Below are 288,358 nucleotides of genomic sequence, written 5' to 3'. Positions count from 1 at the left end.
ACCTTTCAGCCATGCTTTTTTTTTATTTTTATAAATTAACCAAGAAGGGTAGGGGGGTGTTACACCAGGAAGGAAGAAAACCCGAGCCAACACGGAATAAGTGACTCAATAAATAAATTAAATGTCAGACTTGTCAGAATGCACATGTGGAGCCTTGCTGGTTGATCAACTCCTGGTAAGAGGCAGAGTGGTAGAAGACTGACCATGGGTGCCACATGTCATAAACTTTCTCCTCTCTATGATAGAAAGCAACTGTAAGGCGTCCATGTGTTCAATGTTATTATTTTTAGACAGCCACAAAGAAATAGGCAGTGTATCAATAAAGCAGGTATGCATGCCCTGGCTTCATTTAACACATTTACCGTGAGAATTTGTACCTCGACAGTGGGACACTATTAAGGGGAAGTAGATAACTCACAGGGTGAGTGCTCAGGTCCACAGATGTAATCTTAAGAACCAACTGAGACTACAGTTCTTAAAATTTTTGTATACATTTTCCGGCCCCCAACACATTTCCTTCCGCCCCCGGAGCACAGTCATTGAGACTGGTTGCTAAGCTGATTGCTAAGCAGCGGGCCAGGAAGCCACGTAATTAACAGGGAAGTCAATAGTATTCAGATAATCACCCAAGGTCTTAGACGCTTTGTTCACTCTAAGGCCGCATACACACGGGCGGATTGTCTGCCCAACTAAGTTCGTCAGACAATCCGACAGACAGTCCGTTCAAATTTTGAATGAACGGACTTGACCACACACGATGAACAGACAGTCCGCTGAAAACTTGCGCGATGACGTGTACAGCACGTACGACGGGACTAGAAAAACGACGTCCAATACACTGCAATGCAACCTTCGGCCGTGTAAATCCTTTCTGAGCATGCGCCATACTTAGTCCGTCCAACTTGCCTACACACGAGCGGACTGTCCGCTGAAACCAAGTTTGGACGGACAAAACCAAGTTTCAGCGGACAAAATTACGGAAATTCCGAAAGACAAAGTCCATCAGACTGTCCGCTGAAAAAGTCCGCTGAAGCCCACACACGAGCGGATTGTCCGCTGAAACACGGTTCAGCGGACTAAGTTGGGCAGACAATTCGCCCGTGTGTACGCGGCCTAAAGGTATATAGATAGGCAATAAATGACACAAATCAATCGTTGATGTGAGAGTGGCCTGAGAGAAGGGTGCCATCCATCCACAATAAGAGCTGTCCCCGCCCGCCAACCAGGCCAGAAGTGTGCCTTGCTCAAAGATACGCTGACTTTGGGAGAAAATATATATTTTCTCTTTGCAATGCAAGTTCCCGATATTCAGTTTGCATGTCTCTATAGGTCCCTCTGTCTTTCACAGTAACATAACACGCTCTACCTCTGATAGCCGGATCTGGGACTGTTTCCTAACCTTGGCTATATTGAATTGGTACTCATCCCTGGCATATGCCTTAAATGTATCCCAAACCATATCTGGGGGCCGTGGAGCCGTTTTTACGTACTCGATAGTCTCATAAGTCTGAGTATAATACACAAACACAATACAATCACACATAGCATGAATAATGACATATTTCCCCTCTGGGTACAGGTGGTGGTCAAAAAGCACAAAGAATACAGCCTTATGGACAAGTATGCTAACTCCTCAAGAATAGGAGGAATAAGTGGCATAGTAGTAGGAGCCTACAAAGGGTTTCTTGAGGGTTTCTTGAGGGTTTCTTGAGGGAGAGAACCCAATTACCGTAAGATACACCTCTTGTATTATACAAATTTGAGGGCGATGTCATTTCAGGAAATTAAACAAAAGAGAACACTTACATTTAGAGTGTAATCGTCTGACATTTCAGGAGATCATCATAAGGGAAGCCATGATGATTGTATAATTAAATAGCCAGCTAAGCAGTAATATTCCAGCCGGACTCATGGACACTCTGAACGCATTAATCATGTATAGTGGATAAAATATAAACAGGTGGTGAGCTCCCATCCAGCCCAGCCCTCTTAACTACAATGAAAAGGCACGTTTATGGGTATAAGATTTACCTACAATCCCATGTTTTTCTCACACAGTTAAGCGGGAGAAACTGATTCTGTTGAAAAAGTACTGTTATATTCAAGCAAAATCATATATTATTATGCTATATGTTATAACATAACCATTTATTATTTATCTATTTACTGTGAAATTACTGGTTCAAAGTTATAACTTTAAAGTTCAGTAATTTGTCCCTTAAGCCACCTGCTTGTGTACAGATTTTGAACATATAGTAAACTACCTTAAAAACAATATATAATAATTATTTGTATATTACTTACTTATGGTAATTAACCCCTTGCCACCCAGGCCAATTCTGACACTTCTTTCCTACATGTAATAATCATAATTTTTTGGCTAGAAAATTACTCAGAACCCCCAAACATTATATTTATTGTTTTAGCAGACACCCTAGGTAATAAAATGGTGGTCATTGCAACTTTTTATGTCAAACGGTATTTGCGCAGCAATTTTTATAAACACTTTTTTGGGGGGAAAAAATGTTTTCATGAATAAAAAAAAATAATGTTAGCCTGATTTTTTTGTATAATGTGAAAGATGATGTTACACTGAGTAAATAGATACCTAACATGTCACACTTTAAAATTGGGCACACTTGTGGAAAGGCGCTAAACTTCAGTACTTATAAATCTCCATAGGAGACGCTTTAACATCTTTTACAGGTTACATGTTTAGAGTTACAGAGGAGGTCTAGTGCTAGAATTATTGCTCTCGCTCTAACAATCGCAGCGTATGTATTATGTGTGCATCTGGCTCTGATACTACTCAGTGCCTTACCAGCCACTGACCTCACTGCACATCCCTAGTATATACTGAATATACAGTAACCATAGGGGGCACTGTCTCTTCTGGCAGGCATGGAAACACAGTCTGGTTGGGAGCTTTAAGGTTACTTTCTCTCTGAGCCTGCCCAGTGGGAGTGCCACTCTTGCTGTGCTTCCTGGGAGAGGGTACTTAATATGCGGATGTCATGTGGTTCGGGGCTCCGGTCCAGAAGTATGTTCTGACTCCATGGTCCTGGTCCTCCTGACCAGCCCCCAGGAAGGCTATGGCCTGGGGTGTGGATCCACCCGACTTTATGTCTTGGGGCTGGCTAGCCCCGAGGCAAGGAAAATAAGGAAAGGATTCGGAGGTGGTCCGGTGCCGTCTCCGGTTGTGGAGAGGCCCAGAAACTTCATAGCTATCCAGGGGAGGACTCTTCAGAAGAAGGCCACGTACGGGTTGGCTTCGTAGAAAAAGCCTGGTGAGGCTGAAGGATCTAAGGAATCCAATTTTGTGGGTATTGCCAAACCGGCTGAAAGATACTGGTACCACACGAATGTTCTACAAGCATTCAAGTTGCTTGTTAATGTTCTACAACAAAGTCTGTGACAGAGACTTATTCCTACGTGTTCTACAACAAAGTCTGTGGCAGAGACTTATTCCTACATGTTCTACAACAAAGTCTGTGGCAGAGACTTGTTCCTGATTTAAGGAACCTGTTGGCTGCTAGGCCTTGTGAGAGAGGGACTATCCAACTAGAGTGAACATCCAGCTGTGAATGGCTATTCTCTGGATTGAGTCAAAGTAAGTAAGTCCTTTAATATTGACTTTGACACTAATGCCGCGTACACACGACCGGACTTTTTGACAGCAAAGGTCTGACGGAACGAGTCCGTCGGACAATTCGATCTTGTGTGGGCTCCATCGGACCTTTGCTTGCCAAAAATCCGGCAGACTTTAGAAATAGAACATGTTTTAAATTTTTCCACCGGAACTCCGCCGGACCGAGAAATCCTTTTGTGTGTATGCTAGTCCGACGGACAAAAACCGACGCTAGGGCAGCTATTGGCTACTGGCTATGAACTTCCTTATTCTAGTCCAGTCGTAGGTCATCACGTTCGAATCCGTCGGACTTTGGTGTGATTGTGTGTGGCCAAGTCCGTTCATTCGGAAAGTGCATCGGAACTCCGCCGAAAGTCCGTCGGAAAGACCGTCGGACCTAGTCCCTTGAAAAGTCCGGTCGTGTGTACGCGGCATAAGAGTACCTGAACTTTCTTCCTAACCCTCTGATCCAATACTGAGAGACTGTTCGTTAACTACGTTAATGCAAATAAAAATCCCTTTAAGAGGATCTGTCGTCATTCTCTAAAGTTTCTGGGCCATCTACCACAGGAACCCCTAGACCAGGGGTCTCAAACTGGCGGCCCTCCAGCTGTTGCTAAACTACAAGTCCCATGAGGCATTGCAAGGCTGACAGTTACAAGCATGACTCCCACAGGCAGAGGCATGATGGGTCTTGTAGTTTTGCAACAGCTGGAGGGCTGCCAGTTTGAGACCCCTGCCCTAGACACACAAATCAAGGTGAAGAAGGTAAGCCTAATCAAACCAGCAGCTCCTTCGGGGGTTAGTGCTACATGTATATAGATATACACTGCTGAAAGAAATTAAAGGAACACTTTTAAAGCACATCAGATCTCAATGGGGAAAAATATCATGCTGGATATCTATACTGATATGATCTGAGTAATGTGTTTGATGGAAATTAAAGTTATCAACCTACAAAGGGCTGAATTCAAAGACACCCCAAAATCAAAGTGAAAAAATGATGAAGCAGGCTAGTCCATTTTGCTGAAATTTCTTTGCAGCAACTCAAAATGGTACCCAGTATTCTGTATGCCCCCCACATACTTATATGCATGCCTGCCAATGTCGGGTCATGCTCCTGAGACGAGGGATGGTGTTTGGTATTTCTCTCAGATCTGGACCAGGGAATCACTTAGCTCCTGAACAGACTGAGGTGCAACCTGTTGGCATCAGATGGACTGACACATAATGTCCCAGAGATATTTTATTGTATTTAAATGAGGTGAGCATGCGGACCATTCAATGGTATCAATTCCAACTGGCTGCATACTGTCGCCACATGAGGCCATGCATTGTCGTGCACCAGGGGGAACCCAGTACCCACTGCACCAGAGTAGGGTCTGAAAATGGGTCCAAGGATTTCATCCCGATACCTAATGGCATCAGGGTGCCATTGTCTAGCCTGTAGAGGTCTGTGCGTCCCTCCATGGATATGAGACCATCACTGATCCACCACCAAACCTGTCTTGCTGTCCATCTCTCCTAGAGTAACTGCCTGTCTCCTGGAATCTCCTTCATGCTCTTGAGACTGTGCTGGGAGATACAACAAACCTTCTGGCACTGCCATCTATTGATGTGCCATCCTGGAGGAGTTGGACTGCCTGTGCAACCTCTATAGGGTCCAGGTATAGCCTCATGCTACCAGTAGTGACACTGACCCTAACCAAATGCAAAACTAATTAAAAACAGTCATAAGGGGGTGTGGCCTAGACATGGCCGAGTGAGGTTGTACATTCTGAGAGCTCCCAGCCTGAACCCTCACCACCCAGCAAAAATGAGCTATCTATACCGGCATGAGCTCTCACAAGCAATACAGGACCAGAGCGATCACACGGAGAACCCCCTCAGGCAAAAACTATGGGCGAGATTCAGCGCTATTTCAAGAACTTACAGGGAATCTCCCCTGGCACCAAGGCAGCAGCGCCACGAGGCTCCGTATCCAACATGGCCCAGTGCGACACCCCAGCAGAGCCAGACGACTTGGAGCCCGTCATTCGGTCGCCGCCTGGAAGCTCCACAGGGGACTTACCGATCTCCCAACAGGTAGCGATGGCCTACCCACAGCCCCCAGAGGCCTCCCCGCTAGATCAGGACATCCGGGAAATGTTACAGGCTCTCCCCACTCAGTCCGCCATAGAGGCCCTGATCCTCCGGCTGGAGGAAACGCACAGGAGGGACATTCAGGAGGTTAGGGGCGAGATTTCCTCTCTGGCGGAGCGGGTTACCACCGGGGGGTCCTTGCTATCCACTTTGGACGCACGTGTAGTGGCACTTGAAAAAGCACGCGGCCACCATCAGGACACAGCGATGTCGCTACAGCTCCACCTCGAGGACATTGATCACTGGAGCCGCCGAAACAACTTGTGGCTACGGGGAGTCCCTGAGGCATCTGAGGTGGAGCAGGTCGGCGACAAAGTCAGTGGCATACTCCGAGAAGTCCTGGAGGACCCTGGAGCAGACATTATCCTAGACAGAGCCCATAGAGCTCTGGGCCCTAAATCCACAGACCCGAGTAGACACCGGGACATCATATGCAGGCTCCACTGGTTAACCCAGAAGGAGGAAGTCCTGCAGAAAGTGTGGGAACGAGGAGATGTGGCGATCCTGGGATCACCGATCAAAATACTACAGGACCTATCCAGGGCTACCCTCCGGCGCAGAGCCCTCCTCTGACCAGTCCTATATCTGGCCAAGCAGTATGGATCGACGTATCTCTGGGGATACCCGTTGTCTGTGATCTTCCGCAGGGAGACTGGTAGAGATGGCCTTGCGGTTCACCCGGCGGTCGGTTTGCGGCAAACTTTCCTCGTTCGCAATTTGCCAAATCGGCGGACTTCTGGCGATGTTTGTGGCGGACATATTTGTTTACATTGTGAAGAACTTTGACCCATGACACATCCATCATGGGGCACAGGACAGCCAATTGAGACATTTCAGCACATGGACATACCCCCTACCTTATAAATAGACCTGATCTGGTGGCCATTTTACATTCTGTCTTTTGTCAGTGTAGGGAAAGGACTCTGTGTGGAGCAGGGGCAGTCAGTCTAATCACTAGCTATTACTATTAGGTCCACAAAAGTCCTTTTAAGGACTGGTATAGGTGTACAGTATATAGGGTTGTAATACACTTATAATATACTTTCTTTCAAATATAGAAAGCATATTATAGTGCACTGCATGCCAGGGGCGGATCCAGAGTCTAATCTCGGGAGGGGCACTGCTATAAAATATGTTTTTGGGGGGCAATTTATATGGGAAATGGCTGGTATTGGCGCTTCAATCATTACGGCACCATGGTTGTTATGGTGTCAGGATGATTGAAGCGCATTATTTCTATTAATACATTGTGATATAAAATTAAATGGTTCAACTCACCATATTGCAGAATCAGTGGGAGCCCTGAGGATGTCACTTGCCATGTCGCCTGCCACCAAATGTGGATTGTCACTTGTCACCAAATGCGGATTGTTACTTGCCACGTCACCTGCCACACATTGCGGATTGTCACTTGCCACGTAGCCTGCCACACATTGCAGATTGCCACGTCACCTGCCACACATTGCGGATTGTCACTTGCCACGTAGCCTGCCACACATTGCAGATTGCCACTTGCCACGTCACCTGCCACACATTGCGGATTGTGACTTGCCACGTCACCTGCCACACATTGCGGATTGTCACTTGCCACGTCGCCTGCCACCAGATGCGGATTGCCACGTAGCCTGCCACACATTGCGGATTGCCACTTGCCACGTCACCTGCCACACATTGGGGATTGTCACTTGCCACGTCACCTGCCACACATTGCGGATTGTCACTTGCCACGTTGCCTGCCACACATTGCGGATTGTCACTTGCCACGTAGCCTGCCACACATTGCGGATTGTCACTTGCCACGTCACCTGCCACACATTGCGGATTGTCAATTGCCACGTCACCTGCCACACATTGTGGATTGCCACTTGCCACGTAGTCTGCCACACATTGTGGATTGCCACTTGCCACGTAGTCTGCCACACATTGTGGATTGCCACTTGCCACGTAGTCTGCCACACATTGCGGATTGTTACTTGCCACGTCACCTGCCACACATTGCGGATTGTCACTTGCCACGTCACCTGCCACACATTGCGGATTGCCACTTGCCACGTAGCCTGCCACACATTGCGGATTGTCACTTGCCACGTCACCTGCCACACATTGCGGATTGTCACTTGCCACGTCACCTGCTACACATTGCGGATTGTCACTTGCCACGTCACCTGCCACACATTGTGGATTGCCACTTGCCACGTAGTCTGCCACACATTGCGGATTGCCACTTGCCACGTAGCCTGCCACACATTGTGGATTGTCACCTACTGGTGGTCTTTTGTTGGGTCCCAGAGTGAAGATAGGCAGCAGAGAGATGATGCAATCTCTCTGCTGCACACAGCTTCCTACACAGTGAGGGCAGGACTGGAGGGATGCAGGGCAGTGAGAGATGATGTCATCTCCCTGCTCCCCTGCCTGCTGGCTTCCTGATTGGCCAGCAGCCCTCCTAAGCCGACCAGCTGCCCCCCCCCCCCCTCACCCGTCCACTCAGCGCGGGTACCCGCGGAACCGACCGCGATTGGACCCGCGGAACCGGCCGCGGGTACCCGCGGAACCGGCCGCGATTGGACCCGCGGAACCGGCCGCGATTGGACCCGCGGAACCGGCCGTGGGTACCCGCGGAACCAGCCGCGATTGGACTCACGGAACCGGCCCGCGGGTACCCGCGGAACCGGCCGCGATTGGACCCGCGGAACCGGCCGTGCTGTCATCAGCTGGCGGTATTCTCGGAGGGGGCAATTGACCCGTTGCCCCCCCCTGGATCCGCCCCTGCTGCATGCAGTGCTGACCCACTCTGCAGCTGTTGTTTCTCAGTGTAGGGACAGTTTGGTTTTTTGAGCAGGGACAGTCTGCAATTCACTAGCTACTAGGTCCACAAAGGTCCTTTTAACCACTTCAGGACCGCCGTATTGCCATTGTACGTCAGCACAATGGCACAGGCAGGCACAATCACGTAGATGTACGTGATTGCCTTCCAGCGGGTGGGGGGTCCAATCGGACCCCCTCCCGCTGGATACGACGGTCCGATTCGGTCCAGGAGCGCTCCGTGATGAGGGGATGGCCGTTCGTTTTCGGCCACCCCCTCTGGATCGCTCCTGGCCAATGAGAAGCTTCCTCCCACTGTGTATTGTTTACACAGGAAGGAGGAAGTGATGTCATTCTCCTCGGGGCGGTCTTTTTGACCGGACTACGAGGAGAAGACTAATGGTAAGTGTGCACCAACACTACACTGACATGTAGGTACACACAGGCACACAAACCCCCCCGATCCCCCCCCCGATCGCCCCCCGATCCCCCCCCCCCCCCCCAGTCACAGTGTCACTGATTGCATTGATCATTTCTTTACTGATCAATGCATTCAGTGTCAGTTGTGACAGTAAAAACTGTCAGGACAGTTAGTGTTAGGTCCAGGGTAGCCCCCTATCACCCCCCAATAAAGATTTAACCCCCTGATTGCCCCTAGAGTTAACCCTTTCACCCCCTTTTGCCAGTGTCACTAAGCGATCATTTTTCTGATCGCTGCATGTGTCGCTAGTGTCGCTAGGTAGCTAGTTATTTTTTTAGGTTCACCGCCAGGTTTTTATATCGCTAGGTACCCCGATATACTACCCAATAATGTTTTTAACCCCCTGATTGCCGCTAGTTAACCCTTTCACCCCCTTTTGCCAGTGTCACTAAGCGATCATTTTTCTGATCGCTGCATGTGTCGCTAGGTAGCTAGTTATTTTTTTAGGTTCACCGCCAGGTTTTTATAGCGCTAGGTACCCCGATATACTACCCAATAATGGTTTTAACCCCCTGATTGCCGCTAGTTAACCCTTTCACCCCCTTTTGCCAGTGTCACTAAGCGATCATTTTTCTGATCGCTGCATCAGTGTCGCTAGTGTCGCTAGGTAGCTAGTTATTTTTTTAGGTTCACCGCCAGGTTTTTATAGCGCTAGATACCCCGATATACTACCCAATAATGGTTTTAACCCCCTGATTGCCGCTAGTTAACCCTTTCACCCCCTTTTGCCATTGTCACTAAGCGATCATTTTTCTGATCGCTGCATGTGTCGCTAGGTAGCTAGTTATTTTTTTAGGTTCACCGCCAGGTTTTTATAGCGCTAGGTACCCCGATATACTACCCAATAATGGTTTTAACCTCCTGATTGCCACTAGTTAACCCTTTCACCCCCTTTTGCCAGTGTCACTAAGCGATCATTTTTCTGATCGCTGCATCAGTGTCGCTAGTGTCGCTAGGTAGCTAGTTATTTTTTTAGGTTCACCGGCAGGTTTTTATAGCGCTAGGTACCCCGATATACTACCCAATAATGGTTTTAACCCCCTGATTGCTGCTAGTTAACCCTTTCACCCCCTTTCACCAGCGATCACAGTATAAGTGTCACTGGTGACGCTGGTTAGCCAGTTAGTTATTTAGGTTCCCCGTCAGGTTTTTATATAGCGCCAGGGACCCCCATATACTACCTAATAAAAATTTGAACCCCTGATTGCCCCTAGTTAACCCTTTCACCACTGATCACCGTATAAGTGTTACGGGTGACTCTGGTTAGTTTGTTTTTTATAGCATCAGGGCACCCACCATTTATTACCCAATAAAGGTTTAACCCCCTGATCACCCGGCGGGTGATATCAATTAGGTTTTAGGGTCAGGGTCTGCGTCGCCCCAGGCAGCGCTAGGTTAGTGCCAGTACCGCTAACACCCACACGCAAAGCATACACCTCCCGTAGTGCTATAGAATCTGAACAGATCAATATCTGATCTGATCAGATCTATACTAGCGTCCCCAGCAGTTTAGGGTTCCAAAAAAACGCATTGTTAGCGGGATCAGCCCAGATACCTGCTAGCACCTGCGTTTTGCCCCTCTGCCCAGCCCACCCAAGTGCAGTATCGATCGATCACTGTCACTTACAAAACACTAAACACATAACTGCAGCGATCGCAGAGTCAGGCCTGATCCCTGCCATCGCTAACAGGTTTTTTGGTAGCATTTTATATTTAAATCCGGAAGGCAGTGCTTGGTTTTCGGGGTCCCGTACGTGGCTAGGCTCCCAAAAAGTCCCCCACATGTGGTATCCCCGTACTCGGGAGAAGCAGCAGAATTTATTTTGGGGTGTAATTTGACTTCTGCCCATAGCATGTGTGAGCAATATATCATTTAGTGACAACTTTGTGCAAAAAAAAAAAAGTTTGTAATCTTCCCGCAACTTTTGGCAAAATATAAAATATTCCATGGACTCAACATGCCTCTCAGTAAATAGCTTGGGGTGTCTACTTTCCAAAATGGGGTCATTTGGGGGGGTTTTGTGCTATTTTGGCATTTTATGGCCTTCGAAACTGTGATAGGTAGTGAGGAGTTAAATCAAAAATTTGCACCCTTAGAAATCCTGAAGGTGGTGATTGGTTTTCGGGGTCCCGTACGCGACTAGACTCCCAAAAAGTCCCACACATGTGGTATCCCCGTACTCAGGAGAAGCAGCAGAATGTATTTTGGGGTGTCATTTCACATATGCCCATAGCATGTGTGAGCAATATATCATTTAGTGACAACTTTGTGCAAAAAAAAAAAGTTTGTAATATTCCCGCAACTTGTGGCAAAATATAAAATATTCCATGGACTCAACATGCATCTCAGTAATTAGCTTGGGGTGTCTACTTTCCAAAATGGGGTCATTTTGGGGGGTTTTGTGCTATTTTGGCATTTTATGGCCTTCGAAACTGTGATAGGTAGTGAGGAGTTAAATCAAAAATTTGCACCCTTAGAAATCCTGAAGGTGGTGATTGGTTTTCGGGGTGCCGTGCGCGACTAGACTCCCAAAAAGCCCCACACATGTGGTATCCCCATACTCGGGAGAAGTAGCGGAATATATTTTGGGGTGCAATTCCACATATAACCATGGCATGTGTGAGCAATATATCATTTAGTGACAACTTTTTGTAAAAAAAAATTTTTAGTTTTTTTTTGTCATTATTCAATCCCTTAGGACAAAAAAAATAAATATTCAATGGGCTCAACATACCCATCAGCAATTTCCTTGGGGTGTCTACTTTCCAAAATGGGGTCATTTGGGGGGGATTTGTACTGCCCTGCCATTTTAGCACCTCAAGAAATGAGATAGGCAGTCATAAATTAAAAGCTGTGTAAATTCCAGAAAATGTACTCTAGTTTGTAGACGCTATAACTTTTGCGCAAACCAAAAAATATACGCTTATTGACATTTTTTTTACTAAAGACATGTGGCTGAATAAATTTTGCCCTCAATGTATGACTAAAATTTAGTTTATTCGATTTTTCTTATAACAAAAAGAAGAAAATATCTTTTTTTTTCAAAATTTTCGCTCTTTTTCCATTTATATCGCAAAAAAAAAAAATCGCAGAGGCAATCAAATACCATCAAAAGAAAGCTCTATTTGTGGGAAGAAAAGGACGCAAATTTCGTTTGGGTGCAATATTGCATGACCGCGCAATTACCAGTTAAAGCAGCGCAGTGCGAAAGTGGAAAAAGACCTCTGGTCCTTAAGGTGTTTATTGGTCCGAGGCTGAAGTGGTTAAGGACTGGTATAGGTGTACAGTATATAGGGTTGTAATAGACGTATAATATACTTTCTTTCAAATATAGAAAGCATATTATAGTGCACTGCATGCAGTGCTGCTGACCGATCCTGCAACTGTCGTTTCTCAGTGTAGGGAGGGACAGTTTGGTGTTTGGAGCAGGGACAGTCTGCAATTCACTAGCTACTAGCTAGCCACTATTAGGTCCACAAAGGTCCTTTTAAGGACTGGTATAAGTATACTATTTGGTGTGCAGTATATAGGGGTGTAATACACATATAAAATACTTTCAAATATAGAAAGCATAGTATAGTGCATTTCCACTGTGCAGCATTGTGACTGCTGAGCGGTTCTGCAGCGATACTACAAAGAGTGACAAACATAATTAGAAAAACTGGTGTGATAGACCAGTGGCCCCCCAAAATGACAGATTGAAGCAGGGTGTTATATACCTTCTTCCACATACATACTGCACTTCTCTAGAGACTTTTGTCACAGGGTCATTTAAAAAATAACAGGCAGAGGAAGAGACAGGCCCTTCCGAAGGGGTGGTAGGGGTAGGGCAGGAGCAACAGGCTTGAGCCAAAGTGGCAAATTGCAGAAGGTGCGTTCGATTACGTCAAAGAATGTACCAGACTGCACCAGACTTGGTTGAGTGGCTGACTCGGCCTTACTCTTCTGCACCCTCCTCATCCTCTCGATCTGCACCCTCTTCGCTCTCTGCTGTGTGTACCCCCAAAGACACTACCACCAACACCACCACCACCATATACCGTCCGCTTGAGTCACAGGAATTATTTTCTGATCCATCACAAGACATTGCCGATGCGCAGCTATTATTGGCATTGGATCAGGAAGAGGAGGTAGCAACAATCGCCACTCAGCAGTCTGACGCCAGTACCCAGATAAGCCCAAGGAGGTTGGTCCCCGGTGTTGCTGCCTACTCCATGATCTCTAATTATAGCAGTGGGGAAGGTGACGTCGATGATGACGTGTCTAGTGATGTCACGTGGGTGCTCACAAGATGAAGAGGAGGGGAGTTCAGAGGGAGATATGGACCAGTAGATAGCAGGCGAAACTTACATTGCACAGGAGGGACAAACCAGACTGCTAATGTATCAGGAGCGAGGCATTAACCATGAAAGGTCACATCTGGCGCTCCTAGGACGCCGGCACATGGCTCCGCAGTGTGGGCTTTTTTTAACGTGTTCTCTGCTGACAATAGTGTTGCCATCTGCAGCCTTTGCAGTCAACGCATAAGTTGCGGTAAGCCCAACACTCACCTAGGGATGACCGCCTTAAGAAGGCACAAGAGCTGCCATCACCAAGCCCAGTGGGAGCAATGGAACCCATAAAGCCACACTCCAGGCTCTCACCGTCCAGCCTCTTCTACTTCTCCTTCTCCTTTCTCTTCAGAATTGTCCTCCACTCCACCTTCCATCATGCCGTCCTCACGTTTTTTCTGGAAAAAGCCAGGCTTGCGTGGGCCAAATGTTCGAGCGTAAAAAAAATGATGATGCTGGATAACCATCTTGCCCAACGGTTGACCACTGGTTTGTCAGAACTGATAGCCCGCCAACTACTGCCATATAAACTGGTGGACTCGGAGGCTTTTCGAAAATTTGTGGCCATTGGAACACCACAATGGAGGGTCCCAGGAAGGACGTATTTCTCACATTTCTCAAGGGCATCCCAGAGCTATATGGCCATGTTCAGTGGCAAGTGAATGTATCTCTGGCACACAGTGTCAGTGCCAAGATACATCTGACCACAGACACGTGGTCTAGCAAACACAGGCAGGGAAGGTGTATAACTTTTACTGCCCACTGGGTGAACCTTCTGACGGCCGTCAAGCATGTAACCCGTGGCACCCGTGTAGATTTGGTTTTACCGCCACGGATTGCATGCAGGCCTGCCTCTTCTTCTCCTCCTCCTACTCCATCCTCCCTCTCCTCCTCGGATGACTCCTCCTTTTCTGCTGCTAGCGTCTCTTCCGCTGCGCCGCCCAAGCTCCCCAGAACCTATTCAACATGCCCGATGAGACGTTGCCATGCTGTGCTGCATCTGTTGTGCCTGGAAGCCAAGAGCCACACTGGCCCTGCACTCCTTTCAGCTTTGCGTTCAAAGGCAGATCAGTGGCTAACACCACTCAATTTGACAGTTGGTAAAGTGGTGTGTGACAACAGGGCAAAATTACACATGTGCCACGGCACATGTGCCACGGCCCTTTTCAGAAGATCTTACATGGCCATGGCACGCCTTGCTCACATTCAGCAGCGACACAATCTGCCGGTCAGACGTCTTATTTGCGATTGCCCAACGCAATGGAACTCAACCTTCTATATGCTTCATAGGCTGCTCCAGCAGAAACATGCAGTTAACGATTACCTGTACGAACTCTACGGCAGAACAGGTTCTGAGGAGCTTGTTTTTTTTTCACCGCGCCAATGGCTGCTCATGCGCGTCGCATGCAGACTTCTGCGGCCATTTGTTGAGATTCCCAGGGGGGTTACCCAATCTGAGACAAGTCAACAACAGGAGTCTGAAGAGGAGTCAGAGGAGGATAGTGCCGGGGTGGATGAGGAGGAGCAAGAAGAGCATGCTTTAAACCTTTCTGCGATCCCTGTTGTTGTCCGTGGATGGGGAGAGGAGAACGAGGAGGACAACATTATCCTGGATGATGAGCAGGAGCCAGGCCACCACACCGCTTCCAGTTTAGTGCAAATGGGGGCCTTCATGCTCCAGTGTTTTAACAGGGACCCCCGTATAAAAAGCATAAAGGTCAAGGACCAGTACTGGGTGGCAACGTACTTAGACCCCCAGTACAAACACAAAATGGTGCAAATGTTACCACCATCACAGAGGGCTGTCAGAATGGAGCACTTACAGGCCTTGCTTAGAGAAATGCTGCATTCTGCTTTTGCGTGCGTTGGCAGAGGAATTCCCACTCCCAGAGAAAGAGTTGCGGGTACCAATCCAACAGCGCCTGCAAGAAGAGGGCGGTTTGAAGATGTGTTGGTCACTTTTGATATGAGATCATTCTTTCAGCCGACCCATCGACAGGTGTCATCCGGATCCAGCATCAGGGAACGCCCAGAGCGACAGGTGTCCGACTACATCGGGTTAACAGCTGATGTGGACACTCTGAGAAGTGATGAACCCCTGGACTACTGGGTGGGCAGGCTTGACCTCTGACCAGAGCTTGCACAATTTGCAATGGAACTGTTGGCTTGCCCCTCGTCCAGTGTCCTGTCCGAAAGGATGTTCAGTGCAGCAGAGGGGATCGTGACCGATAAGCGCACTCGCCTAGCTCACGACAGTGTTGACGACCTCACATTTATAAAAATGAATGAGGCATAGATCTCGGAGGAATTCAACACATGTGATCAGTAGAACATGTATATGCATAACTCTATAAACAATTTATATAATCTAGCACGCTGACCTTTTTTCTACCTTTGGCTCACTTCCTTGTACAAAAAAAGCACACCGTACTATATGCCCGTACCCTCCTGTTTGAAGAGGTTGAGTGTTGTCATATTTTTGGGTCCCGCAGCGAGTTTCTGGTATCAGTGCTGGTGTCAGTGCTCTCTATCACAGTGCTGGTGTGATGTCAGTGCTCTCTATCTCGTTGCTGGTTTCAGTGCTCTCTCTCTATCTCAGTGCTGGTGTCAGTGCTCTCTATCTCAGTGCTGGTGTCAGTGCTCTCTATCTCTGTGCTGGTGTCAGTGCTCTCTATCTCTGTGCTGGTGTCAGTGCTCTCTATCTCTGTGCTGGTGTCAGTGCTCTCTATCTCGGTGCTGGTGTCAGTGCTCTCTATCTCGGTGCTGGTGTCGTCTCAGTGCTCTCTATCACAGTGCTGGTGTCAGTGCTCTCTATCTCAGTGCTGCTGTCAGTGCTCAGTCTCTATCGCGGTGCTGGTTTCAGACAGTAAGGGAGATAGCAGCGGAGAAGCCAATCAGCAGACAGTGCCAGCACCATGGCTGAGGATCAGCACTGGACTGGCACCTCAGGACCACCGCAGTGGAGCCCTGCATAGGTGGGGGTAAGGGCTGGGCAGAGGGAGGGGCTCAACCACAGGTTGGCACACTGGAACACTGGCACAGGACTGCGCTGCCCTGTCTGTGGCACTGATCATCTCCTGCACCCTCTTCATAGCCTGGCCTGACCTTGCCTCTCCTCCATGGCCTTCATGCACTCCTGAATTGTCAAAATTTCACAGATAAAAAAAGAATGCTTGTCGTTGTTGATCCCAGATTCACTTAATACTTTTTGTTATGTCAGGCCGCGTACACACGGGCGGACTGTTCGCCCAACTAAGTTCGTCAGACAATCCGACAAACAGTCCGCTCAAAATTTGCATGAACGGACTTGACCACACACGATGAACGAACAGTCCGCTGAAAGCGTGCGCGATGATGTGAACGGCACGTACGACGGGGCGAGAAATTCGACGTCCAATACACTGCAATGCAACCTTCGCCGTGTAAATCCTTTCTGAGCATGCGCGAAACGTAGTCTGTCGAACAAGCCTACACACGAGCGGACTGTCCGCTGAAACCAAGTTTGGACGGACTGTCTTACGGAAATTCCGAAAGACTTTGTTCGTCAGACTGTCCGCTGAAACTGTCCGCTGAAGCCCACACACGAGCGGATTGTCCGCTGAAACACTGTTCAGCGGACTAAGTTGGGCGAACAGTCCGCCCGTGTGTACGCGGCCTCAGTGTCCATGTTGTGGGACTATGTGTGTACAGCTAGTAAGTATTTTGTGGCTGAAAATATGACCTGGAGATTTTTAAGGTTCGCCTGCCGTTAAAGTCAATGGGGTCTGCCGTGAACCACAAGGTTCGAGATCTTTTGGCCACGTTCGCGGTTCACGTTCGCAAAACGTCCCGTCAGAAGTTCGTCCATCACTACCCACGAACCTCAAACTTGGCATTTTATAATAGGAACACACAACAAATACTTTTTTGCATCACTTTCCTGATCCTTCTATACTAATCCTGCTCCCTCAATTTCAGGTCTGACCAGCGTTTCCTCAATTGCTCCTTGGATCGACGTACCCCAAAATTCCTGTACAGACTTCTCACAACTTTAGTCATGATCTTGGCCTTTCTCACATTTGGATTTCTGTATGGTCCATGATTCCCATCATAGTCTGTCCTCTTCAAGATGTCCACCATCTCCACCATCTCTTCAAAGGACATATTTGAGGCCTTATATCTCCTCCTGGATCTGGAACTGCCTTGCTCTGGGCTTTCCTCGTCATTGCTGCTCTCTGCAGGCACCTGCTGTGTCTCCGCCATGTGCTCTCCCTCTGTCCTGAAAGAGAAAAGGTAGGGAATACACTAGAAAGGACAGGGGCGGAGTTTCATGCATGCACAGTGTATATAAAGCAGAACACGCAGGCGGCATAAGTGCAATCTGTGAGTGGAGGACGGAGGATCGTTAGCGCCGATTGTTCAAACAAAGATACAATTGTAACTTGGAACATCAGTAGTTATTTGCCTATATAGTTATGTTTATTATAGTTTGAGGCCCATATTGGGACAAGATTAGGAGAGTTTAGCCTGACATTAGAGTTTGTCTTGTGTTGTGTCTTGCAGATACAATGGTGGATAAATTCACAGCCCCTGACTTCATGCCCAACTTCATTGACAAGTACAGGGAGCTGCCATGTCTCTGGCAAGTCCAATGCAGGGACTATTCGAACAACCAAAAGAGGAAGGCAGTGCTGGATAAACTGTTGGAATTGGTGAAGCCTGTGTATCCCACGGCAGACATCAACTATTTGAAGGCTAAAATTGATAGCCTGAGGAGCACATATAATAGGGAGCGCAAGAAGGTCCAGGTTTCCATGAGATCCGGAACAGCAGCAGATGATTTATATGTCCCCAGGCTGTGGTACTAACACAGCCTGCATTTTTTGTTAGACCAGACAGAACCCAGGTCATCGCTATCAACACTTCCTTCCACTCATCCTTCCACTCTTCCTTTCACATCAGCTGAGGCTCCTGAAGTCCAACCTGGGCCTTCCACCCAGGAAGAAGATGTGGAGGAGCCCAGCTTCATTGTTCAACATATTTCTTGTCAAAAATTGAATATTGTTAACTAGATGTTATTGATCACAAATTTCAGATTTAACAAAGTGGTTTACATATCAATAGACAATAGTAGCCAAAAATGATTGGAACAAGAATGAAAAATGCTGGGGTCAGAATGATAGTTTTTTCTATTTGTTAACATTCAATTTGCAACAGTTATGAGCCTACAATTGTGTGTGATTGATGACCAAAAACCTAAAACTATGTACCATTTTCATACACAAGAAAGTCTCAGCCAGGAGAGTAGCTTGACAGAATGCCAGGTCTCTCCCCCCCACCCTCCAACCAAAAGGGCCAAGTAGGCAAGGAATCTGGAGAAGTCCGCAGCTGCTTTCTCAAAACAGGCTAATGTGGCACTTAACACAACCCCTGGTGGCCACGAGGCATTTGGATGTGTTAACGCAACGCTTGATCTTTGAAGAAATTATTCTGAAGGCCCTAAACAAGGGGACGAGGGACGAACTCAGAACTCAGACCTAACTCTGTGAGTTGGACCATACTCTTCCTCCAGCAACATCACCAACAACACAGCCACCCAACCCACCACAGCAGCATGGAAGGAAGCATGGAAGGAAGTGTTGAGAGTGATGGCCTGGGTTTGGTGTGGTCTGGCAAAAAACGCAGGCTGTTGTAAGACCACAGCCTCGGGACGTATATGTCATCTGCTGCTGCTCCCGATCTCTTAGAGTCCTGGACTGTATTGTGCTCCCTATTGAATGGAGTCTTCAGGTTACCAATTTTGACAGGCAAATAAGTGATGTCTGCCCTGGGGTACAAAGGCTTCACCAATTACAACTGTTTCTCCAGTGTTGCCTTCCTCTTTATTTTGTTCTGACCTTGTGCTCCCTATTAAATTTTTTTTTTTGTTTGTACACATACTTGGCTATGTGTTTTACTTTAAAAAGGACAGCTTGTTGTGAGTAGGCAGGCACATTTCAAAAATACAATATCAAATATCAATATCAAGATAATAATGGTGTTGTGGTAACTTGACCCCCAAACGAAAATTAAAATTATGAAGATCACTAGAAAAAAAAAAGAGTATTCTGGAGATCATGAGAAAAAAAAAAAATGGAGATCACTAGAAAAAAATAAAAAAGATTATTCTTGAGATCACGAGAAAAAAAAACAACAAAAACAAATATTATTCAAGAGATCACTAGAAATAATAAAAAATACATTTGTCAGTAGCAAAGCAACTTAATTATTATAGCATTATAAAGAAGAAGAGAATGCGCTGCATTGAGAGATTTCATAATTTGCCGCGTCATGAATGTAATATCTCCATTACAAACGGCTCATACTTGATTCCGAGCATGCGTGAACTTTTGCGCAACGGACTTGTGTACACACGATCGGAAAGTCCGACAACAACGTTTTGTTGGTGGAAAATTTGAGAACCTGCTAGCCAACATTTGTTGACGGAAAGTCTGCCAACAAATGTTCGATGGAGCATACACACGGTCGGACTTTCAGCCAACAAGCTCACATCCAATATTTGTGTACGCGTATGTGTCCAACTCCATATTAACTGTACTAGGCATATAAATCTTACAGACTTCCAGCAACAAAGAACATAATATGAGAGGGTGGTATTATCTTATAAATGTGTTCATAAAAAAACATACATTATATCTTTACTGGTTAAAAATAACATTTTAAATATTACAACAACAAGCAATATAGGTTATACCACCATCTAGAGGACAAACCATATAATTACATATTTTTAGAGATGACTCTCTAATTATAGATTAATAAGTGGTACAATCTACACATATATTACTTCTTAGAACTGGTATATGAGTCCCATCACTGGATGTTTTAACTCGCACTAGAATTTCCCATACACTAGAAATTACATAATAAAAGCCTATAATCTAATGTTTCACTAAAAATCATTGAGAAAGCAGTTTAGATCTATCTCAATGTTCATGCCAATAGGCATGAGACAGCCAAGCTCAAAAATGTACCTATTTTCAGCCTGAGAGACCTAGGTCCTCATATCTCCCCCTCTCCAGTGGGGCAATATTTTGTCAATCCCATACAATTTTAAAAGAGCAGGGTTTTGATGGTAATATAGCCTAAAGTGATTGGAGACACTATGTTTTCTAGAACCATTTTTGATATTATTTACATGCTCATTGATTCTCTTGTATAAACATCTGGTGGTTCTGCCCACATAAATCAACCCACATGGGCATGTAAGGTGATAAACAATATATCTTGTATTACAAGAGATGAATATATCAATCCAATATTCTTTCCAATTGCCTCCCTTAACCACTTGCTTACTGGGCACTTAAACCCCCCTCCTGCCCAGACCAATTTTCAGCTTTCAGCGCTGATGCACTTTGAATGACAATTGCGCGGCCATACAACACTGTACCCAAATGAAATTTTTATCATTTTTTTCCCACAAATAGAGCTTTCTTTTGGTGGTATTTAATTACAGCTGGGAGTTTTATTTTTTGCTAAACAAACCAAAAAAGTTGCAAAATAAAAAAATATAAAAAATCATGTTTAATAGTTTGTGCTGATGAGGCGGCGCTGGTGGGCACTGATAGGGGCGCTGTTGGGCACTGATAGGCGATGCTGGTGGGCACTGATAGGCACAGTTAAGGCGGCACTAATAGGCACAGATAAGGTGGCACCGATAGGCACAAATAAGGCAGTACTGATGGGCACAGGTAAGGTGGCACTGATGGGCAAAGATGGGCACATATAAGATGGCACTGATGGGTGGCACGGATGGGTGGCACAGATGGGTGGCACGGATGGGCACTGATAGGTACCACTGATAGATGGGACTGATGGGCACTGATAGGTGGCACTGATAGGTGGCTCTGATAGGTGGCTCTGCTGGGCACTGATGGGCGTCACTGATGGACACTGATGGGCATGGATATGTGGCACTGAGGTGCAGCACTGTGTGTGTGAGGCAGATTGTGGGCACTGATGGGTGGCACTGTGGGCACTGATGGGTGGCACTATGGGCACTGATGGGTGGCATTTTTTGCCATATTTTAGGTGGCACTGGGTGGCACTGGCAGGGGGCAGGTGGGCACTGATGAGCTGTCCCCAGCTGATGGGTGGCACTATGGGCACTGATGGGTGGCATTTTTTGCCATATTTTAGGTGGCACTGGCAGGGGGCAGGTGGGCACTGATGATGTCCCGATCACGGCCGCCGGTGATCAGCATTTTTTTTTCTCCTCGCGCTGTCAGCGCGAGGAGGAAAAATAGCCGATTACCGGCACTGTTGTTATCACATGATCAGCTGTCATTGGCTGACAGCTGATCACGTGGTAAGAGGCCGGGATCGACCCCTTGCTCCGATCTGTGATCAGGCGAGTCTCATAATTCTATACACACACTATAACACTGCGCAATTCCGAATGGATAGAGACAGCTGCCAACACGCTAAAACAATGATATTTTTAGCCAGAAAAGTGTAAAATATAAAGTGTAAGCGCTAAATATGTTTTATCAAAAAATGTGACAAAATGATTAAATCCAAAGTGATACAAAGAAAAAAATGAAAGGGGGAGTGTACATATATAAGTACTAGAGAGTATGTAAAAGACCCTCTAAAATGTTACATACACCCACAAATAATTTACAAACATTGACTTATTGTAAAAATATAAATATAAATAGTGATTAGATATAGTCCATATCCTGAATCAATAGTGCATGAATTAAAGTCCAGAAAAAATGAATAAAGAAATGATGTGAAGAAAGTCCAGGTAAGGTGTATCCACAGAATTCACCGCTGTGTTAATACCACCACCATGAGAAGCGCAGGCTTACCAAATATAGATGACCCAATTAGACCTACGTCCTACATTCTGTGGATACACCTTACCTGGATTTTCTTCACATCATTTCTTTATTCATTTTTTCGGGACTTTAATTCATGTACTATTGATTCAGGATATGGACTATATATAATCACTATTTATATTTATATTTTTACAATAAGTCAATGTTTGTAAATTATTTGTAGGTGTATAGGGATGAGCCGAACACCCCCCGGTTCGGTTCGCACCAGAACTTTCGACGGGCCCCAAATTCGTACGAACGTTAGAACCCCATTGAAGTCTATGGGACTCGAACGTTCGAAATTAAAAGTGCTAATTTTAACTGCTAATATGCAAGATACTGTCCTAAAAAGGGTTTGGGGACCTGGCTCCTGCCCCAGGGGACATGGGTCAATGCAAAAAAAAGTTTTAAAAACGTCCGTTTTGGCGGGAGCCTGGGGGGTGTCTATAGTATGCCTGTGAAGTGCCACGTGTTTCCCGTGTTTCCCGTGTTTAGAACAGTCCCTGCACAAAATAACATTTAACGGAAATAACGTCATTTAAAACTGCTTGCGGTTTTAATGTTATATCTGGTTCCTGCAATATGGTTGAAAATCATTGAGAAAAATGGCATGGGTAGCCCTCCCTGCCTATTACCAGCCCCTTTGGGTCTTGTACGCATATTAAGGGGAACCCCGTACCCATATTAAAAAAAGGAAATACGTGTGGCTCCCAGGCCCTATATAATCAGAACAGCAGTATACAGGTGGTGCAAACAAGACAGGGTCTGTGTAGATTTGTTGTGTTAAGTTGAATCTGTTTGTAATTTTCAACTGGTATATTTTTAAAGTGTAGCTCCAGTCAAAAAAACTATTTTTAAGCTTTTTGGAAAACATAGGGAAGGGTTATCACCCCTGTATAATTAGTTTTGCCGTCCGTCTTTTTTCATCTCACTTGCTGTTGTCTCCTTCTGTTTGCAAGTAGGAGATGTTGAATGTTTGAAAGTAGGGGCCTGCCCTATATGCTCTGCAGAATGGCGGAACAAGGTGTTGGTTTTGCCACAACATTGTAAGCCCTCAAAGTGGCTCTTGGTGGGCGCTGGAGCGCCCTGCTGTGAACGATTATATCAAGAATTGTAATTACATGCCATTGTTGAACAGTGGTAGAAAAATTGACCTTTGGTGGTTGTGGTGCTGGTGCCACAACACTATAAATCCTCACAGTTACTCTGGGTGGGCACAGGAACAGGCCCTCCTGTGAAATATTATATCAAGAATTGTAATTACATGTCCCTGTTAAACAGGGGCTGAAAAATCGGGCCTTAGGCACTGGTGCTGGTGCCATGACACTGCAACCTCTCCCATATATTCTAGTTTTAGTGCAGGAATTAGCCCTGCTGCAAAGCATTGCATCAAAAATTGTAATTAAACGCCCCTGTTAAACAGGGGCAGAAAAATTGGGCCTTAGGCACTGGTGCTGGTGCCACGACACTGCAACCTCTCCCATATACTCTAGTTTTAGTGCAGGAATTAGCCCTGCTGCAAAGCATTGCATCAAAAATTGTAATTAAACGCCCCTGTTAAACAGGGGCAGAAAAATTGGGCTGATGGCATCACCCAGAACCAAAAATGTTCTTCCAACATATCAGCGGAGGAGGAAGAGGATAGACAATCAATATAACAGGACAGTCACTCAGCATCAGCATAGGCATAGGGTCTTGAAGGGATGTGATATTTAAAAAAAAATTATTCGGTTACATCAGCTTCAGGTGCTTGGTAGCTGTGGGTGATCCAAGACTGATTCATCTTGATGAAGGTCAGTCGATCAACTGATTCGTGGACAGGCGCACCCTGTGATCGGTAACAAAGCCACCAGCAGCACTGAAGGTGCGTTCCAAAAGAACACTGGATGCAGGACAGGCCAGTAGCTCAATTGCATACTCTGCAAGCTCTGGCCAGTGATCCATCCTCAAGACTCAGTAAGCCAGAGGATTTTCGGTGGGAAAGATGTCCAAGTCTGACCTTGCCCCTAGGTATTCCTGCACCATGTAAATCAGACGCTGGCGATGGTTGCTGGAACCGATCATACCTTGGGGCTGCGGACTAAAAAATTGTCTGAAAGCATCGGTCAGACGGCCACCTTCTCCACCGCTCCTTCTGACCAATGCCTCAGCAACACGTTGTCCAGGACCAGGAGTTTGTAACCTCCCAGTCTCTGGGAACGCATTGCACAGACCTTTCTGCAAGGCCTCCCGGAGATGTCTCATCCTCTGCTCCCTCTGCGATGGCAAGATAAGGTCGGCAACATTACCTTTGTACCGTGGATCAAGGAGAGTGGCCAGCCAGTAATGGTCCCTCTCCTTGATCCGAAGAATACGAGGATCCTTCCGCAGGCTTTGCAGGATCAGGGAGGCCATGCAGCGTAGGTTAGCTGAGGCATTCGGTCTGGAGTCCTCTGGGTCACTAAGGACAACATGATCCGCAGCTACCTCCTCCCAGCCACGTACAAGTCCAAGGGTTTCTTGGGACTGTAAATCATCCCTACAAGACTGCTGCTGATGCTGAGTGCCAGCCTCCACCTCCATGCTGACACAATCATCCTCCTCCTCCTCCTCATCCTCTTCCTGTGTGATGGGTGGCACAGCAGGAACACTGTCTGGATAAAGGGGGCCTTGAGAGGCAAGGAAGTCCTCCTCTTCCTGCCTCTGTTCTGCCTCAAGTGCCCTGTCCATTATTCCACGCAGCGTATGCTCCAAGAGGTGGACAAGAGGTACAGTGTCACTGATGCATGCACTGTCACTGCTCACCATCCTTGTGGCCTCCTCAAACGGTGACAGGACAGTGCATGCATCCCTGATCATGCCCCACTGGCGTGGTGAGAAAAAACCAAGCTCCCCTGACCCTGTCCTGGTGCCGTAGTCGCACAGGTACTCATTGATGGCCCTCTGCTGCGTGTGCAGCCGCTGCAGCATGGCCAACGTTGAGTTCCACCTGGTGGGCATGTCACATATAAGGCGGTTCTTGGGCAGGTTCAACTCCTTTTGGAGCTCAGCCAGCTGAGCACAGGCATTAAATGATCGGCGGAAATGCACACAGACTTTCCTGGCCTGCTTCAGGACATCCTGTAAGCCCGGGTACCTGCCCACGCTGAACCACAAGGTTAAGGACGTGAGCCACACAGGGCACATGGGTCAGTTGTCCCTGTCGGAGGGCGGAGAGGAGGTTAGTGCCATTGTCGCAAACCACCATTCCTGGTGGTGGAGGAGAGAGGTGTGTCACAACCAATAGTAGCATTTTGGAGGCGTGGTAGCGGAACAACCTCCAACACTACTGCACCTTGTCCTGCATCCTTCCCAGCTGCCAGAAGAGTGACCCAATGGGCCGTGAAAGACAGGTAACATCCCTGTCCATGCCTGCTGGACCATCAGTCGGTAAGGTGCATATTACCGCTGACTCATGGTCCAGCGAGGCAAGGACATTGCCTTCCACATGCCGGTAGAGAGCCGGAATCGCCTTCCGTGAGAAAAAGTGGCGTTTGGGGACCTGCCACTGAGGAACCGCACATTGTACAAACTCACGGAAGGGGGCCGAGTCTACCAACTGAAAAGGCAGCAGTTGAAGTGCTAGCAATTTAGCCAAGCTAGCATTCAACCACTGGGCATGTGGATGGCTGGGAGTGAACTTCTTTCGCCGGTCCAGCAGCTGGGGCAGGGACATTTGCCTGCTATAATCGGACGTGGGTGTACTGCTAGCAGAGTGCCCGGAAGCACTTGGCTGTGACACACCTAAATCTACACCTTCATTCGTCTGAGAGCAGGTTTCAGAGAGGACTGAAGGTCTAGTGGGGTTGGAGATCCCAGCTGATGAGGAGCAAGGAGAGGTCCGCTTTGTTCTGTGGTGTGGGTCTTTGAGGTACGCTTGCCAACGAGCTGCATGGCAGGTTAACATATGTCTGGTCAAGCATGTGGTGCCCAAGCGGTTGATGTTTTGGCCACGCGAGATACGCTTGAGACATATGTTGCAAATAGCAGCAGTGCGATCTGATGCACTCGTCTTAAAAAGAGGGCCACACCAAAGAACTTTTAGAATAACGCGCAGAGGCAGCGCCCTGCACAGGTGGAGCTCTGCGGTGTGATTCAGTCGGTGTGCTGCCCCTAAGCTGGCCCCCGGAGGGCATCCTGCCTCGTTGGACATGTGCCTCCTCCTCTCTCCTACCAGGCATCCACGTGGAGTCAGTGCCCTCATCATCCCCTCCCTCTTCATTGCTGGAGCAAACCTGGCAGTATGCTGCAGCTTGTGGAGCATGACTGCCAGATTGCTGTCCTTCTTGAGCATCCCCTCTCTCTGCATTCACGCTACTGCCTTCCTCTAGCTTAGTATCATCATCAGAGCCTACAAAACACTGGGCATCCTCCTGGATCATGTACCCAACACTGTGCTCAAAGAGTTCAGGAGACTCCTCAGGAGGACGTGGTGGGTCTAGGGAAGGAGTCACTGATGATGACATTGAGAGGAGGGAAGACGATGCATTGGCAGCTGCTTTGCTAGTACCCTGAGCCTGGGTGAGAGAGGATGAGGAGGATGAAGAGGGCTTGGTCATCCACTCTACCAAGTCGTTGGCATGTTGCGGCTCAAAAGAAGGACAAGCGTGTCCCATGGCCACGTGCTGATGATGACGATGTACCGCGTCCACGACCAGCACTGTTGTCTCTAGACAAAAGCCTGCTTGCCCTCTTTTATCGGCTCGCGCCTGTCGGCCTCTCCTTGCTGGCCTTCCAGACATGGTAATGGCCTGAATGGAGTTGGGAAAACCAGCAATTGGGTAGTGTATATTGTGCTGGAGGCACACACAACATCCACTAACTCCTTCAGATGGCAGATGGCTCAATTAGAGAAGAGCTATGTAGGTGGATATAACGGTGTATACTGGGTTCAGAGCACGCAGACAGCACGCACAATCTTCTACCACTGACTGCAAGCTCTATTTAAAACGAGCAAGATAGCTAGCTATATAGATGGATATAGCAGTGTATACTGGGTTCAGAGCACGCAGACAGCACGCACAATCTCCTACCACTGACTGCAAGCTCTATTTAAAACGAGCAAGATAGCTAGCTATATAGGTGGTGTGACGTTTGGGGATACTAGCTCCGCGGGATTAAGTGCATAAACCGTTGTCAGGTGAAACCAAAATATATTTATTTATAATTAAATCAAAAATAAAGCTTTTCTTCAGCATATAAAAAAACGTAAATTAAAGTCCGCTTATCTTCAGCACAAAATAATACAAAAAGAAAAGTACCTACAGTTCTGTAGACAGGTCTTCACCAAAAAGAGTCCTTGCAGAGATCTTTTTGCAGCCAGCAAACAGCAAACACAACAACACAGCCAGACAGCTCCTCAGACAGGTAGGTGTTCATCTCCTTCTCCTCCTCACCATCACCTCTCTACTACTTCCTGTCTTATAGGCTGTCTGTCTTCCTGGAGGCCGTTAACCCTCTGTGGTCAGGGAGGTAGGCTCTTTCCCACTCAAATGTCACTTTAGATCCTCCCAAATTCCGGGTCCCAACTATCTCTCTTAAAATATAGAGAGGACCGCGAATCAGTCTTCTCCCGAAAACTATCCTCGGAATCTGTCACCCATTTTTGGTTGACCCCCTGAGGCCTACCATGATTCCCTTAAAGGGACCACATCCCGAATATAGGCGCCACATAGTACCCATCCAGGACCCAACCTTGGCGTCCTGTACAGTGGATATAGCAGTGTATACTGGGTTCAGAGCACGCAGACAGCACTCACAATCTCCTACCACTGACTGCAAGCTCTATTTAAAACGAGCAAGATAGCTAGCTATATAGATGGATATAGTGGTGTATACTGCGGTCAGGGCATGCAGACAACAACCACTACAGAAGAGCAAGAACGAAAAATCTGCCGATAACGATCGGTGTATACTGTGTTGAAGGTACACAGAACACCCACTAACTCCTACAGACGCCAACACACTACACAAGGCCGCCGCGCTGGTGGCCTTATATAGTGTGGGGCATGTACTAGACAGCCTGAGCTATGATTGGCCACAGGCATCCTGCCTGTGGCCAATCATGGCTCTCCTCGCTGCTGGCGCTGTGATTGGCCAAGCATTTGGGGTCACAGTGCATGCTTGGCCAATCATGAGCCAGCAATGCACTGCGATGGCGCAGTGCCTTGTGGGCCGTGAGCGCCACACGAATTTGGCGCGAGCGGCCCATAACGTTCGGAATTCGCCGTATGTTCGTCTCGAACACGAAGCTCATCCCTATAGGTGTATGTAACATTTTAGAGGGTCTTTTACATACTCTCTAGTACTTATATATGTACACTCCCCCTTTCATTTTTTCTTTGTATCACTTTGGATTTAATAATTTTGTCACATTTTTTGATAAAACATATTTAGCGCTTACACTTTATATTTTACGCAGGCGAATCTCATAGACTCGCTGATTACAGAGCGCGCCGCTCGCGTCCCTCAGGGGGTGCGCAGGCCGCTCGTGCACGGGACGACGTAAATAGACGTCGTCCCGGCAAAGCAGGTCCAGGCTGTAGCCGTCATTCGGCTATAGCGCGGATCTCAAGAAGTTAAACACTTCTGTTTTTCTTTTTTTATCAGAGGTGGTCCTGCAGGCTATACAGCTTCCACTTCTATAGAAACCAATAGTATCCAAGAATGTTTTATTTCTCTTTCGGAGGGTCTGCTATACACTTGGCAATCATGTTCCTGAGTCCAGGGGCCTTCCAATAAATAAAAGAAGGTCTCCAAGGCAAAATCTTATTTAAAGTGGTGTCCTTCAGAAGAATAGGCCAGAACTTTTTAAGCGACTTTTTCGACTTTCTTATCCAAGTTGAAACCAGTGATAAAGTTATCTCATATTTATTTTCTTTAATGATTTTTCTTTCTAACATGTCTCTTCTATCCATCTTGGATACCCCCAATCTGACCTTCTGAAGGTCAGACTGTTTGTATCCCTTTTCCAAAAATCTCTTCATTAGCACCTCAGACTGAGCCCAATAATCCTCATTCAAATCACAATTTCTTCTAATCCTGACAAATTGTCCTTTTGTGATAGCTTTTATCCATCTTGGGTGGTGACAACTTTGGATAGATATATATCCATTTTTATCTACTTCTTTAAAAAGGTTCTTGTGTATAGCCTATTCTCTTTCTTAAAAATCTCTAAATTAAAGCGGAGCTCCACCCTAAAGTGGAACTTCCGCACACTGGAACCCTGTACGGGTATCTGCACCCACTTCCGGCATAGATATCCGCAGAATCTGCGGATATTTACGCCACTTCCCGCGGGTCCCTCGCTGTCTGCTGGGAAACACACGGATCCCAGAGACAGCAAGGGCCATCCTTATTGCGCAGCGCGACTCGCGCATGCGCAGTAGGGAACCAGGAAATAAAGCCGCAAGGCTCCACTTCCTTATTCCCATACCCAAGATGGTGGCGGCAGCACCCGAGAGGCGATCGAGAGATCGGCTTCGGGTGCCGACATCGCGGGCGCGCTGGACGGGTAAGTGTCCTTATTTTAAAAGTCAGCAGCTGCAGTATTTGTAGCTGCTGTTTTTTTTTTTTAAAAAGGCGGAACTCCCGCTTTAAGGTCCTGTATCTCTTCAAAGCTCTATTTGCTGGTAAGTTTGATGTCATATCGGTTGTTATTCATAGGGGTCGTGAAAATGTCGAGGGTTTCAGCAGACCCCTCCCATATGAAAAACTGGTCATCAATGTACCTCCGATATAGCTTCAACTGTGGCCACTCTTCCGTAAAAATATCCTCATCTTCTCATTTATTTAGAAAAATTATAGCCACACTGGGATCATACTTGGCTCCCATAGCGACACCTTTCATTTGATTAAAAAAGTCACCACCATACCAAAAATAGTTATTGGATATTGCCATCTTTAGTCCTTCAACCAAGAATGCAATTTCAAAGTTGTGTATTTATGCAGAGACCATCTAACCACATCAAATGCGTCAACCAGCAAAGCCGGTCCCTCTACATGAACATCTTTAACCACTTAAGGACCGCCTCACGCCGATATACGTCGGCAGAATGGAACGGCTGGGCACAATCACTTAGCGGTACATGATTCTTTAAGTGGCCAGCTGTGGGTCGGGAGCGCGGCGGCGGTGGCGCGCTCCCGACCCAGTCCTGTGCTCCATGACCGCGGCCGTGGGACCAGTGGACCCAATCGCCGCTGGTGTCCCACGATCGGGTCACATAGCTGAAGAACGAGGAGAGGTCTGTGTAAACAAACCTCTCCCCATGCTTCCCTGTGTGGCTGTCACCGATTGTCTCTTCCCTTTTATAGGGAAGGATGATCAGTGACGTCACATGCCAGGCCACGCCCCCTACAATAAAAAAAACACATAACATCATACATAACACTACACTGACCCCTAGTGGTTAACTGCCAGTGTCATTTACACAGGAATTAATGCATTTAAATAGCATTGATTTCTGTACAAATGACAATGGTCCCAAAAATGTGTCAAAAATGTCTGATGTGTCCACCATAATGTCGCAGTCACAATAAAAATCGCTGATCGCCGCCATTACTAGTAAAAAAAAAATATTAACAAAAATGCAAAAAACTATCCCCTATTTTGTAAACGCTATAACTTTTGCACAAACCAATCAATAATCGCTAATTACGATTTATTTTTTTTACCAAAAATATGTAGAAGAATACGTATCGGCCTAAACTGAACTAAAACTGAGGATAAAAACGTTTTTTTTAAATATTTTTGGGGGATATTTATTATAGCAAAACAAAGTAAAAAATATAGATTTTTTTTCAAAATTGCCGCTCTATTTTTTGTTTATAGCGCCAAAAATAAAAAACGCAGAGGTGATCAAATACCACCAAAAGAAAGCTCTATTTGTGGGAAAAAAGGACGCCAATTTTGTTTGGGAGCCACGTCGCACGACCGCGCAATTGTCAGTTAAAGCGACGCAGTGCCGAATCGCAAAAAGGGGTCTGGTCCTTTGGCTGCAAATTGGTCCGGGGCTTAAGTGGTTAATGGTCTTTTTAGTTCTTTGCCATCTCTCAAGAAGGCTTTCCCTTTCGCTGCCAATGGTTGAAAAAAATGTCCAGATATTCACCAATCCGAGAGTATAGAGAGTTTATCCAGTTAATGATCGGTCTCCCTGGTGCAGTTACCTTATTTTTATGCATGTTTGGTAATTGATACATTACCAGGATTTTTGGGGCCCTTAGAATTCCTCTTTTAATACTCTTTTTTAACCAATCTTCTCATTTCTTTTTTTATTTGCGTGTAGGGTCTCCTGGGAGTTTAGTATTCATGTCTCTATCCCTCAGAATTCTATTCATTTCTGCTATAAATTCAGATTTCTTGAGGACTACTAGACCCCCTCCTTTATCGGCAGGTCTAATAACTACTCCTTTTTTCTTTTCTAATTTCTTAATGGCTTCCCACACCAACTTGGTTTTCCTCTTTTTATCACTTTATATCCTTCTAATATCTTTGTGTACCATATTTTTAAAAACATCAATGCATTTATGACTATATGGCTTTGGATTAAAAGTTGATTTATTTTTCAACCCTCTATGCTTATAGGTGGTGTGTTTAACCTGAATTTCCTTAGATTTCCCTTCCATAAATGATTTTTTTATGTTAAGCTTCCTGGAAAATTTCTCAACATCTATCATAGTGTTGAATTTATTCAAAAATCTGTCTGGGGAAAACTTCAAACCCTCTAGGAGAGTGTTCAACTCCTCTTGGTGAAAGCCTGCCCTGCCAGATTAAATATACCAGACTCTAATGCTACGTACACATGAGCGTTTTTTCCATCGGAATAAACTCTAAAGCCCCGTACACACGAGAGGACTTATGTCCGACAGACTTCCGAAGGAGTTCCGTCGGAGTTCTGCCGGATTTCCGACAGAGTTCTGACGGACTTTTCGGCTGAGCGGACTTGGCCACACACAATCACACTAAACTCCGACGGATTCGAACGTGATGACGTACGACTGGATTCGAATAAGGAAGTTCATAGCCAGTAGCCAATAGCTGCCCTAGCGTCGGTTTTAGTCCGTCGGAATAGCATACACACGAGCAAATTTTTCGAAGGGACCGGGTCCGGCGGAGTTCCTTCGGAAAAATTTGAAGCATGTTCCATATTCTAAAGTCCTTCGGACTTTGGCGAGTCAAAAGTCCGTTGCAGCCCACACACGATCGAATAGTCTGACGGAATCAGTCCGTCGGACTTTGGATGTTGAAAAGTCCACTCGTGTGTACGGGGCTTAAAGGTTTTTCCAACGGAATTCCAATGGAATTCCACTCAAGCTGTCTTGCATACACACAGTCACACCAAATTTTGTTCAATAGTTCAAAAGTTCAATATCCAATAGCTTCCGTCTTGTACTTGCTTCAGAGCATGCGTCGTTTTTGGTATGTCGGAACAGAATAAAGACGAGCGGTTTTCCCGATAGGAATTGGTTCCGTCTGAAAAATTTAGAACATGTTCTCTTTCTAGGTCCATCAGAATTTTCAACGTAAAAAGTCAGATGGGGCACACATATCAGAATATACAATGAAAAGCTCCCGTCTGACTTTTTCTGTCAAAAATTCCACTAGTGTGTACACGGCAACTGTTTCTCTTTCTTTTTCTGTCTGCCTCCTCTGCAGCCTCTTTTCCTTCTCTTGTTTCCTGTTTTTGTGGAGAGGTGTAAGTTGCCTTGTATGGTTCCTTCCAATCCCTCCATTCCCCCGACGGCTGATAATAATGATTCTCATACCCTTGCAGTGGAGGTCTTGGGAAACCTCTTCCCTGATTTCCTCCCCTATAAGGTCTCCCTCTATAGGGTCTCCTTGGAGGAGTTCCATTGTGTCTATTATAACGTGGTGGGGGTGGGGTGGGTCTCTGTAGTATGGTCTGTCTCTATAATACTCAGCATTTTCACCCTGATATGTGTAATTACTATCAGATGTTTCTTGTGAGTAATAGTTTGATTTATCATACCTTCTAGGGGTATTTTCTCTCAAGGGAAGGAATCTATTTTCCGTGGGGATCCTATACTAAAGATAGCTCATGGCTGGCCTCCTAGGTTCCCCTGCTGAAGAAACACCTATCCCAGGGTGATTAACCATATGCTCTTTCCTGGGTCCTTGAGTTCTGTTTCCATAGGTGTCAACTTCCCTATCTCTAGAGGGTGGGTGGGTGTTACCATCCTGACCAATAGGGGATCTATCCTCCTGTTCCAATGAAGATTTTTTGAGATATGGGTTTAACCATATCCTCCTGACACCTATATATCTTACCTTCCTTATAGTCCTTAATGTCTCTTTGATGTTTTTTTACTTTTTTCTTTTTAACATCATTGTCATACTTAGTGAGTTCTCTCTAAATGTTCGGATTTATAGTTGTATTCCTGTAATTCTACAAAGGGAGACAGGTTCTCTTTTGATTGAGAGATTTTTGTTTCCAGTATATTAAGTTTGATATTTCTCCTATAAACAATCATCTCCATAAACTTATTCTCATATGTATTAAAAAATAATCTTCATCTTGCCAACGTGTACTGTGACATACTGAAGCAGAAGGTGGAGGACCACAAGGTCTCTAACATCCACCAGCTCTGTGATGTCCTCATGGAGGAGTGGAAGAGGACTCCAGTGGCAACCTGTGAAGCTCTGGTGAACGCCATGCCCAAGAGGATTAAGGCAATGCTGGAAAATAATGGTGGCCACACAAAATATTGACACTTTGGGCCCAATTTGGACATTTTCACTTAGGGGTGTACTCAATTTTGTTGCCAGCGGTTTAGACATTAATAGCTGTGTGTTGAGTTATTTTGAGGGGACAGCAAATTTACACTGCTATACAAGCTGTACACTCACTAATTTACATTGTAGCAAAGTGTAATTTCTTCAGTGTTGTCGCATGAAAATATATAATAAAAAATATTTACAGAAATGTGAGGGGTGTACTCACTTTTATGAGATAATGTGTGTATATATATATATATATATATATATATATATATATATATATATATACAGTGGTGTGAAAACGTGTTTGCCCCCCACCTCATTTCCTGTTCCTTTGCATGTTTGTCACACTTAAGTGTTTCGGAACATCAAACCAATTTAAACAATAGTCAAGGACAACACAAGTAAACACAAAATGCAATTTGTAAATGAAGGTGTTTATTATTAAAGGTGAAAAAAAATCCAAACCATCATGGCCCTGTGTGAAAAAGTGATTGCCCCCTAAACCTAATAACTGGTTGGGCCACCCTTAGCCGCAACAACTGCAACCAAGCGTTTGCGATAACGTGCAATGAGGCTTTTACAGCGTCCTGGAGGAATTTTGGCCCACTCATCTTTGCAGAATTGTCCTAATTCAGTTACATTAGAGGGTTTTCGAGCATGAACTGCCTTTTTAAGGTCATACCACAACATCTCAATAGGATTCAGGTCAGGACTTTGGCTAGGCCACTCCAAAGTCTTCATTTTGTTTTTCTTCAGCCATTCGGTGGTGGACTTGCTGGTGTGTTTAGGATCATTGTCCTGCTGCAGAACCCAAGTTCGTTTCAGCTTGAGTACACGAACAGATGGTCGGACATTCTCCTTCAGGATCTCTTGGTAGACAGCAGAATTCATAGTTCCTTTTATCACGGCAAGTCTTCCAGGTCCTGAAGCAGCAAAACAGCCCCAGACCATCACACTACCATCACCATATTTTACTGTTGGTATAATGTTCTTTTTATGAAATGCAGTGTTCCTTCTACGCCAGATATACTTGGACACACACCTTCCAAAGAGTTCCACTTTTGTCTCATCGGTCCACAGAATGTTGTCCCAAAAGTCTTGGGGATCATCAAGATGTGTTGTGGAGAAATTGAGACGAGCTTTGATGTTCTTTTTGCTCAGCAGTGGTTTTCTCCTTGGAACTCTGCCATGCAGGCCATTTTTGCCCAGTCTTTCCTGATGGTGGAGGCATGAACGCTGACCTTAACTGAGGCAAGTGAGGCCTGCAGTTCCTTGGACGTTGTTGTGGGGTCTTTTGTGACCTCTTGGATGAGTCGTCGCTGCGCTCTTGGGGTAATTTTGGGCGGCCGGCCACTCCTGGGAAGGTTCACCACTGTTCCATGTCTTTGCCATTTGTGGATAATGGCTCTCACTGTGGTTCGCTGGATTCCCAAAGCTTTGGAAATGGCTTTATAACCCTTTCCAGACTGATAGATCTCAATTACTTTCTTTCTCAATTGTTCCTGAATTTCTTTGGGTCTCGGCATGATGTGTAGCTTTTAAGGATCTTCTGGTGGACCTTACTGTGTCAAGCAGCTCCTATTTAAGTGATGCCTTGATTGTGAACAGGTGTGGCAATAATCAGGCCTGGGTGTGGCTAGAGAAATTGAACTCAGGTGTGGACAACCACAGTTATAGTATGTTTTAACAAGGGGGGCAATCACTTTTTCACACAGGGCCATGATGGTTTGGATTTTTTTTCACCTTTAATAATAAACACCTTAATTTACAAATTGCATTTTGTGTTTACTTGTGTTGTCCTTGACTATTGTTTAAATTGGTTTGATGTTCCGAAACACTTAAGTGTGACAAACATGCAAAGGAACAGGAAATGAGGAAGGGGGCAAACACTTTTTCACACCACTGTATATATATATATATACAGTATCTCAACAAATGAGGATGTGATCCCTGTATCTTGCAGTGATACTTCTACATTTTCATCTTCATACAGAATTAAAGACAAATAAGTGACTGCACAGTTTCAAGCACAGCGATACGTTTACAATAGTTTTCTATAGAAAAGGGATAACCAGTGGCAACATCTCATCAGTTTCTCAAGTGTTGAATATACAGTATAAAGCTATTTGGACCTGAGCATTAATTTCCACTACATGGTGCAGGTTAGTATTTATAAAGGGTAGGGATGTCTGAAGTTGCTAATTTACTGGATATAAGTTTCTACTCACTGTGCCATAACCCGTTTGTATTTTATATAGATTGTGTTTGTTATTTTGGGATCCACCTGGTTACTTGCATAGATCCACCCTATTAAACTGTATTTTTTCCCATTGTGGATTTGCACAGCTTTATTTTGGTCCTGAGCTGTTTTCACCAAAGCTGTGTCTGCCCCATATTGGCACTATATGTCCACAGTCTGAAAAGTAGCTATTTTAGCAAATATGAGTTGACAAATCTGCAAGATAGAGCAGGGACTGGCCAGGGAGGTACCACTTTGATACAGTTAGCCAGTTTGCATGTGCATTTCTATATATGGTAACTAAGAATCCCCATTTTGTAATGAATAGTTTGCTATAGCAAAGGGCTAAGCTATTATTATCATTAGGGTGAAGCTATTTGGACATGAGCATTACTTTCCCTATTTTCACTGCATGATGCAGGTTGATAACTATAAAGGGCAGGGATGCCTGAAGTTGCCTGGTGTATGTAATGAATGAATTATCTCTATAGATAACAGTTGAATGTAGTATCAAGTGGTGTGAATCCTGAGAATGTGACTTGCGAAATGCGTCTACCCATTTTTAAGCCCATTAATAGATATATCTGTGGAAATATGTACAGTATATGGCACTTACTTTCTAATATGCTATGTGTTTTTAATATTTGTAAATAAACAAAAATTGTGTTTTACATATATTGTTTGTACTCTCTTTGGTGGCACACTTAAAGTCCCTATTGTATTTCTCTTTGGTTGATTTGAGTAGGGATGGTGCCCCATTGAGTTAATGTGTTTATATGTTTTAAGGGCTCCACCATTACCATTTTTTCTAGTCCATAACACTCCATTTCTTCTTGCTGAGCCAGTGTTTGGTGGATTTGCTAGTGTGCTTCGGTTCATCAATGTGTTAAAACATCTATTTATAATTCAACTTCAACTTTCAGACAGTTGGCCTCACATTTTCATCAAGCATCAAGCAAGTGAAGAAAGTTACGCTCCAGGAGAGACACTGACAACCTTCTGTCAGTCCTCCCATGTAGGTCCTCGCTCCAGCGTAAACACACTGGAAGTTGAAATGATGAACGGCTTACCAATGAACTTATTGGTAAGCTCTGAATTGTGTGAAACACGTCAACAGTTACTCTGTATCATCTGTATTATTCTGCTCTCTGTCCTTTGACACTTGGTGGAATAAATGTTGGTGTGCAGCCTTTCATCTCTTCTCACGAGCGTGCTCTGATTCAATAACTGCAAACTTCCCAGGCTTTGAAGAAGCAAAGCAATCCCAAGCCATAACATTTCTACTGCAATGCTTTACTGCTTTTCCTGAAAAGCTGCCCTGTGGTTTGCTCCTAACATGTCCACAGTTACCATAGGCAAACAATTCAACTGATTCAAGAGTCCACAGCAGATATTTCCAAAAGGCCTGTTCTTTTCATATACATATACAAACTGTAGTCTTGCCCTAATATTCATTTGGATAGAAAAAGCTTTTTTTCTGGTGAACATGGTAGCATATATGTAGTAGTAGCCGAACCTACTTCTGCCCACAGGACCAGTGCAAAGCTATAAAGAGATAACGCCCATACAACAGATGATTCTACAAAATTTATGATTGCTTCCTGAGTTTTTGGCTTCAGAATACTGTTTCTCAGATCGGCAAGGCTGGGGGCTTGCCCTGGGATTTGGATGTCGGTGGGTATCGCAGATGTTGCTCAATTGTTTTTCTATCAGGTGGACATTCAGCCTTATTGGAAGCCAGCTCCTGGTATAGGAATCTTTGGGCAGCCCCTTCGAGCTACAGGCAGTTCACAGCTTTGTCATGGCATCAAGAGCCTGTGGACATTTGCTTGGCTATCCAATAGTGAAATTGTTTTGACCAACTTTAGGTGACGTGCTCCTTCAATACATCCAGATCAATGATAGCACGCTTGCAAATAGTCCTTAGCTAGCCATAACAGCTATACCTAGTTTCTTAGAAACCAACAATGGTAGAAGGCTACAACGCACAATCGCTTTGCAGTTCCTAAAGGTAATTCTAAGGGCCCACTAAAAGGCTGGGCTACAGCCACCAAAAGTAATTGTTGTATGTTGGACCAGCAGCATCTTGACATTGTGAAAATTGTGGGCACCGTATGCAGAGATGCCAGCCAACACAATAGACAGGACAGCCAATCTGGTTCTCTTATGGCATGTTCTTTCAGCACTACTGATGGGCTTAGTAGTCTTTACTACAGTTGTCTTTGAAGGGAAGCTGGTAGCTTACTCACTTTTTTATATGATAGGATTTACTTAAGCTTCCCACCCTGGTAGCAAGTTATTGATCTATTACATGTTTGCTGCCATGTTGGCTCCAGGAAAACAGAAAATTGCATCAAATACTTTTCCTTTCCTGAGGAAAGGAAATTTTCCTTTCCTGGTGCCAAGCCATGGCAGCATACTAAACCCACCCAGTATGTTCCTTGTATTGTTGTGTGGACGTTAACTCTTTATAGCTTTACACTAGTCCCATGGGCAGAAGTAGGAGGGGGGTACCAAGACATGTATGCTGCCATTAATTGGTGCCCGGAAAGGAAAATTATGGTAAGTATTAGATACAAATTTCCATTGTCCTGACACACATTGCTAGATATAGACAACAATTTACACATATGTTGTAACTCTGGGATCATCAGGAAAAAGTTTTTATTTTTTTTTTTTTTTTTTTTTTACAATTTTGGCCAGATTTCTTTTGATAATAAAAATAATAAAAAAAAAACACGGATTCGGGAGTGGCTGAGCATGGAGGTGGGAGCGTGCTAGATGGGCTCTGAGCTCCCGCAGTGATCTGGGCTCACCTGATGCTCATTCCACTGGAGAACTGATCACAAACTCGGCAGCAGCTACTTTGATGTTCGCCTGATAGTCTGCCAAACTGCTAGTCTCTCTGTTTTTTTCTTTGGATCTCCCAGATCTTCCATGGGACGGAGGAGAGGAACACAGAGTACAGCGTGTATACCGGTGTGTACTCCGGCAACTTTTGGCTCTCTGTCCAACCACTCGTCCTTAGCCTCCTCTGAGAGGGCTCAGCAAGGGATAGCAGAGTCTTTCCTTGTCGGCGGCAGGACCCGATCCCGCAGATCAAAGACTGTAACAGACGGTAGCAGGGGAGCAGCTGTATGTGTGGCTGTGTGTGCCTCTCCTCGCTAGGGATGGCCTTGCGGTCCGCCCGGCGGTTGGTTCGCAGTGAATTTTGCGTGTTCGCGATTCACCAAACCGGTGGACTTCTGGTGCTGTTCGTGCGGCGGACATATGCGTTTACATTGTGAAAGAACTTTGACCCATGATGACACATCCATCATGGGGTACAGGACAGCCAATTGAAACATTTCAGCACATGGACAATTGGACATTTCCCCTACCTTATAAATAGACCTGATCTGGCGGCCATTTTACATTCTGTTTTTTGTCAGTGCAAGGGGAGGTTGCTGTGTGGAGCAGGGACAGATTGTAGTGACACAAATCACTAGCTATTAGGTCCACAAAAGTCCTTTTAAGGACTGGTATAGGTGTACAGTATATAGGGTTCTGGTGCACTGCTGCTGACTGCTGTGCTGCTGATTGCTGAGTGCACTGCTGACCGATTCTGCAGCTGTCTTTTGTCAGTGTAGGGACAGGACGCTGTGTGGAGCAGGGACAGTCAGTTTAAACACTAGCTATTACTATTAGGTCCACAAAGGTCCTTTTAAGGACTGGTATAGGTGTACAGTATATAGGGTTGTACACGTATAATATACTTTCTTTCAATTATAGAAAGCCTATTATACTTGACTGCTGACCGATTCTGCAGCTGTCTTTTATCAATGTAGGGACTGAGGGACAGTCTGCAAATCACTAGCTGCTAGGCCCACAAAGGTCCTTTTAAGGACTGCTATGGGTGTACTATTTGGTGTGCAGTATATAGGGGTGTAATACACGTATAAAATACTTGCACATATAGAAAGCATAGTATAGTGCATTTCCACTGTGCAGCATTGTGACTGCTGAGCGGTTCTGCAGCGATACTACAAAGAGTGACAAATGCATGGAAAAAAAAGTATTATAACTGGTGTGATAGACCAGTGGCCCCCAAAAACGACAGATTGAAGCGGGGTGTTATATACCTTCTTCCACATACATACTGCACTTCTCTAGAAACCTTTGTCACAGGGTCATTTAAAAAATTACAGGCAGAGGAAGAGGCAGGCCCTTCTGCAGTAGTGGTAGGGGTAGGGCAGGAGCAACAGACTTGAGCCAAAGTGGCAAATTGCAGAAGGTGCGTGCGATTATGTCAAAGGACGCACCAGACTTGGTTGAGTGGCTCACTCAGCCTTACTCTTCTGCACCCTCCTTATCCTCTAGATCTGCACCCTCTTCACTCTCTGCTGTGTGCACCCCCAAGGACACTACCACCAACACCACCACCATATACCTTCCACTTTGATCACAGGAATAATTTTCCGATCCATCACAAGACATTTCCGATGCGCAGCCATTCTTGGCATTGGATCAGGAAGAGGAGGTAGCAACAACCGCCACTCAGCAGTCTGACGACAGTACCCAGATCAGCCCAAGGAGGTTGGTCCCCAGTGTTGCTGCCTACTCCGAGATCTCTAATTATAGCGGTGGGGAAGGTGACGTAGATGATGACGTGTCTAGTGATGTCACGTGGGTGCCCACAAGAGAGAAAGAGGAGGGGAGTTCAGAGGGAGATATGGACCAGCAGAGAGGGAGGAGAAGCAGGCGGAACTTAGATTGCACAGAAGGGACAAAGCAGACTGCTAATGTATCAGGAGCGAGGCATTAACCACGTACGGTCACATCTGGCGCTCCCAGGATGCCGGCACATGGCTCCGCAGTGTGGGCTTTTTTAACGTGTCCGCTGCTGACAATAGTGTTGCCATCTGCAATCTTTGCAGTCAACGCATAAGTCGCGGTAAGCCCAACACTCACCTAGGGATGACCGCCTTAAGAAGGCACATGAGCGGCCATCACCGAGCCCAGTGGGAGCAACGGAACCCACAAAGCCACACTCCAGGCTCTCACCGTCCAGCCTCATCTTCTACTTCTCCTCTCTCCTCACAATTGTCCTCCACTCCACCTTCCATCATGCCGTCCTCACGTTTTTCTGGAAAAAGGCAGGCTTCTGTGGGCCAAATGTTCGAGCGTAAAAAAATTATGATGCCGGATAACCCTCTTGCCCAACGGTTGACGGCTGGCTTGTCAGAACTGATAGCCTGACAACTACTGCCATATAAACTGGTGGACTCGGAGGCCTTTCGAAAATTTGTGGCCATTGGAACACCACAATGGAAGGTCCCAGGAAGGAAGTATTTCTCACTGAAGGGCATCCCAGAGCTATATGGCCATGTTCAGTGGCAAGTGAATGTATCTCTGGCGCACAGTGTCGGTGCCAAGATACATCTGACCACAGACACGTGGTCTAGTAAACATGGGCAGGGAAGTTATATAACTTTTACTGCCCACTGGGTGAACCTTCTGACGGCCGTCAAGCATGTAACCCGTGGCACCCGTGTAGATTTGGTTTTACCACCACGGATTGCATGCAGGCCTGCCTCTTCTTCTCCTCCTTCTACTCCACCCTCCTCCCTCTCCTCCTCGGCTGACTCCTCCTTTTCCGCTGCTAGCATCTCTTCCGCTGCACCGCCCAAGCTCCCCAGAACCCATTCGACATGCCAGGTGAGACGTTGCCATGCTGTGCTGCGTCTGTTGTGCCTGGAAGCCAAGAGCCACACTGGCCCTGCACTCCTTTCAGCTTTGCGTTCACAGGCAGATCAGTGGCTAACACCGCTCAATTTGACAGTTGGTAAAGTGGTGTGTGGCAACGGTGCCAATCTGCTTAGCGCATTGAAACAGGGCAAAATTACACACGTGCCATGCATGGCACACATCTTAAACTTGGTCATGCATCGATTAGTTGTCCAATACCCTGGGGTCCAGGACATCTTGCGGCAGGCAAGGAAAATCTCGGCCCATTTCAGAAGATCTTACACGGCCATGGCTCGCCTTGCTGATATTCAGCGGTGACTCAATCTGCTGGTCAGACGCCTTATTTGCGATTGCCCGACGTGATGGAACTCAATCTTCTATATGCTTGATAGACTGCTCCAGCAGAAACATGCAGTTAACGACTACCTGTATGAACTCTGCGGCAGAACAGGTTCTGGGGAGCTTGGTTTTTTCACCGCGCCAGTGGCTGCTCATGCGCGCAAACTGGTGCGCCATCAGTGACCTTGTACCTTATGCCTTCTTTATGGAGCGTGCATTGCGTTGTGTCATTGATCAAGCCGTGGAGGAGCAGGAACAGGAAGATGAGGAAGTCGCAATCCTGGATGAATTCCCAGGGGGGGGGCTACTCTATCTGAGACAAGTCAACAGGAGTCTGAAGAGGAGTCAGAGGATGATGGTGCTGGGGCGGATGAGGAGGAGCAAGAAGAGCATGCTTTAAACCTTTCTGGGATCCCTGTTGTTGTGCGTGGATGGGGAGAGGAGAACGAGGAGGACGACATTATCCTGGATGATGAGCCCGTACTATATGCCCGTACCCTCCTGTTTGAAGAGGTTGAGTGGTGTCATATTTCTGGGTCCCGCAGCGAGTTGCTGGTATCAGTGCTGCTGTCAGTGCTCTCTATCTCTGTGCTGGTGTCAGTGCTCTCTCTCTATCTCGGTGCTGGTGTGGTGTCAGTGCTCTCTATCTCGGTGCTGGTGTGGTGTCAGTGCTCTCTATCTCTGTGCTGGTGTGGTCTCAGTGCTCTATATCACGGTGCCGGTGTCAGTGCTCTCTATCACGGTGCTGGTGTCAGTGCTCTCTATCACGGTGCTGGTGTGGTGTCAGTGCTCTCTATCTCGGTGCTGGTGTCAGTGCTCTCTATCTCGGTGCTGGTGTCAGTGCTCTCTCTCATGGTGCTGGTGTGGTGTCAGTGCTCTCTATCTCGTGCTGGTGTGGTGTCAGTGCTCTCTATCACGGTGCTGGTGTCAGTGCTCTCTATCACGGTGCTGGTGTCAGTGCTTTCTATAACGCTGCTTGTGTCAGTGCTCTCTATCACGGTGCTGGTGTGGTGTCAGTGCTCTCTATCATGGTGCTGGTGTGGTGTCAGTGCTCTCTCTCACGGTGCTGGTGTGGTGTCAGTGCTCTCTATCTCGGTGCTGGTGTCAGTGCTCTCTATCACAGTGCTGGTGTCAGTGCTCTCTCTCACGGTGCTGGTGTGATGTCAGTGCTCTCTATCACGGTGCTGGTGTGGTGTCAGTGCTCTCTATCTCGGTGCTGGTGTCAGTGCTCTCTATCACGGTGCTGGTGTCAGTGCTTTCTATCACACTGCTTGTGTCAGTGCTCTCTATCACGGTGCTGGTGTGGTGTCAGTGCTCTCTATCACGGTGCTGGTATCAGTGCTCAGTCTCTATCGCGGTGCTGGTTTCAGACAGTGAGGGAGATAGCAGCGGAAAAGCCAATTAGCAGGCAGTGGCAGCACCATGGCTGAGGATCAGCACTGGACTGGCACCTCCGGACCACCGCAGTGGAGCCCTGCATAGGTGGGGGTAAGGGCCGGGCAGAGGGATGGGCTCAAGCACAGGTTGGCACACTGGGACACTGGCACAGGACTGCGCTGCCCTGACTGTGGCACTGATCATCTCTTGCACCCCCTTCATAGCCTGCGCTGACCTTGCCTCTCCTCCATGGCCTTCATGTGCTCCTGAATTGTCAAAATTTCACATATAAAAAAAGAATGCTTGTCGTTGTCGATCCCAGATTCACTTAATACTTTTTGTTATGTCTGTGTCCATGTGGTGGGACTATGTGTGCACAGCTAGTAAGTATTTTGTGGCTGAAAATATGACCTGTAGGTTTTTAAGGTTCGCCTGCTATTAAAGTCAATGGGGACCGCCGCAAACTTTTGGCCGCATTTGCGGTTTGCGTTCGCGAAACGTCCTGTCGGAAGTTCATCCATCACTAACCCTCGCCTCACACATCCATCACTGCCAACATCAGTATCATTAGCATCACCATTACCTACAGCATTACCGCTACCTTTGCCGCTATTGCTGGTAGTTGCCATAGATACTGGGGACACTAAAGACGCACGGTCAGCCCCTATGGACCACCCAGGTGCTTTGAGTAACATGCCAGAACCAGCGCTAGAATCCCCAGGACCCACAGAATCCGCGGAAGCCACAGATCCTGTTGCAGTGTCGGCTGTACCAGGTACAGGTGTAATAGGCATACACATGAATGCGGGAGGGTTCATGTCTGCCTCCCACTGCACACCCCCCTCTCTCCCCCTGACTAGGGGCTGCAACTCAGCCAATTCAGTCAGCAGCATGGACATAGGAGGGGAGTTAAAGGGTGGTACAATGGGCTCAGAGGTTTGTTCAGAGGTGGGAACAGATTTGCGGAATTATCTTAGAGCTTTTCCCCATCCACAGCGAGATGGAAAGTTTTGTACAGCGCTTGGAACATGGCTTTCACAAGGAGCTCCAATCTAGGGAAAACAGAATTACAGGCAATTGGGATGAAAATAGCTGAGGTGGAGCATTCTGTAGCTACACTAGCAGATCTTGTGCACTTACAGGAATAGCGTATAGATGCCCACGATCCCACATATATACACTGTTTCAACTATTGGAGGACCAAGATAACCGCAATAGAAGAAACAATATTAGGATCAGGGGACTATCAGAGATGGTTAGAACTGAAGAACTTGTTTTAACAGTTAACAAAATCTTTCCATCAGTGCTAGGGAAGCCAGAGGAATCAAATCTAGAGCTTGATAGAGTATATCGGTCTCTGGGATCACACAATACAGATTCAGACAAGCCGAGGGATATAATCTGTTGTGTACACTTTTATAGGGATACAGAGGAGATTATGAGGAGGGCCAGAGAGAGGGGTCGAATTAATGTTAATGGGGCTACCATTCAATTACTAGAGGACTTATGTCAATTTACACTGGAGAAGAGGAAAGCGTTAAGGCCATTACTAAAAATGCTGCAAGATCGCAACATTGCATATCGTTGTTGGAACTTCCCTTTTCAATTACAATTTTAGAAAGACGGCAGGTAGCTAAATCTACGCGATCCATCCGATATTACTGCTATACAATCTGCTTTGGGGTTGCCTGACCTTCCATCAATAATTTGGCCCCAGACATACACACCGTTCAGAAGAATTGAACGTTGGGGGGGAGGGGGCTGATATAACAAACCAGTCAGAGAACACTAAGACTAACCTGCCAGGCTAACCTGCCAGCGATAGAAATAGCAATAACAGCTGTTTCAGTAATGGTTTAGGAATGGTTTAATAACGGTCTAGAGAATTGCTTGATTGTTCGAGGGATTTTGAGGAGTGTGAGGAGTTTAGGGAGAAGGGAGGGGAATGAGTTTCACTGTCTCTATCCCCACTTTTTCTCTCTTCTCTCTCTCTCTCCTTCTCTCTCCCCCCTTTTATTTTCTTTTCTGTTTCTCTCTCCTCATCATATAGTAGGCTAGATTATTTTCTAACAGGCCCAAAGGTGTTGGAATGAAATCCCTTAATAGAAATAGGATCATTCATCTGGTACGACCATTCACCAGTATTTTTAACAATAACTCCTCCTCGGATTCAGAGTACAAATTGGTCCTGGCGTTTGAATGACACACTTATGTCAGATCGAATCTGCCATAAGACAATTGCGGAGGCAATCAACGGTTTCATTTCTGATCCTGAACAGGACGAAACTGCACTGCCTTTAAAATGGGAAGCCTTAAAGGCGGTAATACGGGGGGTGTTCATTCAACATGGTTCACGCCTTAAAAAAATACCTTGTTAAAACTCCACACTCTAGAAACCCTACACAAAGCCCACCTCTCTGCAGAAATATCAGCTAACATATCATCTACAAGGACGTCTCTATTACAGCTTTTTGAAACATCCCATAGCTCATATCAATAAAGACGTGCTGTAGAAAGGTATAGATTTGAGAACAAGTGTGGGAGATTGTTAGCTGGCATATTGCACCCGCGCCCCTCCCAGACCTTTATACCAAGAATAAAGAAGCCATCGGGAGAACTTACATCAGACTCACAATTCCTTCAACAAACTTTTAGGGAATACTTTTTGGCCCTCTATAACTTGGCTCCACCACCATCTTATAAAGGATAAAGGAGCTGGAAATCACTATATTGAAGAATATGTATGGGAAAATGCTATACCGACATTAGATGATGATACCAAGAAATCCTTGGATTCTCCTTTCTTGCATGAAGAACTATTAGACATAATTGCCAATATTCCAACAGATAAGAGTCTGGGCCCAGATGGATTCACCCCAAAATTCTATAAAACCTATAAAGAACATATATTCCCATTTATGCTTCAAGTGTTTAAAGGGGTTCTGCACTCATAATACAACATTTGCCCATTCTGTTGCCTATAGTTAATATATCTCATAATGCCACCTGTTTTTTTTTTTTGATTCACCTACCTTTTGTAATCTTCAGTACTTTATTTTAAACCCCTGCGGCGATGGGCGGTCTCTTGCGGGGATCAGCGTAATTTCCTGTTGAAGCCCGCACTGTCTCCTGGGATCTCGTTCGTGTAATCCCGGTAGACATTGCGGCTAATGCACCCGACATCTCGCGAGATTTCGGGTGCTACAGCCGACATCTCGCGAGATTTCGGGTGCTACAGCCGACATCTCGCGTGATTTCGGTAATTACAGCCGAGATCTCGCGAGATCTCGGCTGTAATTACCAAAATCACGCGAGATGTCGGCTGTAGCACCCGAAATCTCGCGAGATGTCGGGTGCATTAGCCGCAATGTCTCCTGGGATTACACAAACGAGATCACAGGAGACAGTGCGGGCTTCAACAGGAAATTACGCTGATCCCCGCAAGAGACCACCCATCGCCGCAAGAGACCGCCCATCGCCGCAGGGGTTTAAAATAAAGTACTGAAGATTACAAAAGGTAGGTGAATCAAAAAAAAAAAACAGGTGGCATTATGAGATATATTAACTATAGGCAACAGAATGGGCAAATGTTGTATTATGAGTGCAGAACCCCTTTAACTCTATTTCCCCTAACAACCAATTCCCAACACAGACTTTAGAATCCCATACCACCTTGATTCCAAAACCAGAAAAGGATTTAACACTTTGCTCTAACTATTGACCTATATCCCTGATTGGGATATATATAAAAATATATGATTGCGCTCCTTCTTCAACCTCTTCTTCTGAGCTTAAGGCCGCGTACACACGGGCGGACTGTTCGCCCAACCTTGTCCGCTGAACAGTGTTTGGGCGGACAGTCCGCTCGTGTGTGGGCTTTCAGCGGACAGTTTCAGCGGACAGTTGGACGGACAAAGTCTTTCGGAAATTCCGAAAAACTGTCCGCTGAAACTGTGTTTGAGCGAACAGTCCGCCCGTGTGTGGGCCTGTCCGCTGTACTTTCGAAATGAGCAGACTGTTCCCGCTCGGAAAGCCCGCCCATTTCGAGCGCGTGTACAGGTAGGCGGGGCCCGCGAAGGAGACGTCGCGGGCTCCGCCGCCTGGAATGGGCTTAAAGGGGAACCCCAACGCCGGAAAAAATCGGCGTGGGGGTTCCCCCCAAGTCCACACCAGACCCTTGTCCGAGCACGCTACCCGGCCGGCCAGGAAAGGGGGGCGAGCGAGCGCGCCCCCCCTCCTGAGCCGTACCAGGCCGCGTGCCCTCAACATGGGGGGTGCCTTGGGGAAGGGGGGGCCGCGCGGCCCCCCCACCCCAAAGCACCTTGTCCCCATGTTGATGAGGACAAGGGCCTCTTCCCGACAACCCTGGCCGTTGGTTGTCGGGGTCTGCGGGCGGGGGGCTTATCGGAATCCGGGAGCCCCCTTTAAGAAGGGGGCCCCCCGGATACCGGCCCCCCACCCTATGTGAATGAGTATGGGGTACAATGTACCCCTACCCATTCACCTGTGAAATAAAGTAAATAAAAACACAACACAGGGGAAAAAAATATTTTATTGCACAGCCGGGGGTCTTCCGTCTTCGGGGGTCTTCTCGCCGGACTCCTCCGCTATGTGTGTGTAGCTCTTTTGCCAGCGGAGGAGTCCGGCTTTCTTCCTCCCCGCCGCCGGCCTCTTCTCCCGACTTCGGGGGTCTTGTCCCCCTCTTCGGTTCTTCTGCCGGGCCACCGCGCCTGGTCCGGTGGCCCGGTCTTCTGTCGCCGTCTTCCGTTCTTCGGTCGCCGCCTTCGGTTCTTCTGCCGGGCCACCGCGCCTTCTTGTAGCTCTTTTACAGGCGGTGGCCCGGTCTTCTGTCGCCGCTGTCGCCGCTGGTGGCCCGGTCTTCCGTTCGTGTTCTTCTTCTTGTTCTTCTCCAGGAGATGTTGACACGTCGCTCCCTCCGGCCGGAATGCCAGAGCCGCCCTGCGCTGTCACTTTTATAGTGACAATGGGGCGGGGTCACATGGTATATGTCACATGGGTTGGTCACATGGGTTGATGTCACATGGGGACTATGACATCGTAAGGGGGCGGGGTCACCATGTGACCAACCCATGTGACATATACCATGTGACCCCGCCCCATTGTCACTATAAAAGTGACAGCGCAGGGCGGCTCTGGCATTCCGGCCGGAGGGAGCGACGTGTCAACATCTCCTGGAGAAGAACAAGAAGAAGAACACGAACGGAAGACCGGGCCACCAGCGGCGACAGCGGCGACAGAAGACCGGGCCACCGCCTGTAAAAGAGCTACAAGAAGGCGCGGTGGCCCGGCAGAAGAACCGAAGGCGGCGACCGAAGAACGGAAGACGGCGAGAGAAGACCGGGCCACCGGACCAGGCGTGGTGGCCCGGCAGAAGAACCGAAGAGGGGGACAAGACCCCCGAAGTCGGGAGAAGAGGCCGGCGGCGGGGAGGAAGAAAGCCGGACTCCTCCGCTGGCAAAAGAGCTACACACACATAGCGGAGGAGTCCGGCGAGAAGACCCCCGAAGACGGAAGACCCCCGGCTGTGCAATAAAATATTTTTTTCCCCTGTGTTGTGTTTTTATTTACTTTATTTCACAGGTGAATGGGTAGGGGTACATTGTACCCCATACTCATTCACATAGGGTGGGGGGCCGGTATCCGGGGGCCCCCTTCTTAAAGGGGGCTCCCGGATTCCGATAAGCCCCCCGCCCGCAGACCCCGACAACCAACGGCCAGGGTTGTCGGGAAGAGGCCCTTGTCCTCATCAACATGGGGACAAGGTGCTTTGGGGTGGGGGGGCCGCGCGGCCCCCCCTTCCCCAAGGCACCCCCCATGTTGAGGGCACGCGGCCTGGTACGGCTCAGGAGGGGGGGCGCGCTCGCTCGCCCCCCTTTCCTGGCCGGCCGGGTAGCGTGCTCGGACAAGGGTCTGGTGTGGACTTGGGGGGAACCCCCACGCCGATTTTTTCCGGCGTTGGGGTTCCCCTTTAAGCCCATTCCAGGCGGCGGAGCCCGCGACGTCTCCTTCGCGGGCCCCGCCTACCTGTACACGCGCTCGAAATGGGCGGACTTGTCTCCGCCTTACGTGGGCGAGTCCGTTCATTTCAAAAGTTGAGCGAACTGTTTGCCCAACCTTGTTCGTCAAACAGTCCGCTCGTGTGTGGGCAAGTCCGCTCATGCTAATTTTGAGCGGACTGTTTGCCCAAACTGTTTGACGAACAAGGTTGGGCGAACAGTCCGCGCGTGTGTACGCGGCCTAATACATACGGACCAGGTAGGCTTCGTTCAAGGTAGAGAAGCACACTACAACACGATAAAAACTTTCTTATTAATGAATCATGCTCAAAAGGCTAAAATACCAGTATTCTCTCAGTCGATGCAGAGAAGGCATTTGACTGGGTTGGATGGCCCTTTCTTAAACACTTTGATGCAAATAGGACTAGGGTCAAATCTACTTCATAAGATCTGGGCGCTATATACTAAACCGGTGGCTAGAATAAAGATTAATGTATCATTGACAGCAAGCTTCACCATACAAAATGGTACCAGCCAGGGATGTCCACCATCCCCTTTACTCTATGTCATAGTAATGGAGCACTTAGCAACAGCAATTAGACAGAATTCTTCCATTACTGGCATACAGATAAAGCAAAAGGAAATAAAATTAGCTTTGTTTTCCGATGATTTATTACTTTATGTTACTAACCCACATATTTCGCTACCCTCTATATCTGAATTCCAGCGTTTTGGGACTCTGAGTAACTTTAAAGTAAACGTATTAAAATCAGAAATCCTCAATGTGTCACTTACATCACAACAAGTTATGGCGCTGAGAAATAACTTTTCGTTTAAAATTTGTTCCTCGGCACTAAATACCTAGGTGTTATAATTCCCCCTGATCCAAGCCACTTATACCCAACAAACTATATCACCCTTTTGCAACATACTCTACAGGATCTCAAAAAATATGATGCTAACCAACACTCGTGGTTTGGGAGGATTAACGTACTGGGGTATAAGAAACCCAGATACATAAGAAATTATTATCACTGCCAAAAATGAAAGGAGGTGTGGGCGCACCAGACTTGTACTACTATTACGCTTCGGCAGTTCTGACTAGACTGGTGAACTGGTTTCACTATCCCGACACTAAACAATGGGTACTAATAGAGCAAGGGTTGAACCAACTCGTTCTTAAGGTGCTGCTCTGGTTAGACCATCTACCAGCAATACTCATCGAGAGTATTTAGATACTATGCCCTCTCTTACATCTCATTTATTGAATACATGGGCTAAAACAGCTATACAGTTAGAACTGTCCTCTTATGTAGGACCTATGACACCCCTATTTGGTAACCCCTACTTCCCGCCAGCATTAAACTGGACAAGTTTCCTCATATGGAACAAAGAGTCTCATCATAGATTGAGCCAGATTCTATGCCAGGGAACAGTTCCGTCTTTATTAAACGTATTCCTTACTAGACATGTGCAAAAGGAGAAAATGTGTTTAGTTTAGTTTTGTTTTAATTCGTTAATTCATTAATTTCATTTAGTTATATTCGTTATATATTTGAATATATTATATTTTATTCTGTTCTTTTAAATATCAAAAAATATAAAAAATATAATTTTTTTTTTTTCGACATTCGAATTTCGTATAGAATGAATTCAAATTTGAATAGAAAAGATTTTAATAGAATATAAAAGAATAGACTTATTTGAAATCTTTTCTATTCAAATTCGAATTCATTCTATACGAAATTCGAATGTCTATATCATTTTTTTTTTCAGACATTCGAATTTCGTATAGAATGAATTCGAATTTGAATAGAAAAGATTTAGAATAAGTCTATTCTTTTATATTCTATTAAAATCTTTTCTATTCAAATTCGAATTCATTCTATACGAAATTCGAATGTCAAAAAAAAAAAAAAATGATATATGTATGTATGTATATATATATATATATATATATATATATATATATATATATAATTTTTTTTTCGACATTCGAATTTCGTATAGAATGAATTTGAATTTGAATAAAAAAGATTTTAATAGAATATAAAAGAATAGACTTATTTGAAATCTTTTCTATTCAAATTCGAATTCATTCTATATGAAATAGAAAAGATTTCGAATAAGTCTATTCTTTTCTTTTATATTCACTTTTAGCACAGGAATTAGATACACATGAGAGGTGTCTCTGGATGTGGGCCCCCCTGGAGGCAGTATAGGGAATTAACAAGAAATTTGAAAAACCTCTAGAGGAAAAAAGGGAAAACATTACAGACTATGGATGTGCTAAGCAAAGTTTCAATATATGTTTTTTAGACAAGATATGTTTTTTTATTTATTTATTTATTTATTTTTTCCCTTTCGATGAGTGTGTGAAAAGGTATTCATAATTTGTGGGATGAAACAAATATGCTTTCTATATATGTATGTATTTGTGTATGTCTGAATCTGTTTATGTTTGTGTAATAATTTATAATAATTTACAATAAAATTAGAGTGAACTAAAAAACACTGGAGATATCCATTAACATTTAGGACCCAACAAAGACCCAATTTATCCTAAAAAAACGTCTATAATTCCCCTGGATACACTTATGCAGACAATGCATGGTACAAATTTCTTTCTTGCAACCACAAGTTGCATGATTCCCCCATCAACACACACAGTGCTGACAGGAAAATCCCTTCTACCGAGCCATTGACTGCTTCCCGAGGGGGGGAAAGTTTGGGGTTCTTGGAAGGTTTTTCAATATCTGCGGAGGCTGCTTCTGGACAAATTAGCTGTCATTTGAAATCTATGCCTCCTTTATATTATTTTTCTTCCAATGAAATCAATGATTTAAATTAATTTGCCAATCTTTTAAAATTCCTTGCAAGACTCAAAAGCAGTCACAACTTTCTTTCTGAGGGCCTCAGAAAGTTTTATTTTATTTTGGCATAATGCCACCCTCATCAATAGTTCTTTTTGGATATGTCTCTACCAGCTTTGCACATCTAGAGAGCGACATTTTTGCCCATTCTTCTTTGCAAAATAGGTCAAGCTCAGTCAGATTGGATGGAGAGCATCTGTGAACAGCAATTTTCAAGTTTTGCCACACATTCCCAATTGGATTTAGGTCTGGACTTTGACTGGGCCATTCTAACACATGCATATGCTTTAAACTAAACCATTCCATTGTAGCTCTGGCTGTATGTTTTTGGTCATTGTCCTACTTGAAGGTGAACATCCACCCCAGTCCACCCCAGTCTTAAGTCTTTTGCAGACTCTAACAGGTTTTCTTCTAAGATTGCCTTATATTTGGTTTCATCCCTCTTCCCAACAACTCTGATCAGCTTCCCTGTCCCTGCTGAAGAAAGCACCCCCACAGCACGATGCTGCCATCACCATGTTTCACAGTTGGTATGGTGTGTTCAAGGTGTAGTTTTCTGCCACACAAAGAGTTTTGCTAAAGTTAAATTTTTGTCTCATCTGACCAGAGCACCTTCTTCCACATGTTTACTGTGTCCCCCACATGGCTTCCCACAAACTGCAATTGGGACTTCTTATGGCTTTCTTTCAACATGGCTTTTTTCTTGCCACTCTTTAATAGAGGCCAGATGTGTGGAGTGCATGCCTAATAGTTGTCCTGTAGACAGATTCTCCCACCTGAGCTGTGGATCTCTGCAGCTCCTCCAGAGTTACCATGGGCCTCTTGGCTGTCCCCTGATTAATGCTCTCCTCGCCTGGCCTGTCATTTTAGGTGGGCAGCCATGTCTTGGCAGGTTTGCAGTTGTACCATACTCTATTTTTGGATGATGGATTTAACAGTGCTCAGTGAAATGTTCAAAGCTTGGGATATTTTTTTAAAGCCTAACCACGCTTTAAACTTCACCACAACCTTATTCCTGACCTGTCTTGTGTGATCATTGGCCATTGTGATGCTCTTTGTTCACTAATGTTTTCAAACAAACCTCTGAGGGTTTCACAGAACAGCTGTATATATACTGAGATTAAATTACACACAGGTGGACTCTATTTACTAATTAGGTGACTTCTGAAGGCAATTGGTTCCACTAGATTTTTGTTAGGGTTATCAGAGTAAAGGGGGCTGAATACAAATGTACACCATACTTTTCACATATTTATTGGTAAACATTTTTGAAAACCATTTATCATTTTCCTTTCACTTCATAATTATGTGCCACTTTGTGTTGGTCTATCACATAAAATCCCAATAAAGTATATTTACGTTCTTGGTCGTAACATGACAAAATGTGGAAAATGTCAAGGGGTATGAATACTTTTTCAAGGCACTGTATTCCTTTCTAGTGCTACCCCTATGCTACACACCCTCCCAAAAGAGTAGATTTTTTGTTGACTTCACTGCTGGTTACTTTTACCTACTTGCATAGCTAAAAAAGTATGGACAATGTATGAAAGGTATATTATGTAGAAACAACTAATTTTTTTTGTCTAAAAAATTCCACAGTCAAAAAATGTATTCCATAAAAGCTCACAGTGGGAAATTTTGTGATAGTGCGGGGTCTTTTTTTGTTTCCGGGTCAGTCAACAGTTTGTAAGGAATAGCTATATGAATAGGTTTATTAATTAAGAGCAATGAAGGTATACAAAGTGCAGATACTCATAGAAACTATAGAAAGTTCAATTTTCTTGTTGGCGCTGAAAGGTTAACACATTCAAATATATACAGTAATTAAAAAAAGTTTATTTACAAGGTTACCACAAGATCATGTATTAAAAACAGGACTCCTCTGCCATTTTAGATACTAAAATGTAACAACGGTACAATGTCAAACATATATTATGTTTTTGAAGTAAAATAAAATATAAATTATCTTTGATAAATTATATACATTAAATACAGGTGAGTTCTGAAAGTTTTAGAAGTGGTAATCTTCACATACATTATGTTAGGGTTTGTTCACCACTCCATAAAGTATTATGCAGTTTGATCGGTTGTGCTTGATGGCCACATAAAAAGGGCGATCTACCTTAATTTCATCACTTGGAAGACTGCGAAATGACATCACAGAAGCAGTAGAGCTAGCTGCTTCAGTCCCTTTTTCATTTACATCAAAGAAAGTTTGGTGGTATACATCAGACATGAATATATTGCCTTGGTTTGTCATTCCAGAGAAATTAGCTTTGACTTGGCTGAATGAATCTGTAATTCCCATGGACTTCAGTGTTTCCTTAAGTGAAAAGTTTTTTTCCACTTTGAATTTTGGCACCTGTAAATCTATATTAGTCATCTTCATACCCTCTGGGCTGATCCAAGCAGTCAGGTCTTTATGTGAATTCATGTTTTTTATCTGTATTAGAAAAAAAAAAAAACAGCTGAAAAATTAATGAGCATTGAGCTGGTCTGAACCTTAATCCTTATTACACAGGTCAACAGCAACTCTAAGTTTAAAGGCCTCTTGTAAAAAAATAAATAAAAAAAATTAAAAGAATGCAGCATTTGAAACTCTGTAGCATTTTTTCTGGTCTTGAACATAAGATCATTGTTGTCTATGCCAGCGTTCCTCAACCTTTTTTTTAACCAAGACACCCTCTAAATGTATGCACAATCTCAAGGCACCCCACTCTAAAATGTAAAAAACTAAACGAATATTTTTACTAATCCCACTAACACCCACATACCATATGTGGGCCATCCAACATTAGAGGTGATTTATTACTCTCTTTTCACAAACTGGTACTGACTTGTATTCTAGATTTTCTCTTCTCCCTCATTTTCACTCCCTCTCTGCTAATGTGATCCCCAAGAGGGGAGGGGGAGGGGCAAACAAGGATGATGTGCCAGTACCGGCCTCCTTAATCAATTACATCAGTGGTTGTTAGGATGTTGTTAGGATGTCACTGGCTGTCACTGGCTGGCCTGCACAATGTCGAAGGTTTTAATGCTGCTGCTGTGTGCAACAAAAAGCCAGGCTTGATCCACTTGCTGGCTTGTGAACAATTTTTGGACAATTTGTGACAGTTTTTAGGCATTTGCCAAAGCACCCCTGAAGACCCCAGAAGGCACTCTAGGGTGCCACCGAACACTGGTTGAAAAAGGTTGGTCTATGGCACAATGTACACAGTAAAGAGCCATAATCCAGTCATGCATTCAAAGCAGTAAAAGAATATAGAAAAAAAACTTAATTTACAGAAATACTTTGCTCAAGCTGAAATCTACACCCAATAGTAAAGGAGTCCCTGGTAATGCTGATTCATCCAAGGTCTCAGTCAAAGCGCATGTCTGAAAGCAGGCACTGCTGTGATGTTTCTTTGGAAAACCTATAGTGCTCTGAAAATCCTTTGTATTAATCATTTAACAACATATGTCAGAACATGCTAAAGCATGAAAACAGAGAACATGTCCCATCGCTGTTAACTGCCATAGTTGATGCTGCTATACAGGGCTGCAGGCTGGCGTTGCCCAACTCCTGAAATATGTTTGAGGACATGCACTGTGTTATGCTGCATGGGTATGCTCTGTTCCAGGGCTATCGTTGCCTCTGTGGGTTGGGAAATACAGCCTCCGGAGCTTAGCTGTGACAGAGATCAGCTATCATGCACGTTCTATTTAAATTATACAACATCAAGTTTTGGGTTGTAGAACTGTTCTATTCAATAGCACTATTCTGACTTACCTTTTTAAAAATGTCATTATTATCTGGAAATAAAATCACCATACTAAAATCTTCTTTTGGCCCAAAGGGAAGTTCCACAATTTTTAAGCCAGGATTCGCTACATATTTTACATTGAAGTAATTTATCATAGTCATCATTTTAACTGATACTTTGTCATTCTGAAAAACATTCAAATCATATGAAATTTAGTTTATCATTCACGGTTATTACTGTGCTATAATAAATGTACATATTCTCACAATGATAAACATATCAGCAAGAATTAACATTATCAAACTTTGTCATAAGACCTTTCAGTATAATCTCAAACTGTAGATTGGCACTTCATTGCCACCTCATGGTTGTTTGATAAATCTGTAATAATACACATATGATGGCAAATCCTTTTAAGTCCAAAGAATATATTTTTATGTAAAAGGGTCATTCCACACAAAACTGATATTTACCGTATATATACTCGAGTATAAGCCGAGTTTTTAAGCCCATTTTTAGGCTGAAAATCCCCCCCTCGGCTTATACTCGAGTGAGCCGCACAGCAACCGTACCTTTGATTACTAAAACAGTGGGTTGTCTCCCGCTGTGTGTATGCAGTCTGTTGGGCTGTCCATTGTAACAAAGTCCGCCTCCTCCTTGTCCATGATAGAGGAACAATGCTGAAGAACATGATAGAGGAACAATGATACAATGCTGGGAAACTATCAGTGTTCCGTGTATCACGAACGAGGAGGAGGCGGGGCTTTGTTATAGACAGCCGCCGAACAGAGTGCATAACACAGCAGGAGACATACGCTGTTTTATTAATCAAAGGTACAGCTGCATATGGCCCCAGTGAGACTGCAAATGTGCACAATTAGACTGCAAATGGGCACAGTGAGGCTGCAAATGGTCACAGTGAGACTGCAAATGGTCACAGTGAGACTGCAAATGTGCACAATTAGACTGCAAATGGGCACAGTGAGGCTGCAGATGAGCATTGTTTACCCAGTAGCTGCTGCATTTTCCCACCCTAGGCTTATACTCGAGTCAATACCTTTTCCCAGTTTTTTGTGGTAAAATTAGGTGCCTCAGCTTATATTCAGGTCGGCCTATATGTGAGTATATACGGTAGTTTTTTTTTTAATCTTGGAGCCTTTGGAAACTACCTTTTTTACATTTCTCATAGATTCAATTGGTGTTATATATATATCCCCTTGATTTCCAAAGCAAGCACAACTGCAGAAAAGAATGTAAGCGAGTCCCACGCTCCCAGTTAGATCTTTTATTAAATTTGTACTATGAATAATGCATCAAGGGAATGAGAATATCCCAAGGTAGGTAGAAACAAAGAAAAAAACTACATTTGGAAAATATCACTAATACACTGCTTTATGAAATATAGGAAGTAAGTGGGAGACTTAGCCATCCCAACTCCAATGATACCTGAAATATTGGATCTAATTATCACCAGAAACAGTAAATGCAAGGAATTTGCATGTTTTTGCTGTGTTTGCACTGGTCTCCTCTGAGTATTCAATTTTTTTTCCCAAAATCCAAAACATAATGCCTGCTCCAACAAATCCATACTGTATATTTCCATTGAATGTGCCTGTAGATCTACAATGACAACACTCACATACCATAATGTATCTGTGCAGAAGCAGCAATGTTACCCTAGACAGCTCTCCTGATTAGGACTATAAACATCTCCTATTTGCATAACATACAGGGTAAGTATGCTGTAGTTCAGAGAAATGAACACATGAAAACTGCTAACATTCTCTGAGATTTCAGTTCAGTACACATTACAAGCATACTGAATTTCTGTCAGCATCAACAGGTAATGTTCTGTACTTACCAGAAATGTTTTTTTATAAGGATGGGTAAGCTGCAATATACAATATTTTTGCTCTTTGGTTTAGATATTCTAAAATAAATAGATCATAATATGTATAGATGTACATACTGATAGTAAGGTAAAGGTATCCTCATGGGTTCTTGATTCACGAAAAGGTTTTGTCCAGTTTGCAGCAAAATATAATGTATTTGTAACAACCAGTGCTGTGTCCGGTGAAATGGATTGTGCTGGCAATAATTGTTGAATTTTCCCTTTAAAATAATAAAGTAAATACATTGGAATTTGTACATTGCAGTAAATAATTTCTGTCTATTTGCAAAACATAGATTTAATGTGACAAAAAGGACTTTTATTACTGTAAACAGGCAATAACTCTTTGGGGTGTAGGTATAAAAGAATTAGGTAAGTGAATGTCTTAAGCATTTGCCCAACCCTCACAAATGCTGGCCGTATTGTATGTCGCCTAATATGTTGATTTCCTATGATCATCAGCACCATTTAGTGGCCATAATATACATAATTTCCTGATACCATATCATGGCCACTAGGCAAAGGCTGACTTGGCCCACCAGGTTCCATTTTGAGCTAAAATAAAACTTTTGAATGGATTGGCCCTTGAAGTGGCTGATTTAAGAAAACTGGAGCAAAAAATTGGGACAAATGAGAATCTACCGGTAATTAGGTTTCATATTTCAAAAGAAACAGAAAATTGTATTGATATGGTCAATTATTATAACTCTGTTTCAAATCACATAGTACAATTTTTATAATTCATGCATAGGTCTATTGGTGTTTTTAAGTTCCAACATCTGACAAACATAAGTTAGACATACTGTATAATAGATTTGAGTAGCTTCCTTATTTTATTCTGTGCCGCTGAGATATGTTCCGCTTTTTACCCTGTACTTACATCTATTTTTGTTTTTCAAACTGAGACTCTGACTCACAGAAGTTTATAATTAATTCAAATACCATTCTATTGTACTATCATTGACCCAGATTAACTGACCTTTTTTCTGTGTCATCTGCTAATTTCCCAGCCTGTCTGCTAGAATTGAATTTAAACGGCATATTCTAGCATTTACAGTGTTTTTCCTCCATGGATGACATTACTATCACTTTGCTGCATTTGTCCCCAGAAACTCATGGGCAGCATTGCAATATACCAATATTTGCAGTAACTCAGGATGAAAGGGCATGATTTTCTACATAGATCAAATGAATATTTCAAGTTGAACATTCAATAGGCCTTTGAGCATGCTTTGGGCTGATGATAGCACTTCAAGGGTCATTCCACCACACAAAACTCCCATTGAAGGTGCTGCTCCTCAGCCCATATCATGATGGTGCATATTTTGCTATAGAAACTTTTGCTGCATCCCATTATTCTGCTAAATGTATGTTCACTTTGGCAGGTGAAAATTAGTAAATAAAATTAAATTATGTTCACTTTGAACACCCAAATATGTGGTAGCAAAACAAATGTCTAATTTCCCTATCACATGTGTGAGTATTTGAAATGAATACAAGTTCGCTTTATTTACAACATACACTTTGCTAAGTAAAATGCCTCCAATTTGAGTTGATTTACTAAATTAATATAAATACCTGATCATGTGCAAAGGGAAGACAGTTTTCCTTTTTTTTTTTTTTTTTTGCAAGCTTATGATTGGATATTCAAAGTGAACACAGTTTCGCCCTATTCACTAAAATTTAATTTGCTAGGTGAATGGTTGCTATTATTTTAATAAATCAGCTCTATTGTCTCTGGCTCTTTCAAGGTAAAATCATAACATGGAGTGGCAACATTAATCTTGCTAGGTGTTGCTTTGATCCTTGAATCCCCCCCATAGGCATGCACAAGGAACTACCAGGGGCAGGACATCCCAGGAGCCTGATCTCAGCTGTCAGACTGTCAGAGTACATTAAATTCTTCTCTGTTTCAAGACATCTAATTTACTGCAAATCCATAATTCTAGTTATGTGAAATTAACATTTTCAATTGTAATGGTACTTTGTTGAATATCTTATTAAAAAAAAAATGTTTTTTTAGATGTTCTTCATTTCATTTTTACTGCACTTATTTAAATAAAAACATGAAACATACCATTTGTCTGTTGACTAATCCAATTATTAATGTACTGTCTTGATTTTTCTGCATTATTAAAAAAGTCAAGTTGTTCCAAGCCTGCACTATACAGATCCTTCGTATCTTTCAAAAATGGCTGAAAATAAAATCCAACAATGTAAAATTATAATTTTTTTCACTTTTCCATTTTGAAATAACTTAAATCAATATCCAAACCTGCAATATGTCTTAAAGTTGAACTCTAGGCAAAAAGCTAAATACATAGATGACATACATATAAGGAAACTGTTTAACCTGCCAGAGGATTTGTTTCTCTGTCTATCCATTTCTGAGATTTAGACAGCTCAGCCAGAGAGCACAGTCCTCTTTGACAGGACTGAAGGCCTGATTTTTCTCTGTTGCAGTTAAGTAACACTTATGCCGCGTACACGCGACCGGACTTTCCAGCAGACTAGGTCCGACGGAATCAGTCCTTTGGACAATCTGATCGTGTTTGGGCTAATCCGATCGATTTTCATAAAAAAAAATCCAATGGACCTAGAAATAGAACATGTTTCTCATCTGTCCGATGAACTCAATTCCTATCGGGAAAACCATTCGTCTGTATGCTGGTCCGACGGACCAAATACAATGCAAGGGAAGCCATTGTCTACTGGCTTACGTCATCACGTTCAAAACAAACAGATTTTCAAACGGACTTAGTCTGTTCGTGTGTGCCAAGTCCATTCGTTTGGAAGGTCAGTCGGAACTTCGCCGAAAGTCCGTCGGGAAGATCGATGGACCTAGTCTGCCTGGAAAATCCGGTCGTGTGTACGCGGCATTACAGGTATTGTCCCTCCCCCATCATGTGGTTAGATGGTGAAAAAGGGGAGCAGCAGACTGATTACATTCCTGTCACTCTACTCCCTTCTCCTATCAGTGTGCCCTTTGCTTGTATATTTTAAAAATCCATGTAATGATTTATTAATGAATAGAGAGCAGCATCTATTTGTGTCTTTTGCATATGCCTGGAGTTCAGATTTAAATAAACCTAAGAGTAGAACCAAAGAGCAGCACAAAGATGGATTAAAGCGGAACTTCACCCAAAAGGTGAAGTTCTATTTGTTTTCACCCCCCCTGCCATATTTGCCACTTTTGGGAGGGGGTGGGCACCTAGTTTTGAAAAGTACCCACTCTCACTTCCAGTCAGATCACCACAGCTAGTGTAAGTTTGCCTCCCCTTCTTCCCCCCGCAGCCTTCTGGGCACAGTAGTTAACTGGCTGTGAAGCCAAAACACTGCCGGTTTCCCCCATTGCAAATGGCAGCAGCAGCACCCAAGAGCCGATCACATAATCGGCTGGGGTGCCGACATAATGGGATTGATAGACAGGTAAGTGTTCTTAATAAAAGCCAGCAGCTACAGTATTTGTAGTTGATGACTTAATTTTTCGGTGGGGGGGGGAACTACTCTTTAAGATGCCAGTGCCTGGACTTGAAGTTGATCGAATAATGGGCTCAGGTGAGGTTGGATAGTTGGATCTCTGGACGGGTAAGTGTTCTTACATTAAAAGTCAGTAGCTACAGTATTTGTAGCTGCTGACTTTAAATTTTTTGGGGGGAGATACGTTTAGTTATCACCTTAGTGCATGTATGTCAACCCCCAATATTCCATTTCATTGGAAAAAACATGGAAATTACAAATACATTTTGGGATTTTTGTTTATGACACATTGCTATTTTTTTCTTCCTGTTCTCTATTTTTCATCAGTAATATCACACTAATGTAATTTAAGTATGACATGATATACCTAAAGTGTATCTAAACAAAAAAAGAAAAATTAAGTACTTTTAGCTGCTTTGTCTTGTGGTGGCTGAATTAGCCTTCATTTTTCAAACTTTGTTTCCTTTATTACCTGTGACCCCACTAATAACTGACTTCCTAACCTTACCCATTCACCATACTGTATCTTTAGAGTAGCAGCGCTGTTACCACAGGCTGCTCACTCATGATTTGGACTACAGAATACCTACCACTCTTATCATCTCCATAACATGGGGGGGGGGGGGGTTAATCTGTAATCCACAGAGGTGAACTGGGCAGAGCTAAAAACATTTCTTGGGATTTCAGTGCAATAAAGGCACAGAGCATAAGAATTTACAAGCCCACTGAATTTCTGGCAAGATCTATAGGTATATTTAACAGGCCAAGAGGGAGCAAATCTGTCTTGTGCTCAGTCCCAGTGTTTCACGGCACATTGTTGAAATATGTCCTACAGATAGCGCTATTATTTTAAACACTCTGGTGTTGATTTACTAAAGACAAAAAGACTGTGCACTTTGCAAGTGCAGTTGCTCTAAAGCTTAGTAAAGGACCCAAAGCTTCACTTTACAAAGATTACCCAATCACATGCAAAGAAAATTACAAAAACAGCATTTTTGCTTGCACATGATTGGATGATGGAAGTCGGCTGAGCTTTGCGTCATTTACTAAGCTCTACAGCAACTGCACTTGGAAAGTGCACACTGTATTTGCCTTCAGTAAATCAACCCCAAAGTGTACTACACATTTCTACTTTATGATTAGTAAATATTTTCAGTAATATAGATATGTCAACATCTAGAGTCGTCATCCTGAATATTCTTAAACAGATATGACTTTACAAATATCATAGGTGACTGGATATATTTTACTTTTTTTAAATATACAGAAAGAAGAAATCTTAGGATGATTAATAAGGGCTAAGCCCATTTAATAAGACCTAGTTTACCATCAGAATCTGCTCATGCATAATAATCACATAATATTTAGATTACTTTTAATGACCATTTAGATTTCTAATACTCTTGTATACCAATTCAATGTTTGGAAGAAACCCCCTATGCATTTTAAAATGTATTGTATTATAGCTTAGCATGCCTTAGATGTGATGGCTGCATTTTCTCTTTTTTCATCATTCTCACCTGGTGATCCTCCAAGTAACTCACTTCCTGTCCCTGCATGACTACACTCTCTTCTACACTATATCAATAGAGGTAGCCATGGCTGTCAACCAGGCTGGACTTCAAACATGTCAGCTATCGTTCATATCCATAACATGGGTGTTTATGGGATTAGTAGTTTTCACGAGAAAGTCAAGATCATTTTGTTTTCATTCAGCTCAGAAGAGACAAGGAAACTTAATTTCAAGCAAGAGGTACTTGCAAAAAATATAGGGGGTTATTTACAAAAGGCAAATCTACTTTGCACTACAAGTGCAAACTACAAGAGCAAAGTGCACTTGAAATTGTGCTGAAAGTGCACTTGGAAGTGCAGTCGCTGTAAATCTGAGGGGTAGATCTGAAATGAGGGGAAGCTCTGCTGATTTTATCATCCAATCATATGCGATCTAAAATGCTGTTTTTTATCTTCCTTGCATGATCCCCTCAGATCTACAACGTCTGCACTTCCAAGTGCAATTTCAAGTGCACTTTGCACTTGTAGTTTGCACTTGTAGTGCAAAGTGGATCTGCCTTTAGTAAAGTAATGCAGCCACTAAATCTAATGACTTGGTAATTTGAATATATTGCATTTGTAATCCTAGATTTAGGCATCCTATAATTAATTTTAGAAATGTAAATATTAATTAAATACTCAGTTCATACTTGAAAAAAATGGAATATACCCAAAAAAGAAAGAAAGAAAAAGAAAAAAACATTTTAGGTTCTTACCTGACAAAATTCAAAGGACTTTTGCCCAAATAATTTGTTGGCAATAATCAAAATGTGTCCATCGCCTTTTTTCTCTAACTCCTCCCAAAGATTTTTGCATCCAAAATGGACATCTTTAACATCGCTGAAGTGCAGTGCCTTGCAATATTAAGAAGTATATTGTTATTAGGGACTGACTCTTTCAATGAACATCAAATAGTAATTATCAATAATAATCATCCTTTTATCATCTTTCTAGTATGAAAAATAGCCCAGGGAAGACATTAATAGTGTTGTCAGGATTGAAATGGGTCTACCTGTTCCCCTATGAACCACACATGTCCAAGCTTGTTAGTAGTGTACCCCGAGGGTCCCCAAGGTTCAGCGTTGGGACCATTTATTTTTATCCAACTTAGAAATTATATAGAATTTGGGAATAAAGGTACAATTTCAGTATTTGCAGATGACACTGTGCTTTGTAGCTGAATAAAGTATCTACAAGGTGCTTCTGACTTAAATTCACTGTTTGATTGGCAACTATAGCCCCATACACACTATCAGTTTGTCTGCTGAGTTTTTCCTTCAGATTTACCAAAACCATATAATATGAGGTCAAACCAAATCAGGCAGGCCCTTCTACTACATGGTTTTGGTAAACCTGAAGGCAAAACTCAGCAGAAAAACTGATGGTGTGTACGGGGCTTTTGTGGTAAATGAGGTTTAATGTTGATAGCTTAGGGTCAAAAAACATACATGCATCCACTTTAGGTGGGATACAACCGGGGGAGTCAATGATGGAGAAGGATCTAGGTGTTTTGGTAGATTATAGATTTATGAATAGTATGCAATGCCGGGCTGAGGTTTCTAGGATGAGCAAGATATTATCTTGTTTAAAAGAGGTAGCAGGGTTGATTTACTAAAAGGAAATAGTCTAATGACTTTGCAAGGGAAGTTGTACTATGCAAAGGAATTTTCTGCATAACTTAGCGAATCGAGCGAAATTTCACTTTGCAAAGAATAACCAATCAGGTACAAGAAAAAAAAAAAAAAAAAAAACATTTTGTTGCACGTAATTGGCTGATGGGAGTCAGCCGATCTTCACCTCATTTACTGAGCTCTGTGGAAAAGTCCCTTGCAAAGTGCAACTTCCCTTGCAAGGTTAACAGGTGCTTTACTAAATCAACCCAATAGAGTCCAGAGAGAGCGAATTACATAATTGCACCTGTACAAAGCTTTAAGCTTTGGCAAGGCTTCATCTTAAAAATTCAGTTCATGTGCATATGCCGTTTGGGCATCAATTAATAAAAAAGATATTGTGGAACTAAAATGAGAGCAGAGAAGGGCAACTAAATGGGTAAGTGGCTTGAAGGACCTCAGCTATGGGGATAGATCAACTAAAATTAATGTATTCTCCCTTGAGAAGAGGCAATAAAGGGTGGATATGATCACCTTTAAACTTACATAAATGGTCCATGTGGTGAACTTGCTGCAAAGTTTGTTCTTCACTTCAAAGTCATTGCAGAGGACAAGGGGGCACATTTTGGGGTTGATTTACCAAAACTGGAGAGTGCAAAACTTGGTGCAGCTCTGTATAGAAACCAATCAGCTTCCAGTTTTTTATCGTCACAGCCTAATTGAACAAGCTGAAGTTAAAAGCCCATGCAAAGCTGTACTCTCCAGTTTTAGTGAATACCCCCCATTGCATCTGGAGAAAAAGCGCTTTAACCTCTGTATACAGAAAGGCTTCTTTACAGTAACGCATGGACAAGCCTTGCTCGGGAGCTGGTCCTAGCTAGCTAAGTAGAATGTTAAAAAATGTTTCTAAAAACACAAAACATAAATAGCTATGAATATTAAGTAATAATATTAAGTATTACCACCTTGTATTTTTGATCTAGGGAATGTCCATGTGCATTTTTGGGGATTATTGTTTTATTGTTGTTGCCTTATTTACATCTTGTGATACTCTGTAAAAAAGTTGTAAAATGTTGAGGTCTGCCACACAGTTGGGACAGCTTGTATTTTAGGGGGATGGTATGTAGGCAGGTAGTGGTTACTGCTGCTCCAGTGGGAAGTTAGGGGTTAACTGTAATTTCCTGGTTTTTCTTGGTGGGTTTTGCTGAGTCTGAACCGCAATCCTGTTTGATATAAAAGGGATGGAGGTCTAGACCCAGAGAGAGAGAGAGAGAGAGAGATTGTATGGAGTGAAGTAAAGGAAAGGAGATTAAGTTTGGTTTAGGCCTGACATGGACTCAACCAGCTTTGGACTTTTGCATGAACAGGTATGCTGGGGCAGCTACAAGCCTGAAGATACTAGAGATGTTAGGAAATGTTGGCACTTTATCATAGGATGTCAATTATCTCTGTCACATGTTAATTTATTCTTCAAGTAAAATGTTTGAAACTTTGCCTTTGCCTTTGCCTGGTCTCAAGTTACTAAAGGGGTGCAATTTACGTAACCTGCACATATAGTTGCAGCTCGGGTCACTAAGCACATTGAGTTATGAAGACATTTGTACAAGATTTAATACAGTGTGAAGATACAGTGCAGTGGTTACCAAGGGGAAGAAACGTTTCTCTAGCAGCCTATAGTAAGCGTATACATGTGACAGGTGCGAAGGAGTAAGTGAGATGTAGTCTGCACTCCTTCAGCCGTGATCCTCCGCTAGGGCCCTCATCCTGTACACAGATACGGAAGAGTTAAGTGAAGTGCACACATGGAGTCTGTGCTAGGTGCACAGTGGGAGCCCATACTGTTACATATTGTAATTTATATAATATATATATATATATATATATATATATATATATATATATATATATATATATATATATATATATATATATATACTAAATGTGGAAACTTACCTTACTTATCTGTGCAGCTGTGTTACCCCTTGCTCCCAGAAACACCATTGCAAATGCGGTAAATAAACTGAGTGGTGAGAATACAACATTTTGACCTTCAGCATTCCTACTTATTTCTCTGAAAACATCAACTGCAAACTGGTTGTTTGAAGCACATACGTCCATTTTTATGTCTGTTAAATCTGGGGAAGAAAGTTAAAAAAGAAAGAATGCATTACTAACACTTGTATCATTACTTGCAGTATTACTATTATACTTCTGGCCTTAACCAGTAAAGCGTTATTATTCTTAAAGAGGAGTTTCCATTAAAAAAAAAAGTCAGCAGCTACAAATACTGCAGCTGCTGACTTTTAATAATTGGACACTTACCTGTTCCAGGGTCCAGCGATGCGGGGGATCGAAGCCCCACTCGTCCCCCCCTCCACTCGGTGGCGCCGGCATTGCAACTGTGGGCACCCAGCTGTGGCTTCACCGCCGGGCACCCACTATGCATGCGGGGGCAGCTCTGCGTGCCGTGATTGGCCACGCTGTTATCTGGGACCTGTCATGTGTCCCAGGTGACTGACAGGAGGGAGGGGGCAGAGCTGAGCCCTTCCTGCACTGAGGGGAAGTGATGTCACCAGCCCAGGCACTGAAGGAGGCAGACTATGAGGGACCCCCTAGCAACAGGCATTTAGAGGTAAGTCATTTTAATGATTTTTTTTTTTTTTCTGTGCAACACCACTTTAAATGTAGACAAATAAGTAAAACATGTGGATTGAACTAGTATTTTCAATTATAATATACCAATATCCCAAGCGTATTCATAAAGTGGTAATAAACCACCAACCAAAAATGTTATATATTGCAGTTTACCAATCATTAAATGCAGCTGCTGCATTCTTTTAATTCATAGGCCTTTTCTCTCTATTTTCTCCTGGTGATCTGGACAGCAACCATTTTTTTTTCTCATTTTGGATTGAGTGGGAAAAAGCTACATCCTCTCTTCTCAACATGTATACAAGTATTTTCAAATGTATATACGCACGATCAATTCACTTTTCACTGACTGCTAATATACCCAGCAGGGAAGTACCTGTTGCCCTTTGGATGTACTTGTGATCTTAAAGTGGTGTTGCCATGCCACCAAAAAAAAAAAATTGTTTAAAATTCTTTAAAAAAAAATTGGAAAAAAAAATGTTTTACTCACCTCTAAATACCTGTTGCTAGGGGGTCCCTCGTAGTCTGCCTTCTTCATTGCCCGGGCTGGTGACATCACTTCCCCACATGCCGCATAGTCATCTGGGACCTGTCACGTATCCCAGATGACTGTGCGGCGTATCACGGCGCCCTACAACGCTCGCGCATGTGCAGTGGGTGCCCTGCTGTGGCTGCAGTAAGAATGACGGCGCTGCGAGAGGAGCAGGGAATGAGGGGGGGCTTCGTTCCCCCGCATCACTGGACCCTGGGACAGGTAAGTGTCCGATTATTAAAAGTCAGCAGCTGCAGTATTTGTAGCTGCTGACTTTTAATTTTAAATTTTTTTTTTTTTTTTTTAGGGGGCACCCCACTTTAACTTGACATTTTTTAAATTAAAAATATAAGGGAACAATATATACATTTTTTTGAAAAGTTTGTAATGACTGATGAGTGGTACAACCACTGCATAAAAACTTTCATTTTATGTCAGACTACTCGTGAGTGAATACAAATCTGTAACTCTAGTATACTCTATGTATATCTCCCCATTATAAGGTTGTAGCACATTATTTTTCAGAAGTACTGTACTGTATTCTTCTGTCCTATTTTCAAGTAGTGAAAATCAAAAGAAATATAGTAGACTACTTAAAGTATAACTAAAAGATAATTTTTTTTTTTTAGTTTTGAATAGAGTGGAGAGGGATTAGACCTCCTATCAGTTTTTAATGCTGCCTGTGGGATATTTTCCTTTTCTATTTGTCCTGTTTACCATTATCATTGAAAGTTTAAAGAGGAAGTAAACCCTGATGAGTTTACTTCCTCTTTCATTCCCTGCAAAGGCAAAGCATAATGGACTACTATGCATCGCATAGTAAGTAGTCCATTATGTGTCACTTACCTGACACAGGAGCCAGCGAAGTCACCGCTGTCCCCTGTAGTCCGGCGCATCCATCTTCTCGGTGAGGTCTCGCAGCTCCGCCGCTGTCATTCAGCGAAGCCGCGATGACGTCACTCCCGCGCATGTGCACGGGAGCCAACACGCGCGGCAGCTCCATCATTGAAAATGCCGCGCTCAGTGCGCCTGCGCGCCGCTGTCTACGGCGCATGCGCCATAGACAGCGGTGTCTGTCTTCGGGCAAATATCTCCTAAACCGTATAGGTTTAGGAGATATTTCTTGGACCTACAGGTAAGCCTTAATCTAGGCTTACCTGTAGGTCAAAGTGTGTTGTAAGGGTTTACAACCACTTTAAGTAAAAGAAAATCCCACATTTTGTGTTCTCCCCAGAAAAGTAATAAAGGGGAAAAGTTCCAATAAGGGCACTATTTCTGATGAACTGATTTTCTCTCACTTCCTGTTTGGTTATGGAACAGAACATGAAGTGAAAGCTCTGAAATGGAACAGAGGGCAAAATTAAATATGCAGGGATCATAACCCTCCTTTATTCTTTTTTTTTTTCACAAAGGTTTTTATTGATTGAACAAAGAAACAAAATACAGCGTTATGTTCCTCCTTTATTCTATCCAAAATGAAAAAAAAAAAAATGTTTTGCCTATAGTTCTACTTTAAGTCTGTAGGGTTGTTCATAAAATCATTAACTATTCTGCAAGATTTGTTTCCATTTTATTGAATATTGAATTTTTTTAATCTTTTTTGGTTTTTATTAACATATATACACGCTTTAGTTCTCTTATATTTCGTCTGCTAAAGCCCTGTAATAAAACATACGTGTTTTCCTTCAGAGATTATGGCTGGGTTGTGTGTAATAAACTGGTCTCCTGGAGACAAATTTATTAGCTATACTAATCACCAACAAAGGATAAACAAATACTGACAATGACAATTTTCATAAAAGTAATTAAGTCAATGCGCACCTTCCTGTATATCCACCTGAATTTAAGTAACTGTTTACCGATGCTATATTTAGGTAGAAGGTAGGAATGTTCTTCAGGAAAACTAATTTTGCATCTCGTACCATTAATTATAAAGACTACTTCCCACCCACAACAATATATTAGGAGTTACACCTACAGTTATTACTTGGAAAACAGGTTTGTACACGCCTTTGACCAGCAACCTGACAAAAAGTAATTCTGAGCCACTTCAGTCTATGAGCTAAATCCACAGTAAAGAGGCACTATCTTGGGAATAAGTAAATTTTTTTCTTTCCTTCCATTCTAAAATAATAAGAACTAAACTTTAGATAGATAGCTTTAACCACATGCTGACCAGCCTCCACAGTTGTACTGCGGCAGAATGGCTTGGCTGGATGAAACAGCGTTATGTAACATCGCTTTGCCCTGTGGCCACTAGGGGGCACGTGCACCCCTGCTCGCCCCCCCCCCAGCCGATGTCAGAGGTCTAGATCGCCGCCGGGCTCCCACGATCACCGCTGAGTCACGGAGAACCCAGAACTGGGTGTGTAAACAAAGAGTTTCTGGTTCTCTGAGTGGAGAACTGACAGATCGTCTGTTCATACGGAGTATGAACAGATGATCTGTTATCTCCCCTGCACAGTCCCCATTCCCCTTCAGTTAGAACACAAACTAGGACACACTTAACCCCTTCACTGCCCCCTAGTGTTAATCCCTTCACTGCCAGTGACATTTTTACAGTAATCAATGCATTTTTAATCGCACTGATTGCTGTATTAATGCCAATGGTCCCATAAATGTGTCAAAATTGTCCGACGTGTACGCCATAATGTTGCAGTTATGATAAAAAATATAATAAAAAATAATAATAATAAAAATGCTATAAATCTATCCCCTATTTTGTAGACACTATAACTATTGTGCAAACCAATCAATATACGTTTATTGACATTTGTTTACCAAGAATATGTAGAAGAATACATATCGGCTTAACTGAGGAAAAAAAATGTTTTTTTATATATATTATTTATTATAGCAAAAAGTAAAAAATAATGCGTTTTTTTTTCCAAAATGTACGCTCTTTTTTTGTTTATAGCACAAAAAATAAAAACTGCAGTGGTAATCAAATACCACTAAATGAAAGCTCTATTTGTGCAAAAAAACGAAGTCAATATTGTTTGGGTGCAACGTCGCACGACTTGCGCAATTGTTAGTTAAATTGACGCAGTGACAAATTGCAAAAAGTGCTCTGGTCAGGAAGGGGATAGAATCTTTCAGGGCTGAAGCGGTTAAAAAGACTCTATTCCTCCAAAAAAAAAAAATGTAACTGTAACTGCATCTTTTGTCCAGGACTACATGAAAAGGGTGCCCAACTGCACACTGTCCAGGCACAGTACCGATCACAAATGTGTTAAGGCAGTTTCAGCTTGGTTCTCCACCCATGGGAGAACCTCCCTCTAACGTGTTTCGCCCAATTTGAGGTTTAGGCTGGCCATACATGGTACCTGTAGGAACCCTCCGAAATTCAAAACGTTAATGGGCAGGCTGAATGTACAGCCAGCCTGCTGGATTCTCTTGCGATCATTGCAAGTGGATGCTATAGCTGCTAGCGATAATCACTGTCTTCTCCCTGCACTTATTGTAATCTGTGGGCTGCTGTTGGTGCCCATCTGAAAATGCTATTTGCCTGGCAAGGTCAGACATATGTGCTCAATCTTGCATACAACAGATTTCCTTTAACAAGTATTATTATAAATCATGGCATTCTTACAGTTCATATAGCTGATCTTGGATATACTGAGACTGTAAATTATCAGCCAAAAAAAAAAAAAAAAAGATTTTTATTCCCCTAGGGTTCTTCCTCTATTCTGCCACTTTGCCAGTGACACCTTCCTTGAGTTATCATCCAGGTTCAGCATGTACTTCCTGCACTGAGATGCTGGCTCAGAAATGACTCAATTATGTAAATCAAGTTTCTGTGTTGTTCTTGGCTGTGTTCACAAATGTCTAGCACAGAATTTCCCCTATCGCAGCCTCCATCCTTGCTACAAAGTTGCAATGTTACAGTCTGATCACTGGGTGAAAGTAAAATGAGAAAAAGTTGCCCTCTATGTGCTGCAAATTCATGACATCATCTCAGCCTAGGCAAAGTCTTGTGACCACAGCTCAAGAACTGCTTTTTAAAGTGGTTGTAAACCCTTACAAACCACTTTGACCTGCAGGTAAGCCTAGAATAAGGCTTACCTGTAGGTAGGTCCAAGAAATATCTCCTAAACCTACACGGTTTAGGAGATATTTCCAAAAAGACAGGCACCGCTGTCTACGGTGCATGCCACTGCTAACGGTGATATGCTATTAGTGGCGGCTTCCATGCGCATGCGTGGGAGTGACGTCATCGCTGCTCTGCTGCTGTGAGTAGCCGGAGCAGCGATACCCGGAAGAAGATGGACGCTTCGTGCTACAGGGGACAGCGGTGACATCGATGGCTCCTGTGTCAGGTAAGTGACACATAATGGGCTACTATGCGATGCATAGTAGCCCATTATGCTTTTCTTTTGCAGGGAGACAAAGAGGAAGTAAACCCATCAAGGTTTACTTCCTTTTTAAAGCCTAGCTCTAGGGTTAAATGCTCGTTCAGGTTCAGGATACCGGAAACATTATTTTTTTACTTACCTGATCCCTACTCCCCTGGCAGCTGGCGGTTTCCTCTATTCTCCTATGCGCCAGTGATGGACTGTCCATTGGTGTCCTCATGTCCAGTGCAGAGCTATGGACCTGTCATTGTACATGCATCCAAGGACCTGAGACCACTGGAACATAACGAAGAAGAGGCTGCAGGTTCAGGCTAGTAGCATGGCGGGAGCCTGTGGCAGCAGGGGAATAAAAGTGCTTTTTTTTTACAGTAATCTAGACCTAAATGAGCATTTAACCCTTGCACGGTGGGGCACGGTGGGAAAATGTTGTTTTCCCTGGAGTATAGCTTTAACTATATGTACAGATTTTTCAAAAACTAAAGTTACTGAAAGGTCCACTTTAGGTATAGCAGATTGCTCAGAAGTTCAGAATGACTTCAGAGAGAATTTTGGAGAAAAAAAAATTGGAAGAATTCTGTATAAATACATCCGATACACACATCAGATTTTCTGCAAATTTTTTTCCTTCAGATTTACCAAAACCATATAATATGAGGTCAAACCTTCGGAGTTTCAATGTGTATACAATCAGGCAGGCCCTTGCACTATATGGTTTTGGAAAATCTGAAGACAAAAATCTGATAGTGTGTATGGACCTTAAAAGGAAAAATCTATGTACAAAATAGATTTTGCAGATTTTTTTTCCCCATTGCTTTTGAAATATAGTAAAAATATGTATACATAAAAAAAATTTAAAATAAAACAGCGACATATTGACCTATTTAAAATAGACGCTGCTTTTCTAGAAACATCACACTACTGCTGCAAACCTCATGGTTAGTGGGAAAAATAATAACTAAATCATTAATATCCAAGCTATAAATCAGTCTAATGTATGCATTTATACAAAGCTTTCTATCTTAAAACATCAGGAATTCAGGTTCTGTTTAGTTTCCAGAGTCAACATTTGTATCATGAATATTTGTCATTATAAAGAGGAAGATAAAAACGGCATTACCTTGTTTGCTTATCCTGTAGATCAAGCTCTCTGAGCCGCACAAGTAATTCGATCAAATATAAATACATTGCCACTCCCCTGGCAATATGAAATATGTTTTTATTTGGTATAAGGAACAAATGAGACATCGTTTAGAGAAAATATATAAAAAAAAAAAAAAACACCTCACTGCATTGTTCTCCGATCTAGGTGTGGTTTCAGGTTGTAGTTGTGACATGCTTTAATATTTCATAGTGCTTTCACTTCTCATATGAAATTTAATTGTGCTACAAACCCTCCCCACCTAAAAAATTAACTCCACCAAAAACATTTACTTCTGTGGTTATAGTTAATTGAATTAATAAAATGATACTCTAAAATCTAACGCTACACTGGCATTCCATTATTATTATTATGATGCAGGATTTGCATAACCTCAACAGTTTGCGCAGCACTTTACAATCTAAAGAGAGACAGTCCAGTTACAATACAATAAAATACAATGTGTAAGGAAAAAGTTGCGCTATTAGTGGATATAATAAGAAAATAGATCAGCAGCTAGCATCAAATATATAGTGAATAGTGCAACAAATGAAAAAAATAAAATGCAGCGTTTGTGAAAAATATCTAGAAAATCCCTGGAGCGACCCTCAGGGATGAGTGTTAACCTCCCTGGTGGTATGATTAGTTCTGGTTTTAGGTGCTGAAAGCGGTACAATTATCTTGCATGGAAATCTGTTCAAACCAAAGTCTAGCAGACATCCCAGGTATGATAAAGTTTATAATATAATAAATAATAATAAAAATTATTCAATAATGTAATCAAATCCAAAAACACTGAAATTTGCTCATTTGCAGAATTGTCGCTGTCATTAGATTTAGTGTTTGATGACGAATTTCCCCACAAATCGCTATCGCTCAATTCTGCAAGTGATTCTAATTTATTATCGCTGTTTTCTAGTTGGTCTAAAATCACTTTTGACATAAAGGGACAGTTTTTGGTTGCTATGGACAATCTCCAAATACCAAATTCTGGTAGCAAAAACAGTATTTATAATATAAAAGTGCATGCAGGGCACTGCACAGACCACTAGGGACAAAGGAGGTGTGTAATGTTTTTATACCATACTGTAATCTGTAAGATTACAGTACTGTGTGTGTTTTATGTGTTTTTACTTTTTTGAATTTGGCGCCGATCTCCGCTCCTGTGCGCCGTAACGTCGCAGGGAACGGAGCTCGGCAGCATTCGGGCACTGTGTGAATCGAGCGGAGGACAGCTCGCATACACAGCGTGGAGGACATCGCTGGATCCAGGGGACAAGGTAAGTAACTCTCCCTGTGTCCTCCCTGTATCCAGCGATGCGATCCCGAGTCTGGCTCGGGGTTACCGCTTATGGTACTGAAATCCCAGCCCGAGCCAGACTCAGGATTACCACTAGGGAGGTTAAGCTGATGACTACTAATATATAAAAACTAGCATCATACAAATACACAACTAAATGAATCAATGTGCACAAAATAAAAAGATGTATCTATAGTGACCCAATAAACAGATCATGTGAAACATTAACAAACAGTACGTGAAGGAAAACATGTGAATGAAAGCTTCTCTCTTAGGTGCTATATAGTCCTGTTGAAAGGGGAACACAGGAGTGGTGCCTCTTCAAATAATGGTAGACAGGGATAGGCGGATTTCTCCAAATACCATTCACAAGTATGAATGTATCACAACAGGAAGATTGTGTACGCTTACCACAGATGATGGACACACACGCCGCATAGCGGTGGGTCAAACAGGCATTCAGACCATCCAATCCAACAGGTCTTTGGTGAGAGATGTGATGGTGTTATAATATACCTCGATGGCCACATCACAGGCATCTCAACAGTGGATGGTGTGCACCAGACGCTCCGGCAGGCAAACGTGCTTATATGAGAAATCAATCACCGGGTGGAACGAATTGTGGTACTCCAAAATGGCGGCCAATCAAGATTTTAAATCATGAGGAGAAAAAAAAAGAAAAGGGCCTCCACATGAATCCAAATAAAAAATATATCGCTATAGATACATCTTTTTATTTTGTGCACATTGATTCAATTTGTTGTGTATTTGTACCATGCTAGTTTTTATATATTAGTAACTCCAGGGATTTTCTAGATATTTTTCACAAGCGTTGCATTTTATTTTTTTCAATAGAATAAAATACAAGAGGGTTAGGAGGGCCATGCTCATAAGAGCTTACAATCTAATAGGGCGGGGCAATTGGCACAAAAGGTTATAACTGTGGGGCATGAGAAGATGGAATTGATAAGGCTCCTTGCACAATACCTTAACCACTTTAAGACCGGGCCTCTTTTTTTAGATGTGGTGTTTACAAGTTAAAAACAGGGTTTTCTGCTAGAAAATCACTTAGAACCCCCAAACATTATACATTTTTTTCTAACAGCCTAGAGAATAAAATGGCGGTTGTTGCAATACTTTCTGTCACACCGTATTTACGCAACGGTCTTACAAGCGCACATTTTTTTTTTTTTTTAAATCACCTTTTTTTAATAAAAATATAAGACAACAGTAAAGTTAGCCCATTTTTTTTATATTGTGAAAGATAATGTTATGCTGAGTAAATTTATACGCAACACTTCACGCTTTAAAATTGTGCCTGCTTGTGGAATGGCAACAAACTTTTACCCTTAAAAATCTCCATAGGCGACATTTAAAAAATTCTACCGGTTGCATGTTTTGCATTACAGAGGAGGTCTATGGCTAAAATTATTGCTCATGCTCTACTGATCACAGCGATACCTCAGGCCGCGTACACACGGGCGGACTGTTCGCCCAACCTTGTCCGCTGAACAGTGTTTGGGCGGACAGTCCGCTCGTGTGTGGGCTTTCAGCGGACAGTTTCAGCGGACAGTTGGACGGACAAGGTCTTTCGGAAATTCCGAAAAACTGTCCGCTGAAACTGTGTTTGAGCGAACAGTCCGCCCGTGTGTGGGCCTGTCCGCTGTACTTTCGAAATGAGCGGACTGTTCCCGCTCGGAAAGTCCGCCCATTTCGAGCGCGTGTACAGGTAGGCGGGGCCCGCGAAGGAGACGTCGCGGGCTTCGCCGCCTGGAATGGGCTTAAAGGGGAACCCCAACGCCGAAAAAAATCGGCGTGGGGGTTCCCCCCAAGTCCACACCAGACCCTTGTCCGAGCACGCTACCCGGCCGGCCAGGAAAGGGGGCGAGCGAGCGCGCCCCCCCTCCCGAGCCGTACCAGGCCGCGTGCCCTCAACATGGGGGGTGCCTTGGGGAAGGGGGGGCCGCGCGGCCCCCCCACCCCAAAGCACCTTGTCCCCATGTTGATGAGGACAAGGGCCTCTTCCCGACAACCCTGGCCGTTGGTTGTCGGGGTCTGCGGGCGGGGGGCTTATCGGAATCCGGGAGCTCCCTTTAAGAAGGGGGCCCCCCGGATACCGGCCCCCCACCCTATGTGAATGAGTATGGGGTACAATGTACCCCTACCCATTCACCTGTGAAATAAAGTACAAATAAAAACACAACACAGGGGAAAAAAATATTTTATTGCACAGCTCCGGGGGTCTTCCGTCTTCGGGGGTCTTCTCGCCGGACTCCTCCGCTATGTGTGTGTAGCTCTTTTGCCAGCGGAGGAGTCCGGCTTTCTTCCTCCCCGCCGCCGGTCTCTTCTCCCGACTTCGGGGGTCTTGTCCCCCTCTTCGGTTCTTCTGCCGGGCCACCGCGCCTGGTCCGGTGGTCCGGTGGCCCGGTCTTCTGTCGCCGTCTTCCGTTCTTCTGTCGCCGCCTTCGGTTCTTCTGCCGGGCCACCGCGCCTTCTTGTAGCTCTTTTACAGGCGGTGGCCCGGTCTTCTGTCGCCGCTGTCGCCTTCCGTTCTTCTTCTTGTTCTTCTTGTTCTTCTCCAGGAGATGTTGACACGTCGCTCCCTCCGGCCGGAATGCCAGAGCCGCCCTGCGCTGTGACTTATATAGTGACAATGGGGCGGTGTCACATGGTATATGTCACATGGGTTGGTCACATGGGTTGATGTCACATGGGGACTATGACATCGTAAGGGGGCGGGGTCACCATGTGACCAACCCATGTGACATATACCATGTGACACCGCCCCATTGTCACTATATAAGTCACAGCGCAGGGCGGCTCTGGCATTCCGGCCGGAGAGAGCGACGTGTCAACATCTCCTGGAGAAGAACAAGAAGAACAAGAAGAAGAACGGAAGGCGACAGCGGCGACAGCGGCGACAGAAGACCGGGCCACCGCCTGTAAAAGAGCTACAAGAAGGCGCGGTGGCCCGGCAGAAGAACCGAAGGCGGCGACGGAAGACGGCGACAGAAGACCGGGCCACCGGACCAGGCGCGGTGGCCCGGCAGAAGAACCGAAGAGGGGGACAAGACCCCCGAAGTCGGGAGAAGAGGCCGGCGGCGGGGAGGAAGAAAGCCGGACTCCTCCGCTGGCAAAAGAGCTACACACACATAGCGGAGGAGTCCGGCGAGAAGACCCCCGAAGACGGAAGACCCCCGGCTGTGCAATAAAATATTTTTTTCCCCTGTGTTGTGTTTTTATTTGTACTTTATTTCACAGGTGAATGGGTAGGGGTACATTGTACCCCATACTCATTCACATAGGGTGGGGGGCCGGTATCCGGGGGGCCCCCTTCTTAAAGGGAGCTCCCGGATTCCGATAAGCCCCCCGCCCGCAGACCCCGACAACCAACGGCCAGGGTTGTCGGGAAGAGGCCCTTGTCCTCATCAACATGGGGACAAGGTGCTTTGGGGTGGGGGGGCCGCGCGGCACCCCCTTCCCCAAGGCACCCCCCATGTTGAGGGCACGCGGCCTGGTACGGCTAAGGAGGGGGGGCGCGCTCGCTCGCCCCCCTTTCCTGGCCGGCCGGGTAGCGTGCTCGGACAAGGGTCTGGTGTGGACTTGGGGGGAACCCCCACGCCGATTTTTTTCGGCGTTGGGGTTCCCCTTTAAGCCCATTCCAGGCGGCGGAGCCCGCGACGTCTCCTTCGCGGGCCCCGCCTACCTGTACACGCGCTTGAAATGGGCGGATTTGCCTCCTCCTTACGTGGGCGAGTCCGTTCATTTCAAAAGTTGAGCGAACTGTTTGCCCAACCTTGTTCGTCAAACAGTCCGCTCGTGTGTGGGCAAGTCCGCTCATGCAAATTTTGAGCGGACTGTTTGATGAAACTGTTTGCCGAACAAGGTTGGGCGAACAGTCCGCGCGTGTGTACGCGGCCTCACATGTGTGGTTTGAACACTATATTCATATGCGGGTGCTACTCGCGTATGCGTTCACTTCTGCATGCGAGCTTGGCGGGACGGGGTGCGTTTAAAGTTTTTTTTTTCTTATTTTACCTTTTAATTTTTATTTTTACACTGTTTAAAAAAAAAAAGTGTCACTTTTATTCCTATTACAAGGAATCTAAACATCCCTTGTAATAGAAAAAAAGCATGACAGAACCTCTTAAATATGAGATCTGGGGTCAAAAAGACCTCAGATCTCATACTTACACTAAAATGCTAAATAACAAAAAATGGCCCTATAAGAGCTATGGGCAGAAGTGATGTTTTGCAGTGTCATGGAGACGGGTGGGGGCCATCTTCCCCTCACTCTTCTCCATGTCAGCCCAGGGGACAGACGCGGCGGAGGACACCAAGTCGCAGTGGGAGGGTGGGGCACCCTTTCCCGCCACAGATAAAAGTGATCTTGCAGCGAATACACTGCAGAGACCACTTTTATCTTGTAGCCGGTCGCTGGCCGAACACGGGGATACTGGGGTTATGGCAGCTAGCTGCTGCCATAACAACGATATCCGTCCCCAAAGTAGGGACGTACATCGGCATGGGGTAGTCGGAAAGTGGTTAAAAAAATGCTCCTAGCAGCAGCTTTTGAGCATTTTATTTTTTTGCCTCTAGAAGCAAACAGTGTTATCTTATGCTATGTACACAATGGATTTTTTTCCGACAGATGTTGGCTCAAACTTGTCTTGCATACACACGGCCACACAAATGTCGGAAATTCCGATTGGCAAGAATGCGCTGGTGTACAACACGTACGACGGCACTATAAAAAGGAAGTTCAATAGCCAGTGCGCCCCCCTTTGGGCTCATTCTGCTAATCTTGTGTTAGTAGAAGATTGGGGAGAGACGATTCGTACTTTTCAGCCTTGTGCTTTTCAGTTCATATCTGTTCTTCAGTTTGTGCTTGTGGGTTCGTTCCTGTCTTTCAGTGCTTGTTGTCAGTTCGTATCTGTTTCTTAGTGCATTCTTGTCCGCTCATTTCTGATTTTCAGATTGTTCTTCTCAGGTTCTTTCTGATTTTCAGATTGTTCTTCTCAGGTTCTTTCTGAGTTTCAGATTGTTCTTCTCAGGTTCTTTCTGATTTTTAGTGCTTTCTGTTAGTTCGGTCTGACCAGCCGACAGTTTCTAGACGTGTTGCGGGTACATCGTCTTAGCGTTCATGCTGTGCAGGGGCTTGGTGTTGGAGTTCTTTCTTTGATCCAAGTCCAGTCCATGAACAGGGTGCGGAGGAGTTCATGGATACATAATTGGTTGCTCCAGTGTGACCAATTCTCTCACATGCCTTTGCTGTGGGAGATCCAGGAGAATAATCCTAATGATTTCAGGAATTATCTCCTGATGACGGACCCTGTTTTTCACCGTCTGTTGGCTTTGCTGTCCCCTTTATATTACCAAGAAGGACACCTGCATGCAGCAAGCCATCACACAGCTCTCAATGAAGTGAAGAAGGTTACCTGTCCAAAACATTTGCCCCCCCCTAAAAATTTTACAATGGGCCATCAGAGGGGGTGAGGAATCTGAAAAGTGGACCTGTCACGTACCTTAAGGCAAAGCCCGGAGTGCAGGGAGCGGCCTCTCGTAAACCTCTGACTCAGGAGGCCCTGATAGAGATGACAGGGGCTCAGGAGCACAAAGGAGCACAAGCGCCTGACTGGATGGCCGGTGTAGAAGGCAGGAGACCGTTGGTAGTGGGGAGGTGTCCTGTAGTCCAGCCGCAGGATGCAGATGATAGCAGGACGCAGCAGGCGGTTCCAGCCGGAAGCAACGGACAGCAGGGATGTGCTTTGTAGCCCAGTGGCGGGATGCAGACTGTGGGCAGGATGCAGCTGTCAACAGGGAGGAGTCCTGTAGTCCAGCAGCGGGATGCAGGTGACAGCAGGATACAGCGGACAACGGGAGTAGTCCTGTAGTTCAGCAGCAGGATGTAGGAGGTAACAGAACACAGCGGAAGGCACCAGCCGGGTACGGTGGAGAACCGGGAGGTGTTCTGTAGTCCAGCAACAGTAAACAGGTGACTGGCAGGTAGCAGAGTAGTTAAACAGTCCGGGTCAAGCACAGGCGAGCAGATCAGGTACCAAAACGAAGTCCAGGAGAATAGTCATGTTCGGAAGCCAAGGTCGGGGGCAGGCAGCAAGCAGAGAAGTCAGAAACAGGCCAAGTTCAATGCGGATCAGGTAAATTCAGATGCAGGGTAGCAGAGCACACAGGAACGCCGTTGATCGGGCAGCAAGACAGCAAGGCAAAAATCCCATTTAAATAGCGCCATTGGCGCCAATTGCTGTCAAAACGGCAAGCGCACGAGCGCACCGCTGATCGCATTATCGCTCTTCTTGCGCACAGGTATTCTTCTGAGCCTTACACCACTCGGATGTCTGTGGGAAGGGTTTTCCTGACAGGACCTTATACTTTTGTCTTTATATACCCATTTCAATAAATGTGATACTTATGTTGGCCAAGAATGTTTGTGTCTAATCTGCTTGCAATGTTATGTGCAAAAGTACTTTTTTTTTCTTGTTTGACTCCACAGTTTCCTTCAAACCCAGAGGAATGGCAGACTGTGGCATTCCAGTTTGCTCAGCAGTGGGACTTCCCTAACTGCGGAGGGGCAATCGATGGGAAGCACGTCCACATCATCCCACCCCCCAACACGGGGTCATACTATTAGAATTATAAGTTTAATAGTATTGTGCTGTTGGCAGTGGTGTCGGCGACATACAAGTTTTTATATGTGGACATGAGGAAGAATGGCCGGATGTCAGATGGTGGAGTCATTGCCCAGACGGAGTTCTACAGACGGTTCCAGAATGACAGCTTGGGCTTGCCACCTGTGGAAAACAATGTGGCTGGTCTTCCTTTTGTATTAGCCGCTGATGAAGCTGGCTGGGAGACCATCTGATGTGGGCATTTCCCATGAGGACCCTCACTCCGGACCAGAGGGTTTATAACTACTGATTCGCCATAGCCAGAAGAGTCGTGGAGAATGCATTCGGAATAATGGCCAGCCGGTTCCACCTATCTCTAACAGCAATCCACATGGTGGAAATTAACTGAACCATATTGTACTTGCCTGCTGCATTCTCCACAATTACCTCAGAAACAATGTAATGAACTACGTGGCCTCAGTTGGGGCTGAGGCTGATTTCAAAATACAACTCTGATGGCACTAGAACCTGGTCATCCTGGCTTGCCCTCCCAAAGCACCCGGGAAGTTAGACAGAAGTATGTTGAGTACTTTTACGGGTGGGGGGGCCATTGATCTGCCAGCTAACGTGTGAAACATTTTTTAAATAAATATTTTTTGATAAACTGAACTAATATTTCCTTTGATTTACTGCTTGTGTTTCTTTTAGCTGTCTCCAATGGTTCTTTCTTTGCCCATTTTCTTCAATAGTCCAAATGTAATTTCTTTGATACATGAGGTAACAATCTCTTTTTCAGCTTGTGTTGTGTCTCTTGCACAGACACAACACAAGACAGGGAGCTGCCCTGTCTGTGGCAAGTGAAACACCCATTTTATAACAAACTAAAGAGGAAGGCAGCGTTGGATCAACTGTTGGAATTGCTGAAGCCGTGATTCCCACAGCAGACATCACCTATTTTAAGTGCAAAATTGGTGGCAGGAGGAGCACATATAATGGGGAGTGCAAAAAGGTCCAGGATTTCATGAGATCCGGAGCAGCAGCAGATTACATTGTCCCCAGGCTCTGGTACTATGACAGACTGCGTTTTTTGTCAGACCAGAGTGAACACTGGCCATCACTATGAACACTTCCTTCCACTTTTCCTTCCACTCTTCCTTCAGATGAGGCTTCAGACGTACAACCTGGGCCTTCCACCCAGGAAGAAGATGTGGAGGAGCTCAGCTTGAGCCAGGTATAGCATTGTTCAAAATATTTCTTGTCAAACATGTTATTACAGGGATATGCAATTAGTGGACCTCCAGCTGTTGCAGAACTACAAGTCCCATGAGGCATAGCAAGACTCTGACAGCCACAAGCATGACACCCAGAGACAGAGACATGATGGGACTTGTAGTTTTGCAACAGCTGGAGGTCCACTAATTGCATATCCCTGTGTTATTATGTTAACTAGATGCTATTATTGATCACAAATTTCTGATTTAACAAAGTGGTTTACATATCAATAGACAGTAGTAGCCAAAAATGATTGGGACAAGAATGAAAAATGCTGGGGTCAGAATGATAGTCTTTTCTATTTGTTAACATTCAATTTGCAACAGTCATGAGCTCAACATTGTGTGTGATTGATGGCCAAAAAACTAAAAATATGTCCCATTTTTATACACAGAAAAATCTCAGCCAGAAGGAGGCTGTGGAAAGTGGCGGCCAGGAGGTGGCCGCACCCAGTAGCCTGACTGAATCCCAGGTTCCTCCCCTCCACCTTCCAACAAAAGGGCCCAGGAAGGGGGGGGGACCTGGAGGATTCAGCGCTTGGTTTGATTCTGCAGGCTACTTCAGTCCTCACAAACACCCCTAATGTCCAGGAGGCCTGTATGCATGTATGACAGCCAGTAAGATGCAGGAAATAGAGATGGGCCAATGCCTCATCAGTGAGGAGCTCATATTTCCAGTCCTTAATAAGGGGGTGAGGGGCGAACTCACCAAGAATAGTCATGTATGTGAGTTGGACCATACTCCACCTCCTACCACAACTGCAACACCGCAGCCACAGCCTGGAAGGAAGCTTGGAAGGAAGTCTTGAGAGTGATGGCCTGGGTTTGGTCTGGTCTGGCAAAAGACGCAGGCTGTCATTGTACCAGAGCCTCGGGACATATATGTCATCTGCTGCTGCTCCCAATCTCTCGAAGTCCTGGACTGGATTGTGCTCCCTATTAAATGGACTCCTCAGGCTACCACACTTTTGCCTGTCAAATAATTGATGCCTATCCTGGGGTACAAAGGCTTTGCCAATGTCAACAGTTTATCCAGCGTTGCCTTCCTCTTTAGTTTGTTATGACCCCTAATACATTTCTATTTTTTTTTTAATCCTTGGCTATGTGTTTTTATTTCAAAAAGGACAGTTTGTTTGTGAGTAGGAAGGTACATTTCAAAAATACAAATTCAAAAATACAATGTCAAATTAACAAGGGACACCAACACCAACCAACCTCTTTGAGGTTAAAAAATGCAAGATAATAATGGTGTTGTGGTAACTTGACACAAAACGACTAAAAATATTATGGAGACCACTATAAAAAAAAAAAATCAAAACAAATCAGGAGATTTGATAAAAAAAAAAAAGTAGATCACTAGAAAAAAAAAATATATGAACAATATACTGGAAATCAGTTTGTCATAACTCTGTGTGAATATCAGCAGCAAAACAACTTCATTATTCTAGCATTATAAAGAAGAAGAAGAGAATGTGCTGCATTGAAATATTTAAAAATTTGCAGCATGACAAATGTGTTATCTCCATCACAAGCTCTAGTTTTACCAGACCGAGCGCTCCTGTCTTGTACTTGATTCTGAGCATGCATGGAATTTTGTGTGTCGGACTTGTGTACACACACTTGGAATTTCCATCAAAAATTTTTGGAAAATTTGAGAACCTGCTCTCAGTTGGTGAAATTCTGACAGCAGATGTCCGATGGAGCATACACATGGTCGGAATTTCTGACAGCACGCTCACATCTAACATTTCCCCTCAGAAATTCCGATTGTCTGTACGTGGCGTAAGTATTATCTAGACTATTTTAGCCTAGAAGTGTTTCTAGGAGCAGAAAAGAAAAATCATTTTTTTTGTTTTTTTCTGGCAGAAAAAAATGCTGACAGCTCCTACAAGCTTCTAACCACAACTAACCACTGCTAATCACCAGTTTCCAGCGTCCTTTTTTTTTTTTTTAATCTCAGCAAGCGGCAGAACCGCAGCATCCTTAACCATGGAAAATTACCATCTAAAATATTCTTCATACTCCTGCAAATTGCAATCATTTGGTAACTGAGACTGATGACAACCTAGTGCATTCATTCTTTAAACCTGGGTGGATAAAAAACTTTTTTTCAAAGGGAATAATTTGATTTAGGTGCAAGAGGACATCCACCCTGATGGGTTATGACATGGAAGATGAAAAGAAGACAATTTGTCCAGAGCTTTACTGCACCTTGATACTCACTTGTATGATACATCACCTGTCCCCTGATTATTTTCCCTTATGCCTTTCCATTGCGAGTACAAGTGGATGCAGTAATAGAATCCAGAACACATTTGAATACAATAGGTATTACATAAAGGTAATTACAAATGAGTCATCCTGAATCCCAGGCCTACATGGCAATGGATGATCTACAAGGTACACATTGTAATTTCTTATAATTATGTAATGTATCCCTATTTATTACAAGTACCTGTATATGTATATAATTAAGTTTAAAAGGCTCTCTAAATCGGAGGTTCATTGTCCACCTAATGTATAGGTACATTTTCTAAAAGCCCAAAATATTTTTGAAATAGTAAAATAAATCTACATCGGACTGAACATGTATTAACAATAAACTTCTCCCATTAGCTTCCTTTTGGTTTGATAAATCAAACGTGTTTTGTTATACATTAGGCCCTGTTCACATCTGGAGATTTGAGATCACAGGCAGAATTGCAGTGATTCTGCCAACGATTCCAAATCGCACTGCAATAGTAGCAAAACGTTTGGGTGACATTCATATTTAATGGAACCTCAAATGTGGTGCGCTTTTGCCGCAATTGTCACAGATTAAATTGTGCGGCACTTGCAACAAGCTGCATCGCACAAAGCTTGTCGCCAAAAAAGGAGCAGAGCTTCTTTCAGGCAACAAGTTTTGCGCTTAGCAAACTGAAACACGTGTTACAATCGCTGCAAAACTGCAACGCGTTTGAGCTGCCATTAAAGATGAATGGTACCCAAACATGTGTGGGGCGGTTTGCTACGAATGCATTCTGATTTGGAATCGCGGGCAGAATTCCAGCCAGTCTGCCCATGATCCCAAATCTCCAGAGATTTACTAAAACTGGTGCACACAGAATCTGATGCAGCTGTGCATAGCAACCAGTCATATTCCAACTTCAGCTTTTTCAATTAGGCTTTGACAATTAGCCCATGTTCATATTGAGGGTGGGTTTGAAATTGTGCAAGATTTCAAACCTGCAATGCAGTCTGACTTCAGGGGCATCTGTGTGAGTTCATGCACAGATGTCTATTCAAATTGCCCCCAAATTCACCAAAAGTAGTACAGGAACTATTTTTGGGAATTGTGCGCTGCCGCAAAGTTGGCGTCACACTGATTCAGACGGTGCCATTGCTGGCAATAGCTGCTGATATGACATGCCAAATTGCATGTCAAAAAACCCCCATGTGAACATGGGCTACACCCTAGACATTTTTTGTGGGTTTTTTTTGCATTTTTTGCTTTGTCATATGCTTGAATTGTTTAAGATACAATGTTTGCAAAAATGTAAAATTGTTATCCAGAGATTGATTTACAAGTGCCCAGCCAAGACATTACCTGGAAGGAGTGTGCATGTTCTCCCTGTGCTTGTGTGGTTCTCCTCCGCATACTCTAGTTTCCTCCTGCACTCCAAAGACATGCTTGTAGCTTAACTGGTTCCTATCTAAATTGGCTCTAGTATGTTTATGTATGCGCATGAGATATGGATTCAGCCTGTAAGCTCCTTGAAGGCAGGGAGTGAGGTTTATAGTATGTAAAGCATTGTATAAATTGTCAGCACTATATAAATGCATGTCATTTAAATGTACCACAGTTTGAGACATTCGGATTAACATAAAATATTTGTAATAACTTAAAGTGGATGTAAACCCGATTCATGAAATTTGAGCTGGGCACATATATCTGTAGTGTTTTCTTATCTCTCTTCAAAGAACTAGGTCCTGTGGCTTTCTCCCGCTCCATTCTTCTGTTATCAGCATGATAAATTCTAACAAGTTCTCCAACACGTGATAAAACCAGCCTGAATTTTGTGTCAGGGTGGGTGCTATAAATAGATTAGCAGAAAGCTGCTCTACTCACAGGACAGCTCTGAAAGTCTCTGCCTATCTGGAGGGGGGAGTGTGCCTTTCCTCCAATCAGCTGTCTCCCAGTGTAATCCAACACTACACTGATACTGCTGAATGAGGAAGTGATAATTCTAACATGATGCACACTTTCTAAACAGTATATAAAGTTGAAGACAGCAGATATACATGTAAAACCTATGTAGGGAGATTTGTATCATCTGAGGCTGTTGACTTCACTGGGTATATGTGAGGGTTTACATCCACTTTAAACTTGTTATCCAGAGGTTGATTTTACAGGTAGCTGAGCCACTCTGTCAGAATTCTCACTCAGGAATTTCAACAAAAATGTTAATTGGTGTACATTTGGGTTAGACATGAGTGCACACTTTCCAACTATTTGAGATTAAAAAGTGAACAAATCGTGTGGGCAAAAGACACAGCACTGCCATTATACAGACATTATACAGACCATAAAGAATTAGTATGCCAAATAAAAATGGGTAAACCAACAACTGCTTATTTTTACACCAAATTGTTGTGTTGTGCACAGTGCCATCCTTATTTCTGAAAAAAAAAAGTCTGTGACACACCATCAGATTCAAATCTTGTATCTATAGGGCCACACAGAGAGATGAAATATTCCATGATATAACCCCCTTACTAAAACCACCAGTTTGAGAATATTGAGTTGAATAAACAGTAATTACAGAGTCTATAAGCCACAAACAAGTTTAATTTAAGCCCCTTTATAAAACTGCCACCTCATAAGTCCTCTAGAAGAGAATTCTGCAGGCTCGAATGTATGCTGTTGCTTGTTGTCTATTCTGTAATTTCTTTTTTTTAGTTATTATTCTTCTTTTTTTCCATTAGAACAATATATTAAAATATTTTACCTGATTCCAGGGGTCAAGTCCTGGGGAAAAAAGTGTGGGAACTGCCACCCAAGATCCACTCCCCCACCAAAAAAAAAAAAAAAAATTATACGCTCATATGCACAAACACTTCAAAAGTGGTATTTTTCATCCAATTTTCGTATTGTGTGTATGAAGCTTAACTGTTAGTACATAAAAAAAAACAATCCTCAATAAACACAAATACGGTAATTCTCTGAATAATCATCATTCATTCAATTGTGCTTCCATGCAAATGTGAACCTCATGTTCTGATCTTTATTGGGGAATGTTATTTTGTATATAGAGTGTTTATGTGGTGAGTTTCCACTTTTTATTGAACAGAGTTTGGATAACACAGGTTTAAATGGAAAGGTCATAAATCACCTGCACATTATCTGGACAGAATGCTTGGGGAGATAGTGATGTGTTCCTGCTTAGGAGATGTATGTTAGCTTGGGGGGCTGCAAACTCTGCAGGGCTCCAACACACAGTCGCTGCTATTCCAACCCTTTACATATTTCCACATAAATTTCCCTCCTGACATTAAACTTTGCCACGTATTGTGCTCAGCTTCCCACCCCAAACTGATGTTCCTCCCTCAGCTCACCTCTCTCCCTGCATGTCCTGTGAGCAGAATAGATGTGCTCCTCCTCTGGGTTCTCTCATCATATGGCACTGAAGATAGAGGAGGTGGGATTCAGCGGGACACACAGAGCAAGTATGCAGGAGACAAAAAATCAGGAGGTGCTGGCAGGGAGGAGCGCATCACGAGAGGTCTGACTAAATACAATCTCTTAGCAGCAGGGACCTGATCTACCCGTCAGCTAGCTGTTATTGACAGGTAGATTGAAGAGGAAACTGTCATGGGGCCCTCTACTGGCAATGCCTGAATGGTCAGTCCACCCCTGGTGTGCAGCACTTACTATTGCGAGCTGTGTCGGTGGCTGCTGGTGTAGCACCTGCCACACAGCTCACATAATTCAAAGTCTTGCAGGATGGGGCTGCTAACGGGAACTGAGTTCCTGTTGTGGTAAAAGTACAGGAACTCTGTTCCCATGCGTTCCCGCAGGACTTGAGCCCTGCCTGATTCTCTAATTGCTATAAATAGAAAGTAAAGAATTTCTGCTTCTTTAAAGAGCATTACCGTATTTTACCTCTGTTACTTTCCTGTCTGCGTGCCATGGAGTATAACAGATACTTCTTGTTACAGTAAATATTGTATGTATCCATTAAAACGTGGTGGCAGCTATTGTTTTTCCAGTGTAAATGGTAATTTCAGACTTACCTGACAGTTAATACTTAGATTGTTGTCCTGCGTGCTGGTAACGCTCTGTGCAGGGTGAAGCTGAGAGTGCAATTGTCACATTCTGATGGTGGTGCATTTTGAGACTGCTGCCATCACATATTTGCTAACAGTGTTTGCATCTAATGCTTCCATTGTGTACTATTTGCAAAGCTGTAAGGCCGCGTACACACGCGCGGACTGTTCGCCCAACTTTGTTCGTCCAACAGTTTCAGCAAACAGTCCGCTCAAAATTAGCATGGACGGACATGCCCACACACGACGAACGAACAGTTTGCTGAAACCGTGCGCGATGACGTGAACAGCACGTACGACGGGACGAAAAATACGACGTCCTATACACTGCATTATAGCTTTCGGCGTGAAAATCCTTTCTGAGCATGCGCGCAACTTTGTTTGACGAACAAGCCTACACACGGGCGGACTGTTCGCTCAAACAAGGTTTCAGCGGACAGTTTTTCTGAATTTCCGAAAAACCTTGTCCGTCCAACTGTCCGCTGAAACTGTCCGCTGAAAGCCCACACACGAGCGGACTGTCCGCCCAAACACTGTTCAGCGGACAAAGTTGGGCGAACAGTCCGCGCGTGTGTACGCGGCCTAAGAGTCTATGTGGATTGTTTAAGACATTTTGAATTGTTACTGTTTTCTTATCCTATATATTCCATTGACAGTTTTTGATTATAACTCTTTGACAATGGCCTGTGGCTATCTGGGTCACTGGTCATTCTATGTATTTGTTTTAAAAACTTTAGTATACATTTGAATTTTAATTAATTTAAGCAGTCTTGGCTTACAGTGAAGACCGAAATGACTTCAAACATACACTCATTTGTAACAAGCCTGCAATGTTTGCCCTTAAACAATCCCTCCTCTGAGCTTGCTTTGTGCCAAATTTGAACATAGGTAAAAAAAAACAGGAGAAAATGGTTACAATTTAATTTAGGTACACTGTTAGATATATATAGAGAACAGCTAGTAGTGGTTAGTTAAATTCAGCAGAACTTGTTCTGTGATGTTGAATATGCTTTCCTACTTTTCCACACACCTTCTTAATTTCTGATGCGTTTTAAGAACATTCTCCAACATTTACAGCAACATGGTTAACTCAGTAAGCCAGTCACCATGGAATGAATCAAGGCAGAATAACCATTATTAGCTATAACACGAACTGATTAAATTAGAACCTTCACAGATGTACATCTGTTTCTTATGATATATTTGCAGTAGCTGGAATGTAGCTTCTGCATTTGTGTAGCACCCCCTGACTCATGGTGGCATGATGATAACCCCCAGAGACAGTTTGTGCCAACATTTCACCTCAGGGTGGGGCAATAGTAGGATGTGAACAGATGGACGCCAGTCATTTTAGATGCAAACAAAAAGGAGTTTACTGACCCTCACTAAAAACTCCTGGGAGAGAGGGATAGGAAGTTCAGAACACCTGTCCTGCAGACAGTAGCACAAAAAGAAGTGAAACCAGTACAGAAAAGAACCTTTATGCTCATTTCAGCAATCTGTGTCTTCTTATTAGCAGCTGTCTCCATTAGCAACCACATTTTTCCCAGTAGCAGCAGCAGTAGTCTCGATGATTCCATTTTGATGCTTTCCCAGGCTCTCCTCAAGTTCCTCACCCAGGACCTCATGTGGTAGTGTGACCTCTGAAACTTCATCTCAGACATCATAGGTTTCTCACCTGTCCTCAGCCACACTCCCAGACCACAGAGCCTCAATCACCAGGACTCACTTGGACAGGCAGACGTCCTCTGCTCCAAGCACATGTATGGGCATCAGGCTTTATTCATTAATTGCTCAGCTGCTCCTCACACACCCACCCCAGGCCAGACCCTTGGGCCTTCACAAATATTTATACTTTCCTCTAGCATGCATCAATTGCTATTAACCTCCTACTGGTTTGGAAGAGGAAGTATGGATATTCATAAGCCAGTTTTACTGTAACTTCTCATACTAATCTAATTCACAGCAAGATATTGCTATACATCTCTTGAAATAATAAATTACCCAATATGTGAATAATAAGGTTAACCATGTGAAACTGCCCCTTTAAAAGTACAAATTGATGTGAAAAGAAAAAAATAACAGGTGGCACCACACTATTATTTACAGAATTACACAAAAGTGAGTACACATATTTTTGTAAATATTTTATTATATCTTTTCGTGTGACAACACTGAAGAAATGACACTTTGCTACAATATAAAGTAGTGAGCGTACAGCTTGTAAACGGTGTAAATTTGCTGTCCCCTCAAAATGACTGCTACAGACAGAGGCCTGATGGGACTTGTAGTTTTGCAACAGCTGGAGGGCTGCCAGTTTGAGACCTCTGCTTTAAAGCCTAACTCCAGGAACACTTTACATAGTTTATTTAGACCAAGCAGGCCCAAAAAATTTCCTTTACAAAGTAATGCGGTGTACAGTGTACAACGCTGTGTTCTGCCAGTAGTATGGGACTTCCCTTCAAAATGAGTGCTGCTGAGCCATTCATAGAAAGCCTTATATTTGTATGATTGGGTACAAGGATTCCTTTGATTGGTTCAGTTAGAGACTATGATGTCATCTGCCTGTCAATCTATCACAGCCAATCAGGGGAATCTGCATTCTTTGATAAAAAATAAGGACTTCCTGTGAATGACTGGGTAGCACAACGACATGATTTTCTTGCAGGAACAGGACATAAATTCCCTGTACTAACACCAGAATGCAGCCCTGTATACTGTATGTAGCTGATGCTACATATATTTTTTTTTAGTCTGATAGTCACTGCATTAATCAGTAAAGGAAATAGTTTGTTTGGGCCAGTTTTAGTTGTAATCTACCTGGAGTTCATTTTTAATTGAGAACATATGCAGGTTAATGGTCACCCCTGTGATCTGCTATAAATAAACCAGAATAAGTAAAATATAGTAAAATGAATGCTGGCCCCTAAGTGCAAATAAAACTAAAGAACCTGCAAACATGCATAGTTCATCCGTTCTGTATTTTGTGCATAGAGTTTGGTTTATGTTATATAACAACACCATTTTGTTGGGTGAGCCATGGTTAGTCATTATAGAACATATCTTCCCTAAATTTGTAATTATAGATGTTATAGTGGATTTAAGATGAATGAGTATTAGACAATAGAATTAGTCATCTTTATTTTATATACAGATCATGCACAGCAAGCTGATGCAAGACTTAACCACTGTACTTTTTAAAGTTAAACTTTTACAGAGTACATTGAAAACCTGGACCTCCCTGCAGACTACAGTGTAATTAAAGCCCAACTCTGTGAAATCTGACAATTCTCCCTTTCATTGGAGTTGTGCCTGTACTGCAAGGGTTAACTGCTTGGTTATTTTAGAGGAGAATAAAAGCAATTATACTCCATTCCCCTGGCAGATGGCACCCCCCTACGCCCCAGCAGTGTAGTGTTTTTCAACATCTTCATATCCAATGCAGGGCTTTGGACCTTGATGACATTAGGACCTAGAGCCCCATACACACTATCAGATGTTCTGCTGAGTTCTCTGTTCACATTTATCAAAACCATATAATATGAGGTCAAACGTTAGGAGTTTCAATTTGTATGCAATCAGGCAGTCCCTTGCACTACATGGTTTTGGTAAATCTGAAGACAAAAATCAGCAGAAAATCTGATAGTGTGTATGGGGCTTTAGACTGCAGACCACCAGAGCATAGGGGAGAAGGCACTTCATAGAGGATAGAGGATCCAGTACATAAATCTTCTTTTCTATTCCCCTATAAAAAGTGATTGTAAACCTTTTTTTTTTTTAAATAACAAACATGGTATAATTACCTGCTCTGTGTCCCAATCCTTCTCTTCTCGGGTCCCCCGCCACCGTCCCTGGCTCCCCCCACACCGAATGTACACCATAGCAAGCCACTTGCTATGGGGGCACTGGTGCAGGCTTGCTCCCAAGCTGATTCTGTGTGTCCACAGACACACAGAGCAGGCTCAGCTTGGCTCTGTCCATGGCTCCCTCCACACTGGCTTAGATTGACAGCAGCGGCCAATGGTCCAATGGATCCCGCTTTTGTGTCTGAGCCAATGAGGAGGGAGAGGGAGGTGCACATTCCTGGTTCAAGATTGGGCTAAAGTAAGTACCAGGAGGGGCAGGGGGTGAGAGCTGCACTAAGAAGTTTTTTTACATTAATGCAGAGAATACATTGAGGTTAGAATCTTCTAGTTTACCAGAGTTGAGCATTAAGCAATGTAACCAAGTCTTGTACTCACCACAACCTGTGACAGGGCAATGAAAGATCAGCAGCACAATGGTGAGGTCATCCCTTTGCTCTATTATCCTTTAAACATGTTCAATATGTTAGATTGACTGTAGTGCACAGCAAAAGAGCACTGTAGCTTTGCCCATAAACTAAGTGTTGCAAAATTTTTGATAATAAAAATATTTTTTTCTAAAATTGTATTATACCCTTGATTTCTCTATCCAGCTGTTTAATTTTTTCTCTTAATTATTATTATAGCTCCTTGTTTACAAAGCTGTAAAATACATGGTCACATTGTTTTGAAAAAATACATTATCTAAGAGATGCACTTTTCTACAAGAGTAAAGCCTAGTACACATGTTGGGCAGACATTTATGCCATGTGCACTGCAGCCTGTCCAACAGGGGCATGACTGAAAAAGGTCTGCCGATCGGCTCCCGTTCAGTCCTCTCCAATGGCTGAGTGGGCTGACCGGAGTGTTCTGGCAGGGGACCATCCTCCTGTCAGAAAACAATTGCAGGGAAGATCGGTGTACTAACATCGCATAGTTAGTACATCGGCTCCTCTTGAGCTGTCAGGTTTTTTTTTTTCATACAGCCCTGCTGGGTTGAATGAAAAAAAAAAAAAAAAAACTAGTAGCGTGTACCAAGCTTTAGGTTTCCCCAAAAATTTAAAAAATACCATAAAGAACATTCCCATATGTTTAATTTTTTCTGAATAGTGGTAAAAAGGCAGTTTATGCTCTTCTTTCACTGAAATACTGCATTATGGCCATAGATCACCTAACAGTTCTGAGGCAGAAGGTCAAAAAGACAGAATTGGTCAAGGTCCCAACGATGCAAATCGCAATAACAAACGGCTACCTGGTGTTTAACTAAGCTTAAGCCGTGTAGGAAGTTAATTTAGCTTATAGCATATACTGTATATAACAATGCTGTAGTTTAAAAAAAATAAAAATGTATTGTTTGAAAATAACATGGTATATTATGAACGCTCATGCCATGAAAACCTAAGAATAGGGGTATTTTACTAAAATCACATTTACAAGGTAAATACAACACAATAATTTTAATCAAGGTCAAAGTGCGATGTTTGTTGTACAGTAGAATTTCTACTTACAGGCATCAATATCTCTCTTCAAAACAGATGTTCGTATTTGTCCCCCTTTAATAATTTGCTTTCACACTGCTGATTGTTGGAACCTCTGCAATCTCTGTATCTGGGATCTACCCTTCTATCCCTGCTATCTTTAGACTTTTGTAACTTCAATTGTATCTATAGACCAGAAGCAGGCGGTATTAAGCAAGTGTTTATTATTGTTGCCTATAACTTTTGGGTTTACCTATATACAGCTAACTACTAGGACAGAACCATGTCTGCCTCCTTGTTATTATCTTACATGTACTATAACTAAGTCTATATGCATGTGTGGTGGTAGCTTTGTTGCATGTTAGTAAGCAAACAGGTTTATAAAGTTTATATGTAAATCTTTTTATTTTAGTTAACCCTGTCCCCTTCTGGTAGGAATTATATTATTAGTTTTTACTCAGGGGGTCATAAACCAGCATAGGCTAGAGCCAGGTTAGGCATCCTACGGCCACTTGGTATACGTCCATTTGCATGACAAATTAGAAGCTACTAGGAAATAAGATGCAGAGTGGATATATGGACTGTGAGTTCTAGTACCACGCTACAGTTTCTCCCTGTGAGAAGCTGCATTCCAGGCTAGTTGGACAATGGCTGGGGGATCTCCTCTTTATCACAAATCTTGTTTTCAGGTCTCTGACACCAAAACAGAAGCTACATCATGATCACTGTGCCGCATTCCGTCTGAAAAAAAGCCCTGACTATTTATATTGGGATATACAGTATATGCACAATTCCACCAAGACTCTTGTTGGGCTTATAATACCTGTTAGTACCCTGAATGTATGTACAATCATTCATATTTTATTATATAAATCTTGTTTTTTTCCATACTGGTGTACATCTTAATGTTATACGCTGAGTGCAGTAGTTCCTCTTCTGTCAATTACTGTTTACAGAGGCCCTGTCTGGGGTGGAGGCACTGCCAACTTTATTATTATCCTATATTTTTTTCTACTTATTGAAGGTTCCATTCTCTTGTTTACCGATGGCTGTAGTCCTACTTAGGAGAGGCCAAAAGAGGGTTACACATGCTTACTTAAAACAGTGTTGTCAGAGATATTTACTAAAGTTTCTGCTGTATTTGAGTATTTAATTGGAAACTGCATTCATTTAAGTGTGTTGAATTGGCTCCTTCAAAATTTCTGCCGAACACATCAAAATGCATAGCAAAGCAAGTCACCCCAAGGTTGGCAACCACAGACAAAAGGTGACCATCCTCTGATTAAGCTGATCAATCAGATTAGGTGGTGATTCAGATAAGAAAATGGCTTCAAGCATTGATCAAACTTGAAGGAATTAGTGATAGCCACTATGGATTAATTCTAACAAGTTTTCATTGTTTTACCATAAAGCTGGTGTCTTTATGCTCTTCTCCACTTTATTCAGTAGCCATAAAAATGCAAAGGCATCCCAGCATGCATATTTATAGTAGGATCTCTCAGAAGGTACATTTCTCTTCCGTTCCATTGTACTCATTCATTTTAAACAGCATTTATCATATTTAACTATCTATAAAAATGCACACAAACGATTATATATGCCAATTTATTTAAAAATACCAAGTTAAATTACAAAATTATTTATCATATAAACACAAACCTAGGCGTGTCAATTTCTTTGGGTTTAATGTTTGTAGAAGAATTAGTTCTGCACTAATTTACAATTTTAATATTGTATACAAAATGGCTTTTTGTGGCTTTAGTAAAACCACAGTTTAGTAATTGGAAGGTAATACATTAAAGCAGAACACCACACAAAATGGATTGCTATGTCCCCACCCCTTTCATCCTAGGAAACCGCACTGCATCCTCAGCTGAAAAGCCAAGTATGGCCTACCAGAGTTTGAAAGACACAGTGGATTATCAAACTATGCCCCACTCCATCTATAATGAGAAAATACATTTGGTAGATGTCTGCTTTAAAAAAAAAAACATTGGGTAGAATGAATTTAAGGGGATGTGAAATCTGAGCTAGGGCCACAATACCTGCCACAAAGAAGGATACTTTGAGTTTTGTTGTGTTTTACGATAAAAATGAAAGGACTGTTGGCGATGCATTCTGTTTTGGGCATCAGGTATCTCTCTTTTGTCACATCTGGGGTTTCAGAGCCCTGCTCATCTATTTCGATTGTTGCTTTAAATATTGCCTGAGATACTGATAATCCTTTACTGTCTGACATGCCAGAAAAATCAGCCGCCTCATCGTTGAAAGCATTCTTAATCCCCAGGCTATTCAGTGTGTCGTTCAGGTTATAACAACTTTCAATCTTGAATTTAGGCAAAGACAACTTTACTTTGCTGTTGGCCATCATGCTGGGATTGGTCCAAGTGTTATAGTTCTCACATGTGAGCTCCTTTACCAGCTAGAACAGCAATTAAAGAAATATGTTACAGTATTAAATCATATAAAACATTTTTAAAATATATTATTTCTCCAAATCTAGTCTTCAAGATTGGCAACATAGATGTTCCCTTAAAATCATGCTATGAAAGTTTAGACAATTCCTGTTATGTGATGACAACTGTCCTGCTCATGCATTGTCACTATGGGGTTGATTTACTAAAACTGAAGAGTGCAAATTCTGGTGCAGCTGTGCAGAAAAATCAATCAGCTTCCAGATTTTTTGTTAAAGCTTAATTGAAAAAGCTAGTAATAGAAACGGATTTGTTTCTATGCAGATTTTGCACTCTCCAGTTTTAGTAAATCAACCCAAATGTCACATGTGCCCTGGTGAACAGTGCCAACAGGCATGGTAAACTGTTGTGAGGAAGCTAGTCAAGGGCAATGATGTGGAGCCAATGCTGGAGCACGTGCATACAATAGGAGATGTATGTGTGCTAGAGAGCTGCAGTACATGGGTGTGATGGAGGGCAAATATGGGTGTGATGGAATATTAAATATAATAACAACATATGCAGATTCTAAGTTCTAATAAGTGGTTGTCAAATACTACATTTGTTTGCAACAACTTACAACTGAATAATTTGAAAGCATGCTAGAATAGCCTTCGAATGCACATGACATTCAATGTGCCATTGCACATGTCATATCACTATACCAAGCAGGCTCAGAAGCCAGTGACTGTTTCCACAAGGCACACACTGTAGCTACCATTTGCATATAACATAAAAGACCCATAAACCCTATTTAATCCAGGGCTGTATGACCGTATATATGCATTAACACAGATACTTGATTATACATGCATAAAGCCGTGTACAGCCATTGACTATTGTTGCAGATGAGCAGCACCATTGGGCTCCCTGGTAGGTAAATTCACCATATATAACACCATATGGCCAGATACAGCCATGTGCAAGAGCCCTTATAAATTAATGTGAATATGTGAAACATACATATACAGTAACTCACAAAAGTGTGTATGCACCTCACATTTTTGTAAATATTTTATTATATCTTTTCATGTGAGAACACTGAAGAAATGACACGTTGCTATAATGTAAAGTAGTGAGTGTACAACTTGTATAACAATGTAAATTTGCTGTCCCCTCAAAATAACGCATCACACAGCCATTAACCACTTCAGCCCCGGACTATTTTGCTGGTCAAAGACCAGACCACTTTTTGCGATTCGGCACTGCGTCGCTTTAACTGACAATTGCGTGGTCGTGCGACGTGGCTCCCAAACAAAATTTACGTACTTTTTTTCCCACAAATAGAGCTTTCTTTTGGTGGTATTTTATCACCCCTGCAGTTTTTATTTTTTGCGCTATAAACAAAAATAGAGTGACAATTTTGAAAAAAAAATATATAACATTTTTTTTTCCCCTCAGTTTAGGCCTAAACGTATTCTTCTACATATTTTTGGTAAAAAAAAAAAAAAAAAAAAAAAACAAAAAAAAACCCGCAATAAGCGATTATTGGTTGGTTATAACGTTTACAAAATAGGGAATAGTTTTATGGCATTTTTATTAATAATTTTTTTTTTACTAGTAATGGCGGCGATCAGCGATTTTTATTGTGACTGCAACATTATGGAGGACACATCGGACATTTTTGACACATTTTTGGGACCATTGTCATTTATACAGCAATCACTGCTATATAAATGCATTCCTGTGTAAATGACACTGGCAGTGAAGGGATTAACCAGTGGGTGGCAGTGTAGGGGTTGAGTGTTCCTAGGGGTGTGTTACTAACTGTGGGGGGATGGGCTTTCATTTAGTGAACACTGATCTCTGCTCCATTTCTCCATTCAGCCGCCCCGTGAGACGATCACGGGTATGCCTGCAGCGATGGAGTCCACGGGACCCACGACCGGACTCACGGGGTCCGAACGGCACGTGAGCTCGCCACCGGCGGCGCGCTCGCGATGGCAGGGCGGCAAATTTAAAGGGACGTACAGGTACGCCCATTTGCCTGCCCGTGCCAATCTGCCGACATATATCGGCGTGCACCGGTCGGGAACCGGTTAATGTCTAAACCACTTGGCAACAAAAGTGAGTACACCCCTAAATGAAAATGTCCAAATTGGCCCAATTAGCCATTTTCCCTCCCCGGTGTTATGTCACTAATTAGTGTTACAAGGTCTCAGGTGTGAATGGGAAGCAGGTGTGTTAAATTTGGTGTTATCGCTCTCACTCTCTCATACTGATCACTGAAAGTTCTAAATGGCACCTCATGGCAAAGAACTCTCTGAGGATCTGAAAAAAAGAATGGTTGCTCTACATAAAGATGACCTAGGCTATAAGATGTTTGCCAAGACCCTGAAACTGTGCTGCAGGACGGTGGCCAAGACCATACAGCGGTTTAACAGGACAGGTTCCATTGAAAAGATAGAATAAAGTATTTACAAAAATGTGAGGGGTGTACTCACTTTTGTGAGACTGTACATATACATACACACACACATATCTATATCAGCCTCTAGGTAGGTAGGTGCTAGAGTAGTTTTTTTTGTAGCTTAGATAAATTTAGGCAGGCCTGTTTGTTTTGGTCTGGGATGGGAGTGGCTCAGGTTAGTGACTCACAGACAGCATCACTAAGACCTCCCTCTTCTTTCTGAAGCTTTCTGGAAAGAGAGGAGTAGAGGCGAGGTAGAGCTGCCTGGGATGTTCTAAGGAGCCCTGACCAATCCCCAACCTGCATTTGCCAGGGGCAGACCTCCTTAACCACTTCAATGCCGGGCCTTAGTCATATGACATCCACAGAAGGGATCTCCCATCCTTGGCTTCTTGCCAGTCCTGCTGCGTGGCAATTGGGGATGAGGCATGTTCCTTGGACACAACCAATCCCAGATCAGTGTAAAGAGCCAATAAAAAAAAAAAAATGTCTCTTTACCACCGGATGCGTCTAATCACAGGCGGCTACATGCACTGTCCATGTGCATGGCACTCATGCGGGCCCCTACGGAGCGCGCAGAGCACTGATCGGGGACGAGGCTTGTCACCATGACACAGCTCCACCCCATTCGTGGTAAAGAGCCAATGAAATTGCAGCTTTTTTTCTCATTTGCTGTATTTGTGTATATCTCACATTTTTGAGCTGCAGCTATTCACATATTATTTTTCATTTATTTTATGTATTTCTTTTTTATTAGGTAGTGAGGTATTTCTTTTTCTTTGTCTATAATGAAATTGGCTCTACCTGTCATCAGCCAAAGTACCTGTCACCAGCCATTAAAATACCTGTCACCAGTCATCAAAGTACCTGTGTACTTGCCGCTGCCCATCTGAGTACCTGTCACAGCCCATCTGAGTACCCAAGTACCAGGGCCTTCAAAAATGTAATCGTTCATTAGGAAATTAGAGATGTAATTTATGCTCCTGAATCCCCTGATGGCGCTCCCTACATGTTGGACCTTTCTGTGTTGCCAAGCTATGCAAAAGTCACACACATGTGGTATCGCCATACTCGGGAGGAGTAGCAGAATGTAATTTGGGTTGCAATTGGAAGTATGCATATGCTGTGTGTGAGAAATAACTTATGACAATTTTGTGAAAAAAAAAATCTTAATTTTCCCAAGAATTTTGGGAAAAAATTACAACTTCAAAAAACTCACCATGCCTCTTACTAAATATAATGGACTGTCTACTTTTCAAAAAGGGGTCAATTGGGGGTATTTGTACTGTCCTGACATTTCAGAGCCTCAAGAAATGAGATGGGCCATCAGTACATTAGATGTGATCAATTTTCAATGATTTGCACCACAGCTTGTAGACTCTAGAACTTTCACACAGACCAAATAATACACACTGATTTGGGTTATTTTTACAAAAGATATGTAGCAGTATAACTTTTGGTCCAAATTTTTGAACAAAAATTACTTATTTGCTAAATTATATCATAGAAACTAAACAAAAGTGGGGTTTTTTTTTCACAATATTCGCTCTTTTTTCACTTATATTGCAAAAAATAAAAAACCCAGTGGTGATCAAATGCCACCAAAAGAACAAATGATAAAAATTTTGTTTGCGTGCAGTGTTGTATGACTGAGTAATTGGCATTCAAAGTGTGAGAGCACTCAAAGCTGAAAATTGGTCTGGGCAGGAAGGGTGTATAAATGTCCTGTACTGAAGTAGTTAAATACCCAGGGTCAGCCCAGCTGGGGGGGGGGGGGGGGGGGGTTGGAGTTGTTCAGAGCTTGGAGATGGAATGCTAGACCGTCTGGGCCTTTGAGGGTGCTACCCAGTCTGGATGGGGGTGACCTTGGGCCTGGGCCCAGGTGCAGACAGAGCCCTTTGGAGAAGTCGTGAAGGTGTACTGGACAGGAGGAGCAAAGAGGACAACAGGAAAGAGCATTGCTGGGTAATTCTCCAAAGAGAGGAACAACTGGTCGCAGCCAGGAGAGGGCTGGCAATTGACATGGACAGTCAGGAGGACTGGGGAGGCATGCCTGAGAGGACTGGGAACATGCAGTCTGGGATGGGTGCAGAGCCAGTGGTGTGGACTGTGGTATCATGGGCAGTGGAGAAGGGCAGCTGCAGCCAGGAGGGCTGGCAGGGCCTGAAGATGGGTGACTTGGCTTAGTAACTGAAATTAGGGCAGGGTGACAGGTGGGCCACAACACTTAGCAGCCCTTACAAAGGTACTGCTACATATATATTTTTACATATTCCCAACAAGTTTTTAGCTGCAGACACTGTAAAGAAGCGTATCCTCAAGTTGATAGAAACACTGAAGTAATTACAGTTATTCTGTATTCCCTCCCTAGCTTAGTTTACAATGCCCCCCTTCTTTCCAGTGCATCTGCTAAATGACTACATTAGAAATTAGAAGGATAGAAGGCTGCCAACTCACTGCTGAGAGGGCAAAATTAGCGGAGCTGCTGGTAGAAGAACTTGAAGGACTTTAGTGCTTCTGCTGTGAATCCCGAGCATGAATTACTCCACCATGCTTGCAGCTACAGAGGTCAGCAAGAGCTAATTTCAAAGCTCATTTACTGATTGTTATGCATATGAAAAATACTTAAAGTGATTGTAAACCCTTACAAACCACTTTGACCTACAGGTAAGCCTAGATTAAGGCTTACCTGTAAGTCCAAGAAATATCTCCTAAACCTATACGGTTTAGGAGATATTTGCCTGAAGACAGGCACCGCTGTCTACGGCGCATGCGCCGTAGACAGCGGCGCGCAGGCGCACTGAGCGCGGCATTTCCAAGAACGGAGCTGCCGCGCGTGACGGCTCCCGAGCGCATGCGCGGGAGTGACGTCATCACGCTCCGCCGAATGACAGCGGCGGAGCTGCGAGACCCCACCGAAAAGATGGATGCACCGAACTACAGGGGACAGCGGTAACATCGCTGGCTCCTGTGTCAGGTAAGTGACACATGATGGGCTACTATGCGATGCATAGTAGTCCATTATGCTTTGCCTTTGCAGGGAATGAAAGAGGAATGAAAGAAAGAAAGATGAAAGAGGAAGTAAACCCATCAGGGTTTACTTCCTCTTTAAAGTGTCACTAAACCCACGTCATAAAAAATTATCAATAATTGCTGCATTACAATGCTGTTCATAATCACTCAGCAACTAGAAAATTTGTTTTTGTATTCTGTGTCACCATAAAAAAAAAAAAAATATCGTGTGATATAGTTTCAACAAAAATTTATTAGAGCCGAATGCTCAAGCGCACATAAAACAACTTCACCGAGTCACAGGAAAAATGTACAAGTGCCTTTTAAAAACAAACAGAAATGCTAGCAAAAATAAACAAAAATAAAAAAACTCCTCAACATGAGTTTGTATTGCGATCGCATATGCGCAATGGGTGTGAGCGTGGCTACCCGACGATCGTTTTGTCAAAGGTCTGACATCATCAGGGGTACAAAGTCATGTTGAGGAGTTTTTTTTATTTTTGCTAGCATTTTTGTTTGTTTTTAAACGGCACTTGTACATTTTTCCTGTGACTCGGTGGAGCCATTTTATGTGCGCTTGAGCATTCGGCTCTAATAAATTTTTGTTGAAACCATATCACATGATTTGGCGCAGGTTTTTTTTTTATGGTGACACTTCGTTTGGAGGCCTGTTGAGAGCAGTCGTGCAAATCCAAAGGTTGCGAAACATCCGAAAGATCTGGATAATCTCCAGCATCTGGGTATCTGAACTAACCAGCTAAACACTATGGGGGTGGGGATATTACATGTAGATTAAGGAAGGCTTCACCTCCCTCTTATTCTAAGACACAGGCTAAAGGGCCATGACACAGCCTGTGACTGTCAGAAATCTACCCACACCATGTTATTTCCACAAAATAAAAAAGACTTGATTTCAAATATATATTTGTATGCCAATTTAAAACAGTTTATTTTTATTTTTACTCTGTTGCCCAAAGGCTATTTTTTTTTTTTTTATGTGACCAATAGCAGAGGAAAAGATGCTCCTCCTGCTTATGTTTCCCTGCAGCCAGGCTGGGAAAGATCTGGGTCATGTGACAGCTGCATTATCATTAGGAAAGGGTATCACTTTAAATGTCCATAGCATGACTGAGTGGAGCGATTCTGAGTGGAGGAATGTATGAATTATTTAATGTACATACCAGTGGCGGCCACTCATAAGGGGCATAGGGATACCACCCCTCTAATCCATGCGCCCCGCCCCCAATCTCCATGCAGGGTGCCCGATGCATGGATTTCATTGGTGTTTTTTTTAAGCACATGATTAGAGCCTGAGGCTCTAATTGGCTACAAAAATGGTGGGCTAGGGGTGCAGATCACTGCTCCCTGAGCCCACTCACTTGTGTGACATTAACAAATTAATATTTGCTAATGTATTCCTGCTTCCCCTCCTGGCCAATCAGGAAGTGGGTCCTGAGACCGATTGGCCGAGAGGAGACATGACCGACGAGTGAGGGGGGCAGGTTTGTTTGCTGCCCCACTCAGCCGCCACTGGTACATACTGTATGCAATATCTAGACTTATAGCAGGATATACAGTAGAGAAAAATACAAAATACATTTGTTATTTATGCCCACTTCAATTGTACAGTAAGCAGTCTGTTGGGCACATGTATGTAACCTCTGGGTAATCTGGTCAGATAACTAAATCAATCAAAATGAATAAGCCAGTGATATTACCTTCTCTAGTCCAGTATTTTCATCTTCAGTTGTTTTTGGCAGTAATATAAGCATAGTCATTTGCTTCCCTGCAAACGGAATTTCCAGGATTGTCAAATTTAACTCCTTCAAGGATCGAAAACCAAGTCGTGCTTCCTGCTGCATCATTTGTACAGGCTTAGTCTCAGTCTAAAAAAAGAGTTTGACCTATGTTAGAATATATATATAATTTTATATATACTGTGTCAGGGGTTAGCACAAAGGGGATCACCTTCCCTGGGAAAAAGGGTAGTCCAAACAGCAGGTTTTCTTAAAATCTGACTTGCAGCCAGCTTTATTTAAAGGCACTAAGACCCCTTTCACACTGAAGACCACCCTGCTCTAGCAGTAAAGCGCTGTGCGGGTGGGAGCAGGGTGCTTTTAACCCCAAATAAGGGGTTAACAATGTGTTAAAAGCTCCCAAAAAGTGCTGCTGCCAAAGCGCACTGCCCATTAATTTCAATGGCAGGGGCGGTTTAGGAGCGGTGTATACACTGCTCCCGCATCGCCCCAAAGACGCTTCTTGCAGGACTTTTTTTCCCGTCCCGCAAGCTCACCTGCCCAGTATGAAAAGGGTCTAACTGAACATTGCAGGTTCCTAAATCAGGTGAAGGGCTTCTCCCAGTCACCCACAAAACAAAGATAATGCAAACCTTTTCGCTTTACAAACTTCACATAAGCCGCTCTCTCAGGTTTTTGCTTCCTGAGTCCCAGGCCAAGAGCAACTCTTTGCTCCAGTCCTGCTTTATTTATACCACCTGTTGGTGGACACTAGGGATGAGCCGAACACCCCCCGGTTCGGTTCGCACCAGAACTTGCGAACGACCCCCGCGTTCGGTACGAACGTTAGAACCCCATTGAAGTCTATGGGACTCGAACGTTCGAATTGGAAAGTGCTAATTTTAACGGCTAATATGCAAGATAGTGTGCTAAAAAGGGTTTGGCGACCTGCCTCCTGCCTCAGGGGACATGGGTCACTGCAAAAAAAAGTTTTAAAAACTACCGTTTTGGCGGGAGCAGTGATTTTAATGACGATTAAAGTGAAAAAAAAAAAGTGAAATATTCCTTTAAATATGGTGCCTGGGGGGTGTCTATAGTATGCCTGTGAAGTGCCACGTGTTTCCCGTGTTTAGAACAGTCCCTGCACAAAATGACATTAAACGGAAATAACACCATTTAAAACTGCATTGCGGTTTTAATGTTATATCTGGTTCCTGCAATATGGTTGAAAATCATTCAGAAAAATGGCATGGGTAGCCCTCCCTGCCCATTACCAGCCTATTTGGGTCTTGTACACATATTAAGGGGAACCCCGTACCCATATTAAAAAAAGGAAATGCGTGTGGCCCCCAGGCCCTATATACTCAGAACAGCAGTATACAGGCGGTGCAAACAAGACAGGGACTGTGTAGGTTTGTTGTGTTAAGTTGAATCTGTTTGTCATTTTCAACCGGTACATTTTTAAAGTGTAGCTCCAGTCAAAAAAAATATCTTTAAGCTTTTTGGAAAACATAGGGAAGGGTTATCACCCCTGTATAATTTTGTTTTGTCGTCCATCTTTTTTCATCTCACTTGCTGCTGTCTCCTTGCGTTTGCAAGTAGGAGATGTTTGTAAGTTGGATGTTTGAAAGTAGGGGCCTGCCCTATATTATAGCGGTATGTACTGGGTACAGAGCACGCAGACTAGCTCTATTATTAACCACTTGTTAGCCCAATGTTTGCATAAAGTGAAAGATGAAGTTATGCTGAGTAAATAGATATCAAACATGTCACTCTTCAAAATTGCACATGCCCGTGGAATGGCGCCAAACGTCGCTACTTAAAAAATCCCCATAGGCGACGCTTTAAATATTTTTTTACTGGTTACATGTTTTGAGTTGCAGAGGAGGTCTAGGACTAGAATTATTGCTCTCGCTCTAACATTCTCGGCGATACCTCACATGTGTGGCACATGCGAGCACATGGGGACATGGGCGCTTTAATTTTTATTTTATTTTTTTATTGTTCATTTTACTTTATTTTAGTTTGACATTTTTTTTTCCCAAAAATATATTTTTGATCACTTTTATTCCTATTACAAGAAATGTAAACATCCCTTGTAATAGGAATATGGGATGACAGGTCCTCTTTACAGTGAAATCTGGGGGGTCAATATGACCCCACATCTCACCTCTAGGCTGGGAAGCCTGAAATAAAAAATTAAAAAAAAGATTCTGGCTTTGATCGTACTGGCGAGTTGGTAGAAGCACCAGAGGGCAGTGAGGGGTGGGGGGCGTCTATGGCTGGGTACTTCAGGGTATCACCGAGTATGGCTGGGTATCTCTGAGTATGGCTGGGTATGGCAATTTATGGCAGGGTATTACAGAGTATTGGCGGGGTATTGGCGGGGTACTACAGAGTAATAGCAGGGTACTGCAGAGTATTGGGGGTACTGCAGAGTAATGGCGGGTACTGCAGAGTATTGGGGGGTACTGCAGAGTAATGGCGGGGTACTGCAGAGTAATGGCAGGGTACTGCAGAGTATTGGGGGGTACTGCAGAGTAATGGGGGGTACTGCAGAGTATTGGGGGGTACTGCAGAGTAATGGGGGTTACTGCAGAGTAATGGGGGGTACTGCAGAGTAATGGCGGGGTACTGCAGAGTAATGGCAGGGTACTGCAGAGTATTGGGGGGTACTGCAGAGTAATGGGGGTTACTGCAGAGTAATGGGGGGTACTGAAGAGTAATGGCAGGGTACTGCAGAGTAATGGCAGGGTACTGCACTGCAGAGTAATGGCAGGGTACTGCACTGCAGAGTAATGGCGGGGTACTGCACTGCAGAGTAATGGCGGGGTACTGCACTGCAGAGTAATGGCGGGGTACTGCAGAGTAATGGCGGGGTACTGCAGAGTAATGGCAGGGTACTGCACTGCAGAGTAATGGCGGGGTACTGCACTGCAGAGTAATGGCGGGGTACTGCAGAGTAATGGCGGGGTACTGCACTGTAGAGTAATGGCGGGGTACTGCAGAGTAATGGCGGGGTACTGCAGAGTAATGGCAGGGTACTGCACTGCAGAGTAATGGCGGGGTACTGCAGAGTAATGACGGGGTACTGCAGAGTAATGGCGGGGTACTGCAGAGTAATGGCAGGGTACTGCAGAGTATGCACTGGTATTGCAGAGTATTGGCAGGGAATTGAGGGGTTAAATTCGGTGAGGAGCGATGTGGGCACTGCAGATGCAGCCCACATCGCTGCTGACACCGATCTCTTTCCCCTCCGCTGTACCGATCGGTACAGAAAGGGGAGGGAGGAACAGGCGTCATAACATGACGCCGGTTTATTTCCAAGTGATCACTCCGTCATTTGACGGAGCAATCACGTGGTAAACGGCCGCTATGAGCGGATCTCGAGTGCGCACACCTCGGGGCACGCGAGAGCAGAATTCTGGGAGGCCGTTAATTAACGGCCTCTCTGAGTTAAACAACCGCCCTGAAGCCGTTAATCGGCAATGGGCAGTTGTTAAGTGGTTAAAGCTAGATCACTAGCTATATAGGTGAGGTGAATATAGTAGTGTATACTGCAGTCAGGGCACAGACAACAACCACTACACAGCAGCAAGATAGGAAATCAGCCAAAAACGATTGGTGTGTACTGTGTTGAAGGTACACAGAACACCCACTGCTTCAGATGCAAAGTAACACACTACAGGAGGCCGCCTTAAAGGCGGCCTTATATAGTGTGGGGCGTGCACTACACAGTCTGAGCTATGATTGGCCACAGGCAGGATGCCTGTGGCCAATCATGGCTCTCCTCGCTGCCGGCGCTGCGATTGGCCAAGCATGCGGGGTCACAGTGCATGCTTGGCCAATCATCGGACAGCAATGCACTGCGCCAACGCAGTGCATTGTGGTCCGCGCGCGCGTCACTCGAATTTTGACGCGAACGGCCAAAACGTTCGGAATTCGCCGAACGCACGAACGACCAATGTTCGAGTCGAACGTACGTTCGACTCGAACACGAAGCTCATCCCTAGTGGACACAAGTGGACTGCAAATCTGGTCTGGAACCAACCCTGCCAAGGTGGCTGGTAAAACCCGGACTGGATTCCACCTTAGTTCTCAGCAACTAAACGCATGCAAGGTGAAACATAATGTCCGTTTCATAATGTCACAACTGTTAATTCTGCTTTTTCCTGTAAAATATGACTGATATTCTGCCAAAAAAGCATATTAGGTACCAAAATACAAAGTACTGACATAAAATTCTTCATTAGCAAGTTAATTAAAGCCAAAGTGAAATAATTACTTTAGATATGATGTACCTAATAAACAACATTCACATATTTTATATACAGTACTGTATATTAGAATATCCAATCCATATGCCACTATCCTAAAGTATGAATCTATTTCCATATAGTCTCTGGGATGGGTTGCAAAAATAAAGCATGTTTTCGAATGGTTGCCTTATATAAAAAAACTATATCTTCAATCCAGTTTGAGTGATTAAATTCTTGACTGTCAGCCAATTTAGAATCCTTCCAGGTCTCATTGGTCACTGTCCACAAAGCCACCTCTACTTTTTTGACACAGTTTTTGAGACACAGGTACTACAGAGTTATGATTACTTTTTTTTAAACATGTTTTTGGAGTCATATAGACTGGGTAGTATTAAGCATTAAATATAGACACACCAGTCACTTTATTAGGGACACCTTGCTAGTACCAGGTTGGACTCCCTATTGCCTTCAGAACTGCCTTAATTCTTTGTGCTATAGATTCAACAAGGTGTTGGAAACATTCCTCAGAGATTTTGGTCCATATTGACATGATAGAATCACGCAGTTGCTGCAGATGTGTTGGCTACACATCCATGATGTGAATCTCCCATTCCACCACATCTCAAAGGTGCTTTATTGGATTGAGATCTGGTGACTGTGGAGTCCCTCGGTGTACAGTGAACTCATTGTCATGCTTAACCACTTTCAGACCGGACCATTTTGCTGGTAAATGACCAGAGGTCTTTTTACAATTTGGCACTGCGCTGCTTTAACTGGTAATTGCGCGGTCATGCAATGTTGTACCCAAACGAAATTTGCGTCCTTTTTTTCCCACAAATAGAGCTTTCTTTTAAAGGTATTTGACTGACTCTGCGATTTTTATTTTTTGCGATATAAATGTAAAAAGACCGCAAATTTTGAAAAAAATTATATTTTCTACTTTTTGTTATTAGAAAAATCCAATAAACTCAATTTTAGTCATACATTTAGGCCAAAATGTATTCAGCCACATGTCTTTGGTAAAAAAAAAAGTCAATAACTGCATATTTATTGGTTTGCGCAAAAGTTGTCACATCTACAAACTAAGGTACATTTTCTGGAATTTACGCAGCTTTTAGTTTCATTTCTTGAGGTGCTAAAATGGCAGGGCAGTACAAAACCCCCCCAAATGACCCCATTTTGGAAAGTAGACACCCTAAGGAAATTGATAAGAGGCATGTTGAGCCCATTGAATATTTTATTTTTTTGCCGCAAGCGATTGAATAATGACAAAAAAATTTTTTTATTTTTTTTTTTTACACAAAGTTGTCACTAAATGATATATTGCTCACACATGCCATGGTTATATGTGGAATTGTACCCCAAAATACATTCTGCTGCTTCTCCTGAGTACGGGGATTCCACATGTGGTCGACTTTTTGGAAGCCTAGCCGCGTACAGGGCCCCGAAAGCCAAGCACCGCCTTCAGGATTTCTAAGGGCATACATATGTCATTTTACTCCTCACTACCTATCACAGTTTTGAATGCCATAAAATGCCAAGATGGCACAAAACCCCCACAAATGACCCCATTTTAGAAAGTAGACACCCCAAGCTATTTGCTGAGAGGCATGTTGAGTCCATGGAATATTTTATATTTTGCCACAAGTTGCGGGAAAATTACAAACTTTACAAATTTTTCACAAAGTTGTCACTAAATGATATATTGCTCACACATGCTATGGGCATATGTGAAATTACACCCCAAAATAAATTCTGCTGCTTCTCCTGAGTACAGGGATACCACATGTGTGGGATTTTTTGGGAGCCTAGCTGCGTACGGGGCCCCGAAAGCCAAGAACCGCCTTCAGGCTTTCTAAGGGCGTACATTTTTGAGTTTACTCCTCACTACTTGTTACAGTTTTGAAGGCCATAAAATGCCAAGATGGCACAAAACCCCCACAAATGACCCCATTTTAGAAAGTAGACACCCCAAGCTATTTTCTGAGAGGCATGTTGAGTCCATGGAATATTTTATATTTTGCCGAAAGTTGCGGGAAAATTACAAACTTTTTTTTTTTTTTTTTTTTTCACAAAGTTGTCACTAAATGATATATTGCTCATGCATGCCATGGGCATATGTGAAATGACACCCCAAAATAAATTCTGCTGCTTCTCCTGAGTACGGGGATACCACATGTGTGGGATTTTTTGGGAGCCTAGCTGCGTACGGGGCCCTGAAAGCCAAGAACCGCCTTCAGGATTTCTAAGGGTGTAAATTTTTGATTTCACACCTATCACAGTTTTGAAGGCCATAAAATGCCAAAATAGCACAAAACCCGCCAAAATGACCCCAATTTGGAAAGTAGACACCCCAAGCTATTTGTCGAGAGGCATGGTGAGTATTTTGAAGCTCTCATTTGTTTTTGAAAATGAAGAAAAAAATAAATAATGTATATTTTTTTTCTTTTTTTCAATTTTCAAAACTTTGTGACAAAAATGAAGGTCTGCAAAATACTCACCATACCTCTCGGCAAATAGCTTGGGGTGTCTCCTTTCCAAAATGGGGTCACTTGGGGGGATTTTGTGCTATCTGGGAATTCCATGGCCTCCGAAACTGTGATAGGCAGTGAGGAATGAAATCAAAAATTTACACCCTTAGAAATCCTGAAGGTGGTGCTTGGATTTTGGGGTACCGTACGCGGTTAGGCTCCCAAAAGGTCTCACACTTGTGGTATCCCTGTACTCAGGAGAAGCAACAGAATGTATTTTGGGGTGTAATTTTACATATAACCATGGCATGTTTGAGCAATATATCATTTAATGACAACTTTGTGCAAAAAAAAAAAAAAAAAAATAATAATAATGTCTTTTTTCCACAACTTTTGTCAAAATATAAAATATTCCATGGACTCGACATGCCTCTCAGCAAATAGCTTGGGGTATCTACTTTCTAAAATGGGGTCATTTGGGGAGGTTTTGAACTGTCCTGGCATTTTATGCACAACATTTAGAAGCTTATGTCACACATCACCCACTCTTCTAACCACTTGAAGAAAAAGCCCTTTCTGACACTTTTTGTTTACATGAAAAAATATTTTTTTTTGCAAGAAAATTACTTTGAACCCCCAAACATGAAGTGTTTTTTTAAAGCAAAAGCCCTACCAATTAAAATGGTGGGTGTTTCATTTTTTTTTCACACGGTATTTGCGCAGCGATTTTTCAAACGCAATTTTTTGGGGGGAAAACACACTTTTTTTTATTTTAATGCACTAAAAATCACTATATTGCCCAAATGTTTGATGAAATAAAAAATATGATCTTAGGCCGAGTACATGGATACCAAACACGACATGCTTTAAAATTGCGCAGAAACGTGCAGCGGCGACAAACTACGTACATTTTTAAAAGCCTTTAAATGCCTTTACAGGTGACCACTTTAGATTTACGGAGGAGGTCTACTGCTAAAGTTAGTACCCTCGATCTGACCTTCGTGGTGATACCTCACATGCATGGTGCAATTGCTGTTTACATATGACACCAGACCAATGCTTGCGTTCGACGTTGCGCCTTAGCAGGGGGGGACAGGGGTGTTTTTTTTTTATTATTATTTATTTTGCTTTTTTATTTTATTTTTAAACTGTTCCTTTCATTTATATATATATTTTTATGATTTTTATTGTTATCTCAGGGAATGTAAATATCCCCTATGATTGCAATAGGTAGTGACAGGTACTCTTTTTTTGAAAAAATTAGGGTCTATCAGACCCTAGATCTCTCCTCTGTCCTCAAAGCATCTGACCACACCAAGATCGGTGTGATAAAATGCTTTCCCAATTTCCCAATGGCGCTGTTTACATCCCGCAAAATCTAAGTCATGAAATGCTCGTAGCTTCCGGTGTCTTAGGCCATAGAGATAATTGGAGCCATTCTGGTCTCTGATCAGCTCTATGGTCAGCTGGCGGAACCACCGGCTGCATTCTCAGGTTCCCTGTTGGGACAGGAGAGCCTGAGAAAACCATTGAAGATGGTGGGGGGGGGGGACATTCCCTCCCACTGCTTGTAAAAGTAGTCTAGAGGCTAATTAGCCGCTAGGATTGCTTTTACATAAAAGCCGACCGCTGGCTGAAAAGAATGATACCAAGATGATACCTAAACCTGCAGGCATCATTCTGGTATAAGCACTCAAAGTCCAGCAACATACCAGAATGTTGCTGGAACTGGTTGGGCATATATTGTAATTTTTTTTTCATGCAGCCTGTGGGCTGAACGAAAAAAAAATATTGATCGGTGGGTATGCCCACCATTAGATGCCTCCCTTCATCCACCCACTTCTAATGGTGGGCATACATGCACCATTTATATATGCCGAAGCATGGGGGCATCCTCCCGCAAAAGGTAGGAGCAGATCGCTCCTCCACCCCGTATGCCCCCATGCTTCGGCATATATGCTCTTTTTTAACTGTGGTGGTGAAATCACCCCCGACAGTGCTGGAGTCGCGGCTTTATGTATCGTGGGAGCAAACGCTGTTGCTGTCAAGATAAATAAATCCACGCTGCAACTGAATGGCGTACCTGCTAAGCAAATGATGGTTAACAATAAAACAAAGTAACATTACAGTATAACAGTAAGACGTACCATACCTGCAAAGCAAATACAAAAAAAATAGCAAAAAATAACACATTTAACACAATCTGTGCCTAAAATATATATATGCCGAAGCATGGGGGCATCCTCCCCCAAAAGGTAGGAGCAGATCGCTCCTCCACCCCGTATGCCCCCATGCTTCGGCATATATGCTCTTTTTTAACTGTGGTGGTGAAATCACCTCCGACAGCGATGGAGTCGCGGCTTTACGTATCGTGGGAGCAAACGCTGTTGCTGTCAAGATAAATAAATCCACGCTACAGCTGAATGGCGTACCTGAAAACAAAAAATGGTTAACAATAAAACATTGCAGAATAGAATACAGTACAAAGGAGCAGAACAATAGAGAGAGAATAGAGAGAGAGAGAACAATAAAACGACAACTATTTTTGTTTTTTTTATTTTATATATATTTTTTTTTTTTAACACTTTTTTATGTAACTTTAACACTTCTGTTGTAACGGTTCCAGCGGTTTGGGTCTCTCAAAATGCGATGGCATCTTGGGAGACCCTGTGAACGTGTGCCTAGCCTGTGCAATGCTGTACCCTACTCTAAAACTCAACTAGTTCATGGTAGCGTTCAAAACATTCACCAATGCAAAGACCAGGATTGTCAGGACAGCGGGGACAACAATAACGGGAGTCACGCCTATATCCGCGCTTTCTGAAGACACGACATTTTCTTTGGGGGGCTCGTTGGGTAGGGGTACTCGGGATGACATAAGGATAATGCCTCTCATGCAGCCGGCTTACTGCATCTGGTTGGGGAACGTGAGGTGGAGCACCGCCTGGATACAGAAGGGCTCTGACTATATCCTCCTGGAATTTAAGGAAGGATCCAGTCCGTCCTGAAGCTTTGTGTAGTATATAAGCATTCAGTATAGCCAATTGGAATAAATAAACAGACACTTTTTTGTACCAGCGTCTGGCCTTACGGGCAACTAGATACGGCACCAACAACTGGTCATTGAGGTCCACCCCTCCCATATTAAGGTTATATTTGTGGACACAGAGGGTTTTCTCCACAATACCAGTCGCCGTAGGAATTTGGACCGTCGTGTCTGCATGAAGGGAGGTAAGAACGAAAACATTCTTATTATCCCTCCACTTCATAGCGAGCAAATTATTACTGCGCAAGCAGGCTCTCTCCCCCAGCCTAAGACAGGACTCTACAAGCCGCTGGGGAAAGCCCCGGCGATTAGGTCGCACGGTGCCACATGCTCCAATCTGCTGATCAAACAAGTGACTAAACAGTGGCACGCTTGTGTAATAATTGTCCACGTACAAGTGGTACCCCTTTCCGAATAAGGGTGACACCATGTCCCACACTATCTTGCCAGCGCTTCCTATGTAGTCAGGGCAGTTCTCCGGCTCTACGTGACTATCTTTACCCTCATAAACCATGAAACTACGTGTATAGCCTGTGGCCCTGTCACAGAGCTTATACATCTTGACCCCGTATCTGGAACGCTTGTTGGGGACGTATTGTTTGAATAACAAGCGACCAGAATACTTAATCAGGGACTCATCAACGCAGACAACTTGATGGGGAGTAAACAAGTTTGCAAAACGTTGGTTAAAGTGGTTTATGAGGGGCCGAATTTTGTAGAGCCGATCGTATTCAGGGTCTCCACGAGGACGACAGAGTTCATTGTCGCTGAAGTGCATGAACCGCAAAATCAGCTCGTATCGTGCCCTGGACATGGAAGCAGAGAACACGCGCATATGGTGAATTGGGTCAGTGGACCAATATGACCGCCACTCACTCTTTTTGGTTATGCCCATGTTGAGGGAGAGGCCCAGAAAGATTTTAAATTCGGAAACCGTAACTGGTTTCCATTGTCTGGCAAGGGCGGACTGGGGAATAGTGGCGATGTGTTGACCAGCGTACAAATTGGTTTGGTCCACAATAGATCTATAGAGATCTTCGGTGAAAAACAGTGAGTAAAAGTCAAGTGTCGTAAAATCAACTGTTTCCACGTTAATGCCAGGTTGGCCAGTGAATGGGGGAAGTACGGGTTCTGCAGAAGTGGTGGGCACCCAATTAGGATTGGCGAATTCTGCAGGAAGGGCACTATGGGTACGACGGGCCTGTCTTTGTCTTCTTCTTGGTGGCAGCGGGATACTACTTGTGCTTGCCACCTCGCCAGCTTGAACTGCACTTATGGGACTCGCCACGTCACCACGTGTTACTGCAGTGCTGGATGTACGTCCAGAGTGTACTAGGCCGCTGGTGCTTGCCAGTTCACCAGAAGGATGAGCGGCTCTAGTACGTCTCTGCTCCATACGAGTGACCTGCGGTTCCTGCACCTGAACAACAGAATACATTCGGGATCGGGCACACCTGTCCTTAACAGGGACCTCATCTCCGTCGTCAGAGCTATCTGTCATGGAGCCGCTGTCCTCTACAGGATCGTATTCTGAGCCTGAATCTGACAGATGAGTGACGTCCTCTTCACTATCTGTCATGCTCAGAAACGTGTAGGCCTCTTCACTAGTGTACCTTCGCTTTGCCATTTTGGGCTCTAAATTTAGGGGTACACTAGTGAGACTCACAGGTAAAAAAACACCTAGCCTGTCAGCGACTGTTTCAAAACGCTACAAAAAAAACTGTTAGCGATCGCAGGGATCAAGCCTGACTCTGCGAACGCTGCAGTTATGTGTGTTGTGTTTTGTAAGTGACAGTGATCGATCGATACTGCACTTGGGTGGGCTGGGCTGGGCTTGGCGGAGGACAGGTGCTAGCAGGTATCTGGGCTGATCCCGCTAACAATGCGTTTTGGGAAACCTAAAATGCTGGCAACGCTAATATAGATCTGATCAGATACTATATTACTAAGGGAGGTGTATGCTTTGTGCGTGGGTGTTAGCGGTACTGGCACTAACCTGACGCTGGGGCGACGCAGACCTTATCTGACCCTCAAACTTATATCACCCGCCGGGTGATCAGGGGGTTAAACCTTTATTAGGTAATAAATGGCGGGTGCCCTGAAACAAAACAAAAATAACTAACCAACCAGCGTCACCTGTAACAGTTATATGGTGATCACTGGTGAAAGGGTTAACTAGGGGGCAATCAGGGGGCTTTATGCGGTAGTATATGGGGGTCCCTGACGCTATAAAAAGCTGCGGCGAACCTAAATACTTACCTGCCTAACTAGCGTCACCTGTGACACTAATACAGCGATCAGAAAAACAATCGCTTATTAGTGACACTGGCGACGGGGGGTGATCACGGGGTTAAACCTTTATTGGGGGGTTTAGGGGGGTACCCTAGAGCTAAAGGGGGCTAACCCTAACTGCCCTAACAGTTATTACAGTCACAAATGACACCAATGCAAAAAAAAATAAAAAAAAAAAAAAAATGCTATTGGTGTCACTGTGACTGGGGGTGCAGGGGTGATTGGGGGGGTGATCGGGGGGTGAAGGGGGGTGAAAAGTGTGCCTGGCGTGTTCTACTGTACGTGTGGTGTGTTGGTGCAACTCACCGATCCTCTCTCCTCGGTGCCGGGACGAAAAAGACCGACACGAGGAGAGATTACATCACTTCCTCTGCCTGTGTTTACATTACAGGAGAGGAAGTGATGTCACACAGCATTTCCATTCGTCAGGAGCCATCGCGAGGGGGTGGCCATGAACGAATGGCCGCCCCCTCATCCCGGATCGCTTCTGAACGGATACCGACCGCCGCAGGCACCGGGGGGGCCCGATCGGGCCCCCCACCCGCGGGAAGGCAGGGATGTACAGGTACGCCCATATGCCTGCCCGTGCCATTCTGTCGACGTATATCATCGTGCGGCGGTCGGCAAGTGGTTAAGGAACCAATTTGAGATGATTTGAGCTTTGTGACATGTTAGAAGTAGCCATCACAAAAGTACACTGTAGCCATAAAGGGATGGACATGGTCAGCAACAAAACTCAGGTAGGCCGTCAGAGGTCCCTCTCTTGGGGTCTCTCCCTGGGAGGCAGTCTGAGTGTGATACATAGGAGCCACTACTGCTAGACTTCAGCATGCATTATGGCATAGGGCCTGAAAGAAGCTAGACTTGCTGGTGAGAAACTTGCTGGGTGAAAATGAAGGGTTTTGCAGGGGAGCTGGTTGGGGGCTGCCTCTGGACATTGTAAGTAAGACCTTTCTACTATAGCTCCAGGTGTGCAAATGCTTTGAGGGGTAGACACCAGAGGTTCCTGCAAGAACTACAATTGCTCATATAGAGTCTCAGGTTACCCGATTGTCTCCTATACTTCCAGCATTACTTTGAAGCTGCTACTGCTGGGCCTAATACTGCTGAAACAGGACTTTGTTTTACGAATCTCTCTTCCAAGACCTGCATGTATCCTGCACCCTCATTCCTTCTTCCTGCCTATGTTTAAGATCTGCAGTAAAACGTCAAAAGACAACTCTAGACTGAACCTGAATTTTTTTTGAGCGCTTCTGGAGGTGATACCAGGGCTGGCAACCTCTGAACAGGTAAGGGAGACTTCTGTATTTCCAAGAGCCTACACAGTGACTGTAAATGATATGTATAAAGAACTTACCATTTAAAGGGGGCCTAGTAGCAAAATGCAAGGTCTGCTTATTCTTTAGAGCTATCTCCACCCATCGTAACCTTCTTAATACCTAGCATTACAAGCTACAGTATCTCACAAAATTGAGTACACCCCTCACATTTTTGTAAATATTTTATTATATCTTTTCATGTCTTGACAAAACTGAAGAAATGACACTTTGCTACAATGTAAAGTAGTGAGTGTACAGCTTGTATAACAGTGTAAATTTGCTGTCCCCTCAAAATAACTCAACACACAGCCATTAATGTCAAATATATATACAATATATATAATATATATACATAAAGATGGCTTAGGCCATAAGAAGCTTGCCAAGACCTTGAAACTGAGCTGCAGCACGGTGGCCAAGACCATACAACGGTTTAACAGAACAGGTTCCGCTCAGAACAGGCCTCGCCATGGTCGACCAAATTAGTTGAGTGCATGTGCTCAGTGCCATATCCAGATGTTGTCTTTGGGAAATAGACGTATGAGTGCTGCCAGCATTGCTGCAGAGGTTGAAGGGGTGGGGGGGCAGCCTGTCAGTGCTCAGACCATATGCCTCACACTGCATCAAATTGGTCTGCATGGCTGTCATCCCAGAAGGAAGCCTCTTCTAAAGATGATGCACAAAAAAGCCCGCAAATAGTTTGCTGAAGGCAAGCAGACTAAGGACATGGATTACTGGAACCATGTCCTGTGGTCTGATGAGACCAAAATAAATTTGGTTCAGATGGTGTCAAGTGTGTGTGGCAGCAACCAGAGTAGGAGAGAAGTACAAAGACAAGTGTGTCTTGCCTACAGTCAAGCATGGTGGTGTCATGGTCTGGGGCTGCATAAGTGCTGCCGGCAATGGGGAGCTACTGTCACTTACCAGATAAGACCAGAACTATGTGGACTGCAACAGAGGAAACCCAAACGTGTATAAGTGAAATATGAAGATTTATTTAGGGAAGTGAATAATATAAATACAACCACACAGTGCAATGAATGAATGAATGAATGAATGAATGAAATACTTGTATAGCGCACAATGCGAACTGAATCGCCTCTAGGCAATAAACCAACCAACAGATAGAGACCCCCCAAATAACAACAGACAGATATGTAGAATAAATGGGAAATACCAGGATCATAAATGATAGCCAGGCTAGGATCATGCACAGAGGATCAGCAGATAAACAAAGGGCAGTTCCAGAATCACAGACGCAAGCCAGGCCAAGGTCATACACGAGGAGATCAGCAGATGGGGTAAGGAACACAGGACAGGGAGAGGATGGACGGTCAGACTGCAGCGCAGGGATGATGCTAACAGGTGGGACAGGATAGGGACCAGGACAGGGAAACAGGATCAGAAACAGAGGTCACAGGTTCAGGGCACAGGAACAGATTCAGGTTCAGGATCAGATCACAAGGACAATACCAAGGCATACATGGGAGTGTTTGCCGGGTATTTATATGCCTGTAATTGGTCTCAAGTGACACTTGATTGCAAGAGGTGCTGACTGCTCCACACTGCCAGGATCCATCCGCTGGTGGGCGCCAGTACTGCGGCCCAAAGATGACATACTACTATCAACAGGGAAAAGCTCCCCTGGCAGTTCCAGACTGCCTGGAGACACCTGCTGGTGAACCACATTATTGCACACCAAATATCAGGCAGTGTCACCAGCGGATGGAACCTTCCCTGACAGCTACAGTTCATTGAAGGACCCATGAATGCCAACATGTACTGTGACATACTGAAGCAGAACATGATCCCCTCCCTTTGGAGACTGGGCTGCAGGACAGTATTCCAACATGATAACAACCCCAAACGCACCTCCAAGATGACCACTGCCTTGCTAAAGAGGCTGAGGGTTAAGGTGATGGACTGGCCAAGCATGTCTCCAGATCTAAACCATATTGAGCATCAGTGGGGCATCCTCAAACGAAGGATGGAGGAGTGCAAGGTCTCTAACATCCACCAGCTCCGTGATGTCATCACGGTGGCATGGAAGAGGATTCCAGTGGCAACCTGTGAAGCTCAGGTGACCTGCATGCCCAAGAGGGTTAAGGCAGTGCTGTAAAATAATGGTGACCACATAAATTATTGACAGTTTGGGCCCAATTTGTACAGTTTCACTTAGGGGTGTACTCACTTTTGTTGCCAGCTGTTTAGACATTAATGGCTGTCTGTTGAGTTATTTTGAGGGGACAGCAAATTGACACTGTTATACAAGCTGTATACTCACTACTTTACATTGTAGCAAAGTGTAATTTCTTCAGTGTTGTCACATGAAAAGATATAATAAAATATTTACAAAAATGTGAGGGGTGTACTCACTTTTGTGAGATAATGTACATGGTGCCATCCATTGATATCATTGCAAGCACCTAGTTTCTCAAAGGTCAGAGAAACTTTAGCAACCTATTCCCATTTTAATAAATATATATTAATTAACAGTTTAGCCCTTCCTGTCTCCAGCTTTACAGCTTTACACAGCTTTACACTCTTTAGATAAATAACAATACTTTTAAGATATAACTAGAGGTTTAGACAAAATTGTGGAATTTATTAATTTTACACGTCTTAATTTTGAAGTAAATCGCAAGTTTGATCTACAGTACGTTGTAAGTAAATGATTCATCAAGTCTTTCAGGAACAACAATGTTGCTATGGTATGTCAACTGCGTACGTATGAATGACACACAGGATTCTCTTACATACAGTTGTGCTCTCCTGCTCTCAGGTCTCATGGAGTATTATAGTTGGTGTTACAGTGATAGCCTTGGCTCAAATCCTCCTCCAGGCTGCATTTTCCAGAGTGTCACAGCCTAAGGTCAAATGCATATATTCGCCAGCACACCACAGATCATCAAATACATCCAATGTCTTTTATTAACCACTTCAATACTGGGCACTTAACCACTTCCTGACCAGCGCACGCATCTTAAAGGCCGCCCTGCCATCGCGAGTGCGCCGGCGGCGGCACGCTCGCATTCTGGTCGGGACCCCCGTGAGTGGGGATGCTGAACTGGGAGATGCCGTTGTAAACAGCATCTCCCCGTTCTGCCTAGCAACAAGTGACGCTGATCTCTGCTCCATGTGATTGGAGCAGAGATCAGTGTTCACTAAAAGAAATCCCAGCCCCCAACAGTTAGAAGCACACCCCTAGGAACACTTAACCCCTACACTGCCACCCACTGGTTAACCCCTTCACTGCCAGTGTCATTTACACAGGAATCACTGCATTTGTATAGCAGTGATTGCTGTATAAATGACAATGGTCCCAAAAATGTGTCAAAAATGTCCGATGTGTCCACCATAATGTCGCAGTCACAATAAAAATCGCTGATCGCCGCCATTACTAGTAAAAAAAAAATATTAATAAAAATGCCATAAAACTATCCCCTATTTTGTAAACGCTATAACTTTTGTGCAAACCAATCAATAATCGCTTATTGCGATTTTTTTACCAAAAATATGTAGAAGAATACGTATCGGCCTAAACTGAGGGAAATTTTATATATATATATATATATATATATATATATATATATATATATATATATTTTATTTTTTTTTTTTTGGGGGATATTTATTATAACAAAATGTAAAAAATAATGCGTTTTCTTTCAAAATTGGCGCTCTATTTTTGTTTATAGCGCAAAAAAATAAAAACTGCAGGGGTGATCAAATACCACCAAAAGAAAGCTCTATTTGTGGGAAAAAAAGGACGCCAATTTTGTTTGGGAGCCACGTCACATAACCGTGCAATTGTCAGTTAAAGCAACGCAGTGCCGAATCGCAAAAAGTGGTCTGGTCTTTGGCCAGCAAAAGCATATTTTACTTCGTTAAATCTCAGGTCATTTTTAAGGGGCTACAAAGGATGGACCATTGATTTGTGAGAGGACTATAAAAGCAGTGATCTCTAGCAGTCTCATGTAATGTGACCAATAGGGATGACCCGAACACCCCCCGGTTCGGTTCACACCAGAACTTTCGAACGGACCCCAAATTCGAACGAACTTTAGAACCCCATTGACGTCTATGGGACTCGAACGTTCGAAATTAAAAGTGCTAATTTTAACGGCTAATATGCAAGATACTGTCCTAAAAAGGGTTTGGGGACCTGGCTCTTGCCCCAGGGGACATGGGTCAATGCCTAAAATGTTTTTAAAAATGGCCGTTTTGGCAGGAGCACTGATTTTAATGATGATTAAAGTAAAAAAAGTGAAATATTCCTTTAAATATGGTGCCTGGGGGGTGTCTGTAGTATGCCTGTGAAGTGCCACGTGTTTCCCGTGTTTAGAACAGTCCCTGCACAAAATGACATTAAACAGAAATAACATAATTGAAAACTGCTTGTGGTTTTAATGTTATATCTGGTTCCTGCAATATGGTTGAAAACCATTGAGAAAAATGGCATGGGTAGCCCTCCCTGCCCATTACCAGCCCCTTTGGGTCTTGTACGCATATCAAGGGGAACCCTGTACCCATATTAAAAAAAGGAAATGCGTGTGGCCCCCAGGCCCTATATACTCAGAACAGCAGTATACAGGCGGTGCAAACAAGACAGGGACTGTGTAGGTTTGTTGTGTTAAGTTGAATCTGTTTGTAATTTTCAACTGGTACATTTTTAAAGTGTAGCTCCAGTCAAAAAAACTATTTTTAAGCTTTTTGGAAAACATAGGGAAGGGTTATCACCCCTGTATAATTTGTTTTGTCGTCCATCTTTTTTCATCTCACTTGCTGTTGTCTCCTTCCGTTTGCAAGTAGGAGATGTTTGTAAGTTGGATGTTTGAAAGTAGGGGCCTGCCCTATATGCTCTGCAGAAATGGCGGAACAAGGTGTTGGTTTTGCCACAACATTGTAAGCCCTCAAAGTGACTCTTGGTGGGCGCTGGAGCGCCCTGCTGTGAACGATTATATCAAGAATTGTAATTACATGCCATTGTTGAACAGTGGTAGAAAAATTGACCTTTGGTGGTTGTGGTGCTGGTGCCACAACACTATAAGTCCTCACAGTTACTCTGGGTGGGCACAGGAACGGGCCCTCCTGTGAAATATTATATCAAGAATTGTAATTACATGTCCCTGTTAAACAGGGGCAGAAAAATTGGGCCTTAGGCACTGGTGCTGGTGCCATGACACTGCAACCTCTCCCATATACTCTAGTTTTATTGCAGGAATTAGCCCTGCTGCAAAGCATTGCATCAAAAATTGTACTTAAACGCCCCTGTTAAACAGGGGCAGAAAAATTGGGGCTTAGGCACTGGTGCTGGTGCCACGACACTGCAACCTCTCCCATATACTCTAGTTTTATTACAGGAATTAGCCCTGCTGCAAAGCATTGCATCAAAAATTGTACTTAAACGCCCCTGTTAAACAGGGGCAGAAAAATTGGGCCTTAGGCACTGGTACTGGTGCCACCACACTGCAACCTCTCCCATATACTCTAGTTTTATTGCAGGAATTAGCCCTGCTGCAAAGCATTGCATCAAAAATTGTACTTAAACGCCCCTGTTAAACAGGGGCAGAAAAATTGGGCTAATGGCATCACCCAGAACCAGAAATGTTCTTCCAACATATCAGCGGAGGAGGAAGAGGATAGACAATCAACATAACAGGACAGTCACTCAGCATCAGCATAGGCAGTCTTGAAGGGATGTGATATTTCAAAAAAAATTATTCGGTTACATCAGCTTCAGGTGCTTGGTAGCTGTGGGTGATCCAAGACTGATTCATCTTGATGAAGGTCAGTCGATCAACTGAGTCGGTGGACAGGCGCAACCTGTGATCGGTAACAAAGCCACCAGCAGCACTGAAGGTGCGTTCCAAAAGAACGCTGGATGCAGGACAGGCCAGTAGCTCAATTGCATACTGTGCAAGCTCTGGCCAGTGATCCATCTTCAAGACCCAGTAAGCCAGAGGATTTTCGGTGGGAAAGGTGTCCAAGTCTGACCTTGCCCCTAGGTATTCCTGCACCATGTAAATCAGACGCTGGCGATGGTTGCTGGAACCGATCATACCTTGGGGCTGCGGACTAAAAAATTGTCTGAAAGCATCAGTCAGACGGCCACCTTCTCCACCGCTCCTTCTGACCGATGCCTCAGCAACACGTTGTCCAGGACCAGGAGTTTGTAACCTCCCAGTCTCTGGGAATGCGTTGCACAGACCTTTCTGCAAGGCCTCCCAGAGATGTTTCATCCTCTGCTCCCTCTGCGATGGCAAGATAAGGTCGGCAACCTTACCCTTGTACCGTGGATCAAAGGAGAGTGGCCAGCCAGTAATGGTCCCTCTCCTTGATCCGAAGAATACGAGGATCCTTCCGCAGGCTTTGCAGGATCAGGGAGGCCATGCAGCGTAGGTTAGCTGAGGCATTCGGTCCAGAGTCCTCTGGGTCACTAAGGGCAACATGATCCGCAGCTACCTCCTCCCAGCCACGTACAAGTCCACGTGTTTCTTGGGACTGTAAATCATCCCTACAAGACTGCTGCTGCTGCTGCTGCTGCTGATGCTGATGCTGAGTGCCAGCCTCCACCTCCATGCTGACACAATCATCCTCCTCCTCCTCCTCATCCTCTTCCTGTGTGATGGGTGGCACAGCAGGAACACTGTCTGGATAAAGGGGGCCTTGAGAGGCAAGGAAGTCCTCCTCTTCCTGCCTCTGTTCTGTCTCAAGTACCCTGTCCATTATTCCATGCAGCGTATGCTCCAAGAGGTGGACAAGAGGTACAGTGTCACTGATGCATGCACTGTCACTGCTCACCATCCTTGTGGCCTCCTCAAACGGTGACAGGACAGTGCATGCATCCCTGATCATGCCCCACTGGCGTGGTGAGAAAAAACCGAGCTCCCCTGACCCTGTCCTGGTTCCGTAGTCGCACAGGTACTCATTGATGGCCCTCTGCTGCGTGTGCAGCCGCTGCAGCATGGCCAACGTTGAGTTCCACCTGGTGGGCATGTCACACATAAGGCGGTTCTTGGGCAGGTTCAACTCCTTTTGGAGCTCAGCCAGCCGAGCACAGGCATTAAATGATCGGCGGAAATGCACACAGACTTTCCTGGCCTGCTTCAGGACATCCTGTAAGCCCGGGTACCTGCCCAAGAACCGCTGCACCACCAGGTTAAGGACGTGAACCACACAGAGCATATGGGTCAGTTGTCTCTGTCGGAGGACGGAGAGGAGGTTGGTGCCATTGTCGCAAACCACCATTCCTGGCTTAAGCTGGCGTGGCGTCAACCACCTCTCAGCCTGCCCCTGCAGAGCTGACAAAACATCTGCCCCAGTGTGGCTCCTGTCCCCCAAACAAACCAGCACAAGCACGGCATGGCATAGTTTTGCCTGCGTACTTGCGTAGCCCCTGGAACGCCTACGGAGCACCGCTGGTTCTGAGGACAGAGCACTGGAAGAGGCCATGGAGGAAGAAGAAGAGGAGGGGGTGGAGGAGAGAGGTGTGTCACAACCAATAGTAGCATTTTGGAGGTGTGGTGGCGGAACAACCTCCAACACTACTGCACCTTGTCCTGCATCCTTCCCAGCTGCCAGAAGAGTGACCCAATGGGCCGTGAAAGACAGGTAACGTCCCTGTCCATGCCTGCTGGACCATGAGTCAGCGGTAATATGCACCTTACCGCTGACCGCCCTGTCCAGCGAGGCAAGGACATTGCCTTCCACATGCCGGTAGAGAGCCGGAATCGCCTTCCGTGAGAAAAAGTGGCATTTGGGGACCTGCCACTGAGGAACCGCACATTGTACAAACTCACGGAAGGGGGCCGAGTCTACCAACTGAAAAGGCAGCAGTTGAAGTGCTAGCAATTTAGCCAAGCTAGCATTTAACCGCTGGGCATGTGGATGGCTGGGAGTGAACTTCTTTCGTCGGTCCAGCAGCTGGGGCAGGGACATTTGCCTGCTATAATCGGACGTGGGTGTACCGCTAGCAGAGTTCCCGGAAGCACTTGGCTGTGACACACCTAATTCTACACCTTCATTCCTCTCAGAGCAGGTTTCAGAGAGGACTGAAGGTATAGTGGTGTTGGAGATGCTTGCTGATGAGGAGCAAGGAGAGGTCCGCTTTGTTCTTTGGTGTGGGTCTTTGAGGTACGCTTGCCAACGAGCTGCATGGCAGGTCAACATATGTCTGGTCAAGCATGTGGTGCCCAAGCTGCTGATGTTTTGGCCACGCGAGATACGCTTGAGACATATGTTGCAAATAGCAGCGGTGCGATCTGATGCACTCGTCTCAAAAAAGGCCCACACCGAAGAACTTTTAGAATAACGCGCAGAGGCAGCGCCCTGCACAGGCAGAGCTCTGCGGTGTGATTCAGTCGGTGTGCTGCCCCTAAGCTGGCCCTGCCTCGTTGGACATGTGCCTCCTCCTCCTCCTCCTCCTCCTCCTCCTCTCTCCTACCAGGCACCCACGTGGAGTCAGTGCCCTCATCATCCCCTCCCTCTTCATCGCTGTAGCAAACCTGGCAGTATGCTGCAGCTTGTGGAACATGACTGCCAGATTGCTGTCCTTCTTGAGCATCCCCTCTCTCTGCGCTCACGCTACTGCCTTCCTCTAGCTGAGTGTCATCATCAGAGCCCACAAAACACTGGGCATCCTCCTGGAGCATGTACCCAACACTGTGCTCAAAGAGTACAGGAGACTCCTCAGGAGGACGTGGTGGGTCTAGGGAAGGAGTCACTGATGATGACATTGAGAGGAGGGAAGACGATGCGTTGGCAGCTGCTTTGCTAGTACCCTGAGACTGGGTGAGAGAGGATGAGGAGGATGAAGAGGGCTTGGCCATCCACTCTACCAAGTCGTTGGCATGTTGCGGTTCAACATGTCCAGCTGCCGAAAAGAAGGATAAGCGTGTCCCATGGCCACATGCTGATGACAATGCACCGCATCCACGACCAGCATGGTTGTCTCTAGACACAGAGCCTGCTTGCCCTCTTTTATCGGCTCGCGCCTGTCTGCCTCTCCTTGCTGGCCTTCCAGACATGGTAATGGCCTGAAGGGAGTTGGGTAAAACAGCAGTGTAATGGAGTCACACAACACCCACTAAGCCCTGCAGATGGCTCTATTAGAGAACAGCAATAAACGGTAGATACAGGTGTATATTGTGCTGGAGTCACACAACACCCACTAATTCCTGCAGATGCCTTTATTATAGAACACCAGAGATATAGGGGTATACTGTAATTGAGTCATACAACACCCACTAAGCCCTGCAGATGCCTCTATTAGAGAACAGCAATAAAGGGTAGATACAGGTGTATATTGTGCTGGAGGCACAAAAAACCCACTAACTCCTGCAGATGCCTTTTTTATAGAACACCAGAGATAAAGGGGTATATACAGATGTATACTGTGCTGTGCTGGAGGCACACACAACTTCCAATAACTCCTGCAGATGGCAAGTGGGCTCAAATAGAGAAGAGCAATGTAGGTGGATATAGCGGTGTGTACTGGGTACAGAGCACGCAGACAGCACGCACAAGCTCCTAACACTACTGACTGCACGCTCTATTATAAAAGATAGATCACTAGCTATATAGGTGAGGTGAATATAGCGGTGTTTACTGCGGTCAGGGCACACAGACAACAACCACTACACAACAGCAAGATCGAAAATCGGCCAAAAACTATCGGTGTGTACTGTGTTGAAGGTACACAGAACACCCACTAACTGCTTCAGACGCCAACACACTACACTAGGCCGCCGCGCTGGCGGCCTTATATAGTGTGGGGCGTGTACTACACAGCCTGAGCTATGATTGGCCACAGGCATCCTGCCTGTGGCCAATCATGGCTCTCCTCGCTGCTGGCGCTGTGATTGGCCAAGCATGCAGGGGTCACAGTGCATGCTTGGCCAATCATGAGCCAGCAATGCACTGCGATGACGCAGTGCATTGTGGGCCGTGAGCGTCACACGAATTTGGCGCGAACGGCCCATAATGTTCGGAATTCGCCGAACGGGCGAACAGCCGATGTTCGAGTCGAACTTATGTTCGACTCGAACACGAAGCTCATCCCTAGTGACCAACCTATGAATTATGTCTCCATTCTCCAACAACTCCTAGAGGATTTTCGCAGTCTCTGACCACCTCATGTAACATGCCCTTAATCTTTGACTATTTTCGTTTGCATGTCTGCAGTATTTGACAGCTTTCTGAAGCATATATTCAATGAATTTGTTTAGCCCTTTAGTGACGGGCTGCACTTAGGGCCAATTGTATCAAGAAAGTTGACCACCATTGGTCTACATAATCAATGAAAGGTATTATATCTTAAGTTATATGCAAAAACAAAAAAATAAATAAAAACTGCTTGTTTACATGATTTAGTTTCTAAGGTAAGTTTGACCTTTTTCTAGTAATAAAGAAACCAAGTAAAACATAACATAAAAATGTTGTTCATGTGAAAAATATTATTATGGCTGTTCCTAGCTAGCCCCAAGTGATGTTAACTGCAAATCCACCAGAGGGCAGCCTTGTTTTACTGATGTCTTCTCTGAGTCATTTACCCAGTAAAAACTGTTTAGAAAGATTAAAATAAAACAAATCAATTGAATAGTAGTATGTGCATTTGTATATTGAATAAACAAGTTTTCTTTAAAAGCCATAATGTCATCTGCTTATTTAATTATTGCTGATAAAAAAAAAAATGCTTTAAAATTGTTTTCATTTTTGTTACAAAAATCTAATCAAATAATTAGCTTGAATAAACTATTGCGTATGGCCACAGAGTGGTGCTGTGGATACTGCTAAAATAGCAGGTGCCACGTCCTATGATTTAGACAAAGAGATATAGAAAGAGAGGGCTTGGACTTTTTAGGCATGACCACATAGGTCTAATGATATAAAAAGCTATTTATTAAACATAGAAACAACATTAAAATCAACACTGAATAAAGTCCATGTCACAGAGTAAGAAAATATAAACTGCACATAGCCAACGGAGATAACATGAAAAAAATCATGGTGGATGACTACTCATTTCATAATCAAATATTAAATTCCAGATAGAGGCTATGAAAACAAATTGAAGATGGTGGTAAAATCCTGGGCTCTACATGTTACGCACTTTGCATCAAAAAAGAGACTTATTAGATAAAAACAAAATATATAAATAAGATCACAAAAAATACATAGCACATATAAAATGTACGTTGGGACATTGGTACAACAATGCATCTATGGAGACCCTAGTAGGAGGCAATCTGACTGGTAATGAACAGACATGAAACCCAAAACCTCGTATACCATGGGGACATGCGTAATAACATTAATCACAGTATTAGAGCCTCAATAGTCTAAAAAAAAACGGGGGAGGGGGCAATAAAAGTGATTCAGATTGTCTCCTACTAGGCTCTGCATTGTTGTACCAATGTTCCAATGTACATGTTATATGTGCTATGTATTTTTTGTGATCTTATTTGTATATTTTGTTTTTATCTATTAAGTCTCTTTTTTGATGCTCCTGAAGAAGCGCAAGGTGCGTAATATGTAGAGCCCAGGATTTTACCACCATCTTCAATCTGTTTTCATAGCCTCTATATGGAATTTAATATATGATTATGAAATTAGTAGTCATCCACCATTTTTTCATGTTTTCTCCGTTGGGTATGTACAGTTCATAATTTCTTACTCTGTGACATGGACTTTGTTCAGTGTTGATTTTAATGTTGTTTCTATGTTTAATAAATAGCTTTTTATATCATTAGACCTATGTGGTCGTGTCTAAAAAGTCCAAGCCCTCTTTTTCTATATCTCTTTGTCTAAATTCATTATCTTGTCCATGAACATCTAAAAATCAGTTTGATGTTGATTTTAAAAGTAACAGGCCTGAATTACTAAAGTGGAGCAGAGTGAACCTACACTTTCTTCAATCCTCCAGGTAGGTGCAGAAAAAGTTATTTTGTTTTTTTCCCCTACACATGTCAGGATGGCTGAAATGAACAACACCTCATTTTACTTTAGCAAATAATGAATGTAAAAGTATTGTAAAACCTGAACATGAAAAATAAATGTTTTCTAAGTTTTGTCCCACATACACTATCCATCTTAAAGCAGTAATAAACCCAAAACCAAAATGTATTATATTGCAGCTCACTAATCATTAGATGTGGCGGCTGTTTTAATTATCTTTTCTTTTGCTTTTTTCCCTCTGTTTTTACTTGGTGATCTGGCCATCAACACACCTCCAGTATTAGTGAGACAAAGCTCTGGAGGAATGAGAACAGGAGGCACAGCAGGTAGCAGCATTGTCAGTCTGAGGGGGAGGGGAGTGTTAAATGTATTAGAAGATTTAGATACACAAATAAATTGAAGCCAAACTCCAGCTCATACTTTATAAGCAGTTACAACTAACAGTTATTTTTTTTCCTAGTGGGATAAAGGTTTTGCATAAATAAATAAAAGCTGATCATTTTAATCACCCCTGTCAGTGTTAGGTGGTTTGTCTTATCCATGTAAACTCATACATTCTGCTGGAATGCTTGTGCTTTTGAAAAACAATAGATTTGCTGGATGAATCACCAGATGAAAAAAAAGGAAGCTAATACAGCCATCACATCTAATAATTAATGAACTGCAATATAATAAATGTTTACTTTTTAGGTTTCAAACTGCTTTAAATTACCAGCTACATTATTTGCATCTATATTGACACTGTTAAAGTGTAGTTAAAGACATTTTTTAGTTTTGAAAATAATGGAGAGGGATGAGAACACATGTCGGTATTTATTGCCGTCTATGCCCCATTAGGGAGATTCACTCTCTATTTTTCCTGTTAACCATTATCATTGATAGTGAGATTGAAGTGAAAGTTTGTAAAAGAAAATCCCAAATTTTAGGTTGATGCCAGTAATAGAGGGGAGATCTTCCAATGGGGACACTAGTTCTGGTGACCTTGGTGGCACACAGTGATTACCTCACTTTGGAGGGATTTTCTCTGACTTCCTGTTTTGGCTATAGGGCAGTAAGTGAATGGAAATCTCTCCAAAGGGACACAGATGATAAAAAAAGCCTGAGAGGGGTTATGACCCTCCCTTAATCTATCCATAATTTTATATTTATTTTTTTAATTGCCTTTAGTTACACTTTATTCTTATTATTGCCTATTTCCCAACATTCTCCATCCTGTACAAAAGAAGCGCATACCTTGTTAATATGAAACTTGGCCTCTTTGGTTTCAGATTCATTGAATTTATATAACCAGCGTCCCCTCAAATATGTAGCTCCAAGCCAAATCATGTTGGTATTCTCATTGAGTGAATCCTCATCCAATACCGTCTCCATGTTACCTGCAAAATTAAACATATAGATTGTTATTATGCTGTGTAGTTACTTAAAGACTTAATGCCCACACATCCCTAAAGCTGGGAGGCGGGGCAGGGTTTCTGATCATGTGACCGTCGTTATTGGCTGTCACAGCAGTCACATGATTGGAAAACTCCCAATCACAAGTAGAGACAGTAGAGATCAGGGGCTTTTGGTTAGCTGCCAGTAACTGTGCCAGGAGCATGCAGGGCGTGTGCTCTTGGCAAAGCTTTGTTTAAATTTTGGTACACAAACATGTGGCCGCTCAGTGTTAAGGCCCACCCACCAAGAGACCACATATATGCGTACCGACAGCATGAAGAGGTTAACATGTATGCGTGTATTGCTGAAAATCATAAACTTCTGTCTGCCTTGAAGTTGGCATTTCCTTTTCTGGTCTGGTTAAGAGACAAAAGCAAAAATAGCAACCAACAACCCTTTTTTTATTTAATAAAGCAAAGCGTTAGCTATAATAACCAAGCATTCATCATTTTTATTGTTCTGACAGTATGAAAGTTGATATTGGATTTATTGCATAAGTACTTTTTTGCACAAAAACACTGCAATGCTGTTTTAAAAAAAAAAAAGGTAGCCACATATAAACTGAATTATTAGTATTATTATCATACAGGATTTATATAGTGCCATCAGGTTACGTATCGCTTTACAATATAAAAGGGAGACAGTACATTTACAATACAATAAAGTACAAGAAGGTTAAGAGGGCAAAGAGAGTTAAAGTGGAGGGCCACCCTGAAAACAAAAAAAATATTAAAAATTACAAAAAAAAAAAAAAAAAAAAAAAATGAAAAAAATTTTTTTTTTTTACTTACCAGAAATGCCTGTTGCTAGGCACTTTCTCCTAATCTTCCTCTTCCTCCTCCGCGGAGATCTTCTGTCTTCTGTCTTCGTCGCGGCGTCTTCTGGGTAATGAGTCGCGCTGTGTTCTGGGAACTGTGTGTTCCAGAACACAGAGCGTCCCATTCAGAAAGCGCTGCGGGACTCGCGCATGCGCAGTAGCTGCGGGACTCGCGCATGCGCAGTAGGAAACGGGCAGTGAAGCCGTAAGACTCCACTGCCTGTTTCCCTTACAAGGAATGGCAGCACCGGGACCCGAGAGCCGAGGGACGGGTCGGCCTCGGGCGGCCGACATCGCGGGCACCCTGGACAGGTGAGTGTGTTGATTAAGTCAGCAGCTGCAGTGTTTGCAGCTGCTGACTTTTTTTTTTTTTTTTTGTATAACCGGCCCTCCTCTTTAAGATGATGAATCCACAGGAAAATGGTTAAATACGCAATGTATATGCATTTGTGTTCACAGGTTTATCTGCTGAAGGATTTGCTTTTTTATGTCTCCATAGGCATCATCCCTACATAGAGTACAAGTTAGAGAACCCACATCTACGTAAGGTGGGGGCAAACAGATGGGACTTTGAATGTGTGGCACATACAGAGTCTCATCTGTTTTTCCCCACCTTACGTAGATGTGGGGTGTCCAATTTTTACATTTGCATTTACAGTAAAACCTTGGATTGAGAGCATAATTAGTTACCGGAGACATGCTTGTAATTCAAAGCACTTGTATAGGGATGAGCTTCGTGTTCGAGTCGAACGCATGTTCGACTCGAACATCGGTCGTTCGTGCGTTCGCCGAATTCCGAACGTTTGGGCCGTTCGCGGCAAAATTCGTGTGGCCCACAATGCACTGCGATGGCGCAATGCATTGTTGTCTCACGATTGGCCAAGCATGCACTGTGACCCCGCATGCTTGGCCAATCGCAGCGCCAGTAGCGAGGAGAGCAATGGTTGGCCACAGGCATCCTGCCTGTGGCCAATCATAGCTCAGGCTGTGTAGTGCACGCCCCACACTATATAAAGCTGCCTTTCAGGCGGCCTCGTGTAGTGTTTGTTAGCATCTGAAGCAGTGGGTGTTCTGTGTACCTTCAACACAGTTACACACCAATCGTTTTTGGCTGATTTACTATTTTGCTCTTGTGTAGTGGTTACTGTCTGTGCCCTGACCGCAGTATACACCACTATATTCACCTCACCTATATAGCTAGTGATCTAGCTTTAATAATAGAGCTTGCAGTCAGTAGTGTTAGTGCGTGCTGTCTGCGTGCTCTGTACCCAGTACATACCGCTATTATCCACCTACATAGCTGTTCTCTATTTGGGCCCTAATGTCATCTGCGGGAGTTATTGGAAGTTGTGTGTGCCTCCAGCACAGCACAGTATACATCTGTATATACCCCTTTAACTCTGCTGTTTTCTGGTTATTGTCTGCGTGCCCTGACCGCAGTATACACCGTGATATTCACCTCACCTATATAGCTAGTGGTCCATCTTTACCAATAGAGCTTGCAGTCAGTAGTGTCACTCAGGAGATAGTGCGTGCTGTGTGCGTGCAGTCTGTACCCAGTACATACCGCTATTATCCACCTACATAGCTGTTCTCTATTTGGGCCCGATTGTCATCTGCGGGAGTTATTGGAAGTTGTGTGTGCCTCCAGCACAGCACAGTATACATCTGTATATACCCCTTTAACTCTGCTGTTTTCTGGTTATTGTCTGCGTGCCCTGACCGCAGTATACACCGTGATATTCACCTCACCTATATAGCTAGTGGTCCATCTTTAACAATAGAGCTTGCAGTCAGTAGTGTCACTCAGGAGATAGTGCGTGCTGTGTGCGCGCAGTCTGTACCCAGTACATACCGCTATTATCCACCTACATAGCTGTTCTCTATTTGGGCCCGATTGTCATCTGCGGGAGTTATTGGAAGTTGTGTGTGCCTCCAGCACAGCACAGTATACATCTGTATATACCCCTTTAACTCTGCTGTTTTCTGGTTATTGTCTGCGTGCCCTGACCGCAGTATACACCGTGATATTCACCTCACCTATATAGCTAGTGGTCCATCTTTAACAATAGAGCTTGCAGTCAGTAGTGTCACTCAGGAGATAGTGCGTGCTGTGTGCGTGCAGTCTGTACCCAGTACATACCGCTATTATCCACCTACATAGCTGTTCTCTATTTGGGCCCGATTGTCATCTGCAGGAGTTATTGGAAGTTGTGTGTGCTTCCAGCACAGCACAGTATACATCTGTATATACCCCTTTAACTCTGCTGTTCTATAAAAAAGGCATCTGCAGGAGTTAGTGGGTGTTGTGTGCCTCCAGCACAATATAAACTACCCAACTACTGTTTTACCCAACTCCCTTCAGGCTATTACCATGTCTGGAAGGCCAGCAAGGAGAGGCAGACAGGCGCGAGCCGATAAAAGAGGGCAAGCAGGCTCTGTGTCTAGAGACAACAGTGCTGGTCGTGGACGCGGTGCATTGTCATCAGCACGTGGCCATGGGACATGCTTGTCCTTCTTTTCTGCAGCTGGACATGTTGAACCGCAACATGCCAACGACTTGGTAGAGTGGATGACCAAGCCCTCTTCATCCTCCTCATCCTCTCTCACCCAGTCTCAGGGTAGAAGAAAAGCAGCTGCCAACACATCGTCGTCCCTCCTCTCAATGTCATCATCAGTGACTCCTTCCCTAGACCCACCACGTCCTCCTGAGGAGTCTCCTGAACTCTTTGAGCACAGTGTTGGGTACATGCTCCAGGAGGATGCCCAGTGTTTGGTGGGCTCTGATGATGACACTCAGCTAGAGGAAGGCAGTAGCGTGAGCGCAGAGAGAGAGGATGCTCAAGAAGCACAGCAATCTGGCAGTCATGTTCCACAAGCTGCAGCATACTGCCAGGTTTGCTACAGCGATGAAGAGGGAGGGGATGATGAGGGCACTGACTCCACGTGGGTGCCTGGAAGGAGGGAGGAGGAGGAGGAGGCACATGTCCAACGAGGCAGGATGCCCTCCGGGGGCCAGCTTAGGGGCAGCACACCGACTGAATCACACCGCAGAGCTCCGCCTGCGCAGAGCGCTTCCTCTGCGCGTTATTCTAAAAGTTCTTTGGTGTGGGCCTTTTTTGAGACGAGTGCATCAGATCGCACCGCTGCTATTTGCAACATATGTCTCAAGCGTATCTCACGTGGCCAAAACATCAGCCGCTTGGGCACCACATGCTTGACCAGACATATGTTGACCTGCCATGCAGCTCGTTGGCAAGCATACCTCAAAGACCCACACCAAAGAACAAAGCGGACCTCTCCTTGCTCCTCATCAGCTGGCATCTCCAACCCCACTATACCTTCAGTCCTCTCTGAAACCTGCTCTGAGAGGAATGAAGGTGTAGAATTAGGTGTGTCACAGCCAAGTGCTTCCGGGAACTCTGCTAGTGGTACATCCACGTCCGATTATAGCAGGCAAATGTCCCTGCCCCAGCTGCTGGACCGGCGGAAGAAATTTACTCCCAGCCATCCACATGCCCAGCGGTTGAATGCTAGCTTGGCTAAATTGCTAGCACTTCAACTGCTGCCTTTTCAGTTGGTAGACTCGGCCCCCTTCCGTGAGTTTGTACAATGTGCGGTTCCTCAGTGGCAGGTCCCCAAACGCCACTTTTTCTCACGGAAGGCGATTCCGGCTCTCTACCGGCATGTGGAAGGCAATGTCCTTGCCTCGCTGGACAGGGCGGTCAGCGGTAAGGTGCATATTACCGCTGACTCATGGTCCAGCAGGCATGGACAGGGACGTTACCTGTCTTTCACGGCCCATTGGGTCACTCTTCTGGCTGCTGGGAAGGATGCAGGACAAGGTGCAGTAGTGTTGGAGGTTGTTCCGCCACCACGCCTCCAAAATGCTACTATTGGTTGTGACACACCTCTCTCCTCCACCCCCTCCTCTTCTTCTTCCTCCATGGCCTCTTCCAGTGCTCTGTCCTCAGAACCAGCGGTGCTCCGTAGGCGTTGCAGGGGCTACGCAAGTACGCAGGCAAAACGATGCCATGCCGTGCTTGCGCTGGTTTGTTTGGGGGACAGGAGCCACACTGGGGCGGATGTTTTGTCAGCTCTGCAGGGGCAGGCCGAGAGGTGGTTGACGCCACGCCAGCTTAAGCCAGGAATGGTGGTTTGCGACAATGGCACCAACCTCCTCTCCGCCCTCCGACAGGGACAACTGACCCATGTGCCCTGTGTAGCTCACGTCCTTAACCTGGTGGTGCAGCGGTTCTTGGGCAGGTACCCCGGCTTACAGGATGTCCTGAAACAGGCCAGGAGAGTCTGTGTGCATTTCCGCCGATCATTTAATGCCTGTGCTCGGCTGGCTGAGCTCCAAAAGGAGTTGAACCTGCCCAAGAACCGCCTTATATGTGACATGCCCACCAGATGGAACTCAACATTGGCCATGCTGCAGCGGCTGCACACGCAGCAGAGGGCCATCAATGAGTACCTGTGCGACTACGGCACCAGGACAGGGTCAGGGGAGCTTGGTTTTTTCTCACCACGCCAGTGGGGCATGATCAGGGATGCATGCACTGTCCTGTCACCGTTTGAGGAGGCCACAAGGATGGTGAGCAGTGACAGTGCATGCATCAGTGACACTATACCTCTTGTCCACCTCTTGGAGCATACGCTGCGTGGAATAATGGACAGGGCACTTGAGGCAGAACAGAGGCAGGAAGAGGAGGACTTCCTTGCCTCTCAAGGCCCCCTTTATCCAGACAGTGTTCCTGCTGTGCCACCCATCACACAGGAAGAGGGTGAGGAGGAGGAAGAGGAGGAGGAGGATGATTGTGTCAGCATGGAGGTGGAGGCTGGCACTCAGCATCAGCAGCAGCAGTCTTATAGGGATGATTTATAGTCCCAAGAAACACGTGGACTTGTACGTGGCTGGGAGGAGGTAGCTGTGGATCATGTTGTCCTTAGTGACCCAGAGGACTCCGGACCGAATGCCTCAGCTAACCTACGCTGCATGGCCTCCCTGATCCTGCAAAGTCTGCGGAAGGATCCTCGTATTCTTCGGATCAAGGAGAGGGACCATTACTGGCTGGCCACTCTCCTTGATCCACGGTACAAGGGTAAGGTTGCCGACCTTATCTTGCCATCGCAGAGGGAGCAGAGGATGAGACATCTCCGGGAGGCCTTGCAGAAAGGTCTGTGCAACGCGTTCCCAGAGACTGGGAGGTCACAAACTCCTGGTCCTGGACAACGTGTTGCTGAGGCATCAGTCAGAAGGAGCGGTGGAGAAGGTGGCCGTCTGACTGATGCTTTCAGACAATTTTTTAGTCCGCAGCCCCAAGGTATGATTGGTTCCAGCACCCATCGCCAGCGTCTAATTTACATGGTGCAGGAATACCTAGGGGCAAGGTCAGACTTGGACACCTTTCCCACCGAAAATCCTCTGGCTTACTGGGTCTTGAGGATGGATCACTGGCCAGAGCTTGCACAGTATGCAATTGAGCTACTGGCCTGTCCTGCATCCAGCGTTCTTTCGGAACGTACCTTCAGTGCTGCTGGTGGCTTCGTTACCGATCACAGGGTGCGCCTGTCCACCGAATCAGTTGATCGATTGACCTTCATCAAGATTAATCAGTCTTGGATCACCCACAGCTACCAAGCACCTGAAGCTGATGTAACCGAATAATTTTTTTTGAAATACCACATCCCTTCAAGACTGCCTATGCTGATGCTGAGTGACTGTCCTGTTATGTTGATTGTCTATCCTCTTCCTCCTCCGCTGATATGTTGGAAGAACATTTTTGGTTCTGGGTGATGCCAGCAGCCCAATTTTTCTGCCCCTGTTTAACAGGGGCGTTTAAGTACAATTTTTGATGCAATGCTTTGCAGCAGGGCTAATTCCTGCAATAAAACTAGAGTGTATGGCAGAGGTTGCAGTGTGATGGCACCAGTGCCTAAGGCCCAATTTTTCTGCCCCTGTTTAACAGGGGCGTTTAAGTACAATTTTTGATGCAATGCTTTGCAGCAGGGCTAATTCCTGCAATAAAACTAGAGTGTATGGCAGAGGTTGCAGTGTGATGGCACCAGTGCCTAAGGCCCAATTTTTCTGCCCCTGTTTAACAGGGGCGTTTAAGTACAATTTTTGATGCAATGCTTTGCAGCAGGGCTAATTCCTGCAATAAAACTAGAGTGTATGGCAGAGGTTGCAGTGTGATGGCACCAGTGCCTAAGGCCCAATTTTTCTGCCCCTGTTTAACAGGGGCGTTTAAGTACAATTTTTGATGCAATGCTTTGCAGCAGGGCTAATTCCTGCAATAAAACTAGAGTGTATGGCAGAGGTTGCAGTGTGATGGCACCAGTGCCTAAGGCCCAATTTTTCTGCCCCTGTTTAACAGGGGCGTTTAAGTACAATTTTTGATGCAATGCTTTGCAGCAGGGCTAATTCCTGCAATAAAACTAGAGTGTATGGCAGAGGTTGCAGTGTGATGGCACCAGTGCCTAAGGCCCAATTTTTCTGCCCCTGTTTAACAGGGGCGTTTAAGTACAATTTTTGATGCAATGCTTTGCAGCAGGGCTAATTCCTGCAATAAAACTAGAGTGTATGGCAGAGGTTGCAGTGTGATGGCACCAGTGCCTAAGGCCCAATTTTTCTGCCCCTGTTTAACAGGGGCGTTTAAGTACAATTTTTGATGCAATGCTTTGCAGCAGGGCTAATTCCTGCAATAAAACTAGAGTGTATGGCAGAGGTTGCAGTGTGATGGCACCAGTGCCTAAGGCCCAATTTTTCTGCCCCTGTTTAACAGGGGCGTTTAAGTACAATTTTTGATGCAATGCTTTGCAGCAGGGCTAATTCCTGCAATAAAACTAGAGTGTATGGCAGAGGTTGCAGTGTGATGGCACCAGTGCCTAAGGCCCAATTTTTCTGCCCCTGTTTAACAGGGGCGTTTAAGTACAATTTTTGATGCAATGCTTTGCAGCAGGGCTAATTCCTGCAATAAAACTAGAGTGTATGGCAGAGGTTGCAGTGTAATGGCACCAGTGCCTAAGGCCCAATTTTTCTGCCCCTGTTTAACAGGGGCGTTTAAGTACAATTTTTGATGCAATGCTTTGCAGCAGGGCTAATTCCTGCAATAAAACTAGAGTGTATGGCAGAGGTTGCAGTGTGATGGCACCAGTGCCTAAGGCCCAATTTTTCTGCCCCTGTTTAACAGGGGCGTTTAAGTACAATTTTTGATGCAATGCTTTGCAGCAGGGCTAATTCCTGCAATAAAACTAGAGTGTATGGCAGAGGTTGCAGTGTGATGGCACCAGTGCCTAAGGCCCAATTTTTCTGCCCCTGTTTAACAGGGGCGTTTAAGTACAATTTTTGATGCAATGCTTTGCAGCAGGGCTAATTCCTGCAATAAAACTAGAGTGTATGGCAGAGGTTGCAGTGTGATGGCACCAGTGCCTAAGGCCCAATTTTTCTGCCCCTGTTTAACAGGGGCGTTTAAGTACAATTTTTGATGCAATGCTTTGCAGCAGGGCTAATTCCTGCAATAAAACTAGAGTGTATGGCAGAGGTTGCAGTGTGATGACACCAGTGCCTAAGGCCCAATTTTTCTGCCCCTGTTTAACAGGGACATGTAATTACAATTCTTGATATAATATTTCACAGGAGGGCCCCTTCCTGTGCCCACCCAGAGTAACGGTGAGGACTTATAGTGTTGTGGCACCAGCACCACAACCACCAAAGGTCAATTTTTCTACCACTGTTCAACAATGGCATGTAATTACAATTCTTGATATAATCGTTCACAGCAGGGCGCTCCAGCGCCCACCAAGAGTCACTTTGAGGGCTTACAATGTTGTTGCAAAACCAACACCTTGTTCCGCCATTTCTGCAGAGCATATAGGGCAGGCCCCTACTTTCAAACATCCAATTTACAAACATCTCCTACTTGCAAACGGAAGGAGACAACAGCAAGTGAGATGAAAAAAGATGGACGACAAAACAAATTATACAGGGGTGATAACCCTTCCCTATGTTTTCCAAAAAGCTTAAAAATAGTTTTTTTGACTGGAGCTACACTTTAAAAATGTACCAGTTGAAAATTACAGACAGATTCAACTTAACACAACAAACCTACACAGTCCCTGTCTTGTTTGCACCGCCTGTATACTGCTGTTCTGAGTATATAGGGCCTGGGGGCCACACGCATTTCCTTTTTTTTTTATATGGGTACGGGGTTCCCCTTAATATGCGTACAAAACCCAAAGGGGCTGGTAATGGGCAGGGAGGGCTACCCATGCCATTTTTCTGAATGATTTTCAACCATATTGCAGGAACCAGATATAACATTAAAACCGCAAGCAGTTTTAAATGGTGTTATTTCCGTTTAATGTCATTTTGTGCAGGGACTGTTCTAAACACGGGAAACACGTGGCACTTCACAGGCATACTACAGACACCCCCCCGGCACCATATTTAAAGGAATATTTCACTTTTTTTTTTTCACTTTAATCGTCATTAAAATCAGTGCTCCCGCCAAAACGGTAGTTTTTAAAACTTTTTTTTGCAGTGACCCATGTCCCCTGAGGCAGGAGGCAGGTCGCCAAACCCTTTTTAGGACACTATCTTGCATATTAGCCGTTAAAATTAGCACTTTCCAATTCAAACGTTCGAGTCCCATAGACTTCAATGGGGTTCTAACGTTCGTACCGAACGCGGGGGTCATTCGCAAGTTCTGGTGCGAACCGAACCGGGGGGTGTTCGGCTCATCCCTACACTTGTATATCAAACCGAATTTCCCCATAAGAAAAAATGGAAACTTGAATGATTCCTTTTTTACAACCATTTATTCATAAGTTCTTCAGTTTATAGTACATATAAAAAGATTATAGCAATGTGATAGGTTGTGTAACCATCCACAAATGGAAGCCTCTACAAGGGGATTAGAAGCAAAATCCAGCAGGAGCTACAGAGTATAAAAGAGAAGAGCGGCACCTCTAAGTGTAGCAATATGGTTATATGGTTGATGATTAAAAGAGGCATGTCTAAGTATGCAGGCATTCAGGGTAAATTGGTCCACATAGACCAACCTCTGCACTGCCAGCTCTCACCGCTGTCAGTCTGCAATCGTGACCAGGAAAACTACCCTACAGTAGAAAGATCTAAAAGCGAGGCTCGTGGAGCACAACGCGGAAGGGATGATGTTGATGGCGGTACGGAGGACTGTCTATGTGAACAGCTTTACCCCCGATGCCTGCATACTTGTGCCTGTTTTAATCATCAACCATGTGAGTTGCTAAATGTTGTACCTTCATTAAATGTAACAATATTGCTACACCCCCAAATTTTCTCTCTCCATAGCTGTGCTGCCCCAATGGGGCATATAATTTATATATATATATATATATATATATATATATATATATAAATATATTGTTTTCCTAACCATTTTTTTAAGGACATTTATATTTAGTTCACATGCTGCCATCTAGTGACCTTTTGTGGTAATGCATTTGTGTTCCTGTGTTTTGTACTTCCTGTGTCATCAATGGAGTAACAAGCCTCATGTAGCAGAGCACATGTATTCAACATTGTAAGCTACAGATAGGCATGTGCCGAACACCCCCCGTTCGGTTCGCACCAGAACTTTCGAACAGACCGCAAATTCGTACAAACGTTAGAACCCCATTGAAGTCTATGGGACTCGAACGTTCGAAATTAAAAGTGCTAATTTTAATGGCTAATATGCAAGATACTGTCCTAAAAAGGGTTTGGGGACCTGGCTCCTGCCCCAGGGGACATGGGTTAATGCAAAAAATTTTTTTAAAAACTGACGTTTTTTCGGGAGCACTGATTTTAATGACGATTAAAGTGAAAAAAAAGTGAAATATTCCTTTAAATATCGTGCCTGGGGGGTGTCTATAGTATGCCTGTGAAGTGCCACGTGTTTCCCGTGTTTAGAACAGTCCCTGCACAAAATGACATTTAACGGAAATAACGTCATTTAAAACTGCTTGCGGTTTTAATGTTATATCTGGTTCTGGCAATATGGATGAAAATCATTGAGAAAAATGGCATGGGTAGCCCCCCTGCCCATTACCAGCCCCTTTGGGTCTTGTACGGATATTAAAGGGAACCCCGTACCCATATTAAAAAAAGGAAATACGTGTGGCCCCCAGGCCCTATATACTCAGAACAGCAGTATACAGGCGGTGCAAACAAGACAGGGACTGTGTAGGTTTGTTGTGTTAAGTAGAATCTGTTTGTAATTTTCAACTGGTACATTTTTAAAGTGTCGCTCCAGTCAAAAAATCTATTTTTAAGCTTTTTGGAAAACATAGGGAAGGGTTATCACCCTGTATAATTTGTTTTGCCGTCTGTCTTTTTTCATCTCACTTGCTGTTGACTCCTTCCCTTTGCAAGTAGGAGACGTTTGTAAGTTGGATATTTGAAAGTAGGGGCCTGTCCTATATACTCTGCAGAAATGGCGGAACAAGGTGTTGGTTTTGCCACAACATTGTAAGCCCTCAAAGTGACTCTTGGTGGGCGTTGGAGCGCCCTGCTGTGAACGATTATATCAAGAATTGTAATTACATGCCATTGTTGAACAGTGGTAGAAAAATTGACCTTTGGTGGTTGTGGTGCTGGTGCCACAACACTATAAGACCTCACAGTTACTCTGGGTGGGCACAGGAACGGGCCCTCCTGTGAAATATTATATCAAGAATTGTAATTACATGCCCCTGTTAAACAGGGGCTGAAAATTGGGCTGCTGGCACTGGTGCTGGTGCCACGACACTGCAACCTCTCCCATATACTCTAGTTGTAGTGCAGGAATGAGCCCTGCTGTAAAGCATTGCATCAAAAATTGTAATTAAACGCCCCTGTTAAACAGGGGCAGAAAAATTGGGCTGGTGGCATCACCCAGAACCAAAAATGTTCTTCCAACATATCAGCGGAGGAGGAAGAGGATAGACAATCAACATAACAGGACAGTCACTCAGCATCAGCATAGGCAGTCTTGAAGGGATGTGATATTTCAAAAAAAATTATTCGGTTACATCAGCTTCAGGTGCCTGGTAGCTGTGGGTGATCCAAGACTGATTCGTCTTGATGAAGGTCAGTCGATCAACTGAGTCGGTGGACAGGCGCACCCTGTGATTGGTAACAAAGAACGCTGGATGCAGGACAGGCCAGTAGCTCAAATGCATACTGTGCAAGCTCTGGCCAGTGATCCATCCTCAAGACCCAGTAAGCCAGAGGATTTTCGGTGGGAAAGGTGTCCAAGTCTGACCTTGCCCCTAGGTATTCCTGCACCATGTAAATCAGACGCTGGCGATGGTTGCTGGAACCGATCATACCTTGGGGCTGCGGACTAAAACATTTTCTGAATCCATCGGTCAGACGGCCACCTTCTCCACCGCTCCTTCTGACCGATGCCTCAGCAACACGTTGTCCAGGACCAGGAGTTTGTAACCTCCCAGTCTCTGGGAACACGTTGCACAAACCTTTCTGCAAGGCCTCCCGGAGATGTCTCATCCTCTGCTCCCTCTGCAATGGCAAGATAAGGTCGGCAACCTTACCCTTACCGTGGATCAAGGAGAGTGGCCAGCCAGTAATGGTCCCTCTCCTTGATCTGAAGAATACGAGGATCCTTCCGCAGGCTTTGCAGGATCAGGGAGGCCATACAGCGTAGGTTAGCTGAGGCATTCGGTCCGGAGTCCTCTGGGTCACTAAGGACAACATGATCCGCAGCTACCTCCTCCCAGCCACGTACAAGTCCACGGGTTTCTTGGGACTGTAAATCATCCCTACAAGACTGCTGCGGCTGCTGCTGCTGAGTGCCAGCCTCCACCTCCATGCTGACACAATCATCCTCCTCCTCCTCCTCATCCTCTTCCTGTGTGATGGGTGGCACAGCAGGAACACTGTCTGGATAAAGGGGGCCTTGAGAGGCAAGGAAGTCCTCCTCTTCCTGCCTCTGTTCTGTCTCAAGTACCCTGTCCATTATTCCATGCAGCGTATGCTCCAAGAGGTGGACAAGAGGTACAGTGTCACTGATGCATGCACTGTCACTGCTCACCATCCTTGTGGCCTCCTCAAACGGTGACAGGACAGTGCATGCATCCCTGATCATGCCCCACTGGCGTGGTGAGAAAAAACCGAGCTCCCCTGACCCTGTCCTGGTTCCGTAGTCGCACAGGTACTCATTGATGGCCCTCTGCTGCGTGTGCAGCCGCTGCAGCATGGCCAACGTTGAGTTCCACCTGGTGGGCATGTCACACATAAGGCGGTTCTTGGGCAGGTTCAACTCCTTTTGGAGCTCAGCCAGCCGAGCACAGGCATTAAATGATCGGCGGAAATGCACACAGACTTTCCTGGCCTGCTTCAGGACATCCTGTAAGCCCGGGTACCTGCCCAAGAACCGCTGCACCACCAGGTTAAGGACGTGAACCACACAGAGCACATGGGTCAGTTGTCTCTGTCGGAGGACGGAGAGGAGGTTGGTGCCATTGTCGCAAACCACCATTCCTGGCTTAAGCTGGCGTGGCGTCAACCACCTCTCAGCCTGCCCCTGCAGAGCTGACAAAACATCTGCCCCAGTGTGGCTCCTGTCCCCCAAACAAACCAGCACAAGCACGGCATGGCATAGTTTTGCCTGCGTACTTGCGTAGCCCCTGGAACGCCTACGGAGCACCGCTGGTTCTGAGGACAGAGCACTGGAAGAGGCCATGGAGGAAGAAGAAGAGGAGGGGGTGGAGGAGAGAGGTGTGTCACAACCAATAGTAGCATTTTGGAGGTGTGGTGGCGGAACAACCTCCAACACTACTGCACCTTGTCCTGCATCCTTCCCAGCTGCCAGAAGAGTGACCCAATGGGCCGTGAAAGACAGGTAACGTCCCTGTCCATGCCTGCTGGACCATGAGTCAGCGGTAATATGCACCTTACCGCTGACCGCCCTGTCCAGCGAGGCAAGGACATTGCCTTCCACATGTTGTACAAACTCACGGAAGGGGGCCGAGTCTACCAACTGAAAAGGCAGCAGTTGAAGTGCTAGCAATTTAGCCCAGCTAGCATTCAAAAGCTGGGCATGTGGATGGCTGGGAGTGAACTTCTTTTGCCGGTCCAGCAGCTGGGGCAGGGACATTTGTCTGCTATAATCAGACGTGGGTGTACTGCTAGCAGAGTGCCCGGAAGCACTTGGCTGTGACACACCTAATTCTACACCTTCATTCCTCTCAGAGTAGGTTTCAGAGAGGACTGAAGGTCTAGTGTGGTTGGAGATCCCAGCTGATGAGGAGCAAGGAGAGGTCTGCTTTGTTCTTTGGTGTGGGTCTTTGAGGTACGCTTGCCAACGAGCTGCATGGCAGGTCAACATATGTCTGGTCAAGCATGTGGTGCCCAAGCGGCTGATGTTTTGGCCACGCGAGATACGCTTGAGACATATGTTGCAAATAGCAGCGGTGCGATCTGATGCACTCGTCTCAAAAAAGGCCCACACCAAAGAACTTTTAGAATAACGCGCAGAGGCAGCACCCTGCAGAGGCGGAGCTCTGCGGTGTGATTCAGTCGGTGTGCTGCCCCTAAGCTGGCCCCCGGAGGGCATCCTGCCTCATTGGAAATGTGCCTCCTCCTCCTCCTCTCTCCTACCAGGCACCCACGTGGAGTCAGTGCCCTCATCATCCCCTCCCTCTTCATCGCTGGAGCAAACCTGGCAGTATGCTGCAGCTTGTGGAACATGACTGCCAGATTGCTGTCCTTCTTGAGCATCCCCTCTCTCTGTGCTCACGCTACTGCCTTCCTCTAGCTGAGTATCATCATCAGAGCCTACAAAACACTGGGAATCCTCCTGGAGCATGTACCCAACACTGTGCTCAAAGAGTTCAGGAGACTCCTCAGGAGGACGTGGTGGGTCTAGGGAAGGAGTCACTGATGATGACATTGAGAGGAGGGAAGACGATGCGTTGGCAGCTGCTTTGCTAGTACCCTGAGCCTGGGTGAGAGAGGATGAGGAGGATGAAGAGGGCTTGGTCATCCACTCTACCAAGTCTTCGGCATGTTGCGGCTCAACATGTCCAGCTGCCAAAAAGAAGGACAAGCGTGTCCCATGGCCACGTGCTGATGATGACGATGCACCGAGTTCACGACCAGCACTGTTGTCTCTAGACACAGAGCCTGCTTGCCCTCTTTTATCGGCTCACGCCTGTCTGCCTCTCCTTGCTGGCCTTCCAGACATGGTAATGGCCTGAAGGGAGATGGGAAAACCAGCAATTGGGTAGTGTATATTGTGCTGGAGGCACACACAACACCCACTAACTCCTACAGATGGCAGATGGCTCAATTAGAGAAGAGCTATGTAGGTGGATATAACGTTGTATACTGTGGTCAGGGCACGCAGACAGCACGCACAATCTTCTACAACTGACTGCAAGCTCTATTTAAAAAGAGCAAGATAGCTAGCTATATAGGTGGATATAGCGGTGTATACTGGGTTCAGGGCACACAGACAGCACGCACAATCTCCTACAACTGACTGCAAGCTCTATTTAAAAAGAGCAAGATAGCTAGCTATATAGGTGGATATAGCGGTGTATACTGGGTTCAGGGCACACAGACAGCACGCACAATCTCCTACAACTGACTGCAAGCTCTTTTTAAAAAGAGCAAGACAGCTAGCTATATAGGTGGATATAGCGGTGTATACTGGGTTCATGGCACGCAGACAGCACGCACAATCTCCTACAACTGACTGCAAGCTCTTTTTAAAAAAGCAAGACAGCTAGCTATATAGGTGGATATAGCGGTGTATACTGGGTTCAGGGCACGCAGACAGCACGCACAATCTCCTACAACTGACTGCAAGATCTATTTAAAAAGAGCAAGATAGCTAGCTATATAGGTGGATATAGCGGTGTATGTGTATACTGGGTTCAGGGCACGCAGACAGCATGCACAATCTCCTACAACTGACTGCAAGCTCTATTTAAAAAGAGCAAGATAGCTAGCTATATAGGTGGATATAGCGGTGTATACTGGGTTCAGGGCACACAGACAGCACGCACAATCTCCTACAACTGACTGCAAGCTCTATTTAAAAAGACCCCGATAGCTAGCTATATAGGTGGATATTTTTTTAATGGTTATCTGCTACCGAACATACAAATTTTTCATTACAAATCAAATATCAGTTAACATACACTTTGCAATTTAACAGATAATAAACTATACAAACAAAAGGGAAAAAACAACTTACATGTCATCTTCCCCCTCCTCCTCCCCAGAAGAAAAATTTATAAGTAGAGCATCACCCCTACTGCTAGGCCCTTCTGGTGGCCCAGGATCCACCTCAGGTAACGGGGCCCTTTTTTTCTTCTTCTTCCCCTGCTTTTTCCTAATCGTGACCCAAGCCACTTCACCTTCCTCATCCGATACTTCTTTTGGGCGTTTCTGAGCCCCCTTAACCGAGACTTCCATCTCCTCCTCCCCAGACCTGTCATCCCCAGCCGAAGAATCGGATGAGGAGACAGTGACCAGACGTCTGCCCGGCCTACATCTCCGAGGAAGGGGAGTGGGAGCAGTAACCTGGGAAACAGAACCCTGTGCCCCCCCCTTATCCAAAAAGGGAGGCCCAACTACCTCCACCTGACCAATATCTGGACCGGGCACCTGAACTTCAGTGACAGGGGCCTGGGCAACATCTGCATGCCGTACCCCCTTTTCTCTTTGAGGGACCCTACTTGCCTTTTGGGTTCGAGGTGCACCCTGTGGCTCCGCCGTAGGAGCGCTTCCCTGCCTTTCCCCTCCAGAACTCTGCCCAGCAGGAGGAGGTGCACTGTCCCCTCCTGGCCCACCACCTGCTGCAGCTTCACCCCTGTAGGCTCTGGGGCATCTGCTAAAGGGATGCCCCATTTGACCGCAAAGGTTGCAGCAGATCAACCCACACGTGTCACCTGAGTGTCCAAACTTATTGCACTTAGTGCAGCGCACAACTGTGCAATCTGCACTCATGTGGGTTGGACACCCACACCTGAAACATCTACGGGGCTGGCCTGGGTAGAACACCAGGATTCTATCTCGTCCCAGGAAAGCACTTCCTGGGACATGTGCAACCGTGTTGCCAGATCTTCTCAAACGAATCCTGGTGTTCCATGCTCCAGTCCATACCCCACGCTCGTCTAAGCATTTATTTAGAGGACACTGCAACTGGCCGTGTCTCCCCAGCCAAGTTGCTATGTCCTCCGGGGGCAGGCTCTCGTTCCTTACTAACACCGTCAGGTTTTTAATCTCCTCCTGCCTACTCAAAGGAATCAGGCGGAACCCTTTCCAGGGATCAGCCCCTTTAACCAACCCAAAAGCGGTTATAAAACGCTCCATAGTCACAGCGTTGGTGAAACTGACATCAAAGTCAGGGGTGCCAGCTGGGTGGATCACAGCAAATAGCTCAGCCACCCTGAACCCCAACGCCAGGACCATGTCAACCACTTGGCCCCTCGTGGGGCACTGACCTTCACCCTCCCATCTCAGCTGGACCACATTCCTACGCTTGCGCTCCGGACCACCTGTCCCCCTAGACCAAGTACTGGCCCCAGGGGTCTGACCAGCCGGGGGTACCCGAAAGTTACTGGCCCCAAACTGGTGGTACAGGTGGTCCAGAGGCACACTGGACCCAGCCACATTGGCGTAGGAACGCCTTTCACCAAATGCCGTCAGCAACTTTACCTCCGGTGTCCCCCTTAGCACGGGTCCCGGAGGAGGAGCCTCTGCCACAGACACTGGGGGTACAACATGAGAAGCAGCCCCCCCACTCACGGCATGGGAAGTCACACTCCCCACATCGTTTACCCCAGCCTGAACTTTAGGATAGGTCTCATCCTCAGAGCTATAAAACAAAGCCTCCCAGGCTTCCTGCCACTCCACCTCCATATGGGCCCCGCAGGAATCCACTGACACTTGGCTCGGCCCTGATTGAGAACCCTCCAAGCCGCGAATGAACGTCATTGCAGGGTTCTCACCATCAAGCTCGCCCATTGGGCAGTCACCCCAGGCCGTAGCTTGTTCTGGCACTATACAATTAGACATTTCAACATTACTGTTACTGTTACTGTTTACACTCTCTTGACCAGAAAGCAGACCGGAAGTCCTTTGAAAACGACCCTCGGGGTCAACTTCCGGACCCGCCACCGTCACTTCAGGCCGCGGGCTATTCTCGCCATGAACCAGCTCGCGCACCGGAAGTGCGTCATCACCCCTTCCCACGCTACTATTGGCCTCGCGGTCAGTAGCACCACCCCTCCTCCCGCGGGAAGACGGCGTTCTCTTATTCACGGCCGCCATTCCCGAACTGTCAGATGCCATGCCGCCGGCCGACACTGCACCGCTGCCCACAGCGGCAGCCAAGCTGGCTTGACTCTCATATACCCTAGTCCCCTTACCCTGAGACCGGCTTGCAGCAGTGGCAGCCGACAACGCAACTGACGGCGTGCCCTGCTTGCAACCACCGGCTGGGATCACTGGGGACTGTACAGGTAAGTCCATTTTTCCTTTGCTTACTATCCTAGCAAGCTGCACCACTGGTATCTTCTTAACAACACTCCATTCTTTAATGTCCTTTTGCTGCCTCCTTCCCACTTCACCGGGGTCTAACCTGCCCTCTGGGGACACAGCCTCATTCATAGGCTGGCAACCCTTAGGCTTACCTGACCCCTCTGCAGGATTAGTGGAGTTAGCAGGGCTAGCAGTCTTTTCACCAGGAATGCTCTTCACATTTTCAGCCTTCACAGCACTCTCTCTCTCCAAAACTGTTTCTTTACACACCGCTGGCTTTCTTTCCACCACACTTTCCTTTTCTTCATGGCTGGCTTCCACAGAGGGACCCGCCATTTCCTCCTCCTGCGTTGTGTTCGGGGCTGGATACAGTCTACGGCGTCTCCCTGCCTGGGTCCCCTCGTCACACGCAATTCTCATCGCTTTGTCCACGTTAGATAGAAAGTCTTTCTCACCAGAAGCACTGTCAATCAGGTTGGATAACAGCTCACCCAATATGTTGCACTGCTTCTTCAATCCGTCTATCACCGTCTTATACTCCTGTCTCTTTACAACGCCTGATCTGTCTCTCCGGTTCCTTAGCTCCGCCAGGACCTTCATTTTCTCGCAGTAGCTGCGGGAAGCCTTTACAATTAAGCTTTTAGCTTTCTTTCTTCTGTCTGCAGATTTCTCCACATCCTCTCCTGGCTGTCTCAGAGACCAATCTGCAAGATCCAGCTGGTTCTCCAAAAACAACCTCTCCTCCTTGACGAGCTCCAGGAGCTTAGGGGCTCCACGTCCTTCATTAGGCTGAGAAACAGGCACCTGGCCTGGGCTGACTGAAGTCATCAGCTCCCTCTCTTTCTCCACCACTCTGGAAGTCCTCAGAGATCAGAGCACGCAGCCAGCACACACAAGCTCCTACAACTGACTGCAAGCTCTTTTTAAAAAGAGCAAGACAGCTAGCTATATAGGTGGATATAGCGGTGTATACTGGGTTCAGGGCACGCAGACAGCACGCACAATCTCCTACAACTGACTGCAAGCTCTTTTTAAAAAGAGCAAGACAGCTAGCTATATAGGTGGATATAGCGGTGTATACTGGGTTCAGGGCACGCAGACAGCACGCACAATCTCCTACAACTGACTGCAAGCTCTTTTTAAAAAGAGCAAGACAGCTAGCTATATAGGTGGATATAGCGGTGTATACTGGGTTCAGGGCACGCAGACAGCACGCACAATCTCCTACAACTGACTGCAAGCTCTTTTTAAAAAGAGCAAGACAGCTAGCTATATAGGTGGATATAGCGGTGTATGTGTATACTGGGTTCAGGGCACGCAGACATCATGCACAATCTCCTACAACTGACTGCAAGCTCTATTTAAAAAGAGCAAGATAGCTAGCTATATAGGTGGATATAGCGGTGTATACTGGGTTCAGGGCACGCAGACAGCACGCACAATCTCCTACAACTGACTGCAAGCTCTATTTAAAAAGAGCAAGATAGCTAGATATATAGGTGGATATAGCGGTGTATACTGGGTTCAGGGCACGCAGACAGCACGCACAATCTCCTACCACTGACTGCAAGCTCTATTAAAAAAAAGCAAGATAGTTAGCTATATAGGTGGATATAGCGGTGTATACTGGGTTCAGAGCACGCAGACAGCACGCACACAGCACACACAATCTCCTACCACTGACTGCAAGCTCTATTTAAAACGAGCAAGATAGCTGGCTATATAGATGGATATAGCGGTGTATACTGGGTTCAGAGCACGCAGACAACACGCACAATCTCCTACCACTGACTGCAAGCTCTATTAAAAAAGAGAAATATAGCTAGCTATATAGGTGAATATAGCGGTGTATACTGCGGTCAGGGCACGCAGACAACAGCCACTACAGAAGAGCAAGAACGAAAAATCGTCCGATAACGATCGGTGTATACTGTGTTGAAGGTACACAGAACACCCACTAACTCCTACAGACGCCAACACACTACACAAGTCCGCCGCACTGGCGGCCTTATATAGTGTGGGGCGTGTACTACATAGCCTGAGCTATGATTGGCCACAGGCATCCTGCCTGTGACCAGTGATGGCTCTCCTCGCTGCCGGTGCTGTGATTGGCCAAGCATGCGGGGTCACAGTGCATGCTTGGCCAATCATGAGCCAGCAATGCACTGCAATGGCGCAATGCATTGTGGGCCGTGAGCGCCATACGAATTTGGCGCAAACGGCCCATAACGTTCGGAATTTGCCGAACAGCCGATGTTCGAGTCGAACGTATGTTCGAGTCGAACACGAAGCTCATCCCTAGCTACAGACAATAACATCTTTTGACCGCACAATACCACAACCTGTTCATCTGTTTGTATCCTGTCATCTGCTGTAATCTGATGTTCAGAATAAAAGCATCTTGTGGATGGAAATCGGTATTGGTGAGTTCAAGCTATCAGATGAGGATTGTCCTCAGTGATTATATCTGCTTATACAATCCAGGCATAGATGTCTCACAAGGGATAGATCGCTTTACAACAATCGGAGTCAGAATAATAGCTATTATATTCCTAAAATGTTTCTTTATTTTTTGGTTTATTTCTATTTTTCTTTTTTTTAATTTTTGCTTAGTTTTTTGTTAGTTTTAAAAAAGCATAACATTAGAGGGAAAAAAAGCATTTAATTAATTTGTAAATACCTTTGATTTGTACCAGAATCATAATTAAGGTGCCATTTTAAACTATAATGACATTTTTCTTAGTTTTGATTTGATCTATGGATTGCATTATTTTTTCAAGTAAATATCATCAAAAGAAAGCCTTGTTTGTCCTAAAAAAATAAAAATAACATATGTATTAGCCAGAAGGGATGTGTCACGATCGTCCTGGCGTCTCGTTTGCGCACGAGAGACTTACCCACAGAAGCTTGTTGTCAAAGACCCGTCGTGCTCCGTTAACGCGCGCTAGAGCGATCGGACGCACTCGCGTCGGCTTGAACGAACGCACGCGTGCACGTGGGGGCACGAACGGGCGCATGTCCACTCGCGCACGCTGACTCGTCGTTCGACCGTTTGGCGCCCTACAGTCCTCTTAAGGCACTTGCTCCCTTCCATCCGTGCTGTCCAGTCTACAGCGTGCTCGGAGATCCTGCTATCCTATACCCGTATCTGTTACCTTGGTTCCTGTTACCCGGCTTGACCTTGACCCTGATCCGTTGCTGCCTGCCTACGACCTCCTGCTTGTCTGACTACGCCTCTGCCTCATCCCTCTTGTACCATGTTGACCGCTACCTGCTGACCCGGCCTGTACCCGACTCTGCTGTTCCTACCTACCTGTTGGATATCCTGTGACTGCTGTATCCGCTGACGTCCGTCTGCCAGCCAGTCTACCACTTGTGCCTGCCTACACCAGCCTATTGTCTTCAGCTCCATCTACTCGCTGTTGGTGTCCTGCTGCCCATCCGGACCAGCATCTACCTGCCAGGCACTTGTGCCCCCTGAACTTTTGAGCTTCTGTTACCACCTCCAGGGGTTCTTCAGCCAGGGGCTACGAGGGGCCGCTTCCTGCATTCCGGGCTCGCCTACTAGGTACGTGACAGTACTGGACAGCCATGTCCGAGCCTGCGCAGGGAGCCTCCCCCATGGACGAGCTTTGCCGCCATTTGGCCGGTCTTACCCAGGCAGTAAAGAGTCTACAGGAAGGCTACGGCAGACTGGAAGAGCAAGTCCAAGCGCTATCTGCTTCTCCGCCCGTTGCTCCAGGGGGCCACGCCCCGCCTTCAGTGGTGATGATGCCACCTGAACCCAGAGTACCAACCCCAGAGCGGTTCACGGGTGACCGGAACAAGTTTAGAGCCTTCCGTAACTCTTGCGAGCTCTACTTCGCCCTGCAACCGAGGACCTTCTCCCTCGAGGCGACCAAGGTGGGGTTCGTTATCTCCCTCCTAACGAACGAACCTCAAGCCTGGGCACATCGCCTACTGGAGCGCAAGGACCCATCCTTAGACACCTTAGACACCTTTTTTATGGCAATGTCTAGACTCTATGAGGACCCCCAACTCGCTGCAACCGCAGAAGCAGCCCTACACGTTCTGCAGCAAGGTCGCAGGCCTGTGGAGGACTACGTGTCGGAGTTCCGTCGTTGGAGCGCTGACACGGACTGGAATAACGCAGCCCTGCGATATCAGTTCCGCATGGGCCTGTCCGAGCCTTTGAAGGATGAGTTGGCACGTGTTGGCATTCCCGAAACCCTGGAGGCCCTGATAGACATTTCCGTTCAAATTGATAGGCGCTTGAGGGAACGCCGCCAAGAACGTTCTTCTACAGTTGCACGCCCTGTCTGGATGTTGCCACGGGTGCCTAGCTCCGCCCACCCAGCTCCTTCAGTCCCTGCCACAGCCACGCTGGATCCCCCGGAACCGATGCAGTTAGGGCTACTCCGTCCATCACTGACCCCAGAGGAACGCCAACGACGCCGGGTCAACAACCTCTGTATGTACTGTGGAGAATCAGGGCACTTTGTTCGCTCCTGCCCAGCCAAGATACGTAAGTGCCTTCTTGTTCCACCTGTTCCTTCGTCAGTGCTGTCTGAAAACTCCTCTCACCTGGCTGTTCCTGTTCTTTTGCAGCTCCCAGGAAGGACTATTTCAACCCACGCAGTTATTTATTCGGGGGCATGCAGTGGTTTTATGGACGTGTCCTTTGCCCTGAAGAACAAGATTCCCCTTAGACCGAGAGAGAAGGGACTCTCGGTATACCTGGCCGATGGGTCCGCTCTAGAATCAGGACCGGTGACTCAGGAGACTAGTCCCCTCTCTGCTGTCATCGCCGGGACTCACCAAGAATTCCTGTGCCTAGACGTCATCAAATCTCCTCTGTTCCCCATCATTCTAGGCATGCCTTGGTTGAAGGCACATAATCCACGTATCAACTGGGCCACCGGAAAAATTGAATTCCCTTCGGACTACTGCCTCCAGCATTGTTACCCAGCAATTAACGGGGACTCTCCGGCCCTCCTCTGTTTGGAAGCAGATGATGACACCCGACAAGCTGTGCCTAGAGAATACCACGACTTCCTAGACGTGTTCAGTAAAAAAGGGGCTGAAACCCTACCACCTCATAGGCCCTACGACTGCCCTATCGAACTACTCCCGGGGGCAGAGATTCCCTTTGGAAGAATTTTTCCTCTGTCTGAATCTGAACTCAGTACTCTGAAATCCTACTTGGACGAAAATCTTGAAAAGGGATTTATCCGACCCTCTACTTCCCCGGCTGGTGCGGGGATTTTCTTTGTGGAAAAGAAAGACCACTCTCTACGCCCATGCGTGGACTATCGGGCGTTGAACAAAATCACCATCAAGAACCGTTACCCTCTGCCATTGGTTCCCGAACTTTTTCAGAGACTAGGTTCCGCTAAAATATTCTCTAAGCTGGATCTTCGGGGGGCTTACAACCTCGTCCGTATTAGGAAAGGTGACGAGTGGAAGACTGCCTTTCGTACCCGCTTCGGGCACTTTGAATACCTGGTGATGCCGTTCGGGCTGTGTAACGCTCCTGCCACGTTCCAGCATTTTGTCAATGACATTTTTAGAGATTACCTTGACCTGTTTGTAATTGTCTACCTTGATGACATTTTGATTTTCTCCCCCTCTCTAGCGGATCACCGGGTACACGTTAAGAAGGTCCTGACCCGTCTCCGTCTTCACGGTCTATACGCTAAGCCCGAGAAATGTGTTTTCGAACAACCGAGCATCCAGTTCCTCGGCCTGATTATCTCGGTGAGGGGAATTGAGATGGATCCCCAGAAGATCTCCGCAATTCAGGACTGGCCTGCCCCTTCCGATAAAAAAGGAGTTCAGCGATTTGTGGGATTCGCAAACTTCTACCGCAAGTTCATTAAGGGTTTCTCTGCAATTATCGCTCCCATCACCGGACTAACGAAGCAGTCTCAGAAGTTTCATTGGACCCCCGAAGCACAAGAGGCCTTCAAAACCTTAAAAGATTTGTTTATATCCGCTTCTGTCCTGAAACATCCCAATCCCGCTCTACCATACATCCTCGAGGTCGACGCTTCGGAGATTGCAGTAGGAGCGATACTCTCCCAGAGGCAGGGGGCCAAGTCCTTACTCCACCCAGTTGCTTTTTTTTCCCGCAAGTTGTCGGAGGCAGAGAGAAACTACGACGTCGGGGATCGTGAGTTACTGGCAATAAAATCCGCACTCGAAGAGTGGCGCTATCTGCTGGAGGGAGCCACCCACCCGATCCTGGTCTATACGGACCACAAAAATTTGGAGTACCTTAAAACCGCAAAGAGATTGAGGCCCCGTCAAGCCAGGTGGGCACTCTTCTTCTCCAGATTTTCATTTCACATCACCTACCGTCCCGGATCCAAGAATACCAAACCAGATGCTCTCTCCCGCATGTACAACCAATCGGAGAGCTCGCCATCCACAGATACTATCCTCTCTACGGGGAACTTCCTTCTGCTCCAGGGGGATGTGGTATCCCAAATTAAGCAGGCTTCCATAGGCCTAACGCCTCCACCCGGTATCCCGTTGTCCTCCAGCAATGACCTTCTGTGGCATGAGAACCAGATCTTTGTTCCCCAAGAAGTTCGGACCCCAGTTCTGGCCGCCTGTCATGATCACCCACTGGCCGGCCACTTTGGGGTATTCAAGACTCTGGAACTACTCCAACGCACATTCTGGTGGCCTCACATGAAGGACGACTGCAAGAGGTACGTGGAAACCTGTGTCATCTGCACCCGGAGCAAAGGCAGCAAGTCAAGAGCCTGGGGTCTGCTAAAACCACTGCCTGTTCCTGATAGACCATGGAGGATGATCTCCATGGATTTCATCGTTGAACTTCCCCCTTCAGAGAACTATTCTACAATTTTCGTTATAGTCGATAGACTTACCAAAATGGCTCACTTCCTGCCCATGAAGGGCACTCCCTCAGCTACAGAGACAGCCAACACCTTTATCAAAGAAATCGTAAGACTCCACGGCATTCCCATTAACATCACATCCGATAGGGGGGTGCAGTTCACCTCGAGATTTTGGAGAGCGCTCTGCGGAGCCTTAAAGATCGATCTTTGTCTGTCCTCAGCCTACCATCCACAGACCAACGGCCAGACTGAGAGGACGAACCAGACTCTGGAGCAGTACCTCCGTTGTTTCTCCTCCTTCTCCCAAGATGACTGGGTCTCTCTCCTGCCTATGGCCGAATTCGCCTACAACAACACGGTCCACTCTGCCACCAAACAGTCCCCCTTCTACGCGAACTTTGGCTTCCACCCAGTGTTCTTGCCTGGCACCTTCCCTGAATGTTCGGTACCAGCAGTACAGGACCGTCTTAACTTCCTTGAATCAAACAACAAACTTCTACAAGAGACCCTGACCAAGTCCCAAGAGCACAACAAAGAAGTTTTTGACAGGAAAAGGAGGGGGGAGCTGGATCTCAAGATTGGGGATCAGGTCTGGTTGTCTACCTTGAACCTTAGACTGTCCTGCCCCTCTAAGAAGTTGGGTCCGAAATTTGTGGGCCCCTTTCCGATCAAAAGGAAACTGAATAACGTGGCTTTCGAACTTAAGCTTCCAGAGTCCTTCCGGATCCATCCAGTCTTCCACGTGTCACTACTCAAACCCGCAGTCCCGGACCCCTTCGTTGACAGGATGACCGGCCCTCCAGAACCCGTGATGGTCAATGGAGAGATTGAATTTGAGATTGAATCCATACTGGATTGCAGGAGAAGGCGAAACCAGACTCAATTTTTGGTCAAGTGGAAGGGGTACGGCCCGGAGGAGAATTCTTGGGAGCCAGAATCTAATATTCACGCTAAAAGACTCATCCGTGCCTTTAAGAACTCCCATCCGAGTAAGATGGCTCGGTTGGGCATCCGGAGGCTGCCCTTTGGGGGGGGGGCAGTGTCACGATCGTCCTGGCGTCTCGTTTGCGCACGAGAGACTTACCCACAGAAGCTTGTTGTCAAAGACCCGTCGTGCTCCGTTAACGCGCGCTAGAGCGATCGGACGCACTCGCATCGGCTTGAACGAACGCACGCGTGCACGTGGGGGCACGAACGGGCGCACGTCCACTCGCGCACGCTGACTCGTCGTGCGACCGTTTGGCGCCCTACAGTCCTCTTAAGGCACTTGCTCCCTTCCATCCGTGCTGTCCAGTCTACAGCGTGCTCGGAGATCCTGCTATCCTATACCCGTATCTGTTACCTTGGTTCCTGTTACCCGGCTTGACCTTGACCCTGATCCGTTGCTGCCTGCCTACGACCTCCTGCTTGTCTGACTACGCCTCTGCCTCATCCCTCTTGTACCACGTTGACCGCTACCTGCTGACCCGGCCTGTACCCGACTCTGCTGTTCCTACCTACCTGTTGGATATCCTGTGACTGCTGTATCCGCTGACGTCCGTCTGCCAGCCAGTCTACCACTTGTGCCTGCCTACACCAGCCTATTGTCTTCAGCTCCATCTACTCGCTGTTGGTGTCCTGCTGCCCATCCGGACCAGCATCTACCTGCCAGGCACTTGTGCCCCCTGAACTTTTGAGCTTCTGTTACCACCTCCAGGGGTTCTTCAGCCAGGGGCTACGAGGGGCCGCTTCCTGCATTCCGGGCTCGCCTACTAGGTATGTGACAGGATGATATTTACCAGAAGTGGCTGCCTGCAAGTAATGTGATACGTTATCAATACGCGTCACATGCCTAATGTGTTTGGTGCCCAAAAATATATACTCAACCTCAGTTTAAAGGAGTTGTAAAGGTAAAAGTTTTTTCACCTTAATGCATTCTATGCATTAAGGTGAAAAAACATCTGACAGTGCCGGCCCTCCCATCCCCCTCATTTTACTTGCTTGACCCCTCGAAATTCCTGCGATTGCCCCCGACTTCCTCTTCGCCGCTCACCCTGGCCGTTTATTGGCTAGAGGGGATGGATAGAAAGCAGCGCAGCCATTAGCTTGCGCTGCTGTCAATAACATCCAATGACGCAGCACGCCGGGGGCGATGCCGAGTGATACAATGAGTGGCTACGGCCCCAGCTGTATCACAGGAGCTCGCCCGCAAGCACTCCACATCATGCAAGGGAGCTCGATGAAGTTGTGGAGTCCTTGCAGGAGGGAGCTGAGACAGACGCTGAGGGACTCCAGAAGTCCAGGTTCAGGGCCACTCTGTGCAAAACGAGCTGCACAGTGGAGGTAAGTATAGCATGTTTGTTATTTCAAAAAAAAATTCCTTTAGTGGCCCTTTAAAGTAAAGTTATTACCGAATAAACAGACCAATAGCACATATGTTAATATTGCTCTGGTCAATAAGGGCTGTACAGTTGTGAGAGCTGAAGTGGATAAAGTGATACTAAAGGCTGTTTAAAATAAAAAAAGAGGTTATACTTACCTAGTCTGTGCAATAATATATCCCTTTCCCCCTATTTTGGCAGTCCCCTGCCGGCGCTGTCTGCTCTCTCCTACCCTATGGCCTCCTTAGCAAACCAGATGCCCAAGAGACTCTCAAGACAGACTGTGTGCATCCATAGACACACACGGAGCTATTAAGTCATGCCCCTGCTCCCTCCTCACAGGAGTGTGATTGACAGCACACTGCAACCACAAACAAAATTGAATCAGAAGAAGAAACCGGTACACCCAGACAAAATGGATCAAATCCTTGAAACTAACAGTTGTAAGTTCCAGGTGTCCTATAGGGCAGTGGTCATCAACCCTGTCCTCAGGGCCCACTAACAGACCAGGTATTGTGTATTGTGTGATCTAAAGTGCGTAGATAACCTGATACACATCTAAATATATCAAAGTTAGAATAATGGTGAAAATATCAAACAGTATACCTGTGCAGTATTGGAATAATGATGTCAGGTAATTAAACCAGTGTATACCATACATATAAAATGCAGTGATATCAGGTGATTAAACCAATGTATACCATACATATAAATACGGTGATATCAGGTGATTAAACCAATGTATATTGTACACATAAAATACAGTGAACAACTTATTATAAACTCAAAAGCAATAATAGAAAAAAAAAAGTCCACTGAGTGAGAAAGAGTGTTTGATGAAATGGAAATGTCTAAAACATATGTATCTTGACGCCCTAAATGATCATTTTCAAGCTGCCACTGAACGTGCATGAAAAGGGGAGATAGAGCACCACCACCGATAACACTGAGGCTTACCGGAAAGTGTGGATTCAGTAGGACATACACCCTATGAATCAAACAGACTTGTTGGTGATTCTTCACCAAAGATAGTAGGGCCCGGATGGATATAGGCGTTAATACAATTGGATAAAATAATCTTCTCACAAGGACCACCGGTCAACAAGAAAGGAAGCTCCAAGATATATAAAATGTCATGTGGATTCAAACATATAGGGCCAAAAAGGGATAAAAAACGCACATAGTGTGAATCCACATAACACAAAATTTATTAAAAAATGAGATTTACACTCACGTTTGGAAGAGGTAAAACAAGTGCTTGTTAACAAATAAAATGACCCAATGGGAACAGCAGGCTCGATCCGATGCATTTCATCCACAAAGATATCTTCTGGGATATACATTAGTTTAATCACCTGATATTACTGTATTTATATGTATGCTATACATTGGTTTAATCACCTGTTATCACTGCATTTTATATGTATGGTTTCTTCTTTGGACAGCACTGTATTTAACACATTTTTTTTCACAGGTTTTATGTATTACCTTGGGGAGATGCAGACTAGAATACTGCAATCACTGAGCAGCAAATTATATCACCTGTGATGTATTTCAGTTATCTTGCAAACCTGGCCTGTTAGTGGGCCCTGAGGACAGGGTGGATGACCACTGCTATAGGGCACCTATCCCTGTTAACATTTGTAAGTTCAGCTACTTACCGTCAGTGAGGTCTTTTACCGATGTGTTTACCTGGAGTCGAGCATCTTCTACTCGACTTTTAATGTCAACTGATTCCAGTTCTGATGGATAGGACTTTTTGGTTAAATTTATGAACTCCTAAAAAAAATTTAATGAGAATATTGCATTATGTTATTTGTAAGTCCTGGATTAAAAAAACACAACACTATAGGAATGAATCTCTACATAGCATAAAAATATGTTAAGTAAACTTTTAAGGGATTTGTAGCATCTAAGACACTTACACTATCCCAACACATAGGGGTTAATTTACTAAAACAGAATAGTGCAAAATCTGGTGCAGTCCCAAACAGAAACCAATCAGCTCCCTGGTTAATTGCCAACGCTTAATTGAACAATCTGAAGTTAGAAGCTGATTGGCTACCATGCACAGCTGCACTAGATTTTGCACTCTCCAGTTATAGTAAATCAACCTCACAGGATTAAATTTTTTGTCTTGTTGATTGAAGTGTTTACACATCCAACATTTTTCTTATATCCTAATAATTTTCTACTCCAGCTAAACCCCATTTATTTCCCCCGTACACGCCATCGGACAACAAACGCCCATGTTTTTTTTCCGACGGATGTTGGCTCAAACTTGTCTTGGATACACACGGTCACACAAAGTTGGTCAGAAATTCTGAACGTCAAGAACGTGGTGACGTACAACACGTATGACGAGCTGAGAAAAATTAAGTTCAATAGCCAGGGTGGCTTTTCTGCTTGATTCCGAGCATGCGTGCCACTTTATACATTGTAATTGTGTACACATGATCGGAATTTGCGCAAATGGATTTTGTTGTTGGAAAATTTGAGAACCAGCCTACACACAGTCGGAATTTCTGACAACAAGCTCCGATCGCACATTTTATGTCGGAAAGTCCAATTGTGTATACGGGGCATTACCCTGCATAAAGTATGCCTACTCTAAGCTAGACTTTTTAAAATCACAGCACAAAGAAAATGAAGGAATCTCTACCATCATTTTTGAATATACCTTTACCCACCCTGCCCTTTATAGTGTCTCTCTAAATGTAGTGGTGTTATGCTGCAGTCAGCTTAGCTGAATTGATAGTTCATATTATTTAGGCTTCTTGCCCTCACTCAACTTTCTGCCCATCCATTCAGCACACCGGATCATTTTGGCCACTACCGACGGCTCCGGTAATCGGGGAAAACAACCAGGGAGAGGGGGAGGGGCACCTCTCCCACCGCCCATAAAAGTTATCCCTTGGCGAGTAAATTTTTAAGATAGTCCAAAGCAGTAGCTGTACTGCATGATTGTTATCACTTTTTGTACATCAGTGAGACCCCTTTAAGGCCTTTGTCAAAGGGTTTTGGGTGTGTGCTAATGGAAACAGTTTGGCATTAGTTTGAGAAGCTTGTGAGATCATTCAGAATTTATTCACAAGTGCGTTTGAACTGCAGTTGCCATTTTTCTGACTTGCATTTGACCTGCTTCAAGCGGGTTTTGCATTTGCATAGACTTGTATGAAAATGCAAGAAAAGCTAGTCAACACAGTCCCTTAGGAAGTCACATATACTGCTCTTAACATGCTACTAAACCCACAACTGTAAAAATCAGTCTGTATATGCAGTAAAGCATGCTTGTTATAATCACTTTGGAACCTAAGGGGTTCATTCTCCACATTGTGTAAAAAGGCTGCTTGAGCCTATCGTCTCTGATCTTCCCCTTCTTCCACAGTCCCCAATCTATCTGCTGATGCTACAGAGCCTTGGGGGCACTCTGCACGTGCTCAGTTTAGTGTGCATTGCTAGAGAGTTTGTTTTTTCTTGGGAGGGTGCATGTGATTTACACAGGGAGAATCAGCACTGTCCAGATAGAGGGTCAGGGGTCCTGCATCCTGATAGGACAGCCAGTGCAGTATGAAAACTCCTCTTTCAAGCTTTAACCAGACACTAATAGAAGTCACAAGACGTTTTCTATAAGCCTGATAAGACTTTTAGTGTGTGCACAGAACAGAAACAGATACTCACCTTAGTGCATTTGTAACTACTGTCAACGTAAACCCTTTTTACGACTTTAAGGGGGGAACACATTTTGGAAATGTCTGACGTCAGTGTTTGAAATCCAAAATCATAATCATTGACCTTTTCAAAGTGAAGAACCTAGTATAAAAGAAGAAATTGTATTACAATGAAAAATACTTGAACACCTTAAGGCTGATTTACTAAAGGCCTATGGGCTGTTCACTTTGCAAGGGAAGTACTTTGCATTAGAGGTTAGTGTATGCTGAAATGTCACTTTGCATACAATACCCAGGCATATCATATAATAAAATGTAAAAAAAAAATTTTGCCTGCATGTGATTGAATTATGGAAGTCAGCAGTGCTTCACCTCATTCATTAAACTATGAGAATATTTCCCATACAACTGCCCTTGCAAAGTGCCACTTACCTTGCAAACTTTCCTTTAGTAAATCAACCCCGTTAGGTCAACCAAGAGCATGCACATTCTTGTTTTTTCTTATCAAAATGATCTTAATAATAGTTCATTTCCTATTTAATGTTATGTTCACTGTCGCAAAATGCTTATTTATTTTTTTTATCAGCGGGTAAAACACTACAAACAGTAGTTACAACTATGGAGGAAGCTAGAGGCTATCCTAATTTGTTTTCCTTGTTATCATACAAATGTAGCATTGGTGAAGGTGAGCTTGTTATGTATTTTATAATTTGAAAATGCTTGGTTTATTCCCTAAAGAATAATACATTCCAGGCATGGCATATATTTAAAAAAATTTTTAGCTGGTGTTCTGCCAAAAACTGTCCCCCCCATCGGTTAGTGTCTGCTCCGTACTGCGCAGGCACTCAGAAAGTCTCTGAAGATGAATGGCGCCTGCGCACTTGCTAGTACCTTCTGCCTTGAGTCCAGGTTCAAGCCCCACCATGCAAGTGGACATAACGTAGCACTTAGTAACAGGGGCCCTCATGGCCTCGCTTTGCTCGCCACGCTTCGGGCACGGGCTTGCTTCACTCAGGAATTTTTTATTCTACCTCTATGTCCACTTGGATGGTGGGGCTTGATCCTGGACTCAGTGCGCAAGCGTTGTTCATCTTCGGAGACCTTCTGCGTCTCCTTTTCCTCCGTACCGTACAGGGTGGATACTATCTGACGGGAGACAGTATTCAACACAACACCGGGACCAATGTAACTAACATAATGATGCTCCTAGAAGCTGAAAATCACTGAAGTGGACACTACTACTCTGGTGAACTTCACTTGATTCTCGCTCCCGGGCTGAGTGGCCGTCCTGATGCACTGTGAACACAGGAGGTCGGCCACTTAGCATGTGTGCCATTCAGAGAATGTTTTGCATTCTCTATGCAAAGTGTTCTCTGATTGGACAAGGTGGAGAGGCAGGATGGTGATGTCACACTCTCCACCTTGTCCAATCAAAGAATGCTTTGCATTCATTCAGAAAATACAAAGCATTTCTGAATCGTGTCCGTGTAAAACAGATGACTTCCTCTTTTTACAATGCATCAGACCAGCCACTCAGCATGGGGCCCAGGAGCCAGTGGAGATTATTATAGTAGTAGTGTCCACTTCAGTGATTTGCAGCTTGCAGGGGCATCAGCCAGGTACTGTATATACATAGTTACAGTACAAGCTGGAGCATGTAACTATGTAAAAATATACCATGCCTGGGGACAGCACAGCCCACACCTCCTCCCACTGTCAATACTCTTGTAGAATTCCTGCCTGTAAGTTTGGGATTGATGGTAACAATTGTTTGTGCATGGGATGGAAGATTTGTGAAGACGGGGGGATGGGGGGGTATTTGTGTTAGGAGAGGGGACTTGGGGGGAGAGGGTTGGGGGGATAAGAGGGGGCATATTGAGGGGGGATTTGGGAGGCAGAGGATTTGTGCTAGGAAGGGAATTTGGGGGGGAGGGGTATTGCTAGGAGGGGTTGTGGGAAATTGGGCTAAGAGGGGTACTGGGAGGGGGATTTGTGCTAGGAGTGGGGATACAGGGAGGAGAGAATTTGAGCTAGAAGGGAGATTTGGGGGAGATGATTTGTGCTAGTAGGGGGGAATGGGGGGTGGATTTGTGTTGGAGGGGATTGAGGGATTTGGGCCAAGAGTGGGGATTTGGAGGTTTGTGCTAGTAGGGGGATTTGGGGGAGGGGGATTTGTACTGGGGGGGTTTGTGTTAGGAGGGAGGATTTGGGGGGAGAGAATATGCACTAGGGGGTGGGATATGGATGGCGGGGAGTATTTGTGCCGGTAAGTGTAATTTGGAGGTGGCTGTGCTAGGCAGAGGGATTTGGGGGATTATGTTAGGAGGGTGGATGGGGGGGTTATGCTAGGAGGGGGGATTTAGGAGAGAGGATTTATGCTGGGAGGGTGGATTTGTGCTAGGATAGGAAATTTGAGAGGAAAGAATATTTGCGCTAGGAGGGTATTTATGCTAAGAAGTGGGATTTAGGGGAAAAGATTTGTGCTGGGAGGTGGATTTGGACTAGTAAAAGGGGGAGTTTTGGCATTTTTGTTTGGGGAGAATTTTGGCACAGTGTGTAGCTGGCTGCTGTGTTGCAGTTCTGACCTGGGAAATTCTCAGATTGGAATGTCAGCTGCGGTATCCTGCTACACACTGTGCAGATGGAGGCTGTTTCTCTAAGGCAGGGATCTGCAATTAGCGGACCTCCAGCTGTTGCAGAACTACAAGTCCCATGAGGCATAGCAAGACTCTGACAGCCACAAGCATGACACCCAGAGGCAGTGGCATGATGGGACTTGTAGTTTTGCAACAGCTGGAGGTCCGCTAAGTGCAGATCCCTACTCTAAGGGAACCCAATCTCAACCATGTACACTATCCTACTGATTCCTAGACACTGTCCTGCTGAATTTGCATCCTCTGACTCCCTGAATTATTTTACTGCAACCCCATTTCAGACAGGCTAGATCTGGCTTCCTTTTTGCAGCCTAGCTATTCAAGTCCTCATAGCAATGTATTGTAGTTGCCAATTATAAATAAACAGGAAGGAATAAAAAGGAATAAACATAAAACCTACCTTTTCTATTTCAGTTGCTGTGTCTCCCTTGGCTCCTTTAAAAGCTAAAGCCAAAGTAGAAGAAACACAGATCGGAGAAAAGATGAAATTATCTGTCTTGTTTTTTTCACAGAACATTTTTAGAATGTCAACGGCCAAAGATGTGTTTGCCAGACGGAAAGCCTCCATTATCTACAACGTAAAACAGTGCATGAAATGGAGTGGTATACATTACACACACACACACACACACACACACACATATATATTTTTGCACTGTATATATACAAAGATATACATATATATATAAAAATTTGAAATGTATATTTAAATTTTATTTGAATATTGTACAATAAAATGGATGTAACTGGAAAAAGTAAGCACAAAATGGAAAAGAAAGAAAAAAAGCACCGCAAAGTATACAAACAAAAAATGTAATGTCAAGAAAAATATTTGTTAACTTTCCAAGCTCTCATGCTTACTCCCTGTTTTAGCTATTTATTTCTTGGGTCACTTTATGAACAGGAAGCAAAACTAGTTTTCCTTCTGTCTGTATTTGCTAAGCTATTTATTTATTCTTTGCCAATTCTGTCATCATGTTGACCCAGCGTCTATAATCTTATTTCAAAGACTCCTATATTTGCTAAGACTTAGCAATAAGTGACAGGAAATCCGACGGGGTTCCCTGCTTGAATACATTTCAAGAAATGTAATGCCGCGTACACACGTAGCAGACTATCCGGTGGACTTAGTCTGGCGGACTTTCCGCTGGACTGTCCGCCGGACTTTCCGAACGAGCTACTTGCCCACACACGGCACTTTTTCAGCGGACTAATACGGCGTACTAAGTCCGCCGGACTATCCGCCGGACTTTTGAAATGAACGGACTCGCCCACACACGCGGAGGAAAGTCCGCTCATTTTGAGCGTGTCTCCAGGTAGCCGGGGCCAGCGAAGGAGGTGTTGCTGGCCCTGTCACCTGGTATGGACTTAAAGGGGAATCCCTACGCCGAAAAATTGGCGTGGGGGTTCCCCCCTAGGTCCATATCAGACCCTTATTCGAGCATGCTACCCGGCCGGCCAGGAAAGGGGGTGGGGACGAGTGAGCGCCCCCCCCCTGAGCCGTACCAGGCGGTGTGCCCTCAACATGGGGGGTGCCTTGGGGCAGGGGGGGCGCGCGACCCCCCCACCCCAAAGCACCTTGTCCCCATGTTGATGAGGACAAGGGCCTCTTCCCGACAACCCTGGCCGTTGGTTGTCGGGGTCTGCGGATGGGGGGCTTATCTGAATCCGTGAGCCCCCTTTAATAAGGGGGCCCCCACCCTATGTGAATGAGTATGGGGTACAATGTACCCCTACCCATTCACCTGTGAAAAAAAGTAATAAAAAAAACACACAAGGGTTAAATTAGTTTATTGCACAGCTTCGGGGGTCTTCTTCCGTCTTCGGGGGTCTTCTCGCCGGACTCCTCCACTATCTTCTGCTCTTTTGCTAGCTCTTTCATTAGCGGAGGAGCCTGGCTTTCTTCTTCACTGCCGCCCTCTTCTTCCGAATTCGGGGGTCTTGTCCCCCTCTTCGGGGGTCTTGTCCCCCTCTTCGCTTCTTCTTGCCGTGCCAAGCTCTATTCTAGCTCTTTTACAAGTGGTGGCCTGGTCTTCTGAGGATGCTGGGACTGTGACATCATAATGGGCGGGGACATCATCCGGCGATGTCCCTATATAAGTCGCCGCGCGCCACGTCCCTGCCATTGTGACCGGAGGCAGTGACGAGGCAACATCTCCAGAAGAGAAGAACAGAAGAACAGAAGAAGAGAAGAACAGAAGACGGCGGCGGCGGCAGCGGCGACAGAAGACCGGGCCACCGCTTGTAAAAGAGCTAGAAGAAGGCGCGGTGGCCCGGCAAGAAGAACCGAAGAGGGGGACAAGACCCCCAAAGAGAGGGACAAGACCCCCGAAGTCAAAAGAAGAGGGCGGCGGGGAAGAAGAAAGCCGGGCTCCTCCGCTAGTGAAAGAGCTAGCAAAAGAGCAGAAGATAGCGGAGGAGTCCGGCGAGAAGACGCCCGAAGACGGAAGAAGACCCCGGAGCTGTGCAATAAACTATTTTAACCCTTGTGTGTTGTGTTTTTTTAACTTTTTTTCACAGGTGAATGGGTAGGGGTACATTGTACCCCATACTCATTCACATAGGGTGGGGGGCCGGGATCCGGGGGCTCCCTTATTAAAGGGGGCTCACGGATTCCGATAAGCCCCCCGCCCGCAGACCCCGACAACCAACGGCCAGGGTTTTCGGGAAGAGGCCCTTGTCCTCATCAACATGGGGAAAAGGTGCTACCGGGCGGCCCCCCTTCCCCAAGGCACCACCCCATGTTGAGGGCACGCGGCCTGGTACGGCTCAGGAGGGGGGCGCTCGCTCGTCCACACCCTCTTTCCTGGTCGGCCCGGTAGCGTGCTCGGATAAGGGTCTCATATGGACCTAGGGGGGAACCCCCACGCCGATTTTTCGGCGTAGGGATTCCCCTTTAAGTCCATACCAGGTGACACCTCCTTCGCTGGCCCCGGCTACCTGGAGACGCGCTCAAAATGAGCGGACTTTTCTTCGGGCGGGAAAAGTCCGTTCATTTCAAAAGTACGGCGGACTGGCACACACACGGACGGATTTTTGGGTAAAAAAAAGTCCGCCGGAGCCCACACACGGGGGGATTGTCCACCGGACTTTTCCACTGGATTGTTTGATCGTGTGTACGAGGCATTAGACTACTTGCAAAAATTTAATTATTCTCCGACCTCCGCTAGTCTGGCTGGTAATAGTCAGATTGGAAAAACTATTGGAAATTGATTTCTGCAGATCATTTGTAGTATTCCTTTGAAATAAGCAATACTTTATAGGTGTCTGCTTTGCACATTAACATGCATATTTGAAATGATCATGCATGATTATACCACAGTCAACAAATTGATCCTTTTGGCGTCTTTCGATCTCCCAACCTCTATCTCATGTCAAAGGATATTGGGTTGGCTACAGACTATTTGACCAGACTGATATTTTTGCATTGAGGTAATCTGCCTTGCCATGCCGGACTAAAATCTGGAAAACCGTTGGTGTGTGTGCTGGTCCAACGGACCAAATACAATGCAAGGGCAGCTATTGGCTACTGTCTATTGAACTTCCTTGTTTAGTTCTGTTTATGTCATCACGTTTAAAACGAACGGACTTTCAAACGGACTTAGTCCATTTGTGTATGGCCAAGTCCGTTCGTTTGGAAAGTCCATCGGGAAGACCAGAAGACCGTCGGACCTAGTCTGCCAGAAAGTCCGGTCGTATTTACAGGGCATTAAAAAATCTACTGCAGCAGCCCATGTAAAACACAGACATCTATTTGGACGCATTTATTGAGCAGGGATGAGCTCTGGGGCGGGTACATGATGAGACCAGGGGACCAGAGAGGAAGACTTGGTGCAATGCTGTCAGCTGTGTCTATTAGGCCCTGTTCACACTGGTGTGCTTTTGCTGTGCTAAAATGCTGCTTTCCAGCATGACAAAAGCCCAAGAAAAATAGTTATTTTTAAATTCTATGTTCACATCTCTGCATTGTGTGCAGCAATTTAAAGTTCTGCTTGCTGCATCTTTGGTGAACTGTTTCAAAAATGCACCAAAAACACACCTTCAATTACAGTTAATAAAAAGGCATCAAAGATGCACCATACTTTTGTAGCGCTGGCTCCTGACCAGCAGGCACTATGTGTTTTTCAAAGTTAATTTTCCTGAAACCACAGTTGGGTTTTGGGGCTAATCTTCCAAATTTCTGGTTTCAGTACCAGTCCAGCTGGGTTGCACTGGTTTCTCCTTGACCGCAGGTGTCGTTGTCACCGCCGGAAAGAGTAAGAATGCAGTTTAGCTGGGTGTATTGAATGCCACTGGTGAATGCCACTATTCTCTGGGAATCAGCCCAGTGGGAGTGTTCTCCTGCTGTGCATTCTGGGGGGGTGGTATTTAAGGTACTGACATCACCTGTTTCGGGGTTCCGGAGATTATCTTCTGCCTGTTCGGTTCGGGTGGTCCTCCTGACCCAGCCCCCATGGCCCTCCTGGCCTGGGGTGCGGAACCATGCATTTCGAGTCTCGGGGCTGGCTAGCCCGAGGCAATGCAACTGCAGGGACAGGCCTGAATGGATTTCAGGGCCTATTGATCCAAAGGTGGTCCAGTGCTGTCTCATCTGAAGGGAGAGGCCCAGAAACTGGAAAAACCCCAGGGAAGGACTCTTCAGGAGAAGGCCGTGCGCAAGGCTGGCTTCTCTGAAGGAGCCTGGAGGCTTAGTTGAAGGACACAAGCTGGATCTACACTCATACAGTATCGCTGGATCAGCTGAAAGATACTGGTACCGTATGATGGCTCTTTAAATTTGTCTATGTCCCTCAGTAAATCACAAGTCTGTGGCAGAGACTTTGTCAAACATCCTACGCTCAAGTCTGTGGCAGAGACTTTACTTAACACCTTAGCGGCTGCTAGGCCTAGTGAGAGGAGGTCTATTCGGGAGTTGTAAAATCCAGTTGTGAAACAGTTTCTATTCTCTGGATTCTTCTATAAGAGACTTTCCATTTTTGCAGTCTAAAGTACCTGAACTTACTCCTAACCCTCTACCCTAAACTGTACCTGAACTTACTCCTAACCCTCTACCCTAAACTGTACCTGAACTTACTCCTAACCCTCTACCCTAAACTGAGAGTCTCTGTTTCTGTTTCAAATAAATAACCCAAAAGAAGATTCAGTTTCAGTTTCCACATTTCTTTGGGCCATCTACCACAGGAATCCCTAGATGGAGAAGCAGACAAGAAGGTAACGGTAAGCCCAATAAAACCAGCAGCTCCTTCGGGGGTCAGTGCTACACATTTTTTTAATGTGCATTTGTGAGTCACTTGTCAATTTTTTGCCAGGTGACCTGGGAGGAAAATGCATTCAAAATGCAATCTAAATTGCATTACATTAAAATTGAAGGCAACACATTAAAAACACTACAAACGCAATATGCATTTCAAAAAATGCATATCGCATTTTATAATGCACCAGTGTGAATGGGCCCTTAACCATAACATAACACATTACGTAAACACATGCTGAGTCCCATCTACTCATTCGGTGTAACTGAACATTCCTGTTCCTAAAATGGAGAGGAGTGAAGGAGAAGAGAGCCAGGTCCACATATTTTACATCTGTAGGTAACTAGTTTTAGACAAGCTGGACATCAGGGCCACATTTTGCAAAGCAAATTAAACAATATGTCAACTGTCAATTAAAAATATAGTATTATCACAATATACCTATGCACTATAAAAAATAACTACATTCTGACAATCTCTGTATACAGAATTATTTTGTTATGCTTTTGATACCTCAATAAAAGTGTTTGTATTATAAAAAATAACTACATTACAGTATTTATTCTATCTGTCTATCTACAATATCTATCATGCCTTCCAATAATCCTGGATGCCTCTAGTCTGTTCTAGAATTTTAACAGTCCCAGTGTCCCATGAATCCATACTGTGCCCCCAACAGCCAGAACACTGCTGGTGTCATCTCCCTGCTCTGTCTCTCTGGAGCAGGGGTTGGTACCCCCTCAATCACAATCTACATGATGATTGCAGGCAGGTAATGGGTATAGCGATGTAGAGAGGCAACTCCTCTCTCATCTATCCTAGGCACTTGTATGTGACATCACATGGGATGGGGGAAAGAGGGTGCTAAAACAGATAACAATGTCTCACCGACACTCTGCACTACAGACTTAGACTGCTGTACTGGCCCCCTGTACACTGCCCTGCTGACCTTCTGTCTGCTGACCCCTGTATTCTGACCTGCTTTTCCCTGTACTCTGCTCTACTGATCCCTGTACTCAGTTCTGCTGACCCCCTGTGCTGTGCCCTGTTGACCCCCTGTACTCTGACCTTCTGACCCCCTGTACTCTGACCTTCTGACCACCTGTACTCTGTCCTGCTGACCTCCTGTAGTCTGCCCTGCTGACCTCCTGTGCTGTGCCCTGTTGACCCCCTGTACTCTGACCTTCTGACCCCCTGTACTCTGCCCTGCTGACCCCCTGTACTCTGCCCTGCTGACCCCCTGTACTCTGCCTTGCTGACCTCCTGTACGCTACCCTGCTGACCCCCTGTACTCTGACCTTCTGACCACCGGTACTCTGCCCTGCTGACCCCCTGTACTCTGCCATGCTGACCCCCTGTACTCTGACCTTCTGACCACCTGTACTCTGTCCTGCTGACCTCCTGTACTCTGCCCTGCTAACCTCTGTACTCTATTCTGCTGATCCTTGTACTCTGTTCTGCTGACCTCCTGTACTTTACCCTGCTGACCCCCGTACACTGACCTTCTGACCACCTGTACTCTGTCCTGCTGACCTCCTGTACTCTGCCCTGCTGACCCCCTGTACTCTGCCCTGCTGACTCCCTGTACTCTGCCCTGCTGACCTCCTGTACTCTGCTCTGCTGACCTCTGTACTCCGTTCTGCTGACCTCTGTACTCCGTTCTGCTGATCCTTGTACTTGGTTCTGCTGACATCTGTACTCTGTTCTGCTGATCCTTGTACTGTGTTCTGCTGACCCCTGTACTCTGCTCTACTGACCTCCTGTACTCTGCCCTGCTGATCCTTGTACTCTACTCTGCTGACCTTTGTACTCTGTTCTGCTGACCCCTGTACTTTGCTCTGCTGGCCCCCTGTACACTGCCCTGCTGACCTCCTGTCTGCTGACCCCTGTACTCTGCTCTACTGACCCCTGTACTGTGCCCTGCTGATCCTTGTACTCCGTTTTGCTGACCTCTGTACTCCGTTCTGCTGATCCTTGTACTTGGTTCTGCTGACCTCTGTACTCTGTTCTGCTGATCCTTGTACTGTGTTCTGCTGACACCTGTACTCTGCTCTACTGACCTCCTGTACTCTGCCCTGCTGATCCTTGTACTCTACTCTGCTGACCTTTGTACTCTATTCTGCTGACCCCTGTACTTTGCTCTGTTGACCCCCTGTACTCTAAACTTCTGACCCCCTGTGCTCTGTCCTGCTGACCCTCGTGTACTCTGCCCTGCTGACCTCCTGTGATGTGCCCTGTTGACCCCCTGTACTCTGACCTTCTGACCCCCTGTACTCTGACCTTCTGACCACCTGTACTCTGTCCTGCTGACCTCCTGTACTCTGCCCTGCTGACCCCCTGTACTCTGCCCTGATGACCACCTGTACTCTGACCTTCTGACCAGCTGTACTCTGCCCTGCTGACCCCCTGTATTCTGACCTTTTGACCACCTGTACTCTGTCCTGCTGACCTCCTGTACTCTGCCCTGCTGACCCCCTATACTCTGCCCTGCTGAGCCCCTGTACTCTACCCTGCTGATCCTTGTACTTTGCGCTGCTAACCTCTGTACTTTATTCTGCTGATCCTTGTACTCTGTTCTGCTGACCTCCTGTACTTTACCCTGCTGACCCCCCTGTATTCTGCCCTACTGACCCCCTGTACTCTGACCTTCTGACCACTTGTACTCTGACCTTCTGACCTCCTGTACTCTGCCCTGCTGACCCCCTGTACTCTGCCCTGCTGACCTCCTGTACTCTGCCCTGCTGACCTCCTGTACTCTGCCCTGCTGATCCTTGTACTCTGCGCTGCTGACCTCTGTACTCTGTTCTGCTGATCCTTGTACTCTGTTCTGCTGATCCTTGTACTGTGTTCTGCTGACCCTTGTACTCTGCTCTGCTGACCTCCTGTACTCTGCCCTGCTGATCCTTGTACTCTACTCTGCTGACCTTTGTACTCTGTTCTGCTGGGCTGACCCCTGTACTTTGCTCTGCTGTCCCCCTGTACTCTGACCTGCTGACACCCTGTACTCTGACCTGCTGACCCCCTGTACTCTGACCTGTATTCCACCTGTACTTTTTCTTGCTGACCCCTGTACTCTGCCCTACAAACGAATGAGTTCTGTACACTGCCTATAAATTAGTGACCCCTGTATACTGCGCCACAAACTACTGACCTCTGTACACTGCCCTACAAACTACTAACCTCTGCATACAGCCCTACAAACTACTGACACCTGTATACTGTCCTACATACTAATGACAGCTGTGCACTGCCCTTCTTACTCAACCCAGACAGTTGGGCCGAATGGCCAGATCTGAAAATAGTTTAGAAAATCAGCAAATCAGCCTGCGCTCCACGTGCAGCATCTTCTTTTTACCTTTTAATGTTGTCTCCCTTTGCCAATTTTCAAAGTTGGGAGAAATGATCTATCTATCCTCCCACACATATACAAGAACTATTCACACATTTTTCTGTGTCTGACTCTGACACACCCGTGTGAGTAACAAAATCTTCCCTGCAGACACAATGAAAACAAACTGCCTGTCTGTTTTGCAGCACCAACTACCATGCAAAGTTTGTATTACCATACATCATTTCTTGGTTTCTATCTATAATTATCACTTGCTGACCAGGCCTTTTTCTGAAATTTGTTGTTCACAAGTAAAATACAGTATTTTTTGCTACAGAATTACTTAGAACAATCTAACATTATATATATATTTATTTATTTTAGAAGAGACCCTAGAAAAAAAATGGCGCTGTTGCAATTTTTTATGTCACACGGTTTTGGGCAGCAGTTTTACAAACGCAATTTTTTGAAAAAAATACACTTTTATTTATTTAAAAAAAAACACATAACATATACAACGAAGATGAAAGAAGATGTTATGCAGAGTAATTAGATACCTAACATGTCATGCTTTAAAATCTGATCGTGGAATGGCGTTAAACTACGGTACTTAAACATTTCCACAGGTGGTATTTTAAACATTTCTATGGGCTATCATTTTAGAGGAGATCTACTGCTAGAATTATTTCTCTTCCTCTAATGTTCGCAGTGATACCTCACATGTGTGGTGCCAACACTGTTTACATATGTGGGTGTGACCTACATATACATTCATCACTTTCACCACAATGACGGGGGGCACTTAAAAAAAAGTTAATAATTTATTTTATTATTTTTTTGCATTTTTATACTGTTCCTTTGCATTTTTAAAAAAAATCACACTTGCCCATTCTTCTTTGTAAAATAACTCAAGCTCTGTCAGATTGGATGGAGAGCATCTGTAAATAGCAATTTTCAAGTTTTGCCACAGATTCTCAATTGGATTTAGGTCGGGACTTTGACTGGGCCATTCTAACACATGAATATGCTTTGATCTAAACCATTCCATTCTAGCTCTAGCTGTATGTTTAGGGTCATTGTCCTACTGGAAGGTGAACCTCTGCCCCACTCTCAAACCTGCAGACTCTAAAGCCCCATACACACTATCAGATTTTCTGCTGATTTTTCTCTTCAGATTCACCAAAACCATGTAGTGCAATTGCCTGACTGATTCCATACAAATTGAAACTCCTAAGGTTTGACCTCATATTATATGGTTTTGGTAAATCTGAGGGAAAAAAACAGCAGAAAATCTGATAGTGTGTATGGGGCTTAACGGGTTTTCTTCTATGATTTGGCTACATCCATCTTCCCATCAACTCTGACAAGCTTCCCTATTCCTGCTAAAGAAAAGCATCCCCACAACATGATGATGCCACCACCATGATTCACGGTGGGGATGGTGTGTTCAGGGTGATGTGCAGTGTTAGTTCTCCGCCACACATAGCTTTTTGCTTTTAGGCCAAAAATTTTAATTTTGGTCTCATCTTACCAGAGCACCTTCTTACACGTGTTTGCTGTGTTCCCCACATGGTTTCTTGTAAACTGCAAATGGGACTTCTTATGGCTTTCTTTCAACAATGGCTTTCTTCTTGCCACTCTTCCATAAAGGCCAGATTTTTGAGTGCACAACTAATAGTTGTCCTGTAGTCAGATTCTCCCACCTGAGCTGTGGATCTCTGCAGCTCCTCCAGAGTTACCATGTCTGCTTCTATGATTAATGCTCTCCTTGCCCGGCCTGTCAGTTTAGGTAGACAACCATGTCTTGGTAGGTTTGCAGTTGTGCCATACTCTTTCCATTTTTGGATGATGGATTGAACAGTGCTCCATGAGATGTTCAAAGCTTGGAATATTTTTGTTATAACCTAATCTTGCTTTAAACTTCTTCACAACTTTATTCCTGACCTGTCTGGGGTGTATTTTGGCCTCACAGAACAGTTATATTTATACTGAGATTAAATTACACACAAGTGGACTCTATTTACTAATTAGGTGACTTCTGAAGGCAATTGGTTCCAGCAGATTTCAATTAGGGGTATCAGAGTAAAGGGAGCTGAATACAAATGCACACCATACTTTTCTGATATTTATTTGTAAAATATTTTGAAAACCATTTATCATTTTCCTTCTACTTCACAATTATGTGCCACTCTGTGTTAGTCATTGATTACTGCAGGAAGTTTGGAGCTTAAAGGCTTTCACACCAGTCGATGCACATTAGGGTGCTTCACACACATGCTACCATGCACTGCTAAGCATTGTTCAATTAGATCACAGTGCTTACTTATTTTACTTTTTTTATAACTTCTATTAAATTACATGTTGTGATGCATTGTAGCTTTTCGGAACCCATAGCACAAAGGTGCAACATGAGAGAGAGAAAGACCACATGTTCCCATTGAAGAACAGTCCCTAATCCAGACAAGAAGTAGGGTGTTAGGATTCTTCAGCAAAGATAATCAGATCTGAGTGGCTCCACTTAGAAACTCAGACCAGACTATAGTGAAGTAAATGTATTAACAATAATGCCGCATACACACGACCGGACTTTCCTTCAGAAAAGGTCAGACGGAATAATTTAATCAGCTATTCCGATTGTGTGTGGGCTTCATCAGACTTTTTCTTTCGAAAATTCTGAGAGGACCTAGAAACATAACATGTTTTAAATCTTTCCAACGGAATCAATTCCTATCGGGAAAACCATTTGTCTGTATTCTATTCCAATGGACCAAAAAGGGCAGCAATTGGCTACTGGCTATTGAACTTCCTTTTTCTAGTCCCATCGTAAACGTTCTACGTCACCCCCTTCTAAACTAACAGGCTTTGGTGTGATCGTGTGTAGGCAAGTCCATTTCAGCGGAACTCTGTCGGAAAGACCGTCAGTTTATTCTGACGGGAAAACCAGTCGTGTGTACGTGGCATACAAAAAAAAAAGACAAACACAGAAAAACAAGAAACAAGCAAACATGAAGATACAAGTGAATGACAATCATACAGTATAACCAAGATGCCTTAGTGACAGGAAGCCTAACAACATTAACTATATACAATAATTAAAATATTTACAAGATAAGGAAATGGGTAATAATGAAAACCAGGGATGCAAAGGGGGGGGGGGGGAATAACGACAGTGCATAGGAACAAGGGGATCAGATATAAGGCAGCAGGGTGCAGGATGCAGAGATAGAGCTACAGACTAGCACAGAAAGCAAATCAAAACACTGATGCAAGGGGAACTAGTAGAGGAGAGTACATAAATACACTTCCAACAACCAGCATCAGGTGGAGACTTATTACAAGAAACTACTGGCTGCTGGGAGATACCCGCTGGTGGAGACTGGAACTATAACTTTATGCCCAGGGGACCACTGTGCAACAAGTAGGTGATTCAGGTCCTGACACAGATTATTAGGCAAGTGTTCCTACGGCTCACAGGTAGAGGTCTGGTTGCATGGCACATTAGAAGTTACTTGAGACTTACAGTAGATAGGCAGACCCAGAACCGGGGCTCCGTGTCTGAATAGACACAGGGAGCTGGGGCCAGGAGCACCAAAGAGGGACTTTACAATCATTTTAACCCTGTTTATAATGTGCAGGCAGATCATCCTTATCAATTGTAACTATATTTTAACATTTTTCAAAAAACCTTGCAGTCAGTCATGACACATTTTCCTTAGAAACATCTAAAAGGTAAAGAATATTTAAAAAAAAAACATCTTTAGGCATGATGTGTGAGTGGGGTTTTCTCTAATTTGAGTGAAAAAGTGGAAATACATTTTAAGTTATTAAATATGCAAGCTTCCAGGGCCCATTATGTCCTTCTACAGGCTCTGAACAATGTTTGAATTGTATGCTGTTTGCTGTGGTCAATCATTGGATCTTTTGCTAAGTGCCCAGGGTCTAAACGTCACAACTGCCTGCATTTCTTTCCTGAAATTGGGCATTTTGGCAGCTGTTGACTTTTGTTCCTGCCTGCCAGCCAATGGACCACCTGTCAAACCTCTAGCACAAAGGCAAAGAAAGGGCTGGAAAACTCGTCCTCAGTTCTGTGCTCCAGGTCTAACTGGTGACTGATGGTCCAGCAGACAGGCGAGCCGGGCCAGCACCTGTGGGGTTACCTGCTGAGGGATTCATTTCCCTGTCTCACCTGGAGTGGTTATTCCTCTTTTTGCAGGCAGGAACAGATGCCAGCAGCAGCCAAAGTACTTAAATTCAAGAAAAATATGCAGTCGGATGCATTCAGCAATGACCACTATACTAAAGGCAATTTCTTTCCAGAGAAGCAGGGGGGAATTGTTTCTGAGAGGGGGAATTTGTCTGACCCCTGCATTCTGCCTTATGTACTCTTGACCCCTGCATTCTGTGCATTATGCACTCTTGACCCTTTCGCTTTGTGTGTCATGCACTCCTGAGCCCAGTGCTTTGCACTTTATGTGCTCTTGACCCTTTTCCTCTGTGCATTATGCACTCTTGACCAAATCAATCTTTGCATTACTCACATCTGACCTCTGCGCTCTGTGTCTTGCTCTTGACCCTTACAAACTGTGTATTAATTACTCCTGATTCCTGTGCTCTGTACTTATGCACTCCTGACTCTTTGCGTTATGTGCTCTTGACCCCTGACCTCTGTACCTTACACATTCCTACTCCCTCATTCCTGATCGGCGTTATGCACGCTTGACTTTTTGCTTTGTTTATTATGCATTCCTGACCCCAGAACTCTAGCATTAGGCACTCTTGATACTTACAAAAAGTATGCCCACCTGACCTCTGTACGTTATGCACTCCCAACCCCTTCTATATACCCATTCCTGACCCCTGGGCTTTGTTTGTTATGTACTCCTGTCTCTACATCCTAATAGGTACTTACTCCTGACCCTTGTGTTATGCATTCTTGACCCATGCATTCAGTGTGTTAAATAAGCCTTACCCCTGTGCTCTGCCTGTTCTGTATTCCTGACCCCTGCTCTCTTTACTCTCTCTATGCCTTTAAGAACCTCGTAAATTTGGCCACATCCACCATTGCTGCTCTCCTCAGGGAGTTCAAGGGTGCTGCAAGGCTTTCATAACCCTAGCAATGCCCCCAGTCAATGCAGAGCGGTGGTCACTCAGTGTACTATACCATGGTGACATGATATCAACCCTTTACAGTCTTCTATATCATAGTACCGGTCACTTACTTTTCCTGCAACATAGAAGTGATCACATTCCCCTGTAACATGATAATGAACCCTTATTGCAGAATTTGAAAGAACAGCAAGAGGCCACCATAACAGTAATGATTCAGTTTGCTGTTACATGACCAAGGGAAAGCCATGCCCTTTAGGGTTTGGCCCTCGTTTTGGTTTATCTTTCATGTATGACAGCAGTTTTCTCCTAACTAAACTTCTAAGTTTACTGGGCAATAACAATCCTAGCACCTCTAGATTCCAGCACTATTTTTTTAAACTGCTTCCATACACTGATTTAAAGGCTGAAATGTTTTTATGTCAGTTAAAGTGTTCAGTATGGCCATCCTAAACAAAGGAACAAAAAGACACTTGTTTAAAGCACACTATGAATGTAGAAGAATTTGGCAGCCAATATAATAATATTTGTGGACAGGAACTTTTAGACCTCGTCCAAATCACTGTTTTCGAGAGCATCAGTTAAAATCAGTTAAAAGTTATGAGGCCATTGTTAAAGATGTGCAAAAACTCTGGAAAATTAATTACATTACATAACTGGAGTATTGATCATAACTAGTATACACTATTTTAATAAGGTATTTGCAGAGCTAACAGTTTTGAAACTGCAAAATGGTCATTGCAGCTTTCAAATTGCTTTGGCATGTTACAACAATTAAAAAGCCCTCATATAAGCTGGGTTTACTGTACAAGGTCAATTGGATATATTTACCCTCCAGACCTTCCCACGTTAAGTCAAATGCCTTGACTTCCACTTGACTGCTAAGCTATGCTGTGCTAACTGGCAAAAGATTTATCCATCTGCCATGCTGACTCAATAAACTGTAATCTAAGCATCATTAGTCCTCCACCCATTTTTAGTTGACGCCCCATTATCTTGCTTGCCTAAGGCAAGAAAGAGCAGCAGAATTTGGTGCACAGAGCAGACATTAGAGGAAGCTCCAGACAATGACAAGTATAGAAATATGAAAGACTGAACAGAGTCTCTCTTTGCCCTTTTAGCCCTGGGCAGTTTATTTTTTTTAGCTACATATAGGACTTTTGAGGCATTGAGTTGCTGGCACAATCAGCAGCCAGCAATGAACACTGACAGCAAGTTGCTGATACCTATCTGTTCCATTACACAGGAAAGTTGCAAGGAGGGTTTTGTTTTTAAAGTTTATCTAAGGCCAACACTTTTTTTCATTAAGGATGGAGTAGGGACAGGTTATTTATGTCCAATTGGATAGATTTCCTTTTAGCTTGTGGCCTGTAGCTAAAATAGGAAACAAAAAGAAAATGACCTAAAGTGAAGCTAATACCCTCCTATACAGTTGTCACCAAAACTAGTGTCCCCATTGGAAGATTTCCCCTCTGTTTTTTCCAATGACAGATCAAAAATTTGGATTTTCCCTGCATTTTAGTCCTGGTGATAGTGACCTTCTTCAGGAAAAAAACAACGAAATCTGAGCAAGGAGGAAAGTGCCAAGAACATTTAAAGATTCATATATCAAAACAAGCCAGTGCCTTACCGGATTCTAATCAAATTGGAGGAATCTTGAGGGGTAATTAGTATGATCACTCAACCCTGAGTTAAACCCTTAACCTGACAAAGGGTCTAACACCTCACCAATCCATCCAAAACTGAAAAAATGGTTTAACAACCAATTGACCTCCGGAAAACTTACCTCCCTTCATGACCAGGCCATTTTTTGTGATACGGCACTGCGCTACTTTAACTGACAATTCTGTAACACTGTACCTAAATTAGATTTATGTAATTTTTCCCACAAATACGGCTTTATTTTGGTGGTATATATTTTGTACTTTCTGCTATAGAACATATTCCATAGAATTTTTTTTTTTTAAATCACATTTATTTATAAATGTAGGCCAATATGTATTCTGCTACATATTCTACAAACTATGGCATATATACTGAAAGTTTTCTTTCTTTTTTTTTTCATACTAGTAATAGCGGTGATCATCGGCTTATAGAGGGATTGCGATATTGCAGTGGACAATCTGACATTAACTGACACTTTTAACACTTTGTGTTTCTGCTGTAACTGCTTATAAAATTGCTGCTGTAACTGCTTATAAAGTGTTGCTGGAGTTCAGCTTCAGTTTACTAGTGTATTTAAATCTGCTTGTGCAACAAACATGCCCATCCCCCAACATGGACAATGCTGCTGCCCAAAGGTGTCTCTGTGCTCCTTCATCCAAATTGGGTGAACTCTAATTCATGAGCTGTGTAGGCAGGTACCTACAAAAGGAATACTGTTACAGCAAGTGAGCTTAGGCTGCTCAGGCCAGGGAAGAGTTAAGTGTTTATTAACAGTTTTCCATGATTTTTGGGTCCTGCCTTCTTTCCCGGTTGATATATATATATATATATATATATATATATATACATACACACAAACACAGGGATAAGGCTGGGCTCAGGGACTTTTGCCAAATAGGACTGCAATGGGGCCGGAAAGGTCAATTTTATCGAGAGGAACTTAACCTTCATCTGCCACCCTATGGAATTTACCAGCATTGGACACTGCCAGTTTTGGACTCTCACCTTCTCAGGTATGCTTGGGCAGCCACAGAATAGTTAGTTAGGAAATAAACTGAGTTGAATTTAACCATTGTAATGTAATGCAATGAATCTTGAGCTTGGTCTGAAGTTACTCTGAAGGGGTGCATGATGGTACTTGGCAAATCAGAAGAAAAGGGCCTGTAAAGCACACATGGGGTATGAAGCAAGGCCTCTATGAAAGGTTGGAGTTGGAGAGCAGTTGCCATGGGTAGCCAAGGACTGGTGAGAAGTGTATGGCAGTTGGTCATGAAGCGTGGTACCCAACAAAGATTATAGGTCCTCCAGTAGCAAGGAAGTCAATGCTCTGGCTACTTCCTTGGCGGTCAGTTTCCTCAAAGTATCTGGGACCAAACCCATGGTACAAAGACCTTTTAAATCTAGCCGCATGATATGGGAGAGTGGAAGGAGTTAATTAGAGTACACATGTGGTCCAAGCTTGTGCTCGGTGGGACCCCATTCTGTCACTGGGAGTGAGGAGGCAGAGAATGCTGGACTGGTGGAGAGGGTATAGACTCAGTGTCCCTCCTAAATGCAACATACATCGGGAAAGGTTTGTAGTAACATGGGACAACACATTTTACAGAGGAACTCTGGAAAAATGCACCAATGCATACAGTGTATAGCTCATCTTTAAGTCTGGCTGCCTACATGTTGTTGACTTTCACATGAGCATGGTTTTGCCTGGTCTGGGGCATTGATGAGCACACCCACACGGGAAAGGTACCCCTACGTACAGGGCTAGTGGGGAACAGGTGTGTTACTGGCAAGGTCATCAGATGAAAACAAAGGGGGAAAAAAGCCTGGAAAAAGAAAATGAATACAGCCACCACATCTAATGATTGATAAACTGCTTTAGAATAGACTTTGGGTTTTGGGATTAATACCACTTTAAATCTATATTGCACATGTATACTTTTATGACTATTATAAAGGATTTATATAGCACCAACAGTTTGCGTACCACTTTACAACATGGGGGCAGATAGTACACTTACAATACAGCTCAATACAGGAGGGATCAGAGGGCCCTTCTCGTTAAAGCTTACAATCTAGAAGGGAGGGTCAAGTGGAACAAAAGGTAATAACTGTGGGGGGTGAGCTGATGGAGAAAATGAAAGGTGTGGGTAGGATAGGCTTCTCTGAAGAGAAGGGTTTTCAGGGATCATCTTAAAAGCTAATAGAGTAGGAGATAAGCAGACAGATTGGGGTAAGGCATTCCAAAGGTTTGGAGAGGCTTTGGAAAAGTCCTGAAAGTGAGCATGGAAGGAGGTGACGAGGGAGCTAGAGAGCAGAAGGTCTTGAGAGGTTTTAGAACAAAATTTGGTGTATACATACTGTATGTATACAATGTATACATCAAGACAATAAAGGCTTATTGAACATCTGTACACTTACAGGATCATAACAGGATGCAGAAACATTAAACGTCGCCATGGTATCATTGAAATATATAACCCTGTTGTGACTTGCATTCATTTATTCTTCTATTCATATGTAATTTTCAGAAAAGGTACATCTAACATACTGGAAATGCATTTACACATTCAAGTATTCATATATTCATACTTTACTCCATATAAGGCAAAACATGCTCACATTATTGTTAGGTGTTCTTGGCAATCTGGAAAGGATAGAGAAGAGAACCTGGATACTGAAATTTAATTTAAGACTCAGGGCTATATCAATATCAATATGAGACTGGCCGTAAAAGACAACACGCTCTACTTTTCTTTATAATAAATACATATTAGCTCTTGACTTTAAAGGAGGAACATTAAAGATTTTAAAATACATGTTAAAACTTTAGAATATTTTCATTGCTTACCTGATTGTTTAGTAGTTCCGAGATGCAGAACAGAACAAGCTTTGTTAGAATTCAGCTACCCTTAAGTGCTGAAATAAGCTGTAATTGTGCCTGAGCTTAGGAAACACACCCTCTAACATGTATGAAGGCAGGTATGAGTCAGTCCTATTCCTACCCAAGAAAAATGATAAGTATTGGCAGCATTTGCAGAGCATAGCAGGGTAGTGGCTAGATTAAGCTGTAGCACTGGAACATGCTCATGCATGAAACCTACTGCCTCTTGTTAGTCTTGTGAAATACAGGATCTGATCCACTTCTCATTGACTCCTTTAATCTACTTAGTTTATACAAATTTAAGATGGGTCCCCAAAGTCGCATTATTGCCCATATAAAACATGCTTTATTGTCCTTTTTTCAAAAAAAGTATCATAATAAATGAGACGCAGTAGCACTTAGTCACATCTATAAAATATTCACACCCCCACAGTTCCCAGTTGTGCTCATCCATTGCTTGATTTAACATTAGCGCATGAAAATTGTTTGATTTAAGAATGCATTGTAAAAGAGGTTTGTTTATTTGTGATATTCCCTGGTCTGTACCAAGTATAGACATTTATTTACAAAGCAAACAAGGCCACACAATGTGCAATTTATTCCTATTTTAATAACCTGACTGCACACGTATATGTATATTTCATAGCTCATTTGACCAAAATAAATCATATTTATTAGTTAAAATGTTAGTAGTTGAGGTCTGTGTTCCCTTATCGACCCTCTATCAACAGTAGAGTATAAAAATGTAAACCTTATATACATCTTTAACTTATTTTTTTAGATTCTGATTATTACATTTTACATATATAAACAAGCAAATTAAAAGTGTAATGCCCCATACACACAAATGGACTTTCCGACAAAAAAAACATAAATTTTTGTTAGAAGGATGTTGGCTCCAACTTGTCTTGCATACATAAGGTCACACAAATGTTGGCCAACAATTACGAGCGTACTGATGTACAAGACGTACATGATATCTCCATTACAAACGCTAGTTTTAAACGACCGAGCTCTTCCGGCTTATACTTGATTCCGAGCATGCGTGGACTTTTGTCCGACGGACTTGTGTACGCACGACCGAAAAGTCCAACAACAAACATTTTTTGGCGTAAAATTTGAGAACCTGCTAGCCAACATTTGTTGGCGGAAAGTCAGACAACAAATGTTCGATGGAGCATACACAGAGTTGGACTTTGACAAGCTCACATTCAACATTTGTTGTCAGAAAATCTGATCGTGTGTATGGGGCATAAGAGTTAACACAAATTCACAAACTTTTGTCCTTCAGAGTCGTGGTGAGAAGATCAGACATGGTGAAAAAATTCCATCAGAAAAAAAGTACATATGCAGATAATTATGTGGTCCCCTGGCATAACCATAGTGAGTGTAAAATGTATTCATGAACCCCAACTGTTCTCAAATCACTTGGGAGAACCCCTGCTGGTATATATAAGCTTGTATAGAGAAAAGGCAGAATGAAGTTTTTCAGCTCTGAATGAGATGGAGGAGAGGATCATTTCCAGGTCATTAGTCCGTTTTTTTGCATAGAAATATAGCAGCAAAAAATAATTTCTAGATTGGTTGGATAGTTTTGTCTTTAGAAGCAATAACCAAGGGCATGTAGGATCCCTTAAAATTCTATCAGCTCTCTGCTGACAGTTGAGGCATCACATTGTGCTCCTTATTTCAGATGATAGAAGTTGGGACATCACGTCAACTGTTGACGTGGATCAGCATCTCGACTCCAGAGAGACACTCTCAACCCACTTCACTACAACCCCCAATTGGTCTCTACCATCTCTCTAACCTACACCCCACACCACCCCCTATTTTCTTTTTTTTTTTTTTTGTGTGTTCCTCACTCCCCCCTCTATAATGGCCTACTCTTTTCTAGGCAAATCACCAACTCTAATCTCACACAACATTAACGGGCTAAACATTCCCGAGAAGAGAACCAAATTTCTAAAAGAAATCAAGAAAACGAAACCGTTCATAGTATTTTTACAGGAAACACACTTCAAGGGTCAAAATATCCCAAAACTCACTGACAATCTATATACCAAAGCTTTCCATGCCACGAATCCACAAGCTAAGACTAAAGGTGTTTCCATTCTCCTACACAAACACGCACCATTTGATCTGACCAACCAACTAATTGATCCAGAAGGTCGCTATATCTTCCTAAAAGGCACTTGGGAAGGCTCTCCAGTTACATTAGCGAATGTATATTTTCCGAATAAGGCCCACATTACCTTTTGCAATGTAATTGTAAATGAATTGAAATGGTTCGCAGAGGGTTGCACTATTCTAGGAGGGGACTTCAATATACCTTTATCCCCACTTCAAGATTCTTCCACGGGACATACTCACATTGCCTATAAAATTCTAAAAAGAATCAAGGTCCTACTGAGCTCTATTTCCCTGGTGGACTCATGGAGATCCGTGCACCCAACAGGGAAAGACTATACTTTCTACTCAGCACCACACAAAAAATATTCCAGAATTGATTTAATTTTCGTCTCCCAGAGGGACCTCATTAACCTAGAAAGGGCGAATATTGGTATTCTTACTATCTCGGACCATGCCCCTACTGCTATCACTCTTAAACCAACCCCACACAAACAGAAATTCTACAATTGGAAATTGAATGCCGCCTTATTGACTGACCAGATCATTTGTGATGATATTCAAGAATCTATTAACACATACTTTCTCAACAACGCAGATTCCGACACCAACCCACTTACTAATTGGGAAGCTCACAAAAGCGTAATCAGGGGAGAATTTATAAAATGGGGAGCCAAAAGGAAAAAGGAGCGAATAGTTGCCATAACGGAATTAGCCAATAAAATCTCAAAACTAGAGGCACAGCATAAGCAATCCCTTACGGCTTCAGCAGCGGAAGAGCTTGCCTGCTGCAGGCATTCCTTATTACAATTGCTACAAATTCAAACTCAGAAAGCTCTTTTTTTCCGTAAAAGCATATTTTATGAACACAGCGACAAGAGCGGAAAACAACTCGCTAGAGCCCTAAGGGATGCAAAGATGTCTAACCATATACATGCGATACGAAACGACAAGGGATTCCTGGAACACATGCCTGAAAAAATAGCTGACCTTTTTCAAGAGTTCTATTCTAAACTGTACAGTATAAGGGGATACCTATTGAAATACTAAGTCAAGTACCAATATGCTTAGGCTTGCATTTCAATAGGTATCAGAATTGCGTACGTAACATACTATGTACAAAATAACGTGACTAGATGACAGATATCTGCATGTCTCTCCAGAACATCTGCCTGTAGTTTCGTTTCTATACATTGCTGAGAGACACAAAAGCTAGATAAGGACTGGTTACGCAAGAATATGGTCAGTCAGTAGATGCTAAAAGGGCAAAATAACTGTCAGGAGATAACCTTTAACTTACATTTCAGGAAAGAACTAATGTCATGAGTTAAATTGTTGATGTATGTGTAAATGACCCTATTGGCCCTTCACAGGGCAGGGCTTTTGTGTAATACCACATAAAAGACGGTCCTCTCTCCCATTAAACCTTGTAATCAGTTACCACGTACCCACGAGTATGTGTATTTGGTTATCCGCCGGCGATTGGGACCTCCATTGAGCCACTCCAGCCTAGGCTATCCAGGGGAATCTAGAAGACGAACACCTTACAGTTTTGGTACCAGAAAGTGGGGTTTGCACAGGTAAGTCATTTACACTTTTACCTCTTTTTATGGTAATTGGCGTTTATGCTTGACCTGTCCAAACAACCATTATAAGAAATTTAATTGTATATATATATATAAACTGTGCCTTCGCAACGGACTAGGCTGGTCCCTTGGGGGGTGAAAAGGGTTCGCAGGTACTGAGGAGTCTGACTAGGTTGGTCCGACTATAAACTAAGAGAGATATTCATGATTATATTCTAACACGGGAGGTATCATATACGCCCGTGACATAAGGATTGGCTAAATGGACGCCCACTTGAGAACTTTTAAAGTGCACTATAAATAATGAAATGCATCATGATGTGATTACTTGATAATGTACATGTAAGGTTTTAAAGCTGAAATCTTAAACCATAAAAATATGTCTGTTTCTCTTTAGGTGCAAGCGTAAGTATATAGAGTATTAACGTTGTATAAGATATAATTATATAGAGTGGATATCTGTTTGAATAAACCCAAATGTTGTTAAATGAATACAGAGTATTAAGAACCAGATTGTAGTGAGGTAGCACCCGCCTGTTCACACTGCACGCTAGGTTTATTTTTTTTTCTTAGCATTTATGAAAGGTAGATTCTTTTGACCACTAGACCTACAGGCTTCTCTTGCAGACTTGGTGTAAGAGGGGTATATCCCGCCACCAGGAAAGATTTACCCTTCATCGTATATTAAGGGTAAATCTTCATAGTTTTATATAAGTCCATCTACCCCAAAAAGATCAGGGATCCTACTCCCAGACCAGAGACCGGATTGTTGAACAAACCGGGTGTTATCACCTGTGTCCTGCCACTAGACACACTGCCCAGACTACTAGATGGGGAATTCTGCAGCAACCCAAGCCATGGCCACCCCATCACCCTATGAATTTGTCAGTAATATGATCCCTGGCCCCCAGGTAGAACCATTTTGGACACAAGTCCGAGAAAGGTGTCAGCAATTGGGGATACATGACCCAGGGCCATATGGTCCTTGTACTGAGGAAGACTGGCAGGAAGTAAGTAAAATATGCCAAATCCACAAAAATTCGTACCCTCCAGGGAAGTGGGAAAATATTCAATATATGAAAGATTGTTACCATGCATGGGATAAATGTCTATGCAAATATAAAAAGAAGCATATTAATAAAACTACGAAGCTTACTCCAAATATAGGACCCAGTGCTATGGCTGAAGCCACTGCACCCCCTTCACCTCCTCCTCCCCCGCCTCAATGTCCACCCCCACCTTATGTTATGGTAAAAAACGAGGATGGGACGCCAGGTTCATACCTTCAACTATATCCTTCACTGGATCCTGTAGTCCTAGCCGCCATAGCACACACCACAGCAACACCACAACAAGTGGCCCAATGGGAACAAGTAAGTAGGGGAAGAGAGGAAGAGGGGAGACAGGAAGAAGTTACAGGACAAGAAGAAGTGGGTAGTCCTGAAAAGCAGGAATTAGAGGCACAGATAAAAGAGTTTGAAGAGAAGAAAAAGGAGGAAGAAGAGAGAATAGGGAAAAGGAGAACTGAGTTAGAAAAACTTATGGAAGAACTAAAACAAAAAGAAATAGCCCTCAATGAGGCAGAAAAGGTAGAAGTGGATAGGAAAATAGAGTTAGAAATGTATCAGAAAGGCTTAGAAGAAAGGGAGAAGGAATTCCAGGAGGGAAAAGAGAGAGAGGAACAAAAGATGGAGGACCTAAAAAAGGAACTAGAAAAGTTAAGAAGGCAATTAGGGAATAAGGAGGAAATGTTAAAAGAAGCGCAGGATAGGATTATATCACTGCCCCCCACCACTACAAGAAGCCATACAAAAGAGACACCTATTCCCAAAATTGAGGAGTCAGGTCCAATTAGTAAAAAAGGGACATTATCCATAGAAGAGAAAACTGAGAAAGAAGTAGTAGGGGCTTCATTCAAAGCACCTTTGATGACCATGGGGAACACCGAGGTGCATATACCATTACCTTTGGGTACACTCTCCAAAATAAAAGAACTATGTCCCAATCCCAAGAAGTATCCACGAGATGCAGGTACCTTTCTGGCAAAATATAGTGCAGGCACAGGGCTTGACAAAGATGACATAAAAAGTATTCTTAGCATTGTAGATCCAGACAGCCCAGAAGTAGCCCCTGTAGACGACCTATGGGCAACCCATATCCAGATCAATAAGGATTGGATATCCTTTTGGAAAGGCATGGGAGGTCATTGGTCCAAATTATACAAAGGATCATCTGCACTCCAAGAACTGATCCTAGCCAAGCAGGGACCTAAAGAGAAATTCTATGATTACTGTACCAGAGTATACTCCCTATGGAAAGCTGTAGATGGGGCCACACCACAATTATTTACTACTACCATCATGTCGGGAGGCGATCCCAAAGTGACGCACTTGCTCAAATTCACAAACCCCAAATGGGCAGAGCAAGCACCAGATGAATTCATGAAGGACGCTAGGTCCAGAGAGACTTCAGGAGTCTTTGAACAAAAAGGGGGAATTTTCCCCTCCTTGACACAAACACAAACCCTAGTCACACCTGAAACCTCATCCTCACCACCGCACCTCATGACCATGCAGCCCTACCCACCTGACCAAGGATGTTTCAATTGTGGGGAACAGGGACATTGGAAATCACAGTGCCCATATAGACAGAGGGCGAGCTATCCAAGGGGCAGGGGAAGGGGGTACAACGCTGCTAATCGCCCCCCCCCTCACACTACAAGGTACCCCCAATATCCGCCACCTCCCCAAACACCATCTCAAAACCATGCGCTTGCACAGCCACCCTACACCCCAACCTCTAACAGACCTCCCCCTCGAATCCCCATGCAGTGGCCGTCTACCCGACAAACACACCCCCAATAGGGATGCCTAGAGTATGTCCCTTCCCTCAGTCTGGTGTGCCACAACCTATCATGGAAGAGTCTACCACAAGTTATATTACGCGTAGACAACCACATAGTGTGTTTCCTGCTTGATTCAGGTGCCACTTTTAGCTCATTAAATGATGAGAGGTATGACACACCACTGTGTACTGAGGGACACTCTATTGGAATAAATGGGACATCGGTCACTCATTCCGTCACCCCGCCTTTACCAGTCTCTACCCCGGATGGACTAGAGCTATGTATGCAGAGTTTCGCTGTCCTGACTTCCTGTCCAGTGTCCCTAATGGGCAGAGATTTACTATCCCAGTTGAACATTACCATTAAGTTTGACAAAGACGGCTCCCTCACTGCGAGTTCCCCTCTTTGTGACTTACACAGCCCAAAAAGACATGCACACAGGAGTTTCTTTCTAATGATACCTTCCTCCCTTGACCATCACACAATTTGGGCAGAAAACAAAGGTAGTGTGGGCTTTATTAATTGCACACCATATGCACCCCAAATGCGATCAGATGCGGGGATACAATATCAAAAACAGTATCCCCTACCCCCAGAGAAAGTCAAAGGCATCTCCCCTCAAATTAATGATTACATATCAAAAGGTATCCTGAAACCAATCATCAGTCCCTGGAACACGCCCATTTACCCCGTAAAAAAGGCCAGTGGGGAGTGGAGACTTGTACAAGACCTAAGGGCAGTTAACAAACAAGTGATTCCACTTCCACCCCTAGTCTCAGACATCACTTTTATCTTCTCATGTATACCGGCACATTCTCTATGCTACACAGTGATTGATTTAGCAAATGCCTTCTTTAGCATTCCCATTGCGGAAGAGGCCCAGCCTATGTTTGCCTTCTCCTGGACGGAGGGCCAGTTGACGGGTCAGTTAACCTGGACACGCCTGCCTCAGGGGTATGTTGATAGTCCTGCTGCCTTCTCTATGGTACTCAATGAGACTGTCAAATCTTGGACGCCTGAGCGAGGGTCGGTGCTAATACAGTATGTGGACGACTTGCTCTTGTGCAGTCGCACTGCTGAAGATTGTGCGGTCGATTCCACATCTCTGTTGAACCATCTAGCCCACATCGGGCATTTAGCATCCAGAAAGAAGATACAGTGGTGTATGCCACAAGTGGAATACTTGGGGTGCATACTAAAAAGGGGGACAAGGATGGTCTCCCCAAACGCGCCGCAGCCCTACAAGCTCTGAGCCCCCCAAAAGACAAGGCAGCCCTGCTCTCATTCTTGGGCGCTGTGGTATATTGCCGCCAGTGGATCCCCGACTGTTCTCATTATGATGGCATACTAAGAGAGGCCACCGCCTCAACAGCCCCTAGGCAGGTTGATTGGACAGAGGAATGGCTTAAGGCCTTCCAGGCCCTATTGAACAGTTTGTCATGTGCACCCGCCCTGGGGTTGGTAGACTATGGTAAAGCTTTTCAACTATACTGTGTAGTCTCGGGGACCTCTTTTGCCGCGGTTTTGACACAACAGCATGGAACAGGCTACCGCCCTGTCTCCTACCTATCTAAAAAACTCCCCCTTCAGGTTCAAGGCATGCCATCATGCCTTCAGAATTTAGCCGCCTGTGCTATGGCCGTACAAGATGCCAACAAGATGGTCTTGGGACACCCGATGACGCTTTACACCACACATTCTGTCACCCACCTCATACAAAACATGAACACCCAACACATGACCTCACAAAGACTCAGTGGATATGAGATTTCCCTCATGAACACAGACAATCTGTCTCTCAAATATGTTCCCGCCAACAACCCTGCCGTCCGTCTTTTGCACTCCATGTTACGCCTACCACGAGACCCAGACCAGTTTCATGACTGTATAACACAAGTAGAGTCTATCACATCACCAAGACCAGACCTCACCGACGTACCGATTACCAATGCAGACGATGTTTTTGTGGACGGTAGTTGCTCCCGTCCCTCCGATTCCACCTTCCAAACAGGATATGCAATAGTCCAGTTGCCAAACAAGGTATTAGAAGCCAAACCACTGTCCCCCTCTTCGGCTCAGGTGGCTGAACTAGAAGCCCTCACCAGGGCCTGCATTTTATTTACAGATAAGAAGGTGAACATTTACACAGACAGTAGATATACATTTGGGGTGGTGCATGACTTCGGAGTAATATGGGCTAAAAGAGGTTTTAAAACAGCAGATAATAAACCTATTTCCAATGCTACCCAGATTCAGGCACTTCTTCGGGCTATTTTGCTCCCAAAAGAGGTGGCAATAATTAAAGTAAAAGCACATTCTTCAGATAATAGCAGACTTTCCAAGGGAAATGCCTTAGCTGACCGAGAAGCGAAAAAGGCAGCCCAGTCCTCCACCCAGGAGCCCACCCCCACGTCCATGTACTTTAAGGATCATTTCACCTGTCCTAACTTTAAATCTGTAGTGGCACAAATGCAATCATTAGCCACTGAGGAAGATGTCTTGTATTGGGTGAAGGCTGGCTTGACCAAAGACCCAGAGGGTCTGTGGTCAAAAGAGGGGAAGATATTGGGAATACCTGAGGCAAGCAGTATTCTAATTCTCTCCTACCTTCATGGTCCAGGACACATAGGTGCCGTCCCTTTAGCCACTATGTACACCAAATCTTTCTGCACAAACGCCTTGAACAAACAAGTCAAACTCCTGACCACAAGTTGCCTTACCTGTGCTCAAAACAATGTGCAGGGCAAACGGCATGGCCTACATGGTCATCTACCCCCACCAATAGGTCCCCTTACAGATTTACAAGTAGACTTCACACACATGCCAAAACAAAAGGGGAACCTAAAATGTGCGTTGTCGTAGATACATTTTCAGGCTAGGTTGAAGCCACTCCCTGTGCAGGTGAGACAGCCAATATAGCAGCAAAATGCTTGCTGAATAACTGGATTTGTAGGTTTGGCATACCAACATCTATTTGGTCAGATAGGGGACCTGCATTCAGCTCCTCCGTTACCCAGGCTGTGGCTAAATTGTTAGGGCTGCAATGGAAACTACACATCCCCTATCACCCTCAAAGCGCAGGGGTAGTGGAAAGAATGAATAGAAATATAAAGGATAAATTGAAAAAGGCCACAGGGGGCACAATGAAGGGATGGCTTGATCACCTCCCTTCTGTGCTATTCCAGATTAGAACGGCACCCCACGCCAGAACGAAACTTTCACCTTTTGAAATTTTGATGGGAGTCCCCGCAAACATAGAATTACCCCCATTAGACCAAGACACTGATATTGACATTTATTCCCAACAGGAAATGTACGTGAAAAACCTGGTAAGTATGCTTCATGAAACGAACGAACAAGTTTCTGTCACCTTTTCTCCTCTCTCCACAGAGCCAACACACCCCTTCATCCCAGGAGATCAAGTGCTAGTCAAGCAACTGGCCCACAAAAAAAGGATCGGACCAATCTACTCTGGACCTTGGAAGGTTGAAAAGGTGTCCAGAACTGCGGTCCTGACTGACCAAGGAAACACCTGGATCCACGCCAGCAGGCTGAAAAAGTGCCCACCGCTTCCCACAACCCCCGACCCCCCACCTATTGAAGGAGGACCCGACCCACCCGAACAGCTACCGGAACTGCAAGAGATTCAGGAAGGCATTGGACAATTAACCCTTGAAACCCTACACGATAGCGAGGAAGAAGGACAAGCATAAGAACTTGTAGAAATGTTTTTACCTTCAGTGTCAGGGAAGGCTGTATGCCTTTGGGGTAGTCTGGTACTATTTGTATTCCTGCCCACATGGTTTATAGCCAACTGTATATATCATCCAAAAGACTTAGGTCTATTAAAAGGGATATGTGGACCACCTAAGATGAATAATACCCCCGGCCAAAGACATAGCAGAAGTATTGTACCCGTTAATGAGTCACCTAAGGGACTGACTGACAAGATGTTACTACTAAAATTCAAATATAGCTATGCTCAAAAATCCGGTTTTGAGAAATGCTGGATTTGCAGCAAGCTACATCCCAGTACAGCTAGAATCCCTCTCATGGCAGTCCCCTTGAATTTTACCCCCCTCCTTAATGGAACACCCCCTATCGTCCTAACGAATGTTACTAGGACCCTTTCAAATAAAACCCTCACTTTCCAAATTATAGGCAGAAGCCACTTCCCAGACTGGTGTTTCCAACTGGGAAACACCACAGATGGAGCCGAGGTTTGCAAACAAGCAAAACTTAACATTTCAATGACGTTATTGCCCAACACAGGGAAGAGGTAAATAAACTACAGAAAGAGGCAAGAAATATAGGAAAAAACTGGGATCCATTCTCGAGCAGTTTTAGTTTTGGGGGATTAATATCTTGGCTCCGAAATACTGCCATGATAATTGCCACTGTGATCCTCTTCATTCTATTTTTATATGCCTGTTATAAGATAATCAAATGTTTATGTAAAAAGGGAAAAACACAGCCACTCCGGAGGATCTGAAACTCATTTCCATTGTTAAAGATCCAACGGTATGGTATAAAAACCAAGAGCACGAGGGTTCGGAGTATGAAGCCTGTGCTATTAAATTAGAAAAGGAATGATCATTATGTAAATCACAGAATGATCAAAGGGAGGATTATAAGGGGATACCTATTGAAATACTAAGTCAAGTACCAATATGCTTAGGCTTGCATTTCAATAGGTATCAGAATTGCGTACGTAACATACTATGTACAAAATAACGTGACTAGATGACAGATATCTGCATGTCTCTCCAGAACATCTGCCTGTAGTTTCGTTTCTATACATTGCTGAGAGACACAAAAGCTAGATAAGGACTGGTTACGCAAGAATATGGTCAGTCAGTAGATGCTAAAAGGGCAAAATAACTGTCAGGAGATAACCTTTAACTTACATTTCAGGAAAGAACTAATGTCATGAGTTAAATTGTTGATGTATGTGTAAATGACCCTATTGGCCCTTCACAGGGCAGGGCTTTTGTGTAATACCACATAAAAGACGGTCCTCTCTCCCATTAAACCTTGTAATCAGTTACCACGTACCCACGAGTATGTGTATTTGGTTATCCGCCGGCGATTGGGACCTCCATTGAGCCACTCCAGCCTAGGCTATCCAGGGGAATCTAGAAGACGAACACCTTACATACAGGATTCCCCCACAACACAGACCTGCCCACATACCACACACACGAGGGGAGATGATACGACAGTTTCTTATAGATAGTGAAATCCCTTCATTACCCCCTTCTGACGCAAAACAACTTAATGACCCAATTAACATAACGGAAATACAAAATGCAATACAAGACCTGAAATCTGGTAAAAGCCCAGGACCAGACGGGTTCACGTCCCAATATTACAAAACATACTCGCAATTACTTTCTAAGCCCCTCCTGAAGGCTTTCAATCACTTGGCAAATCAGGAAAATAACTCCCACTCCTTCCTTATGGCACATATTGCGGTTATACCAAAGCCAGATAAAGATCCCTCCCATTGTGCCAACTATAGGCCGATATCACTCTTGAATATTGATGTGAAACTACTAGCAAAAATCATTGCGAATAGGTTAAAGCCACTACTTTCTAAAATCATTGGACCAGAACAGGCAGGTTTCATGCCCGGAAGAGAGGCAAGAGACAACATTGTCAAAGCCCTAAACTTGCTCCATTACGGAAGGAACTCTAAAATCGGAGGCCTCTTGGTGTCAACAGACGCCGAGAAGGCCTTCGATAGGGTCTCTTGGGACTATATGTTCTCTACATGCGCTCATATAGGCCTGGGTGGAGGCATGCTGAACTGGATCAGAGCCCTTTACCAGTCCCCACAGGCTAAAATCAAAATTAATGACACCTTATCTCACTCGATACAGATAAACAACGGCACCCGCCAAGGATGCCCACTATCCCCTATCCTATTTATTTTGACCCTGGAACCACTTATCAGAACAATCAACCTTTCCCCAGATATCAAAGGTCTTACTGTTCATGGACGCGAATACAAACTTGCCGCATACGCGGATAATCTCCTATTTTTCGTTACGCAACCACATGTTTCCCTTCCGAACCTTTTCCAAATTTTTGAGACATTTGGTTATATTTCAAATTTTAAGATTAACTACACAAAATCGGAAGCACTTAATCTCAATCTCCCAACAGCAGATTACGATAGCCTTAAAGGGAATTACAAATTTAGATGGGAACAGAACACACTTAAATATCTGGGAATCAAACTTACCCGCACAATAGAGTCTCTTTACACAGCAAATTACATCCCCTTATTAAATTCTATAGCCAAGGACCTCACCCGTTGGACTCCCAAATCGTTCTCTTGGTTTGGTAGAGCTGCCATCCCAAAAATGACTATTCTCCCCAAACTACTTTACGTCTTCAATGCACTGCCTATTGCGATACCCAACTCCTTCTTTTCCAAATTACAGTCGTTACAAAGAAAATTCCTCTGGGCTAATAAAAGACCTAGAATTAATTTTCGGACCCTTACCCTGCCTAAAAACGCAGTGTCATGAAATGGTCCACCCGTTGGTGGCGCTGTTGATCTCTTGGGTTGCAGTACCAGTGTCCACCAGCGGGTGTCTTCTAACACCCAGGGCCTGTAATAAGAGGACATACCTCCTGGTGGCACTATTGGATCCCTGGACTGTAGTACCAGCGCTCACCAACGGGTGTACTCCGGCAGTGTGGAACAGACAGCACCTGCAGCGATCAGCTGTTACGTGAGGGTAATCAGTAGTCTTATAAAGACCCAGCAAGCCCTAACATGCTTGTCTCAGTATCACACTCTCTTCATGTAACCTGAACCTTTGGACCTGAACCTTTGGACCTGAACCTTTGGACCTGAACCTTTGGACCTGAACCTTTGGACCTGAACCTTTGGACCTGAACCTTTGGACCTGAACCTTTGGACCTGAACCTTTGGACCTGAACCTTTGGACCTGAACCTGTACTTTGTATTTTCCTGACTTGTCCCTTCCTGATTCTTAGCCCATCCTGGACCCGTCCCTCTTGTATCCTGCTACCTTGATCCCTGCTCTGCAGCCCATCCATCCGTCCTTACACTTCTACTGTTTTCCCGGTGTTTGACCTCGGCCTGGCTTTCGTTGACGTCACTGGTAGTCCCATTTATTATATATATATATATTACTTGTTATGGTTGGTAGTGCACTGTTTGTTTTCATTTTCCTTTTTATTTATAATAAACACGTTTGTTATTGCATTCACATGCGTTTGGGTTTCCTCTGTGCAGTCCACACAGTCTGGTCTAATCACTCCCTGACAGTATACTGAGAACATTCCTGACCAGACGTGGCTGCATTGAGGAACCATCCCGACCTGTTAGTCTGCCAATATGGATTTCAATGAAATCTCGTATTATTCTCTGCTGGCAGAAGAGAATGGTGAATATTGTCGCCAGCTTCTAAAGAGGTGGTCTAGTGACCGGCTGATGGAGACCATCCGATCAGCTCATTCCCTGGTGGATCAGGGCTACATGTCATTTGAGGATGTTCAGCCCTTAATCCAATTATGTGCAGAGCTAGTACTGACATGTAATTCCAAAGTAAGTGGTGATTTTTCTCCCCCCTTCAATTTGAGCCAAGTTGTATCTTTGGTATGGTTGTTAGAGGATGACCCAGCCTATTTCATGGAATGTTATTCCTCTTGTCCTCAGCAGGTGCTGTCTGATTGCATCCATTCAGTGCAATCTCTGGTTAGTCAGGCTGTGTGTGAATCAGTGTTTGTTCAACCTGTGCTACAAGCATGGTCAGATCTCCTGCGTTTAGCTAAACCACAACCTTCCAGCCCTGTCATTAACCACCTGCCTTCCCAAGTATCTACCTCCTCATTGCCTATGGCAACCTCAGCTACAGCCCAGTCTACTCCACTTCCTACCAAATACTACTATCCTGTCACCAAGTGTAGCACCTATCCTGCCTGCAACCCACCTGCCTCTTCTCATCCACCTGTAACAGTCCCACAAAACCCTCCTCCTGCCACTGTTCCTTGGTCTTCCTTTTGCCCAGACACTTTGATTTCTCACAGCCCTGCACCTACATACAAAGCTGCAGCGGCTAAATCAAAAAAGAAACGAAAATTCTTTCCGACCTGCACAATCCTGCCAGTAACCCAACCCGCCTCCGCACCAACCGACCCGGTCCAGCTTGCATGCATGCCAGTTGTATCCGGTGGCCCACCTAAGCCTGACGTTCCAGCTTGCCAGCCTGTTGTCCCACCTTGCCAGCCTGATGTCCCACCTTGCCAGCCTGATGTCCCACCTTGCCAGTCGGATGTTCCAGCTTGCCAGCCTGTTTCAGCTTGCCAGTCGGATGTTTCAGCTTGCCAGCCTGTCCCACCTTGCCAGCCGGATGTCCCACCTTGCCAGCCTGATGTCCCACCTTGCCAGCCTGATGTCCCACCTTGCCAGCCTGATGTCCCAGCTTGCCAGCCTGATGTCCCAGCTTGCCAGTCGGATGTTTCAGCTTGCCAGCCTGATGTCCCACCTTGCCAGCCTGATGTCCCACCTTGCCAGCCTGATGTCCCACCTTGCCAGCCTGATGTCCCACCTTGCCAGCCTGATGTCCCACCTTGCCAGCCTGTTCCAGCTTGTCAGTCGGATGTTCCACCTTGCCAGCCTGTTCCAGCTTGCCAGCCTGATGTTTCAGTTTGCCAGCCTGTTCCAGCTTGCCAGCCTGTTCCAGCTTGCCAGCCTGTTCCACCTTGCCAGCCTGTTCCACCTTGTCAGTCGGATGTTCCAGCTTGTCAGTCGGATGTTCCAGCTTGTCAGTCGGATGTTCCAGCTTGTCAGTCGGATGTTCCAGCTTGCCAGCCTGTTCCAGCTTGCCAGCCTGTTCCAGCTTGTCAGTCGGATGTTCCAGCTTGTCAGCCTGTTCCAGCTTGTCAGCCTGTTCCAGCTTGCCAGCCTGTTCCAGCTTGCCAGTCGGATGTTTCGGCTTGCCAGTCGGATGTTCCACCTTGCCAGCCTGATGTTCCACCTTGCCAGTCGGATGTTCCAGTTTCCCAGCCTGTTGTTCCAGTTTCCCAGCCTGTTGTTCCAGTTTCCCAGCCTGAAGTTCCAGTTTCCCAGCCTGAAGTTCCAGTTTCCCAGCCTGAAGTTCCAGTTTCCCAGCCTGAAGTTCCAGTTTCCCAGCCTGTTGTTCCAGTTTCCCAGCCTGTTGTTCCAGTTTCCCAGCCTGTTGTTCCAGTTTCCCAGCCTGTTGTTCCAGTCTCCCAGCCTGTTGTTCCAGTCTCCCAGCCTGTTGTTCCAGTCTCCCAGCCTGTTGTTCCAGTCTCCCAGCCTGTTGTTCCAGTCTCCCAGCCTGTTGTTCCAGTCTCCCAGCCTGTTGTTCCAGTCTCCCAGCCTGTTGTTCCAGTCTCCCAGCCTGTTGTTCCAGTCTCCCAGCCTGTTGTTCCAGTCTCCCAGCCTGTTGTTCCAGTCTCCCAGCCTGTTGTTCCAGTTTCCCAGCCTGTTGTTCCAGTTTCCCAGCCGGATGCTCCAGTTTCCCAGCCGGATGCTCCAGTTTCCCAGCCGGATGCTCCAGTTTCCCAGCCGGATGCTCCAGTTTCCCAGCCGGATGCTCCAGTTTCCCAGCCGGATGCTCCAGTTTCCCAGCCGGATGCTCCAGTTTCCCAGCCGGATGTCCCCGCTACCCAGTCTGCGGAGTCGGGGCCCGCTACCCAGTCTGCGGAGTCGGGGCCCGCTACCCAGTCTGCGGAGTCGGGGCCCGCTACCCAGTCTGCGGAGTCGGGGCCCGCTACCCAGTCTGCGGAGTCGGGGCCCGCTACCCAGTCTGCGGAGTCGGGGCCCGCTACCCAGTCTGCGGAGTCGGGGCCCGCTACCCAGTCTGCGGAGTCGGGGCCCGCTACCCAGTCTGCGGAGTCGGGGCCCGCTACCCAGTCTTCTGAATCAGTGTCCATTAATTGGTCTGTTAAGCTTGTGCCCGTTATTTGGCTTGCCGGACCAGTGCCTGGTGTCCAGCTCGCTGAGCCGGGGCCCGTCACCCAGCCTGCTGGGCCGGGGCCCTTTACTCAGCTTGCTGAGCCAGTGCCTGTAATCCAGCTTGCCCTTGCAGTACTTGCTGTTCGGCCTAAGGACCCAGAGATTGCTGCCCAGCTCAAAGACCCAGAGCCCTTGCCCGCTGTCTGCCCTGACGTGCCCTCATCCATGGTGTGGTTTGAGGCCATTAACTGTGGACAATTACACCTAGCTGGAGCGTCCGGAGGCCGCTCCTTTGAGGGGGGGTACTGTCATGAAATGGTCCACCCGTTGGTGGCGCTGTTGATCTCTTGGGTTGCAGTACCAGTGTCCACCAGCGGGTGTCTTCTAACACCCAGGGCCTGTAATAAGAGGACATACCTCCTGGTGGCACTATTGGATCCCTGGACTGTAGTACCAGCGCTCACCAACGGGTGTACTCCGGCAGTGTGGAACAGACAGCACCTGCAGCGATCAGCTGTTACGTGAGGGTAATCAGTAGTCTTATAAAGACCCAGCAAGCCCTAACATGCTTGTCTCAGTATCACACTCTCTTCATGTAACCTGAACCTTTGGACCTGAACCTTTGGACCTGAACCTTTGGACCTGAACCTTTGGACCTGAACCTGTACTTTGTATTTTCCTGACTTGTCCCTTCCTGATTCTTAGCCCATCCTGGACCCGTCCCTCTTGTATCCTGCTACCTTGATCCCTGCTCTGCAGCCCATCCATCCGTCCTTACACTTCTACTGTTTTCCCGGTGTTTGACCTCGGCCTGGCTTTCGTTGACGTCACTGGTAGTCCCATTTATTATATATATATATATTACTTGTTATGGTTGGTAGTGCACTGTTTGTTTTCATTTTCCTTTTTATTTATAATAAACACGTTTGTTATTGCATTCACATGCGTTTGGGTTTCCTCTGTGCAGTCCACACAGTCTGGTCTAATCACTCCCTGACACGCAGGAGGACTGGGCTTACCAGATTTCAAAAAATACTGCTACGCCACCCACATTACCAGACTTATTGACTGGCATTGCCACACCGAAGTTAAGGACTGGGTACGACTCGAATTTGCCAACAACACAAGACTGGCTCTATTTTACCCATGGACAATGCACTCTAAATCTACAAGACATACGTTGAACCCTTTAGTAGCCAACACATTAAACATCTGGCACAAGATCGCCCAACAATACAAATTGGCGACCATACCAGGCCCGCTGACTCCCCTGACCAACAACCCGGACTTCCTCCCTGGACTATATCACAAAACCTGCCCCACCCCAGGTCATAACAAGAAACTACTAGCCACACACTGTTTCCACAAAAACAAACTTAAATCATTAAACACTCTTAACTCTGAATATAGCGACTCTTTCATAAATCCTTGGTTTTATATTCAAATTAAAGACTTCCTGCTCAACAGCCCATATAAATCCTCCTTTATCCAACGACTGACACCACTGGAGGACATTTGTTACAGGGGCGCCCAGACCTCTAAAACAACATCTGTTGCATATAGCTGGTTGTCCCAACCAACGCACAACGAAAGAAATAAACACAAAGAAAAATGGGAACTTGATCTAAACATTCACTTACAAGACACACAATGGGAGAAAGCCTGCATTTTTGCACATAAATGCTCACTTAGCACTAAATATCAAGAAATCTCATATAAAATCCTCACGTAGTGGTACCAAACTCCCCTAAACACCAAGAAATGGTCACCTACGGCTTCAGACACATGCTGGCGCTGTGGGAATGCGATAGGCTCCTTTATACATATCTGGTGGGAGTGTACCGCAATCTGCGCTTACTGGTCTGAAATCGCTAATTGGATCAGACAAATCACCAACACTACAATAACTCTAGATGCAGCGGCATGTCTATTACACATTACTAAATTCACGACAAGTAAATACAAAAAGTCCTTAAGCAGACATTTACTCACGGCAGCTAAAAGCTTAATCCCCTTACACTGGAAGACTACCAGAGTCCCGACAATTAAAGAATGGGTCGAAAGAACACATTATATATATAAGATGGAAGAAATCTTAGCAATGAAGCGAGAAAGTAGTAACACATTCCATGAAACCTGGCAACCTTGGCTACTTTTCACCCTCTCAACTGAATATCAATGCATTCTTACTTGATGTGTAATGGTTTTTTTTGTGATAAATGAATACTCCTAGTACTACTTACCATGTATACACCGCTTTCCCTTCATATTGTTACACCCCTCTCTAAGTTTGAACGATATTTCAATACCTGCCACACAATTTACTAATCATTTGTTTTACTATTCCAACTTACTCTGCTCCCCCTCTTGCCGCTCATGTCTCGAGTTCTCAAACAACACATATCCTTACCCAAACGTTTCCCTGCCCTTATTTTTCTTATCTCTTCTTCTTCCTCCCCCCACATTGTTTCTGTTAATTTTATTTCATTTTTCATCACTATTGGTAATTTTAATTTTTTCTTTTCACTCCACCCACTCCCTACTTCCTACTGCACTCATTGTTTGTATAACTGCTTTCAATAGAATTCATATTAGCAACTTATACTGTATTGCCCCAAACTATACCAGTTTTTTTTTCATTTTCATGTTACATATATACTGTACCAATGTATACAACTTTTGAATTCAATAAAAATTTTAATTGTGAAAAAAAAAAAAAGAAGTTGGGTCAGTTTTAGCAGAGCAATGTAGCATAATACCTGGAAATAAATTTAGTATTATCTATAACACGAAAAGTTTCTCTAATGGGGTTTGTGTAAAAAAAAAAAACATATCAGCTCTGAACATCTCTGAAATCGGAGATGGATGTATTAACTGTAATTCCTGCTTGTGGGGTATTATATAAAATCTCTACCCAAATAAAAAAATGAGGGTCAAAGATAAATTTATCAAGGACTGTTAGAAGGTAAGGCCATTCCATGCTGTTGAAAGCCTCATGGGTATCAGGGGGAAATAATAATTCGGCCTTCCTTATATGGATGTGAAAATTGCAGATTAGTAAACAACCTACAGATTTTTAGTCAAATTGAAAAAAAGCCCGCTTGATCTCAGCTTACCAGCTTGCCTATACTCCTATTAAAATAGTTTTAAAGCCTTATGCCCTGGACACACAATAGGGTTTTCCAACAACAAATCTTGGATGTAAGCTTGTTGTCAGAAAGTCAGACTGTGTGTATGCTCCATAGAACATTTGTTGATGGAATTTCCGCCAGCAAATGTTGAGAGCAGGTTCTCAAATTTCCGACAACAAAACTTGTCATCAGAAATTCCGAGCGTGTGTACACAATTTCGACGCACAAAAGTCCACGCATGCTCAGAAACAAGCATAAAAGCCTCACTGGCTATTGAACTTCATTTTTCTCAGCTCGTCGTACGTATTGTATGTCACTGCGTTCTTGACGTTCAGAATTTCCAACAACATTTGTGTGACCATGTGTATGCAAGACAAGTTTGAGCCAACATCCTTCAGAAAAAAATCCACAGTTTTGTTGTCGTAAAATCCTATTGTGTGTACAGCGCATTAAGGTTTTTCACCTTAATGTATTCTATGCATTAAGGCAAAAAACCTTCTGTGCTGCAGAATCCCCCTCAGCCCCCCTTTTTCTTACCTGAGCCTCATCGGATCCAGAAATTACAGATTGTTAGCAGTGGGAACCATTGGCACTTGCTGAAGAAGAGGAGCCTGAAGCGCCAACGGGGGTCCCAAGAAGAGGAGGATCATGGCTGCTCTGGGCAAAACCATCAAGCAAGTAAGTATGACATGTTAGTTATTTTAATTGAATAAAAAAATTAAGCTTTAATGTCGCTTTAAGTACAATAGCAAAGGCTTTAGCAAAAGGAGGAGGAATTTTAGGGTAATATTTAGGTAGTACAGATACTCTTATATAAATACACAAAATATACCCATCAGTCTCCAACCAGTGCGGCATATTTGAAAAAGGAATAGGCACTATGTTGCATGTTTGGTTTGCTAGCATTCTATAGTTCCATAGTTCGTTGACTAAAGACACCAGTCCATCCAGTTCAACCTGAGTGAGTGTCTACAATTGTCCCTATCCCTGTACATTGCACACTCATGTCTGTCCCTACCCTCAAGGAGCCCACAATCCAAGATCCCTATTCATATACTAGGGCCAATTTTGGACAGAGGCCAATAAACCTACCTGCATGTCTTTTGGAGTGTGGGAGGAAACCGGAGTACCCGGAGGAAACCCACGCAGGCACAAGGAGAACATGCAAACTGCAGGCAGGTAGTGTCATGGTTGGGATATGAACCAGCGACCCTTCTTACTGCTAGGTGAGAGTGCTAACCACTACACCACTGTGCCACTGATCTTCTTTAATGCATACTATATTTAGATAAGATCTGCATTAAATTGCCCATTATCTAAGATCAACATTTTATTGATTATACCAGGAACTATTTCAGCAAACATGACTAGTCCAATTCCTCCTCCTGGCTGCTAGGACAATAATTTCAAGGAACTGGATGACAAATGCTTCCCCAATGATGAAAGAATAAATACAATGCCTTGAAAAAGTATTCATACCTTTGGATATTTTCCACATTTTGTCATGATACAACCAAAACGTAAATGTATTTTATTGGGATTTTATGTGATAGACCAACACAAAGTGGCACATACTTGTGAAGTGGAAGGAAAATGATAACTGGTTTTCAATTTTTTTTACAAATAAATGTAGCACTGACCCCCGAAGGAGCTGCTGGTTTTATTGGGCTTACCGTTACCTTCTTGACCTCGTCTCTGGCTAGGGTTTCCTGTGGTAGATGGCCCAAAGAAATGTAGAAACTGACACTGGATCTTCTTTTGGGTTATTTATTTGAAATTAGAAACAGGATCTCTCAATTTAGGGTAGAGGGTTAAGAGGAAGTTCAGGTACTTTGGAGTATCAAAAATGGAAAGTCTTTATAGAAGAAATCCAGAAAATAACCGTTTCACAGCTAGATTTTCACAACCCCTGGATAGACCTCCTCTCACTAGGCCTAGCAGCCGGTAGGGTGTTAAAGAGGGATTCCACCAAAAAAAAAAAAATTAAATGCCAGCAGCTATAAATACTACAGCTGCTGACTTTTAATAAATGGACACTCACCTGTCCCGGGTTCCAGCGATGCCGGCAGCCGAGGCCGATCGATCGCTCGGCCCTCGGCTGCTGCCGCCACCATTCTAGGTGAGGGAATCAGGAAGTGAAGCGAATCGGCTTCACTTCCCGGTTCCCTACTGCGCATGCGCGAGTTGTGCCGCGCAATAGGAAATCTCCGCGCTGTCACTGGGACCCGTGTGTGTCTCAGCAGACAGCGCGGCAGGGCAGGAAATGGCGTAGACTCCCACGGGGGTGTCTATGCCCGGAAGTGGGTGTAAATACCTGTCTTTGACAGGTATCTCCACCCCCCTCCCCCCTGAAAGGTGTCAATTATGACACCGGAGGGGGGGAGGGTTCCGATCAGCAGAGGTTCCACTTTAGGGTGGAATCCCGCTTTAAGTAAAGTAAAGTCTCTGCCACAGACTTGAGTGTAGAATACTTGAGAAAAAGTCTCTGCCGCAGACTTGAGTGTAACTGAGGGACATAGACAAATTGATAGAGCTATCATACGGTACCAGTATCTCTCAGCCGGTCCAGCGATACCGTATGATTGTGGATCCATGAAGTGTCCGTCAACTGAGCCCCCAGGCTCCCTCAGAGAAGCCAGCCTTGTGCATAGCCTTCTCCTGAAGAGCCCTCCCCTGGATGCTTCTCCAGTTGCTGGGCCTCTCCTTAGATGAGACGACCACTCTTGAACCACCAGGCCTTGATATCCATTCAGGCTTGTCCCTGCAGTTGCTTCGCCTCGGGTTATCCAACTTGGAAATGCATGGATCCGCCCGCAGGCCAGGAGGGCCATGGGGGCGGGCCAGGAGGACCAGAACCAAACAGAATCCTCTGCCATGGAATCCCCTAGCACGTGATGTCAGTACCTTAAATACCACCTCCCAGAATGCACAGTAGGAGAACACTCCCACTGAGCTGGTTCCGAGAAAAACGTGGCACTCAATACACCCAGCTAAACTGCGTTCTACCACTTTCTGGCGGTGACAGCGACACCTGCGGCCAAGGAGAACCCAGTGCAACCCAGCTGGACTGGTATTGAAATGATAATTTTGTAAAATTATCCCTAAAACCCAACTGTGGTTTCAGGAATATTAACTTTCAAAAACATATAGCGCATGCTCGTCAGGAACCAGCGCTACATAAATAGCTATCTGAAAGTGTGGCATGCATTTGTTTTCAGGCCCCCTCAATACTTTGTAAAACCACCTTTTACTGCAGTTACAGTGAAGATTTTTTGAAGAGCAAACAACAAATAGGACAACATAACAGAAAAAGTCAATGTGAATAACTACCCCCCCCCCCCCCCCCCCCACAAGTCAATACTTTGTAGAGCCACCTTTTGCGGCTATCACAGCTCCAAGTCACTTTGGATAAGTCTCTTTGAGCTTGCCACTGGGATTTTTGCCCAGTCCTCCTTGCAAAACTGCTCCAGCTCTTTCAAGTTGGATGGTTTATGCATATGAACAGCAATCTTTAAGTCTGACCAGAGATTTTCTATTGGATTGAGGTCTGGGCCATTCCAACACATTTACATGTTTCCCCCTAAACCATTCAAGTGTTGCTTTAGCTTTGTGCTTGGGGTCATTGTCCTGCTGGAAGGGGAACCTCCGTCCTAGCCTCAAATCACACACTGAGTGGTACAGGTTTCAAGAAGATGCCTGTATTTAGCACCATCCATCTTTCCATCAACTCTGACCAGTTTCCCAGTCCTGACTGCTGAAAAACATGTGATGTGATGTGTTGGCATTGCGCCAGACATAGCATTTTCTTTGATGGCCAAAAAGTAGAATTTTAGTCTCATCAGACCAGTGCACCTTCCTCCATACATTTTGGGAGTCTCCCACATGCCCTTTCAAAAACTCAAAACATGCCATTTTGTTTTTTGCTAAAAGTAATGGCTTTCTTCTGGCCACTCTGCCATAAAGCCCAACTCTGTGGAGAGTACAGCTTATTGTCATCCTATGTACAGAGTCTCTGCTGTGGAACTCTGCAGCTCCTCCAGGGTTATCTTAGGTCTCTGTGCTGCCTTTCTGGCCCTCCTTGCCCGTGAGTTTTGGAGTGCGGCCATCTCTTGGCAGGTTTGCTGTTGTGGCATGTTCTTTCCATTTGATTATGATAGTTTTGATGGTGCTCCTAGGGATCATTTAAGATTTGGATATTTTTTTATAACCCAACCCTGACTTGTACTTCTCAACAACATTGTCTCTTACTTGTTTGGAGAGTTCCTTGTTCTTTATGAGTGTTTGGTTAATGGTGCCTCTTGCTTAGGTGTTGCAGCCTCTGGAGCCTTTCAAAAAGGTGTGTATATGTAATGACAGATCATGTGACACTTAGCTTGCACACAGGTGGATATCATTTCACTAATTATGTGACTTCTGAAGGTAATTGGTTGCACCAGAGCTTTTCATTGGCTTCATAACAAAGAGAGTGAATACATACACACATGCCAAATATCACTTTTTTAGTTCTGAAAAATAGTTTTATGTATATATTTTTCTAATTTTACTTTACTAACTTAGACTATTGTGTTCTGGTCCATCACATATAATTCCGGTTAAAAACACATTGAAATAAAGGCTGTAATGTAAAAAAAATAGGTAAAAAGATAAGGGAGGTGAATACTTTTGCAAGACACTGTACAGGTGCACGTCTTTTTGGGTATGTCTCTACCAGCTTTGCACATGTAGAGAGTGACATTGTTGCCTGTTCTGCTTTGCAAAATAGTTCAAGCTTTGGCAGATTGGATGGAGAGCATCTGTGAACAGCAATTTTCAAGTCTTGCCACAGATTCTCAATTGGATTTAAGTCTGCACTTTGAATGGGCCATTCTAACACATAAATATGCTTTGATCTAAACCATTCCATTGTAGCTCTAGCTGTATGTTTAGGGTCATTGTCCTGCTGGAAGGTGAACCTCTGCCAGGTTTTCTTCTAAGGTTGCCCTGTATTTGGCTCTATCCATCTTCCCATCAACTCTGACCAGCTTCCCTGTATGTTTTGTATGTATGTAGAAAACCTTTTTGAACGCACTGTAGCTGAACTCCATCTAATGTAAATAGTGGAGATAAGAGCATAACAGTATGATACATTTAAGCCCCATGCACACTATCAGATTTTCTGCTGTTTTTTTCCTTCAGATTTACCAAAACCATATAATATGAGGTCAGACCTTAGGAGTTTCAATTTGTATGCAATCAGGCAGGCCCTTGCACTACATGGTTTTGGTAAATCTGAAGGAAAAATCAGCAGAAAATCTCATAGTGTGTATGGGGCTTTAGAAGAGGACTGGGTTGGCATATTCTACAGTAGCAGATCTTGATTTGGAAACTTGATTGATGATGACAATAAGTAGGGGGGATGGCTTAGGTAGTGTGATACAGTTTCATATGTCATATATGAGCTGAGGGTTCTTTGAGTAAACAGGTTAATTAGGATAATTCACTGGTTCCAAATTTGACTAAACATTTTGATTTGAACATTGAGCTGTTAAGAGAAAACATGTAAATATAATTGCGTGGTGAAGCGAATAAGTCTTTGATGTTCAATTTCTTCTAATAAAAAAAGGAGGGCTAACTACTAATCACCTAATCTGAGACAGGATCTGACATTTCTAGAAATTTGCTTTATCGGGCAGACATACCTCATCTGTCCATGTGGAAATTAAAATTCCAGATCATAGCTAGCCACTCAATGCCACCAAACCTTTTTTTCATTTTGAATATATTGAATAAGAGTTAAATCCTATGAACTTTAAAAAAAAATGATCACACAAGACATTATGCTAATACTTTAAAACCTTAAAATGTCCCTTCTCACATAATATATTACTCTATCCCCTTGAGGAAATGATAATGGGAGGCCCTGAAGTATTGGAAGAATATCTCAAGTGACAATTTTTTTCCCAAAAAAGTGGTGAAAAGAACACTACTTGAGTGCTGGTGATTTATGCATTTTCTATTGGAATATACAATATCTCACAAAAGTGAGTACACCCCTCACATTTTTGTAAATATTTTATTCTATCTTTTCATGTGACAACACTGAAGAAATGAAACTTTGCTACAATGTAAAGTAGTGAGTGTACAGCTTGTATAACAGTGTAAATTTGCTGTCCCCTGAAAATAACTCAACACACAACCATTAATCTCTAAACCACTGGCAACAAAAGTGAGTACATCCCTAAGTGGAAATGTCCAAATTGGGCCCAATTAGCCATTTTCCCTCCCCGGTGTCATGTGACTTGTTAGTGTTATAAGGTCTCAGGTGTGAATACTGGTCACTGGAAGTTCAACATGGCACCTCATGGCAAAGAACTCTCTGAGCATCTGAAAAAAAAGAATTGTTGCTCTACATAAAGATGGCCTAGGCTATAAGAAGATTGCCAAGACCCTGAAACTGAGCTGCAGCATAGTGCCCAAGACCAAACAGCGGTTTAAAAGGACAGGTTCCACTCAGAACAGGCCTCGCCATGGTTGACCAAAGATGCTGGTGCTCAGCGTCATATCCAGAGGTAGTCTTTGGGAAATAGACGTATGAGTGCTGCCAGCATTGCTGAAGAGATTGAAGGGGAGGGGGGATCAGCCTGTCAGTGCTCAGACCATACGCTGCACACTGCATCAAATTAGTCTGCATGGCTGTCGTCCCAGAAGGAAGACTCTTCTAAAGATGATGCACAAGAAAGCCCACAAACATTTTGCTGAAGACAAGAAGACTAAGGACATGGATTACTGGAACCATATCCTGTGGTCTGATGAGACCAAGATAAACATATTTTGTTCAGATGGTGTCAAACGTGTGTGGCGGCAACCGGGTGAGGAGTACAAAGACAAGTGTGTCTTGCTTACAGTCAAGTATGGTGGTGAGAGTGTCATGGTCTGGGGCTGCATGAGTGCTGCCGGGGCTGGGGAGCTACAGTTTATTGAGGGAACTGTGAATGCCAACATGTACTGTGACATACTGAAGCAGAGCATGATCCCTCCCTTTGGAGACTGGGCCACAGGGCATTATTCCAACATGATAACGACCCCAAACACACCTGCAAGACGACCACTGACCTGCTAAAAAAGTGAAGGTAAAGGTGATGGAATGTCTCCAGACCTAAACTCTATTGAGCATCTGTGGGGCATTCTCAAATGGATGGTGGAAGAGCGCAAGGTCTCTAACATCCACCAGTTCCGTGATGTTGTCATGGAGTAGTGGAAGAGGACTCCAGTGGAAACCTGTGAAGCTCTGGTGAACTCCATGCCCAAGAGGGTTAAGGCAGTGCTGGAAAATAATGGTGGCCACACAAAATATTGACACTTTGGGTCCAATTTGGGTATTTTTACTTAGGGGTGTACTCACCTATTTAGTATAGTTATTTTGAGGTGACAGCAAAATTGACACTGTTATATAAGCTGTACACTCACTACTTTACATTGTAGCAAAGTGTCATTTCTAAAGTGTTGTCACATGAATATATATATTAAAATATTTACAAAAATGTGAGGAGTGTACTCACTTTTGTAAGATAATGTACAGTGGTGTGAAAAAGTGTTTGCCCCCTTCCTCATTTCCTGTTCCTTTGCATGTTTGTCACACTTAAGTGTTTCGGAACATCAAACCAATTTAAACAATAGTCAAGGACAACACAAGTAAACACAAAATGCAATTTGTAAATGAAGGTGTTTATTATTAAAGGTGAAAAAAAATCCAAACCATCATGGCCCTGTGTGAAAAAGTGATTGCCCCCCTTGTTAAAACATACTATAACTGTGGTTGTCCACACCTGAGTTCAATTTCTCTAGCCACACCCAGGCCTGATTATTGCCACACCTGTTCACAATCAAGGCATCACTTAAATAGGAGCTGCTTGACACAGTAAGGTCCACCAGAAGATCCTTAAAAGCTACACATCATGCTGAGACCCAAAGAAATTCAGGAACAATTGAGAAAGAAAGTAATTGAGATCTATCAGTCTGGAAAGGGTTATAAAGCCACTTCCAAAGCTTTGGGAATCCAGCGAACCACAGTGAGAGCCATTATCCACAAATGGCGAAGACATGGAACAGTGGTGAACCTTCCCAGGAGTGGCCGGCCGCCCAAAATTACCCCAAGAGCGCAGCGACGACTCATCCAAGAGGTCACAAAAGACCCCACAACAACGTCCAAGGAACTGCAGGCCTCACTTGCCTCAGTTAAGGTCAGCGTTCATGCCTCCACCATCAGGAAAAGACTGGGCAAAAATGGCCTGCATGGCAGAGTTCCAAGGAGAAAACCACTGCTGAGCAAAAAGAACATCAAAGCTCGTCTCAATTTCTCCACAACACATCTTGATGATCCCCAAGACTTTTGGGACAACATTCTGTGGACCGATGAGACCAAAGTGGAACTCTTTGGAAGGTGTGTGTCCAAGTATATCTGGCGTAGAAGGAACACTGCATTTCATAAAAAGAACATTATACCAACAGTAAAATATGGTGGTGGTAGTGTGATGGTCTGGGGCTGTTTTGCTGCTTCAGGACCTGGAAGACTTGCCGTGATAAAAGGAACTATGAATTCTGCTGTCTACCAAGAGATCCTGAAGGAGAATGTCCGACCATCTGTTCGTGTACTCAAGCTGAAACGAACTTGGGTTCTGCAGCAGGACAATGATCCTAAACACACCAGCAAGTCCACCACTGAATGGCTGAAGAAAAACAAAATGAAGACTTTGGAGTGGCCTAGCCAAAGTCCTGACCTGAATCCTATTGAGATGTTGTGGTATGACCTTAAAAAGGCCGTTCATGCTCGAAAACCCTCTAATGTAACTGAATTAGGACAATTCTGAAAAGATGAGTGGGCCAAAATTCCTCCAGGACGCTGTAAAAGCCTCATTGCACGTTATCGCAAACGCTTGGTTGCAGTTGTTGCTGCTAAGGGTGGCCCAACCAGTTATTAGGTTTAGGGGGCAATCACTTTTTCACACAGGGCCATGATGGTTTGGATTTTTTTTCACCTTTAATAATAAACACCTTCATTTACAAATTGCATTTTGTGTTTACTTGTGTTGTCCTTGACTATTGTTTAAATTGGTTTGATGTTCCGAAACACTTAAGTGTGACAAACATGCAAAGGAACAGGAAATGAGGAAGGGGGCAAACACTTTTTCACACCACTGTACATGGTGCCATCCATAGTTGTCATTGCAAGAACCTAATTTCTCAAAGGTCAGAGAAACTTTAGCAACTTATTCCCATTTTACTAAATATATATGAATTAACAGTTTAGCCCTTCCTGTCTCCAGCTTTACACCAAGCACATTCTTTACATAAATAACAATACTTTGAAGATATAACTAGAGGTTTAGACAAAATTGGGGAATTCATTAATTTTATACGTCTTAATTTTGATCTAAGTAAATGACAATTTTGATCTACAGTACGTTGTTAGTAAATGATTCATCAAGTCTTTCAGGAACAACACTGTTGCTATGGTATATTAACTGGGTACGTATGAATGACACACAGGATTCTCTTACATACTGTATCTATGAATGCTTTAGTATACTGAGACATCACATCTTCAAACTAAAAGGAAACATCTGTCATCATTTTCAAGTACAGGTGATGTGTCACTAAAGACATGTCTGAAAACGTCCAAACTTTCGGAGTTTCAAATAATCAGCAATTTAGTTCCTATTTTAGGTTAGTGCTGTCCATAAATTTTCCTATTTTAATCAAACACACTTATTTCTGGTTATGTTTCTGTATGGTATAATGAAGGCCCCTTGACCAGCCCTGCCCTAAGGAAAGGGAGACTTGACTGCTGGATGCTTGGCAACCAAGCAGGGCGTCAACCTATTCAGGAAGTCAGAGTGGCTCAGCTGGGATTGGCTACAATGGCACGAGGTGACTGGGTGGATCCGGAACTTTAGAAAAGGCTATGTAGAGGCACGTCCCACGGCTTTCGAGAGAAATTGATGTCACAAGAGTTGTCCCTTGCTTTCCTGCCGGCTTTGCCATGACTACTGACGCTATGATTGAGATGGTCAGGGATCTATTGGACAGAGGGCAAGCTGACTGGCTCCTATCTTTGCTCACCGGTGAGACTGTTTCCCCCGGCCCTCACCTCATCTTCCCTAGGTGCTTCTGAGGCTGGTGAGCCATCGGATTCCAGAGTCCGCAGGGCCCTCCAGACTGATCCCCAGCCCTCCTAGGGCCACAACTTGCTAGATCTTATTGCGGAGCCACTGGCACTGATGGTGCTGGCTCCTCTTCTCAACCCCAGACCCTCTCTGCATTGAGATCGATTAATCCTTCCAGCTGCAGCTGCGGCTCACCTAGGCCTTCCCTGGCAGCTCAGCAGCATCTCCCCCGCTCCAGGAGCCCCAGAGCCTCGCTGCACTCTGCAGATGATCATCGGGTGGCCGGCCAGGCTCGCAGCACAACACCTCCGGATCTAGTCCCCTGTGAGCAACTCTCTGCACCCTGCAGGGTGGGAACTGCTGCGGAGGTCTCTCTCCCCCCTCACAGTGCCGCACTTTGCTCACAAATTTACATTGCGGGAGGTCCCCAGCTTCCTGGCTGGCCTCCGCTGCTCCCTGGTTCCTCCTGCTGCCTCTCTGCCTCCCCCCCTGCATTGCACCTTGGGGCACATGGGCTTCATGCCTTGGGGCGCACGGCTCGTCTGAGCGTGGATCCCGGCTCCCGGGCCCACCTTAGCCCATTTCCTGGCTCTTCTCCTGCTCCTGCTGTATCCTGTGCCTCCACAAGTGACCATGCCGCTGTTCCTCTGACAGGGGACTTGTAATATTTCTGCAGATGACCGCATTCTTACTGCTGTGAAATCGGCATTGCTGCACCTGGGCTTTACGCCAGGTGTGGTGCCCTCATCGTCCCCGGGGTCTGTTTTTCATTTGCGTGCCCCCCTATGATCTGTTTCACCAGTGGGTTTGCACCTGGCACAGGACATCAAAGAAAAAATTTGTCACCGTGATTTCATTGACATACTGACGCTGGTGCCTTTTGACAGGGGGACAGTATGACAGACAGTATGTCTAGGTGGATAGATGTTAATGTTCAGATGGAAAAGACGAAGCAGCTTCCTCGTAAATTTGGGAACTGGCTGCAGGGTTTCTGCACCTATGCAGAGGTGCTCTGTGAGAGGTTTCAGGAGCTGGGCCCTCCTCTCTTTGGTTACGAGGATCTCATTTGGGGGTCATACAAAATGTACGGTGGACAGTGCTGGTTCAATTAGAACACCCAGTTTCGACAGAGGATGGCTGCCCGGAAAGAGCTGCATTTTGATTGCCAGGATGGAGTCTGTGGCTGCTACTTATGTGCCCACGTAGACCGACTACTTTTCAGTCCCCGGCCGGCGTTCTTGCCAGAGCACTGGCAGCGTCCAAGAAAGGCATCTTCTAGATGTTTAACAAAAGCCACTGTAAGTGGTACACCTCATGTCGGTTTAAGCATGAGTGTTCCACTTGCAGAGGGGCTCACCCTGCCGTCCGCTGCTTTTGGAAGCCTAAAGGGCCTCAAATGACGAAACAAGGTTATAGAGCTGACATTCCTAAGTCGGAGGACGCCAGTGAACGTCCCAAGGATGCTTCGCTGGCTCGACCAGTACCCCCTCAGTAGGGTTGCAGTGATACTTCAGGACTTTTTTCCCGTGGTTTTTGTATCCCCTTTGTACCGTCGGATGAGCCCACCATGTCCTCTAATTTGATCTCTGCTACACTGTTCAAGCCCATGGTAGCTGATAAAATTGAGAAGGAGTTACTGATGGGTCGCTTGGCGGGTCTGTTTGACTTCCCTCCTTATCACAACCTGCTGGTTTCCCCACTTGGCGTGGTACCCAAAAAGGATCTGGACAAATTCCGTTTGATCCATCACCTTTCCTTTCCATCAGGTTCTTCTGTTAACGACGGTATGGACAAAGAGGAATCTCGAGTGCAATATGCCTCTTTCGATACAGCGCTTGGTCTGCTTAGGGCTGCAGGAGCTTCCACCCTCCTGGCGAAGGCGGACATAGAATCCGCCTTTCGTCTCCGGCACTTCCCATGTTTTATCCTTTTTGGGCATTGAAATTGATTCAGTGGAGATGGTCTTCTGGCTAACGGCAGATAGAACATGACATTGTTGGAACTCTTTCCCATCATGGTTGTGTTGGAATTGTGGGAGGAGGAATTGCGGAACAGGCCTGTTATTTTCTGGACAGATAACATGAGTGTGGTTCAGGTTGTTCGCAGTTCAACCACTTCCAGTAATTGGCCCCACATGCTGCTTCAGAGGGCCTCCCTTGCCCAAAGTTCCTGTGGACCCTCGTTTCCGAAGCCTGTTAGACTGCGTTGGTGACTCTCTCTCTCCTAATACGTGGGTGTCCTATCGGCAGACTTGGACTGAATGGGTGTCTGTGCTTGGCGGTGAGTTCCTCCTTTCCTCCCCACAGGACAGGCACTTGGCTATCTTCTTATACCTGATCTACCTGCATGAAAAGAAGGTCTCTGGTTCATCGTGGGTACTGCTCTCTCTGCTCTCTTTTTTTGGTTTAGGCTCCTTGGCTTCGAAAGACATCCCCAAGGATTTTGTAGTTTGAAGGGTCCTGAAAAGATGGAGATGTCTGACTTGCTTCCCCGACTCTCGGCGCCCAGTGCCAGTCCAAATTTTAACTAGTATTTTATCTGTTACCCAGGGTATGCTTTTCCTCCTATGAGGCCCTCCTTTTTTAGCTCCTGGGCATTCTTTGGCGCATTCTGGATCAGCGAGTTGGTTTCCAAGGATAGACCTTCCATTGGTAGCATTTTGCCCGAGAATGTTCTTACCTCTGATTCCTTGGTTTCTATTCTTTTGCACACTTCTAAAATTGACTGTTCCTCCACAGGTAGTCCTCAATGCCTGTGGGGGCCCCTTTTGCCCGGTTCTATTAGTTTCTTCCTTTTCTTCTGTCCGCCCTCCTGCTTCCGTTTATCTGGTTCATGCTGATTCCTCCAATCTCATAAGGTTTCAGTTCCTTCTGGTTTTTCGCCTTTGCTTTTCTCAGTTGGGCCTTCCTCCTGCGGATTTCTCCACATGCTCCTTTTGCATTGGCACAGCCACCGCTGCTAATGGGATAGGTTTTTCAGACAAGGAGCTGCAGCTCTTGGATAGGTGGGATTCTTCTCTCGTTTTTCCCTGTACGTTTTTCCTCATCTTTTGTATTGATTTCAGGTTCCCCTCCAGTTAGGATTTCGATCATCGCCGATTCTTTTGTATACTGGGCTGTCTGACATGCCTCTGACAGATGCTATGGGAGGAACCTTGGATTTCCTTTTGCAGTCGCCAGAATACGCTGGTGCGAATTCCATGGGCTTCATTAGGAGCAAATGTTGCCTGAGCTGTCTTTTTGGGGAGCAAGGGTTTTGTTGTGGTTTAAAGAAGTGGGGGGTAAGACAAGACTAAGCTTCTCAGCAGTCATTAAGGCCCCTTGACCTGTCCTGCCCTAAGGAAAGGGAGCCGTGACTGCTGGATGCTTGGCAACCAAGTGGGGCGTCAACCTAATCAGGGAGCCGGAGTGGCTCAGTTGGGATTGGCTACAATGGCACAAGATGACTGGGTGGAGCCGGAACTCTAGAAAAGGCTACGCAGAGGCACGTCCCATGACTTTCGAGAGAAATTGACGCCACAAGAGTTGCCGACCCACCCGCACATTGTGTTTTCGTCACAGCTTCCTTGGCGGTTTTATCTTGCCAGCAATTGTTATGACTTCATGGGCTATGCCTTCAAGTTAATTACAGGGTCAGTTTAATGCCTGTCTCCCACTGATAGTGGAGTCAGGCCTCTTAGTCTATACGATTTGGCTATAGATGCTCACGGTGTAACTGTGATCGGCATGGTATTTGTATCTTGAAGGTTATTATACTAAGATGTTCAATAAAGCTGTGGCCTTTCCCTACTTCCAACTTAAAATGGCCTATGTGTCTTTTTGGGGGGCAAGGGTTTTGTTGTGATTTAAATAAGTGGGGGGTAAGACAAGACTAAGCTTCTCAGCCGTCATGTACTGTATATTAGATAAGAATTCCCTGTGTTGAATACACCTTGGGGAGTATTTACTCATTTATGTTTGCACGAATTGTGAGACGTGTTTAACACCAGCAGCTTTTTCTTTCTCTGTACATTTAATGGGCAGCTGGTCAGTGGTGGCTCGCAGGATTCTTTGTATTTTCTATATTTTAAAATAGATTAACCCTCCTATGCATAGTGGTCACAACAGTGGACAGCTAGCCAAAAAGCTGTTGTTTATTGTATGTGCATTTGTTCTGATTGTATGGTTGCATATCACCCTGTATAGTGGACACTAGTGAGTCATCCCATACTCTGCCACCCACTAGTCAGCCATTGTAAGTGAAAAAAAAAAAAAAATAATCCCAAAACCAAGATGTCTGTTGGAAGGTCAGAGATGCTGAGCAGTTTAGGAATATCTTGCCAATCCTTCTATAGGAGGAGATGCTTGGAGGTAGAAATAAATAAATAAATATGGTAACAGCAAGAAACACCGTTGTAATTACATTTTCACAGTATTGAAAATGCAATTAATCACATGTCCACTAAATTGGACATCATGCATCACTGGTTATCTTTCAGCTACAATTCATACTAATACCAAAACGTTTTTTATTGAAAATAATATAGATGTGGTAACTTTTTTGGCTGTAAATCTATTTATTTATGCTATTAGAATGCACATTTTTTTAACACAAAAGTAATTTTATGCAGAAAAGTTCCATCATGTAGGTAACAGTTAAAGTGGTAGTAACGTCTACATTTCAAAAACCACTGACAGGCAGGGCCTTTGTAACAAAAGAGACCCTAGTGGTCTCTTCTGTCATGAATGTCCCCCTGCCTGTCAGCATTAATGTGATCTGCGGGTGCACATGCACAGCTAAGACCATATTTGTGCCCTGCTCTGTGTGCCGTGGTGATGTGTTTCCCATGCCCATGTGCAGGAGCGGCTAGCATAAGGCTTTTATTTCTATTTTTTGGTTGAATAATAACGATTTGATTTGGTTTATTTTCTATATTTTTGGATGCATAGAAAGAGAGGCACGGAGCAGCAGCCGTAGGCTGCTAAGCGGAGGGACAGCATGACATTTCGTTTGCATGCACTGTCGCCGCTTTTAATAGATCGCACGGGCCGCTTTAAGAAGTCGGGAGGCGGGGCCAGCAGGGGGCGGAGCCTATGCGTCCAGCGGGAAGCCGAGCGGAAGCTAGGCCACTCGTGGAGCGGAGGAGGAAGCGATTGGACGTACCCTCGCCACTCCTCAGTTAAGGCAAGATGGCGTCTGCGGAGTTGATGGCCCAGCTCAGGGCTGCTATAGCACAGGAGGGCGCCGCATGGCTACAGGGGCAGGTGGCGGCCTTGGCGGCAGAGCGGGAGTCGGCGACGGACGGGGGGACGCCGGTGACACCTCGGGCGCGGCGTTCCAGGCCGCCCGAGCGGTACAGTCCCGGAGCGGGCCGCGGGGGGTGCCCACGACTGCAGCGAACGAAGATGGCAGCGAGCGGGATCCACAGCGGAGGACTGGGCCAACGACCTCCACCCCATCGGGGGAAGGGAGTAGCAGGTACTCGGCCAGGAGCAGGGCCAGGAGGAGGGGTCTGGGGAGCGTGGCTGGGAGGCAAGGGGGATCGCCCCTGGATTCAGCGCCCCCTGCTCGACGTAGATGCATGGGCCAGGCCGGGGGGGAGAGAGAGGTCGGTCCACAGCGTTCGGCAGGACAGCGGGTGGGGGTACGGCCCGGCGTGGCGGCCCCCAGTCCCAGGGGAGAGGGCCGGCTTTCCGGTGGCAGCCGGGACGATGGACGCAGCCTGGCCGTGGGGCGGGGGACGAGGAGCCGGCGAGCTGTGCGGTGCAGGAGCCCTTCAACTAGCGCCGTGGGTGGAGCGGGCGGTCGGGCGGGCCGGGCCCCTAGAGAAGTGCATCGCAGAACCCCGGATGGCGGAGCGGGCCCATCTGGGTATCCTTCTTACAGACCGGAGACGGCAGTGGCCAGCGACCGATCGGAAGGAGAGCTGTCGGAGTCCGATGGCGGTGAGGTCCGTGATGCGGAGTCGGCGATGGGTCCCGGAGCGGCGGCTGCAGGGCCCAGTCCTGGGCAGCCCGGTGAGTGTGACTCTTCTTTTTCCAAATCTACACTGTTGCTTGACTTGTTGGGGCAGGGTGGCGGACGGGGTGCGCCGGCGGCCGGTGGTGGGTCTGCGAGATTGGCGGGTGCGTCAAAACCCGGGGAGCCGGCAGCGGGACGGCAGCAGGAGGGCCTAGGGGGGTTGTTGGCGGGCCTGAAGGCACTGGTTCAGAAATTTGAGGGGGGATTGGAGGGCGGGCCGGCCCAGGCGTGGGCGCCGGCGGCCGCCTTGGCGACCGCCGGAGCGGTCTCTTCTGACGCGGAGTCCGCGCCGGCGGTGGCTCTGGGGGTCCCAGCAGCGGGGGGGGGGCAGCGCAGGCGGGTGTGGCGGCCCCCACGGCTGACGGGGTTTCGCCGAAGGCGGGGGAACAGAGTGCGGACCGGGTCAGGTTGGCGGACGCGGCTAAGAGTGAGGTGTACGTTTGCTTCGAGGGACCCTTGGGGGCGCACTTGAAGCAGGAGGTGAAGGAGAAGATCTGGAAGGGTGAGTACATCGAGATCTTTACCCTGCTTCCTCTGGAAAAGTTCAACCTTGACCGGTTGAAGCCAGAGGAGCGGAAGAAGGAGGACGAGGAGAAGCGGAGGTATCGGTTGATTCCGCGGACATTTTCTAATTGGCTCCAGGCGTTTGCCATTCTGGCGAGCGTCGTGGGGGAGAAGGCACCGGAACATTGCTCTGCGTTGTTCGTGTATCTGGAGGCTATCAGTGAGGCGCATAGGACGTACGGTGGGGTAGCATGGCTCAGGTATGACGAACAGTTCCGACAACGGATGGCGGTCAGACCCTCGCTTCGCTGGGACCACAAGGACATCAGCCTGTGGATGAAGTTGATGACGGCGGCGAGGGCTCCCAACCCGTTTTTTCAGCACGGGGTCGGAGGTTCAGCTACCCCCGGACAGCCGACCGAGAAGCGCTGGGGTTACTGTTGGCAGTTCAACGAGGGCACCTGTAAATTCGGACCCACCTGCCGCTTCAAGCATTCGTGCTCGGGTTGCGGTGGGTCCCACCCCCTCACCAGATGCTTTAAAAAAGGGAAGGGACGCGCGGGAGATGTTGTCCCGAAGAGGGACGACCCCGGTGCGGGTGGAAAGGATGCGGCCTTTCCTCAATAGATATCCAGATCGGGAGGGGGCACGGGTGCTAGAGGAGGGTTTTACGGTCGGTTTTAGGATCCCCAGTTCGTTGGCTGCCCCTCCTCCAGTGGCCAATAATTTAAAGTCCGCGCTGGAGCACCCGGAGGTGGTGACGGACAAGTTGAGCAAAGAGGTGGCATTGGGCCGCATGGCCGGCCCGTTTACGGATTTGCCCCTCCCCCGGTTGGTGGTATCACCGCTGGGGGTAGTCCCCAAGAAGGAGCCCAACAAGTTTCGTTTGATTCATCACCTGTCCTTTCCGAAAGGAGGCTCGGTTAACGACGCTATCTCGCCGGAGGACTGTGCAGTGACGTACACGTCCTTCGACGCGGCGGTGTCCTGGGTGCGGAGGTACGGACGGGGGGCCTTAATGGCTAAGGCGGATGTCGAATCGGCTTTCCGGCTCTTGCCAGTGCATCCTGATAGCTTTTGGCTTCTCGGGTGCTGTTGGAAGGGGGGGTTCTACGTCGACCGTTGCCTGCCCATGGGTTGCTCCATTTCCTGCGCCTTGTTTGAACAGTTCAGTTCTTTCTTAGAGTGGTCCGTGCGGGACGTGTCAGGGATCAACTCAGTCATTCATTATTTGGATGATTTCTTGTGTATAGGCCCGGCCGGCTCGAACGTTTGCGCCGTCCTCTTGGGGTCGTTACAACACTTGGCAGGCCGCTTTGGGGTCCCGCTAGCGCCGGGGAAGACGGAAGGGCCCACGGCCTGCATTACGTTTTTAGGGATCGTGATCGACTCTGAAAGGATGGAATGCAGGTTGCCGCAGGACAAACTGGAGGCTTTGCAGGAGGAAGTGCGGGCGACAATTGGGGTTCACAAGCTGCAATTACGGCAGTTGCAATCTTTATTGGGCAAGCTCAACTTCGCGTGTCGGATAATTCCGATGGGGCGGGTTTTCAGCCGCCGGTTGGCCTCGGCCACGGCGGGGGTCCGGTCACCGACTCATTTCGTGACTCTAAAACAGGAACACAAGGACGATCTTGTGGTGTGGCAGACCTTTTTGGCCTCCTTCAACGGGCGGGCACTGTGGATGTCGGGTCCCATCAGCAATTGGGATCTGGAGTTGTTCACTGACCCGGCTGGGTCGTCGGGTTTCGGCGCTTACTTTAAGGGTCAGTGGTGCGCAGCACCGTGGCCTGCGGAGTGGGCTGATGCCGGGCTCCTGAAGAACCTGGTGTTGCTTGAACTGTTTCCCATTGTGGTGGCCTTGGAGATTTGGGGGGAGTCCTTTCGGAATTTGAAGGTACGCTTCAATTGCGACAACTTGGGGGTGGTGCATGTGGTTAATCGGCTGACGGCGGCCTCTGGGCCGGTGGTCAGGCTAGTACGCCACTTGGTTTTGCGTTGTTTGCAGGTTAATGCGTTCATCTATGCTGTGCATCTGCCGGGAGTGGAGAACAATTTGGCTGACGCTCTGTCTCGTTTTCAGTGGGACAGGTTTCGGGGGCTGGCACCGGAGGCAGAGCGTCACGGGGTCGCATGCCCGGCTTGGATGTGGAACATAGCGGTGGAATTGCAGCGCGGTTGATTGAGAGGTCGGTGTGTAAGGCAACATGGAGGGCATATTCAAAGGTTTGGCAGGAGTGGTCGGAATGTCTTGCGGCGATCGGCATGGCCCCGGGTGAGGCGGGCATGGCTCAAGCTGTATTTTACTTTCTTTGCAGGGATATGGACAGGGGGGTTTCGGCGGCCTCCATAGACAGGAAGCTGGCTGGGTTGGCCTTCTTGTTTAAATGGGAAGGGAGTCCGGATTTTACCAAGGAGTTTTGGCTGCGACAGGCGGTAAAGGGGTATCGGAGGGAGCATAGACAGAGGGACGGGCGGTGCCCGGTTTCCTTTCAGATGCTTCGGGGTCTGTGCAAGGTGGTGGAGGCGGTGTGCGGGTCCCATTACGAACAGTGCCTCTTTAGGGTGGCTTTTTCTTTGATGTTTTTTGGGGCTTTCCGGATAGGGGAGCTGTTCTGCCCGGCCAAGTATCGGGTCGGGGGGTTGGAGGCGTGCGATGTGGAATGGGGTCAGGATGGGGTCAGAATTTGGTTGCGCAAGTCAAAGACGGATCAGGAGGGGAGTGGGGTACTGGTGGAAGTGGCCCCCATTGCGGAGAGGGACATATGTCCGGTGGGGACGGTGGCGGCTTTCCTGGGTGTCCGGCCACGTGTGGCGGGCCCCTTTTTTATACATGCGGATGGTACCTTTTTGTCTAAGTTTCAGTTTAATGCCATATTGCAGAAGTGCGTCACGGCAGCGGGGTTTGACCGGGACCGTTTTTCGTCGCACTCTTTTCGAATAGGGGCGGCTACGGAGGCGTCCAGGGCCAGGCTAAGTGCGGAGGCGGTGAAGAGAATAGGACGGTGGGAATCGGGGAGGTTTAGACTGTATGTTCGGCCACATCTGTTGGGTTAGGCCGGATTAGGTGGGGGGGGGGGGGGAAGGGGGGGACATACATCAGCATAGGACATCTGTTGTTGGTTGTTATGTATTTACTGGGTTTTATTTACAGGTTCGGAGGTGGCTTTGGTCTGGATTCTGGGCCATTCATATGTGTTCTGGGGAGCGAAGAGAGCTGATGTGCGTCCCAACGGGAGACAGCTTGGGATTCCCAGACAAGAAGCCCAGGTTCGATGGATTGGGGTCCCTGGTATGCGATGGAACAGGGTGCTGGGGGAAGTCCACAGGTTTGCCCGCTTGGACCGGCCGCCTGACGTATTGATCCTACATGTGGGGGGCAATGACATGGGGGTCAGGTCCATGAGGGACCTCATACGGGATATTAAGTGCGACAGCCTTCGGTTGAAGGCTGCCTACCCGGGCATGGTCTTGATATGGTCGGATATGGTGGGCAGGTTGTCATGGAGGTGGGCGCAGTCAGACAAGAAGGTGGACAGGGCCCGGGTCAAGGTCAACAAGGAGGTCAGCAGGTTTTTCGGCAGGACCGGGGGGTTGGCCATCAGGCATCGGGAGTTGGAGTGTGAGACCTGGCGATACTTGAGAAGTGACGGGGTTCATTTAAATGAGGTGGGGACGGACTTGTGGGCGTTAGGCCTGCAGGAGGGGATCCAGAGGGGACTGTGCGTGTGGCGGTGCTCGAAAGGGTAAGGCTTTACCACCTTTCGAGCTGTGGCTGGTTGTTTGGGGGGTCAGTTTAGTGGTAATTAGGTTGTACCCATCCAGGGGGATGGGGATGGTTGTTGATGTACTTCCTGGTTACAAGGGGGTAACCGGAGGAGAAAAGGGGTGGGTCACTGCTTGGTTTGGGTTTAGCCTCCGAGACAGGGGATACCGTCTGGAGGTCAAGAGGTAAAATAGATGGTGCAGTGACCAGTAGGGTCCTTGATATGCTAAGGACCCATGTTCCAGTGTTAAAGGGAAAGTTTACAAGGTGTTATTATTAAAAGTTATTTATAAAAGTTTATATTTGTTATTTATACATTTTGGTTAATAAATCAAGGCCGTTGGCCATTTACTCCAAACTCAGTCTGGTCTGGTTTAATGGGAGGGAAGGGTTTGGAGGTATAGAAGGGTAGAAGTGTCAGACAATACAAATGTCAAGAGAGGCACGGAGCAGCAGCTGTAGGCTGCTAAGCGGAGGGACAGCATGACATTTCGTTTGCATGCACTGTCGCCGCTTTTAATAGATCGCACGGGCCGCTTTAAGAAGTCGGGAGGCGGGGCCAGCAGGGGGCGGAGCCTATGCGTCCAGCGGGAAGCCGAGCGGAAGCTAGGCCACTCGTGGAGCGGAGGAGGAAGCGATTCCCACCCACCCTCCCCTGGGGTTTGGTAGGATGTTAGTGTAGGGGTGTGCTGGTTGTTTGGGGGGTCAGTTTAGTGGTAATTAGGTTGTACCCATCCAGGGGGATGGGGATGGTTGTTGATGTACTTCCTGGTTACAAGGGGGTAACCGGAGGAGAAAAGGGGTGGGTCACTGCTTGGTTTGGGTTTAGCCTCCGAGACAGGGGATACCGTCTGGAGGTCAAGAGGTAAAATAGATGGTGCAGTGACCAGTAGGGTCCTTGATATGCTAAGGACCCATGTTCCAGTGTTAAAGGGAAAGTTTACAAGGTGTTATTATTAAAAGTTATTTATAAAAGTTTATATTTGTTATTTATACATTTTGGTTAATAAATCAAGGCCGTTGGCCATTTACTCCAAACTCAGTCTGGTCTGGTTTAATGGGAGGGAAGGGTTTGGAGGTATAGAAGGGTAGAAGTGTCAGACAATACAAATGTCATGCACTTTTTGGTTAAGTTCTATTGGCAGATAGCATGTCTAATTTTATTTGTTTTCTTTTTTTAATGCACAATGAAAAAATTGTCGAGAATAATACTTGACTATGTGTTTTACTTCAAAGGACAGTTTTGGCTTAGGCAGTTACATTAAAAAAAATACAATGTAAAATTAACAATGGCTATCAACATAGTTGTGGCTTTGATCTTAAAAAATACGGGCTAATGGTGTTTTGGTAACTTTACCAAATATATATATAAAAAAAAAAATAATAATATTATTCTTGATATCACTAGAAAAAAAAATCCTTTGAAATTTTGTTTGCAATAACTCCATCAGTATCACCAGCAAAGCAGCTTCAATATTATCCCATTAAAGTAGAAAAGAATGTGCACTGCATTTCGAGATTTCATAATTTTCCACGTCACGAATGTTAATTCCCCATTACGAACGCTAGTTTACAAGACCGACTGCTTCTGGCTCGCCCTTGCTTCCAAGCATGCGTATTTGTAATTTGGACTTTTGTCCGACAGACTTGTGTACACACGCTCGAAAAATCAGAGAACACACATTTGTCCGTGAAAATTTTTAAAACCTGCTATCCAACATTTGTCCGCGGAAAATCTGACAAAAATTGTCCGATGGAGCATACAATTGGTCGGATTTTCCACAGCTTCCCATGAGAAAATCTGATTGTGTGTACGAGGCTTTACACAGTTTGTTGTCAATAAACTCCAAAAGTGATATTTTACTTATAGGTGGAGGCCAGTGGACAAATTAACCCTTCACTTCTACAGTTCATTGGATATGGATATGGTAGCATCAAGAATGGTCTCTTCTTATTTGACCTGTATGAAGGGTCAAGTACAGTATTCACTGTTTATGTTACATAATCGGTTTGGAGATCAGTCAAGAGAGTTTTGCAAATGAAATAACATTAATGTTGCCAACCACTTTGTTCAGAGCCATGGCTTTAGAACTGAATCGTTAAAAGTTCGGGTTTCAAAATGGACTGATACACCCATTAGCCCCTGTTCACAGCAGTGAGACTTGTCATTCGATTTGACAGATCAAAGTTGCATGACAAGTCACAAACTATTTCTGGCTATGGAACTGTTCAAATTGGTGCGTCTCCGACTTGCATTGACTTTTAAAAGGTTCCTGCACTATTTTTGGCGATTTCATGTGTAACTTGCATTGACATCTGTAGCACAGATGTTGCAAAGCTGCACCTTTCAAAGCGGCATTCGGTGTGAACCCAGGGCTTAGAGGAGAGGATTGTTTTTATTTATTATGTATGAGAGAGCTGTTTTGACCACTGACCACTGAGCTATGCAGCCAGAAAATGTCAAATAATGGATTATAGTGAATCCTAGTTCCTGTTGCTGTGTCTATAGCCAGAAAACTATTGTCATTAAAAAAACAACAATAGACATGTAGCCCCCTTTAGTGTGCTAGAATAGGAGTTATACATAGTTGTTTAATGTAGGTAAATTTGGTTTACCTGGCATTGAGTGACTCAATGAGGCTGGATGATTCACCAGCAGCATCTTTGGAAGAAGAAGAAGCAGCTGGAAGGAGTCTAGGAGGAGCTGTCTGGAGTATCCATGAGGGGCCCCAGCCAATCCCCAGAAGGCCTGGAAGGGGGCAGGCACCTCATAAATACACAGAGTCAGCCCAGCAGGGGCAGGAGAGTGGGGTTGAAGTTTGGAGATGGAGTGCTGAGGAGGCTGTTGTGGCCCTTGAGGTTGCCCCCTAGTCTGGGGGGGGGGGGACCTCGGGCCTGAAGCTTGAGTGCAAGAGGGATACACGCAGAGGTTACAACACACAGAGTCGTCCTGTCCAGTGGCACAGGAACAGGTGTGAGGACTGCAGGAGCCAGTGAGCAGGTCCAGGAGGTCTCCAGGAGAAGGTGGCTCTGGTGAGTGAGACAGCCTGAGAGGACTGGGGCAGCAGTCTGGGATGGTTATAGAGTCAGTCTGGAAGGACTGTGGAGGAATAGCTAGGAGGTCTAGTGAAAAGGGCAGCTGCAGCCAGGTGGGCTACAGCCAGGTGATATACACCAGTTGTGCATGAAAACAAAGTGATGACAAAGTGAGAAAAAAAATAGATAGAGAAGGGAAATAGATGTATGAATGCTGCCAGCATTACTGCAGAGGTTGTAGGGGGGGGGGGTCAACCTGTCAGTGCTCAGACCATATGCTGCACTCTGCATCAAATTGGTCTGCATGGCTGTCGTCCCAGAAGGAAGACTCTTCTAAAGATAATGCACAAGACATCCCGCAAACAGTTTGCTAAAGACAAGCAGACTAAAGACATGGATTACTGGAACCATGCCCTGTGGTCTGATGAGACCAAAATAAACTTATTTGGTTCAGATGGTATCAAGTGTGTGTGGCGGCAATCAGGTGAGGAGTACAAAGACAAGTGTGTCTTGCTTACAGTCAAGCATGATGGTGGGAGTGCCATGGTCTGGCACTGCATGAGTGCTGCCACCACTGGGGAGCTACAGTTCATTGGGCTATTACAGGTAACCATTCGCCCCTATGATCTGTTTGCTTGTAATTAGTGTGTGTGTATAAAAGGTCAATGAGTTTCTGGACTTCTGACAGACCTTTGCATCTTTCAGCCAGTGCTGCACTGACGTTTCTGGATTCTGAGTCACGGGGAAAGCAAAAGAATTGTCAAAGGATCTGTGGGAAAAGGTAGTTGAACTGAATAAAGAAGGAAAGTGATATAAAAAGATATGCAAGGAATTGAGAATGCCGATCAGCAGTGTTCAAACTCTAATCAAGAAGTGGAAAATGAGGGGTTCTGTTGAAACCAAACCACGGTGAGGTAGACCAACTAAGATTTCAGCCACAACTGCCAGGAAAATTGTTTGGGATGCAAACAAAAACTCACAAATAACTTCAGGTGAAATACAGGACACTCTGAAAACATGCACAATAAGGAGGCACTTGAAGAAAGATGGGCTGCATGGTTGAGTCACCAGAAGAAAGTCAGTACTATGCAAATACAGCACAGAGACAAGCCTTAAACCTTCTGGCACAAAGTAATTTGGAGTGATGAGACCAAAATTTATCTTTTTGGCAGCAACCATAAACACTTTCTTTCATTCCTACTGTGAAACACAGAGGTGGATCGCTGATGTTTTGGGGGACATAGTAGGTGAGGTTGAAAAATTACACAAGTCCATCAAGTCCAACCTATGTGTGTGATTAAATGTCAGTATTACATTGTATATCCCTGTATGTTGCAGTCATTCAGGTGCTTATCTAATAGTTTCTTGAAACTATCGATGCTCCCCACTGAAACCACCACCCGTGGAAGGGAATTCCACATCCTTGCCGCTCTTACAGTAAAGAACCCTCTACGTAGTGTAAGGTTAAACCTCTTTTCTTGCATACTATTAATGTTAGGCTAACTGGTCTGTAATTGCCTGGGATGTGGGCCCTTTTTAAATATCGGTGCTACATTTCTCCAGTCTGGCTTTTCTCCAGTCACCTGGTACCATTCCAGTCATTAGACTGTAGACTGTCAGTAGACTGTCAGTAAAAATTAGGAACAATGGTCTGCCAATTACTTGACTGAGTTCCCCAAGTACCCTTGGATGCAAGCCATCTGGTCCCGGTGATTTATTAATGTTAAGTTTCCCAAGTCTAATTTTAATCTGTTAACCATGGAGTTGCTTCCTGTGATGTGTCATAAGGATAAACACTGAAGTTTTGGTTACTGAAGCCCCCCAATTCCCTCGTGAAGACCAAGGAGAAGAATAAATTCAATATCTTCACCATCTCCCCATCCTTTGTAACCAGGTGTTCTTCCTCATTCTTTATGGGGCCGATATGATCTGTCCTCCTTTTTTTACTGTTTACATACTTAAAGAATTTCTTGGGATTTTTTTTGCTCTCCTCCGCCTTGTGTCTTTCGTGTTCTATCTCAGCCGCTCTAATTGCACCCTTACATTTCTTATTGCATTCTTTATAAAGCCTGAATGCTGGTGATAATCCCTCAACTTTGTAGTTTTTGAAGGCCTTCTCCTTTGCATTTTTACATTGGAGTTAAACCATTTAGGACTTTTGTTCAATCTTTTAAATTTATTACCCAATGGGGTGCATTGGCTAATGCCCTTATTTAATATGCTCTTAAAGCAAACCCATCTCTCCTCTGTGTTCTTTGTTCCTAAGATTTTATCCCAATTCATGCCTTCTAACAAGGTTTCGTAGTTTAGAGAAGTTGGCTCTTTTGAAATTTAGTGTCTTTGTATTCCCTTTATGTTTCCTATTTGTGTGATTTATACTGAAGCCAATTGATCTGTGATCACCGTTTCCTAACTTGCCCCACATTGTCCACAAATACCACAAAAGACTTCAAGCTGTCATTGATGTTAAAGGGGTCAATACACGATATTAAGAACCGGGGTATGTAAACTTTTTATCAGGGTCATGTGGGTAGTTTCTGTTGTGATTATGATTTAAAAAGAGTAAACACAGTTGATTGATAATAAATGGCTTCAGCCAAACACTAACTTTTAGCGAAAGAAAAGTTATCATTCATATTCTCTGAAAAATGGCCAAGAAATCATAAATTCTGCCAGGATATGTAAACCTATAAGCACAGCAATATATGTGTAAATATTTATGTAGCGGTGCCCCTGTGGGGTCACTGCGTATTTCAGCTCCAAACATCACCCAGCTTGGTCAGACATCCATTTCTGGCACACTTTCTCCAGTCAATGAACAGTCTTTTACTTGTTTTTAGTTATTTGTATTAGAGGATTAAACTTGGATGGGGAAAAGGGGTCATGGGATGCCCAAATAATGAATCTTGATGAATTGAGCAATTGTTTTGAATCTATATTGGCAGTCTCTAAAGCTCCACACTCCTCCAGCACACTACTTGAGAACACTTGCTTTCTCTACTACAGCCAAACAGCCAAAGGAATATTCCAACTAGAGGCCAAAAAACTGAAGGAGAGACTACTGCGTCGAGGCTATTCCGACAATGCCTTAAAAAGGCATATAACAAAGGCACAAAAAAACTGAGGCAGGATCTGCTTTTTAAAAAGGAGACCCCCAATAAATTACAGGATACCTAATCCCACAAACTGAGGACCATTACAAGACACAAACAGCATAATAGGATCAAAGCAATTATATCAAAATATTGGCATTTATTGCTTATTGATCCTTCTTTGAGCCTGTTTATTTCACAAAATGCATCTATAACTTACCGTAGAACAAGATCCCTTAAAGACACACTTGTAGAAAGCGAATTCACAGGGAAATTTCGCAAGGATCCCTGCAAACGTCCTGGCACCTTTAAGTGCGGCGGTTGTGGATATTGCCAATATATGCACACAGGCAGACTCCCCAATGGAAAGATATTCAAACCTACCCATTACGCCAACTGTAAAACAATTGGAATGGTCTATATGCTGTCCTGTCAGTGCAGATCCTTTTACATAGGAAAGACCAAACAGGAATTCCATAATAGGGCTTACAGGCAAATTCTCAGTATGCACAAGTCCAACACAGACCTTCCATTAGGTAGGCATGTTCGGGCTAATCATGGGGGTAAATTTCCACAGATCAAGTTTTTCATGCTTGACTGAGTGCATCTCAACACCAGGGGTGGAGACTGGAACCAAGTATTGCTCCAGCGTGAAACACGCTGTATAGTATCCCTGAATGCCACCTCGCCCCCTGGCTTAAATGACATGGTGAGTTACCTTCCCTTTTTGGAAGGTTTCTAATCAGGGGGATGGGAAGAGTGAGTGGTTTTTGGATGTGATGGCTAGTGGGTCCCCCCTTTTGGAACATTTAAATCTTTCTTGTCCCTGGTAGACCTTATTCTATTGGCTAATGACTAGGTATAATCTTTTGTCCAAAATGTTTTTTTTTTCATAAAGCTACTAACTTGCTATCCTGATTGGCCCATTTGTGAATTAGTGCAGAACTATCCTTTGTATTAATGCACCCTATCATTTTGTTACTCTTGTGCTCTTTTTTTTTCTCTTATACAGTCTGACAAGGGTGGCTCTTGTGTGTGCACTCCCCTCCTGGCTGGTTATGTTCTACCTAGAGCACCAAAGGGGTTCTCTGCATTTTAATTAGGTGGGCTCCCCCTTATGGTTACACATCGCTGATGTGGTTGGACCCTTTTTTGTTTTGCCTTCTGTTAGCAGGCCATGTGTTCTGCATCGGTATCACTTAAGCGCAGGACACTGTTACGTCCTCCTTTTAGGGCAGCGCCATGCGCTCTGAGGACAGTTGGTCCTCCCTGACCCTAATATGCATGCACAGTGACCTTTCACCATCCACGAGTGTGCGATACACATGGGACCATCGCGCATGTGCAAGCATCCCAGTGTGTATAATATAAGATCTCGCCACAGCCGGTCACTTGTACAGCTTTGGCGGACCTGACATTGGACCTGTGTATGATCGACAAGAGGTAAGATGGTGTTCCTCACCTTAACTTCCTTGGCTCCCTGATCCACCTTATGATCTAAAATGTATCCCCCCTTTGGTCCTGCACAGGCATTTCTCCTGAGCAGAGGGACTTATTGAAATCGTCCATGCTATCTTGTGGGACCTGTTCCATGGGGGCATCCTTAGATATATGATGAAATTTTATCCTCTGGCCTTCAAGACCTGTCTGCCCAGTCTCTCTGTTTTTTTTTGTTTTTTTTATACTATTTGGTGTATTGGTCACTTCCAAACTCCCATTTCCCAAGGGGGTTTCTCTTCTTTTATTGAAATAGGGATGTGGTGACCAAAAATACGCTATTCTTTTGATGTTGGAACATTTGTTATAATAGCAATGAAAAAGAAAATTGGAAACTTGGTGGAGTACTGATCCCAGAAAGTCCTGTGCAAATCCTGCCAACCCTCCTGGTTGCAGCAACTTGACTTCAGCATCACAGTCTCTCCCTCTAGCTTCACATCCAATCCTGGCATGTCTCTTCTCACTGTGCTTCTCACTCACTGACCCTGGTATGGATCCCTCCTGAATGACTTTCCTGGCGGTGTTCCCCGCTGTCTTCTTCCTGCTCCTGTTCCAGAACACTGCTCACAGCTAGGCCTGCCTAAATTTACCTGCACTGACTGTAAAAACACAAACACTACTCTAGCACCTACCTGCCTATGGTAGAGGGTGCTACACTTATATATACAGTGTATATATATATATATATATATATATATATATATATATACAGACCTCCATCAGCTATCAGCTAAAGTCACATCCCTGAAGGAGGAGGCATGCGACACTAAGACTGAACTCTCACAAATACATGAATGCCTGACGGCACAGGCATCCACTCTCAGGGACTTCCAACCCCATCTTGAGGGCCTTGACAATAGAGGTAGATGTAATAACATCAGGATTCGTGGTCTCCCAGAGGCGACTCAGGACAAAGATTTACCCGCAACTCTGCAAGCTATCTTCAACAAATATACCAGGCCGCCCGGAGCACTTCAGAGTTAAACTGGACCAAGCTCATCGAGCCCTCCGCCCTCACGGACCAGGGTCCAGGCCACAAGATGTAATCTGTAGGGTGCACAATTACACCCTCAAAGTGGACATCATGAGAAAAGCACTGCAAAGCGAGATGGGAGGTCTACCACCTTGCGATACCCTGAAGATCTCCAATCTCCGCCGCCTCGTCCTGAACCCTGGATCCAGGTATCTGGAAGAAAGCGCCCGAGATCGCCTCCTGCTGGTCTCCCTCTGCCTACCCAACAGAGATAAGCTTTTGCCTCCCCGAAAGCCCACTTCATGCAAGTGACTTATCAACCGGCTCATCTCACGTTCCTATTCCAATAGGGCTCCTGAACGGGACCTGTTAACTTCCTCAACCAACTGCTTGGACTTCTGTAGTGAGATAGTGTGCTCATGATCTCACCTGGTATATAACTAGTGGCACAAGTGCTCAGGGGGCGCCCCTCAGCTAACAGATGTTCTCTCCTCTCTCACCCCCCAACCTTCCCTCCCTATTCCTCCATCCTCCCACCCCCTCTTCAACTGACCACCCGGGTTAATAGTTATATCGGTTCTTTCTTCTTCTTTTGGGGTTTAGTCATGGTTATGGGTATAGTTCACTCAAGTTGATAAATGCAGGTTCTTTTTTACACTCCTATTTACAACTGCAGGCAGGCCTTGGAGTGGACCACTTCTGTCCTGGGCCTACCTTCCCCCCCCCCGGGCGTTCTCCAAATGGCTCCCTACTGTGATCTCTCTGACTGGGACTTTTCTGCCCCCCCCCCCCACGTCGGGGAGAGCCCATCGGAGATCCCCAACCCGCCACCTTTTCTAGGTAGGTTATACTGTATATGGTTAACTGGATTCTATCTTGTGCTGAATCAAATTTTTTTATTTTTATGCTTCCTTTTCTCCTTTTCTGGATTCTTTCTCCCTCTTACCCTTCTAATCCTCAATCTCTTGGACACCTCCCCCTCTGGAGCTCGAGTTCCACCCACAAGGCCGCAAATCTCCAACCCGAAATTGTTCCGGGGAAACACTTAGCGAACTCCATGACCACCTGGGCCACATCAAGCCTGCTGGGTGAGCTACCCTCTCCCCCCTAACACATCCACCATGATTGATATACTATCACTTAATGTGAAAGGCCTCAAACATTAAGCGGAGCCTGGTGCTACGAGAGTTTAAGTGGTCTACAACGGATATCATTTTTATCCAAGAGACACATCTCGCCAAAACCAGCACAATGGCATTTTCCCTTAAACATTTTCCACAAATATACATGGGGGGTAAATATAGCGGGGTACCCCAGCTACAATCCCTATACTCAGACCCAATAGGACACTATCTTATCCTCAGAGGTTCCTGGAAAGGCGCCAATATCACGTTATGCAACATCTATGCCCCAAATAAGTGGTTGTGAACCCTTACAAACCACTTTGACCTACAGGTAAGCGTAGATTAAGGCTTACCTGTAGGTCCAAGAAATATCTCCTAAACCTACACGGTTTAGGAGATATTTACTAAAAGACAGTGACAGCTGTCTACGGCGCATTTGTGCCATAGACAGCGGCACGCAGGTGCACTATCGTCGTTAGCAGCATGCCGCTGCTAACGGCAATATGCCGTTAGTGGTGGCTCCCGTGCGCATGTGCATGAGTGACATCATCACTGCTCCGGCGCTGTGAGTGGCCGGAGCAGAGATACCCGGAAGAAGATGGATGCTCCCGACTACATGGGACATCGGTGACATCGCTGGCTCCTGCGTCAGGTAAGTGACACATAATGGGCTACTATGCGATGCATAGTAGCCCATTATGCTTTACCTTTGCAGGGAGACAAAGAGGAAGTAAACCCATCAGGGTTTACTTCCTCTTTAACCAAATTTCCTTTTGACCAAAGTATATAAATGGCCAGTACCTGATCATTGGAGGGGACTTTTACTTGACCTACTCCCCCGGCCTTGACAAACACTCCCCAGGGCACGGGAAAACCCCCACGGCTACCGACAGAAAAACCATCTTCTTTCGCCAACTGACCAGGAAGCATGCCTTGTTCGATACTTGGCGCACCATCAAATAACCGTGAACCATCAGCCAAACAATTCACCTTCTACTCCCACCCCCACAAATCCCATTCGCGATTGGACTATTTTTTTGTCAATGCCCCAACACTAAGAGCCTGTACGGACTCAGATATTCAAGCCATCTCATGGTCGGACCATGCCCCAATCAAACTCACCCTCATACTCTCCCCGGGATCCTTCAGTACATGTAACTGGTGCTTAAATGACTTCCTACTCAAAAATGACCCTACCAGACTGGAATTGGAGCAAACCCTGAAGCTGTACTTTGCAGAAAACGGCTCCTCTGAGGTCTCTATCTCCTCTCCTCTATCTCCTCTCTGTGGGAGGGTCATAAGGCAGTCTTTAGGGGTCAGTGCATATCCCTCTCCATGGCTCTAAAACATGGCTCTAAAACAGCTCTTCTAGATAAACGCAAATATTTGGAAGCATGACTGCTCTCCTCCCCATCCTTGAACCATCCTTGAACTATCCTCAGGGAACTCATAAGTGTCATTGCCGGACTGAAGGACATAGACCTGGGTAAGAGAGAAAGCACTGCTTAGGCTCCGACAGACCTACTATGATAAGGCCAACAAACCACACACGCTCTTAACCAGACAACTTCATGAACAGGCGACGACCTCCTCACCTGCCCACCTAAAAGTTGCAAAAGGCATTCTTCATTCCCACCCCACTAAAATCGCCCAACTTTTCCATGACTATTACTCGACTCTATACAATGATCCGAATGTCCCGCACAATCCCCCCTCTCCTGAACTATACCAGAATATCCATTCCTACCTGGCGGACTGTGACCTTCCTGTGCTCTCTTCTTCTGCCCTGGAGAGCCTCAACTCCTCTATCACAGAGGAGGAGGTAGGGGATACAATCAAATCTTTACCGAATAACAAAGCCCCAGGTCCCGAGGGCTTACTATAAAACTTTTCTACCACATTTGCTCCCCCATATAATGACTCTGTTTAACTCATTTCAATCCGACACACCCATCCCGAGGGATATGCAAGCTTCCTTCCTCATGCTAATTCCCAAATTGGGAAAAGACCACACCTTCCCCTCCAATTATAGGCCAATCGCACTCCTCGATACAGATTTAAATTTTTTTTACGAAACTATTAGCAAATAGGTTGAACATCTTCATGCCGTCGCTAATCCATAGAGACCAAGTAGGATTTGTTCCTCTTCGCCGGGGACAATACTCGAAGGGTCATTGACCTCATAGAGGTTGCAAACAGGACCAGATTGAAGGCAATACTGCTCAGTTTGGACGTGGAAAACCCCTTTGATAGGCTAAGCTGGCCCTTCCTGTTTGCAACTCTCCACCGGGTAGGTATTGAGGGCCCCTTCCTCAGAGCCATCACTCACCTATATTCATCCCCCTCGGCCAGGGTCCACACCCAATTCACCTCTTCCACTACATTACAGATCTCCAATGGGGCCCGACAAGGTTGCCCGCTTTCCCCTCTTCTATACGCCCTATGTATCGAACCCCTACCAGCCCATATCAGAAAAAAACCTGAACATTCACGGGATCCTAGTTTGTATTAGAGATTTTAAAATTTCTCTATTTGCAGACGATGTCCTTCTCACTCTCACGCAACCCCATGTCTCTCTCCCGAACCTACACGTAGAGCTAGACAGGTATAGCGCCTTATCAGGCTACAAAATGAATAGCTCTAAAACAGAAACCCTCCACCTTAACATACCCCAACAAACACTATCAGCCCTCTCGCAAACATTTCATTATACGTGGAAGACATCCTCCCTAAGGTACCTCAGGGTCCACTTAACACCTACATAAGATTCTCTTCATAAGGCCAATTTCCCCCAACTCTATGCATCCATCAAAGCCTCCCTGGCCAAGTGGAAATCTCTAAAACTGTCACTTTTTGGTCACCTCGCAATATTAAAGATGACCATTTTACCTAAACTTTTATACCTTTTTGAGACATTACCAATCCCCGTCCAAACCTCGCATTTCAAGAGACTCCAGGGCGATCTCCTAAATTTCTTTTGGAACTATAAGAGGCATCGGATCAATAGATCGGTTTTGTACGTCCCTCGCAATCAGGGCGGCCTCGCGTTCCCTAATATAGCCAAGTACTATTTAGCTGCCCAATTATGCCCTGTAGCCTCTTGATGCACCCTCCACGCCTTTAACTGCTGGACACAAATTGAGAAACTATGGTTAGCCCCCGTCCATCCGAACTCCATGCTATGGAGCTCTGATGTAATAGCTGGAAGTGTGTAGCTATTAGAGTCAATGGCGCGCCTACGCAAGCTATGGCGGCAAGCAAAACTGACATATCTGCTTACCACCACCTCCTTCCCAGTGACCTCATTCTTGTTTACACTCAATATCCCAGATAGTCTGACCTCGCAGATGTCCCACTTCTGGATGGAAAAAGCCATATTCCACTATGGTCACCTGATAGACCCCAGAACCAGAACTTTAAAATCCTTCCAAGACCTGCAAAACCACTTTAATATACCCAGACAGGCTTTTTTTTGTTATATGCAAATACAGCATTATGCACAATCCTTGGTAGCGAACCTTCAATTCTCCCCTTAACCGAATTTGAAAAACTGTGTCTAGAGGGCTCGTCCCCTAAAGGTATGATTTCACCTACCTATCAGCTTTTGACCATGGACACATCACCAGTCAGACCACGGCATGCCTACATGGGTAGGTGGTCACAGGCCCTGGGCGTAGCTATACCCCTAAGCACATGGCAGCTTATATGGTCGCAGGCCTCCAAGAGCTCCATCTGTATGCTTTATAAAGAGAATCAATATAAGTGTATTTTATTGGTATCAGACCCCTGACCTGCTCCACTCCATATATCCCTTGGCTGACTCTTGATGCTGGTGCTGCTATAAGGATAAGGGAATGCTATTTCATGTCTATTGGACTTGCCCTCTACTCAACCACTATTGACGGATGGTGCACTCCCTGCTCCAACCCATCTTCGGTACTGAGGTGCCCTTCGACCTGAAAACCTTCCTTCTGGACATACCACCTGTCTCCTTCTCTAAACTGTCAAAGAAGCTGTTGTCACATGTGTTAACTGCAGCGCGGTGCTTGGTAGCCCTAAAGTGGAAAAGAAGGAACCCCCTTCTCTATTCAAGCTGCACACCAGGATCAGAGATGTTAAAAGAATGGTGTACCTGACAGCCTCCCTAAATGACATGGCATTGTATTAGAGAAAGTAGCAAACATGAAAAAACGATGACTTCAGCAAACTGGATGAATATAATGTGTGTTCTTTATAGGGAGTGTCTGGGTGTATTGATGTTTCTTCAAGCAAAGTTATTCACAAGCCAAATAATAATTAAAACATCTTATCATTTTATAATAAGCTAAATAATGTATTTAAATGTATATTTATTTAATATACAAATATATACAGTATATGTTGTAGCCGAGTGTTTTAAAGGGAGCCTGGAAAAATTCTGTTTACATCTCTCCCAGGCTCCTCTCATACACTTTTAGGGACCTCTGATTCTATTACCAGTTCAGGTTTTGCATCTCTCCCTTTTGGCATTTTAGGCTCACCTGCAACTCAGAGCCAGCGCTCCTGGAGCCTGGAGGAACAGAACAAGATTGGTCTGTGAGAGCTATAAGGTTGGTGAGAGCTGTAAACTTACAATTGCCAACTCATCCCTTTAAACCTGAACACATATTAATTACACAGGTTCTGTGGCTGATTAAGGTGGTAATTAAACTCACTTGATGCCTCATCTGCATTTAATTAGTCTCAGAACCTGTGTAAGGCCCCTTTCACACTGACGATCCGTTCAGGCCCGCCTGTCAGTTTTTCAGGCAGACCTGAACGGGTTCTCCATAGAGCTCTATGGAGCGCCGGATGTCAGCGGTGACATGTCCGCTGACATCCGACCCGCTCCGATCCGAAAAAGTGTGACGGAGGAAAAAGCTATTTTTCCATCCGTCTGCGGATCGGATCGGGTGATGACGGACACTGCGGTCCGTCGTCATCTGATCTCCCATAGGGGAGAGCGGTGCTGTGACAGGTCTGTCCCTGCGCAGTGTGTAAAGACGGACCTGTCATCTCCCTGCTCAGCGGGGATCGACGGAGTGATCCCCGCTGAGCAAACGGATATCCACGGGGCGGATCAGAACTGATCCACCCCATGTGAAAGGACCCTAATTCAAAGGTGTTTGGTTTTAAAGGGATGAGGTGGCAACTCTATGTAAACTACATATGTGGAGACCGACAAGCATTAGATTTGCATAGCCTCTTAGGAATAGGACATGGATTTGTATAGTTAATTAGAGATGGCATTGCGGCTCGTGGCAAACTTTGCTTGTTCGCAATTCGCCAAACCGGCGGACTTCTGGCGCTGTTCGCGGCGGACATATTTGTTTACATTGTGAAGATCTTTGACCCATGACACATCCATCATGGGGTACAGAACAGCCAATTGAGACATTTCAGCACATGGACATACCCCCCTACCTTATAAATAGACCTGATCTGGTGGCCATTTTACAGTCTGTCTTTTGTCAGTGTAGGGAAAGGACGCTGTGTGGAGCAGGGACAGTCAGTCTAATCACTAGCTATTAGTACTATTAGGTCCACAAAAGTCCTTTTAAGGACTGGTATAGGTGTACAGTATATAGGGTTGTAATACACTTATAATATACTTTCTCTCAAATATAGAAAGCATATTATAGTGCACTGCTGTGCTGCTGAGTGCTGACCGATTCTGCAGCTGTCTTTTCTCAGTGAAGGGAGGGACAGTTTGGTGATTGGAGCAGGGACAGTCTGCAATTAACTAGCTACTAGGTCCACAAAGGTTCTTTTAAGGACTGGTATAGGTGTAAAATATATAGGGTTGTAATACACGTATAATATACTTTCTTTCAAATATAGAAAGCATATTATAGTGCACTGCATGCATTCTGCAGCTGTCGTTTCTCAGTGTAGGGACAGTTTGGTTTTTGGAGCAGGAACAGTCTGCAATTCACTAGCTACTAGCTAGCTACTACTAGGTCCACAAAGGTCCTTTTAAGGACTGGTATAGGTGTACTTATTGGATGTGCAGTATATAGGGGTGTAATACACATATAAAATACTTTCAAATATAGAAAGCATAGTATACTGCATTTCCACTGTGCAACATTGTGACTGCTGAGCGGTTCTGCAGCGATACTACAAAGAGTGACAAACGCAATTAGAAAAAAGTATTATAACTGGTGTGATAGACCAGTGGCCCCCCAAAATGACAGATTGAAGCGGGGTGTTATATACCTTCTTCCACATACATACTGCACTTCTCTAGAGACTTTTGTCACAGGGTCATTTAAAAAATGACAGGCAGAGGAAGAGGCAGGCCCTTCTGAAGGGGTGGTAGGGGTAAGGCAGGAGCAACAGGCTTGAGCCAAAGTGGCAAATTGCAGAAGGTGCGTTCAATTACATCAAAGGATGCACCAGACTTGGTTGAGTGGCTTACTCAGCCTTACTCTTCTGCACCCTCCTCATCCTCTCGATCTGCACCCTCTTCACTCTCTGCTGTGTGCACCCCCAAAGACACTATTACCAACACCACCACCACCATATACCCTCCGCTTGAGTCACAGGAATTATTTTCCGATCCATCACAAGACATTGCCGATCCGCAGCCATTATTGGCATTGGATCAGGAAGAGGAGGTAGCAACAACCGCCACTCAGCAGTCTGACAACAGTACCCAGATCAGCCCAAGGAGGTTGGTCCCCGGTGTTGCTGCCTACTCCAAGATTTTTAATTATAGTGATGGGGAAGGTGACGTCGATGATGACGTGTCTAATGATGTCACGTAGGTGCCCACAAGAGAGGAAAAGGAGGGGAGTTCAGAGGGAGATATGGACCAGCAGATAGGGAGGAGAAGCAGGCGAAACTTACATTGCACAGGAGGGACAAACCAGACTGCTAATGTATCAGGAGTGAGGCATCAACCATGTACGGTCACATCTGGCGCTCCCAGGACGCCGGCACATGGCTCCACAGTGTGGGCTTTTTTTTAACATGTCTGCTGCTGACAATAGTGTTGCCATCTGCAGCCTTTGCAGTCAACGCATAAGTTGCGGTAAGCCCAACACTCACCTAGGGACGACCGCCTTAAGAAGGCACATGAGCTGCCATCACCGAGCCCAGTGGGAGCAATGGAACCCACAAAGCCACACTCCAGGCTCTCACTGTCCAGCCTCTTATACTTCTCCTTCTACTCTCTCCTCAGAATTGTTCTCCACTCCACTTTCTATCATGCCGTCCTCACGGTTTTCTGGAAAAAGGCAGGCTTCCGTGGGCCAAATGTTCGAGCGTAATAAAATGATGATGCCGGATAACCCTTTTGCCCAACGGTTGACGGCTGGCTTGTCAGAACTGATAGCCCGCCAACTACTGCCATATAAACTGGTGGACTCGGAGGCCTTTCAAAAATTTGTGGCCATTAGAACACCACAATGGAAGATCCCAGGAAGGAAGTATTTCTCACAGAAGGGCATCCCAGAGCTATATGGCCATGTTCAGCGGCAAGTGAATGCATCTCTGGCACTCAGTGTCGGTGCCAAGATACATCTGACCACAGACCCGTGGTCTAGCAAACACGGGTGAACCTTCTGACGGCCGTCAAGCATGTAATCCGTGGCACCCGTGTAGATTTGGTTTTACCACCACGGTTTGCATGCAGGCCTGCCCAGTACTGAACAGTACTGGGTGGCAACGTACTTAGACCCCTGGTACAAACACAAAATGGCGGAAATATTACCACAGAGGGCTGTCAGAATGGAGCACTTACAGGCCTTGCTTAGAGAAATGCTGCATTTTGCTTTTGCGTGCGCTGGCAGAGGAGGAATTCCCACTCTCAGAGAAAGAGTTGCGGGTACCAATCCAACAGCGCCTGCAAGAAGAGGGCGGTTTGAAGATGTGTCGGTCACTTCTGATATGAGATCATTCTTTCAGCCGACCCATCGACAGGTGTCATCCAGATCCAGCATCAGGGAACGCCTAGTCCGACAGGTGTCTGACTACATCGGGTTAACGGCCGATGTGGACGCTCTGAGAAGTGACGAACCCCTGGACTACTGGGTGGGCAGACTTGACCTCTGGCCAGAGTTTGCTCAATTTGCAATGGAACTGTTGGCTTGCTCCCGCGTACAGTGTCCTGTCAGAAAAGAGCGTTCATCGCAACAGGGGGGATCGTGACCGATAAGCACACTCGCCTAGCTCACGACAGTGTTGACTACCTCACATTTATAAAAATGAATGAGGCATGGATCTCGGAGGAATTCAACACATGTGACCAGTAGACCATGTATATGCATAACTCTATAAACGATTTATATAATATAGCACATGGACCCTTTTTCTACCTTTGGCTCACTTCCTTGTACAAAAAAAGCACGCCGTACTATATGCCCGTACCCTCCTGTTTGAAGAGGTTGAGCGGTGTCATATTTTTGGGTCCCGCAGTGAGTTGCTGGTATCAGTGCTGGTGTCGGTGCTCTATTTCTCGGTGATGGTGTGGTGTCAGTGCTCTCTATCACGGTGCTGGACGGTGCTGGTGTCAGTGCTCTCTATCACGGCGCTGGTGTGGTGTCAGTGCTCTCTATCACGGTGCTGGTGTGGTGTCAGTGCTCGCTCCTCTCTATCTCGGTGCTGATGTCAGTGCTCTCTCTCTATCTCGGTGCTGGTGTGGTGTCAGTGCTCTCTATCTCGGTGCTTCTGTGGTCTCAGTGCTCTCTATCTCTGTGCTTCTGTGGTCTCAGTGCTCTCTATCTCTGTGCTTCTGTGGTCTCAGTGCTCTCTATCATGGTACTGGTGTCAGTGCTCTCTATCACGGTGCTGGTGTCAGTGGTCTCACGGTGCTAGGGTCAGTGCTCTCTATCACGGTGCTGGTGTCAGTGCTCTTTATCACGATGCTGGTATCAGTGCTCTCTATCTCTGTGCTGGTGTCAGTGCTCTTTATCACAGTGCTGGTGTCAGTGCTCTTTATCACGGTGCTGGTGTCAGTGCTCTTTCTCTATCTCGGTGCTGGTGTGGTCTCAGTGCTCTCTATCACTCTATCTTCCTCTGTCCACCCCTCCCTTCTCCCAGCTGTAACTGATCTAACGATCAGCCGATGGGCTTAAAGGGAATACACGCTTGTCCAGTCTCATGCTGGTGTGTGCATCAGACAGACAGTGTGGCTTCAGCTCTCAATATACAGGTATACAGTCCACTCTCTCCTTGTGCTATTTGCTTTGGAACTATCGGGGGGATTTGATTATATGGTCCATATACACTGACCCTATATAAGGACAGGGATATAGTTGGAAATCCCTGCAATATTATAATCATATACCATTGTTGTACTATGATGGGGATTGTTTCAGGACTATTTTCCAATATATGTTTTTTATGCTTTCCCCTGCACTGACCCTATACAGGGACATGGCTGTAGTGGGAAATCCCTGCATTATTAAATCATATACCAATGTCGTACTATGATGGGGATTTTTTCTGCACTCTATTTTTTAATATATGTCTTTTTACGTTTCCTTCCTCTCTCTGTATTTGCTAATTTTGTGGACACCTCTGGAGACCATTATCTCCACTATTGGGATGGATGGCTGAATCCAGCACCTTTTGTGTGAGAAATTTTGATAGGTATGGCATTCGGGTATAACCATTTATGTAGTCACATGGCTGACAAGTCTGGATTGGTAACTTTTCAAATCAGGGTTTATGTCTCTGATGGGCTGTGTTTTGATCTTTTCTTCTTGACCATAGAACCGCCTGGCCATACCACAATTATCTGCAGGGTGGGATTCGCGCCCCTTGAGTACAGTTCATTTTGGCTGTTTTTACTGTGCATCTCCGGCCACCATCGGTGGGTCGCGATCTGGGTCCTGTTCGGCAGACATCTCTCCACCAGGTTTTAGCAATTTGGATGCCCTATGAATAGCAACGCACAACAATATCTGGGTAGATTATATGTTATAATCTAATTTGTTTCTTTATCACAAATTGTACCTATATTAGTATATTGTTTATTTCTACCTATGGTCTTTTTATTTTTTGTAATGTCCATAGATGGGAATGTAATGCATCATGAGCCCCTGAGGAAAAGGTTTAATACTTTTGAACAACCTTGAAATGTGTCTGGCCTCTGTTGGTTTCAGCATTGTTCTGTGATCGACAATGTGGGTGCCTTCATCCCCATTATGCTGCTCTAGAAAAACTGGAATTTGTTGTACTCTCTAGTAATCATTGTGCATCCGCATATGTATATTGTTTTGTACTATAATAAAAATTCTTATTTTACTTCTTTTTGCTAATAATTTTTGAGACTACTGCCTAAACTAAAGTCCCAATTGAGGAAAAAATTGGTTTTGTGTCAGTGCTCTATCTCGGTGCTGGTGTCAGTGCTCTCTATCACGGTGCTGGTTTCAGACAGTGAGGAAGATAGCAGCGGAGAAGCCAAACAGCAGGCAGTGCTAGGACCATCTCTGAGGATCAGCACTGGACTGGCACCTCCGGACCACCGCAGTGGAGCCCTGCATAGGTGGGGGTAAGGGCCGGGCAGAGGGAGGGGCTCAAGCACAGGTTGGCACACTGGGACACTGGCACAGGACTGCGCTGCCCTGACTGTGGCACTGATCATCTCCTTCACCCCCTTCATAGCCTGGCCTGACCTTGCCTCTCCTCCATGGCCTTCATGCGCTCCTGAATTGTCAAAATTTCACAGATAAAAAAAAAAAGAATGCTTGTCGTTGTCGATCCCATATTCACTTAATACTTTTGTTATGTCAGTGTCCATGTTGTGGGACTATGTGTGCACAACTAGTAAGTATTTTGTGGCTGAAAATATGACCTGGAGGTTTTTAAGGTTCACCTGCCATTAAAGTCAATGGGGTCCGCCGCAAACCTTGCAGTTCGCAAACTTTTGGCCACGTTCGTGTTCGCGAAACGTCCCGTCAGAAGTTTGTCCATCACTATAGTTAATGCCAGGACATGGCTAAGATTTCGTTTTTGAGTATTTGCCCTGTTTATTTTTGTGGACACTGTAGAGTACCTGTAAATAGACTCGTAAATAGCATTAATAAACTCTGCACTGTTTGTCACTACATCATCGGACTGGTGAAATATTAAAGTGGTTCACTGAAAGATTGAGAGAAAGTTATTTAGGCAATCTCGATAATTTATATATTACATTATATACCCCTTAAAAATATGTAAATTATCCTTTGGCGCTATAAACCTATACGATCGTTCTGGAACCAAATATAGCACCCTGCTCCTGATGAGCAGACGCTATTGTTTTCTCTTTTTTAAATGTAATTATCTGAAGCTGTAATTTGGCTCAGATTAATTTCTCTAAAGATCTGGTTTCCGTACCAGTTCAGCTGGGTTGCACTGATTCCCACCTGACCGCAGCTGTCACCGTCACCGGCAGTGGGTGTGGAACAGCAGCATGCTGGAATTATTGACTACCGCCTCTTGGTCAGAAATGGTTCAGTGGGTGTGGTTTCCCTGCTGTGCATTCTGGGAGAGGGTATTTAAAGTACCAATGCCATTTTTCAGGGTTCGTCCATTTTTGCTTTCTGGGGTCCGTGATCCCAAGCCCAGGGCCCTCCTGGTCTGGGGTTTGTGATGCATGGTCCTGCTACTCTGGGCCTGCTGGCCCGAGGCTCTGCAACTGAGAGTGTCGGCCCAGGAATGTCTTGGGGCCTACTGATCCAGGGGTGGTCCTGTGCTGTCTGGCCTACTGGGAGAAGCCGAGGAGAGCTGAAGGATCCAGGGGAGGACTTTTCCAGTAGAGGACCGAGCGCAAGGCTGGTGTCTCTGGAGGAGCCTGGAAACTTCGTTTGAGGACGCATCCCGGATCAATATCCTTACAGTATCACCGGGTCGGGCAGAAAAATCTGGTACTGTATGGTAGTTCTTCCTAAAAACTCTCAAGAATCTCTAAGTTTAATTAACAAGTCTGTGGCAGAGACTTTGTTGCGCATCTACTTTCAAGAACCACTAAGTTCATTTTACAAGTCTGTGGCAGAGACTTTTTTTTGGCATATCATCGGCTGCTAGGTCAAGTGAGAGGGGCCTATCCGGTGACTGTGGATCTAGTCTGTGGAGCCGTTTGTCCTCTGGATCTGATTGATACCTCTAACCCGCAATTACTAGGTGCCTGAACGTCCCCTTACCCTCTGTTGAAGGACTATGTATTGTGTCTTTCTTTGATGTTATCCCTGAATAAATCTTCAAAAAAGGACCACGTGTCTTATAAATCTTCATTTGGGCTACGTTCCACGGGACCCCCCTATGATGAAGAGGTGAGCAGAAGAGGTAGCGGTAAGCCCGAATAAAACCAGCAGCTCCTTTGAGGGTTAGTGCTACACAAATATTTAGACTCTTGGACTTTCTGAAGTCTCTATTCAACCCTCAATTATATTAACTATACTTCATGTTAACATATCTGCCTTCCCCATGCCTTATAGAAAAATAATCTTACATTTTCTCCTTGCTGGTAAATCCTGTATATTACGTAATTGGAACACCTCTTCCCCACAATGACTTGTAGAAGTCATTAGAGAAGTTCATTTAAAATGTTAGTTTGAACGCATCTTCACGTTCAAAAAACTACTCCTACCCCAATTATGTTCGTTAATGGCAACAATGGCACCCCCATCCTCTTTGCAACATATAGGGGTTGATTTACTAAAGACAAATCCACTGTACAATACAAGTGCACTTGGAAGTGCAGTCACTGTAGATCTGAGGGCAGTGGCGTAACTAGAACCTTCAGGGCCCCGATGCAAGAAACCATGAAGGGCCCCCCTGACAGGGCCCTTTACTCCGAGTTTGGTGGCGGAACAACAGGACCCGGTTGCAAGTGGGTGGCTACATGTAAAGGAACCAATTTCTCTATTTGCCGCCGCTTCTCCACCTCTCCCTTCCACAGGCATTCAGTGGTTACAGGAGGAAAATGGAGAGACCGGTTCCTCTATGCCAGTGTTTCTCAAGCTTTTTCCAGTCAGGGCACCCTTTAAGTACATCCCTAGGTGAATGGGGCTGCACTGCAACCACCCTGCAACTGTGTGCATTGCATGCAGTTGCAGCATAGTGATGATGCATTTAAGGGGTTGTAAACCCTCGTGTTTTTTCACCTTAATACATCCTATGCATTAAGGTGAAAAAACACCTGGCAGTCACCGGAACAACAGCCCCCACCGTTTTACTTACCTGAGCCCTGGAACTTCACCAGGTGAAGATGCGCTCTTCCTTTGCCCGGGGTTCTCGGCTCCTGATTGGATAGATTGATAGCAGCTCAGCCATTGGCTCCCACTGCCGTTAATAAAATCCAATGAGGCGGGCGTCGGGGGCGCCTGTAAGGCTCTCCCCCCGGGAGAGCGCTTCTCCTAGGGGGTTGTCTGATAAGAGGAGGAGCCACGAGAGCCACTGAGGGATCCCAGAATACAAGGTTCGGGGCCACTCTGTGCAAAGCGAGCTGCACAGTGAAGGTAAGTATAAAATGTTTGTTATATAAAAAAATAAAATAAAAAATAAATAAAAAAACAAACCTTTACAATCACATTAAGGGATTAAAACAGGTGGTCAGGAGGCAACATATTGCCCCTTTACCAGCTGTCAAATGCCTCTGAAAAGCGATCTGAGCACAGATCGCTTTTCAGAGTAATAGCATTTTTTTGCTGCTACTTTGAACAAGCAAGAAAAAAAACTGTTCTGATTGTACACATATGGGGTAGGGCTGGGGAAAAAAATCGATTTGAATCTTGAATTGAGTTGAGAGGTCAAATCGATTAAAATTTTCAGCAAATAGTTTTTTTTAGATATTTATTTTTTCACCAGGATCAGTGCTGACACCACACCGGTCCTGAGGAGCTGCGTGCAGGAGTTTTTAGGTGAGGTCGTGGCTTCGGCCTAGCCCACGAGGCCGGACCTGCGGACTAGTACAAAGCCACGGCCTCACCTAAAAACTCCTGCCCGCAGCTCCTCAGGACTGGCGTGGTGTCCATAAAAAAAAACTGGATTCGAATTGTGAATTGAGTTTTTTTTTTTTAATTGACAACATTTTTTTTTTTTAGAAAATCGCCCAGCTCTAATATGGGAAGGGGGGGCAGGATTAAACGCAGATACATAAAATGTGCATACATACATCTAAACAGCGGCGGCTGGTGCTCAAAATTTTTGGGGGGCACAAAATTTTTTATAAACCAAATCATCAAATGCAGCCACTGTACCCTCAAATGTAGCCACTGTGCAATCAATCGCAGCCACTGTGCAATCAATCGCAGCCACTGTACCCAAACGCTGCTACTGTGCCCAACAAACGCTGCCACTGTGCCATCAAACGCTGTCATTGTGCCATCAATTGCAGCCCCTGTGCCATCAAACGCTGTCATTGTGCCATCAATTGCAGCCCCTGTGACATCAAACGCTGCCACTATGCCATCAAACGCTGTCACCATGCCCATTTAACGCTGCCACTGTGCCCATTTAATGCTGCCACTGTGCCCATTTAATGCTGCCACTGTGCCCTTAAATGCTGCCACTGTGCCATCAAAGGCTGCCACTGTGCCAATCAATCATGCCACTGTGCCTTCAATTTCAGCCACTGTGCCATCAATTGCAGCCACTGTGCCCATTTAACGCTGCCACTGTGCCATCAATTGCAGCCACTGTGCCATCAAAAGCTGTCACTGTGCCATCAAACACTGCCACTGTGCCATCAAACACTGCCACTGTGCCATCAACTGCAGCCACTGTGCCCTCAAATACTGCCACTGTGCCATCAAACGCTATCACTGTGCCATCAACTGCAGCCACTGTGCCAAACACTGCCACTGTGCCCTCAAATGCTACAACTGTGCCATCAATTGCAGCCACTGTGCCATTAAACGCTGCCAGTGTGCCATCAAATGCTGCTAGTGTGCCCTTGAATGCCCCCAGTGTGCCCCCCCGCCTGCTCGCCATCTACACACATGCACATACACATACATGCACACACAAATGCACGCACACATAAAGTCTTTTCAAAAACAGCAGTGCTTTATCTTACCTCTTCCTGCCGGGTGCTGCACTGTAATGGGAGACAAAGAGCACACACTGCTTTCACTTTAGTTACAAGCAGTGTGATGACTCCGAGCTCCCCGCACAGTGCCGATTACACTTCAGCTGAAGATCGGGGAGCTCGGTCTCAGCCACCCACTCCTTCAGATATAAAGGGGGGCCCTCAAGGCCCCCCTGCAGCACGGGGCCCGGTCGCCTTGGCGATCTCAGCGACCCCTATAATTCCGCCACTGTCTGAGGGGAAGATCTGAAATGAGGGGAAGCTCTGCTGATTTCTATTATCCAATCATGTACATGTATGTTTTTTTTTTATCTTCCTTGCATGTCCTCCTCAGATCTACAGCAACTTCACTTCCAAGTGCACTTGCAGTGCACAGTGGATTTGCCTTTTGTAAATACCACCACCCCTCCCCCATGCTTGCTCTATGGGCCTCTATGATGTACCTCTTAACCACTTCAGCCCCGAAAGGATTTACCCCCTTCCGGGCCAGAGCACTTTTTGCAATTCGGCGCTGCGTCGCTTTAATTGTCAATTGCACGCTTGTGCGACGTTGTACCCAAGCAAAATTGACGTCCTTTTTTTACCACAAATAGCGCTTTCTTTTTGTGGTATTTGATCGCCTCTGTGGTTTTAATTTTTTTCGCTATAAACAAATGTAAAATATATATCCCCCAAAAATATATAGAAAAACAATGTTTTCCTCAGTTTAGGCCGATACGTATTCTACATATTTTTGGTAAAAAAAAACCCTCACTTCTTCCCTGCCAGTGTCATTTATACAGTGTCACTGTATATTTTTGGCACTGAACATTGTAATAATGTCAATGGTTTTGGAAAAAGTGTCACTTAGTGTCCAACCTGTCCCCTGCAATGTCAGCCCTGCTAAAGATCACTGATTGCTGCCATTACTAGTAAACAAATAAAAAATAAAAATGCCATAAATCTATCCCATAGTTATATATGTTTGTAGACATTATAACTTTTGTGTAAACGAATCAATATATGCTTATTGGGATTTTCTTTTACCAAAAATATGTAGCAGAATACATATTGGCCTAAACTGATGAAGAAATTTGATGTTTTACTTGTTTTATTGGATATGTTTTATAGCAGAGAGTAAAAAAAATATATATATAGAATATATATATATATATATATAATATATATATATATATATATATATAACATTTTTTTTTTTTTTTGATTGTCAGTATTTTTTTGCTTATAGCGCAAAAAATAAAAACTGCAGAGGTGATCAAATACCACCAAAAAAGAAAGCACTATTTGTGGGGAAAAAAAAGAACATACATTTTATTTGTGTGCAGCGTCGCATGACTGCGTAATTGTCAGTTAAAGTAACGCAGTGCCATATTGCAAAAAATGGCCTAGTCATAAATCTTCCAGAGCTGAAGTGATTCATTTACAATGCCATTTGTAATATGCAGCATGGAGGGGGTTAATGTACTGCCACTGATCACTGATGCACTAGTGGCAGTGTTTATGAACCAATGTATGCTGGAGCATAAAGGGGTTACCGTAACTATGATTGTGCCACTGCCACTAATGCAGTACAAAGGGGTTCATTAATGCATCAGTGTTCAGTGACAGTACATAAAACACCCTCCACGCTGCATATTACAAACAGCATTGTAAATTAATGAAGACCCCCCACCCAAAAAAAAACAAAAAAAAACAAAGTTGACCTTTTCAGCCAGTTAAACAACAGTACCTTAGCTTATGCTAAGTCACTGGTCACTCACTGGTTCACTGGCTCCTCATGGGTCGCATTGGCAGCAGCTGCAGCTTTCTCTTTCCATCTTGCCCTTTGAATTACGCCATGCCAGCTGGGACTCAGAAGCTCCTATCAGGCGGAGAACACTCCATTACTCCACCAGACAGAAAAGTGACTGTGCTGGCCAGATTTAGGAGGCAGAGCCCACTCGGAACACTTGTACCACTCTGCAGCACTTACAGTACAGTGTAGTGGCGGCAAGTTGCTGTGTAAATATGGCATTTGAACACTGGCCTTTACATGGGACATCAGGACAGCCCGGGGGGAAATTGCCTCCTGGCCCAGCCTGCCCCTACCACTCGCAGCATAAAGGCTGAAGTCCCAGCAGGACTCCACTATACTAGTGAGAAGTGGACCACATTGAGACCTTATTGTTCACTCTGACCCTGCTCACCTATGTGCAACATTGCTTTCTTTCATGTGAGTTGATATTACTTTTTTAAATTAACTTTTTAATTACTATTTATTCAGAGGTGCCCCTCTCCTTATCTTTCTCAGCTCTACTGGATTTATAACTTCTGGCCTATTTCGGTGGCAGCCCTGACTCGTAGACCCATTATCTATCACAATCATATACCCATTGCTGGACTGTTATGGGTTTTATTATATGGTCACCTTTGAGGTACTAGTGTGTTGAACCTTTTTACTTTTATTTTTTGGCTTAAACTGTGCTCATGCTAGGAATTGACTTTTGTTCTATGCGCGACTATCCATGCTGTTTAAATATTTTTAATAAGTTAATCAATACCCCAACTGCACGGTGCTGTAACAAGTATTATAATGTGAATATGACATATGTAGCTCCCATTAACTGAAATATTAGGGAAAAAAAACCCTACTGGATAGTGAGTCCTAATCACCAGTGCTGCAAGAAAACTCAACCTCATTGTGCAAATAAAGCACAGAAAATTTCATATAACAATTCATCAAACACAATAATTCTAAGATAGCCCTACAGAGAAGTGAATCCAAATCACTAGTGCTGAAAAAACACACAAAATTGTGCAAATACATAAACAATAATAATTTCATATAACAATCAATAAAAAGAATCCAAAAAAATGTCTATGAATGGACTTTATGGATGAACTTTTTATTGATTATATAAAATTATTTTTTTATTTATATATTTGCACAATATTGTGTGTTTTTGCAGCACTGGTGATTTGGATTCACTGAGAGAGGCAAAGAGACAGTGGAGCCGAGGGAGGGGGGGGGGGGGGGGGGCTGATAGAGGGGGAGGAGCCTGAGGGGGAGATGAGAGACTGCTAGCCCTACCTTCCATGCCAGTTTGTCTCCTTGATCCGGGGGTGCTTTGATCCTTCCAGCGGCAGAATGCGCCTCCTCCCAAGTCCTTTGGATCCCCAGTCAGCCTGTTCTCCGGGCCTCATGTGCAGAGAGGAAGTTGGAGCAATCCATGCTCTGGAGGCCCATGAGATGCTGTGCTCGCCACTTCTCATCTCTTGGGGGGCTAGGTCAAGGAGGAGGCAGTTGTAATGGAGCTATGCTCCCCAGTCCCGGGCTCTCAGGCGGCTAACCTCTCTGTCCTCGGCTTGGCCCACCGCAAGATGGATCCCCCAGCAGCCGCCCGCTCGCACTCCAAGAATGGCCACTGTTACTGAACAACATGGATAAGTTTAACAAGGGGCATTTAACCCCGTGCTAGATGGTCCACACTCGTGACAGCGCCCCTCTAAATTTTGCGCCCGGGGTGGTGGCCCCCCTCACACCCCCACGCTACGCCACTGCTGTGCAGTGTTCTATCCCGTGTGTATCTCAGCTATATACCACGGTCCCCAGGATTTCTGTTTGTTTTTTGAACTCCACATTTGCTTTTTTTCTTCATTAATCATAATAGGACTGTGGGCCTTTGGCGGTGTCCCTTAAATTTTTGCTTTTTGCAGTATTTTTACATGGTTTCTATTGCAGACACATGTGTAGTGTATAGACGTCTTGCTTGTTCGTTTGTCTGTTGGTCCCCAGACAACATTGTGTTTGGTGAAGGATCAATGGTTTTATAAATTGTATTTGGTTCATTGATTAACTTTGTAATAAATTCAATTTTTTGATAAACTATAGTCAATATATTTTTTTCCAGACACTTCTCTATACCTTTCTTCTTTTGGCATAGTGTGTTTTTTCTTTGTTATTTAGCCACTGAACCCTGCCTCTCTACTCCTGGGCTGAGTGGATGAGTACCTGGCGGCAATTCAGTTTTATTTGAATGTTTTGGTTTTCATGATCTTTCTATACTTCTAAATGTTCTTGGCCTACCCTCGTGTCCCCTTTTCCTATGGTTTATGGAAAATGTAAAATGACCCTGTGATCACCAATGGGGCATAGCATTTATATAGATTGTATTCCTATTTTCTATGGACATTTTATATTTAGCTCACATGCTGCCATCTAGTAATATTTTGTGATAATTCACTTGTTTTCTTATGTTCTTTTTGCCCTTATCTTATGACACACCACCTTTGTATGTAATGCTCCAACCTTTTTCATGAGATTTTACTTCCTGTGTCATGGATGCACAGGCCACATGTAGCAGTACACATGTATTCTGTATAGTAAGCTACAGACAAGATCATCTTTTCACCACATAAATACCACAACCTATTCATCAGTTTGTATCCGGTCATCTGATGTTCAGAATAAAAGCACCTTTGTGGATGGAATCGGTATTTGGCGAGTTCAAGCTATCTGATGAGGATTGTCATCAGTGATTATAACTTAAACAGGCCAGGCATAGGTCTTACAAGGGATAAATCGCTTCACAACAATCGGAGTCAGAATATCACCGTTTCCAAAGTTATCCCTTACCTCAACGTCTGCAGTTAGCCCTGTGTTATTTCAATTTGTGAGTAAGGCAGTGCCTTATTTCTACTGGGGCATTAACCAAATGACACATGGAATTGTCCTGCAAGACATTCAAGAAATAACAAGCCTTAGATGGCTGCACAGTTATTTGCCTCGTCAATATACAGATAATTAATTACAGTCTCCCATGATAGTAACATTGCCCTGCCTTTACCCCATTTCTGTCTGTCAGAGGAGATTGGTCTCCTCTTCAGCCTTCAGGTGAGGGGGGCCTGTAGCATTACACACATTATTAATTTCCCATTTGTTTTTCCTCTTAAAGCTCCAGCCACAAGGATTCCACCTTCCTTGCCCTGTTAGTAATGTCATCCCTCATACACACTATCAAATCACACTTGATGTATGTGTATACTCCCCCCCCCCCCCTTCTACCTACCCTGTCCCTCCAATACAGGGAGCACCCCAGAAAGTCACAAGCCAGTCATAGGAGCCATCAAAGCAGGTTTCTGATACTCCCACAAAGTCAAAATCCTCCTTATGTATCAGTAGTCCCAGTTCTGTCATTTTATTCACCCAACTCCTTGCATTCATGAACATGCCTGTTTGTTTTGGACCAGCAGTAGAGCATCCCAGAGAGACAGGGAAAAGTCCTATTCTGTTGATACATCCCTCAAGCGTCATAAGGCCCATACACCCGATTGGACTTTTTGACAACAAACATGAAAATTAGAGGTTTTGGGGCAACATCCGACCGTTTTTCATCAGACTTTTGTTGGCTTATGCGAACGGAAAACTTTTTGACAACACAAGTCCAATGGAGCAAAGTCCAATCGTGTGTACAAAAGTCTGATGGTTTTGTGTACAAAGTACAAACACACATGCTCAGAACCAATGCAAAAGATCAGACAATACAGAAGTTGGAGTAATTGAACGTCCTCTTTTGAAGTGTCGTCAGTATGTTGAAAAGTCACTACGTTCACGTTTGTTGCCTAAAAAGTCAGATCGTGTGTATGCAATACATACTTACGGCCAACGCCCTTTATACAAAACGTCCACGGGAAAGTTTGTACAGAGTCCAAATCGTGTGTATGAGGCTTTATACACATTTTAGGGATCTCTGATCAACGATCCAGTTCAGGTCTTGGTCCTCTCGCCCAGGAGAATTTATACTCGCCTGAGACAGACAGTTCATGCTCTCGAGCTGGTTTTAGCAACACTTTAAGCTCCCACTGCCTCTCTGGTGTGGCTCTAGGTACAGGCAGTATCTGAGAATTCTGCCTTGGCGTTCTTTTTCTATAACAATTTGCCAACCATATAACATACATATACAGCGGCTCACCTGTGCCGGATCACGTACTAGGTACGGGATCTGGCACCTCCAGGTAGGGGGGGGGGGGGGGGGGGTCACGCGTTTGTGCCTCCGTCAACCCGGCTGTGCTGTGATTAGACACAGCAGATACCGGCCAATGAAGGACCGCCAGCACCCACTGATCGTCGGGAAGACAAACAGGACAAAGCTCTGCCTATGTAAACAAGGCAGAGCTCTGTCTTGTCAAAGCAGGGAAAGAAAATCTATCACTTCCCTTAATAAAAAGCAGAACACACCAAAATACCGGCTAGGCACACATTTAACACTTTGAACACCCTAGCTGTTTAACCCCTTCCCAGTCAGTATAATACAGAGACCGTGCATATTTCTCTTTCGTTCATTGATGGACCGGACAAAGCTCCTTTAAATTCTTGACCTTAGGTCAGGGATGTCCAACCTTTTGAAGAGCGAGGACCACTTAAGCGACTTAGTAACCAGTCGTGGGCCACAATGAGCAGATGACAGTTCTGCGTCCACTCTGCATATGCAAAGCGGACACAGACACAGACCACTCTACTCTATGGGCCCTCTCATATGATCAAATTGAAGGGAAGGGAACAGATACACTTTCCGTTTTGTTTTTTTAGCAGATTGGATTGGAAGGAGGTAGGTGTAAAAACGGACACAAGTCTGTTTACATCTTCTGCTCCATAGAGGTGAATGGAGGGTCTGATTGGGCCAGACAGATCATGTTAAAGGGGACTAAGGCTACTTTTACACTGATGGTCTGTGGTCTACCTGCACCTGTGGCTTTCCTACAGGCTAGCTGTACTTTGCCATAGAATTTCTTTCTGAAAGTGCACCAAACCCACAGGTAAGACAAGAAGTCTATGGCTCAGTGCAGGTAAGCTGAAGGTACACTGCGCTACACCTGCGAATCAGTTTAAAAGCAGCCCAGTAACCACTGCAGAACAGACATGTCCATATATACACTGATTTTAGTAATAAACTTGCTGTCCCAGGCAGAGTGCATTTGGTATCACTCCACCTATGACAGGAGCCGGTGCTATACAGGAAGCATTGGCTTATGCAGCTCTGCTCCACGGCCGCTTGCTTCCTCTACCGCTGGCTTCATTCACAACACTGATGCTCTGGCATGGCGGGTAAACTACCTGCAATCTGGTCTTGCCAACCCACCATCCCAGAGCAGGAGGTCGCGGGCCACATCAGAGGGCTCTGCGGGCCACTGGTTGGGCACCCCTGTGTTACATGTTCTGCCTAGTCCTCTCCTGAAGTGGTGTGATAACCTAAGGTCAAGAATTAAAGGAGCTGTGTCTGTCAATGAACGTCTGAGTAAATGTTTTTTTACAGAGTACAAAAATCCCATTTTTTTGTATTAGTGTCACTGGTTCCCAAAAGAGAGAGTTAGTCAGAAAGTCTGTCACTGATTGTCGCCATTACTAGTAAAAAATAAAACACACTTGTATAGATTCCCATAGATCGTAGGCACTATAACTTTTGCGTAAACCAATCAACATATGCTTATTTGGATTTTTTTACCAAAAATATGTAGCAGAATACATATTGGCCTAAATGTATAAAGAAGTTTGATTTAAGCATTTATTTTTTTAGATAGTTTTTTTTGTTTTCAAAATGGCGACCCTCCTTGCAAGTCCCATGAGGCATTGCAAGGCTGACAGTTGCAAGCATGACTCCCACAGGCACAGGCATGATGGGTCTTGTAGTTCCTCCACAACAGCTGGAGGGCTGCCAGTTTGACACCTGAGCAGTTGTCTGCTACTGGCAGGGGAAGCGGCCCCCGCCAGGTGAAAACAGTGATTGTTGCCAGCGGCTATAGCGATAATCTTAAGAGAATCCAGCAGGTTGGTTGTACCCAAGTTCATCAATCAGCTTGGTATAGTCAGCCTGCATATTAATGGTTCGAAACTCAGCCAGTTTCTGCTGAACTGGCTGAGATTCAAACTGTGCATGACTGGTCTAGTTTTGCCATTGGTACCACATTGTGTACAATTATGAAGTTGCAGATAATGACATATATAAAGCATGAATACAACAGATTGTATTAGATATATATGAAGCAGTCCTGTTAATCTTACCACAAACAGTAAAACCCTTTACCAATAAATATTCCAAATAGTTGCTTTGGCAGTATATTCCATGTTAGTATTTATTTTGCATACAGTGTTTGATCCAAGTTTTACATTTTAAAAACCCTGGAAAATATAAATTTTTGTAATTAAATTGGAATGCTTGTTAAACATGAGAAATAGTTACATTAAACAATCAATTTTATGGTTTAAACCCAATGCTTAACAAGAATTAAGATTTTTCTCTATTTGACAGAGGACTCCATAAGCTTGCCAAATTTTTCCAGATCACATCCATTCATAATAACAGCTTTGTTTTTCTTTTTTAGTTCATCAATAAAATCCAGCACCATCATTCCACGAGTGAACTTTCCAGAAAGCTCCACAGTCACTCCACATTCAATGAATTTAGTAACTGTGCTGGGATCTATGGCTGCAGCCATTGCATAGGAGTCACAGGAGACAAATCCAGGCCCATCTACAATGGCTTTCTCTTCCTTCACATCTCTTGAGTACTTCAAGCTGAGAGCATATATCTTCTTTATGAAGTCAGATTTCTTTGTCCCCGTGTTGACCCAATGCTCATACCATTCCTAAATAACCAAAACAATGTTAGTTTTAGGTTATAATAAAATGCGAAAATTTTCATAACTATGTAGATAGCATTATCAATAAAATAAATACACAATGCCACTAGTGTTGCCAACTGTGTTTTTTAAAAGGACAGCCCATAAAAAAAAAAAAAAAAAAAAAAAAAATAAAAAAAAACCCAACAGGCAAATTTAGCGTGCCTGCAAGGTAAAAAATAAATAAAAATTATACTCCAAGTGATGCTTTCGGCTCGACTGCGGATGTGCAGTTCCTAGCCGGAGCCAGACCGAGAGTCTCCGATGATCTATCCGACTGAGTGCTGCCATTTGTACCCTCCCCCTTTCCAAGCCCGCCTTATTTGACTTCAGAACTGGAGATGCAGGGGGAGATGTAGGCGTGAAAAGCCTGCAGTGGAGGACAGTCTTCACCCTAGCAGAAGGTAAGCTGAGTAAATTGTAGTCACGTTAGTGGATGGTCTTAGTGGATGGGGGGTTTGGGGGGGGGGGGGTGAGGAGATGGGCTATGTGTAGTAGCAGGCTCCTGTCTAATGCCATTTGTGTGTGGAAACTGCTCTACTTTCAAAAAAAAAAAAAAAAAGGGGGGGGAGGACATTTTCTGAGATCTCACCCATTTTCTATTACACCTCCTAGAGTATCTACTAGGGATGGTCCTGATGTTCGCCAAATAGTGAACAATTTTGGGTGTTCGCAGCAAATCCGAAAAGCCGCGAACACCCTTTAGAAGGCTATGGGGGGGGGGGGGGAAATCTAAAGTGATAATTTTAAAGGCTTATATGCATGGTATTGTCATGCCTAATCCCTACCCATTACCTGCTCACCAGACACAGCCTCCTCTCCTGCATTACCACCTCATGTGGCTGGAGCATTACACATCCCAGAGTGCCAGAAGAGGGGAGGCAGCAGCAATATAGATTAGGCCTGATGGAGTCAGGAAGTGAGAGGGGGGGGGGGGAGGGGGAGGGATGGAGTCAGGAGGTGAAAGAGGGAGGGGGAGGGATGGAGTCAGGAGGTGAAAGAGGGAGGGAGAGGGATGGAGTCAGGAGGTGAAAGAGGGAGGGAGAGGGATGGAGTCAGGAGGTGAAAGAGGGAGGGAGAGGGATGGAGTCAGGTGGTGAAAGGAGGGAGGGGGTGATTGATGGAGACAGGTGGTGAAGGAGGGAGGGGGAGGTGTGGTGGCTATGGAAAAGAAATAAAGGGGAAATCTCTCCAGTTGTGACAATCACAACTGTCACCTATTGTGTGAAATCTCTCCAATCTGATGGGTTATAATAACCTGCCCTTACTATCAAAAAAAAAAAAACACTTTTTTTACATGAATAGCCATCTTAAACCACATTGTTAAATTGCATATTGTACTTGTTTGTCGCTTAAGCACTGAAATTTTCACTTGACCCGACACCCCAGGTCTTCTCAGAGCTAGCCCAACAGCTCTCATAATGAGATTTCTCTTGAGGCTGTCGAAAGAGCATGGTGGTCATAGCCATTCCTCCATATTTGCCACAAAGACTTTGGTCTTCCCTGGACATTCACTTCAGAATACAGAAGACAATGTCCCTCCACATATATGCAGACTGGGGCAGAAAACAAGGCAGCTGAAAGCGTAGGCTGGAGAACCTAGCCTGCATCTAGAGTGATATCTACTTTGTCAATTGCTAGAAGGCACTCTAACATTCAAGTCAAAATCTGGACCAAGTATGCATTTTTCTCAGCAGGGCACAACTTTGATCCAACCATGGCTCCAGTGACAGCTGTTCTGGACTTCTAGGTCGGATTAAAACATGTTTGCACAATTTTTTGAAGGCAGTCATAAGGATTTAAAACACCAAGAAGGGGAGTCCTTCCTAACCAAGTGGGATCTATCAGTGTTGCAGGATTTACTGTCAGTCCAGCCGTTTGCGCCAACAGAGCAGTGTTTAGTTTGGGACATTGCCTACAAAGCAGTATCTATTGCTATAACTGCATGCAGAAGTATGTTCGAGATTCAAGCTCCTAGAGCTCCATAACAACATATCGCTTTCTTTCCAGAAGGAGTAGAGTTTCACCCTGTACCAAAAGATATTGATGGCCCTTCATTTAACAGACATCTGGGCATTACACAAATCAGATGTTTTCAGAACTTTAAACAAAGCATCTGTCCACAACCTGCTCCTTCAGATCATCAAATAAGCCTTTCATCATTCCAGCTGGAAATCAAGGAAAAGAGGCCACTGCCTGGGCATACAGGTCATGTATCCTTCGGTGGTAACTGCGGACTCTACCAGTGCTGTTGCAGCCTCGTGGGCAGCCCAATCGAGAGCATCTATGGAATACATCAATCATTCCAGCATACCTTTTTAAGCATTACAGAGTAGATCTGTGTGCCTTGTCAACAGTGGATTTGTAGGAAGGACTAGTAAGCCTTCTGTCACATCTTAATTTAAAAATGATTTGTCAGGCAGAACTTACCCCATCAGCTAGTTATTTATCACAGGTATGATGACTCATGTTGGCATCAGAAAAACTGAAAATTGTATCAAATACTTACTGTAATTTTCTCTTTTCCTGATGCCCATCCATGGCAGCATACATGCCCACCCTGTATCTTTTGGTATGTAGCCAATTACAAAAAATTGTGAGGGGGCCAATTAGTCCTTTATTAATATTCACTGGTCCTGAGGGAGTGGAAGAGAGGTGGAGCTCTATCACAGGTATGCTGTCCACTCAGCATACACCTGAATCTACGCCCCCTCATTGCTGATGGGGTAGCCATGCCATTTTTCCTCAAGGATTTTCAGCCATATTGCAAGGACAAGACATTACGTTAAAGCCGCAAGCAGTTTTAAATGGCTTTATTTCCCCTTTACAAATTTAATTTTGTGCAAAGACTGTTCTAAACATGGGAAACACACGCCACTTCAGACACCCTACCCCCCCGGTATGATATTTAAAGGAATATTTCACTTTATGCATCATTAAAGCGGGAGTCCGCGTTTTTTTTTTTTTTTTTTTTTTTAAAAGCCAGCAGCTACAAATACTGCAGCTGCTGACTTTTAAAATAGTGACACTTACTTGTCCAGCGCGCCCGCGATGTCGGCACCCAAAGCTGATCTCTCGATCGTCTCTCGGGTGCTGCCGCCGCCATCTTGGGTATGGGAATCAGGAAGTGGAGCCTTTCGGCTTCATTTCCCGGTTCCCTACTGCGCATGCGCGAGTCGCGCTGCGCGAGGATGGACCCGCTGCCTCTGGGATCTGTGTGTTTCCCAGCAGGCAGCGGGGGACTTTCGGAAAGGGGCGTAATCTAAGGGGGAGGATTCCAATGGGTGGACCTCCGCTTTAAAATGACTGCTCCAGAAAAAATTTCATTGCAATTAATAGGGTTCTAACGTTCGTGCAAACTTTCGGTAGCAGGGGGGGGGGGGGGGGCGTTCGGCTCATCCCTACTTTTGGCTTAAAAAAAAAAAAAAAAAACTTAAGGGGAAGAAGGGTACTGATCCAAAGTATATGGATCAGCAGTTTTCACTTCACCTCGACTTTCCTAGCTGCAGGTTTTTGCCAGGCCAGTTTAGGAAGCGGGTTGCAGCAACAGCAGCTGCCTTCATATACCTGTACCTCTCAGACCAGGTTTCCAATAATAGTTGGCACTTTTTTGCCACCCTGACAGAATGGTCTGCTTTACATTTGCTTTAATTTAAGTTAAGACTTACACACACACACGATATGCAACAGGTACAGAATTGCAGAGATTTTTAGGGGTTTCACTTACCCATGAAAGCTTGGAGCGACATGAATGCTCCCAAGTAGCAATGTAGGTTTTACACAAATAGTCATTCAAGACAATGTAGGCAGCTTCTGGATCTGCAGCGAAGTTAAACTCTCCACAACAAGTGGTGTTTCCTCTTGCTTAAAAGGGGGGAAAAAAAATAAATAAAGCGTACAATAAGATGCACCCATTTACTGTTTAACAACTTTACGATCACAATACATACAGTATATATGTTGCAATTTGCAAGTGGTTTACCAGGATTATGGCTGAAGATCTCAGCCATAATACCAGTATTTTGTTTTGCTGCCGGTGGCTGGCTTTCTCACGAGCCGCTGGAACACTTTCCAAAGTGGGAGACCCCCCGTTGTTTCTCGTGCTTACCGTTTCCCCAGGTTCACCTGAGACACCATTTGACAATGCAGCCTTAGGCGGTCAAAGTTGTTTTTGAGCCCAGATCCCTCCCTAAAGATAACCCGTCATCCTTATCTCTGGAAGAGGAAGAGGAAGAGGAAGAAGAGACAGTCAAAATGTGTTTGCAGGGGGTATATTAGTTTTTTTTTTTTTTTTTGGGCGTTTTTGCTAAAACACAAAAAACAAATTGCGTTTAAAAAACCACTGCACAAATACCATGTGACATAAAAAATTGCAACAATCACCACTTTATTCACTGGGGGTCTCTGGGGGGGGGGGGGGTGGCCTTGTTGGGTCAGGGCTCGGGTGCATCTGGGAGGAGAGGCACATGAGAGCAACCAGGACAGCGGGAGAGAGCACTGCTTAGAGACTCCAGGGAGGACAACTGGTCACAACCAGGAGGGCTGGTGAGTAAAGCAGAGTCAAGAGGACTATGGAGGCATGCCTGAGAGAACTGGGAGTTTGCAGAACCAGAAGAGTGGACTGTGGGAAGCACAGTGGAGAGAGGTTGTTGCAGCCAGGTTGGTTGGCAGGGCCTGAAGAGAGCCATCTGGGATCAGTAACTGGATAGAGGACAGTTAGCACCTGAACTATTTCTACATCATAGGTGCCCGAGGCCCCTGCCCGCGAAAGGCAATTCACAGAGACCTGGCTGAGTTAGTGTGAGGCCCAACCATGTGGTGCTAGCCGATCTGGGAATTTGCAGCAAGTGAAGTGCTGGAGCAGTAAGGGAAAGAGTGCATATAGAAGTCCCAAGCAAGTTGCATTAAAATCTTTCTGGGCATCCCATAATTTCCCCTCAAAAAAAATAAAAAAAAATACCACACACAGAAAACAAAGCTTATAGACTGTTCTATGTCCGAGAGTGTCAGATGGATTCTGGGCTTTGCAGAATGACAGGCGAACCACAATATTCAGCTACGGAGGCAGGGCTACACTTGTAAACAAAAAGTTCCTAAAACAAAAAAAAGCCTGGTCTTCGAGTAGATAAACATGCAAAACCGTTAAGGAGTGACCAGGCAACGCCATTCCCAAAACTGGAGTTACAAATGGAATGTGTTATATCATACAAGTGCTGATAATTTAAATTTTAGATCTGCACACAAAACATTTACAGTCTGGGAATCTACAATCTGACTTACATTCCATATTTCCACCCATTATGTATAAACTCTGCAGTTTCTGTGGTATTGTTGGATCCATCCTCACAGCTAGGGCCAAGTTGGTTAATGGACCCGTAGCCACCAAACAGATCTAAAAAAAATAAAATAAAAACCATGGCAATTAGAAAATTTCATGTAAAAAAAAAAAAAAAAAAAAAAAAAAGGGATTACAAATTTTTTCACACTGAGCATACTAATGTCAATGAATACAAAGTAACCAATTGGAATTGTATTTTTCCCCATCCTCTGAAGCAACTGTGGCTTTGGATTCTGTGAATGCAGGTTTTTGTTTTCTATCAGTTAAACATGAAAGACATTTGTCTTTATTCTGATACTACAACTATGTACCTAGGTAAAGGCAGTCCAGGTTTACAAACAAGATAGGGTCTGTAGGTTTGTTCTCAAGTTTAGTTTGTATACTTTTTACATCCTGAACCTCTTACAGTGCCTTGAAAAAGTATTCACCCCCTAGAAATGTTCAAATTTTGTCATTTTACAACCAAAATGTATTTCATTGGGATTTTGTGTGATAAACCAACAAAAAAGTGGCACATAATCTTGAAGTGGAAGGAAGCTGATAAATAGTTTAACATCAACTTCGAAGACTGGGCCGCAGGGCGGTATTCCAACATGACAATGACCCCCAAACACCCCCCCAAGATGACCACTGCCTTGCTAAAGAAGCTCCAGACCTAAACCATATTGAGCATCTGTGGGGCATCCTCAAAAACGGAAGGTGGAAGAGCAAAAAGATCTCCAACATCCACCAGCTCCATGATGTCAGAGGAGTGGAAGAGGTCTGCAGTGGCAACCTGTGAAGCTCTGGTGAATTCCATGCCCAAGAGGGTTAAGGCAGTGCTGGAAAATAAATTGTGGCCATACAAACTATTGACACTTTGGGCCCAATTCTGACATTTTTACTTAGGGGTATACTCACTTTTGTTGCCAGCGGTTTAGACATTATTATTGAGTTAATTTAGAGGGGACAGCAGATTTACGCTGTTAGTGTCGGTTCACGCTGAGGCAGCACGACTTGCAGCACGACTGCCTCAGACGAACTAGACACGACCGCTGCGGTGACTTGCAAAACTACTTCTCTATAGAAGTCAATGAAAGTCGCCCCCAAAGTCGTACAGGAACCTTTTCTAAGTCAGAACAGACTTGTGTTGCTCCGATTAGAATGGTTCCATTGTACAGAACGGGACGCAACTTGTCAGGTGGCCAAGTCGCCTGACAAGTCGCCCCAGTGTGAACCGACCCTTATACAAGCTGTACACATTACTTTGCTACAATGTAAAGTGTAATTTCTTCAGTGTTGTCACATGAAAATTTTTACTAAAATGTGACGGGTGTCCTCACTTGTGAGATACTGTAAATATTGCCATCTATATATCTGAGCGTTTTGCTCAAGGGTAAAGCCCTCAGTCTAGTTACTACCTTCATTTAACGGTCAAATGCCCACCTTTATGCAAAGAAAGAATGTTCCTTAAAGGCTATGTAAACCCAAAAAAATAATCATTTTATACAAATATTTTGCCTTTCATTTCTTATTTCAAACCGAATGGGTTGTTTTACAAGGTGATAGTTTATCGTAATTTTCTCTCCTAGGATTTCATAATTACAGTTAAGGAAATAAAAACATGGTCTCTTGACTAATTTTGGTACACTGGGAGGATGGACAAAAGGTCCATTTACACCAGACCGCAGGTTGTGTCCATGTCGACGCTGCATAAGCAGTGCTGGCATTGACCTGTCATCCGCCTGCTCAGCAAACATATTTCCCTGCTGAGCAAGCGGATTGCAACCCCAACTTTTATAGTTGTCAGCCTGCTCGATAAACAAACAAACATTCTCCTAATGTGCAGCTCGATTGTTTCCTGAAGCACATGGAGGAGCCTTGGGCCTTAGCGCGCTAAAAAAAAAAAAAAAAAAAAAAAAAAAAACACCTGCATAATAAGAAGGAAAAGTTTACTATGCAAAATGTGAACCTAGTCTTCATCACACTTAACATGCTACAAAGTCTCTGGGCTCCAGGACCTAGACCAGAATTAACCCCCCCCCCCCCCCAACCACACCCCATTCCTCTTATGGGTGGGCTTCCATAAGTGATATCTAAGCCTCCCGTTTTATCTGTTGCCACCAGCTACACCGAGAGGGGCAGAGTTTTAAGAAATCCTTTAGTGTGACCTTAGTGCACGCTAGGCAATCTTTCCAAGCCCTCCCTTCAAAAGCCTTAACCTACTCTTCTGGAGTTTGCAAAACTGTGGGAATTACCTCCCAAAACATCCTGCACTAGTAGAGGGAATAACCCCCACTATATGTTGTATACCAACCCAGGTTTCCATCTCTGCTTTTACTGAGGAGCAACTAGCCACCTCACTGCAACTGTCAGCAGAGACCATCATCTCAGAGACATTTAGAACTGTCTTTTCCCTCAGAGATATCCTGGAGAGAAAGAGAGAAAGAGAGAAAGAGAGAAAGAGAGAAAGACCCATTTTGTTCAGTAAAACTGAACAAAGCCATTTTTAATTTATGGCCAGCACAAACCCAAACAGACTAAAAAGTACAAGACAAGTACCGTATTTATCGGCTTATAACAGGGGAAAATCGCGGGTGCATGTTATATGCCGATCCGCCACGATTTCCTTGCGATTTTTGGGCTCTGGGCGGCTTTCGGCCCCCTTTTTGCCTCTCTCGGCGGTATACGAGAGCGGCCGAAAGCCGCAGAGAAGCGGCGAGAGCAGCCGAAAGCCGCAGAGAACTTCCGGGTGCCGCCGAGATACGAAGGACATCTCGGCCGTGCCATTTTTAAAAACAAAAGTAGAGGGAACGGACAGGCTGCATGACAAGGCTGCAGATGGATACTGATAAGGCTGCATCGATGGGCATTTAAATGCAAGTTTATTTTTCCTTAAAATTCCCTCCTTAACTCGGGGTGCGTGTTCTACGCCGATAAATACGGTAATAAATCCTAGCATGACCTAACAAGTTCCAAATTACAGGTTCACTATAAAATCTCCTCTGTTAAACCATGCCATCCAGTACTTATGTACCTACAAATAAGGTGACCAGATTTGCAGAAATCGCCTTTATATTTAATTGGTGATCCAGCCAGTAACACTCCATGTCTTAGGGTGGCACTCTGGATATAGGAGTAGCAGAGCTGCCCTTTGACAGAAGCATTGTCACTCTGAAGATGGTAGAGCTAGATGCACAACAGATTTAAAGGGTGTAGCAGTAAATCTGCTATCAGGCGTTCGGAAACTGGTTAAGATCATCAGCATTATGATAACTCACAGGCAGCAGGTACTCTACCATGGCTCTGTCACATAACATGGCTGCTGATTTTGTCAACTTCTGACCAATAAGTGCCTGCGTTTTCTGATATCATCCATTATGCCAGACAGACAGACAGTGCAATGTAGTCTATTCAGACACCCCCAAAGCACACCTGTGTTGAAGCCTTGAAGGCACTGGCAGCCCTACGATTGGATTTGCTTCCCCTCTATTCCTGCTGCTGGACATGGGCAGCTGAGCTCAGCTGCCTCTCTGCCCTTTGCCGCCTCTACCAGCCTCACAGATATCACTCTCCGGGCCCCGGCTACTACCGGGTGGGGAGGAGGAAAAATGACTCTGCTGGGGAAAGGCAAGGAGGTAATCAGGCAGGCGGCTGGCCGGGATTTGAGCCAGAACATGTAAGCAGAGCTGAATGGCATGTGCCAGAAACTGAGGAAATAGTCCATCCGCTCTGACTAACACATCAGAAAAGGGACACAGATAATGGAAAGACACACCCCCTAAGCTAGTAGGAGCGGGGGGCGGGTGTAATTCAGATTTTTTTTTTTATTCTGCACTGACTGTCTTTGAAAATTGCCCCATCTCCTGGTGAAGTCAAATCCGGGGACAAACTTGGTCCGGAGGACAGTCCCCTGAAACCAGGGACATCTGGTCACCTTACCTATAAAAGATTAAAATTATAATGGCAACACTGCATGTATGTAAAAATGAACAGTATAAAGTTATAGTAGTACATTTTTTTAATTTCAGGGTTGGAGGAAGACTGCAAAACTTTTCAAATTAATTTGTACACACACCAATTTTTTTTTTTTTTTAAAACTGATCCATTACCAAATTAGACAATTTTTAAACAATCTTTATTTAGGGGTGGCAATAGTCTTGCTCTACATAGCTGTTAAATAAGGATTGATACCTGGCCTGGATACTTGGAAGTAAAACGTTTAATTGCATCAACCGCATGCTCTTTTTGCATCAATTCCAGGCCAGGGGCATCTGGATCCGGTACATCACCCAGCCCATCTTTTCCATGAAAGTATGACGCATTTATGTTGTGTCCTAGGATTGCTGTGCCTGCTCCTCTATACACGGGAATCTGTGGAATAAAAAACAGGCAATAGGTAAATCTACATTAAAATAAAAAAAAACACCCAATAACACATACATATATATATATATATATATATGTAATAAATTCATAGAAAAAAAAAAGGCACTACTGTATGATATAGATATACTGATGGCCGTTTGTGTGGCTGCCATTCTTGTTGCCGTTAGATCATAAGAAAGTTTTTTTTTTTTTTATTCCTTAAACTGTACTGAGTACTGTCAATTTTCAGTCACAATTGCACACTATACATGGCTACAATCACCTCAAGTTTTTTTTAACTGTACAACATTAGGAAAGCACAACAGTATAACCAATGAGCTCCACCTGGTGGCTAGTGCTGGCATTGCAAGTGTGCGGATATCCCATCTGAGCACTGCAGGCAGTTATAAATATAAAAGCGTATACATTTTAGAGATAACAACCTCAGCCATTTCTTTGTGTTCACAAATAAAGAAAAATCCATAAGCCGTTTGGCTTTTCCTACTAAAGTGATTGATTTAGCCACTTGCAGACCGTAATACGTGTATATACGTTGCAGTCTGCAAGTGGTTTGCCAGAATTATGGCTGAAGAGGTCAGCCACAACCCTGGTACCATTTATTCAGCAGGCGGCTGGCTCTCATAAAACTGCTCCGAGCGACTCAGGAGCCGCTGGAAAGTAACGTCACCACAACCTCCACTACCCAACCACACACCACCCCCCCCCCCCCCCCCGCATGTTTCTCGGGCTTACCTTTTCAGCTCGAGAAACTATCTGGGGGGTGTTAGAGGATCGGAGCAACGTCACTTCCAGTCCAGGCTGGAAGAAATTTTTCACATTTTTTTTTTTTTTTTTTTTAGTTTTTATTTTGGATCGAGCCGAGTATAATTTTTTTTCCCCCCAAAAAAAAAAAAAAATCACCATACCATATACTAAAAACAAAGTATGTCTACTTTCCAGAGAGGGGTCATTTTGGATTCTTACAGTACTGTCCGTACTTTTTTTTATATACAGTATATTATACAAAACACATCATTTGTAGACCAACTTTCACACAGACTAAATATACACTTTTCCCCCAAAAGATGTGTAGCAGAATACATTTTTGCCTAAATTTATAAAGAAATTTTTTTTTGTACAACGTTTTACAACAATGTTTGGCCTTTTCATTTTTTACATTTTATATCCCATTTAAAAGTCTATGGGACCAACAACGTAAACATTCTGCAAGCTTTCAGAATGCCTTAGAATTAGATACTTTTTTGGGGCTTTATAAAAGGTTGGTTTTTAATTTATGCTTTACACTAGCCAATGAAAGGGTTACAATAGAAAAAAATAAATAAATAAAGTAAAACCTTTGAATCAATGGCAAACAGTACAATTCAGGAGTAGCATTAGTTTAGCAAAGTTGATATGCAATCAGAGGAAATAAAAAGATACATACTATGTTTTAATTGTTGGCCATTGGAGTAGTAAAGGTCGCAACATCAGCAGGAATAAACAGTGCCCATGCATCATTGGTGTCAGTGGGAGGAAGTGTGCTCCTTCGTTGGCCTGATGAATTGTACCCCATCAGCAATGTCATTTTGCCATGTTGTTGGTGTCATTGAGAGGAATTGTGCCCCTTCAGTGGAGGGGGGGGGGGGGGGGAATTAATGTTGGTATTAGTGGATGAGATGGCCCCAAGGGCCTGATAAAAAGCAAGCAAAGGGCTGCAACAGTTTGCGTCCAGGCCACTGCAGTTGCTCTAGCTCTCTTTTTTTTTAACAGTTTTTTTGTGAGCCCTTATTCTGAGTTGTTCAGAGAACAACGCATACCCAGACTTTACTGCTGTCTGTGGATGGGAGATTATCTGCAGGTGTATGCCCATGGCACCACAAACATGTTGATCAGGCACACAGGGGTGACACGAGTGCACATCTGCTAAACCATTGTTTCTCAACTCCAGTCCTCAAGGTGCCCCAACAGGCCATATTTTCAGGCTTTCCATTATGTTATATATATTATTATTACATATTATATGCACAGGTGATTTTATCAGTTTCACTGCCTTTATAATTACCACAGCCGTTTCATCTAAGAGAAATCCTGAAAACATGACCTGTTGGGGAGCCTTGAGGACTGGAGTTGAGAAACCCTGCGCTAAACCGATAATGTGTTTGCAGAGTGAACACATACCCCCAGCCGAGCGCTCTGTGCATCTTTTTCCTAAGTCAAGTGACTTGAGTCGCTCCAATTAGAACTGTTCAATTGCACCGAATGGAGCGCAACCTGATGCCTGATAGTAAGGTCGCCTACATGTTAAGAAAGCCTAACACTTTTTGCTGCACAGCCTGGTTTGTTAAGAGAAGTTGAAAAATAGACTTACTAGTCAGATAACCAGGTGAACTAAGGGGGGGGGGGATAAAAATATTATATATATTTCAGCCAACACAGGGTATTTTAGCAAAAAATAGCCACAAAGTACATACTTTCATATATTTGCTAAAAAGAGAAAGCTGAGCTGTACAAAATCCTCCAAATAATTCTTCACTGCTGTTGTCAAGCAAAGAAACTTGCAAACGTTCCTGCTGAAAACAGACATCAGAAATACGGTGGCTGTATTTGGCAAGCAGAATGTAAGCATTTATTACGGTCTTTATTTTGGGGAGATTTCACTCACTTTCTGTTACGCCAGGGCATAATGTAGGGACGGACTGCACCAAAATGGGGAGGGTGCAGTTCTGTTGGAAAAGAAGAAGGATTGCCAAAAAGTTGGAGGCACTTTTAACCAATGCTTGGTGACACTGCTAAATCTGGCCTGGGTATAATGATTTCTGGACACAAAAAAAACCCACACCACAATCCCCCCTCCCCCCACACACACAGTTTATCATATCAAGCTTTTACTCCCTTCATGACCAGGCAATTTTTTTTGCTATTCAGCTCTGCACTACTTTAACTGGTAATTGCCTCGTCATGTAAATTACATTTGATTTTTTTTTTTTTTCCCCACAGATCTTTGATATAGGAGACACACATACACTACTTTTCGGTTATAAAACATATCCAATAAAATCTATTTCCTACATGGATTTATACTTTTTTGAAAATAGTCAGGCATGCAAAGTTTTTTGAAGTTGTAATTTTTCAAAATTTTTGGGAAAAAGAAATAAAGTGTCTTCCTTTTCCCAATTTTTTATTTATTTTTTGTTTTTAACATACCATTGCCAGTGCAGTACAGGGTCATCATATTACTGGTGTGGCAGTGATCAGGTATACCAACTGGTGACAGCATTGGGGGGGTATATTTTTTACATCCTGTCATCAGATCAGCCCAGTGTAACTATAGTGAGTGATCAGGGGTTTTTTGATTAACCATACATACGCAGTTTGCTTTTGGTTGTGATCTGTGATGGGCTACAGGTAGCCAGGTACCATGTGCTTGCTGTGGGCCAATCACAGGTCGTTCATGAATGGAAAGTTATACAAAAGTTTTTTTTTTTTTTTTTTTTTTTTAAACATTACCATCATGTGATCAATATGATTGGTCGTAGCAGTCACGATACCAATTGCTGGTAGCCGTAATCTGTTGTGTTCATTACGGGAGGGGTGCACTGCGTGATCCTAACCTGGAGCAGGCACAGTGATGTATATGTATGCGATTGTGCATGAACCTGCTGCCACGCCACACTATAATTACTGTGGTGAGTCGGTAAGTGGTTAAAAGAAACCTTGTTGCATAGTTGTTGGGTTTAGGTTTTTCGTTCGTAACTAAATTTTTATTCTCCTTTCTCAATTATGTTTTTTAATGAATTCACCAAACTAGAATGCTTTGATAAACACCCCCACCCCCCTCCTCATCTTGTGCTGAGCTGCAGCCATTCGTGAACTATCATTTTTCTTCTTAATAGAAAAAATAAGGAAGGAGAATTACCATCATTGATGGACAGTTTAAAAATTAAAATATCTAATAATCACCACAGCAATTTTCACTGTAGATTAATTCAAAGAATAATTTTACATTATTCGTTTCCCCATTGGACATAGTACATGTTGTACTTTGTCCCATCTTCCTACTTGCCCTGTAACACTACTGTACCTGCAATAGATGGCCGCTTTGAAAGCCAGCACCTGTCGTGGGCTTCCAGCACTTACCCAAGGCAAGCTCCAGCAAGAAGAATGGAGAGGGAGGCGAGATGTGCCAATTTTCCCCATTTATCTAGTTGATGCTTGATTCTGGCTATCAAAGCAGCCATCTCCTTGCTAGCTGTTGGGCAGCCATGTACAAAGGGCACCCTGTCCAACTTTGCAGCTAGTTTTATAGGGCACCTAGGAAGATGGGACAACGTGCTACTTGTACTTTGTCCCATGGGGAACTAAAAAGTGATAATTCTTCTTTAATGCAAAAATTAAAAGTGAACATCCTATGAGCTCAATAGTAGATACAGACTACAGCAGATACTATTTATAATTACGGAAACATAACTGTTACTTACATCTAATCTGTCACAAACTTTTAGGACACGTAGAACATTCTTGCACACATTTTCCAATACAGTATTTCCCCCTACACACGTAATTCCTAAAATTTTAACATTAGGAGCTGCTGTTGCCATCATAATAGCCTGGGCATCATCAGTACCACAGTCCACATCCATAAGTATTAACTTCTTCTGAGGGTTTGCTGTAAAAGACGGGAAGATTGTATTCAGTTTTATTGAATAGCTGTTCTACTTTGCTACGATTTTAATTACAGATAACTTTCAAACACAATAGAAAATATAGACATCTGACAGATAAAAATTACACACTAAAGGATAATACAAGTACATTGAGGATATGAATGTTTCGACTCATGAACCAGCATCTCCAACTAATGGGCATAAAAAAAAATAAAAAAAAGGGGGGGGGGGAGGGGGGGGGTGGTGGGGTTGGGAAAGAGGAGGGCAAGTTCTAGGTGAGGCAGAGGCAATGACTGGCGGCCATTGCCTTAGCAGACAATCAAGGTCTCTGCCTTACATACAACCTACACTTAGGGCCATCTCAAACTAGTGATCCTGTAGCTCAGTGGTCATCAGCTGTGTCCTCAGGGCCCACCAACAGGCCAGGTTTTATGAATTACCTTGGGGAGATGCAGACTAGAATACTGCAATCACTGAGCAGCAAATGATATCACCTGTGATGCATTTCAGTTATCTTGCAAACCTGGCCTGTTAGTGGGCCCCGAGGACAGGGTTGATGACCACTGCTGTAGCTAGCAAGAACTCAGAAGCTACAGGGTCACAATACAGGGCTACAGGGTTGAACAATACTCCCTTGTTTCCATGTGTTGCTACCTCTCTGACCTGATGAATGGGTGAATTACTACCTTCCTAGCAACCTACATACTGTAGTGAGATATATGCCCCACACTCATCCAGCCAATGAGCGACTCATAAAAAGACAAGAATTTTCTTTGTAGATTTCAGCAATCCTGTTGTTGGCAAGTGGTTTGTGAACTTGCTAGTGTGGCGACGTGGCCCTCAGCGGTGAGGCACTGTGGCTGGTTGTCTAATCTGCCAAAGCAAAGCAGCTGGCAATGGAAGATGACATAGTGTGGTCATAGTGTGAAAGTTAGCACTTTATTTAGAATTCCTTGACAAATCCAATAAGTAGTTTGGTACCTTCTAAAGTTGTTTTGGTTTAAAATAAACATATACTATACACATTTATTATGTTTTAGCATAATTACTGCAGCATAACTATTGATCTGAGATATTCTAACTTTTTGAGCAAGATCCTCCACAGCAGAACCCCCCCCCCCAAATTTGTGTGTTACTTTAGAACTATATATTATTATTTTTTTGTCAAAAGGTACCAGTTACTTACCGGTAGCTGTCTTTCTGGGAAATCTTCCAGGACGGCACACCTGAGAGATGAGAGGCTCCTCCCTATAGGAAATACAATCAATTGACAGCTGTTTTAAGTCCCCACCCTTCCCCTTGATCCTCAGTTTGTAGAGAAGTAACTCCTGAACCCGGTTCACAAGGGAAATCATTCCTCATAGGCACTCACCTTCTAGTGTTCTACAATTTTCCCTCCTCCAACGGGCGGGAAGTAGGCCTGCTGTCCTGGAAGATTTCCCAGAAAGACAGCTACCGGTAAGTAACTGGTACCTTTCTCAAGTCATCTTCCAGGACGGCACACCTGAGAGGATAAACAAGTACCTCAGGTCTACCTTAGGGTGGGGCCACTGCAAGACCCTTTTGGCGAACCTTGGTTCTGCCGTGAGCTTTACCTCCACTCCATATGCTCATATGCTTGATGAAGGCATCTTAGCTGGATCATGTAGCTGATCTGCAGGTCTGCTCCACCGATGTCCCTGCCTTTTCCACTTCGGATGCAGTATCTAGGTGGAATGGGCTCTTAAAGATGGAATCAGAAAACATGTTAAATTTGTAGGTCAGCAATGTTGCCTGTCTCACACATCTAACAACCAAGGCCTATTGTGCCTGTAGGCAGGGCCGCTGTTAGAAATCACAGGGCCCCGTACAACCTACCTGACAGGGCCCTCACCCCGGAAATATCAAGTTGCTAAAATGACATGGTCGCAGTGGTATGCTTTGCAGCCATACTAGAAATTAGAGCCATGCTACTGGCACCTCATGCCACCTGTTTTTTTTTTATTTTATTTTTTTACTTTTTTAAATTGCCAAATGGCAATTTTACATTGTGCGACCACATTGCAACTTTAAAACAATTTGGCTTCAAGGTGCAGAGCAGCCCCATTAAACTCGATGAGACGTTTGACAGGAGGTGCTGCCTGTCAAACTCTGCAATCTGCTCTAAAAATGCTGCAGCAATGGCATGTATACAGCCCTGTCTGACTATGACAGCTGGCTTCTGTTGAAGGGGCATAACCAAAAAAGATCTGTCAACCCAATCAGTGCTCTCAGCCAATGGCTGAGAGCACTGAGCAGAGTGTTCTGGTGGGGTGGGGGTCATCCCCTTGTCAGAACACAATAGAACAGCAAAGGAGATTACTATACTAATATCGCATTGGTAGTACAGTGGCTCTGACCTGAGGTGTCAGGTTTTTTTATTCAGCCTGCAGGGTTGAATGAAAAAAAAAACTAGCAGTGTATACTAGGCATTAGGCCATATTCACATTTGACGTTTCCTGAATGTGGGACAAAGTGCAAAGGTAGCAGGCATTTTGGAAATGCACTGCAAATGCTAATAGCGCTTGTGGTGCCATTAATTGTTGATTGCACCCCTGTAATTAGCACACCTGTGTTGTGTCATGTGGCAAATCTGCATGCTTAGGTTCTAGAACCTCTATGATGTGTTTGTTACACATATGGCAGCCCATTCAAATGAATGGGCTCCCCTATATGTGAAAAACAAGCAAAAAAATTAACATGCACAGGAATGTGTGTTCCCTCTATGTGAAGTATATAGGGGGCCTTAGGGGTGGTATATAGAAATGTTTGGGCAGAGATGTCTGTCAGCTGGAGAGAGAGATGTGTCCACTGGTTCCTAGCTCAGCACTGCAGTGGCAGCTATCTGTACTTCTAGGCTGGCTTCATATTTACTTTTCTCCAAAATGAAATTAATGTCCCTTCACTCCAGCAGCAACCCCCCACTCACCCCTTTCAGCAGAAGCACTGTTCCATCCAAACAATGGAGTTCACCATGAACACAGCACAGAGAGAAAGCAGGATCTGGAGGCAGGTGGATCAGAGGTCAGGACTCAGTGAGGAGGTGGAGCAAACTTCCTGCTCATTTATCACGCTGACCAGAGATAACACAGCCGACTGTTGGGGGAGTTTCAGGACCCGAGAAAGGCACAGGCAGAGACTCTGCAGCTGTCTCCCTCTGCTTCAAATCGGGACACTTTGCCAGTATTTAGAACTGAACCCCCTGCAGAGCTGCTGGAGGGAGAAAGCTGGCAGCGCTGCAAAGTGATCCACAGGGGTCAGAAGGCAGTACAGATAGCTCTCCTGCCTTGCAGGTTCCCGGGCCCCTCTTCTGAAGTGACAGATCTCGGGCCCCCTACAGGAAGGCTGGCTGTACTGCCCTATCAGCGGCCCTGCCTGTAGGTGCTACTTAGAACCACTAAAAAGATAAATCAGAGACCTGTGTTGTAAGACAAGGACACTACATTAATCAATAAGAGGGCCTGTCTTAACACTACCCTGTTCAGGGAAATAAAACTGCAAACTGGCTTGACAGACTACCTTTTTTTGTTCCTTTTTATCTTTACGTCAGCAAAGACTAAAGGGAAGCCTACTTAAGGGTAATAGATCAACAGAAGCTTGATCCCTGGGTTTAAGGCATGCCCAATCTATGGCTTTACTTACGCCTGTGAGCCTACTTCAGGGGATTAAAGTCCCTAGCAGGAGTGGACTACCCATATTGCTACGTCTAGTTTTGCTAGAAGGGCGAAATGAAGGCCATGCACCGAGCCAAAACCTATTTGATCGTGTATACATCTTTATACTTCAGTCTCAGGCCCTAATACTCTTAAAGTTCTTACTAAACAGGGCGATTCGTTATCCCCTTCCTCCAGTGTCCCATAACCCTACAGGGCTTCAACCCTAGGAAATGGTTCTGGCATCCCTGAATGTAAGGGGGTTGAGGTTTTCTGACATGTGGCATCTGCAGCCCGAACTCCTGGCCCCTCAATGGAAAAGAAGGCTAAAATACAAAAGGTGATAAATGTATTATTAATATCACAAATAAAAAGATCATAGATTGTGGGCACGGCACAATAGATTTAGACAGAAAGGACACAAGCATGACAACAATGTTGTGTACCCGAGTGTGACTAGCTAAACCGATATATCAAATATGGGAAGAGACCCAAAATCTGAACCTCAATGTAGACAAACAGTCCTCACAGTCTGGTTTCTGATGTGCTGCCAAGATGTAAAAACATTAAGACACAAGCAAACCCTAAAATGCTGCGAATTTCTGAAGTGCAGCTAGCTAGGTCATAACTGATATATAAATACAGAAAGGACAGGAACCCCCTGTACTGTTGTGTTTTAGTGATGTACAGCAAAACAAGGCTATAAATATAAAGACCCAAACTTCTATGTTGCGTATTTCTGACAAACCACCAAATACAGTTATAAGATCAATATGAACACCAACTCCCGTGTTGTGCATTTCTGCTATGCCACAGGGTAAAATATGGAACACAAGACAATCCTTTCTGTCATGCACTTCTGTAGTATAGTTCAGCATTGTGTTTTTCTGAAGAGTAGCAAGGCAATATGAAACAGAAAGCACCAACAAGCTTCAAGCTTGAGTATTTCTGCTGTGCAACAACAAAAGCAGACACTGAGGAAAAAAAGACAGCCAGCCTTTACAGCTGCAAGCTTTCTGGTCTGCTGCAAAATAAGACAATAACGCCATGATGAGTATTCCTGCTGTGTAGAAAAACCTCAACCAGAAGGGACAGATAAGCTTAGGGCTCCCACACCCGTGTGACACAACCTGCGACTTGGGACTGCAAGACGCATGAGAAGTCATACACTATGACTTCCAATGGCAATGGGTATCATTCGTGTCTGCTCGACTCCAGCAGTCCCCGATTCCTGGATCCACAGACCTCAAGATTACACAGGTCGCAGGGAAAAAAATAAATATAGCAATTTTCAGGTCGAACAAATGAGGGGTCCCCAATGCTGTGACTCCCTGGAGGAGTGCAGCCAACAACCCCCTGCTGTGTATCCCTAAGATGCAGAAAGGTACATCAATGAAAAACACTGCTCACTGCTGTGCCTGATATACAAACGATAAGGCAGTAAATATAGGACACAAACATTCAATCTTTGTGTATGTCTGATGTGTAGCAATATACCAATACTGAGCAGAGATGCCACCATCCTCAATGGTGTCTCTCAGCTGAGCAGCAAAAAGAAAAATAAGAAAAAGACAAGCAATCTTCACTGCTGTGTCCTGATATGCAGCCAATAAGGCAGTATATGCAAGACATAAAAAAGAAAAAAGAAAAAAAAAAAAAAAGGAAAGGAAGGACAGACAACTTTCAATCTTGTATATATATGTCTGATGTGCAACAATATAACAATTCTGAATAGAGATAGCACATCCATATTGAAGCGATTTGGCCTTGCAACTCAACATGTCAAATCGCATGGCTAAAAATCAGCACGACACCACTTTGTGGTGCTACACCGATTACCAAAGGCAGTATATGTACTACACCTGGCAGGGGTTCAATTTGTATTTCTGCTATATAGCCCAACAAATCAGGGCCATCAATTTTCACTGCTGCCTTTCTGATAAGTAACCAACAAGGCAGTAATACAGGACACAAAGCCCCACAGACAGACCTCAATCTTGTGTATGTCTGATGTGCAGCAATGTAACCATTATGAGCAGAGATGTCACCAGACTCAATGATGTGCATTTCTGCTGTGCAGCACAAAACCAGAAAAGTACAGACCACCTTCATGGTTGTACTTTTCTGATCTGTAGCCAAACAAAGCAGTACCTTTAGGATATAAAGGACACCAAACAAGCTTCAGTGCAGTGCATTTCTGATGTACAGCAATATAGCCCTTATGAGCAGAGGTGTCACAAATCTCAATGTGTATTTCTGCTGTTCCACAAAAACATCCCAGCAAGGACATACCTTCACTACTGAGGTCTACTGGTGTGCAGCCAATGAGTCATGGTCTATCCCTTTATGAAATAACCAACAGGCAATTTATTTCATAGGCATAGCCTGGGCTGTAGATACTAAACCTTCACCACCAGTGAAAGAACAAATCCTAAAATGGTTGGACACCCTACTATAGTAGTTGTTGTCCTACCTTACCTCCATAGACTGAGCAAAATGCTAGCAAGCACATACCCATGTGGGGCTGATTATCAACTAAAGTCTCAATGAGCCCAGCCCTAGAGACCAATTTAACACAGCCTCTAGAAGAGATGGTTACCAATTTAGCCTGGGGGTTAATAGCTACTTGCAGGCTTCAAACAAGCATATTATGTAGCTCTTGCATAGGTTTGCACAGAAAATGAAAAGGATGTAGGAAGCGATCTATGGTGAATCACCTTTAGATCTGCCACTGAGTGGATTGTATCCCAAACCAACACAAACTTTTTTTTTTTTTTTTTTATCATCTCCTACACTAGAATATAACCACAGTGTAAAGGTGGAGTGGAAGGTTGGAGCTTATGAAAGTTACCTATAGCAAGCAACCCCCAAAAGGAGGATCTGTCACAAGGGAACCCCTACTGTGCCACACAGAAGCTTGGTCCCTGCCCATCCTTGAATGTTAGGTCAGCTTTTAAGCATCTTGAAGCAACTGCAGATTCCTAGCAGCTGGGCTAATAGGGCCGGTAACCTAGTGCACCTGCTGACCAGGGGAGCTTCTGAATCCACCAACCACTGCCCAATTAATAACTTGTTCAGTGGTATACCTGGCCTGTAAATAACTTTGAATCTACCAGGTCCCTTCTGTATGCTATATTCAACCCTACTAATGTACCACAACTGGGCATGTAGGGAGAGGCTGGCAACCTACTGCTGCGATAACCACACAGTGTCTCTGCTGTAAGAGGGAGCTGTGGCTGGTGGTTTTAGCAGTGGCCTCTGGGCTATTTGTATCCCGACCCCAGGTTCTGCACTGCACCAGTCAGTATATACACAGGGAAGGGGAGCAATGGCCTACCTACCTCTTTCCCATCTGAGGTGGTTTAGGCACACCCGTTCCTCTGCACCACCTGTCCACCATACAGCGTCTCTGATGTAAGAGGGAGCTGTGGCTGGTGTTTTTAGCAGAAGCTTCAGGGCTATTTGAATCCAGACCCCAAGGGAGATTATCTCAAATGCCCAGAAACCCTCTGGCTGGAATTGGGGATTTTGCAGCTAAATTCCCAAGGCAAAGGAAAGTACTCACCGTTGTCGTCTTCCCCTTTTACCACAGCCAGCGGGCTTGCTTTTCCATCCTTATGGTCCACACGCAAGGAGGATAGCTGTTAAAGTGCCCCCCCCACCCATCTGCTGTCCCCATAGGGAGGTGCAAGGTTAGGCCGTGTCCTGCACTTTACCAGTCAGTATATACACATGGGGGGCAAGGCCTTCCGTTCCTCATTCCCATCTGAGGTGGTTAAGGCAGACACCCACCGTAGTGAACTGGTGCCTCCTCGCTGTAGCGAAAGGAGGATGTGGGCGCCTGCTCCTGCTGACTCTCAGCCTTCCCTCCTGGGTAAGAAAGCCGCCGCCATTTTCCCAAAGTTTGAAAATGGCGCGGGTGCTCGTTGCCACGCCCTCTCCGGCAGCCCACGCGAGCTACCGGGGGCCCAGGAGTCGGGGACACAATCCCCCCGGAAAGAACCGATGGCCAGCACCCCCATCTGAACAGGTAAGGAGGGGAGACAGGATAATGGCCCCTGAAGGCCCCAGGGTCCTTCAGCTCTCGGGGGGGGGGGGCTCTTCCAATTTCTGCTGCCCCCCCTAAGGAAAAGATAGGGGAACCCCCCAGGAAGGACAGGAATATCCTACCAGACCCAGGGGGAGACCACCAGCCCCAGGCTTCAGGTCATTTGGGAAAACCCCCCCCCCCCACAGTTTCGCTGTGTAGGGAGAAACACAATCAAAAACTGAGGATCAAGGGGAAGGGTGGGGCTTAAAACAGCTGTTGATTTGATTGCGTTTCCTGTAGGGAGGAGCCTCTCATCTCAGGTGTGCCGTCCTGGAAGATGACTTGAGAAAAAAGGTTTAATGTTAAGTGGTTAAACCTTTCACATACAATCTATTCCATTGACAAATTGTTCCAATGTTTATACTTAAAGAAAGTTTGATTCTTTTATATGAATACAAATACAAATATCCATTAAGCCAATATTGTCTCATATAGTCATTAATGGCATATATTAAAACACCATTATTTCTGTTTTTGGTTCCAGTATTTGCTGCATGAGCGTGTCTACTAACAACTGGGTATGTTAGAAGCTTTTGGTATACTGAACATACAGTGCCTTGAAAAAGTATTCATACTCCTAGAAATTTTCCATATTTTGTCATGTTACAACCAAAAACATAAATGTATTTTATTGGGATATAATGGGTTAAAATAAAATTACATGTACAGAATATAAGACAAATTATGTGATACCAGAAATAAAAAGTAGACATATTGAAGTACGGATGATACAAAGCAAAGAAGAATTTCAAGATATTCTCGTGGGAATGACAATAAATGGCCTTATATATTTTAGAATTTGAAAACATTCTTATAGCTAAGTTTTCAACATTTTAATCCTATACCTTTTTTTAACAGCTTGCTATCACAACTGTGCTTTGATTCAGCTCCAACTATTTCCCCTTGTCCCATGAATGCAGCCTTGCCATTTGTGCCCAGAATCCATTGCAGCTGGTGAAGTTTTAGGATGGAGGGGGTGCCAGACCCCGCCCTTCCTGACCCCTCCCTCTTTGGTGAAAATGGGTGTGGTTTCAGCGAAATAGTGGGTGTGGCTATAAGGTGGTGTGGTTAGTGTCCGAGATGAGAGAGGGATGGAGGGACAGCAGGCCCAGATTCAACACAATAGAAATGAGTATTCTAGAAAGTTTAACAATCAGCAGATAAAGATATTCCAAACACATGGTGTTAGCATGTCAATAATTCCAGCACCAAGGTTCTTATGGTGTCAAGATGCTTGAAGCACATTTCTATTATAACATTGTAATCTAAAATGAAATCATTCAACTCACCATAATGCAGAATCAGTGGGAGCCCTGAGCAGGTCATTAGGCACGTCGCCTGCCACCAGCGGAGTCCCACCTTACATGCAGCCTGTGTCCCACCAAATGCAGCAGCCTCACATCAAACCCCCCCTTACTTACCTTGCAGTGTGTTGTCCTCTCCAGCGGTGTTTTCTGTGGAGAGGTCCGTCCTCCCTTACTTCCTGGTTCCTCTCTCCTGGGACTTGGCGAGAGAAAAACAGGAAGGGACATCAAACAGATGTCAATCAAACCACCCGGCCATAGTATTATATACAGCGAACGAAAGGAAGCTACTCGGCACTTCAGAAAGCGCCGCAAGGCAGGCTAAACGCTCACAAATGAAACGCCACATCTATGCAATCACGAGATTGCAGACATGGTGCTTCATTTGCGGGCCAGAATGCAGCCCGATCAGTGCATGGGTGTTAGAGAGGAGAGCCACTGGATCACTCAGCCGCTGTTAAGCCATCCAATGCTGGTGGGCGTGGTTTAGGGAGGCATGGGGCAGGGAGCTCCACTGACGCTCTGATCCTGCCCCATGTACTCTGTATGTACCATGAATATTCCTACCCCCTACCGCTGTAAGAACGTGCCGCCTCTGAACCTCTAACAGTGGGAGATGAGCCCAGCTGGCCAGGTAAGTCTTTTTGCCTATAGACTCACTGTTATTAAACCCTCCCTGACAATGTTGTTTACCTACCTACCCCCCCCCCCCCACCGTATAGCTTTGCATTGCTGAAAGTTAAAAATTTTAAAAACTGGCTACTCCTGTAGTATGTCCCATTTGCAGTCTGGTCATCTCCTGTAGTCGCATCTACAGTCTATTTAAAAGTAGTACCTGCTGTTGCACAAATCACTTTATTACACTTTTATTTCTGATATTTATGGCTATGCATATTTATTTAATCCATATCGAGCACTAAAATTTGATTGGCTGCTTCTGCTTGGCACACACACAATCAAATAGTGCTCAATAAGAATTAGATAGCATAAAGTTTAATAAGGTGATTTGTGCAAAGTACATGAACTTTCACTGAATGTTGAATGTTTAATGTGCAGGGGCGAACTGACCCATCGAAGTACTTTATGTAGGGCCAGTCCATAATTTGTTAATTGAAAGATTAAAGAGCTTGACTTGTAGTTTTGTAGGCCATATTTATTTTTATTTTGTGTAGTGTGGAGTTCGGTTGGAAGATGGAGTATTAGGCTGTCAGGGCCTTTTAGAGTAGCTCCCCAGTGGGGGGGGGGAGGGGGACTCAAGTCTGGGCTCGAGTGCAGAAGGGACCCTTCTCATGACACACTGAGGGATCCTGACCAGGAGAACACTGGCAGGCAAGTCTCTAGAGAGGAACACAGTCACGTGGGCTGGTGAGTGTTGTAGTATGGATGCAGAGTCAGTCTTAACCCTTGTACACACAGTCGGAGAATCCTATCGGACCGTGTCGTCGGATAATCCGACTGTGTGGTATGCAACGGACTGATTCTGTCGGACCCAATTTTCCAACATGTTGGAAATATTTCCCGACCAACTGGGTCGGTCGGACATACTCCGATCATGTGTAGAGAGAATGCCACGCATGCTCAGATCAAATTCCTACAAAGCTATTGGCTACTAGCCTGAATGTAGTCCCATCGTAACAAATTACGTCATCACGTTCTGAAAGATCTGATTTTTCGCCAACTTTGTCCGACCGTGTGTATGCAACAGTTTCGGGCAAAATCCGACGGATTTGGTTGTGGAAATCTCCGACCGTGTGTACAGGGGCTTAGGACTGTGCAGAAGCAGCCAGGAGGGCTAGGGAAAGGGGTAGTTGAAGCCAGGCAGTTCCTATAGAGGTGGTACTGGGAGCAGTAACCACCGGAGAAGGACAGCTAGCACCAAAGACCTTTATTTTTGCTACATCAAAAGGGTCCCGCAGTCCCTGCCTGAAGAGGGCATTCACAAGGATTTAAACAGAGTTTGTGCTAGATCCAATCATCAGTGCTAGTTGGTCCTGGGAGTTGTAGTTCTACAAGTACATTTGTGCTGGAGGTAGAAGAAGAGGAGTGTGTATATACCGGATGTACATAGTACCTAAAGAGTTGCTACTGATCAAATGGGCATCCCATAATAAGCCTCTCACCCACATTTTAATCCCCCTAAAACAAACACCACACACCTGCAATGACTGCTTTTTGTCTGAGGAGTGATTGAGAAATTCATGTGCCTGACTGTGCAGGGTGGGAAGATAACCAGTATTCACCAGCGGCTCCTGAGGGAGTAACGCTACCCAGTAATGTATAACACACCCACACTGCAGTGCACCATACACGTACCATGTGATCTAGTGCACCAGGCTAAAAAGGAAAAAAAAAGGGTACAGTCATCTGTTCATTAGAGTGGAGCTTCCATTAAGAATTAAACATACCACTCATTTCATCTCACTTACCCCCACATTGTTTTTGTTTCTTTGAGAGAACATATTTTTGTGGCACGTACCCATTCCCACTTCTGTAATTCTGCCAACTTCGCCCAGCCTCCCCACCATCTGCAGCCTACCCAGACATGTCACACATCCCAGGAGGCTGCAGGACAAGCCTAAGGGCCCTTTCACAATGGGGTGTCAGCAGTAAATCGCCAATATTTTTTAGCGGCGCTTTACCGCCTTTTCCGCAGGGGTTAAAACGGCCCGCAGCGGTGCCCATTTAGTTTAATGGTGAAGGAGTGGTGTATACACCGTTTCAAAGATGTTACTAGCAGGACTTTTAGCGTCCTGCCAGCGCCCCGCTCCAGTGTGAAAGCCTGAGGGCTTTCACACTGAAGAGACAGGAGAGGCTTTTTACAGGCGCTATGCAGGTACTATTTTTAGTGCCTCAGTGTGAAAGGGGTCTATCAGTTCTACCAAGCCTTGTGCAGTGGAAACCAGCTAACACTTCAGGATGACACAGCTATTTCCCCATATCCAGGATTGCAGCGCTGGAGAGCTGAAGCATGGCAAGGAGGATAGCGCTCGACTCCAAGGGGCCAATAAGTGTAGAGTTGACATTTAAGGTTTCAAAATAAAAAAAATACCTGACTGTATCGCGCGCGCCCCCCCCCCCCCCCCCCGGGTTTACTGGGAGCAAAGAGGGTACCTCCAGAGGCAGGGGGCAAGCTTACATTCACCCCAGGGCTGAGTCCATGGCTATAATGTTGGAACATAATTTAGGTGCTAGCCACTAAGTATTTTTTCAACGCTTTAAATGAGAACTTGAGGGAAGTAGGAGAAGTTTTGAGGTTTCAGATACCCTTTTTGCAGATCACTTACACTCCTTGAATCCAAAGGCAAAACCACTTTCTTTTGCAAGATCTTGGATAGGTCCCACACACAGGCCTAGCAGCCGGTAGAGTGTATGGACAAGCCTCTCAGACACTTAGCAGCCAGGAGCTAGTTACCTTGTTTAGATTGTAGAACAGCTTGACAGTACAAGAACCCTTAAGCTGACCCAACAATACTGCAAATTGGATTAGATATAGGTGCATCCTCAAAACAAGTCACCAGGCTCTCCTGAGAGAGCAGCCTTCATCCTGGCTCTCTCCAGCAAGCGTCCTCCCTTGGATCTCCTCAGCTTGTGTCTGCTTCATCCACACAGGCAAGACAGCCTAAGGACCACCTCAGGATTAGTAGGCCCCAGACAGGCTTCTGAGTCTACATGCAGCAGCACACCCTCGGGCCAGAAGGGCCCAAAGGTAACGAACTGGCTTAAGAGCACATGGAATCTGTCTAATAAATACCCCCTCTCAGAATGCACAGCGTCCAGGAACCTCCTACTGGGCTGTTTCTGGAGAATGAATATTCATTACAGCTCAACCTAGTTGTAATTCTCATATGGTCTCGTGGTACCAGTGACACCTACTGGCAACAGTGAGAAATGCACAACTCAGTCAAGTTCAGAACAGAAACAAACAATTCTACAATCTGAGCTGTTTACAGCTCAGCCAAAAACTAAAAATGTACACTATAGCCCTTTTTTTTTTTTTTTTTTTTTTATTATATACAATTCTCCTTTAAAGGAGTGTGTCCTCTGCCCACATACTTTTGTACTAATAGAAGTCCTTCATTTCACAAAGTTTGGAGGCATGCCTTTAATGCATGAAAATGTGTTGCCCTAAGGCAGCTGGGTTAACACATAATACGAAGGCAAAAAAAAATAAAAAATTATAAAATGTATAGGATAATCTCAGAAAATTAAATACTTGAGGAAATTTTCATATCTGAACCACTTGCCGACTGCAATAAGTATATACACACACACATTGTGGTTTGCAAGTGGTTTACTGGGATTATGGCTGAAGGATAGCGTAGATCCACTTTGAGCGCCTCTATGGCCCTGGAGCCATGTCATGAAGTCGCATCAAGACTGGAAATAACTTTTAAGATCTCTCCATAAAGAGGACGGTCATCCTTATTTCTATTACAGGGGAGGTTTACATTTCTGAGAATAGGAGGAAAAGAAAAAAAAAAAAAAAAAAAAAAACCCGAACACCCACACCCCAAACTCTAAAAAGTAAAGTATATTTTTGTAAGAGCCCCATCCCTCCATGCTCAAGCACAGAAGTATATGCAAACAGTATTCACACCACACACATTAAAGCAAGAACAATAATTCTATTGCTAGATCTCCTCTAACAGGTAACCCGTAAAAGGTATTTAAAGCGTCGTCTATGGAGATTTTTTAAGTACCGTAGTTTATCACCATCCCACAAGCGTGACGTGGGTATCTATTTACTTGGCGTAACATCATATTTTACTTTTTTTAATTCATTAAAGTGTATTTCCCCATAAAAAAAAAAAAAAAAAAAAAAAAAAAAAAAAAATCACTGCGTCACAACGATATGAATGGTTCCATTGCTGGCAATGGGGTGCGATTTGGAACTGTCAAAATGCATGTGTACTCAGGCTTACTGTGCTGATTAAAAGCAGAATGTGTCGCTGGGCTCTGCACTGAAATGTCTACTGGTAGTCCAACTCAGGGGTGCGCAGGATAGGGTGACAACACTGCAATTGAACAGATTAAGCATTGTCACCCATGGACTGAAAAGGTCTGTGGAAATACCTTGCTGGTATAATTAAATAGAAAAACAGAACCGATAAAGATTTAAAACCATTTATATTTGCCAATACATTTAGTTTAAGGCTCGGTTTCCATTATTGCGACCCCAAAGTCACACGATTTACAGTGCAATACGATTTTTGATGCAATGTCATGCAACTGGTGAGAACAAGTTGCACCAAAGTCAGAACAAAGTAGTACAAAATCCTTTTTTTTGGAGTTGCTGCAACTTGAATCCCACCAATTAGAATGGGGACCATTGAAATATATGGACTGACTTTTCATGTGACTTCACATGTGTCCGCACAAAAACTCACAGTAGTGGAAACAGAGCCTAAAGCCTTATACATACACATACACACACCGATATATTCGATTTTTGGCTTCAGATCTACCAAAACCATAGGAGGTCAAACCTGAAGAGGTTCAATTTGTATGCAATCAGGCAGGCCCTTGCACTACATGGTTTTTGTAAATCTGAAAAACAAAAATCTGCAGAAAATCTTAGTGTGTATGGGGCTTAAGTGCCTGGGTTTAGATACATTTCAAACCGAAATATCAGAATTCAAAAGATAGGGTTACCGGAATCAAGGTAGTTCTCACAATGTCACTGCATGAACAAAATGCACAACATTTATGTGTTGTAATATTAAAATGACAGCAATTGTTCATTAATTATTTACAACTATGTGCTATCAGAGTAAAGTTTAATCACAAACGTGCAGGGACTTTGCAAATAAAAAATAAAAACACACCATTTAACAATGGGGGTAGTCTACAATTTATTCAGAAATCTGACCTAACATTTGAGAATTTTGGTAAAAAAAAAAGAGACAATTCATAACATAATAAAAACATGAATAGAACAGAAACAAGACATACCTGTTTTGCTCGCCATTTAAACGATAATTGACAATGACAGTAGCTGAATCTTCACAGAGGCAGTGATAAAGCTACAAGAATTTTTACACCCTTTAGGCTTTGACTTGTATGATCTTGCTGTATTATTTTGTCTATGATATGCACTCTGTTATCCTATCCAGTCCTTACCGTCAGCATGTAAAGATTCTTCAGAAAGGAACCTACAGCTTTTATTTCAAGACCGGTGTACAAAGATTACACAAGAGGAGGAGTACAAAGTCAAATCCACTCCCTAACTACTAGTCAGTGGGTCATTATAGGTCTTTTAATCACCTCCCCATTTGCTGAATTAGTACAACAATGTGGTCATATTTAACACCTTATTAGCCCTAATCAGCCATAAATAACTCCCCCCGTCCATTCTGTTTTTTTTTTTTATCTCCATTTTTTATTTAACTTTTAATATTTAAACGTTGTTTCGTTTTTAATAGTTTTGTTTATTCGTTTTTTAGTCCCACGTTATAATGTGCATAAATGTACAAAATTGAAAAAGCACCATATATTCAGTTTTAATACCTTTGCAATGCTTTGTACCAAATGTTAGGTCTTATTCTAGATTGTAAGCTCTAATGAGCAGGGCCCTCTAGTCCCTCCTGTATTGATTTATAATGTAACTGTACTGTCTGCCCTCATGTTGTAAAGCACTGCGCAAACTGTTGGCACTATATAAATCCTGTATAATAATAATAATATTCACACTGAGTACGTAAAGCTGCATTCATCTGTATTATTCAACACAGGCTTAACCACTTTCAGACCGGACCATTTTGCTGGTAAATGACCAGAGGTCTTTTTACACTTTGGCACTGCGCTGCTTTAACTGGTAATTGCGCGGTCATGCAATGTTGTACCCAAACAAAATTTGCATCCTTTTCTTCCCACAAATAGAGCTTTCTTTTGATGGTATTTGATTGCCTCTGCGATTTTTATTTTTTGCGATATAAACGTAAAAAGACCGCAAATTTTGAAAAAAAATGATATTTTCTACTTTTTGTTATTAGAAAAATCCAATAAACTCAATTTTAGTCATACATTTAGGCCAAAATGTATTCAGCCACATGTCTTTGGTAAAAAAAAAGTCAATAATTGTATATTTATTGGTTTGCGCTAAAGTTGTCACATCTACAAACTAAGGTACGTTTTCTGGAATTTACGCAGCTTTTAGTTTACAACTGCCTATCTCATTTCTTGAGGTGCTAAAATGGCAGGGCAGTACAAAACCCCCCCAAATGACCCCATTTTGGAAAGTAGACCCCCTAAGGAAATTGATAAGAGGCATGTTGAGCCCATTGAATATTTTATTTTTTTGCCTCAAGCGATTGAATAATGACAAAAAAAAAAATTTTTTTTTTTTTTTACACAAAGTTGTCACTAAATGATATATTGCTCACACATGCTATGGGCGTATGTGAAATGACACCCCAAAATAAATTCTGCTGCTTCTCCTGAGTATGGGGATACCACATATGTGGGACTTTTTGGGAGCCTAGCCGCGTACGGGGCCCCGAAAACCAAGCACCGCCTTCAGGCTTTCTAAGGGCGTAAATTTTTGAGTTCACTTCTCACTACCTATTACAGTTTTGAAGGCCATAAAATGCCAAGATGGCACAAAACCCCCACAAATGACCCCATTTTAGAAAGTAGACACCCCAAGCTATTTGCTGAGAGGCATGTTGAGTTCATGGAATATTTTATATTTTGCCACAAGTTGCGGGAAAATTACAAACTTTTTTTTTTTTTTTTTTTTTTAACAAAGTTGTCACTAAATGATATATTGCTCATGCATGCCATGGGCATATGTGAAATGACACCCCAAAATAAATTCTGCTGCTTCTCCTGAGTACGGGGATACCACATATGTGGGACTTTTTGGGAGCCTAGCCGCGTACGGGGCCCCGAAAACCAAGCACCGCCTTCAGGCTTTCTAAGGGCGTAAATTTTTGAGTTCACTCCTCACTACCTATTACAGTTTTGAAGGCCATAAAATGCCAAGATGGCACAAAACCCCCACAAATGACCCCATTTTAGAAAGTAGACACCCCAAGCTATTTGCTGAGAGGCATGTTGAGTCCATGGAATATTTTATATTTTGCCACAAGTTGCAGGAAAATTACAAACTTTTTTTTTTTTTTTTTTTTTTTCACAAAGTTGTCACTAAATGATATATTGCTCACGCATGCCATGGGCATATGTGAAATGACACCCCAAAATAAATTCTGCTGCTTCTCCTGAGTACGGGGATACCACATATGTGGGACTTTTTGGGAGCCTAGCCGCGTACGGGGCCCCGAAAACCAAGCACCGCCTTCAGGCTTTCTAAGGGCGTTACAGTTTTGAAGGCCATAAAATGCCAAGATGGCACAAACCCCCCCCAAATGACCCCATTTTGGAAAGTAGACACCCCTAAATTTAGGGGTACACTAGTGAGACTAGGTAATAAATGGCGGGTGCCCTGAAACTATAAAAAAATAACTAACCAACCAGCGTCACCTGTAACAGTTATATGGTGATCACTGGTGAAAGGGTTAACTAGGGGGCAATTAGGGGGCTTTATGCGGTAGTATATGGGGGTCCCTGGCGCTATAAAAAGCTGCAGCGAACCTAAA

General features: G+C 44.8%; 3 protein-coding genes and 1 long non-coding RNA gene across 4 annotated transcripts; 1 reads left to right on the top strand and 3 right to left on the bottom strand.

Moving 5' to 3' along the window:
- Positions 1-54,395: 54,395 nt before the first annotated feature.
- Positions 54,396-73,623, bottom strand: LOC143996808 (leukocyte elastase inhibitor-like). The gene is made up of 7 exons (XM_077492084.1): positions 73,511-73,623; positions 66,808-66,989; positions 63,961-64,098; positions 60,291-60,408; positions 58,292-58,434; positions 56,349-56,507; positions 54,396-55,022 (listed from the first exon to the last, which is right to left on the bottom strand). The coding sequence occupies exons 2-7, from the start codon at positions 66,970-66,972 to the stop codon at positions 54,621-54,623; spliced, it is 1,125 nt and encodes a 374-aa protein (XP_077348210.1). The 5' UTR covers positions 66,973-66,989; positions 73,511-73,623; the 3' UTR covers positions 54,396-54,620.
- A 22,319-nt stretch (positions 73,624-95,942) lies between these two features.
- Positions 95,943-182,999, bottom strand: LOC143996806 (serpin B5-like). The gene is made up of 7 exons (XM_077492082.1): positions 182,833-182,999; positions 165,034-165,204; positions 161,990-162,121; positions 159,970-160,087; positions 130,544-130,686; positions 103,948-104,115; positions 95,943-96,776 (listed from the first exon to the last, which is right to left on the bottom strand). Exons 2-7 carry the CDS (start codon positions 165,199-165,201, stop codon positions 96,363-96,365), a joined length of 1,143 nt encoding a protein of 380 aa, XP_077348208.1. The 5' UTR covers positions 165,202-165,204; positions 182,833-182,999; the 3' UTR covers positions 95,943-96,362.
- A 3,024-nt stretch (positions 183,000-186,023) lies between these two features.
- On the top strand, positions 186,024-194,480 carry LOC143996805 (uncharacterized). Its single transcript, XR_013277594.1, has 2 exons — positions 186,024-186,575; positions 192,817-194,480. It is a non-coding gene; the product is annotated as an uncharacterized LOC143996805 (long non-coding RNA).
- A 61,291-nt stretch (positions 194,481-255,771) lies between these two features.
- LOC143996804 (pyrimidine-specific ribonucleoside hydrolase RihA-like) lies at positions 255,772-285,954 on the bottom strand. Its single transcript, XM_077492081.1, has 6 exons — positions 285,714-285,954; positions 270,511-270,698; positions 265,859-266,038; positions 261,628-261,739; positions 260,075-260,211; positions 255,772-256,314 (listed from the first exon to the last, which is right to left on the bottom strand). The coding sequence occupies exons 1-6, from the start codon at positions 285,727-285,729 to the stop codon at positions 255,967-255,969; spliced, it is 981 nt and encodes a 326-aa protein (XP_077348207.1). The 5' UTR covers positions 285,730-285,954; the 3' UTR covers positions 255,772-255,966.
- Between the last annotated feature and the right edge of the window lie 2,404 nt (positions 285,955-288,358).

The sequence above is a fragment of the Lithobates pipiens genome, unplaced genomic scaffold, assembly GCF_037356315.1.
Source record: "Lithobates pipiens isolate NorthernLeopardFrog02 unplaced genomic scaffold, aLitPip1_a1.2 Scaffold_19, whole genome shotgun sequence".
NCBI classification, from domain to species: Eukaryota; Metazoa; Chordata; class Amphibia; order Anura; family Ranidae; genus Lithobates; species Lithobates pipiens.
The sequence above is the reverse complement of the archived record's forward strand: the minus strand, read 5'-3'. Positions and strand labels throughout refer to the sequence as shown.

Excerpts from the sequence above, each read along its gene's own strand:
- LOC143996804 (XM_077492081.1), bottom strand. Across the intron at positions 266,039-270,510 it reads AAGTTTGTGACAGATTAGAT|ATTCCCGTGTATAGAGGAGC; the intron begins GTAAGTAACAGT and ends TTTATTCCACAG. Across the intron at positions 261,740-265,858 it reads CTTCCAAGTATCCAGGCCAG|ATCTGTTTGGTGGCTACGGG; the intron begins GTATCAATCCTT and ends TATTTTTTTTAG.
- LOC143996808 (XM_077492084.1), bottom strand. The coding sequence starts at position 66,972 with ATGGACGTATGTGCTTCAAACAACCAGTTTGCAGTTGATGTTTTCAGA. Across the intron at positions 58,435-60,290 it reads GATTAGTCAACAGACAAATG|GGAAAATTCAACAATTATTG; the intron begins GTATGTTTCATG and ends ATTATTTTAAAG. Across the intron at positions 56,508-58,291 it reads ATACCTTTACCTTACTATCA|AATGACAAAGTATCAGTTAA; the intron begins GTATGTACATCT and ends AATGTTTTTCAG.
- LOC143996806 (XM_077492082.1), bottom strand. The coding sequence starts at position 165,201 with ATGGAGGCTTTCCGTCTGGCAAACACATCTTTGGCCGTTGACATTCTA. Across the intron at positions 160,088-161,989 it reads GTAGTTACAAATGCACTAAG|GAGTTCATAAATTTAACCAA; the intron begins GTGAGTATCTGT and ends AATTTTTTTTAG. Across the intron at positions 104,116-130,543 it reads CCAAGTTTCATATTAACAAG|ACTGAGACTAAGCCTGTACA; the intron begins GTATGCGCTTCT and ends CTCTTTTTTTAG.